The sequence below is a fragment of the Coregonus clupeaformis genome, chromosome 28 (genome assembly GCF_020615455.1).
Source record: "Coregonus clupeaformis isolate EN_2021a chromosome 28, ASM2061545v1, whole genome shotgun sequence".
NCBI lineage: Eukaryota > Metazoa > Chordata > Actinopteri > Salmoniformes > Salmonidae > Coregonus > Coregonus clupeaformis.
In genome coordinates, this window is record NC_059219.1 from 27,501 (window position 1) to 267,500 (window position 240,000).

At 45.1% G+C, this 240,000-nt stretch overlaps 10 protein-coding genes, 1 long non-coding RNA gene and 1 pseudogene across 14 annotated transcripts; 5 read left to right on the top strand and 7 right to left on the bottom strand.

The window, feature by feature from the left end:
• Positions 1 to 39,469: 39,469 nt before the first annotated feature.
• On the top strand, positions 39,470 to 44,278 carry LOC121543278 (ectonucleotide pyrophosphatase/phosphodiesterase family member 7). Its single transcript, XM_041853031.2, has 5 exons — positions 39,470 to 39,878; positions 40,801 to 40,946; positions 42,795 to 43,418; positions 43,552 to 43,774; positions 43,973 to 44,278. Exons 1-5 carry the CDS (start codon positions 39,641 to 39,643, stop codon positions 44,041 to 44,043), a joined length of 1,302 nt encoding a protein of 433 aa, XP_041708965.2. The 5' UTR covers positions 39,470 to 39,640; the 3' UTR covers positions 44,044 to 44,278.
• Positions 44,279 to 49,975: 5,697 nt separating this feature from the next.
• LOC121543276 (transmembrane protein 116) lies at positions 49,976 to 53,754 on the top strand. Its single transcript, XM_041853029.2, has 11 exons — positions 49,976 to 50,051; positions 50,357 to 50,403; positions 50,538 to 50,601; positions 50,835 to 50,963; positions 51,367 to 51,471; positions 51,582 to 51,631; positions 51,752 to 51,835; positions 52,065 to 52,206; positions 52,292 to 52,436; positions 52,563 to 52,642; positions 52,739 to 53,754. The coding sequence occupies exons 1-11, from the start codon at positions 49,977 to 49,979 to the stop codon at positions 52,952 to 52,954; spliced, it is 1,137 nt and encodes a 378-aa protein (XP_041708963.2). The 5' UTR covers position 49,976; the 3' UTR covers positions 52,955 to 53,754.
• LOC121543277 lies at positions 53,597 to 54,733 on the bottom strand. Its single transcript, XM_041853030.2, has 4 exons — positions 54,599 to 54,733; positions 54,344 to 54,491; positions 54,057 to 54,165; positions 53,597 to 53,948 (listed from the first exon to the last, which is right to left on the bottom strand). The coding sequence occupies exons 1-4, from the start codon at positions 54,678 to 54,680 to the stop codon at positions 53,826 to 53,828; spliced, it is 462 nt and encodes a 153-aa protein (XP_041708964.2). The 5' UTR covers positions 54,681 to 54,733; the 3' UTR covers positions 53,597 to 53,825.
• A 106-nt stretch (positions 54,734 to 54,839) lies between these two features.
• Positions 54,840 to 65,386, bottom strand: LOC121543898 (gamma-aminobutyric acid type B receptor subunit 2-like). Its single transcript, XM_045208445.1, has 18 exons — positions 64,556 to 65,386; positions 64,219 to 64,356; positions 62,626 to 62,796; positions 62,341 to 62,442; positions 62,128 to 62,193; positions 61,748 to 61,936; positions 61,310 to 61,552; positions 61,128 to 61,188; positions 60,966 to 61,046; positions 60,670 to 60,814; positions 60,356 to 60,488; positions 60,140 to 60,247; positions 59,685 to 59,807; positions 56,940 to 57,050; positions 56,617 to 56,847; positions 56,261 to 56,434; positions 55,951 to 56,111; positions 54,840 to 55,491 (listed from the first exon to the last, which is right to left on the bottom strand). Exons 1-18 carry the CDS (start codon positions 64,850 to 64,852, stop codon positions 55,371 to 55,373), a joined length of 2,655 nt encoding a protein of 884 aa, XP_045064380.1. The 5' UTR covers positions 64,853 to 65,386; the 3' UTR covers positions 54,840 to 55,370.
• A 100-nt stretch (positions 65,387 to 65,486) lies between these two features.
• LOC121543275 (ribonuclease P protein subunit p25-like protein) lies at positions 65,487 to 67,086 on the bottom strand. 2 transcript variants are annotated; one of them, XM_045208446.1, is made up of 2 exons: positions 67,007 to 67,086; positions 65,487 to 66,516 (listed from the first exon to the last, which is right to left on the bottom strand). In XM_045208446.1, exon 2 carries the CDS (start codon positions 66,498 to 66,500, stop codon positions 65,778 to 65,780), a length of 723 nt encoding a protein of 240 aa, XP_045064381.1. In that variant the 5' UTR covers positions 66,501 to 66,516; positions 67,007 to 67,086; the 3' UTR covers positions 65,487 to 65,777. The 2 variants fall into 2 exon arrangements, with proteins under 2 accessions (XP_045064381.1, XP_045064382.1); XM_045208447.1 differs by lacking the exon at positions 67,007 to 67,086 and adding an exon at positions 66,919 to 67,000.
• Positions 67,087 to 87,840: 20,754 nt separating this feature from the next.
• Positions 87,841 to 90,336, top strand: LOC121543274 (annotated as a pseudogene).
• Positions 90,337 to 93,897: 3,561 nt separating this feature from the next.
• Positions 93,898 to 95,912, bottom strand: LOC123482116 (protein asteroid homolog 1-like). Of its 2 annotated transcripts, XM_045208449.1 has the most exons (3): positions 95,367 to 95,912; positions 95,058 to 95,271; positions 93,898 to 94,656 (listed from the first exon to the last, which is right to left on the bottom strand). In XM_045208449.1, the coding sequence occupies exons 1-3, from the start codon at positions 95,814 to 95,816 to the stop codon at positions 94,622 to 94,624; spliced, it is 699 nt and encodes a 232-aa protein (XP_045064384.1). In that variant the 5' UTR covers positions 95,817 to 95,912; the 3' UTR covers positions 93,898 to 94,621. The 2 variants fall into 2 exon arrangements, with proteins under 2 accessions (XP_045064384.1, XP_045064383.1); XM_045208448.1 differs by having other exon boundaries at positions 93,898 to 95,271.
• Positions 95,913 to 103,738: 7,826 nt separating this feature from the next.
• Positions 103,739 to 106,554, top strand: LOC121543272. The gene is made up of 2 exons (XR_005996001.2): positions 103,739 to 103,778; positions 105,778 to 106,554. It is a non-coding gene; the product is annotated as an uncharacterized LOC121543272 (long non-coding RNA).
• A 1,922-nt stretch (positions 106,555 to 108,476) lies between these two features.
• Positions 108,477 to 158,398, bottom strand: LOC123482117 (calcium-transporting ATPase type 2C member 1-like). Its single transcript, XM_045208450.1, has 26 exons — positions 158,200 to 158,398; positions 133,796 to 133,900; positions 133,396 to 133,512; positions 124,351 to 124,440; positions 124,195 to 124,230; positions 123,836 to 123,897; positions 123,119 to 123,227; positions 122,808 to 122,957; positions 122,523 to 122,667; positions 119,854 to 119,920; positions 119,022 to 119,146; positions 118,810 to 118,907; positions 118,512 to 118,607; positions 118,218 to 118,307; positions 115,618 to 115,722; positions 115,286 to 115,442; positions 115,002 to 115,172; positions 114,680 to 114,777; positions 113,357 to 113,407; positions 112,770 to 112,936; positions 112,538 to 112,606; positions 110,708 to 110,824; positions 110,074 to 110,221; positions 109,451 to 109,546; positions 109,170 to 109,311; positions 108,477 to 108,652 (listed from the first exon to the last, which is right to left on the bottom strand). Exons 1-26 carry the CDS (start codon positions 158,221 to 158,223, stop codon positions 108,519 to 108,521), a joined length of 2,769 nt encoding a protein of 922 aa, XP_045064385.1. The 5' UTR covers positions 158,224 to 158,398; the 3' UTR covers positions 108,477 to 108,518.
• Positions 158,399 to 158,529: 131 nt separating this feature from the next.
• LOC121543270 (phosphoinositide 3-kinase regulatory subunit 4) lies at positions 158,530 to 174,204 on the top strand. 2 transcript variants are annotated; one of them, XM_045208451.1, is made up of 20 exons: positions 158,530 to 158,801; positions 159,662 to 160,405; positions 160,577 to 160,710; positions 160,839 to 161,457; positions 161,580 to 161,714; positions 161,812 to 162,033; positions 162,727 to 162,900; positions 163,017 to 163,162; positions 165,370 to 165,573; positions 165,711 to 165,912; positions 166,242 to 166,262; positions 167,255 to 167,352; positions 167,496 to 167,718; positions 167,912 to 168,077; positions 171,964 to 172,128; positions 172,421 to 172,632; positions 172,815 to 172,946; positions 173,063 to 173,252; positions 173,457 to 173,577; positions 173,771 to 174,204. In XM_045208451.1, exons 2-20 carry the CDS (start codon positions 159,688 to 159,690, stop codon positions 173,939 to 173,941), a joined length of 4,053 nt encoding a protein of 1,350 aa, XP_045064386.1. In that variant the 5' UTR covers positions 158,530 to 158,801; positions 159,662 to 159,687; the 3' UTR covers positions 173,942 to 174,204. The 2 variants fall into 2 exon arrangements, with proteins under 2 accessions (XP_045064386.1, XP_045064387.1); XM_045208452.1 differs by lacking the exon at positions 166,242 to 166,262.
• A 3,767-nt stretch (positions 174,205 to 177,971) lies between these two features.
• On the bottom strand, positions 177,972 to 180,459 carry LOC123482085 (tissue factor pathway inhibitor-like). Its single transcript, XM_045208355.1, has 3 exons — positions 180,149 to 180,459; positions 179,703 to 179,750; positions 177,972 to 178,694 (listed from the first exon to the last, which is right to left on the bottom strand). The coding sequence occupies exons 1-3, from the start codon at positions 180,300 to 180,302 to the stop codon at positions 178,519 to 178,521; spliced, it is 378 nt and encodes a 125-aa protein (XP_045064290.1). The 5' UTR covers positions 180,303 to 180,459; the 3' UTR covers positions 177,972 to 178,518.
• On the bottom strand, positions 180,457 to 211,602 carry LOC121543269 (collagen alpha-6(VI) chain-like). The gene is made up of 37 exons (XM_045208292.1): positions 211,566 to 211,602; positions 198,479 to 198,580; positions 197,597 to 198,205; positions 196,922 to 197,509; positions 196,075 to 196,641; positions 195,328 to 195,948; positions 194,654 to 195,214; positions 193,960 to 194,517; positions 193,277 to 193,852; positions 192,590 to 193,174; positions 191,971 to 192,320; positions 191,769 to 191,847; positions 191,506 to 191,657; positions 190,811 to 190,903; positions 190,585 to 190,638; positions 190,338 to 190,409; positions 189,392 to 189,418; positions 189,089 to 189,187; positions 188,646 to 188,708; positions 188,252 to 188,317; positions 187,933 to 187,986; positions 187,786 to 187,821; positions 187,599 to 187,661; positions 187,399 to 187,461; positions 187,214 to 187,276; positions 186,952 to 187,014; positions 186,770 to 186,820; positions 186,324 to 186,359; positions 186,130 to 186,192; positions 183,570 to 183,632; positions 183,326 to 183,361; positions 183,188 to 183,224; positions 183,023 to 183,034; positions 182,254 to 182,747; positions 182,045 to 182,144; positions 181,135 to 181,806; positions 180,457 to 180,974 (listed from the first exon to the last, which is right to left on the bottom strand). Exons 2-37 carry the CDS (start codon positions 198,552 to 198,554, stop codon positions 180,457 to 180,459), a joined length of 8,220 nt encoding a protein of 2,739 aa, XP_045064227.1. The 5' UTR covers positions 198,555 to 198,580; positions 211,566 to 211,602.
• Between the last annotated feature and the right edge of the window lie 28,398 nt (positions 211,603 to 240,000).

A 240,000-nucleotide genomic window follows, 5' to 3' on the forward strand; every position in this document is an offset into this window, starting at 1 on the left:
TAAACAACACTGTATTCGAAGTGCCCACTATTTTATTCTAACTATAGAATAATCATTATATTTCCATGATTCCAACAGTTCACCCAAGTGTTTTGCTCTAAATCGCAAGCCAACTCACAATTACAACATTTGGTTAAAAATAAGGCCTAGGTTGTTTGCCCATATCGTGCAGCCCTACGTGGCAGTGTGGAAATGATCTCAAATGAGTGCAGGAAACGCAGAAATTGATGAAAATGCTGAAAATTATTTTGGTTGAAGATGAACTGAACAGTATAAAACAATCAGAATGGAGAAAAACCCATTGAAATCACTTAGAATGTATGTGTTGCCACCCTAGGGTCACGCACTACTCATAAAGCAAATTTAGAACATTTATTATTCAAAAATATAAGATACTGTCAAATACCGTCCAATTTGTTTAAAATACCGTGATATGATATTTTGGCCATATCGCCCAGCCCTAACTCAAGGTATAGTTAACTGTAGATCTACACACACATACCTGTATATGCAGACATTCGTTCGACATGAGTATGTGTATCCCCCCAATCTATAATAAGCATACTCCAAAGCCCCCCTACCATCACCCTTCATCTTGTCATCATGGCCCATACAGTTCTGAACTGTCTAGTATGTGATGTCATGTCATGTTTGCACTGAGGTTTTGGAAATATCGATATTTCATCATTCAAATGTCAGAGGAGGGTCTGGGCCTTGTGTCACCATTAGCCAGGGTCCTCCTTTGGTAAATGTCAGAGTTAAAAATGACAAGTGACCACAAACCACAATCTCAATGATGGAAATAATGTTCTCCACTGTGGGTATGTTGGGCAGGAGAGGAGAGTGGAGGATGAGGCGCATCAGAGGGAAAGAGGGAGAGAGGAGAGTGGAGGATGAGGCGCATCAGAGGGAAAGAGGGAGAGAGGAGAGTGGAGGATGAGGCGCATCAGAGGGAAAGAGAGAGAGAGGAGAGTGGAGGATGAGGCGCATCAGAGGGAAAGAGGGAGAGAGGAGAGTGGAGGATGAGGCGCATCAGAGGGAAAGAGAGAGAGAGGAGAGTGGAGGATGAGGCGCATCAGAGGGAAAGAGGGAGAGAGGAGAGTGGAGGATGAGGCGCATCAGAGGGAAAGAGAGGGAGAGGGTGGAGGCAGAGGAGCATCAGAGGGAAAGAGGGAGAGAGGAGAGTGGAGGATGAGGCGCATCAGAGGGAAAGAGAGGGAACTGGGTGGAGGCAGAGGAGCATCAGAGGGAAATAGAGGGAGATGGTGGAGGCAGAGGAGCATCAGAGGGAAAGAGAGGGAGAGGGTGGAGGCAGAGGAGCACCAGAGGGAAATAGAGGGAGAGGGTGGAGGCAGAGGAGCATCAGAGGGAAATAGAGGGAGAGGGTGGAGGCAGAGGAGCATCAGAGGGAAAGAGGTAGAGAGGAGAGTGGAGGATGAGGCGCATCATAGGGAAAGAGAGGGAGAGGGTGGAGGCAGAGGAGCATCAGAGGGAAATAGAGGGAGATGGTGGAGGCAGAGGAGCATCAGAGGGAAAGAGAGGGAGAGGGTGGAGGCAGAGGAGCACCAGAGGGAAATAGAGGGAGAGGGTGGAGGCAGAGGAGGCAGAGGAGCATCAGAGGGAAATAGAGGGAGAGGGTGGAGGCAGAGGAGCATCAGAGGGAAATAGAGGGAGATGGTGGAGGCAGAGGAGCATCAGAGGGAAATAGAGGGAGAGGGTGGAGGCAGAGGAGCATCAGAGGGAAATAGAGGGAGAGGGTGGAGGCAGAGGAGCATCAGAGAGAAATAGAGGGAGAGGGTGGAGGCAGAGGAGCATCAGAGGGAAATAGAGGGAGAGGGTGGAGGCAGAGGAGCATCAGAGGGAAATAGAGGGAGATGGTGGAGGCAGAGGAGCATCAGAGGGAAATAGAGGGAGAGGGTGGAGGCAGAGGAGCATCAGAGGGAAATAGAGGGAGAGGGTGGAGGCAGAGGAGCATCAGAGGGAAATAGAGGGAGAGGGTGGAGGCAGAGGGAGGGACTAAGAAGGAGGAAGTTAAGAAAGAGAAGAAGGAGCCTCTGAGTTTAGGTGGAAATTATCCTCCCCTAACATCAAACTTTCATAGACCATAGCTACACTGCAAACACATATTTAATCAGACATTAATACATGAAGATTTTGCCTTGTTTATTAGCATTACAACTGGTGTTCCCTTTATCTGAGTTTCTCATTCAGCTGCAAGTGGATAGGAATACAATCTTTCAACCTGAGGCGAAAACGATGAACTGCGACAGGATTTTTCTTTCTCTATATCCTTTATGAGATTGTGAAATGAGCATTGCAAAAAACAAAAAAGACAGCACAAATGCACTTTTGTGATAGTAGGCCTTTAGCCTCTTTCTGACTGGCTGAGCCCTGTTTCTTGGCATAGTGAGTCATGCAGCGATGATAAAACACTGCTTTATCCATGACAAACTTTCACACTGTGCTACCAAAGAGCCTGTGTCTGAGACATATAGGTTTGTGTGTGTGTGTGTGTGTGTGTTTACGTGCACGTGTGTAATACGTGTAATAAGATAACTTCAAGATGTCAGCTCCCTCTCTAAATGATGGGAAAAGTCCATTCTATTCCAACGTTCATTTCATCATGCGTTCAAAAAGCAGTCATCCCTTTGTTAAACATAAACCCCCTCGCCAATCATTTTGTTCTCGTTTTTGTCATGTTTTTCTTTAAGGTTCCCTTGTCTATCTGTACAGATGAAGCAGAAATAACAACCCATCATGAATGTATTGCTTAGCTTTCAATATGGCTGCCAAGCTGATACATTCACGGTAACACTGTTGACAATTATTAATGGAGAAACACCGAAGGGAAAGTCAGGACAAAGGATGTTATTACGGTTTAGTTGAAATGTTGTCCTTTTTTCAAATCTGCCTAAGTATGGGATTATATGCCTGTTTTAATGAGCATGTGCTGGTGTGTGTTTGCATCATTTGTGTGTGTGTGTGTGTGTGTGTGTGTGTGTGTGTGCCTGTGTGCACACTTGTGTGTGTTTGTGTGTGCATGCTTGGAAAATGTTTGTCTGTCTGTGTGTGTGTGTGTGTGTGTGTTTGTGTGTGTGTGTGTGTGTGTGTCTGTGTCTGTGTCTGTGTCTGTGTCTGTGTCTGTGTCTGTGTCTGTGTCTGTGTCTGTGTCTGTGTCTGTGTGTGTTCGTGGGTGCGTGCGTTCGGACTGTGGCAGGGTCATAACTTGAAATAACAGATGCTGCAGGCCCATTCAGTTCACTGACTGACAGGCAATCTGTAGAGCAGTGTGAATTCATTGGGAGACAGACTCCTATATCAGACAGACAACCACACACACACACAGACACACACACACACACACACAAACCTTTTCCAATTGAAAGAAAAATAGACAGGGTTGTAAATAATATATAAAATATAGAGGAAACCAATTTTTTTTTAAAGTGAAGGCTACATGACAGCCTTTCCATTCCTAATTCATACCGTACTTTACGTTTGGATAGCACACACACACATTCTATTTTGATTGGAGGGGGAGGGGTGTAAAAGCGAAGGAGTCTCCTCCAGAATGGATGGCTGGCCATGAGATATTCCCTTGGGCCCCAGAAAAGGTAAGAAGCTGCTCGCAACAACTGTGAATCGAGCATCACTCTCTAACTAAGCCGAGAAATCCCTCTTCATTAAAATCCCGGGGAGACATTCCATTAAAGAGACACTCAACTTCATTCCACAGGCACAGCATTATAGTGTCATGAACATAGAATTAAAATTAGTTATATTTCTATGGTCATGAACAGGGCAGAGAACAGTGTTATGATGATGATACTTAACTACACAGGGCATAGTGTTGAAGTCGCCCAAACCGATAACATTCCAGCCTACTACACATAGCAATGTTCAGTGGTATTCGATCTTTTTCAAATGTGGCGACCCCACTGCAATTTCACCGCGACCCCACTTTACAAACCATTATTAAGTCATAATGTCAGAGAGGCTGTGGTGCATATTGTCACAACTATAGCGGAAGTTGAAAGGCAATTTCCAAAAAGAAAGTTTGTGGCTTTAAAATGTCATTTCAACCAATTAGTATCATTACAGTAACAAGACTTGATTAAATGGTCAAAGTCAAGGTATCTGACTTTTAAATATGTCTAACAATAATGATGAAATATGATTCAAAGACTCTTTCAATTAATTGGTGGCCTTTACCAGAGGCATACAATTAGTATCTCATTAATGTTCAACTAAAAATCGTATATTCTTAGACAGTGCGTGCCCAGGATCAAATTACAAGAAACACTGCTTTAGGCTTAACTAGTAAAGATAGCCATCAAATCACCTCTCACACAGGTGAAACCAGCCTACAATCACCTCTACAATCACCACTAGGACATACAAAGCCGAAATTGGTAGAGACTCATGAAATGAGACTGCTAACAAAACACCCAATTTTCCACAACATGAACACAATAAGCACCTAGAAGACATCCAGTCCTCCTCCAGACCAGGGGATCAGGGGAGAGAGGTGGCCTGGTTAGGGTGGAGAGGAAGCTGACAGAAACTAATCTACAGTCTCCCTTACAGGGGTAGCTGGGGCTGGCATGACCTCCTCTGGGACTGTTAGGTCACTATGGACGAGCAGAGACACAGACACTGGCATTTTAGGGGCATTTGGGGGCATTTCCAGGGCACAGCACACTGTGGAGCTTGTTTCTACGACATTTAAACAGACTGACAGACCGCTAGGAAAGCTAACTGCCGTTTCTGACAGAACGCATGACAATTAAATATTGATTTAAACAGGGCATAAGTAATGGAGTAGGTGAGGTCCTGCCTGCTGATTGGTTGGGAAGTGGTAGCTACAATATCACATGTCCTAGTCTAGCCTGGTAGCCTACCACATCTAGCTAGTTCATTATTTATCATATAGGGTATCAGAGCCTCTCGGGCCATGCATTGCATATAAATTAGATGCTGCTGATCCAGCATGACAACAATGGCACATGGCTAATGAAGCTATAGGTATTGAATTCATGGAGGCCCAAAGATGACATAATTAGAATTAAATAAATAAATGCACACATAAATAGATAAATACATGAATAAATAAATGCACACATAAATAGATTAATAAATGCACACATACAGTAAATAGATAAATACACAGATGAATGATTGCACACATAAATAGATACATCATTATTTAAATAAAATAATTATTTTATTTTATTCATTTATATTATTTATTATTTTATTTATTTCTGTATTTCTTCCTCCAATATGATAATGAGGGGGTGTCAGGCAAATGTATGTGGGTGGTATCTAAAGGCCATGTTTCACATTAGCACCATTGGTTGATCAATGCCATGGCGCATTGATCGATCGCATTTGCCTGGGCTGCGTTCAGTATGACAGAATGTGTTTAAAGTTTAAAGGCCATGTTTCACATTAGCACCCCCCAAACAATAATGTGTAGCACATATAGCTATGTATCAATATGATGTCACTTTTTGGGGGGAGATCAAATCTATTATATGCTGCTGTGCCGCACGTGCACCATAAAAACACAGAAAAAGAACAGATGGAACATTGTACTTGCTTGACGTAGAATCAGGTAAATAGTTTTGGAATACTCAGCCATTGACAGTTGACAGTTATTCTGTCTCTCACTGTTCAATTAAACCTACCATTAAAATTATAGACTGATCATTTCTTTGTCAGTGGGCAAACGTACAAAATCAGCAGGGGATCAAATACTTTTTTCCCTCACTGTAGTTTTGAACCAAGAAGGTGTCGCAAGAAGGAGTCGACCGGGCTGGGCGAGAGGAATGTCCAGTTGTCCAGAAAAGTATGGTAAGCTAGTACGTTACCGAGTATCAAGCTTGCTAGCTTGGCTACAACTGATAAAGTTGAGTTGGCTAGCTAGCTGCGTTTTACAGCTAGACTCCGTTTTACACTTAGCTAACTAGCTAGATAATGAACTAAACTGCAATTATCATAAACCATTATTATCTAGGTAGGTAAATATCTCTCAGATGTAAAGCAAGCAGGATCGTGGCATGTCAGAAGCAATGCATGTTGGCTAGCTCATTTTAACTAGATCACTTATTAAGCAATAGAGTGGATACTTAATTAATAAGCTAACAGCTAGCTAACTACAGTCAAATAAGGAGTAGCATGTTGTCATGATGGAATAAGTTACCTATCTGAAGCTAGCCACAATACGGATTAGCCATAACAGTGGAATTTACTGTTCGCCTTAGCAATTGTTAGTGAGATGAGACGTGGTGCCATAAAATATAAATAATATCTTAGCTAGCTATAAATTCACATGTATGCCATGTCATTTGTCATAGCCGTTATCACAAAATGGCATGCATACTTTTAATCAGATCTATTGTCATTTACAGATGAATGTGAAATAGGCATACTGTTATATGAATCCTAAATACAAGTACCATTTTCTTGTTAATCTCTGCAGGTTTGTCATCTGATTTCCTGGAGCCTGGTGGAGACGGATGCAACCATACTACAAGGCAGGACATTTCTCTGCATCCAGGTTGAGGCTTGCTACCAGCAGGAACATGGAGCACTCTGTCGTAATGATATTATTGTTTTCCTTTACATTGCATGATACTAGGCGGGAGGCCCTGGGCCAGTGGGAGGTCAGGGGTGATGGCTCTCTCTCTTTCTAGCACTCACTACCTCTATCCATCTCTCTCCAGGTGCTACAGAGACAGAATGGTCCAAGGACCTCCAGAGCCTTCTGAACAACTAACTGCAGTCTCTCCAGAGCAGTAATCTACACTCATAATAGTATACTTGATGCACTATGTAAACCTCCTTCACTGTTGCAGTCTGCCTGTGACGACATAACATATGATCCAGAGCCACTGGTTGGATTGAATTTACTCTACTGACACCAAAACTCATGCTCTCTCCTCCCTGTAAAAGTCTCCCAGACTTTTATCCAAACTAACTTGTCCATCTCCCTATCCCCAGGTGTGTCTGCTGGGCTATGGAACTCTAAAGCGGCACATTAGAAAACCTGCCACCCTGTTGTCAGCTATATGCAGACAGTTCCATGAGGAAGGATGCAACTATCAAGGCTTTTAAAGGACACATTTTGGGGGTGATCAAATGCAATATAGTTTTGTATAATTGCATTGTATGTGAATTTTCATACAGTACCAGTCAAAAGTTTGGACACACCTACTCATTCAAGGGTTTTTCTTTATTTGTACTATTTTTTACATTGTAGAATAATAGTGAAGATATCAAAACTATGAAATAACACATATGGAATCATGTAGTAACCAAAAAAGTGTTAAACAAATCAAAATATATTTTATATTTGAGATTCTTCAAATAGCCACCCTTCAACTTGATGACAGCTTTGCACACTCTTGGAATTCTCTCAACCAGCTTCATGAGGTAGTCACCTGGAATGCATTTCAATTAACAGGTGTGCCTTCTTAAAAGTTAATTTGTGGAATTTCTTTCCTTCTTAATGTGTTTGAGCCAATCAGTTGTGTTGTGACAAGGAAGGGGGGGGGGGGGGTATACAGAAGATAGCCCTATTTGCTAAAAGACCAAGTCCATATTATGGCAACAACAGCTCAAATAAGCAAAGAGAAACGACAGTCCATCATTACTTTAAGACATGAAGGTCAGTCAATACGGAACATTTCAAGAAATTTGAAAGTTTCTTCAAGTGCAGTCGCAAAAACCATCAAGCGCTATGGTGAAACTGGCTCTCATGAGGACCACCACAGGAATGGAAAACCCAGAGTTACCTCTGCTGCAGAGGATAAGTTCATTAGAGTTCCAAGCCTCAGAAATTGCAGCTCAAATAAATGCTTCACAGAGTTCAAGTCACAGACGCATCAACTGTTCAGAGGGGACTGTGTGAATCAGGCCTTCATGGTCGAATTGCTGCAAAGAAACCATTACTAAAGGACACCAATAAGAAGAAGAGACCTCCTTGGGCCAAGAAACACGATAAATTGACATTAGACCGGTGGAAATGTGTCCTTTGGTCTGGAATCCAAATTTGAGATTTTTGGTTCCAACCGCAGTGTCTTTGTGAGACGCGTTGTGGATGAACGGATGATCTCCGCGTGTGTAGTTCCCACCGTAAAGCATGGAGGAGGAGGTGTGATGGTGCTTTGCTGGTGACACCGTCTGTTATTCATTTAGAATTCAAGGCACACTTAACCAGCATGTCTACCACAGCATTCTGCAGCGATACACCATCCCATCTGGTTTGGGCTTAGTGGGACTATCATTTGTTTTTCAACAGGACAATGACCCAACACACCTCCAGGCTGTGTAAGGGCTAATTTACCAAGAAGGAGCGTGATGGAGTGCTGCAGCAGATGACCTGGCCTCCACAATCCCTCGACCTCAACCCAATTGAGATGGTTTGAGATGAGTCGGACGGCAGAGTGAAGGAAAAGCAGCCAACAAGTGCTCAGCATATGTGGGAACTCCTTCAAGACTGTTGGAAAAGCATTCCAGGTTAATCTGGTTGAGAGAATTCCAAGAGTGTGCAGAGCTGTCATCAAGGCAAAGGGTGGCTATTTTAAGAATCTTAAACATAAAATATACTTTGATTTGTTTAACACTTTTTTGGTTACTACATGATTCCATATGTGTTATTTCATAGTTTTGATGTCTTCACTATTATTCTACAATGTAGAAAATAGTTTTAAAAAAAGAAAAAGCCTTGAATGAGTAGGTGTTTCCAAACTTTTGACTGGTACTGTATGAAAATTCATATATAATATTCAGTTCATAAGCATTGACTAATACCTCTAGGGCAACCCTGGTCCTGGAGTGGCACAGGCACTTCATTTGTTTGATTTAATCGACCTGGAAGACCAGGTGTGTTGAATTTAGGCAATCACTCAACTAATCAATTAGTTCAGTTGGTCAGGGCTGCGTACAGTACATAAAAACATAAAAGAACGTTCAATTGAACGGAAACGGTGCTGTACTGAACGACTAGTCAAAAAATGGTGAGGGGTTGTGTTGTGGGTTCAAAATGCACAGCTGCCCTTTAAATACTTCACTCATTGCTTCAAGCCACAGAGCAAATGTATCTCAGTCTGTTCAAGAATGTACAAGAATGTTTTGGTAAAACGTGGTGTTCAGTACAAACCGTTCCGCAACACAGCAAATGTTCAAGTGAACTGAACGCACCCCTGTTGTGGTGCCTAGTTGAAACCAGGAACAGGGTTTCCTACCCCTGCTCTAGGGTCCTGTGGTTCATCTGGAGATGCTTCGTTTTCAGCAGCGGACAGCACTGTATGTGACGCTAACCACAAAGATTAGCCACAATAGTGGAATTTGTGGTTCGCCTTAGAAATAAAGGCCCCGCATTGAAATGGACACAAATAGTAGAATCATGCCATATTAGCACTAGATAATGTTTAACAATTTTGGAATGTTGTTATATAAATTCAACAAAAGACAATAAGTTAATATGACAAAAAATGACATCAGTTGAAATCGCACTGTGGATGTATTAGACTTCATAATTGCATTGGGGGCAGCCTTACCTATGGTTTGTGGATCAATTAAATGGGGTATCAGCCTGTTCAGTGACACCCACAGAACACAACTGTGAAGAGTTGACACACATATTAGTGTCATAGCTCTTATTGCAGGGCTTTGTGGGAAATCACCTCACTGTTCAGCCTATTGTGCATATTGAACATTCATATTGCAATGTACAGCCTTAGCTATGGATTGTGGATCAATGAAATGGGGTATCAGCCTATATTCAGTGACACCCACAGAACACAATTGTGAAAAGTATACACAAATATTACTGTTGTAGGTCATATTGCAGGACTTTGACTGTGGGAAATCACCTCCCCAGTCAGTTTATTGTGCGTATTGGACATTCATACTGCAATATACAGCCTATTGTAAAAAAAAAAGGCTAGCTGGAGCCGTCTGAGCGGTCGGCTGTGAATGCCCTCACCCACTAGTACTTACTGTGCAGTGGCGACCTGGCATTCAGGGCAGGTACCAAAGCCACATACAAACATGGTCGCTTTTTTGCTTTCTTGAGTAAGGCAGCTCCAAAATGCAGGTGTTTCAGCCTAGCTCAGTGCTTTCTGTGGTGGTGGTGGGGCAGCCAGCGGAAAATACAGAGCGCAGGGGTTGGTAATGTTCTCTAGTTGCGCCGTTATTGGCTCAGTGTTCTCTTACTCATGGGGACACTACGTCACCGCAAAATCTACAGGTAGAGCTCGAAAATTCAAGCCCCTTGGGTGCTGCCATAGAGTTAAATTAGAAGTGCCCATCCAAGAAGGCTCAAGATCATTGGCCACAGATAAAATGACATCAATTCACGTTATATATCTACCATAGCTTTGATTGGACTGATCATGTCAACATCATACTTTCAAAATCTGAGCTAGCAAGCTAGCAGTCATCATCATGAATCAAGTCGACAATCTACTGGCAAATCCTTTTCAATCCTTGTCATATGAAGATACATTATGAAGAGAAATTATAGATAAAACGTATCGGTGCTCATTTGCCGTTGGACATAAACATTACACAACAAGTTGGAAATCGCAAATTCAACAATGAGTGGTTTCGAAGGAATCAGTGGCTAACTGCAAGCGTTGCAAAGCAATCAATAGCCTGCTATTCAGTGGAGTGGGTGTGTGGTCCAAGTCTGGGTTTAAGGATCTCTTTTCCAAGCTTAAAAGGAAAACAATTCAACACAATGGGCCAGAAAAGGTTGAATACATTGGCCATGCTGTCAATCCAGCATTACTTCTGCCGTGTTAAAAACAACTGGAAACTCGGAACTGGGAAATCTCAGTTTTAAGTGAGTTCAAGACAACTGGGAACTCAGAAAAAAACAAGCTCCGACTGGGAAAATAAGTTTTGAACGGTCATCCAAATCAGAATCAGGCCTCTTTCTAGAGCTCCGACCTGAAGACCACTGACATCATGATTCGACCTTGTTTTTTTCAGAGTTCCCAGTTGTCTTGAAAGCACCATAAATCCAGAGAATGTCAGACATTGATGACAAAGTTTATATGACAAAATTTGCCCGCGAAAGACCACCGCGCCACCTTCCTGTTCAAGTGAGCACAGCACAAGGTGAGTCCAAAAATGTATTTTATGCTGCTGCATAAATTCTGTAATATGCCAGGGAGATATGTATACTAAGAAAGTCATACTAAGTGTATGTTGTGTAGTAAGCTGTTAGTAGCCCATGTGCCTCACCCTAATAATTTGGTCCCTTTCCCCCACCTAACTTAGCCTACTGTTCTGACTTGGTGGTGGACATGTAGCCTATAGCCTGTTTTAGAGAAATGTAATCATTGAATATTGTAAGCGCTTTCATTGTCTGCTTATATGCCCCCTTTATTTATCCTACGGTTCTGACTTGGTGTACAGGGAGAATACTGTAAGAACGGCCCATGTTCTGAATTATGTCACTGTACATTTCAAAAGTGCTGAACAAATAGTTATATTGACTACGTCCGTCCTAGCTCGCTCATTAATGTCTTAATCGAAATTACGGATTGCCTCTTATCCGCTCGTCGTCCCCTTATGCCATAGTTTGTACATCTCAATTGTCAGTAGAAACCACATTTGTTTAAGCAAGTCAGCCATATCAGCTATGTTTTTTTTAAAGGCAGTAAATAAAGCTGAATGAACTGTTTCGCTGCCAGACAAGGCTCCGCTGATAGCCAGGTGTAGCAGTGCTAAGGATTCACTCCACGGTGCTGAAAAGAAAGCTCTGCTGTTCGGACAGCTTTATGTAGGCCCTAATAGTTTGTTTGTGGGCACCGTTTGTCACTGTTATAGTGCAATTAATGTATTGTTTAGTGTTATGTAGTGTAGTGAATTTGCTGGCATGCATATTTTTTTTGTTTTGTTACAATTGCCCCACCAAGATATACATGCTAAAATCGCCACTGTTAATGTGATATAATTGGTTGACTCGCTACAGGCTGTCCAGCAAGAACAGTACAGATGCTTCTTAGTCCAGGACGTTTATTATCTTCCACCACACACTATAGTATTCACACTAACACAGAAATCTTCAGTTTACATAGGATGGACTTGAGGTTCTGAAAGGTAAGCACAAATATATAATGTTGTAAGCTATGCAATAGGAATATCTATACAGGAAAGAATGGCATAACATCTATACAGGGACATTCACATAACAGCATATACATTTACAGCAGTATGCTGTATGTATAAATGCCTCGCTGGAGAGAGAGAGAGAACTAATTAAGACAGGTGAGATTTATGGCCCTCTCTCAGGACTGGTGGAGATCTGATGACCTGTGTCTGGTGCCACAGAGTCATAAACCTTACTGCGCATGCGGGAGCGCCGTGGACAGATTCTGAAACATCTACAATCTCTCGCCATGGCTTAACAGTAGCGTGAACTATGAAAACGCAGTGGTAAAGTGTGTATACAGGCTATAGGAATTAACCATCTCTAAACAATAACATCTACTGCAAAACACTCATGCATTCAATGCAATACAGGCACTTATAACCGACATGCACATGGAGTATCGAAATATATATATAAGCTGCAGCAGTACTATACAGCTACAGATGTAACAAGGTAATTAGGCCTAAGGTAATTGCTTGCAGTCAATCACCATAATTTAGCATTAACCCTCCCGATAATAAACCATACAACTCACTTCTTGAATGCACACACAATCTTACTAAAATAAACACACTGACATCTTGGTCGGCAGCCAAACTTGTGTCTTCTTCTTCTTCTGTGGGATTGGGTTGGTGGATCGCATCCAACTTCTAAGGTGCATAAGCCTACACCGCCACCTGCTGTACTGGAGTGTGAGGCCAGTCACGGCCTACCTACATTAAATTCTCTCCATTAGTCGTGTTCCTCTAAGAAAGTGAAATAGTGCCCTAGACACCACTTCCCTCCATACATTTTTTCATACTGGCCCCCAGTGGGAAACGAATCCACAACCCTGGCGTTGCAAGCGCCATGCTCTACCAACTGAGCTACAGTCGAGCAACGCGCCGACATTGATCGACCAATGGTTAGATACCACCCACAGATGTTTGATTGACACTCCCTCATTGTCATATTGAAATACATAAATAAATACATTAATAAATATATAAATTAATAAAATTAGATAGATAAATAATTAAATTAAATAATACATTTTTGTATTTTTGTATTTCCTTGCTCATTTATTTAATTACGTTTGGATTTATTTATATATGTATTTATGTATCTATCTATATATGCATTTATTTATTTGTTCAGGTTTGGTCCTCCATATGAATTAACCATGTCAACATAAATTCCCTTGCTTCTCAGAACGTGTTCGCACACACTATAGTGTATAATGAAGGTTTAATAGGCACTTCACATACAGAAACACCCTCAACGTCTCAGCAGAGCAGATAGAAAACTGATTGTTAACACAAATCATAGGGTACATATTTCTAAAACCAGAAAGATAAGCCCAAAACGCAGTCACTAGCTAAATCAATGAGCTAGCGCTTAGCGTGCCTGATCTCCTCTGCTAAATCATCATTTCATAACTTAAATGCCTCTTGGGCATCCCTCTTCTCTGTCAATTACAGAAGAGAACATGGCTACAGATGCAATGCAGGAAATGTAAAACTTGTAGTGTATTTGAGGAGGAAGACTTGATTTTCCCTTACGAACAATTTGTCAAACCCTACATAAAATGCCCATTAATTATAATACACATAATAATTCACATTTCCTGTTGCTGCAGGATTATTTTCCTGCTGTAGCAAACTGGCTCAAATTAAGATCCTACATCTGTAACTCCATACTCTGTCTCAGTAGCTAACACAAGACTGAGAGCATTGCTAATAATACACAACACAGGGCTAGCCGCTTACACTGGGGAAGATTTAGCTGTGTTACTGAAAGAACCGTCATTATCACTGCAGATGAAGGGCTGTACACAAGACGTAGCCAACATAAAATGTTCATATGCAATGGATGACACCCTTTACACTGAACACAGACATTGATAAATGCTTATGTGCACTGAAGGCAGATATACAGAGCATTAGGAAAGTATTCAGACCCCTTCACTTTATCCACATTTTGTTACGTTATAGCCTTATTCTAAAATTGATTAAATTGGTTTTTTCCCCCTCATCAATCTACACACAATTCTCCATAACGACAAAGCAAAAACAGGTTTTTAGAAATTGAGTGATGGAGTGCTGCATCAGATGACCTGGCCTCCTCAATCCCCTGACCTCAACCCAATTGAGATGGTTTGGGATGAGTCGGACGGCAGAGTGAAGGAAAAGCAGCCAACAAGTGCTAAGCATATGTGGGAACTCCTTCAAGACTGTTGGAAAAGCATTCCAGGTGAAACTGGTTGAGAGAATGCCAAGAGTGTGCAATGCTGTCATCAAGGCAAAGGGTGGCAATTTGAAGAATCTCAAATATAAAATATATATTGATTTGTTTAACACTTTTTTGGTTACTACATGATTCCATATGTGTTATTTCATAGATTTGATGTCTTCACTATTATTCTATAATGTAGAAAACAGTCAAAATAAATAAATAAAAACCCTTGAATGAGTAGGTGTGTCCAAACTTTTGACTGGTACTGTATATATATTACATTTTAGTCATTTAGCAGACGCTCTTATCCAGAGCGACTTACAGTTAGTGAGTGCATACATTTTTCATACTACAGAGGATTTCAATGTGAGACATTTCTCCCTACAGAGCATTTCACCCTACAGAGCAGTTCACTGTGAGATATGTCTCCCTACAGAGCAGTTCACTGTGAGATATGTCTCCCTACAGAGCAGTTCACTGTGAGACATGTCCCCCTACAGAGCAGAAGCCAGGGCCACCCTCAGACTACTCCTATAATTAACTTCCTGTGTGTGGTAGGAGTTAAAGGCATGTGACTCCCAAGTGACATCATCACTCTTTCATTTAGTCAGCGTCACTAAAGCCAGCTAGACATCATATAGGAGGGGCTTGGTAGGCAGACAGACAGACAGACAGACAGACAGACAGACAGGCAGGCAGACAGTTAGACAGACAGACAGACAGGCAGGCAGGCAGGCAGGCAGGCAGGCAGGCAGGCAGGCAGACAGACAGACATATTTGGATTATGTGTGTATTGTTATTGTATTGCTAGATACTACTGCCCTGTTGGAGCTAGAAACAGAAGCATTTCGCTGCACCTGCGACAACATCTGCATATCTGTGTACGCTACCAATAAACATTGATTTCATTTGTATAGATAGAGTGGCTTGCGAAAGTATTCACCCCTTTGGCATTTTTCCTATTTTGTTGCCTTACAACCTGGAATTAAAATGGATTTTTGGGGGGTTTACATTTTAGTCATTTAGCAGATGCTCTTATCCAGAGTGACTTACAGTTAGTGAGTACATACATTATATATATTTTATAATTTTTTCATACTGGCCCCCCATGGGAATCGAACCCACAACCCTGGCATTGCAAACACCATGCTCTACCAACTGAGCTACATCCCTGCCGGACATTCCCTCCCCTACCCTGGGCCAATTGTGCGCCGCCCCATGGGTCTCCCGGTCACGGCCGGCTATGACAGAGCCTGGATTCGAACCAGGATCTCTAGTGGCACAGCCTTAGACCACTGCGCCACTCGGGAGACACTCGGGTTTGTATCATTTGATTTACATAACATGCCTACCACTTTGAAAACGCAAAATATTTTGGGGGGTAAAACAAACAAGAAATAAGACAAAAAAACTGAAAACTTGAGCGTGCATAACTATTCACCACCTTTTGCAGCAATTACAGCTGCAAGTCTCTTGGGGCATGTCTCTATAAGCTTGGCACATCTAGCCACTGGGATTTTTGCCCATTCTTCAAGGCAAAACTGCTCCAGCTCCTTCAAGTTGGATGGGTTCCGCTGGTGTACAGCAATCTTTAAGTCAAACCACAGATTCTCAATTGGATTGAGGTCTGGGCTTTGACTAGGCCATTCCAAGATATTTAAATGTTTCCCCTTAAACCACTCAAGTGTTGCTTTAGCAGTATGCTTAGGGTCATTGTCCTGCTGGAAGGTGAACCTCAGTCCCAGTCTCAAATCTCTGGAAGACAGAAACAGGTTTCCCTCAAGGATTTCCCTGTATTTAGCGCCACCCATCATTCCTTCAATTCTGACCAGTTTCCCAGTCCCTGCCGATGAAAAACATCCCCACAGCATGATGCTGCCACCACCATGCTTCACTATGTGGATGGTGTTCTCGGGGTGATGAGGGTTTGCGCCAGTTTTTCTTGATGGACAGAAAGCTCAATTTTAGTCTCATCTGACCAGAGTACCTTCTTCCATATATTTGGGGAGACTCCCACATGCCTTTTGGCGAACACCAAACGTGTTTGCTTATTGTGTTCTTTAAGCAATGGCTTTTTTCTGGCCACTCTTCCGTAAAGCCCAGCTCTGTGGAGTGTACGGCTTAAAGTGGTCTTATGGACAGATAATCCAATCTCCGCTGTGGAGCTTTGCAGCTCCTTCAGGGTTATCTTTGGTCTCTTTGTTGCCTCTCTGATTAATGCCCTCCTTGCCTGCTCTGTGTTTTTTGGTGGGCGGCCCTCTCTTGGCAGGTTTGTTGTCGTGCCATATTCTTTCCATTTTTCTTTATAATGGATTTAATGGTGCTCCGTGGGATGTTCAAAGTTTCAGATATTTTTTTCTAACCCAACCCTGATCTGTACTTCTCCACAACTTTGTCCCTGACCTGTTTGGAGAGCTCCTTGGTCTTCATGGTGCCACTTGCTTGGTGGTGCCCCTTGCTTAGTGGTGTTGCAGACTCTGGGGCCTTTCAGAACAGGTGTATATATATTGAGATCATGTGACAGATCATGTGACACTTAGATTGCACACAGGTGGACTTTATTTAACTAATTATGTGACTTCTGATGGTAATTGGTTGCACAAGATCTTATTTAGGGGCTTCATAGCAAAGGGGGTGAATACATATTCACGCACCACTTTTCCATTATTTATTTCTTAGAATTTTTTCCATTTCACTTCACCAATTTTGACTATTTTGTGTATGTCCATTACATGAAATCCAAATAAAAATCAATTTAAATTACAGGTTGTAATGCAAAAAAATTGGAAAAACGCCAAGGGGGATGAATACTTTTGCAAGACACTGTACTGTGTGTTTCTGTGAATTGGGCAGCCTATAGAGGATTTGGAACACCCATAGTAGTAAGATATGGACTATAGTGTTTATTCATTATGTTGTCTCCTAACAGTTAACTATAGTGTTTATTAATGATGGTGTCTCCTAACAGTAAACTATAGTGTTTACTAATGATGGTGTCTCTTAACAGTAAACTATAGTGTTTACTAATGATGGTGTCTCTTAACAGTAAAGTATAGTGTTTATTAATGATGGTGTCTCCTAACAGTAAACTATAGTGTTTATTAATGATGGTGTCTCTTAACAGTAAACTATAGTGTTTATTAATGATGGTGTCTCTTAACAGTAAACTATAGTGTTTATTAATGATGGTGTCTCTTAACAGTAAAGTATAGTGTTTATTAATGATGGTGTCTCTTAACAGTAAACTATAGTGTGTATTAATGATGGTGTCTCTTAACAGTAAAGTATAGTGTTTATTAATGATGGTGTCTCCTAACAGTAAACTATAGTGTTTATTAATGATGGTGTCTCTTAACAGTAAAGTATAGTGTTTATTAATGATGGTGTCTCCTAACAGTAAACTATAGTGTTATTAATGATGTTGTCTCTTAACAGTAAAGTATAGTGTTTATTAATGATGGTGTCTCTTAACAGTAAAAGTGTTTATTAATGATGGTGTCTCTTAACAGTAAAGTATAGTGTTTATTAATGATGGTGTCTCTTAACAGTAAAGTATAGTGTTTATTAATGATGGTGTCTCTTAACAGTAAACTATAGTGTTTATTAATGATGGTGTCTCCTAACAGTAAACTATAGTGTTTACTAATGATGGTGTCTCTGAACAGTAAAGTATAGTGTTTATTAATGATGGTGTCTCCTAACAGTAAACTATAGTGTTTATTAATGATGGTGTCTCTTAACAGTAAACTATAGTGTTTATTAATGATGGTGTCTCTTAACAGTAAACTATAGTGTTTATTAATGATGGTGTCTCTTAACAGTAAAGTATAGTGTTTATTAATGATGGTGTCTCTTAACAGTAAACTATAGTGTGTATTAATGATGGTGTCTCTTAACAGTAAAGTATAGTGTTTATTAATGATGGTGTCTCTTCACAGTAAAGTAAAGTGTTTATTAATGATGGTGTCTCTTAACAGTAAAGTATAGTGTTTATTAATGATGGTGTCTCTTAACAGTAAACTATAGTGTTTATTAATGATGGTGTCTCCTAACAGTAAACTATAGTGTTTACTAATGATGATGTCTCTTAACAGTAAACTATAGTGTTTACTAATGATGGTGTCTCTTAATGATGGTGTCTCTTAACAGTAAACTATAGTGTTTATTAATGATGGTGTCTCTTAACAGTAATGTATAGTGTTTACTAATGATGGTGTCTCTTAACAGTAAAGTATAGTGTTTATTAATGATGGTGTCTCCTAACAGTAAACTATAGTGTTTATTAATGATGGTGTCTCCTAACAGTAAACTATAGTGTTTATTAATGATGGTGTCTCTTAACAGTAAACTATAGTGTTTATGTCACGCCCTGACTCAGGGGACGCTTATATGTTGAGTCAGGGTGTGTATATTCCTTGTTGTGTTTGTTCTATGTTGTAGGATCTAGTATGTCTAGATCTATGTTGGCCGGTGTGGTTCCCAATCAGAGGCAGCTGTCGCTCGTTGTCTCTGATTGGGGACCATACTTAGGCAGCCTATTGGCACTAGTGGGTTGTGGGATCTTGTTCCGTGTAAGGTATGTTGTGTGTGCTACCTTGGCCTTTACGTTTCGTTTCCTTTGTTGTTTTGTCGTGTTGTTTATTACTTTAATAAACATGTACGTATATCACGCTGCGCCTTGGTCTGACCCGTCCTTCAACGAACGTGACAGAAGATCCCACCAAACGAGGACCAAGCAGCGTGTCCAGGAGCAGACAGCCTGGACCTAGAGGAGATCCTGGATGGTAAGGGATCCTGGACTTGGGAGGAGATTCAGGCTGGGATGGATCGCCGTCCTTGGGAGGAGACAGTGGAGGCCCGGTATAGAGAGGAGAAACGGCGCCAACAGTGCCGATGACGGAGACCCGAGAGGCAACCCCAAGAAAATCTTGGGGGGGGCACACGGTGTGGATGACGAGGCAGAAGGAGGCCGTTAAAGGGCGTGTCTGCAGGTTAGGAGAGGAGGCCACCATGTTACGGGGGCTATTGGTTCAGAGGGAGCAGGAGTTATTCGGTCAGAGGGAGGCGCTACAGGAGGCTAAAAGGGAGAAGGAAAGTGTAGAGGCATGGCGAGAGGAGATGGTTAGGCAGCAGAAGGAGCGGGGGTTAATAAAGGAACCCAGTCCCGCTCCTCGCACCAAGCAAGTGGTGCGTGTCGCCAGTCCGGTCCGGCCCGTTCCTGCTCCCCACACTAAGCCAGTGGTGCGTGTTCCCAGTACGGCCCGACCCGTTCCTGCTCCTCGCACCAAGCCAGTGGTGCGCATCGCCAGCCCGGCCCGGCCTTTTCCTGCTCCTCGCACCAAGCCAGTGGTGCACGTCACCAGCCCGGCCTGTTCCTGCTCCTCGCCCCAAGCCAGTGGTGCGCGTCGCCAGCCCGGTCCGGCCTGTTCCGGCCCCTCGCACCAAGCCAGTGGAGCGCGTCGCCAGCCCGGTCCGGCCTGTTCCTGCCCCTCGCACCAAGCCAGTGGTGCGCGTCGCCAGTCCGGCCCGGCCTGTTCCTGCTCCTCGCACCAAGCCAGTGGTGCGCGTCGCCAGCCCGGCCCGGCCTGTTCCTGCTCCTCGCACCAAGCCAGTGGTGCGCGTCGCCAGCCCGGCCCGGCCTGTTCCTGCCCCTCGCACCAAGCCAGTGGTGCGCGTCGCCAGCCCGGCCCGGCCTGTTCCTGCCCCTCGCACCAAGCCAGTGGTGCGCGTCACCAGCCCGGCCTGTTCCCTGCCCTCGCACCAAGCCAGTGGTGCGCGTCGCCAGCCCGGCCCGGCCTGTTCCTGACCCTCACACCAAGCCAGTGGTGTGCGTCGCCAGCTCGGCCCGGCCTGTTCCTGTCCTTCGCACCAAGCCAGTGGTGTGCGTCGCCAGCCCGGTCCGGCCTGTTCCACCCCTCGCACCAAGCCAGTGGTGCGCGTCGCCAGCCCGGTACGGCCCGTTCCTGCTCCCCGCACCAACCCAGTGGTGCGCGTCGCCAGCCCGGTCCGGCCTGTTCCTGCTCCTCGCACCAAGACAGTGGTGCGTGTGTCCAGTCCGGCACGGCCCGTGCCTGTTTCACCGGTGCCTGGTCCGGCACCGGTCAGTTGCTCCACTCCGGAGCCAGAGCAGTCCGCTCCACCGGTGCCCAGTTCAGCTCCGGTCAGCTGCTCCACTCCGGAGCCAGAGCAATCCGCTTCACCGGGGTCCAGTCCAGCTCCGGTCAGCGGCTCCACTCCGGAGCCAGAGCAGTCCGCTCCACCGGTGCCTGATCCAGCTCCATTTGAGTCCCTGGCGGCGTAGTGTGTTACTGATGGTAGGCTTTGTTACTTTGGTCCCAGCTCTCAGCAGGTCATTCACTAGGTCCCCCCGTGTGGTTCTGGGATTTTTGCTCACTGTTCTTGTGATCAGTTTGACCCCACAGGGTGAGATCTTGCGTGGAGCCCCAGATCGAGGGAGATTATCAGTGGTCTTGTATGTCTTCCATTTCCTAATAATTGCTCCCACAGTTGATTTCTTCAAACCAAGCTGTTTACCTATTGCAGATTCAGTCTTCCCAGCCTGGTGCAGGTCTACAATTTTGTTTCTGGTGTCCTTTGACAGCTCTTTGGTCTTGGCCATAGTGGAGTTTGGAGTGTGACTGTTTGAGGTTGTGGACAGGTGTCTTTTATACTGATAACAACTTCAAACAGGTGCCATTAATACAGGTAACGAGTGGAGAACAGAGGAGCCTCTTAAAGAAGAAGTTACAGGTCTGTGAGAGCCAGAAATCTTGCTTGTTTGTAGGTGACCAAATACTTATTTTCCACCATAATTTGCAAATAAATTCATTAAAAATCCTACAATGTGATTTTCTGGATTTTTTTCCCTCAACTTGTCTGTCATAGTTGACGTGTACCTATGATGAAAATTACAGGCCTCTCTCATATTTTTAAGTGGGAGAACTTGCACAATTGGTGGCTGACTAAATACTTTTTTCCCCACTGTATATCACGCTGCGCCTTGGTCTGACCCGTCCTTCAACGAACGTGACAGTTTATTAATGATGGTGTCTCTTAACAGTAAACTATAGTGTTTACTAATGATGGTGTCTCTAAATAGTTTGCACAAGGCTTTGCCACAGTTGGTCTCTTCATGCCCAGTTCTAATACTTCTAATACATTATATCAGCTCCTTCATTCAGCCCCCTCATACTTCATTCCCTTGTTGTTTTATCACAAAAGCTTATACCAGTGATTATTCTCCAACCACTCTTTCTCTTTTCGTTTGGTTTGAATTAATGGACAATTACTCTGTGAAGAGCTTTGTTCATATTGTCTATCACAAGGCGCATTATGCACCAGTTTCATTCCAGTAATGTGGAGAAGAAAAAAAACAGGAAGCAAAAAGCAGACTAGCCTAGCTTGGAACACAAGGAATGCTGACTTGATGGTGGATCATACTCATACAGGAGGGGTATTATCTCTAACGAGACATAAAGTCCACAGGAGAGCAGCACTAGTAAATACGTTGTTGAGTGATGCAACACACAGCATGGAGCATTGGAGCTATCATGGCACATCTGCAGTACAATGCTAATTTGTGTCTCCAGATGGACAACCGGTTAATAACAAATCAATGGAAAAAATCAATGGCACAATTAAAACAGGAATAATTTCATTAAGGGACAAATAGAGAGATCAACCATCTGCTTTGTTGTCATGGTCACTCGGCAGGCAGAACAAGCTTCCCCCTAAAGTCAGGAAAGCGGAGTCCCATAAACACAACCCATAATGTCAAATTTTTACAAATTCATTAAAAGTGAAAGCTGAAATGTCTTGAGTCAATACGTATTTAAACCCTTTGCTATGACGAGCCTATATCATTTCAAGAGTAAGAATTTGCTTAACAAGTCACATAATAAGTTGCATTGACTCTGTGTGCAATAATAGTGTTCAACATGATTTTTGAATGACTACCTCATCTCTGTACCCAACAAATACAATTATCTGTAAAGTCCCTCAGTCGAGCAGTGATTCAACCACAAAGACCAGAGAGGTTTTTCAATGCCTCGCAAAGAAGATGGGTCAAAATATAAAAAACAGACCCTGAATTTCCCTTTGCACATGGGTAAGTTATTAATTACACTTTGGATGGTGTATCAATACAACCAGTCACTACAAAGATATAGGCGTCCTTCCAAACTCAGTTGCCGGAGAGGAAGGAAACCACTCAGGGATTTCACCATGAGGCCAATGGTGGCTTTAAAACAGTTACAGAGTTTAATGGCTGTAATAGGAGAAAACTGAGGATGGATCAACCACATTGTAGTTACTCCACAATATTAACCTAACTGACAGAGTGAAAAGAAGGAAGCCTGTACAGAATAAAAATATTCCAAAACATGCATCCTGTTTGCAATAAGGCATTAAAGTAAAACTGCAAAAAATGTGGCAAAGAAATGTACTTTATGTCCTGAATAGAAAGTGTTATGTTTGGGGCAAATCCAACACATCTCATCCCTGAATACCACTCTTCATATTTTCAAGCATGGTGGTAGCTGCATCATGTTATGGGTATGCTTGTCATCGGCAAGGACTAGGGAGTTTTTTAGGATAAAAAGAAACAGAATAGAGCTAAGTACATGAAAAATCCTAGAGGAAAACCTGGTTTAGTCTGCTTTCCACCGGACACTGGGAGGCAAATTCACCTATCGGCAGGACAATAACACAAAACACAAAGCCAAATATACACTGGAGTTGCGTACCAAGACGGCATTGAATGTTCCTTAGTGGCCTAGTTAGAGTTTTGACTTAAATCAGGTTGAAAATCTATGGAAAGACTTGAAAATGGCTGTCTAGCAATGATCAACAACCAACTTGACAGAGCTTGAAGAATTTAAAAAAGAATAATGTGCAAATGCAGGTGTGCAAAGGTGATTCTAACATGTATACTCAGGGGGTTGAAGACTTATCTAATCAATATATATTAGCGTTTTATCTTTTATATTTTCTTTTACAAATGTTAGAATTTTTATTTTGTGTAGATCATTGTATTTTGTGTAGATCATTGACAAAAAATAATTACAATTAAATAAACTTTAATCCCACTTTGTAACACAACAAAATGTGGGAAAAGTCAAGGGGTGTGAATACTTTCTGAAGGCACTGTATCTTAAGATGAATGCACTAATTTGTAAGTCGCTCTGGATAAGAGAGCCTGATGACTAAAAATGTAAAAATGTAACACGGCTGTAATGTCCAATCATCAGTTTTGGAGGGTTGATTGGAACCTCATTTTGGTTTGGTAAACACATTGATTCAGACGTTTATGGGTTTCTTTTTTCTTTACTCAGCAAATAGCTTCATTATGCAAATACACTTCCTGTGAATGAATATCTCTTTTGACAGAATCCTCTTGCTTATTTGGAGAAGCGTTCAGAAATTCATATAACTTTACTAGGCAAACCTCATAGCTGCTAATACTGTATATTCCACATCCTTGAGGTGAACCAAATCAACACTCAAAAACAACATAAGGGATAGTAAGAGAAGGAAATCTCTCAGTCCGTTAGCAAGCCAATGTCCTTGATTCGACATACAGGAAAAAGTGTAATTATTCTGTATCTCCAACTCTTCAGAAAGTCCATGTAGTAATCTGTAATCACCTCTTGAGATCTATCTCACCAAATAGAGCCCTGAGGGGATTTAGGACTTAACAGAACCATCTACAGGACATATCCTCCAATTGACCCTTACACGTTACACCACTGTTAACATTGAAGGTGGCTTATTATATTGAAAATTGTAATAAGATTGGCACTGCAATTTTAGTTACTCGTCAGAACAGAGTGAGAGGCCACTTACCTCCAGCCACTGTCCGTGGGACTGCATTTTGATGAGGACGCAGGGATCTGGCTTGGACAGGGCGTCCCGGTCTGAGATGCCCTTGCAGGTCACCCGCAGCTCCACTTTGGCCAGGCATGGGCTGTTGAACAGACCAAGGGTGTTGGCCGCAGACTCATAGATGTTGCTCATGGTGTGTATGTGTGGCGAGTGTTCTGCGAGGGAGAGAAACACACATATCACAGTGATTAGAGGGAGTCGTCACTCATCATTCAGCACACGCAGGCGCAGGCACACGCACACGCACACACACACACACACACACACACACACACACACACACACACACACACACACACACACTTCCTCTACTTTATTCACAAATACACACAAACATCCCCAAACACTGTACACTCAGGAAACTTGATTATCAGCAGGGCTCATTGTTCCTTTAGAAGCCCCTCCGCCCCCACAGCTCTCAAACTGCTGTTAAGGATCCCATGCTGATTTGATGAGTACACCAGACAGGATATGATAGCATCTTCCTGTCCACCAATCACCTAATTAATCCCAACCCTCCAATTAGACCGTCAAGGTAAATTAGATCCGTGAGATGTGAAGTGATGATCCCAATCAAAATGGACTAATACCAGATATCCTGCTTGTATAGTGATAGGCTATCTCCTATATCCCTTAGAGAGCTTGGGACTAGAAGGTTCTATCTGCAAAAAGATGATTCTGAGATAATTGGCATTAAAGTTACGAACCCTCATTGGTTTGAATGGTGTAAGCTATTTTTATATTGTATTCTTTTGAACATAACAACATGAATTGGGGGTATTTACAGTACTATATAGGCAGAGAACATTGAATAGAACAAGGCTATGTCAATAACTAAATTTTGACAAATATGCAGATAGAACCTTATAGTCCCAAGCTTTTGCCTTGATAATAACTCATCAAACGAAAGTGATACTATGGATCAGAAGACAACAGCAGCTCGTTAATCCAGACAAGGTTACCACCACTGTAGTCCTGGGGAAGCAGACAAGGTTACCATCACTGTAGCCCTGGGGAAGCAGACAAGGTTACCACCACTGTAGCCCTGGGGAAGCAGACAAGGTTACCATCACTGTAGCCCTGGGGAAGCAGACAAGGTTACCACCACTGTAGTCCTGGGGAAGCAGACAAGGTTACCACCACTGTAGTCCTGGGGAAGCAGACAAGGTTACCACCACTGCAGTCCTGGGGAAGCAGACAAGGTTACCACCACTGTAGTCCTGGGGAAACAGACAGGGTTACCACCACTGTAGCCCTGGGGAAACAGACAGGGTTACCACCACTGTAGCCCTGGGGAAGCAGACAAGGTTACCATCACTGTAGTCCTGGGGAAACAGACAGGGTTACCATCACTGTAGCCCTGGGGAAACAGACAGGGTTACCACCACTGTAGCCCTGGGGAAGCAGACAAGGTTACCATCACTGTAGCCCTGGGGAAGCAGACAAGGTTACCATCACTGTAGCCCTGGGGAAGCAGACAAGGTTACCACCACTGTAGTCCTGGGGAAACAGACAGGGTTACCACCAGTAGCCCTGGAAGCAGACAGTTACCCTGTAGCCCTGGGGAAGCAGACAAGGTTACCACCACTGTAGTCCTGGGGAAACAGACAGGGTTACCACCACTGTAGCCCTGGGGAAACAGACAGGGTTACCACATTTACATTACATTTACATTTACATCATTTAGCAGACGCTCTTATCCAGAGCGACTTACAAATTGGTGCATTCAACTTATGATAGCCAGTGGGACAACCACCTTTTTTTTTTTATGGGGGGTGGGGGAAGAAGGATTACTTTATACTATTCCACCACTGTATAGCCCTGGGGAAGCAGACAAGGTTACCACCACTGTAGCCCTGGGGAAACAGACAGGGTTACCACCACTGTATAACCCTGGGGAAGCAGACAAGGTTACCACCACTGTAGCCCTGGGGAAACAGACAGGGTTACCACCACTGTATAACCCTGGGGAAGCAGACAAGGTTACCACCACTGTAGCCCTGGGGAAACAGACAGGGTTACCACCACTGTATAACCCTGGGGAAGCAGACAAGGTTACCACCACTGTAGCCCTGGGGAAACAGACAGGGTTACCACCACTGTATAACCCTGGGGAAGCAGACAAGGTTACCACCACTGTAGCCCTGGGGAAACAGACAGGGTTACCACCACTGTATAGCCCTGGGGAAACAGACAGGGTTACCACCACTGTATAGCCCTGGGGAAACAGACAAGGACAGAAGATTCCAGTTCCCTTTTCATTGAGACTGATAGAGAATGTGGTGTTCTAATCAAAGTGCCCTTCTCTGAGTAATTGGATTTAGCCTGACAGGCTAATAGCTAGCGACATGGCGGAATAACAATCCCACCGATCGATCCCTGAGCAATGAAATGCACCGTGGAGACAGAGAGAGAGAGAGAAGAGAGAGAGAGAGAGAGAGAGAGAGAGAGAGAGAGAGAGAGAGAGAGAGAGAGAGAGAGAGAGAGAGAGAGAGAGAGAGAGAGAGAGAGAGAGAGAGAGAGAGAGAATTGATCGGACACCACAGCCTCGGCAATCTGCTCTTCTTGTCTGAGGGATTTTTACAAACCATAGGTGCACCGTTAGCAGGTATCAGAATATACATCAGCTACAGTACCTCCATTGTCCAATAGAAACTCTTGTTTTGTCACGCCCTGGCTCTGGGGACTCTTAAATGTTGAGCCAGGGTGTGGATTTTTCTATGTTTAGTTTTCTATGTTTTTTGTTCTAGATCGTTTAGATCTATGTTGGCCAGGGTGGTTCCCAATCAGAGGCAGCTGTAGCTCGTTGTCTCTGATTGGGGACCATACTTAGGCAGCCTGTTGGCACCAGTTAGTTTGTGGGATCTTGATCCGTAAAGGTTTGGTGTGTGTAACCTCAGGACTTCACGTTTCGTTTTGTTGTTTTGTTCGTGTGTTGTGTATCAATAAAGATGTACGCTTATCACGCTGCGCTTTGGTTCCACGAGTCATCAGTCAACGTGCGTGACATGTTTGCAACTGTTGGACTAATGATTACACCTCATCTTAAAACATCACCGACCACCACTGAAGCTCATCCATCAAAACCTCCGTCCTCCATCATCCAGCCAACAGAAGCTCCATAACCAGCTGACAGGATCTTATATTACAACTAAATGAACAGCCATGTTTACATACTGTAAATCCATGAAAAACTCTTTCCCAGAAATACACATTGCCAGCATGCCAATATTAGCCATCCCTTCACAGACATACACAGGACGAGCGCACAGCTGGTGAGCGACAGTGAGTAAAAAAATACACAAAAATGTAATATTTTCCTACTAGCACTGACTTTGCTGATAAATACCTTGTTGAGGGAAAATGTACTTGATACGATTGTGATGTGTTGATGTCTCTCCTAGCTATCTTAAGATGGATGCACTAATTGTAAGTCACTCTGGATAAGAGTGTTTGCTAAATGACCCTAAAAATAAATAATGAACAGACCGGCACCGGCGCCCTGACTCCCCCTGCACTTCTGGTCGATTCTTCAAGAACTGTCTTTTTTTTCTGGCTGAGGCCTATGCTATTTCCGTTCTGCTCAAATAGGCTACTTGCAGGAGCCAACTCTATTCCGGGACACATCTGTAGCAATGTGCTTCTATGTTTGTAAATGCAGGTGTGTGTATTTGTCTATACTGTATGTGTGATTATGGATATATTTGTATTCATACTGTTGAAGTGTGTGTGTGTGTGTTTTTACAGTTGTTAATTTCCTTGTCTGACAGAGCTGAGATTGTGATATATGTGTGTGCCTGTGGTGTGTGTGCCTGTGGTGTGTGTGCCTGTGGTGTGTGTGTCTGTGGTGTGTGTGACTGGGGTGTGTGTGACTGGGGTGTGTGTGAATGTGGTGTGTGTGAATGTGGTGTGTGTGAATGTGGTGTGTGTGACTGTGGTGTGTGTGACTGTGGTGTGTGTGTCTGTGGTGTATGTGACTGTGGTGTGTGTGTCTGTGGTGTGTGTGTCTGTGGTGTGTGTGCGTGTAATGGGTGTTAATGTATGTGACCCTGGACAGTGGCAACCTGTAAAGGCTTTGTTTACAGCTGTGATTGGATGTGCTGATGCTGTCTGTCACAGCAGGCCTCATAAAAGTGCTGATGCCGGCCAACGGCACTGTAAAGCCTAAGGCTACTCCAGACAGACCACTGGCTGTTGCCGGCACCCTGGTGTTCAATAGCAGAAGAAAGACCAAGAACAAATAAACACAACTCATTTGAACACATTGACCTTCATCGAGGAAAGCTAATCTACTCTGGAAGTCCAGCGGACAAAATGGCAATAGCCATTCTGGATATGAATGTCTGCTAAATGAATGTGATGTCTAATGTTTCGTTTCCAGAGCCGTAATGTGTAAATCCCATTCCGCCTGTCTCATGCCATGGCACTCTCAGCCTGGCGATGAGCAGCACTCCCCCTGGTCAGGTCTCACAGATGCTTTAAGTCCATCTCCACAACATGAGCTGGAAAACCCAGTGTAATTGAGTGGTTTTGCTGGGATCCAGCAGGATATCATTCATTGCCTTCCTGACTCCCAGCAGCTCAGTGTGATCTGAGCATTAGGAAGGATTTTATCCTCTCCATGTTCCTTCTTTCAGACGTCAGAATATCAACTGAGCTATAGGCTACCCCCCAGTCAGGTACAGATGTAGGATCTTAATTTGAGACAGTTAGCTACAGCAGGAAAATAATCCTGCAGCAACAGGAAATGTGAATTATTATGTGGATTATAGTTAATGGAAATGTTTTGTAGGGGTTGATACATTTTTCGTTCGGGCAAATCAAGTCTGACATTTTAAAGTGGAAATTACGAACTTTAGAAGCCTTTTTAAACCTTGAATACATTACAAGTTTGAAATGTCCTGCATTGCAGGAAAGTTATCCTGCAACAGAGTGATCAAATTAAGATCCTACACCTGTATCACTCCCCCTGGCACTGGATAATGCATTGTTATTGTCACATTATTGCCAGTCAGTTACAGTATCATTTCCCTCCTGTTCAGCTCCACTTCCTGAGCCAGGATGCCAATAATCCTGGAGGATATCATATGTTATTCACAGCAAACCCAACATAATCTGATTACAGTATATAATTTCACAACACGGTTGAAATACAAACGTCAATCATCTGAATGTTACGCTCCGTGCATTATCCTTCCTATCTCATTACCCATGATGCCTGAGGCTCAGGGCTGGGGATGGGCCATCATTTCTTCTTATGCTTGACGAGATGGACTGATGGTGTGAGAATGTTATGGGGGAGTATGAGCCTGTCTGCCACTCATACTAACCTCCATGCTCTATTGGAATCGACACTAAATGGGTCTGCTTATTGCCTGTGTCAACACCATGGGGGCTAGAGGCATTGCCTGACTGATGCTAGGGTTAAGGGTTGGGCAATGTTTATACCGTAAGAAATGTACCCATTTGTTATCATTAGCGGATAATCAGGACGCTACTATTAACTTGAACTATTCACTGCGTAATGAGGTCTGACTTGAATGTGGTCTGTATATTTCACAGTTGCCATGGAAGCAAGGGGAAGGGATCCCCTTTTTTCCCAACCGTCATTCTCAAACTCTCACAGCGTCAGGCACACCTTGTTACCAACCCCTCTGTTGTTGTACTGTACTGTCGAAGGCGTGGAGTTGAGTTCCATTTCCACCACTGACCACCACTTCTACGTGCCATGCCAGGAGAATAGAAAAATCTATAATTGCATCCTGTGTTCCTTGGAAATCCCTGCTGCTCACTGCATATCTTTTAACCCAGTTAAGTGAAATTTCTGACACGCTAGTAATTAGCCTTTCACTGAATGAGTGATGGATGAACCTGTCCATGTGATCTGAACCTGGTTCCACTACCAAAGGCCTTTCTCTCACGCTGCGTATTTAATCATTCGGGAGGGTAAAGGGTTCAGAAGCAACTTTAGAAGTAAAGCTTGGATTAGTTTCAGATGAAAGGAGAGAGGAATGTGCCTGTCTGCTGTTGGTGTGTTGTGTGTTGTCATTCAAATAGAATGAGGTGAGTAGTAGTGGAGGCTGCTGAAGGGAGGACGGCTCATAATAATGGCTGGAATGGAGTGAATGGAATGGTATCAACCACATGGAAACCCTCCACCCCTCAGCAGCTTCCACTGGTGGGTAGATACTAAATGATGTTCAACGTATCACTCCAACTGGTAGGAAAAGGGGTTGCATGTTACAGCTACATTACAACACCTGCTCACTCTGACAGTGTGAAACTATATGAATGCTTTTGCCTCAGCCCAGCATTAACACACCGTATTCAACTACTTACCTTTGAATCAGGTGTGTCGGTGCTGGACTGGAACCAAAGCTTGCACACTCAGTAGCGCTCCAGGACTATAGGGTTTGTGACCACTGAAAAAGCAGAAGTCGCTCAGCCCAATTACAGGTGAAAGGATACTTTCCAACTCTGACTGAATTTCACCCTAGCCACTGAAAACCAGATGCAGGGACATGATCATCTCAGACTCTCTGTCTGTAGTGATGGAATTCTCAGCGAGGCGAAGGACACATTTGTGGGGTGATGAACTTTTTGGCACCATTATTTTAAGTCTACATGTCACTGTCAGTCTGAAGTGACACCTCAAGACATCCTGGTTTCAGTAAGCTGATTTCTCTCAATGATAAAAATGCCTCTTAGTTATTCATGGAAACAGAAGGCAGTGAGAGAACACCTCTTACTATAAATCTGAAAACAATGAATCATACAGCAATCAGCATGCATGGACTACTCATTACTCAGAAGCACTATCAGAGGCAGACCAGAACACTAGAAGAATCAATTAATGTCATTATTTATTTAACAGTGGTCAGCTCATTTTTATTTTTATTTAACCTTTATTTAACCAGGTAAGCCAGTTGAGAACAAGTTCTCATTTACAACTGCGACCTGGCCAAGATAAAGCAAAGCAGTGTGATAAAAACAACAACACAGAGTTACATATGGGGTAAAAAAACATAAAGTCAAAAAAATAAAAAAACGACAGAAAATATATATACAGTGGGTGCAAATGTAGCAAGTTATGGAGGTAAGGCAATAAATAGGCTATAGTGCAAAATAATTACAATTAGTATTAACACTGGAATGCTAGATGTGCAAGAGATTATGTGCAAATAGAGATACTGGGGTGCAAAAGAGCAAAATAAATAACAATATAGGGATGAGGTAGTTGGGTGGGCTAATTTCAGATGGGCTGTGTACAGGTGCAGGGATCGGTAAGGTGCTCTGACAACTGATGCTTAAAGTTAGTGAGGGAGATAAGAGTCTCCAGCTTCAGAGATTTTTGCAATTCGTTCCAGTCATTGGCAGCAGAGAACTGGAAGGAATGGCTGCCAAAGGAGGTGTTGGCTTTGGGGATGACCAGTGAGATATACCTGCTGGAGCGCAGACTACGGGTGGGTGCTGCTATGGTGACCAATGAGCTAAGATAAGGTGGGGATTTGCCTAGCAGTGATTTATAGATGGCCTGGAGCCAGTGGGTTTGACAACGAACATGTAGTGAGGACCAGCCAACAAGAGTGTACAAGGTCACAGTGGTGGGTAGTGTATGGGGCTTTGGAGACAAAACAGATGGCACTGTGATAGACTACATCCAATTTGCTGAGTAGAGTGTTGGAGGCTATTTTGTAAATGACAATGCCGAAGTCAAGGATCGGTAGGATAGTCAGTTTAACGAGGGCATGTTTGGCAGCATGAGTGAAGGAGGCTTTGTTGCGAAATAGGAGGCCGATTCTAGATTTAACTTTGGATTGGAGATTCTTAATGTGAGTCTGGAAAGAGAGTTTACAGTCTAACCAGACACCTAGGTATTTGTAGTTGTCCACATACTCTAGGTCAGACCCGTCGAGAGTAGTGATTCTAGTCGGGTGGGCGGGTGCCAGCAGCGTTCGATTGAAGAGCATGCATTTAGTTTTACTAGTGTTTAAGAGCAGTTGGAGGCTACTGAAGGAGTGTTGTATGGCATTGAAGCTCGTTTGGAGGTTTGTTAACACAGTGTCCAATGAAGGGCCAGATGTATACAAAATGGTGTCGTCTGCATAGAGGTGGATCTGAGAGTCACCAGCAGCAAGAGCGACATCATTGATATACACGGAGAAAAGAGTCGGCCCGAGAATTGAACCCTGTGGCACCCCCATAGAGACTGCCATAGGTCCAGACAACAGGCCCTCCAATTTGACACATTGAACTCTATCTGAGAAGTAGTTGGTGAACCAGGCGAGGCAGTCATTTGAGAAACCAAGGCTATTTAGTCTGCCAATAAGAATGCGGTGGTAGCTCATCAGGTTTACCAACACGTCAGTGCTAACAAGGTAAACCCTAGCTCTTCATTATTTTTAAAATGTCAGAGAATTAATTAGTTGTGTGAGCCCGTCCTCCCCAATTAAGGTGCCGCCAACCTCCTGTGAATGCCATCACCATGAGCATTATGAGTTAGACTCAGCTGTCAATAACACATCAGCTATTTTTTTCGGCCACTCACAGGAGAGAGATTCAGATGTATTTGCATATTCATAGAAACATCACTGCCAGTTCCTTGTTGGCTTCTTTTAGTGGGAACTCCCTCTAACCTCTCTCTGTCTGAGCAACTGTGTGCATAACGTTTGTGTGTAGGCACACAGCTGCACTTGATCAGACAAGACAATCAGGTTAGGTATAATTTTCTTGATCAACTTACAATATATTGCTAATGCAGATGTAGCCTGTGTGTAAGCTACAGGTTTTTATTTAAAAATTATTATTATTGTTATTATTTTACATGCCTTCAGTAGCAAGCAATTTTTATTGTCAATCTCGATTATTGGTCTGTGCTTGACTTGGACTCAAATAGGGACCGGTACTCATGTTTATATTTAGGTGCATGAGCTCTAAAATACTTTTGAGCTAATATTCTATAAGAGGAACAGGAAATCAAGCAGTAGAAATGTTGCGGTGCCGCTACTCAGCTCCGGTGAGCTCCTGCCCAAGTCAAGCACTTTTCTTGGTTCAAGTGTTGATTGCACACCCTCCATAGGTCAGGAAAAATAGTTATATTGAAAGACTGGGAAAGATGCTAGAATAAAGTAGGGCAGTGCAACAGGGCGGCAGGTAGCCTAGGGGTTAAGAGCATTGGGCCAGTAACTGAAAGGTTGGTAGTTCGAATCCCGAAGCTAGCATCTTCTCCCGAGTGGCGCAGCGGTCTAAGGTGTCACTACAGACCCTGGTTCGATTCCAGGCTGTATCACAATCCGACCGTGATTGGGAGTCCCATAGGGTGGTGCACAATTGGCCCAGTGTCATCCGGGGTAGGTTGTCATTGTAAATAAGAATTTGTTCTTAACTGACTTGCCTAGTTAAATAAATAAAACAGATGACTAACATGTAACAGCATACCCAGCTAGCACATTTAGTTGTGGGAATGCCCTGTTTTTTTTAACTCATACAAAGCTGTTCATTGTAGTCTATTCAAACAGACCCTATGTCAAAGGAAACAAGCACTCATTAGGATCAGATGTGTCCAATTAGTGGGTGAGGCCAACACACCTAAACACACCAACAAAAAAAAACCAGATAGAGGATAGAGTTTTATTGATGCTGAGAACGGAATGTATATGTTTTTTAATAATATTCTTTAAATGTTCTTTGAACTATACTCATGTTTTCTTGTGGTTTTTATGGAACGTTTTCTTAATTCTCTGAGAACATGACTTTAAATAGAACCACAAAGAAACCTGCTGAAAACGTTACGCTTAAGTACTGAAATTCCACAGAAGAACGTTGTTTCTTAATGTTCTCTGAACATTCTGAGAACGTGACTTTGAATAGAGGAAACCTGTAGGAAACGTTATGGGGAGGTTGTATGCAAAATAACCATAGGACTAAGAAACATATGGTTCTTAGAACATTATGTGCTAGCTGGGTACTCTAGCGACATGCAGCACATAAACTACATCAGATAACCATCCCTGTTTATATTAGGTGACTGGAAACCATAACGACCCTGCCCTGTTAATCCATTCAGGATGAATGAAGGATGCTCATAACTTCATACAGATGAAATAAATCATCACCAGGTTCCGCAGCCAAATTCAGATGCGTAAAGACGCAGATTGGCAAGAGCAGGTCCGGTGACTGGTAGATATGACCTCATTTTTGCTGGACATATTTGAAGTATTGTTCCTGCAACACTTGCAAAAGATATGATCAATGTAGCCTCTTACAAGCAGTCAATTATTCAACCTTGAAAAAAGAGCCTCCAGAATCTACAGGCAGGTGTCACACATCATAAACTAGGCCTATGTAAAACTGGGGGAATTCCATAATCAGAAACATTTTGATCAACAAAGTGAATTATAACAGATATTATTAAAATATGTTCAATATCAACAATTTTCAATGCATGTTTATGAAAACACTTTGTTATTGATTCTAAACTCACCTTATAAAGACATGAACAAAAATAATCCCAAACCAGTGATGCTGACAAAAAAAAAACTTTTCCAATTCAAAGGCTCCGATTTGAGCAAACTCGGCTAAGAAAGATGACTTCGCCACGCAGAGAACCAAAGCCCATTCTCAATCCATTGTTTATATCAGCAGAGATAGAGGACCCAGCCCTCTTGACGTTAGATCTAGTTTTGTCTCCTCCTTCCCTCTTTATGAAAGACGGTTGGAGAACAGTCCCAAAGATTATTTCACTGGCTCCCGCATCACTTCAGTTGCACCCTCTTCTTCAATGAGGTGTTGCTGCGCGCCGCGCTATCACTAACTTGACAATACTGCCCTCTGGCGGTCGTTTACAATTAATTCACACCTCCTGCCACACTTGAAATATCTTGCGGTTTGTACCCACCACATACTCTCAAAATGATACATTGAACATTAGTTCACCGCTCTGTATTGATCTGTCAGAAAGCCATTCGTCAGACCTTGTTCACTCTATGGTAATCGGCCTGCCACACGTAACCCTAGGTTTAGTGGCTAATTATGTTAGTCATTACCCTTGAGGACAAGCGAGAGGATATGAGGGGTGTAAGTATTGATAGGCCTACGAAACACGTTTTTCTATACTGAACAAAATTATAAACGCAACATGCAACAATTTCAAAGATTTTACTGAGGTACATTTTATATAAGGAAATCAGTCAATTGATTCATACATTCATTAGGCCCTAGTCTATGGATTTCACATGACTGGGAATACAGATATGCATCTGTTGGTCACAGATACCTTAAAATAAAGGTAGAGGCTGTGGATCAGAAAACCAGTCCGTATTTTGTGTGACCACCATTTGCCTAATGCATGGACACATCTCCTTCGCATAGAGTTGATCAGGGTGTTGATTGTGGCCAATGGAATGTTGTCCCACTCCTCTTCAATGGCTGTGCAAAGTTGCTGGATATTGGCGGGAGCTGGAACACACAGTCGTACACGTCGATCCAGAGCATACCAAATATGCTCAATGGGTGACATGTCTGGTGAGTATGCAGGCCATGGAAGAACTGGGGCATTTTCAGCTTCCAGGAATTGTGTACAGATCCTTGCGACATGGGGCCATGCATTATCATGTTGAAACATGAGGTGATGGCGGCGGATGAATGGCACGACAATGGGCCTCAGGATCTTGTCACTGTAATATTCATGTTTCAACATACGGAATTGTAATTGGTTGCATTCTACCTGTGTCATACTGCGCTATGATTGGTTATGACCATCCAGGTCGTGAGGTCATTTTTCAGTTGATCATGGCCGAGGCAGAGACACGTGAACATACCAGTTATAACTCGCTAATAAAGAGCTACATTTAGAAAGATCCTGTCATACTGCATTTTATTATTTTGTACAAAGCGTGCAAAACAAGACATAATGTCAGAGTAAAATGACTAAAATATGGATTTTGCTGGAGTTCCTTCACCTCGAATGGACTGAGGGTCTACAAACTTACCGGATGCATGGCGTAAATTCAAACAGCATGTGGAGCTAATGTTCACGGGTCCTCTGAAGGAAAGAGAAGAGGAAAAGTGCAAAACGTCCCAAAACATGTGGATATTGTGGGTACAAAGTGCATGGCGAACAGGGAAATTGCCCAGCTAAAGGCAAACAGTGTACTAAATGTGGAAAATGGAATCACTTTGCAAAGGTGTGCAGAGCTTACCGTGGGAAAACAGTACACACAGTGAGTGAATATGAAATGTCAATCAAAGAGTAAAACGCTGATGAACTGTTTATTGATTCAGTGACACAGAAAAGTCAGATATCAGAGACAGAGCAAGCCTTTGCTGACATTGAGATAGGAACACAAGGCAAAGTTAACATGATTCCTCTGAATAAGTACTGCAGCTTGACATCTGAGTGTGAGCTATGGCCCATCACGCACAGACTGACTGGTTATGGTGGTGAACAGCTCCCAGTAAAAGGCACATGCACTTTCAAATGGAAATACAAGGAAAGTGACATGATGTTGGACTTTTACATTGTTGACACTCGAGCACCCGCAGTGCTAGGTCTTAAATTGTCCTCATCAAGCTAGTTTTATCAGTGACAGCACCAGTAGAGACAGATAATGTCATGGAGGAGTTTGCTGATGTTTTTACAGGAATAGGACTATTCCCAGGAGAATGTACCATTCACGCAACTGCTGTGGTCTACCCACCGAGAACATTTCCCCTTGCTCTCCACGCCCGTCTGAAGAAAGAGTTGGAGAGCATGGAGCAATCTCACATCGTCACCAAGGTTACAGAACCAACAGATTGGGTAAACGTGTTAGTGGTGGTGGAGAAACCACGCACAGGCAAGCTCAGAGTATGTCTCGACCCAAGAGACTTGAACAAGGCTATCAAACGCCCCCATTACCCCTTACCGACACTAGATGGAATCACACACAAGCTAGCGGGAGCGCGCTACTTCAGTGTCATGGATGCCAGATCGGGCTACTGGGCTATCAAGCAATAAAGAGCTACGTTTAGAAAGATCCTGTCGTACAGCATTTAATTATTTGGTACAAAGCGTGCAAAACAAGACAGTCACGTTATCTCTGTGCATTCAAATTGCCATCGATAAAATGCAATTGTGTTCGTTGTCCGTAGCTTATGCCTGCCTATACCATAACCCCACCTCCACCATGGGGCACTCTGTTCACAATGTTGACATCAGCAAACTGCCCGCCCACACGACGCCATACACTTGGTCTGCGGTTGTGAGGCAGTTTGGATTACTGACAAATTCTCTAAAACTACTGACAAATTCTCTAAAACGATGTTGGAGGTGGCTTATGGTAGAGAAATTAACATTCAATTCTCTGGCAACAGCTCTGGTGGTCATTCCTGCAGTCAGCATGCCAATTGCACGCTCCCTCAAAACGTGAGAAATCAGTGGCATTGTGTTGTTTGAGATGTGGACTGCTTTTTGATCAGTTACAGTTACAAAAGCTCATTAAACTTAAAATCATTTGCTAGTCTTTGGCATGAAAAGGGCAGCCTTGCCGTTAATTACATTTACTGTACATTTGAGTCATGTAGCAGACGTTCATCCAGAGCAGTGGAGGCTGGTGGGAGGAGTTAAAGGAGGATGGCTCATTGTAATGGCTGGAATGAAGTAAATGGAACGGAGTCAAACATGTGGTTTCCATATGTTTGATCTGTTTGATACCATTAATTCCATTCCAGCCATTACAACGAGCCCGTCCTCTTATAGCTCCAGAGCGACTACAGTTAATTGATTAATTTTAAGGTAGCTAGGTGAGAGAACCGCAAATCACAGTCATACAAAGTAAACTTTTTCTCAATAAATCAGCTATCAGCAAAGTCACCTGCTTGGCAACCTGGTGGTGGCTTTCACCTGCTGGTAACCCCTAATGGGTTGGGACACCTCCTGAGGTCACCTAGATAAGATTACTGTCATGTACAATGGAGTAGATTGATTTTAGAAAAGTTAATAGTTAATTGTCGTTTTCAGGGTCATGTTTTATTGTTTTGTTGATAAGCAAGCAAGCAAGTTTATTTATATAGCACAATTCATACATCGAAGCAATTCAATGTGCTTTACAAAGATGTTTATCAAAAATAATGAAAACATCATAATAATAAAAATACAATAAAATAAACAAATACAAAAACATATAAAGATTACAAATTACAAATTAAAAATGGGATAAAAACATAGGAAGCTATAAGGCTAAACAGTGTGGTTAAGTTTAAGTGCTCAGTCGTAGGCACGTGAAAAGAGAAGTGTTTTTAACCTGGATTTAAAAATGGATACGTTTGGGGCACATCTAAGATCTTCTGGTAGTTTATTCCAGTTGTGTACAGCATAAGTGCTAAACGCAGCTTCTCCATGTTTAGTTTGGGCTCAAGCCTTTGATTCTGGCTATATTTTTTAGATGATAGAATGCTGTTTTGGTGACCGCTTTGATATGACTGTTAAATGTGAGGTCTGAGTCTATCAGAACACCAAGATTACGCACTTGATCGCTGGTTTTAAGGACCCGAGAATCCAGCTCTTTACTAATACAAACACAATAATCTCAGTTTTATCTTGGTTTAATTGTAGACAATTTTGGTTCATCCAGGTATTTATGTGCTCTATACAGTGACACAGAGAGTCTATTGAGCTGTTGTCATACGGTTTGAGAGCCATATATATTTGAGTATCATCAGCATAGCTGTGGTAGTTCATGTTGTTGTTCTGTAAAATTTGGCCCAGAGGTAGCATATAGAGATTGAACAGAATCGGTCCGAGAACTGATCCCTGTGGAACTCCGCATGTCATAGCCACCCTATCAGATTCATGATTACCAATGGTGACAAAGTAACTCCGGCCATCTAGATAAGATCTGAACCAATCAAGGACTGTCCCAGATAGTCCTACCCACTTTTCCAGCCTATCTATAAGTGTTCCATGATAAGGTGGATTGCCTTGGACACAAGCTGTTGGTGGAGCATTTTGGACAGCAAAGGTGGCATCCTAGGGGTGGTATTTTTAACCTCTGGGCTCTGGCATGATATTAAGAGCATCATTACATGACCCATTACTTAACTCTCAACTAAAGATAACTCTACTTCTATGCTGAGTACCTGAGTAGACCGATCTTAGTCTTGGGTTAATGACACTCTTGGGTCCATAGACTAATTTCTAGGCATCTTAGGTGGAATCTCTCTTCAGATAACAATTGATAACACCCCTCCTGTCCATAAAAGCAAGGCACGTTCAAGGTTTGTCCTTTGAAGATATCACTCAGAACACATGCTATCTTCCTGACCACAACGATGACTATAAATTAAATCCATTGAGCCCAACAGGATTAGTTAGTGCAGACAAGCCAAGACAATATGTGGTTGGAGTTGTATTTGGGAATGGCAGTTCTTCTCAGTGTAGAGTGCAAACCATTGAACAAGGAGACACACAACAAGTTGCTAGTGATCTCCTTTGATGGTTTCCGATGGGACTATGATCAAGACGTAGACACCCCTCACATGGACAAGTTAGTGGAAGATGGAGTGAAGGCAAAGTACATCACCCCTCCGGCTATCACCATGACGTCCCCATCTCACTTCACCACTATAACTGGTAAGGCATAAGAGTTACAAAATGCTATTGACTTTTTGCATGCATTTGAGCTGCTTGTTTGAAGTACTCAATCAGGTACATATAAAAAATAAGAAGTATTTCCTTGGGTAAAATGTGAATACGGGCCCAAGTTACTGTTTCAAATCTGGTTTCAAAGTCAAATGTAGCGTAGTAGATGGATTATTGCCAATTGATTTCTTTGGCCAAATACTCCCAGTTTTTCATAAAAACTGTTTTGTTTGTGGTGCGTGCCCAGAAAAACCCAATCCTGACCATGATCTTACTCACATTACAAAGTAGCCTCACTTGCCAGTGTTCTTGGTGGCAAGTAGCCTAGTGTTTAAGAGCGTTGGGCCAGTAACCGAAAGGTCACTGGTTCGAATCCCCGAGCTGACTAGGTGAAAAATCTGTTAACCCTAATTGCTCTGGATAAGAGTGTCTGCTAAAATGTAAATGTTTTAGCACAATCTAATATGTACACTGTATATGGGCATAAACATATCCTTTGGGTCCTAATTATTTAAATACAAATCTCTTCAAACTTGCTGCTTACTTTATTTCTGGGCAATTGACCACACTTGAATCTGACCCTAGTGCTTAGTGCTATTCCTGAGAAATGGAAATCACCTTCTGTTTTCATTTGTTAATGCAGGAAAAGCCCACAAATCTGCAGACCAATTTCTAAATGTTCTCTTATTTGACAATGATATGCTATCTAAATTCCATGCAATATTTTCAAATAATTATAGTACAGCAATTAAAGTTGTAAATGCCATCTTCGATATCCTTGATAAGACACAGCACTGAGGTTTTGGATACTGTTTATCATAATGTCATGACGAAAAGACAATTAAACCTGGAAGGTTGCTGGCATCAAAAAATATTTAGATATCATGATCTTTTCTTCTCATATCTCTCACAGGGAGATGGATAGAGGATCATGGAGTTGTTCACAATATGATGTTTAATTCCACAACTCATCAGAAAGTCGGCCATAAAGCTACCTTGAAGAGGTCTGAGTGGTGGGACAATGGAGCCTTGCCGTTGTGGATTACAGCACAGAACCAGGTGAGGAACTGGTCATGATTTGATCCTGGAAATAAAATATTGGGTCAAATATGCAGAATTAGCTTACAGTCCTCCTACTGACAGCTACAGAAACTACTGTCAGACTTATATTTACAGTGGGGAGAACAAGTATTTGATACACTTCCGATTTTGCAGGTTTTCCTACTTACAAAGCATGTAGAGGTCAGTAATTTTTATCATAGGTACACTTCAACTGTGAGAGACGGAATCTAAAACAAAAATCCAGAAAATCACATTGTATGATTTTTAAGTAATTCATTTGCATTTTATTGCATGACATAAGTATTTGATACATCAGGGAAGCAGAACTTAATATTTGGTACAGAAACCTTTGTTTGCAATTACAGAGATCATACGTTTCCTGTAGGTCTTGACCAGGTTTGCACACACTGCAGCAGGGATTTTGGCCCACTCCTCCATACAGACCTTCTCCAGATCTTTCAGGTTTCGGGGCTGTCGCTGGGCAATACGGACTTTCAGCTCCCTCCAAAGATTTTCTATTGGGTTCAGGTCTGGAGACTGGCTAGGCCACTCCAGGACCTTGAGATGCTTCTTACGGAGCCACTCCTTAGTTGCCCTTGCTGCGTGTTTCGGGTCGTTGTCATGCTGGAAGACCCAGCCACGACCCATCTTCAATGCTCTTACTGAGGGAAGGAGGTTGTTGGCCAAGATCTTGCGATACATGGCCCCATCCATCCTCCCCTCAATATGATGCAGTCGTCCTGTCCCCTTTGCAGAAAAGCATCCCCAAAGAATGATGTTTCCACCTCCATGCTTCACGGTTGGGATGGTCTTCTTGGGGTTGTACTCATCCTTCTTCTTCCTCCAAACACGGCGAGTGGAGTTTAGACAAGAAAGCTCTATTTTTGTCTCATCAGACCACATGACCTTCTCCCATTCCTCCTCTGGATCATCCAGATGGTCATTGGCAAACTTCAGATGGGCCTGGACATGCGCGGGCTTGAGCAGGGGGACCTTGCGTGCGCTGCAGGATTTTAATCCATGACGGCGTAGTGTGTTACTAATGGTTTTCTTTGAGACTGTGGTCCCAGCTCTCTTCAGGTCATTGACCAGGTCCTGCTGTGTAGTTCTGGGCTGATCCCTCACCTTCGTCATGATCATTGATGAGGTGACGAGGTGAGATCTTGCATGGAGCCCCAGACCGAGGGTGATTGACCGTCATCTTGAACTTCTTCCATTTTCTAATAATTGCGCCAACAGTTGTTGCCTTCTCACCAAGCTCCTTGCCTATTGTCCTGTAGCCCATCCCAGCCTTGTGCAGGTCTACAATTTTATCCCTGATGTCCTTACACAGCTCTCTGGTCTTGGCCATTGTGGAGAGGTTGGAGTCTGTTTGATTGAGTGTGTGGACAGGTGTCTTTTATACAGGTAACGAGTTCAAACAGGTGCAGTTAATACAGGTAATGAGTGGAGAACAGGAGGGCTTCTTAAAGAAAAACTAACAGGTCTGTGAGAGCTGGAATTCTAACTGGTTGGTAGGTGATCAAATACTTACGTCATGCAATAAAATGCAAATTAATTACTTTAAAATCATACAATGTGAATTTCTGGATTTTTGTTTTAGATTCCGTCTCTCACAGTTGAAGTGTACCTATGAAAAAAATGACAGACCTCTACATGCTTTGTAAGTAGGAAAACCTGCAAAATCGGCAGTGTATCAAATACTTGTTCTCCCCACTGTAAGTGAATGAAGTAGCTCTGATGAAAGTTAACCTTGGAGACCCCCTACTACACCCTTTGATTAGAAGCATACATACATTAGCCAGTATTAACTGGTCAATGTCCATACCTTTTCTTCTGTTTCAGGGCCTCAAAACAGGTTCCTTTTTCTTTCCAGGAGGAGGAGCCAACTACAGCGGTCAATGTGTAAACCGGGCACTGGTTGAGGAACCAGGTCAACAAGATGATAACGAAACAGAGTGGCGTCAGAATATTGACACTGTGTTGAGCTGGTTCACCGAAGAAGATTTTGACTTTGTGACTCTGTACTATGGAGAGCCTGACAACGTGGGTCATGCCAAAGGACCGGACCATCCTGACAGGAAAACCATAATAAAGCAGATTGACCGCACCGTTGGATACCTGAGGGAGGCCATCCAGCGAGATGGTTTGACTGATAACCTTAACGTCATCATCACCTCTGACCATGGCATGACCACCGTTAAAAAAAGACCTCTTGTAGATGAGATAATCCTCTCTAAATACCTGAATTTCTTCAACACGGTTTATTTTGAGCTCCTTGACTACGGCGGGTTTGGCATGATCACACCGAGGAAAGGAAAGGAACAACAGGTTTATGATGCTCTCATGAAGGCCCCAAACCTCACAGTCTACAAGAAGGAAGATATGCCAGAGAACTTTCATTTGTCCAAGAATGACAGAATACAGCCTATTATTGTCATTGCTGATCTAGGTTTCAACTTAAACTCGGTAGGTACCGGTATTAACTTTTAAGACACGTCATATGCTATGTATAAAGTAAAAAATTGTAAAGTAAAAATATCACAGATTTTTTAATATATATATATATATATATATTATAATATGCATATAATTTCAACAGCGGTTGATCGTCTACGTGAACAAAGGAGATCATGGATTCCACATGGGCGAAATGGACATGAAGACCATCTTCCGTGCTTTTGGACCAGATTTCAAGAAGAGTTATCTGTCCGAGCCCTTTGACAGTGTCCACATCTACCCTCTAATGTGCAAGCTGCTGCAGATAGATCCAGCCCCTAACAACGGCTCCCTATCCGTCACTGAGGGCATGCTGGTTCAGAACGGTACGAGCCGTGAGCTTCTCCTAGAAAGCATTTTAGTATCAAAATGCATGACAGTGTCTATTAATTCATTCTAATACAGGAAGATACCAACCTTAATGTGTGCTCCACTGATGATACTTCTTGAATAAGATAATTATCAAGACTGACATGAGAAATGGTTATATCACATAACTAATGGCACCATTCTTCTCTACACAGGTGGGAGAAGAAATCAGATGTCCCTTGGTGTTTTGGCATCGATATTTGTCTACATTTTATTTGTCATGTAGTTATTTCTGATGTTGGTTATTTTCCTAAATGTTTGTTAACTGAAAATAATTGCATAGTTGAATCAATCATAACAAAACTCCAACAGATATTCTTAAGGAGGATCACATTCGCTATGATTTTCATCAACAATATCCATCTGATTGTATTATACACTCAGTGTCCAGTTTATTAGGTACACCCATCTAGTACCGGGTCGGACGCCACTTTGCCTCCAGAACAGCCTGAATTCTTCAGGGCATGGAAACTTTGCTCAATTGGTATCAAGGGAAAACATTCCCCACACCATTACACCACCGCCACCAGCCTTTATCATTGACACCAGACATTATAGAGCCATGGACTCATGCTGCAATAGCCCATCCGTGACAAGGACCAATGAGTTATGCGCTCCAAGATGCCGTTCTGCACACCGCTGTTGTACTGCGCCGTTATTTGCCTGTTTGTGGGCCCGCCTTTTAGCTTGCACGATTCTTGCCATTCTCCTTCGACCTCTCATCAACGAGCTGTTTTCGCCCATAGGACTGCTGCTGACTGGATGTTTTTTGTTTGACGCACCATTCTCGGTAAACCCTAGACACTGTGGTGCGTAATAAGCCCAGGAGGCCGGACGTTTCTGAGATATTGGAATCGGCGCCTGGCACCAACGAACATACCACGCTCAAAGTCGCTTAGGTCACTAGTTTTGCCCATTCTAAAGTTCAATCGAACAGTAACTGAATGCCTCAATGCCTGTCTGCCTGCTTTATACACTGAGTGTACAAAACATTAAGAACACCTTCCTAATATTGAGCCACAATTCTTCGGGGCATGGACTCTATGAGGTGTCGAAAGCGTTCCACAGGGATGCTGGCCCATGTTGACTCCAATGCTTCCCACAGTTGTATCAAGTTGGCTGGATGTCCTTTGGGTGGTGGAGCATTCTTGATACACACAGGAAATTATTCAGCCTGAAAAAACCCAGTAGTGTTGCAATTCTTGACACAAACCGGTGTCTACCATACCCTGTTCAAAGGCACTTAAATCTTTTGTCTTGCCAATTCACCCTATGAATGGCACACATACACAATCTGTTTCTCAATTTTCTCAAGGCTTAAAAATCCTTCTTTAACCTGTCTCCTCCCCTTCTTCTACACTGATTGAAGTGGATTTAACAAGTGACATCAACAAGGGATCATACTGTAGCTTTCACCTGGATTTACCTGGTCAGTCAATGTCATGGAAAGAGCAGGTGTTCTTAATGTTTTGTGCACTCAGCCACAGCCACGGCCACATGACACACTGTCTGTAGAAGCGAACCATTTTTGTGAACAGGGTATACCTAATAAACTGGCCACTGAGTGTATGTTGAATAATCAAACCAGTCAGCATTGGCTCAAATAACTTTGTCTAGAACCTACATTTAATAATGACACCTGCCCACTGATGGTCAAAAGTAGAGATTTATAATAATCTTCTTGGTTCCGGAGTTTCAAGTAGCCTGATTATTTTTGAAAAGTTGTTGCCTTTCATTTTAAATGTCCGATTTTATTTGGAGAAATATTTTTGTTTAAATAATTGTTCCGACTGTATATTTATTTGTTGTTATTATGCTTTAATAAACATGTGCATGATGAATGAGTATTGCAGGTTTAAAATTAAAATGTTTAACAGGAAACAAGATTTGTATCTCAAGGTGTTATTACCAACTGCAGCTAGCTGGGGATATATACAGTGAGGGAAAAAAGTATTTGATCCCCTGCTAATTTTGTACTTTTGCCCACTGACAAAGAAATTATCAATCTATAATTTTAATGGTAGGTTTATTTGAACAGTGAGAGACAGAATAACAACAACAAAATCCAGAAAAACGCATGTCAAAAATGTTATAAATTGATTTGCATTTTAATGAGGGAAATAAGTATTTGACCCCCTCTCAATCAGAAAGATTTCTGGCTCCCAGGTGTCTTTTATACAGGTAACGAGCTGAGATTAGGAGCACACTCTTAAAAGGAGTGCTCCTAATCTCAGCTTGTTACCTGTATAAAAGACACCTGTCCACAGAAGCAATCAATCAATCAGATTCCAAACTCTCCACCATGGCCAAGACCAAAGAGCTCTCCAAGGATGTCAGGGACAAGATTGTAGACCTACACAAGGCTGGAATGTCACGATCGTTAGACGGAGTAGACCAAGGCGCAGCGTGATGAACGAACATATTTCTTTATTTAATGAATACACGATAAACAAAACAACAAACGATGACGTGACGTCCTAGGTAAACAACCAACAAGGAACAAACCAAACGAAACAAGATCCCACAACTTTTGTGGGAAAACAGCCTCTATAAATATGGCTCCCAATCAGAGACAACCAGCAACAGCTGACACTCGTCGCCTCTGATTGGGAACCACTCTGGCCAACACAGAAATACAATACATAGAATATCCACACCCTGGCTCAACATATAGAGTCCCCAGAGCCAGGGTGTGACATGGAATGGGCTACAAGTCATCGCCAAGCAGCTTGGTGAGAAGGTGACAACAGTTGGTGCGATTATTCGCAAACGGAAGAAACACAAAAGAACTGTCAATCTCCCTCGGCCTGGGGCTCCATGCAAGATCTCACCTCGTGGAGTTGCAATGATCATGAGAACGGTGAGGAATCAGCCCAGAACTACACAGGAGGATCTTGTCAATGATCTCAAGGCAGCTGGGACCATAGTCACCAAGAAAACAATTGGTAACACACTACGCCGTGAAGGACTGAAATCCTGCAGCGCCCGCAAGGTCCCCCTGCTCAAGAAAGCACATATACATGCCCGTCTGAAGTTTGCCAATGAACATCTGAATGATTCAGAGGAGAACTGGGTGAAAGTGTTGTGGTCAGATGAGACCAAAATCGAGCTCTTTGGCATCAACTCAACTCGCCGTGCTTGGAGGAGGAGGAATGCTGCCTATGACCCCAAGAACACCATCCCCACCGTCAAACATGGAGGTGGAAACATTATGCTTTGGGGGTGTTTTTCTGCTAAAGGGACAGTACAACTTCACCGCATCAAAGGGACGATGGACGGGGCCATGTACTGTCAAATCTTGGGTGAGAACCTCCTTCCCTCAGCCAGGGCATTGAAAATGGGTCGTGGATGGGTATTCCAGCATGACAATGACCCAAAACACACGGCCAAGGCAACAAAGGAGTGGCTCAAGAAGAAGCACATTAAGGTCCTGGAGTGGCCTAGCCAGTCTCTAGACCTTAATCCCATAGAAAATCTGTGGAGGGAGGTGAAGGTTCGAGTTGCCTAACGTCAGCCTCGAAACCTTAATGACTTGGAGAAGATCTGCAAAGAGGAGTGGGACAAAATCCCTCCTGAGATGTGTGCAAACCTGGTGGCCAACTACAAGAAACGTCTGACCTCTGTGATTGCCAACAAGGGTTTTGCCACCAAGTACTAAGTCATGTTTTGCAGAGGGGTCAAATACGTATTTCCCTCATTAAAAAGCAAATCAATTAATAACATTTTTGACATGCGTTTTTCTGGATTTTGTTGTTGTTATTCTGTCTCTCACTGTTCAAATAAACCTACCATTAAAATTATAGACTGATCATTTCTTTGTCAGTGGGCAAACATACAAAATCAGCAGGGGATCAAATACTTTTCTCCCTCACTGTACATACATACAGTTTTCCAACATGATTGATTAAAAACATTGAAATGTTAGCAGAACAGATAACTATGGGAAAAACACAGATGGAGGAAATATAAAAAAATTTAATAATCTCCCTGTTGGCCCTTTATTTCTTACAAAATATTATGAAAACCTCCCTCACAAAAAAAGAATGCAGTTTTGAAACTGCGGTAAATATGCAGTAACTTCAGTTAACTGTGGTATTTTGGACATAGTAATTGCAGAATAACTGAAGTGTCACTGCTACAGTGGGGGAAAAAAGTATTTAGTCAGCCACCAATTGTGCAAGTTCTCCCACTTAAAAAGATGAGAGAGGCCTGTAATTTTCATCATAGGTACACGTCAACTATGACAGACAAATTGAGATTTTTTTTTCCAGAAGATCACATTGTAGGATTTTTAATGAATTTATTTGCAAATTATGGTGGAAAATAAGTATTTGTTCACCTACAAACAAGCAAGATTTCTGGCTCTCACAGACCTGTAACTTCTTCCCCCTGCTGTCCAGGCCCGTCTGAAGTTTGCTAGAGTGCATTTGGATGATCCAGAAGAGGATTGGGAGAATGTCATATGGTCAGATGAAACCAAAATATAACTTTTTGGTAAAAACTCAACTCGTCGTGTTTGAAGGACAAAGAATGCTGAGTTGCATCCAAAGAACACCATACCTACTGTGAAGCATGGGGGTGGAAACATTATGCTTTGTGGCTGTTTTTCTGCAAAGGGACCAGGACGACTGATCCGTGTAAAGGAAAGCATGAATGGGGCCATGTATCGTGAGATTTTGAGTGAAAACCTCCTTCCATCAGCAAGGGCATTGAAGATGAAACGTGGCTGGGTCTTTCATTATGACAATGATCCCAAACACACCGCCCGGGCAACGAAGGAGTGGCTTCGTAAGAAGCATTTCAAGGTCCTGGAGTGGCCTAGCCAGTCTCCAGATCTCAACCCCATAGAAAATCTTTGGAGGGAGTTGAAAGTCCGTGTTGCCCAGCGACAGCCCCAAAACATCACTGCTCTAGAGGAGATCTGCATGGAGGAATGGGCCAAAATACCAGCAACAGTGTGTGAAAACCTTGTGAAGACTTACAGAAAACGTTTGACCTGTGTCATTGCCAACAAAGGGTATATAACAAAGTATTGAGAAACTTTTGTTATTGACCAAATACTTATTTTCCACCATAATTTGCAAATAAATTCATAAAAAAATCCTACAATGTGATTTTCTGGATTTTTTTTCCTCATTTTGTCTGTCATAGTTGACGTGTACCTTTGATGGAAATTACAGGCCTCTCTCATCTTTTTAAGTGGGAGAACTTGCACAATTGGTGGCTGACTACATACTTTTTTTCCCCACTGTATATTACTGCAGTAAAAAAACTGTGTTATTTTGGAGGTAGTATTTGCAGCATACTGCAGTGTACTGCACTCTAACTAGTTATACTGCAGTTATACGCAATAACATCTGCTAAATATATGTATGTGACCAATACAATTTGATTTGATTTGATACTGCTCTCTGACTGCAATATATTTTCGTAAGGGCTGCTCTTTCCATGACAGACTGACCAGGTGAGTCCAGGTGAAAGCTATGATCCCTTATTGATGGCACTTGTTAAATCCACTTCAATCAGTGTAGGTGAAGGGGAGGAGACAGGTTAAAGGAGGATTTTTAAACCTTGAGATGACTGAGACATGGATTGTGCATGTGTGCCATTCAGAGGGTGAATATGCAGGACGAAAGATTGAGTGCCTTTGAACGGGGTGTGGTCGTAGGTGCTAGGCGTACCGGTTCTTAATGTTTTGTACACTCAGTGAATATTTTTCACACTAATGCAGTTTATTTTTGTCATGGCCATGGTTATTGCAGGATAAAGTGGTGCCTTTAAATTAAAACAATAAGGGTTAATAGGCTACGGGATGTTCCCTAATGGAAATTATAAGATTATGAAACCAGCCATGATGAGTGACTACACTTGTTGCGGTCATGTGACGAAGCATAAACCGGTTAGGTCAAATGGAGAGTGAGAGCGCCCTGCGTTCTATGTGTTGTTCGGCTACTGTACAACCACTTCAGTGTTGGATCCGTGCGTGTCTAGGTTACTCAGCCTAAATCACAACTAGTCTCTGTTGTTTTAAACTGGCTGAATGTTTTGGGAACGACATATATATATATATATATATATATATATATATATATATATATATATATATATATATATATATATATAGATATTCTGCACTTGTTGTATTAGAATAAAGAAAACATGTTAAATTTCGTCTTGCAGGATGTCTCAAACAACACGGAGCAAAACACAACAACGCCTGAGGACTGGACTGTTGTGAGTAATTTATTAAGTATTTATTAAGTATTGTGATTATTCATTTGCAGTTGTCCTGTATTTAAACTACTGTACAGTGGACAGCAATATGTATTTCTTAGTTGTAGCTACATCGTTGCCACATGTGTCTGCAGCATGGCTTTTAGCGGGTGGGGAGGTGGGACGGTGGGACCACCCTCTCGCACTTAATAAAGTGGATGAGATTGTTCTTCTCAATTGACCAGAATAGTGTTATAAGATCTGCCGGTAGGGATATACAGTATATGACTGTTTTGGTTTCTAATCAACACCTTTCCCCTGTAAAGGTGTACTTTGCAGTCAGATGGATCCAGTTGATTATGGCAGTGCTAAGGTAAGCAGGGCACAGCATTTACAACATTTTTTATTTTTATTTTATTTTTACAAACCTCTTTGTAATTGTACAATCTGGTGATCACACAGGTCAAATTGAGAGCTCTTCCCAATGTGTTTTTCTGTTATTTGCAGCATTGTCGGTTCAGGTTCCATAATTGTTTATGCAACTTTCCAACACCTCATAAGGACACCTGAGGTTAGTTACGAACACTACAGATGATCCCATCTACAGTTGTTTTAAATTGTTTCCGCATTTAAGCATATATTTTACCCTACCTTAGTTGGTAGAAAGGCGCTATATAAATCCAATCGGTTGTTGTTTTTGTTAATAATAATAATAACAATATTATTAACCTACCTACAATACCATGACTGTGCTTTAGACTCCATTTTAACTCCAAAACAATGCCGATACTACCTCCTCTGCAGATGCAGCCATTGTTCTTACTGAGTGTGACAGACTTGCTGCTGGCAGTCAGCTGGCTGATAGGAGCAGTACTGTTCACCCAGGACTGTGATAGCCATGCCACCTGCTACAACCTACACATCGTTGAACAGGTTTGGACACAGACATATAATCCATTAATTTACAGTAAGAGCTGACTTAAAGTTTCACTATAAGAAGTAGTTGACCAAGCCAGCTCTAGATCAGGTCCAAATGAAGTAGAGCAGCAAATCTAGCCCAATCTGACGCCTCTTCAATTCAATTCTGTTAGATCAGGACAAAGGAGTCTGGATGTGGCTGACCCATTTCCTTTGTACTATTCTATGCCAAAAGGGAAAATGATATATAACCCCACAACAAAACCAATGATGGTCATAGATATCTAATCTCCATGGATAAGCAGATAGGGAACATTATTCCATTGGTACATCATACCACTCTTCTCACCACTAAAATATAAGTAAATGTTGGTTGATTCATGATGACCACTGACGGGGAACCCCTGTCTTTTATCAGATACTGTATATGACCTCGTTCTTCTACACATTGAACTACGTATGGACCCTCTACTCTGGGCTAAATATCAAATTCTACAGGAGCCTTAATGGATACCCAGCCCAAGTAGGTGCCACCTGACAAATTATTAACGTTTTGATGTCTGACACATTTGGTTGTCTGTAATTCCCCATATTCAACCGTTTGGTTAAAATCTGTCCTCTGTTTTGTTGAAGTGCGTCACCAAACTGAGCACTTTCAGCAAGATTGCTGCAGTCCTGTCATGGTAAGCATTTACTTTTTCACAGAAACAGTATATGCTTGACCTATTTAAAGTTCAGTAGATGTCATTATGCATGCAATAGAGGGAGTATGCTAAATGTCCTGTCCCCGTTTCTCCTCCCAGTGTCCACCCCGTGCTGCTGATGCTGCCAGTGTTTGTAACAGGAAACATGGACCACTGTTACACAAACTTCAGCCAGCCTTACAAGTAGGTCTGTAGCATGCATCAAAGTAGGAATATTACCATGGGGAGAGTTAATTATGGGTCAATAAGGTTTGCGGTTTTAGTGAGGCAATCAGAATTCATATCAAGCACTTCTGTGCTATATGTTTGGTCAATTAATATGATTTAATCATAATTTTTAATGTTTTTTATACGTCTCTTTTACTTTGAAGTGCATAACGGTTTGACTAACGTCCCTCTCATTGCATATTAGGTGCCTTCTAATGCACACAGAGGCACTCTTCATGTCTACTGACTTCAACCAGATGGAGGTGGACTCAGCTTGCCACCTGGTACACATGTACAGTATTGCTGTCTTCCTGGCAGCCTTCCTCCTCACCTTTGTTGGCATTGTGGTGAGTCAACCTATCCCGTGGTTACAATCCTATATTTATTTTACTCAAACTTATCTTGGCTTCACACGTCTTTCGTCTACACCAGGTGCTCATGGGAAAAGCCCGCACTGTTTACAGACGTTGTGTGACCTCTAGTGGTTTCCTAGGCGACAGGCAGTGGGCGTCTCTTCGTGTTCTGGACCGACACATGCTCCTCTACCCCTCTGTCTTCCTCTTCTGTTGGGGCCCAGGTAACTACAGTACTGTTCACCCAGCTCAGAATCCTAGGGCCCCCCCGGGCTTGATAAATGATTTGTAGCAGCTGAAAATCACATTCTCCTTTTTGATATATTGCCTTATTTACCCTTCCATTTCAGCCGTCTTCCTGGCAGCCATGATTCTGTACAACCTGAAGTCAGTGGAGGGAGTTGTGGGCGTCGTTCTGTACATCTTACAGGTAAAACTGCCAGCTGCTCCGAAACCTACATCCAAGCCGTGTGCAACCTCCTCCTCAGTCCATTTCTTAACTTCTACTTCGTCTTCCTCATCCCAGGCCTTCACCTCATCCTCTCAAGGCCTTCTGAACTGTGTGGTGTACGGCTGGACACAGAGACACTTCCGCTCAGCTAGCAAAGATGCTCTAAGGGACATGGACACCCAGACGCCACTTCTGAGATCTCAGAAGAAAGGCTATAAAACTCTATGGTCAACACCATCCCCCGAAGCAGATGATATAGGAGGACCTGGTATTCTACCGACCCCACATTAACTTATTAAGGCAGTTGTGAAACTGGCGAAAGAAACTAAACAAAACCTTTTGTGCCAGACTGGGAGAGTGACCGTTTGGTTTATAATCTTGGGGACAGTACCTTGGGAAGCACCTGGTATACCAATGAAGCAAGAATATCCAAAGCAGGGTCGAACCAGACAGAGGCTGAACCGCTGAGGCGTGAAAAAAAGGAAGAACCAGGGAATTTACAACGAGAGGAAGAGCAGCTCTGAAACAGGATCTGAGAGCTCTGCTTTCATCGTAATCAGAGTCACTCCCTACTTCACTTGTTTTGACTGCATCGGTCGTGCAAACATTGTCTCTACGTTAGTGTTTAGATTTTCCCACAGTAGTTGGGGACAGCCGAGGATATTTGTGAAAGGCTTTGTAACAGACTGGCATGTCTTTGATTTAGAGAGGCCCTGATTGAGCCCAACCGTGTGGAAGACAGTGAGCAGCCTGTTACTTTTCATCATGATGGAACAAAGGAACTCCATTCACAGAGATGCTGCTTGACGTACCAGTTTGGCCCATGGTGTTGTGTAATGGTCGTAGATACGCAAGTGTGTGCAATATTTAGTTTTCGCCCTGCATGGGCTTGTTCACAGAAATGTTACAGTAAGTTTATGCTCTCTCCTTGAGTTCAATTCAACAAACTTGATTTATTGCCCTGCATAAAATGTGACAGGCATGACAACGGGATAAATACAGTACCACAACATACACATTTAATTTTTCAGAGATGTAAATTAAACTGAATTTAAAGAATGTGCATTTTCAGTCTGTCAATTCATTGGACTTTATTTCTGTTTAAGTCAATCCATCAAATATAGTAACTGCTGCAGCTTCACCAAAACAATAAAATATTGTTTCACTCCCACATCCGACCAGCTGCATCATGGCAGTTATCAAAGATGAGGCTGTAGTCGGTGCCTCCAGCTTTGACGAAATCAGAGACCGTCTTACTTCCTCTAAAGTTTTTGGTTTCAACTTTCTGAAAAACGAAAAAAACTATGTTTTAATCTGAATGACTATGTATTTGCCACTACAAAGCCATTTCAATAAAAATGGCTTATTGAAAGAAAGCTGATTGAATACTTGCCTTCCAGTCTTGACTCATGTGGCGTGCATCTACCACCACAGTCTGAGAGCTGATGCCAAATCCATTCCCTTTATGGACAAGCCACTTGGCGCCGTCAGCCAAAGTCACTCTGTGGATCAACAACGAAGGATTAGACATAGCGGGTCATTTAGGCAGTTTCCTAAATAATAAACATGATGTTGCTAGATATGCAGTAACAAACGACTGACTTTTGGAGGCTTATTTTATCAATATCATACGTATATCGTACATAATACATCTATCATACATAATATCATGTTACTCACCTGACTCCTGAGTGGCTGAAATCCCCCACCTGAAAGGACATGCCTTCTAGGGGTCTCCTCATTCTGTCTGCTTCATACACCTTGGAGTTGTACAGCTTCCTCAGGTCAGACATTTTAGATATATCATAATTGTAGGATCCTCCACTACCTATGAGAAAAGTTATAATAATACATGAACAACATAACAATAACATCATAATACTATATTTATATATATATTTATACAAGTATGACAAAATAGTTGTTCAAACTTACCACCACTGAAGGAGGATTCCACATTTACAACCAAAAGGGCCAGAAGTGCTGGCAGGATGAATGAGGTTCTGATGGAGAACATAGCAGGATAGTTTTTTCAAGGATGTTGTTGTGGATACCTAACACACTTTGTGCAGTGAGATAGATGTACCTTTTTATAAAGCCCAAGTTGAGACATGCCTCCTCCCTTTTTTGTTATTACAACACATTCTCCTCGAATAGAAAGTCTGGCACACAACAGTGGATTGCAAAATAGTTGTTTATTTTTTTGTTGCATTTAATGGTTTACTCTCAAACCGATTATTCATCATCTTTGAAAGACTGATAACATAAACTTGTATTTTCTTAGACATTGCCTCTGTCTTGGAGAAAACAACATCTTGGCTATGTTTGGAAAGACAATTATTTATTTGACCACTGTAAAGGGTTAATTTCTGCCTTGGAGTTCATTCCTGGGCTTTAGCAGTATCAGACCAGGAAATTCCCAGATTGACAACATGACAGAGCAGCGCCACAGCACAGAGTAGTTACCAAGAGTGCAAATACAGTCACTGCCAGTATCCTGCTGCAATACAGGATACTCCCATGTTGGGAAACACAGGGGAAACATGATCACAGGGATTTCCATGAATTCCACTGCAATTAATCAACTAAAAATCCTAAAGTAAAGCACCTATTGTAATTTACCACACAAAACCTTTGTCAGCACCACATGTAGCTAGAACTTGTCTGGATTTGAACATGACTTCAGATGTGAATGACGCTATGGCAGTCAAGGTAAAGGAAGGTCGGGATTTCTCAGAAGGCTGGAACAGCTGGCAGAAATTCCCCCAATGGCTGGCATGTAGGCGTGGTGAAGAATTGGCAGCTGCACGGACCGTCTTCGTTGCACGCTATAAAGGAAAACAAGCAAGTGTGTAGGACGTTTCATTCCAAAATATATACAGTAGATATTTCTAAAATATATATATACATACACTGAGTGTACAAAACATTAAGAACACCTTCCTAATATTGAGCCCCCCCTCCCCTTTTGCCCCCAGAAGAGTCTCAATTCATTGGGGCATGGACTCTACATGGTGTCAAAAGCGTACTACAGGGATGCTGGCCCATGTTGACTCCAATGTCATCCCACAGTTGTGTCAAGTTGGCTGGATGTCCTTTGGGTGGTGGACCATTTAACAATATAATAAGGGATCATAGTTTTCACCTGGATTCACCTGGTCAGTCTATGTCATGGAAAGAGAATATGTTCATAATGTTTTGTACACTCAGTGTATATATAGAAAGTATAGAAAATATTTGTATTGCATAATGTAATTTTTGTATCAGAGTAATATGTTTTCCCGTACTGTTCAGGTAAGTTGATGTCATCAGAGAGTTCCCTGTTCATCCTGGACACATCCTCAGAGCACACCTGGGCTCTCAATGTCACCTCATGGCCCTGTCGACTGGGAGGACTCAGCTCTTCCTCTAGTACTTGCATGGCGACATCCTCCAACTGGTTACCAATCTGCAAATACCATTTATATGTTAATTCCCAAAGTTCCACGGTCTGAAATGGCATTAATGATTATTAGCTCTACAACACATGGGTGTTCAACCTACAACGGTTAAAGTTCTGTGAATTGTTTAGACTCAAGACAAGGGGTCAGAACCCACCTCTGTGATTCTCCTCCAGAGCTGCTGGTTTTCAGTACGCAGGCTTTCAAGAGATCTGCTGCCCTGATTGAGACTGCTAGAGGAACTGGAGGTCTCCGAGTCCTCCTGGTTAGGATCACATTGGAACCAGCTAGTTGGATCCACTTGGTTGGGATTGTCTCTGATTTCTATAAGCTAGGATACAAGACAGAAGCAGTCAATCATATTTTTCAAGATGAGTGTTTTCCATCCAACATCATCTAACATATACACAGAGATGTGAGTAAAACAAGAGGACATTGAGATAAATTAGATATTTCAACATGAGAGTTCAACATGTATACAAGAGGAGGTTTCAGAGATGAGGCAGGTGACACCTTTGGCAGGAACACCAGACACAGGGTGCAGGTACAGCAGGAGATGACCACCAAAGCCATGATGAAGAGCTGTACATTAGGGTTATACCGGGTCAGGAAGCACCCTGATGTTCCAATGATAGACATGACGGTCACGTAGTACATGCTCAGCCTTGTGTACTTGCTGTCATCATCATCGAGGAGATGGATATGTGCATGCCTGGTTCTCAAGGCCAGGAAACATCCAAGTAACTAAAGGAAAGATGGAAAACAATCAGCTAGATTACCAGCTTTGTTTGAAAAGGATCCTGGGTGTTGAACAGGGTTCTGGCAATATCTCTCACCATTTGAAGCCCTTTGTAGCCATATACAATGGCGAGCCATTTAGTCATGTTTGTACTTTCACAGTGCTCCAGGAAGGGCCTTGTATTAACGTCTTCACCACCACGATCAGTCTGAAACACCACAAAAAGGAAATACTATTTTAATATGTTTTATCTCCCTCTGAGTTTCACATTTACTACTACTCTACCACATGGTTGACTTTAGACCAGAACTATTTACTACAACCACATGGTCGACTCCAGACTAGAGCCATTTACTACTACCACATGATCGGCTCCAGACCAGAGCCATTTACTACAACCACATGGTCGACTCCAGACCAGAGCCATTTACTACAACCACATGGTCGACTCCAGAAATGAGCCATTTACTACTACCACATGATCGGCTCCAGACCAGAGCCATTTACTACAACCACATGGTCGACTCCAGACCAGAGCCATTTACTACAACCACATGGTCGACTCCAGAAATGAGCCATTTACTACAACCACATGGTCGATTCCAGAAATGAGCCATTTACTACAACCACATGGTCGACTCCAGAAATGAGCCATTTACTACAACCACATGGTCGACTCCAGACTAGAGCAGAGGTTAACCCTACACACAATTTACTGTAATCTGTGGATCGACAGTAAAACCAGATAATCTCATTACTTTAAACAAAGCCCATGATTGTGTGCATTCCAACACACTGAGTGTACGGAGGTTGATCTTTACCTTCGAACAAAGGGGATTCAACTCATGGGTGGTGAGATTTGCAGTGTAGTATGATAGTGTCTCAGGTCTAAAGAGGTTGGGCAATAGGGATGGATATGTTGTGGAGGTGGGCAGAGTGAATGGATAACCAGTTAACTAAATTGAATGATACTTCCTATGAGCAGTGTACACATTTAGACACCTTTTAACTTAAACGCATGTGTGATGATGGTACTGAAGTGCCACCTTGGCCAATACATGACCTGTCTGAGTGATTAACCTCCAAGCTGAACTGTTCCACTGTTTGTCTAATAGGATCTACTAGAGTAGATATACAGTATCTGGATCTAATAATGATAATAATAATACATTTTATTTGCTCCTTTCAAGATTGCCTAGGACTCTTAAGGAGTAAGAAATATAATAAAATAGCAAATAAACATTCCATTACTAAGAGCAAAAGGACATCAGAAAGAAGGAGCATGACTGGCAAAACATAGCAAGCACAACAATACATGGGGAAATGAATCAAAAGGCAGTTCAAATTGAGAGGCTAACTTTAACAATGGCTGCATCCCCTACACAACAACAGATAAAAGAAAAGAGAGCAAGACCAAGGTTAAAATGCAAAAAAATATATATATAAACTCAGCAAAAAAAGAAACGTCCCTTTTTCAGGACCCTGTCTTTCAAAGATAATTCGTAAAAATCCAAATAACTTCACGGATCTTCATTGTAAAGGGTTTAAACACTGTTTCCCATGCTTGTTCAATAAACAATAAACAATTAATGAACATGCACCTGTGGAACGGTTGTTAAGACACTAACAGCTTACAGACGGTAGGCAATTAAGGTCACAGTTATGAAAACTTAGGACACTAAAGAGGCCTTTCTACTGACTCTGAAAAACACCAAAAGAAAGATGCCCAGGGTCCCTGCTTATCTGCATGAACGTGCCTTAGGCATGCTGCAAGGAGGTATGAGGACTGCAGATGTGACCAGGGCATTAAATTGCAATGTCCGTACTGTGAGACGCCTAAGACAGCGCTACAGGGAGACAGGACGGACAGCTGATTGTCCTCACAGTGGCAGACCACGTGTAACAACACCTGCACAGGATCAGTACATCCGAAAGTCACACCTGCGGGACAGGTACAGGATGGCAACAACAACTGCCCGAGTTACACCAGGAATGCACAATCCCTCCATCAGTGCTCAGACTGTCCACCGGCAACAATGTCGCCTATGGGCACAAACCCACCGTCGCTGGACCAGACAGGACTGGCAAAAAGTGCTCTTCACTGACGAGTCGCGGTTTTGTCTCAACATGGGTGATGGTCGGATTCGCGTTTATCGTTGAAGGAATGAGCGTTACACCGAGGCCTGTACTCTGGAGTGGGATCGATTTGGAGGTGGAGGGTCCGTCATGGTCTGGGGCGGTGTGTCACAGCATCATCGGCCTGAGCTTGTCATTGCAGGCAATCTCAAAGCTGTGCGTTACAGGGAAGACATCCTCCTCCCTCATGTGGTACCCTTCCTGCAGGCTCATCCTGACATGACCCTTCAGCATGACAATGCCACCAGCCATACTGCTCGATCTGTGCGTGACTTCCTGCAAGACAGGATTGTCAGCGAAGAGCCCGGATCTCAATCCCATTGAGCACGTCTGGGACCTGTTGGATTGGAGGGTGAGGGCTAGGGCCATTCCCCCCAGAAATGTCCAGGGAACTTGCAGGTGCCTTGGTGGAAGAGTGGGGTAACATCTCACAGCAAGAACTGGCAAATCTGGTGCAGTCCATGAGGAGGAGATGCACTGCAGTACTTAATGCAGCTGGTGGCCACACCAGATACTGACTGTTACTTTTGATTTTGACCCCCCTTTTGTTCAGGGACACATTTTTCAATTTCTGTTAGTCACATGTCTTAGTTGTTGAATCTTGTTATGTTCATACAAATATTTACACGTTAAATTTGCTGAAAATAAACGCAGTTGACAGTGAGAGGACGTTTCTTTTTTTGCTGAGTTTATATTAAAGTGTTACCTCTAGGCTGAACTCTTCCACTGTTCGTCTGAGTGGATCCACCATCTGCCAGCAGATTAAGAGGCACAGATCGATCAGCAGCATTCCCCCGACAATAATCCATAGTTGGTAATCCTTAATAATCTGAAGAAAGAACAGAGAGGGAGAGGATGAGTATTAAATATTAGACAGGAGAGATGGTGATTAAAAGGGCTGTACTTTTTGAGTTTCTTTAACTTCTTTACTTTGAGTTTACCTTTTAAACTTTGAGTTTACCTTTATAACTTTGAGTTTACCTTTTCAACTTTGAGTTTACCTTTTCAACTTTGAGTTTACCTTTTCAACTTTGAGTTTACCTTTTCAACTTTGAGTTTACCTTTTTAACTTTGAGTTTACCTTTTTAACGTTGAGTTTACCTTTTTAACTTTGAGTTTACCTTTTTAACTTTGAGTTTACCTTTTTAACTTTGAGTTTACCTTTTTCATTATCTCCTTATTGTTGACAATTGTCCAGACCCTCCAGGTTTTTGCAAACAATGCCCCAAAAGTTGTGGTGTATCCTACAGAAAGAATCCATGTGCGAATCTGTGACAAGAGGAGGAAAATGTCTAAAACAACATGCATCCCTTTTAAACAAGGGTTCTCTCTTCTTATCACTAAAATGCTTAGACGTTTAAGCTCATGTGTACTCACAGGGCAAAGCGTGACAAACACTTTGTCAGTCACAAGGGATCCATCCAGCCCATAGAGGAAGACGGAGGTACAGGCCAGCATCGTACCCAGGATAATGAGGTAGTTCATGGACGGACTGGACTTCTTAATGACCCTATGGGAAAAACAAAATATTGAGATATTTTAACAGGCTGCCTTGTCTGAGCAGAGCATGTGACTGAGTAAGATGGACAACAATGAAAGAAAGAACAAGCTTGTGTTTCGATGTAAGCTACCTCAAAAAGTATCTAGTTCAATTACAAGCCAATACAAGACGCTTGGAATAATGATCATACCAATGGTTGCGGTGCTTGATGTGGAAGAAGAGGAAGGAGAGTGCCATGAGCATGGCCAGGCCAGTGGTGGATGACAAGATGATGCAGAGGGGAACACTGACATCCCATCGCTGGGAGTGTGTCCGGTCTTTAGGCGGCTCCATCCCTGTGAAAGGCACAAACAAGAAGAACGCAAAGACTGTAAAACAAAACACACAAAACAAACAACTCTAATGGTAAATTGGTGGTCTTTTTTTTATAGTTGAGGTGTCATCATGAACTTGCTTAATGCCTTGTCCTAATACTGTAGCTCCTACCTTGAAACCTGATTAAGTGGTTGATGAGTTCCAATACTTCTGCTTCAGCATTATACTGGCCTATCTTGACCTCCCGGCCCTCTGTGGAAACACAAGCAGTTTATAAATATTTCACAAAGAATGTTCTCTAAATTCATGGAAATACACATCTGTAATGTTTACCTTGAAATTGGCTTAAGTTAATAGTTCCCATGCGTTCACCATTTCTAAACAGAACTTGACCCTGAAAAAAAAAAAAACTGTCAATTTGAGAACATTATTTGTAAAACACATCTTATCTTTAGTCTTTTGGAGCAATGATCTATCTAAAATGGAATGTTAACACAACAGTCATGCTAACTTACAGTTACACCCTCAAAGCGGATTTCCTTCATGGAATCCAGGACCATTCGTCCAATCTCCTTATCGCTGACTGTGAAGTTCCGGTGGATGTCATATCTCTCTCTGTATCTTACCGACTCAATGACCCTGGTCAATGCTTTCACCATCACCCAAACTCCATCATAGGCAAACCCATGGAACTTGCTGGCAACTAACCCTTTCTGCAGCAGCTCTCTGTTGTAAGTCTCGTCATACTCTTGTGGGGTCTAAACAGAAACACAAAGGTGCTTGTTTAACTTCTCTTAATGCTCTTGCATTACCTTTGCAACATTGCAAATACACTGTTTGATGTTTTCAACATTATGGCCAATTTTTGTTATAAACACTACTTATCCATCAGAGAGAGCATGGTACAGTATCGACGGAATATACTGTTCCTTGCTGAAAACCTCAGGACCTACCCTTCCTGAGATGCCTTTGATCTGTCTGTTACTGAGGTGTGTGAAGTCCACAATGATATGGCCCTCCATAGCGGTCAGCAGGTTGTTTGAAGTACAGTTGGAGGAGTTGGCCTCCTCCCACCAGCTCCCCTGGTAACCGCCAGGGAGGATCCACTGATACCTCCCGCCAAACATGTTCAGGCTGTAAGCCTAGAAGAAAAAGGTTATAGGGTAATTACAAAGGCAAATGGTTATCATAAAGATAATTAAAAAGTAATAGTATGATGAATGCTCTGTTAAACTGCCATTAATCTTTGTCTCAAACAAGTGCTAATCATCAATGATGGCATGGTGTTGCATCGCATCAGATTTAAACTGAGGTTTTCTGGTTATGTACTCACACAGCAAAACACTTTGGACGCTGAATTCTCGTCAAACAGCCCAATAATGATCCTTACATCCATATCCTGTCGAAAGGGACATGATACAAAACAAAGAAAAGGCAGAGCCTCGAGATTGACACATTGACGATGCAGCTGCAATTTTCTGAAATGATGCAATTGAGTGCCTAATTCAAACTTTGTAAGTAAAGATGATTTGGGCATATTACTCACCTTCAATTTCTTTACATTGACACATGGGTCAGTGGACAGGCTTTCAGTTACAGCAACCATAACATCAGCCTTGCTCAGCTGTTTAGTCAGATCTCTCCTTATCTGTCAAGGACAGGACAATATAAACTTCAGATTTCACACAAGACAGCATAGTTGTCAGCAGTCTGAATCAATAGACTACTGCCTGATACCTTTGTATCCCTGCTTGTAAATGGTGATAACGTCTACATTGTACACCAGCTGAAACAGCCATGTGACAGAAAGTGGTACCAAGGTCAGTGGTACCTCTGAGATCCTCTGTACATCCTGGGTCAGAGTTCCTACACGCCTCCACTTGTAGTTCTGTAGGATCTTCACAACAGCCTGATTGACTGTGTTGTCCGAGGTGACCATTCGGAAGAAGTTGGGATATTTTTTCTCACAATCTAAAACAGGCGTTGTTGCAGGGAAATATAGCTGAAATATTGAATGTGTGATAATGTTAGGCTAGAAGAGCACAATATCATTATTTGAAGTACCAGCAATTGTGTGATTTGCATGTACAGCGCATTCTGAAAGTATTCAGACCCCTTGACTTTTTCCACATTTTGTTACATTACAGTCTTGTCCTAAAATTTATTACATTATTTTTTTCCCTCATCAATCTACACACAATACCTCATAATGACAAAGCGAAAAAAGTTGTTTTTCTTTTCACTAAGGAATTTTCCGTAGCACTCCGAGACAGGATTGTGTCGAGGCACAGATCTGGGGAAGGGTACCAAAAAATGTCTGCAGCATTGAAGGTCATCAAGAACACAGTGGCCTCCATAATTCTTAAATGGAAGAAGTTTGGAACCACCAAGACTCTTCCTAAAGTTGGCTGCCCGGCCAAACTGAGCAATCGGGGGAGAAGGGCCTTGGTCAGGGAGGTGACCAAGAACCCGATGGTCACGCTGACAGAGTTCTAGAGTTCCTCCTTGGAGATGGGAGAACCTTCCAGAAGGACAGCCATCTCTGCAGCACTCCACCAATCAGGCCTTTATGGTAGAGTGGCCAGACGGAAGCTACTCCTCAGTAAAAGGCACATGAAAGCCTGCTTGGAGTTTGCCAAAAGGCACCTAAAGACTCTCAGACCATGATAAACAAGATTATCTGGTCTGATGAAACCAAGATTGAACTCTTTGGCCTAAATGCCAAGTGTCACATCTGGAGGAATCCTGGCACCATCCCTACGGTGAAGCGTGGTGGCAGCATCATGCTGTGGGGATGTTTTTCAGTGGCAGGGACTGGGACACTAGTCAGGATCGAGGCAAAGATGAACAGAGCAAAGTACAGAGAGATCCTTGATGAAAACCTGCTCCAGAGCGCTCAGGACCTCAGACTGGGGTCGGAGGTTCACATTCCAACAGGACAACGATCCTAAGCACACAGCCAAGACAAATCAGGACTGGCTTCGGCACAAGTCTCTGAATGTCCATGAGTTGCCCAGCCAGAGCCCAGACTTGAACATCTCTGGAGAGACCTGAAAATAGCTGTGCAGCAATGCTCCCTATCCAACCTGCAGAGGATCTGCAGAGAAGAATGGGAGAAACTCCCCAAATACAGGTGTGCCAAGCTTGTAGCGTCATACCCAAGAAGACTCAAGGCTGTAATCTCTGCCAAAGGTGCTTCAACAAAGTACTAAGTAAAGGGTCTGAATACTTATGTAAATCTGATATCTCCGTTGTTTAAATTAATTTAATCAATTTTAGAACAAGGCTGTAATGTAACAAAATGTGGAAAAAGTCAAGGGATCTGAATACTTTCCGAATGCACTGTATGTCACCTATTAAATAACATGCTCTATTCTGATAAACAATACATTGTGATGTAAAAAGTTTGCTCAGTGCTCGATACCTGTACAAGGTTCCACCGCTGTAGTGATTCAGCAAGGACGGATGTGACTGATGGACACAAACCTCCAAAGATCATCAAGTACTTTGGCCCAAAGCATATAGCATCAAAGAAGGCTTTAAGTCCTTTGGCAGTATCACACTAAAAGACAAAGAGAAAACAAAGTGAACTGTCCCACTCCCTTCATCATGACTCCAAATGCACTGAACAGCTTACATTTTATTTTTGCATTAAAATACACTACCTTTCACATTGTTCTCCACGTAAACAATGTACACACCACTAAAATAGGCTTGTTGGTCAAAAACCACCATTCCACTAATACACCAGCAAATGTTACCTCTGAATCTATGACGTGAAAATTGATCTCATAGTTTCTTAGAGGAGTCTGCTGCCTGCTCAGGTCGTCTAGAGCGAGCTGGACAGCAGGCAACACGGATGCCGTGAGGTTTCCCTGCCCTGGGTTGTCTGTCAGTGGCATGATCCACAAGACTGGCAGAGAGTGGCGAACCTGGGTCAGAGAGGGGACAACGAGCAGCCATGAGAGAACCAGGACCTGTCTCGAGCTGGCTCGTCCACCGCCACTCATCCTTTTCTTTTGTCCCTTCCACTTCCCTGTCTCCTCTCCCTGGTGCATCTCTCCTCCTGACTAGCACACACCTCCTGTAAGGGAGTCAGGTCCTAGTTAAGACCCCTTAATCCTCATCTGTTCCAGCCAGGCCATTCCACGCACAGCGGCTGCTCCCTCAAGAGAATCCACTGAAGAGGATAAAGGGATAAGGCGCTGGCTGTGACTGACTAGGTTACCTACATCTGCCACTCTGATCCCACTACACACATTCACTGCTTGCTATGCTTTGGTTTTATTCTGGAAGGGAATTCACTTTTAATATAACTTTTCAATATTTTGTCATTTACATGTAGGTTATCCCAATGTGGATTATGAAGAAATATAGCTCCACAATCAGACTTATAGGCTAAAGAAATGGTCTGTGATTGACAGCTGATGTTTTGACAGGGAAGGAACACCTTTGTGTTCCAAGACCGCTCTACCTTCAAATTCTGGCATCATTACATTTTCACCACAAGATGGCATTGTTGTTCAGCTTCTCAAGAGAGCATTCAATTAACTTCTTTCTCCAGCAATAACATTCATCAATTACATTCCTTTGAAAAGTATAAGTGTTATTATTGTTCTGCATGTAGTTGCAGAACAAGCTATAATACATTTTCTATAAAAATGTATCATCAAAATGACCAGCGCAATCATGTACAGGTTAAACTTTATTTCCATAATTGAATGAAACAAAATATTGAACTTAAGTATAAGAGCACAAAAAAAAGTATCATCTGTCATGAAACAGTTCCACCCAATTCAGACAATTCAGGCTTGACCTATGAACTTAGGCACTCCCTCGCATCCTCTCTCCCAGAAAGTGAAGCATAACACAATAACAGAAAAGTTGGATAGGTTGACTTTTAGTGCACCCATCAGCCGATGGGGACTGTCCTGTGATGTTAACAGGTTGGTCCAAAGTCCTCTTCCACACCCAGATTACATCTCATTCCTGCCCTGCCAGCGCCCCCTTACCACGACTCTGGCCTTTCCCTGGCCCTCTGGATCGACCAGTCTGTCTGACAGGGCCTCCTGGTCCCTTACCCCTTCCACCACCACCACCACCACCTCCCCTCTTCCTCCTGCCCCCATGCCTCTGTCCACCAGCAACCCCTGCGTCCTCCTTGGCAGCCTGTGCCCACAGGGCATCAACGTTCCCTGGAGCCTGGTACCCAGGCAGGCTGGCATCCAGGGGGTCTCTGGAGAGCAGTACCCAAATAGCAGGTATGTTCCTGTTGACGGTGAGGCTGTCCAGGCCTGCCGCAGGCTCCAGGGGTTCCCACACCTCCAGGACAGGGCTGAAGAGCAGCCTGGTCTGCTGGTGCAAGCCTTTCACACGGCGCTTCAGGATCTCCACACATGTGATGGCCTTGGAGACCCCCTTCCCCGTCCCAGTGAATACTATCTGCCGGCTGGGCATCTTTTCCGGTGCCTGGGAGCATGTTGCTTCCTGGACCTCGGTGGTGCTATCCCCTTCTTCGCTCTTAGGACGCCCCCCCTCGCCCTCCAGCGCCCTGGGCTTGACCTCCATGCGGCTCAGGGCGTAGCGCATGAGGTTGCGGATCTTGCTGCCGTCCTTCACTCGAACCTCAGTGGTGTCGCTGGAGAGGCCAAGGAATGGGCAGGGACAGGGCTGCTCCACCGTCCGTGCCTTACTGTAGTTCTCCATGTCACCTGTTCTTCATCTTTGTAGACAGACAGACAGAGATACACACAGACAGAATATTTTATCAACACGGTATTAGGACTACAATAGCCTCAGACTTTGACATAATATTCTTGCTGCCATATCCCTTAATTACCTAGCTGAATCCTCTGGCTGTAGCTGGCCAAGTACCTCGTTAATAAAATACAACCACTGACTGTTTCGTTAAGATTCGATTGGCACATGCGCATTCGCGCCAAGTTAACGTTTTATCGCAGCAGCAATGAGGAAACAGTCGGTGGTTGTATTTGATTACCGTTTTATTAAAAAGGTATAAGGTACTTGGCACATTCTTGTTGTAACTAGCTACTGTTAGGTAGGTATGTCAGCCATGAAGAGCCATTTGCTATCTAATCAAGATTAACTTCGTTATAAAACTCACGTATTTACAAAAAGCCAGTCGTAAGCATCGCGTGTGTTATGATCACCCCTGTTAATACAGTCAAAGAAACAGTTTAATTTTTTGTTACCCGAAAACATAGGACATGCGTAGTCTTTCAAACCCCGTCCACATCACATGACCGTATGTCGCAAAGGGCTCTGATCGTATGACGTTCGCCGCTGCTGCAAAATGCATTAACACCCCGGGTACATTCTGGGAGTTGTAGGAGTTAAATAAATGCAATAGCTTTACTTTTTAAAATATGACTGACTGGACATAACCACAGAGTTTCTAAAACCATACTAAACCGTCTTTGACATAACCACATTAGTAGGATGGAAGTGTCTGAAGAATAATAATAAGTTGTCTCAGAGAAAATATTTGTTTTAATGGTTTGCTAGAGCAATTTCTTCGGGTTAACTATATTGCAGGAGGTTTCGTTAGCAAATGATTATAAGAACACTTGTGCCAAAGATGCCATAAGTGATCACGTGTGCCAGACACCGTTTGTATTCCTCAGCTAGAGCGTCATTAGGGTACGTCACATTGGTAGGTTTCGTTTTCGAATGTAGGTTGCTAATGAGGGATTTTGTGTTCACAACACTTAATGTGTTGTGAAATCTGTTGTGAATGTATTGTAATGTTTTTAAAACCCTATAACTGCCTTAATTTAGTTGGACCCTGGACCCCAGGAAGAGTAGCTGCTGCCTTGGCAGCATCTAATAGGGAACCATAATAATATAAATACCAATTAGGGGTCGGACTCGGCAGACAGGCTCTGAATCCTGGCTCAGTCACTAGACAACCAAGGACAACGTTTTTATTTCTGTTTGAGTATGTAAAATAATCAGATTAGACAACTCCTTTGTTATTATTACCAATTTATTATATTACTTTCATACAGGATTTCTATAAGAATAAGTGTGTGTGTGTGTGTGTGTGTGTGTGTGTGTGTGTGTGTGTGTGTGTGTGTGTGTGTGTGTTCAGAGGCCAGTCTGAGGCCCCCACCCAGAGCCTTTTGTGGGCCTTAAGTGAGATTTGGTTTTAGCCCAAATCAGCCAAGATTACTACAAGGTTTAGTTGGCTGGCTAGACTAATTTACCTATCTATAGAATGTTAGCTGACATGGACTAATTGAGTGACTGTCAGTGACTGACATAACAAGAGGAAAACTGCTGATGCACTACCAAATTTCGAAATTACAACCTTGTCTATTCTACTATTCTAACTGCCAACAGTAAATTGAGAGTAATACAATTAAAAAATCACGAGGCCCCCTGATGATGTGAGGCCCCAGGCAATTGCCCCAGGCAACTGTGTGTGTGTGTGCACTGTGTTGGGACTGTATGTTGATTTTAATGTCAACATTTTGAGTCCCCCCCCCATAATGTTAGCCATTTTTTAACATGCATTCCCAACACACATACGCACACTTATATTCTTATAGAAATCCTGTATGAAAGTAATACAAAAAGTTGGTAATTTACATTTTAGCAGACGCTCTTATCCAGAGCGACTTACAGTTAGTGAGTGCATACATTTTAATTTTTTTCATACTGGCCCCACGTGGGAATCAAACCCACAACCCTGGCGTTGCAAGCACCATGCTCTACCAACTGAGCTACACGGGGCCCAAATACTGTAATAACAATGAGTTGGGTAATCTGAGCCTGTGTAGGGACCTAATTAGAATTTGTTTTAACAGAAAAGCAGGTTGATTTTGTTTAGTACATTTTTTGTTGATAGTTTGTATGATATTGTATTTATTTTTACCCCCAAATAAATATTTTTGGGATCCTTATTATCCACCCGCACAGTAGGTGGCGGAATGCACACCCAATTGTTGCGAACGCCATTATACCATAGAATAATAATAATAATAAGGTGGTCTGGCGCCGAACTGCGCATGTGCAGGCCGTTACTGGCACTCTGTCGATATGAAGTAGTTTGTGACTTTTGGATGTAGTCCGCCATAAAACTCACAGAAGAAGAAGAAGAAGAAGAAGTAGTAGTTTGTGACGAAAATAAAAACGTGTCTGTTTGTCACTTTTACGAAGTTGGTTGAGAGAATGCCACGCGTGTGCAAAGCTGTCATCAAGGCAAAGGGTGGTTACTTTGAAGAATCTCAAATATAAAATATATTTTGATTTGTTAAACACTTTTTTGGTTACTACATGATTCCATATGTGTTATTTCATAGTTTTGATGTCTTCACTATTATTCTCTGGCTGAAAATCTGCATTTTAACATTTTTTGTTTGTTTGTGGGTGTCTTGTTTTGTATGCTTTGTACAAAATAATAGAATGCAGGACGACAGGATATTTATAAACGTAGCTCTTTATTAACTAGCTATAACTGGCATGTTCATGTGTCTCTGACCATGATCATCTTTAGAAGGACCTCACCACCTGGGTGGTCTTAACCAATCATAGCACAGTATGATATGACAGTAGAATGCATCCAATTACAATTCAGTATGCTGACACATATGAATATTACATCCCCCTTCTTTTAAAAAAAAGGAAAAAAATACGTAGAACAACAAAGCGTTTCTTTTGAATACATGCTCTGTAGTTTGAACTTGAGGTAAGTAACCATTTAAACTGCACCAACTGCATGAACATAACAGACAAACAATGATTCAGCATACTGTTACTTTTAGAACAAATATTTCTCAGCAACTCAGCTTTTCACTGTAGCAATGACATCTCAACATATCAAACAAATACAATACCAAAGCATTTCAAGTTAACTTTCAATAACAAGTTTACAGTCTGGAAACTCTTTTAGGGCAGCGATCCGCCTACACCCTTTGACATTTCACAGGTCTAGGACAGCTCTAGGCTTGACCTCTCTTCCTGACCTTGTGTGATATGAAGCTGAGTATGCTTCTGTGTCGGTCAACAGTTCTTGTGGTGTTGCAGGTAAGTATGGTGTATGTTGTGTTGTGTCTGTGTTTAGTCCATCCCGTTCTCTTTCAGGGGAACAGTTCATCTCGTCAGTGTGTTGTTCTTTTGTGTTCAGTAGGTGACGACGATTGCGGCGGTACACCGCTCCTTCTGCGGTGCGAACGTGATATGAACGTTCAGTGTCAGCTGGTTGGATGACGACTGCTGGCTTCCAGTAGCCATGCTCCTGGATTCTAACTTACTCTCCGTCGTTCAGTGGTGGCACTGGTCTGGCTGACCTGTCATAGTATCGCTTTTGCTGTTGTTGCCTCTGTGCACGTTTTGCATGCATTTCCTTGTAGCTGACGACCTCAGGTTGCAGCTGCTGGTTGGTGCTGGGAAGGATTGAGCGAAGTCTGCGGCTCATCAACAGCTGGGCTGGTGATTTGAAGTTGTCAACTGGAGTATTGCGGTATTCAAGGAGACTGAGGTAGGGGTCTCTCTTGTCTGCTTTTGCTTTGTCCATGAGTGATTTAGCGATCTGCACAGATTTTTCAGCAAGGCCATTACTTTGAGGGTAATGTGGGCTTGTGGTGACGTGTGTGAACTCCCATGCTTTTGTGAAGGATTCAAACTCATTTGATTTGTAACAGGGCCCATTGTCAGATATCAAAGTCTCTACAATGCCATGCCTGGCAAAGGCTGCTTTCAGCTTGTGTATCACAGCTGCAGATGTGGTGCTGTGAAGCTTGTCAAGTTTGAGGTACCTGCTGTAGTAGTCCACTGTTATAATGTAGTCCTCGTTGTTCCACGTGAACAGATCGGTTGCCACGACCTGCCAGGGTCGGTCTGGGATACGGTGAGGTAACATTGGCTCTTTGATGTTTGAGGGGCGTCGTTCAAGACAGGTGGGGCATTTACCAACCATGTCCTCTATTTGTTTGCACATTCTGGGCCAAAACAAAATGTCCCGTGCTCTCTGTTTGCACTTTTCCATGCCCATGTGTCCAGCATGGATCTTTGTCAAAATCTCTTCTCTGAGACTGGTAGGAATGATGATTTTCTCTCCTTTGAAAATGGTTCCGTTGATCTGTGATAGTTCGTCACGATGGTTCCAGAACTCTGAGACGCTCTGAGGGCATTTTTTCCTCTCCTCAGGCCATCCTGACTGTATGACTTTCCTCAGCTGTGTGAGTTGTGTGTCTTTTTCTGTTTCTGCTCGGATCTCCTTCAGTTTTGTGTCACTAACTGGTAAGTTGCTGTACACAGTGTGCACCTGCATGTCCATGCCTTCACTGAGGCTGCTGTCCTTGTAGGTAAAAAACTTCCTGGAGAGTGTGTCTGCGACAGGGATGTCTTTGCCTGGACGGTGAGTGATTGTGAAGTCGTATTTTTGTAGTTGAAGGATCATTCTCTGTAGCCTTGGCGGGGCTGCGGCTAACGGTTTCCTCATGATTGACTCGAGGGGCTTGTGGTCTGATTCCACAATGACTTGTCGTCCATAGACATACTGATGGAAACGCTTACATCCGAACAGAATGGCGTACAGCTCCTTTTCGATTTGAGCGTAGTTGATTTCACAGTCTGTGAGAGATTTGGAAGCGTAGTTGATGGGTTTTCCTTCTTGCAGTAGCACTGCCCCTAGTCCATACTTCGACGCGTCCACCTGGAGTCTGAGCTCTTTGTTGGGGTCGTAGTAGGCAAGGATTGATCCTGGTTCTCTCGTGATCAAGTCTTTCACTTTCTGGAAAGCGGTGTCGTGTTGGTTGTCCCAGAGGAACTCACTGGACTGCTTTAGCAGCTGACGCTGGGGTGCATTAGCATTGGAGAGGCTGGGTGCGAACTTGGCTAAGTAGTTGACCATGCCAAGCACTGTTTCCAGCTCTGCGCGGTTCTTTGGTGGCTCCATTTCCTTTATGGCTGAGATCTTCTGCGGATCTGGCTTGATTCCATTCGCTGTGAGAAGATGTCCGAAGTAGCTGACCTCTGTAGCGCCGACTGTGCTCTTCTCGGGGTTGAGCCGGACTCCTCTCTCGCGGGACCTTTGCAGCATCGCGCTGAGGTTTCTGTCGTGTTCCTCTTTGGTTCGACCATAGACAAGGATGTCGTCCACAATTGCCACGACTCCGTCGAGGCCTTCTTACACCTCGTCGATCTTTCGCTGAAACTCGTCTTGGGCTGAGATAATCCCAAAAGGCAGGCGACGGAACCTGTAGCGTCCAAATGGTGTGTTGAACGTTGTGAGCTTAGATGACTCTTCTGTGAGCTTGATAGCCCAGTAGCCTGATCTGGCGTCCATGACACTGAAGTAGCGTGCGCCCCGCTAGCTTGTGTGTGATGCCATCTAGCGTCGGTAAGGGGGTAATGGGGGCGTTTGATAGCCTTGTTCAAGTCTCTTGGGTCGAGACATACTCTGAGCTTGCCTGTGCGTGGTTTCTCCACCACCACTAACGCGTTGACCCAATCCGTCGGTTCTGTAACCTTGGTGACGATGTCAGATTGCTCCATGCTCTCCAACTCTTTCTTCAGACGGGCGCGGAGAGCAAGTGGAATCTTTCTCGGTGGGTAGACCACAGGGGGTTGCGTCTGGGTCAAGGTGAATGGTACATTCTCCTGGGAATAGTCCTATTCCTGTAAAAACATCAGCAAACTCCTCCATGACATTCTCTATCTCTACTGGTGCTGTCACTGATAAAACTAGCTTGATAAGGTCCATGTCTAAACATGCTTTAAGACCTAGCACTGCAGGTGCTCGAGTGTCAACAACGTAAAAGTCCAACATCATGTCCCTTTCCTTGTATTTGCATTTGAGAGTGCATGTGCCTTTTACTGGGAGCTGTTCACCACCATAACCAGTCAGTCTGCGCGTGGTGGGCTGTAGCTCACACTCAGATGTCAAGCTTCTGTACTTACTCAGAGGAATAATGTTTACTTGTGCACCAGTGTCTAGTTTGAATTTTAGCTCTGTGCCTTGTCTTCCTATCTCAATGTCAGCAAAGGCTTGCTCTGTCTCTGATATCTGACTTTTCTGTGTCACTGAATCAATAAACAGTTCATCAGCATTTGACTCTTTGATTGACATTTCATCTTCACTCACTGTATGTACTGTTTTTCCACTGTAAACTCTGCACACTTTTGCAAAGTGATTCCATTTTCCACATTTAGTACACTGTTTGCCTTTAGCTGGGCAATTCCCCTGTTCGCCATGCACTTTGTATCCACAATATCCACATGTTTTGGGGCGTTTGGAGTCTGTGTCGCTCTGTTTTGGAGTTCTGTCTGTCTCCGTTCTGAAACATGCTCTCTGGGCACTGGAGGTGTGCTTTGATGTCTGCCTGACTGCGTGCACTGCTTGTTCACGTGATGCGCTCGTGCTGCCGCCTGAAATGGTTTTCATCTGAACCTGTGCTAGCTCGTGAGATCTGGCTATGTCGATAGCTTTGTCCATCGTTAACTCTGATCCAACATTCAAAACTTTCTCTCTCACTCGCGGTGAGTGTATTCCAAATACAATACGGGTCCCTGACCACCTCATCCTTGTTTGCATAATCACAGTCTTTCACAAGCAGACGCAGCTCAGTCACAAACTGTTCAAACGATTCGCAGGCGCCTTGTACTTTCTCATGGAATTTGTACCTAGCGAAGATTGTATTGGTCTTTGGCACAACATATGCTTCAAAACGATCGTAGTATGTTTTCAGTACCTTTGATTCAGCCTCGGTAAGTGTCCATGTGTTGTAAATGTCTCTCCCTTTTTCACCGATCCAGAGGAGCAGGTAGCTGCACTTTTCCTCTTCTCCTCTTTCCTTCAGAGGACCCGTGAACATCAGCTCCACATGCTGTTTGAACTTACGCCATGTATCGGGTAGATTTGTAGACCCCCAATCCATTCGAGGTGAAGGAACTCCAGCAAAATCCATATTTTAGTCCTTTTACTCTGACACCATGTCTTGTTTTGTATGCTTTGTACAAAATAAGCGTATTCAGGACGACAGGATATTTATAAACAGGGGTGCACATAACTGGTACGCAGGTACGCAAGCGCGACAAAATCAGGAACGCGTAATGCCACTTGTGTTACTACGCGCCTTTGCGTACTTGACTGATCTTCTCATCTAACCTTACACATGACATGTTGCTTGTCAACTACTGTCAGGGATGTCCAAAAAGCAACAGACATTAAGCAGCTTCTTTGGCGTTTCGCCACCTACAAAGAAACGCCAACTAGAGCCAGAGCCGAAGAAAGTACTTTTTTCGGAAAAGTGGCTCCAAGATGTGCAGTGGCTTGAAGCTAACGATGAGATGAGCGCACTGAAATGTGGTGCAAGATTTGCCGCTCAAATCCACATCTAGCAGACAAAACGGGTGCATTTTATAAAGGCTCAAAGAATTTCAACCATCCTTTATTTGACAAACATGAAAAGAGCAAGGAGCACACGAATGTGGCGCAAGCCATTGCTAAACAAGCTAGCCGAGAAGAAATGTCCAGTCGCCCACTTGCCAGATGGCGAGACAAGCTGAATGAAGAACAGCGGCAAGCTCTGTTTAATATTTTTCTCCTCGCCTTCCATAAAGCTAAACACGCACGTCCCATGTCTTCCTATTCTGAGGATGTTCCTTTACTGAAGCGGTAGGAGTAAATGTCGGCGGTGCATATCATTCACGTGAAGGGGGCACACGGATCATGCAGAGCATCGCTCACACCATCATCGGGGAGTTACGAGCCAAGTTGCAGTCTGCTGAATTTTGGGGGCTGCTTTTTGATGGATCTGAGGACATCACAAAAACTGAGCAGGAAATCGTTTACATTGTGTCTGTGTCTAGCAACGGAGAGTTTACTTCGGACTTTATTGGACTGATTGAATTGGGTGCTGACCGAACTGCGCAGGCCATAACAGACGGACTTGTGAGACTTTTCCAGGACACAGGCTAGGATGACTGGACAACAAAGTTGGTCGCTGTGTGCACAACAGACGGGGCTGCTGTCAATCTACAACGGCGTTGTGCCAAAACTCCGGCAACTTGCTGCGGTTGGAGACTCCCTTGTGCACATTCTGTGCACCGCATGGTCTGCATGGAGGCATGAAACACTGTTAAAAATATCAAGACTATTGCCAGCCATTAAAATGCAACTGGTTACGAGTGATAACAGTGACTTGCAGCATATCTGCACAGAGCGTTTTCAGTGCTTTCTGTCAAACATGCTCGACATTTGCAACATTTTGAAGACCACATCCATTAGGTTTCAGAAGGAAAAGCTGACCATTGGAGAATGTAAGGATGAACTCATGGTGGCCATTGGACAGTTCACACTTCTGCTTGATGGTGAAAGCCACAGGGCACACACTGTTTCCAATGCTGATGCTGACAGAGACAAGACACACTTACTCAGGGGGTTAATTGAAGAGTTTGAAATCAGATATGACTCCCTCAAGTCATGTGATCATTTCTTACTATTTGATCCTTCAACATGGCCTCAGGAAATGCAAGACCTCCACAGTTTTGGAAACACAACAGTTTGCAGCATTCTCAAGAAATATGAGGCCACCTTGCAACTTGACAAAGATACCACTGTGACAGAATGGATGCGCTTAAAGCAGGCAGGAAAACGCTTGGGAGCCTCTTCTGTGTATGACTTGGTCCAAATAGTAAATACAAGTAACCCAGATGCTTTGTAACGATCCCGGCAGTCTGAGTCGGGTCCTGTCTGGTGACCAGTGTTTTGGGTTCGTAGTCTCCTGTTTCCCGAGGGTTCGGGAACGCTCCGGGGAGCTCTCTGGTTTTCCGCACCTGCATCCCGTCAGCAATCTGCACACCTGGCCCTCATCATCACCCTTTTTAGGCTCTGGCCAAACATCCAGTTCCTGCCGGATCGTTAGCCATGAACAGTAGGTGTTCTGTGTATCAGTTTAGAGTTTCTTGCGTGAGTTTTGTTGTTTTGTACTTTGTTGAGTTTTTGTGTCCTTACCTCCGTTTTTGTTCCACCTGCAGTCACACGTCCGGAACCTTCACCCCACCTCTGCCTGATGGTCGGCGGCTGCCGAGCCATCACTGGACCTTGTGCTGCACCCCCAACTACTCATCCACGCCGCCCGCTCTGTCCCTGGATTATTCTGCACCTTTGGTTGTATCTAAATAAACCCTCACCTTCGTTCAACTCTCCTTGTCCTGGTCTGCTTTTGGGTTCTGGCTGAGGGAACTGTGACAGAACGATCCGGCCAAATATGAACCCAGCGGACCTGGACTCTGTTCGCCATGCCATTACCCAGCAGGAGAAGACGTTGGGCCATCATAGCATGGTACTACAGGAGATCGCGTTGTCAGTTCGGAACCTTTCTACCGGCCTGACGGAGGTCCAGAACCAACGCCAGTGTCCGGTGGAGGACCCACTACCGGTTTCACCCATCTCGCCTGCCGCTTCTGAAGTTGTGTCCCTCCGTGAGCCCAAGGTTCCGACGCCGGATAAATATGAGGGGGAGCTGGGAAGATGCCGTTCCTTCCTTATGCAGTGTGGATTAGTGTTCGATCTACAGCCCTACTCTTATGCCACTGACAAGGCTAGGATAGCCTTTTTGATTGAGTTGCTGCGTGGTCGAGCGCTGGAGTGGGCTTCAGCCGTTTGGGAACGACAGGATCCCTGCATGGCTTCATACCAGGGGTTCACGGCCGAGATGAGGAAGCTCTTCGACCATTCCGTCCGAGGGAGGGGACGCAGCTAGGCGTCTGTTTTCTCTTCACCAAGGAACTCGCAGCGTGGCCGACTTCGTGATCGAGTTCAAGACGTTGGCTGTGGAGAGTGGATGGAACGAGGAGTCTTTGCAAGCGGCCTTTTACCAGGGCCTGTCGGAGCAGCTCAAGGATGAGTTGATCTCCTATCCGAGCCTAGTGACCTGGACAGCTTGGTAGCCTTGTCTATTCGGGTGGATAATCGAGTCCGAGAGCGAAGGAGGGAGAAGCAATGGGTTCCGTCCAATCGATCAGCTTCTCAGTTCCCAGTCGGGTCGGGTGGTGGACCAGAACACGTCGATCATTCTCCACCACTAAGGATTAGTGGAGAGGACCTCTCTCCCGATTCTGAACCCATGCAAGTGGGGCGGCACGGGTTAACCAAGGAGGAGCGTCAACATAGACGTAAGACCAACTGCTGCCTCTACTGTGGTCGCTCGGGACATTACATCTCCACTTGTTCCCGGCGGTCGTCAAACTGCCCGGCTCGCTAAAGTTGGGAGGACTTTTAGCGAGCCAGTTTCAACCTCTCAGTACCTCTGTCAGACCCCGCTTCCCGGCTACCCTTGTTAACAGGAATCAGAGCTTAGCGCTTAACGCTTTTATCGATTCAGGTGCCGATGGAAGCTTTCTTGATGCCGAGTTGGTGGAACAGCTGGGGCTTTCCAAGGAGCAATTGCCGGAAGCCATTGAAGCGACCACTCTGAACGGCAGTAGTCTGGCACGTATCACGATGAGGACTGAACCGGTTAAGATGCGGTTGTCGGGGAATCATTCTGAGATGATTTCATTTTTCATTCTGCCGTCTTCCCATGTTCCTCTGGTCCTTGGATACCCCTGGCTGAAGGAACACAATCCCACGTTCGATTGGGTGACGGGCAAGGTAACGAGTTGGAGCCTTGATTGTCATGCTAACTGTCTCAAGACTGCCTGCCCCCATTCGGTTCCCAGTCAGGTGATTGAGGCTAAACCCCCAGATTTGTCCCTGGTTCCCCGAGACATATCACGATTTGGGGAAGTTTTCAGTAAGCAGAAGGCTCTGTCACTTCCTCCCCACCGACCATATGATTGTGCCATCAACCTGGTTCCTGGAGCTGTCTACCCCAAGGGAAGGTTATACAGTATCTCCCGACCTGAACGTGAGGCGTTGGAGACCTACATCAAGGAGTCCCTAGCTGCTGGTCTCGTTCGTCCCTCGTCATCACCCCTGGGGGCAGGATTCTTCTTTGTGGGAAAGAAGGATGGCTCTCTTCGACCGTGTATTGATTATCGGGGGTTGAATGACATCACGGTCAAGAACAAGTATCCCCTGCCCTTGATGAGTTCTGCCTTCGACTCCTTACAGGGTGCTACGGTGTTCACCAAGCTAGACCTACGCAATGCGTATCACCTGGTCCGGATCAGAGAGGGGGACGAGTGGTTGACGGGTTTCAATACACCGATGGGTCACTCGAGTATCAGGTGATGCCGTTTGGACTGACCAATGCTCCAGCGGTATTCCAGAGTATGGTGAACGACGTCCTGAGAGATATGATCGGTCTCTTCGTGTTTGTTTACCTGGATGACATTCTGATCTTCTCGAAGGAACCTTCCGACCACGTCCAGCATGTCCGGCAGGTTCTGCAGCGATTGTTGGAGAATCGCCTGTTCGTGAAGGCCGAGAAGTGCGAGTTTCACGCCCACACTACATCCTTTCTCGGGTACATCATCTCCAGGGGTGAGATTAGGATGGATCAGGAGAAGGTTAGAGCGGTTCTGGAATGGGCCCAGCCCGGTACGAGATTGCAACTCCAGAGATTTTTGGGGTTTGCGAATTTCTACCGCAGATTCATCCGGGATTACAGCCGTGTGGCCGCTCCATTAACTGCCTTGACTTCCAGTATCAGGACCTTCAAGTGGAATCCGGAGGCGGATCGAGCGTTTCTGGATTTGAAGAGGCGATTCACCAACGCACCGATTCTCTCTCAACCGGACACGGCCCGTCAGTTCGTCGTTGAAGTGGACCGCGTCTGATGTGGGAGTTGGCGCCATCCTGTCGCAGCGATGCTCCACGGACAGTAAACTCCATCCCTGCGCCTACTACTCTCGTCGCCTTTCGCCTGCAGAGAGGAATTACGATGTGGGTAACCGGGAGCTTCTCGCGGTGAAACTTGCCTTGGAGGAGTGGCGCCACTGGTTGGAGGGGGCGGAGCAACCGTTTATTGTCTGGACTGACCACAAGAATCTTGCTTACGTGCAATCGGCTAAACGTCTCAACTCCCGTCAGGCCAGGTGGGCGTTGTTTTTCGGACGATTCAAGTTTGCCCTGACGTTCCGACCTGGATCTAAGAACGGCAAGGCGGACGCCTTGTCCCGGATGTTCTCCAAGACGGAGGAGAGTGGGTCCAAGACCGAGACTATTCTCCCCCGGAACTGCGTCGTGGGGAGCAGTGATGTGGAAGATTGAGGAGGAGGTGCTGGCGGCCCTTCGGACTCAGCCCGGTCCCGTAACGGTCCACCCGGTCGGTTGTTTGTGCCTGAGTCGGTTCGTCCTGCTGTCCTCAAATGGTCCCACGCCAGCAAGATGGCTTGTCACCCTGGCGTGGCTCGGACAATGGCGTTTCTTCGCAGACGTTTTTGGTGGCCTGCCATGGCCGAGGATACTCGGGGTTTTGTTGCTGCCTGTCCAGTGTGTGCGCAGAATAAGAGTACCAATCGGCCCAGCTCTGGACTACTTCACCCCCTTCCTATTCCCGGCGTCCATGGTCGCATCTGGCCCTGGACTTCGTCACGGGGTTGCCCGCCTCTGAGGGGAACACGGTCGTTCTGACTATCGTGGACAGATTCAGCAAGTTCGCCCACTTTGTGCCTATTGCCAAGCTTCCCTCTGCCTCGAGACGTCCGAGATCCTGGTTAGGGAGGTTTTCAGGGTCCACGGTTTGCCCAGTGATATCGTTTCCGACCGTGGCCCTCAGTTTACCTCTGCTGTCTGGAAGTCCTTCTGTTTGGCCATTGGAGCTACAGTCAGTCTCACATCTGGTTTTCACCCCCAATCCAATGGTCAGGCGGAGAGAGCCAACCAGAAGATGGAATCCACGCTACGCTGTCTGGTCTCTTCCAACCCCACCTCCTGGGCCTCTCAGTTGCCTTGGGTTGAGTATGCCCACAATACTCTCCCCTACATCTGCCACTGGGATGTCTCCCTTCCAGTGCCTGTATGGCTACCAACCTCCCCCTGTTCCCTTCTCAGGAGAGGGAGCTATCAGTGCCTTCTGTTCAGGCTCATATTCGTCGTTGCCACCGGACCTGGCATCGGGCCAGAAAGGCACTCCTTAGAGGTTCGGATCGGTATCAGCTCCAGGCGAATCGTCGCCGGATCCCCGCTCCCACCTATACCATCGGAGATAGGGTTTGGTTGGCCACACGGGATCTTCCGTTACGGACTGAGTCTAGGAAGTTGTTACCGAAGTTCATTGGTCCGTTTGTGGTGGAGAAGGTGATCAATCCGGTGGCAGTTCGACTCAAACTACCGAGGACGCTCAGAGTCCATCCCACCTTTCATGTCTCCTGCCTCAAGCCTGTCTTCCTCAGTCCTCTGTTGCCTCCTCCGCCTCCTCCTCCTCCTCCTCGGATGATCGGAGGTGGTCCTGCCTCACACGGTGCGTCGCATCATGGATTCCAGACGGCGGGGCCGGGGTTTCCAGTATCTCGTGGACTGGGAGGGGTATGGTCCTGAAGAGAGGAGTTGGATTCCGCGGCGACAGGTCCTAGATGCTGACCTCATCAGGGATTTCTACCGCCTCCATCCTGGCGCTCCGGGAGGTCCGCCCGGTGGCGTTCGTCGGAGGGGGGTACTGTAACGATCCCGGCAGTCTGAGTCGGGTCCTGTCTGGTGACCAGTGTTTTGGGTTCGTAGTCTCCTGTTTCCCGAGGGTTCGGGAACGCTCCGGGAGCTCTCTGGTTTTCCGCACCTGCATCCCGTCAGCAATCTGCACACCTGGCCCTCATCATCACCCTTTTTAGGCTCTGGCCAAACATCCAGTTCCTGCCGGATCGTTAGCCATGAACAGTAGGTGTTCTGTGTATCAGTTTAGAGTTTCTTGCGTGAGTTTTGTTGTTTTGTACTTTGTTGAGTTTTTGTGTCCTTACCTCCGTTTTTGTTCCACCTGCAGTCACACGTCCGGAACCTTCACCCCACCTCTGCCTGATGGTCGGCGGCTGCCGAGCCATCACTGGACCTTGTGCTGCACCCCCAACTACTCATCCACGCCGCCCGCTCTGTCCCTGGATTATTCTGCACCTTTGGTTGTATCTAAATAAACCCTCACCTTCGTTCAACTCTCCTTGTCCTGGTCTGCTTTTGGGTTCTGGCTGAGGGAACTGTGACATGCTTACTCCAACATCAACAAGGTGGTTAAGCTGTCTCTTACACTGCCTTTAAGCAGTGCAGCTTGGGAGAGGGGATTCTCACATCTCAACATAATAAAAACCAAGTACAGATCTCGTCTGTCACATGCTCGTCTCACAGCCCTGATGCACATTCACCTGTCAAAGCAGACCACAGAGACATTTGACCCAAAGCCTGCTGTTGACCTGTGGATGGAGACAGCGAATCGGAGGCTCAACCAAGGACAGGGAGGTGCATCTGCAGCATCTTCATCATCTACCATGCAGGAAGCTGAAGCAGAGGACAGTGGGGGCGACACTGAAGCAGAGGACAGTGGTGGCGGCACTGAGGAGGACAGTGAGGAAGACTGCACTTATTAAGACCACGCTACATATGGGGTGAGTACCAGACACCATCTGCTGGTACTCACCTGAGTAACTCACTGAAAAAGTTATGTGCACCCCTGTTTATAAACGTAGCTCTTTATTAACTAGCTATAACTGGCATGTTCATGTGTCTCTGACCATGATCATCTTTAGAATGACCTCACCACCTGGGTGGTCTTAACCAATCATAGCACAGTATGATATGACAGTAGAATGCATCCAATTACAATTCAGTATGCTGACACATATGAATATTACAGTGGGGGCAGGAGAATTGACAAGGATTCAACTTGATTTAACTCTGATCGCTGTAATTATTATAATTTTTATATGGCAAACATTGACAATTATTTTTCATGCCATGAGAGGCTCAAATTAAGCAATGATTCGAATGCATGAGATAAGTACTGAACATAATTTTACCATAATTGCACAAAAAAAACATCTAAACACATTCCCACCTGTCACGCCCTGGCTCTGGGGACTCTTAAATGTTGAGCCAGGGTGTGTAGTGTCTATGTTGTATTTTCTATGTTGTTGATCTAGATCGTGTAGATCTATGTTGGCCAGGGTGGTTCCCAATCAGAGGCAGCTGTTTCTCGTTGTCTCTGATTGGGGTCCATACTTAGGCAGCATGTTTGGCACTAGTCATTGTGGGATCTTGTTCCGTATGGTTTGTTTTGGTGTTAACCTAGGACTTCACGTATCGTTTGGTTTGTTGTTTTTGTTCGTGTGTGTTAAGTACGTTAATTAAATAAAATGTACGCTTACCACGCTGCGCCTTGGTCCGCTTCATCTTATAACGATCGTGACCCACCCTTATTACTGTAATATAAAGTCCCATAAACGAGTCTATGCCTACTGTGATCAGAGACAGTATGGGAGTGACTGAGATGAGGTATTGAAAGTGAAACTTAAGGAATGGAAAACTCATCTATTAATGCTAGACTCACATAGTCAGTCCCATGACTGCTGAAACTCTTCACTAGGAAATATTTCATCACATCCCAGACAGAGCACACCATGGGCGTCCAGGGAATTTTTTTTTTTTTTCACCTTTATTTAACCAGGTAAGCCAGTTGAGAACAAGTTCTCATTTACAACTGCGACCTGGCCAAGATAAAGCAAAGCAGTGCGATAAAAACAACAACACAGAGTTACATATGGGGTAAAAAAACATAAAGTCAAAAAATACAACAGAAAATATATATACAGTGTGTGCAAATGTAGCAAGTTATGGAGGTAAGGCAATAAATAGGCTATAGTGCATGTCACGGTTTCGGCCGAGGCTGCTCCTCCTCCTGGTTCGGGCAGGCTTCGGCGGTCGTCGTCCCCGGAGTACTAGCTGCCACCGATCTATGTTTCATGTTCGTTTGGTTTTGTCTTGATGTTGTACACCTGTGTCTTGTTAGTCCTCGTTAGTGTCCTATTTAGTTCTCGTTGGTTGTGTTTGTCTTTGTGTGTGATTGCTCTTCTGTTTTCGTGTTGGAGCTACGTACTTCCCTCCAGTGTTTTGGAGAGGTTTTTCGCACATGTTAGTGCGCCGTTTATTTGACGCCTGTGTGCGCCGTGATTTCGCCTTCGGGCTTATTGTGCTTATTTCTCTACGTGAATAATGCACTAAAGTCTTTTGGACTGAGCCTCTGCGTCCTGCGCTTGATTCATGCACCACACCCACCTTCAGCACCCCTGACAGAATCACACACCAGAATGGAATCAGCAGGATCTGCAGTTACGCCTGAGTCGCTCGAGGAGCATGTCCGTGGGCAAGACGACCAGATACGACAACTGGGGACCGCTCTACAGGACGTCATCAACACCTTGCACCGATGGGAGGCCAGCGGGGTACCCACACCTCCACCTACCCTGCCAACCCCATCGGCCGGTCCACCAGTCCCAGGTCCGGAACCCAGGAGGATTCGGCTCTCGCTCCCGAGGGCGTATGACGGAACAGCTGCCGGGTGTCAGGGGTTCCTCCTGCAGGTGGAGCTCTACCTGGCCACTGTACACCCGGTGCCCTCGGGACATGAGAGCGTTTCCGCCCTCATCTCCTGTCTCATGGGCAAGGCATTGGAGTGGGCTAACGCTGAGTGGAGGAAGATGGACGCCAATACCATCTCCTACGCCGAGTTCTCCCGTCGCTTCAAGGCCGTGTTCGACCATCCACCTGAGGGCAAAGCGGCGGGGGAGCGTCTAGTCCACCTGAGACAGGGGAGGAGGAGCGCACAGGCGTTTGCTCTAGAGTTCCGGACTCTAGCGGCGGACGCAGGGTGGAATGAACGGGCCCTCATCGACCATTTTCGATGTAGCCTACGGGAGGACGTTCAACGTGAGTTGGCCTGCAGGGATACCCATCTTACCTTCGACCAGTTGGTCGATATCTCCATCCGTCTGGACACCCTGCTGGCCACCCGTGGACGTCCTCGAGGGGTCCGTCCATTCCGCCCTCCGGCACCTCCGAGCCGAGCCCTATGGAGCTCGGGGGTGCCGGCGCTAGAGAAAGGAGGAGGAGGAGCCCGAGGGGGCCTGTCTCCTGCACCAAGTGCGGTCGTGGAGGGCACACTGCGGCCAGGTGCTGGGGAGGGTTCTCCGGGGGAGAAGACAACAGGCCACGCACTGGGGGGACCTCCCAGGTGAGTAGACGTCCCACTTACCCAGAGCTTTCTGTTGCACACTTTTGTCTACCTGTTGGTTTTCCACAGGTTGCACCTCATTCCCAGCATAAGGCGCTAGTAGATTCAGGCGCAGCTTGGAATTTTGTTGATCGGAAGTTTTGTTTAGATTTAGGGATCCCTCTCCTACCTGTTGACAAACCTTTTCCCGTTCATGCCTTAGATAGCCGCCCGCTGGGGTCGGGGTTGATTAGGGAGATCACAGCGCCACTTAGGATGTGTGCGCAGGGGGGTCATGAAGAGACTATACAGCTGTATCTGATCGACTCTCCTGCGTACCCAGTGGTGCTGGGAATTCCCTGGTTAAGCACCCATAACCCTGCTATTTCGTGGCAACAGAGGGCTCTCGATGGGTGGTCTGCTCAGTGCGAGGGGCGATGTCTGGGTGTTTCCGTGGGGGGCGACTTCGGTGGAAAGTCCAAACCAAGTGCCCGCACTGCACATTCCGCCTGAATATGGGGATTTAGCTCTCGTGTTTAGTAAAACTAGGGCGACGCAGTTGCCTCCTCATAGACAGGGGGTTGTGCGATTGATCTCCAGGCAGGAGCAGCGCTCCCACGGAGCCATGTGTATCCTTTGTCTCAAGAGGAGAGAAAAGCTATGGAGACTTACATAGCCGAATCTTTGAGACAGGGATACATTCGGCCCTCCACTTCTCCCGCCTCCTCGAGCTTCTTTTTTGTGAAGAAGAAAGATGGAGGGTTGCGCCCGTGCATTGATTACCGTGGTCTCAATCAGATTACTGTGAAGTACAGTTATCCACTCCCTCTGATTGCGACCATGACGGAGTCATTGCATGGAGCGCGGTTTTTCACAAAATTGGATCTCAGGAGCGCGTATAACTTGGTGCGCATTAGGGAGGGCGATGAATGGAAGACAGCGTTTAGTACCACGTCAGGTCATTTCGAGTATCTGGTCATGCCATATGGGTTGATGAATGCTCCATCAGTCTTCCAATCCTTCGTAGATGACATTTTCCGGGATATGCAGGGACAAGGGGTGGTCGTGTACATTGATGATATTCTGGTGTACTCGTCTACCCGAGCCGAGCATGTAACCCTGGTGCGTCGTGTATTGAGGAGGCTGTTGGAGCACGACCTATATGTCAAGGCAGAGAAATGTCTGTTTTTCCAGGAGTCGGTCTCCTTTTTGGGTTATCGGTTGTCCGCGTCAGGGGTGAGAATGGAGGTGGATCGTGTGTCCGCTGTGCGTAATTGGCAAACCCCAACCACTGTAAAAGAGTTGCAGCAGTTCTTGGGCTTTGCGAATTACTACCGGAGGTTTATCCGGGGTTTTGGACAGGTGGCAGCTCCCATCACGTCCCTTCTGAAAGGGGGTCCGGTGCGCCTGCAGTGGTCAGCTGAGGCGGACAGGGCCTTTGGGAGACTGAAGGACCTGTTTACGTCGGCTCCGGTGCTGGCGCATCCGGATCCCGCATTACCCTTTCAGGTCGAGGTGGACGCGTCTGAGGCAGGTATAGGGGCCGTTCTCTCTCAACGGTCCGGCACGCCACCTAAACTCCGCCCCTGTGCTTTTTACTCTAAAAGCTCAGCCCGGCGGAGCGTAACTATGACGTTGGGGACAGGGAGCTGTTAGCTGTAGTTCAAGCCCTTAAGGTGTGGAGGCATTGGCTTGAGGGGGGCTCAACACCCTTTCCTCATTTTGAATGACCATCGGAACCTGGGTACATCCGGGCAGCGAGGAGACTGAACCCTCGCCAGGCTCGGTGGAGTATGTTTCTCACCAGGTTCGTATTTAAAATCACGTACATCCCTGGGTCCCAGAATGGTAAGGCAGATGCGCTGTCCCGGCGGTATGACACGGAGGAGAGGTCCGTTGAGCCTACTCCCATACTACCGGAGTCTTGCCTTGTGGCACCGGTGGTGTGGGAGGTCGATGCCGAAATCGAGCGAGCGTTGCGATGCACGACCCCAGCCCTCCACAGTGTCCTGAGGGTCGGAAGTACGTTCCGCTCGAGATTCGGGATCGACTCATTTACTGGGCTCACACGTCACCCTCCTCTGGACATCCGGGTATTGGCCGGACAGTGCATTGCCTTAGCACTAAATACTGGTGGCCTACTTTGGCTAGGGATGAGAGGGTGTATGTCTCCTCCTGCTCGGTGTGCGCCCAGTGTAAAGCGCCCCGACATCTGCCCAGGGGTAAGTTACAACCCCTGCCCGTTCCACAACGACCATGGTCCCACCTCTCGGTGGATTTTGTGACAGACCTTCCCCTCTCTCAGGGGAACACCACCATCCTGGTCGTTGTGGACCGGTTCTCTAAGGCCTGTCATCTTCTCCCTATGTTGGGTCTTCCTACTGCCCTACAGACCGCTGAGGCCCTATTTACCCACGTCTTCCGGCATTACGGGGTGCCCGAGGATATAGTGTCTGATCGAGGCCCCCAGTTTACCTCCCGTGTTTGGAGAGCGTTCATGGAGCGTTTGGGGGTCTCAGTTAGCCTTACCTCAGGGTACCACCCGGAGAGTAACGGGCAGGTAGAACGTGTCAACCAGGATGTGGGTAGGTTTCTGAGGTCGTATTGCCAGGACCGGCCTGAGGAGTGGGCACGGTACATTCCCTGGGCCGAGATGGCCCAGAACTCTCTCCGCCACTCCTCTACCAACCTAACCCCCTTCCAATGTGTATTAGGTTACCAGCCGGTTCTGGCACCGTGGCAGCAGAGCCAGATCGAGGCCCCTGCGGTGGATGATTGGATGATGCGCTCGGAAGAGACGTGGAACGCTGCCCACGTCCACCTGCAGCGGGCCGTCCCTTCGTCACAAGGCGAGCGCCGATCTCCACCGCAGTGAGGGGCCGGTGTACGCACCCGGAGATCGAGTCTGGCTCTCTACCAGAAACCTACCCCTCCGCCTGCCCTGCCGGAAGCTGGGTCGGCGGTTTGTGGGGCCCCTTTAAAGTCCTGAGAAGATTGAACGAGGTGTGTTATAGGTTACATCTACCTGTTGAGTATAAGAATATTAACCCCTCGTTCCATGTGTCTCTTCTCAGGCCGGTGGTAGCTGGTCCACTCCAGGACAATGAGATAGGAGAGACTCCTCCACCCCCACTGGACATCGAGGGGGGCTCCGGCGTACACCGTTCAGTCCATCTTGGACTCCAGACGCCGGATGGGGGTCTCCAGTATCTCGTGGAGTGGGAGGGGTACGGCCCGGAGGAGCGGTGCTGGGTGCCGCGGAGGGACATCCTAGACCCATCTCTCCTGTCGGAGTTCCACCGGGACCATCCCGCGCGCCCTGCTCCGCGTCCTCCTGGTCGTCCCCGAGGCCGGGGTCGGCGCACGGCTGGAGCCGCGCGTCAAGGGGGGGGTACTGTCACGGTTTTGGCCGAGGCTGCTCCTCCTCCTGGTTCGGGCAGGCTTCGGCGGTCGTCGTCCCCGGAGTACTAGCTGCCACCGATCTATGTTTCATGTTTGTTTGGTTTTGTCTTGATGTTGTACACCTGTGTCTTGTTAGTCCTCGTTATTGTCCTATTTAGTTCTCGTTGGTTGTGTTTGTCTTTGTGTGTGATTGCTCTTCTGTTTTCGTGTTGGAGCTACGTACTTCCCTCCAGTGTTTTGGAGAGGTTTTTCGCACATGTTAGTGCGCCGTTTATTTGACGCCTGTGTGCGCCGTGATTTCGCCTTCAGGCTTATTGTGCTTATTTCTCTACGTGAATATTGCACTAAAGTCTTTTGGACTGAGCCTCTGCGTCCTGCGCTTGATTCATGCACCACACCCACATTCAGCACCCCTGACAGTGCAAAATAATTACAATTAGTATTAACACTGGAATGCTAGATGTGCAAGAGATGATGTGCAAATAGAGATACTGGGGTGCAAAAGAGCAAAATAAATAACAATATATGGATGAGGTAGTTGGGTGGGCTAATTTCAGATGGGCTGTGTACAGGTGCAGTGATCGGTAAGGTGCTCTGACAAATTGGATTGACCAACTTTATGGAGGAGAATGGAAACATTTTAAAAGATGTTTACCTCAGAAACAGCAAGCTGATCATAGATGATAGTAATCTGTACAACTTGCTTTATTTTAACTCACGTTTGGATCAGTCATGGAGGGGATTACGATGCTTTTGAGGGCCAGGTCTGCAGGTTCTTTAAGGCTCTGAAAGACTGTGGCATTGACCCTTTTGTGATTGTAGATGGGGGCTCTGACTACACCGACAAAAAGTTTGAAACTCTCAAAAAACGAGCTCAATCAAGGATCAACACAGCCAACAGCTTGTCCATGGAACTTCAGGTGAGCGGTGTACTACCAACCCTCATCAAACATGTCTTCAAACAGGTCCTCTCCAGCCTGAAGGTCCCGTTCGCACAGTGCATTTGTGAGGCAGACCAAGAAATAGCCTCCCTGGCTCGAAGGTGGAACTGTCCAGTGCTGACCAATGACAGTGACTTTTATATCTTTGACATCCAGTCAGGATGTCTGCCCATCTCCCATTTTCACTAGCAGAAAGTGTCTATGCACCGTGGGAGCTCTATAAGATCCATTCCCTGCAAGCACTACACCACAACAAGCTTCTGTAGACACTTCAACATCAACAGACAGGTTCTCCCAGTCTTCGCCGCCGTGGCAGGAAACGACTACGTCAAGTTGCATAACATGGGCGTTTCCCTCAGGTGGGAAGAATACTCGTCGATGGAAGGAAGGTTTGCCCGCTTCGACAGCTTGCTGAATTGGCTGGCCCGCTTCCGGGGGCAGAAGGAGGCCTTGGACTCTGTGCTCAGGCTTATCTTTCATGGTAACAACAAACAGAAAATGGACGCTGCCCTCCAGGACCTTTCCCTGGGCATAGAAGAGTACCATCTTCCCCCTGGTTGCCTGGAGCGGTTCTTCAACGATGGAGTGGGACCAGGCCCCAGCCATCTCGCAGAGCCTCTGAGGGTCCTTCCAGACTGGACTCTGCTGCCGTTGATGAAAGGTGCTCTTCCCTCCCGCATGGTGGACGTGCTGCTGCTGAGGAGGGTGATGCACAGTGTTCAGGTGGAAGATCCCCGCTGACCCAGTGGGAACAACACTTCACGGCCCATACGCCAGGTACTCTATGGGCTGCTGCTGGGTGGGAGGAGGCCAGACCACAGCAGTCAGAGACCCCCAGTGGATGACGTGGAGGAGTATTACAGGGAAGGCAATAACCTGACCAGCAGCATGGTTGAAGCCATCCTGCCCAGTGCTGCAGAACAGCTGCAGCTAGACACTCTGGATCGGGTATGTATACATGTGTATGAGATAGTATACAGTACATTCAAACATACTGCTGTTGATTCTGAAAATGATTCTCATTCTCTTGCTCTGTTCCTTAGGCTCCAAGGTCAGTGCAGCTTGAGGTGTTTTTGGAGACCCTTGGTGTGTCCCAGTCCACTTTGAGCGGTGTCCTGCCTCATCTGCGTCTTCCTGTGGCTGTCACCTGCTACTGGTTGAGGCACGCCCATCCTCGACCAGAACTGCCTCTCCTGCAGGCCCTGCTATTAGGATTGGTGTACGGAGAGCTCTGCAGACAGAGGAAGAGCCAAAGAGGTATGGCCCAGAGCATGAATGAGAAAACACACAATTTAGAATTTATAAATATTGAAGTGTGTGAAGTGCAGCCACTGACCCAGTGTTGGAGAGGCTGAGAGGGCTGATTCAGAGAGGTGCAAGGAGCCTAGACCTGGGTGTAGCCCACGCCTACAGCCAATGGCAGTGCTGCCTGAGAGAAAGTCTTGACCTGAACCAACTGCTGTGCCTCCCTCTAGCTGAGCCTCAGTGTGCCTGGTAAGGTGTCCCTTCCTAAATCAACCCTTGCCCCTAAACCTAGACCAGTGGTATTCATTCACATTGTATTCTAGCCCAGCAGAAACACAGCTAATTCAACCATCTTTTGTTTCCCGGGTGGTGTCTAGGCTGTACAAGGGCACTCTGGTGCACCAGCTTGTGACCAAACTGAGAGGGGGGTTAACACCGGATTCTCTCCTGATGGGAGGCCCTTGCTCTGGGCAGCTGTATATGGCCATGCTGGGAGCCATACTCAACTCCCATGATGCTCGTGAGGCTGCTGTCATCCCCTTGGTGTCTGGGCCTTGGAGGGCCTCACCTCCATCCTTGTCACAGCCACTGGACGACCTGACGTCCCATCTACACATTCTGGCTCTGGAAGAAGATGATGATGATGGTGCTGGAGGTGGGAGCAAGGCCAAGCAAGAGGACAATCTGGGTTGGACTTTGGTCTCAGTGCAGACCCGCCACAAGAAAAAGGACAGATTCAACAGAGCTCGGAATCCAGAATTCTCCCGGAAGCAGGGGCGGATCGGCTGGGAATAGGGAGGGGTCACTATATAATTGTTTAGTTCTAGAGATGTTCTGCTCAACTCCTTCATCTTTTTATTGTTCTTATGTGTACCTTTTATAACTTAATTTACATTGTTTTTAGCATGAACTATAAAATAAGTGTATAAAAGATAGATGTAGATTTTATAAATGATAGAAGATGGAAAAGTCTTTAATATATAAACATAAAAAAGTTATGATAAATTTGACTTTGTTTAATTGGTTTTTATTTCTTTGCTCTCTACTGTAAAGCGTATTTTGGTCATTGAAAATAGCTGTATAAATCCCATTTATTGTTACAATTACATTACTGCTGCTCTGGGCGCAGCAGTGTATTGCACAGTTTTACACTAGCACGCGGTGCTGCGCGGTGAAACACCGCTTCCCATTCATTTTCAAAGGAAGGAAAGCGGCGAGAAGCGGAGAGGGTGGGGGACCTTTGGGCGGCGCGAAGGTCGCGTGGGAGGAGGTGAAAAAGTTAAACTTTTCCCAACTTGATGCAAATCACAAACGGGGACCACTGGGCGATGACCAATCATATCGAGTGGTTCCCATAACGAATTTGACGCCATGTTACCCAGGACTGGAGACTTTCTTCAGCAAAGATGGCTGAAAAAAATAGTAGGATGGAAGCAAATGTAAGTAATTATAACGTCATAACGAATCATGCAAAACATGGTTTTACAGTTGAGGGGAATATGTTAGTTAATGTAGTGACAAACTATTATGCATATTTTTTTGTTATAAAGTTAATTTACGAAAATCGCAATTTAGCTGGCTAGCTTCATTGGCGTTGTGACATGAGTATGAAACAACCAGCAAACTAGGCTGTCGTCTTGTGAAACAGTAGCTAGATGTAAAGAATCTAGCTAGCGAAAGCATTTACTTCAAATTGAATGTACCATTTTGTAAGCTTGCCATCCTGATATTTGCTATGCAATGCAGCTGAAGTAACGTAGCTATCAAACTATTTTCATGCTTATTGTGCAGTTGAGGATAAAAATACCTGTATGCCTATGGATGTATAGCTAGCTATGTAGCCGATCTGTGTATGGACCCTAAAACGTTTGGTGTAAATATTAGTTCAGAACATAGCTATGAACCTCAGCTATCATAGCCGGTTGTATCAACAGTCTGAATGACATTAATGAAGCCTGTGGATTGAGTAGAATAATATAACTTTGTGCCAAGGATGCAAGTCGTATATACATGTAGTTATTACCATGTATGAGATCCCCACATTGTAGCATGTACATTGAATATATTCACTGATCATGTACTCTACCTTGGCAAATAAATGTGCAGTTCGGGTATGAATGTCTGTGAGACATTATTTTTCAGTCATATCCAATACTAGGAGTATCAAACTCCAGTCTTTTAATTAACACTTTGTCTGCATGTATGTATTACAATTATACACTTCAACAGTGTTTACCAATCCTGGTCCTGGGACATCAATGGTTACACATTAACTATGTAATAGACCACAAACATGATTTAACTAGTTAAAGGCTGATTTGTAATAGATATATACAGAAACAGAATTTAAAAACAGTACACTACACTTCCTATGCATCATGTAAATACTCTAAAACCGGTTCATCTCACTATCTAATTTCCTTCATCTGCATTGATCTGAGGACACAGGATAGGTGTAGTATTTCATCAAATGACACTTAATTTCAACCAGTAGAGAATGTGACACGCTTTATTGAAATAAGTTAATTATCCAAGTGTTATAAATACATAATATAAATATTATAATATAAATATTATATTCTAAATACAAGTTCAATCTGTACTTCAATGCACATCTGGTGTGCATTATAAAAACAGAGGAAGAAAGAGGAGGTGGGTATAGAGGAGTAAGAAAGAGTGTAAAAGACAGAAAGGCAAAGAGGTAAGAACAGAGGAGCAGGGAAGGCAGCATATGATTAATGAATTACAGTGCTACCCTAATATTCTCTCAATTCATCACAATTACATAATAGTGTCTCTAGCGGTGTCTCCTAACAGCCTGCATTCTAGCTTGTCCTCCATTGCTACTAGTAACGTTACTTGTATTGCTGGCATCAACGGTATGTTTCGCTTGTAAATGATAACGAAGACTCGATGTACTTCGGTAATAAACAAATTCAGCCTTGCAGTAGATGCAAATTACTTTGGTTTTATCCAGAGAGCTATCTGGGAGGGATTTGAAATTGAATTTGCAATTTAAAAGCCCCTTATTAGCATTCTGCATCATTCAGTCATACAAGTAGCTAGCTAGTAAAGTGGTTGTCAAACTAGTGCATCGGCTGGGGACTTGAATTTGAACTATGGATGGTTCAGAGGGTCAAACTAAGAAAATGCGTTAATGGTGTCAAAAAAAATGTAAGCATTAAGGCGTTATTAACGCCTTAACTATGACAGCCCTAATTTGAAAACATTAACATGTAGTGTGTGTGTGCATCTATCAGTTACAGTGCATTCGGAAAGTATTCAGACCCCTTCACTTTTTCTACATTTTTACAGCCTTATTCTAAAATTGATTAAATAAAACATTTTCCTCATCAATCTACACACAATACCTCATAATGACAAAGCGAAAACAGGTTTGTAGACAATTTGCAAAAAACAGAAATACCTTATTTACATAAGTATTCAGAACCTTTGCTATGAGACATGAAATTGAGCTCAGGTGCATCCTGTTTCCATTGATCATCCTTGAGATGTTTCTACAACTTGATTGGAGTCCACCAGTGGTAAATTCAATTGATTGTACATGATTTGGAAAGGCACACACCTGTCTATACAAGGTCAGTTGACAGTGCATGTTAGAGCAAAAACCAAACCAAGGAATTGTCTGTATAGCTCCGAGACAGGATTGTGTTGAGGCACAGATCTGGGGAAAGGTACCAAAAAATGTCTGCAGCATTGAAGGTCCCCAAGAACATAGTGGCCTCCATCATTCTTAAATGGAAGAAGTTTGGAACCACCAAGACTCTTCCTAGAGCTGGCCGCCTGGCCAAACTGAGCAATCGGGGGAGAAGGGCCTTGGTCAGGGAGGTGACCAAGAACCTGATGGTCACTCTGACAGAGCTCTAGAGTTCCTCTGTGGAGATGGGAGAACCTTCCAGAAGGACAACCATCTCTACAGCACTCCACCAATCATGCCTTTATGGTAGAGTGGCCAGACGGAAGCCACTCCTCAGTAAAAGGCACATGACAGCCTGCTTTGAGTTTGCCAAAAGGCACCTAAAGGACTCTCAGACCATGAGAAACAAGATTCTCTGGTCTGATGAAACCAAGATTGAACTCTTTGGCCTGAATGCCAAGCGTCACATCTGGACAAAACCAGGCACCACTCATCTCCTGGCCAATACCATCCCTATGGTGAAGCATGGTGGTGGCAGAATCATGCTGTGGGGATGTTTTTCAGCGGCAGGGACTGGGAGACTAATCAGTATCGAGGGAAAGATGAACGGAGCAAAGTACAGAGAGATCCTTGTTGAAAACCTGCTCCAGAGCGCTCAGGACCTCAGACTGGGGTGAAGGTTCACCTTCCAACAGGATAACGATCCTAAGCTCACAGCCAAGACAACGCAGGAGTGGCTTCAGGACGAGTCTTTGAATGTCCTTGAGTGGCCCAGCCAGGGCCCGGACTTGAACCTGAGCAGCAGTGCAGCAGTAATATAATAGTAAGAATAGATGGGATTTATATAGCTATCTTCAAAGACCAAAAGACAGTACAGTAAAGAGCAAAGAAAAAAACAGTCAAACTGATCATAACTTTTGATATTTATATATATATATTAAAAGCTTTTCCATCTCATCATTAATAGAATCTACATAGTTCATGCTAAAAACAATGTCAATTAAGTCATAAAAGGTAAAAAAAATAAGAACAATAAAAATATGAAAGAGTTGAGCAGAGCGTCTCTAGAACTAAACAGTTATATAGTGACCCCTCCCTATTCCCAGCCGATCCGCCCCTGCTTCCGGGAGAATTCTGGATTCCGAGCTCTGTTGAATCTGTCCTTTTTCTTGTGGCGGGTCTGCACTGTGACCAACGTCCAATCCAGATCGTCCTCTGGCATGGCCTTCCTCCCTCCTGCAGCACCATCATCATCATCTTCTTCTAGAGCCAGAATGAGTAGACGGGACGTCAGGTCGTCCAGTGGCTGTGACAAGGATGGAGGTGTGGCCCGCCGCGTCCCAGACACCAAGGGGATGACAGCAGCCTCATGAGCATCATGGGAGTTGAGTATGGCTCCCAGCATGGCCCTATACAGCTGCCCAGAGCAAGGGCCTAACATCAGGAGAGAATCTGGGGTTAACCCCCCTCTCAGTTTGGTCACAAGCTGGTGCACCAGAGTGCCCTTGTACAGCCTAGACACCACCAGGGAAACAAAATATGGTTTAATTAGTTATGTTGCTGCTAGGCTCGAATAAAATGTCAATGAATACCACTGGTCTAGGTTTAGGGGCAAGGGTTGATTTAGGAAGGGACACCTTACCAGGCACACTGAGGCTCGGCTAGAGGGAGGTACAGCAGTTGGTTCAGGTCAAGACTTTCTCTCAGGCAGCACTGCCATTGGCTGTAGGCGTGGGCTACACCCAGGTCTAGGCTCCTTGCACCTCTCTGAATCAGCCCTCTCAGCCTCTCCAACACTGGTCCCTCCATAAACCCTGTTACACAAAAAAGGGAGGAGTCAGTGGCTGCACTTCAAACCCTTCAATATTTCTAAATTCTAAATTGTGTGTTTTCTCATTCATGCTCTGGGTCATACCTCTTTGGCTCTTCCTCTGTCTGCAGAGCTCTCCGTACACCAATCCTAATAGCAGGGCCTGCAGGAGAGGCAGTTCTGGTCGAGGATGGGCGTGCCTCAACCAGTAGCAGGTGACAGCCACAGGAAGACGCAAATGAGGCGGGACACCGCTCAGAGTGGACTGGGACACACCAAGGGTCTCCAAAAACACCTCAAGCTGCACTGACCTTGGAGCCTAAGGAACAGAGCAAGAGAATGAGAATCATTTTCAGAATCAACAGCAGTATGTTTGAATGTACTGTATACTATCTCATACACATGTATACATACCCGATCCAGAGTGTCTAGCTGCAGCTGTTCTGCAGCACTGGGCAGGATGGCTTCAACCATGCTGCTGGTCAGGTTATTGCCTTCCCTGTAATACTCCTCCACGTCATCCACTGGGGGTCTCTGACTGCTGTGGTCTGGCCTCCTCCCACCCAGCAGCAGCCCATAGAGTACCTGGCGTATGGGCCGTGAAGTGTTGTTCCCACTGGGCAAGCGGGGATCTTCCACCTGAACACTGTGCATCACCCTCCTCAGCAGCAGCACGTCCACCATGCAGGAGGGAAGAGCACCTTTCATCAACGGCAGCAGGGTCCAGTCTGGAAGGACCCTCAGAGCCTCTGCGAGACGGCTGGGGCCTGGTCCCACTCCATCGTTGAAGAACCGCTCCAGGTAACCACGGGGAAGCTGGTACTCTTCTATGCCCAGGGAGAGGCCCTGGCGGGCAGCACCCATTTTCTGTCTGTTGTAAATATAACCAATGAGCCTGAGCAGAGTCCAAGGCCTCCTGTTCTTGGAAGCGGGCCAGCCAATTCAGCAAGCCGTTGAAGCGGGCAAACCTTCCGTCCATCGACGAGTTTTCTTCCCACCTGAGGGATACGCCCATGTTATGCAACTTGACGTAGTCGTTTCCTGCCACAGCGGCGAAGACTGGGAGAACCTGTCTGTTGATGTTAAAGTGTCTACAGAAGCTTGTTGTGGTGTAGTGCTTGCAGGGAATGGATCTTATAGAGCTCCCACGGTGCATAGACACTTTCTGCCAGTGAAAATGGGAGATGGGCAGACATCCTGACTGGATGTCAAATATATAAAAGTCACTGTCATTGGACAGCACTGGACAGTTCCACCTTCGAGCCAGGGAGGCTATTTCTTGGTCTGCTTCACAAATGCACTGTGCGAACGGGACCTTCAGGCTGAAGAGGACCTGTTTGAAGACATGTTTGATGAGGGTTGGTAGTACACTCCCGCTCCCCTGATGCCCCATGGACAATCTGTAGGCTGCTATGATCTTTGATTGAGCTCGTTTTTTGAGAGTTTCAAACTTTTTGCCAGTATAGTCAGAGCCCCCATCTAAAATGACATAAGGGTCAATGCCGCAGTCTTTCAGAGCCTTAAAGAACTTGCAGACCTGGTCCTCAAAAGCATCGTAATCCCCTCCATGACTCTGATCCAAACGTGAGTTAAAATAAAGCAAGTAGTACAGGTTACTACCATCTATGATCAGCTTGCTGTTTCTGAGGTGAACATCTTTTAAAATGTTTCCATTCTCCTCCATAAAGCTGGTCAATCCCTGGACGCCCATGGTGTGCTCTGTCTGGGATGTCTTTCCTAGTGAAGAGTTTCAGTCACAGGGAGGGACTATATATAGGCTTACTGAATGAGGCTAGCATCATTCCAATTGATGAGTTTCCCTTTACTTAAGTTTCACTTTCCATACTTCACCATCATAAGGGTGGAAATATTTTGTGATGGCAACCTACATTAGAAAACCACACCTACCAATGCGATGTACAGTATGAAAATGAAAACGAAAATGCCAGTAATGCTCTAGTGGATGAATGTATTATACAAACAGTATATGATCACTGCAAATCAAATCACATTTTATTGGTCACATACACATATTTAGCAGATGTTATTGTGGGTGTAGCGAAATGCTTGTGTTCCAAGCTCCAACAGTGCAGTAGTATCTAACAATTCACAACAATACACAAAAAGCAAAATAATGGAATTAAGAAATATATAAATATTAGGACGAGCAATGTCAGAGTGGCATTGACTAAAATACAATAGAATAGAATACAGTAAATACATATGAGATGAGTAAAGCAGTACATAAACATTATTAAAGTGACTAGTGTTCCATTATTAAAGTGGCCAGTGATTCCATGTCTATGTATATAGGGCAGCAGCCTCTAAGGTGCAGGGTTGAGTAACCGGGTGGTAGCCGGCTAGTGATGGCTATTTAACAGTTTGATGGCCTTAAGATAGAAGCTGTTTTTCGGTCCCAGCTTTGATGCACCTGTACTGACGTCGCCTTCTGGATGATAGCGGGGTGAACAGGCCGTGGCTCGGGTGGTTGATGTCCTTGATGATCTTTTTGGCATTCCCGTGACATCGGGTGCTGTAGGTGTCCTGGAGGTCAGGCAGTGTGCACCCGGTGATGCGTTGGACAGACCGCACCACCCTCTGGAGAGCCCTGCGGTTGCGGGCGGTGCAGTTGCCATACCAGGCGGTGATATAGCCCGACAGGATGCTCTCAATTGTTCATCTGTAAAAGTTTCTGATGGTCTTAGGGGCCAAGCCGAATTTGAAGAGGCGCTGTTGCACCTTCTTTACCACACTGTCTGTGTGGGTGGACCATTTTAGATTGTCAGTGGTGTACGCCGAGGAACTTGAAGCTTTCCACCTTCTCCACTGCGGTCCCATCGATGTGGATGGGGGCGTGCTCCCTCTGCTGTTTCCTGAAGTCCACAATCAGCTCCTTCGTTTTGTTGACTTTAAGGGAGAGGTTATTTTCCTGGCACCACTCCGCCAGGGCCCTCACCTCCTCCCTGTAGGTTGTCTCGTCATTGTTGGTAATCAGCCCTACTACTGTTGTGTCGTCTGCAAACTTGATGATTGAGTTGGAGGCGTGCGTGGCCACGCAATCATGGGTGAACAGGGAGTACAGGAGGGGGCTGAGCACGCAACCTTGTGGGGCCCCTGTGTTGAGGATCAGTGAAGTGGAGGTGTTGTACAGGATGGGTTCAGACCCAGGGCCCCGAGCTTAATGATGAGCTTGGAGGGTACTATGGTGTTGAATGCTGAGCTATAGTCAATGAACAGCATTCTGACGTAGGTATTCCTCTTGTCCAGATGGTATAGGGCAGTGTTCAGTGCGATGGCGATTGCATCATCTGTGGATCTATTGGGGCGGTAAGCAAATTGAGGTGGGTCTAGGGTGTCAGGTAAGGTAGAGGTGATATGATCCTTAACTAGCCTCTCAAAGCACTTCATGATAACATAAGTGAGTGCTACGGGACGATAGTCATTTAGTTCAGATACCTTTGCTTTCTTGGGTACAGGAACAATGGTGGACATCTTGAAGCAAGTGGGGACAGCAGACTGGGATAGGGAGAGATTGAATATGTCCGTAAACACTCCAGACAGCTGGTCTGCGCATGCTCTGAGGACGCGGCTAGGGATGCTGTCTGGGCCGGCAGCCTTGCGAGGGTTAACACACTTAAATGTCTTACTCACGTCGGCCACGGAGAACGAGAGCCCATAATCCTTGGGAGCGGGCCGCGTCGGTGGCACTGTGTTATTCTCAAAGCGGGCGAAGAAGGTGTTTAGCTTGTCTGGGAGCAAGACATCGGTGTCTGCGCGTGGCTGGTTTTCCCTTTGTAATCCGTGATTGTCTGTAGACCCTGCCACATACGTCTCGTGTCTGAGCCGTTGAATTGCGACTCCACTTTGCCTCTGTACTGACTTTTTGCCTGTTTGATTGCCGTACAGAGGGAATAACTACACTGTTTGTATTCAACTATATTCCCAGACACCTTGCCATGGTTAAATGTGATGGTTCGCGCTTTCAGTTTTGCGGTTTCTGATTTGGGTAGGTTTTAATAGTCACCGTGGGAACAAGATCCCCTATACACTTCCTGATTAACTCAGTCACCGTGTCTGTGTAAGCGTCAATGTTATTCTCAGAGGCTACCCGGAACATATCCCAGTCCGCGTGATTAAAACAATCTTGAAGGATGGATTCCGATTGGTCAGACCAGCGTTGAATAGATCTTAGCATGGGTACTTCCTGTTTGATTTTCTGCCTATATGAAGGGAGGAGCAAAATGGAGTTGTGATCTGATTTGCCGAAGGGAGGGTGGGGCAGGGCTTTCTAGGCATCTTGAAAAGGCGAGTAGCAGTGGTCTAGTGTTTTACCTAAGCGAGTACTACAGTCAATGTGTTGATAGAACTTCGGTAGCGTTTTCCTCAAATTTGCTTTGTTAAAATCTCCAGCTACAATAAATGCGGCCTCAGGATGTGGTTTCCAGTTTGCATAAAGTCCAGTGTCGTTCCTTGAGGGCCGTCGTGGTATCGGCTTGAGGGGGAATATACACGGCTGTGACTATAACCAAAGATAATTATCTTGGGAGGTAATACGGTCGGCATTTGATTGTGAGGTATTCTAGGTTGGGTGAACAAAGGACTTGAGTTTCTGTATGTTATCACAATCACACCATGAGTAGTTAATCATGAAACATACACCCCCGCCTTTCTTCTTCCCGGACAGTATATCCCGAGAGAGCCATGATTCCGTGAAACAGAGTATGTTACAGTCCCTGATGTCTCTCTGGAAGGAGATCCTCGCCCTGAGCTTGTCTCCTTTATTGTCCAGAGACTGAACATTAGCAAATAATATACTCGGAGGCAGTGGATGGTGTGCCCGCCTCCTGAGTCGGACTAGAACTCCACTCCGAATACCTCTTCTCCGCCTGAGGCGTATTGGAGCAGCCTCTGCGATAAGTTAAATTGCCATGGGGGGTACGAACAAAGGATCCAATTCAGGAAAGTCGTATTCCTGGTCGTAATGCTGGTGAGTTACCGTCACTCTGATATCCAAAAGTTATTTGCGGCTATATGTACGCGCTGCAAGTCCCGCTTATCTACTCATTGGTTTTTATGAGCATATACCCACAAGGGTGATTGAAAGATGAACGAGGTCCACACTCCAGTCCAGTTGGTGGCAGTAATGCACCTTAGTTGGTTGCCAACCTCCATATAAAATCCACAGAAGAAGAAAGATGAACGAGGAAATATTAATTTTAAAAAACTAACTAGGTTTCCCCATTTTATCTGTGGATTAATTATCGGAATAGAGAACACACGATTTTGTACGACTCAAAATGGGTCTAAATTCTACAAATGTCCAGCAAAAAAATGCACCATTTTAATTTCAGGTAAAATAACAACCCAATGTTTATCTCCCAGGACAAATTAGCTAGCAACAGCAAGCTAGCTAAATGTCCATAAATGTTTCATGTGTGTTTTGACCTGTCCCCAAAATAATACACTTGGTTCACTGTTGGTTTTGGTATTTTAACCTGCGTGTCATGAACGCGTCTGGTGGGGATAGACAAAATCAACATGCGTACGCAGACGCATGCATGGAGACGGTTTGGTTCTTGAATTGCTGTGGCATTTGGGCATGGTATTTTTTTGTATGTATTTGAGTACATATTCACATTCTGAATCAACTACCATTGTGATATCATTGTGCCATCAGTGGTAACACCAATGACACATTTGAGGTAATTGAGGACTTTCTTAAATGGAGGCCACATATGCTCAAATCTAAGGTAATGAATTAACCCTTTAAAAATATTTTACTAAAGTGATATGATTAATAATTTTGCTCACAATGTTATTTCCCTTCATTTAAATTGAGTAACTCCAATTACACTTTATATTTATACACCAAATTATCAATGGCATCCTAAAATGTATGACCTACTAAAATGGTGTGATTAGCTAATAATTGTAATAAAATAGACCCCCGATAACAGTTTGCCACTGGAGGGAATGCTCAAGGTCCTTGTATATCTTTGTAATGAGTGATATTCAAGGAGGTAACTTCAATGATATAAAACTTAGGGACACATTATAGTTGGAAAAATATATATATATTTATTTTGCAACGCGGCCGGCAACATGCTCGCGAACGCAACATGGTGGTTTTAGTCAGCCATTGTCTGCCAAAGCAAATTCCTTAGGCTAGTACTCGTCAGTTTGGTTTTCCTTCATGTGCAGCAGTTTATCAGCCTATCTATATTGCTGGAGGTTTCCTTACTAAATAAGATCAAAAGGACACTGTGTCATAAGTGATCACATGCCAGATACTGTTTGTATAATACATTCCTCCACTAGCGCATTACTGGCATAAGAGTTTTCGTTTCCATACTGTACATTGCATTGGTAGGTGTGGTTTTCTAAAGCAGGTTGCCCTGTAGTCCTGTGCACTACATTAGACTGCATAAGATAAGTGCTGAACATAATGTTACCCTTGTTGCAAATAACATAAAATATTTCCACCCTTATGACTGTCATTTCAATTCCCATAAACTAGGCCATCAGGTGAAGTGACCATAAAGAGATAATGCGGGAGATATGACTCAGGTGAAGTATGGAAAGTGTGGGGATCTAGATGTGATGCCTAGCTTAGAAAGAATGCATTAATGATTAAACATAATAGGTTTGTACTGTACTGATATAAATTGTTTCAAATAACAAGCTGTGATTCATGTGAGGAATGTTAGGGAGTAGGGTGAGACAGACTTGTATTTCTCACAGACACATACACACTGCCTCTTTGTTAAACCGTGCTCAAGGAGGTGTACTGCAAAAAGGTGCTGACTCTACAAGTTGTGATGATAACAGCTTATGCCTGGCAACAGTGTGCAACAGTGAAGCGCCAAGGGGCTGGGACCAGCCTGTGCGCCAACGATTGGCTGAGTAAGTCTAAACCACGCTCAGTCTCTACCCTGATAGGCCCAGCAAGGAGCGGGAACTATCTCTGTCAGAGTATTTGAAGAAGAACTTAGAACAATGGATCAGTTCTCTGAGTGCCCTGCGTGGTATTTCAGTGGAGCCGTATATACGAACATCATATTTACCATTGAAGGTTTTGCATTAATTAAAATACTAGTCTATTTTAGAAGACGTGTATTGACCTCTTTTGTTCCTAATACCAGATTTGAATTGACGCAACTTAACATAAATGAAACTTAAGTAAAGGGAAACTCATCCATTGGAATGATGCTAGCCTCACTCAGTAAGCCTATATATAGTCCCTCCCTGTGACTGAAACTCTTCACTAGGAAAGACATCACATCCCAGACAGAGCACACCATGGGCGTCCAGGGATTGACCAGCTTTATGGAGGAGAATGGAAACATTCAAAAATATGTTCACCTCAGAAACAGCAAGCTGATCATAGATGGTAGTAATCTGTACTACTTGCTTTATTTTAACTCACGTTTGGATCAGTCATGGAGGGGATTACTTGTTAGATATTACTGCACTGTCGGAGCTAGAAGCACAAGCATTTCGCTACACCCGCAATAACATCTGCTAAACGTGTATGTGACCAATCTAATTTGATTAGATTTTATGCTTTGGAGGACGAAGTCTACAAGTTCTTTAATGCTCTGAGAGTCTGTGGCATTGACCCTAATGCCATTTTAGATGGGGGCTCTGACAACACCGACAAAAAGTTTGAAATGCTCCGACAACGAGCGCAATCAAAGATCAACACAGCCACTGGCTGTGTACTAGTGTGTACTACTAACCCTTGTCAAACATGTCTTCAAACAGGTCCTCTCCAGCCTGAAGCAGTGTTGGCAACATTGCGACTTTGTCGCTATATTTAGCGAGTTTTCAGACCCCTCTAGTGACACATTTTCAAATAAGCGACTAGCGACAAATCTAGCGTCTTTTTCTGGTGTTATTGGAGACTCTGACGTGAAAGCACGTATCGTTCTTACTCTTCTCAACGAGTGCTGCTGCGGGCCGCGCCCCCGTCCCAAAGCACTCACTGGCGGCTGTGGGGATCTATTCTCTTACAACTAGATGTGATGCCTAGCTTAGAAAGAATACATTAATGATTAAACATAATAGGTTTGTGCTGTACTGATATAGATTGTTTAACATAACAAGCTGTGATTAATGTGAGGAACCGTTAGGGGGTAGGCTGAGATAGACTTGTGATTCACACACACACTGCCTCTTTGTTAAACTGCTCAAGGACATGTGTACTGCTACAATGAAGAAGAACAAACTATGTCTGAGGTTGCTGACTCGAGACAAGTTGTAAAGATAACAACTAATGCCCGGCAACAGTGAAGCGCCAAGGGACTGGGACCAGCCTGAGCGCCAACGATAGGTTGGGTAAGTTTAAACCACACCCAGCCTCTATTCTGACAGGCCCAGCAGGGAGCGGGAACTATCTCTGTCAGAGTATTTAAAGAAGAACTTATAACAATAGCTCAGTTCTCTGTCTGCCCTGCGCGGTGTTTCAGTGGGCCCGTATATACGAACATCATATTTACCATTCAAGTGTTTGCATTAATTAAAATACTAGTCTATCTTAGAAGACGTGTATTGACCTCTTTTTGTTCCTATACCAGATTTGAATTGACGCAACTTGACACGGCCCAGTCCTCGCGCTGCAGTCAGAGCAGGAGATGTTCACCCCTCCGCGTCCAGACTGCAAATGAAGCCGCCGCTGGCTGATCCCGCGCTGGCTTACATTCAGGGCGGGATGTAAATGTAGGGTGTTTTTTACTCACTATTTGTCTCTCCCATGATGTTATTCCTCTCTCCTACAGCGTCCATCACAATTACATGCACATGGCCAATTATGCAAATTAGGATCGGGTATGTATACATGTGTATGATATACACTGCTCAAAAAAATTAAGGGAACACTAAAATAACACATCCTAGATCTGAATGAATGAAATAATCCTATTAAATACTTTTTTCTTTACATAGTTGAATGTGCTGACAACAAAAAGTCACAAAAATTATCAATGGAAATCAAATGTATCAACCCATGGAGGTCTGGATTTGGAGTCACCCTCAAAATTAAAGTGGAAAACCACACTACAGGCTGATCCAACTTTGATGTAATGTCCTTAAAACAAGTCAAAATGAGGCTCAGTAGTGTGTGTGGCCTCCACGTGCCTGTATGACCTCCCTACAACGCCTGGGCATGCTCCTGATGAGGTGGCGGATGGTCTCCTGAGGGATCTCCTCCCAGACCTGGACTAAAGCATCCGCCAACTCCTGGACAGTCTGTGGTGCAACGTGGCGTTGGTGGATGAAGCGAGACATGATGTCCCAGATGTGCTCAATTGGATTCAGGTCTGGGGAACGGGCGGGCCAGTCCATAGCATCAATGCCTTCCTCTTGCAGGAACTGCTGACACACTCCAGCCACATGAGGTCTAGCATTGTCTTGCATTAGGAGGAACCCAGGGCCAACCGCACCAGCATATGGTCTTACAAGGGGTCTGAGGATCTCATCTCGGTACCTAATGGCAGTCAGGCTACCTCTGGCGAGCACATGGAGGGCTGTGCGGCCCCCCAAAGAAATGCCACCCCACACCATGACTGACCCACCGCCAAACCGGTCATGCTGGAGGATGTTGCAGGCGGCAGAACGTTCTCCACGGCGTCTCCAGACTCTGTCACATGCTCAGTGTGAACCTGCTTTCATCTGTGAAGAGAGGTATCCTGAGTGGCGCAGTGGTCTAAGGCACTGCATAGCAGTGCTAACTGTGCCACTAGAGATCCTGGTTCGAATCCAGGCTCTGTCGCAGCCGGCCGCGACCGGGAGACTCATGGGCGGCGCACAATTGGCCCAGCGTCGTCCAGGGTAGGGGAGGGAATGGCCGGCAGGGATGTAGCTCAGTTGATAGAGCATGGCGTTTGCAACGCCAGGGTTGTGGGTTCGATTCCCACGGGGGGCCAGTATAAAAAAAAATATCTATGTATTCACTAACTGTAAGTCGCTCTGGATAAGAGCGTCTGCTAAATGACTAAAATGTAAATGTAAGAGCACAGGGCGCCAGTGGCGAATTTGCCAATCTTGGTGTTCTCTGGCAAATGCCAAACGTCCTGCACGGTGTTGGGCTGTAAGCATAACCCCCACCTGTGGACGTCGGGCCCTCATACCACCCTCATGGAGTCTGTTTCTGACCGTTTGAGCAGACATATGCACATTTGTGGCCTGCTGGAGGTCATTTTGCAGGGCTCTGGTAGTGCTCCTCCTGCTCCTCCTTGCACAAAGGCGGAGGTAGCAGTCCTGCTGCAGGGTTGTTGCCCTCCTACGGCCTCCTCCACGTCTCCTGATGTACTGGCCTGTCTCCTGGTAGCGCCTCCATGCTCTGGACACTACGCTGACAGACACAGCAAACCTTCTTGCCACAGCTCGCATTGATGTGCCATCCTGGATGAGCTGCACTACCTGAGCCACTTGTGTGGGTTGTAGACTCCGTCTCATGCTACCACTAGAGTGAAAGCACCACCAGCATTCAAAAGTGACCAAAACATCAGCCAGGAAGCATAGGAACTGAGAAGTGGTTTGTGGTCACCACCTGCAAAACCAGTCCTTTATTGGGGGTGTCTTGCTAATTGCCTATAATTTCCACCTGTTGTCTATTCCATTTGCACAACAGCATGTGACATTTATTTTCAATCAGTGTTGCTTCCTAAGTGGACAGTTTGATTTCACAGAAGTGTGATTGACTTGGAGTTACATTGTGTTGTTTAAGTGTTCACTTAATTTTTTTGAGCAGTGTAGTATACAGTACATTCAAACATACTGCTGTTGATTCTGAAAATGATTCTCATTCTCTTGCTCTGTTCCTTAGGCTCCAAGGTCAATGCAGCTTGAGGTGTTTTTGGAGACCCTTGGTGTGTCCCAGTCCACTTTGAGCGGTGTCCCGCCTCATCTGCGCCACATCCCCGACCAGACTTGCCTCTGATTTGTGTACCTTTGATGACTGCCATTGACATTGTTTTTAGAATTAACTATAAAATAAGTTTATAAATGATAGATGTAGATTTTATAAATGATAAGACTGAAAAGTTTATAATATACATATATAAAAAAGTTAAGTTTGACTTATTTCTTTGCTCTCTACTGTAAAGCATATTTTGGTCTTTGAAAATAGCTATATAAATCCCATGTATTGTTACAATTACATTACTGCTGCACTTGAAATATTTTATATTCATTGTATAATAAAAATTAAAAATAACATTTAAACCAGCTATTGTTGAGAATTATTTGGTATACACAATAAAGTCCATCTCTGCTATGGCAGTATATTTTATATGGAAATCTTAAACTGAATAAATCTTAAATATTGTAGTTTTTAGCTCAATCTGAGCAAAAATGAGATTTTCAGAATTGTGTGTCAGTGACGCTGAAAACGTATGACACAAACCCTTCACCCAGTTAAAACACACTTTAAAAATATATATACATTTTCATTAATGTACAGATTTATTCTCATACCATCACAACAGAGTACTGACTTCAGCTGTGCAACACACAAAACAAATCATAAATAAAATAAAAAACAATAAAAATAAAAAAACAAATCGTAGCTGATTTGGCCTGTCAAATGGACCAAAGCAGAGAGCATAATCTCTTGGAAAATAAAGACCCTGACTAATAGAAAGAGCAGTCGATGTTAGCCTATACCCGCTAGGTGCTGCTGTAGGTAGAGGACTTATGTTGCCTTATCCATAGCACAGACAAAAACTAATTCAGAAAGCAACATCAATGAATTAGCTACCTGTCCTAAAAATGCTAAACAACTCCATCTCCTGGTTCATAAAGAAATAAACCTGGAATGGGTATGACTCAATACTCAAATAATCATAATCAACTGAACCAGTCTTTATAAACCTGGGAATTCGATTATATCTAATGTAAATGATTATCAAAACAAGCTTGTTAATTGATCAATTCTGCATTGTGAAATACAACCCAGGAATGTCTAGCTGTACCAAAACAAGGCCTCAGAGGCTCCTGGAAAGAGCATGAAGAGAAAAATGTGCTTAAAATGGCCACTTTTGACCCAAAACACAAGCAACATGTATGAACAGTGCATGTACAGTAAATGGTTGTCATGGAGATAAATATTTGCACTTAAATTACAGTGTGTAAAATAGAGGCAGAATATTAAAAAGGGCCAATGCAGCCGTTTTTATCTCAATATCAAATCATTTCTGGGTAACAATTGAGTACTTTACTGTGACTGTCTTCAATAAAAAAATGGTCAAAAAGAAACAAAAATAGCTTCTTAGCTAGAGCAATTTCCTCAAGCAAATATTTTGCTAGGACTGTCTAGGAGTGGTCTGAGTGGGGAGGGGGAAACTGAAAACCAGCTGTTATTGGCATGTCACCAGGCAGGCCAAAACTCCATCCCACCAAAACAGGCTGAAATTTCAGGTGGCTTTTTCAAACAGATCTTACACGAAAAGGGCATTATCATAATTTTCACAATTTCACAGTATTATTCCAACCTCATAGTGTGAAAATAAATATTAAACACATGACAATGTTTTTGACAGCACTGGACTAAATACCTCTGTGCCTTTCATTCCAGGCAAACAGTTAATTCCCCAAATGGAAAAAATTATGTAGGTTAGATACAGGGCAAGTGAAAGATGTTGGGGCGAAAGACAGTGGCTGGGAGGGTGGGGACTGGGAGAAAATTAACTGTTTAGTACTGCTTGCTCACTGGAAAAAGAAACTGCGGTGTGTTGGTCCAAAACACAGAGTGCCTCCAGGGGAAACTAAATAGATAGCCAGAATGGTATCAAATGAAAGCCATCTGTCCTCCTCTGTGAGAAAAACCAAACAAAACTTATATCTATCTTTTGAAGAAAATTAATTATATTCAACCACCAAAATCACAAGGTTTAGTGGTCAACTCTTCCTAAAGTCTATATCAAAACAAAACAAAAGTATGCTCACAATTATCAAGCCTTAGTTGATGGTGAGATTGCTACGAGCTTGAAAAGCTGGAATGCATGAAAGTAACATCTCTAGACTTCCACAAAGCTATGGTCAGCTACCTGCACTCCAAACAAGGTGATGAGAGATAAGAAAAGAACCGTTACAAAATTCCTTTTATGTTCATGAACCCCAAGACATGAAGTTGCTCTACGAACAATTATGCTGTCCTTAATTGGTCTTAACACCTAGACGTGAGTAGCTGATCTACGAGCAGTGACATTGTCCTCTCAGATCATGACACCATAGACATGAATAGTTGCCATATGAACAACAGTTACAATGTCTCATGAATAAAGCCCCCCCTGAGTTCCAGGAGGATGGTTCAGTCTCAAAGCAGCACGCCAACGCTTCTCACTGGGGAGGGCAGGGGGGCACTCTAGGGGTGAGATCCTCTTCGCCCACTTCCAATCCATGACTGAACAGTGAATGCCAGCGAGGAACAACGACTGTTTGACTTTCCTCTCCAGTCCCTGTGTTCAGACCAAATAACCATTGCATAACCCCCCCCCCAACTGCAAACAACCCAGCCCCGCCCCCTCCTCGCCGCTATCTACTCCGTTACACAGAACGCAATGTGCGTCATACATCGTGGAAGGAGTCTTCTTCAGCCACTGTGGTTCTCCTCTCCCTCACTCCTCTCCACCTCTCGATCCACTTTATGGCCTCAGAGACCACGCAGACAGAGGACGTGAGGCCCACCAGGAACAGCAGGTCTGGAATGGAAGAAGGGACGGACTGTTACTACAGCACATATAAACCATCACCCCCATCACTAACAGACCAGGGCCCGTCTCAGAACAGGAGAGCTGACGTAGGATCAGGTCCCCCACCCCCGTCCATTCATTAGGGCGGCAGGTAGCCTAGAGGTTAGAACGTAGGGCCGGTAACCGAAAGGTCGAGGGTTTGAATACCGGAGTCGACAAGGTGAAAAATCTGTCGCTGTGCCCTTGAGCAAGGTACTTAACTAATTGCTCCCGGGGGCGCTGTACAATGGTGACCTTGGCCGTGATCCTCCTCCCTGTGGATGTCTCAGGGGGAGTTGGGATATGCAAGAAACACATTTCCATTTCACACTGTAACAGGACAAATATAAGCACCCCTCAAATTATTATTATGATATAAAAGGCTAAACTGATCCTAGATCAGAACTCTTCTGAGACACTTTATGAATATGGGCCCTGAAGGCTTAGGTTTAATCTTTAGCTCAGTGGGCTAACATGTCTTTCTTACCAAAGATGCTGAGGCTCTCTGTCTGGAAGACACTCTGCAGTGGAGGGAAGTAGATGACCGCCAGCTGGCCCATGATGGAACCCAGCACCGCGTAGCAGAACATCTTGTTACTGCACAGGCCCATCTCATGGACCATACGAGTCTGACAGAGAGATGGGGAGAGAGAGAGAGAGAAAGTCATCATCAAGCATATGAATCAACAACAGATCCTAGGTGACATGTTTCTGCCCACCAATCTTTCAGATCCTTCATCCTTGTATAGGGCACAGCAGTGTACCCACCTGTGAGCGTGAGCTGAGTGCGTTGAACATGTCGAAGAACACAAAGCAGGTGAAGGTCATGGTGGTGTCTCTGGGAGTGATCAGGTTGTCCTGAAGCTGAGAGGATGAGATACAAACACATTGATGGAAATATGAGTCAACTGATACAGGAAATAGGTAGGGATTGGCTTGGATTCACTATTAAAAATGATCATTGGGTTTTTCTTTTCTGTGCTCATGGATGTATTACTTTACTCTCAACCCACATGTCCCGCATCAAAAGCAAATCAGGAAACCACGTAGTTACAGTACATAGTAGACCACGTAATTACAGTACATAGTAGACCACGTAGTTACAGTACATAGTAGACCACGTAATTACAGTACATAGTAGGCCAGGTAATTACAGTACATAGTAGACAATGAAATGACAGTACATAGTAGACCACGTAATTACAGTAAATAGTAGACCTCGTAATTACAGTACATAGTAGACCAATAAACAAACAAAAAATATATCTTATGAACACAAAAACAAAATGCAATACACAGTCTGATTATAACAGACCAGTAATAATATTGATTTGACAGAAGTTTGGTCATGCTGGTGAATGATGAAGAACACTACTATGATTACTACTTGCCTCTCTCCAGAAGACGAACAGGGTGCCGCATACGATGACGAGTGCCGACACCAGCACCTTGACGAGCAGACCGCGTGTGAGGATGCTGTCCCGCACGTTTCTTGGAGGCTTCCGGATCACATCCTTATCCACTGGCTCCACTCCCAGACTAAGGATGACAGAGGATTACATGGATTTCCATCTACGGTAATTACCATTAACTATTTTTTACACAAAGCATCAGTAATTGCGACTTTAAATTTGGTGGATTTAAATATAAAAGCGGCAGGTAGCCTAGTACTTAGAGATTTGGGCCAGTAAGCGAAAGCTCGCTAGTTCGACTCCCCGAGCTGACAAGGTGAAAAAATCTGTCGATGTGCCCTAATTGCTCCAGGGTCACCATTGATAATGGCTGACCCTGGCCGTGATCCCACTGTCCCATGGTTGGGATATGCAAAAAACGTATTTCCATTTCACACAAGCGTATAATACAAACTTGTACATGTGTGAAACAGGACAAACATAAGCACCCACTAAATTCTTAAATGACACCAAATTCTTAAAATGATTTATTATATACAATCTTGTGAAACTGAAAGCAGACCATTTCCATGACAAAAGACTACATTTCCCATAATGCTTTGTGGGGTGTCACCTCTGAGCGGGAGGTCCGTCCATGATGATGTTGATCCACAGGATCTGCATGGCGTTCAGAGGGTTGGGGAAGTTCATCAGCGTTGCCAGGGAGATGAGGGTGAGCGCTGCGATGCTCCTAGGAAACACAATAATGCCAATTTTATAATATTTACAGTGAGGGAAAAAAGTATTTGATCCCCTGCTGATTTTGTACGTTTGCCCACTGACAAAGAAATTATCAGTCTATACTTTTAATGGTAGGTTTATTTGAACAGTGAGAGACAGAATAACAACAAAAAATTCCAGAAAAACGCATGTCAAAAATATTATAAATTGATTTGCATTTTAATGAGGGAAATAAGTATTTGACCCCCTCTCAATCAGAAAGATTTCTGGCTCCCAGGTGACTTTTATACAGGTAACGAGCTGAGATTAGGAGCACACTCTTAATGGGAGTGCTCCTAATCTCAGCTTGTTACCTGTATAAAAGAAACCTGTCCACAGAAGCAATCAATCAATCAGATTCCAAACTCTCCACCATGGCCAAGACCAAAGAGCTCTCCAAGGATGTCAGGGACAAGATTGTAGACCTACACAAGGCTGGAATGGGCTACAAGACCATCGCCAAGCAGCTTGGTGAGAAGGTGACAACAGTTGGTGCGATTATTCGCAAATGGAAGAAACACAAAAAAACTGTCAATCTCCCTCGGCCTGGGGCTCCATGCAAGATCTCACCTCGTGGAGTTGCAATGATCATGAGAACGGTGAGGAATTAGCCCAGAACTACACAGGAGGATCTTGTCAATGATCTCAAGGCAGCTGAGACCAAAGTCACCAAGAAAACAATTGGTAACACACTACGCCGTGAATGACTGAAATCCTGCAGCGCCCGCAAGGTCCCCCTGTTCAAGAAAGCACATATACATGCCCGTCTGAAGTTTGCCAATGAACATCTGAATGATTCAGAGGAGAACTGGGTGAAAGTGTTGTGGTCAGATGAGACCAAAATTGAGTTCTTTGATATCAACTCAACTCGCCGTGTTTGGAGGAGGAGGAATGCTGCCTATGACCCCAAGAACACCATCCCCACGTCAAACATGGAGGTGGAAACATTATGCTTTGGGGGTGTTTTTCTGCTAAGGGGACAGGACAACTTCACCGCATCAAAGGGACGATGGACTGGGCCATGTACCGTCAAATCTTGGGTGAGAACCTCCTTCCCTCAGCCAGGGCATTGAAAATGGGTTGTGGATAAGTATTCCAGCATGACAATGACCCAAAACATACGGCCAAAGCAACAAAGGAGTGGCTCAAGAAGTAGCACATTAAGTTCCTGGAGTGGCCTAGCCAGTCTCCAGACCTTAATCCCATAGAAAATCTGTGGAGGGAGCTGAAGGTTAGAGTTGCCAAACGTCAGCCTCGAAACCTTAATGACTTGGAGAAGATCTGCAAAGAAGAGTGGAACAAAATCCCTCCTGAGATGTGTGCAAACCTGGTGGCCAACTACAAGAAACGTCTGACCTCTGTGATTGCCAACAAGGGTTTTGCCACCAAGTACTAAGTCATGTTTTGCAGAGGGGTCAAATACTTATTTCCCTCATTAAAATGCAAATCAATTTATAACATTTTTGACATGCGTTTTTCTGGATTGTTTTGTTGTTATTCTGTCTCTCACTGTTCATATAAACCTCCCATTAAAATTATAAACTGATCATTTCTTTGTCAGTGGGCAAATGTACAAAATCAGCAGGGGATCAAATACTTTTTTCTCTCACTGTACAAGAAATTGGCCCATATTCCATTTTTTCAAGGAATCTATTTATCAAAAAGTTAGCTCTCCACCACTCACGTGCTCAGCTGGAAGCGGACAAAGTTTTTAATGTTGTTGTAAATTCCTTTCCCTTCCTCGATGGCAGACCTAAAGGACGAAACATTATGACAGAAATATTAACTCATTTTGGTATCCTAGCAAAGACACATTTCTAGAAACCATGATGGCTTTGAAGGCCCATTGAGTTTACTAACTGGGTAACACTTTATATATAAAGTGTTACTGCAAACTGTTTAAAAAGTTTCCTCACAAGATGGTCTGGAAGTCATCGTCCACTAGGATCATGTCTGCTGCCTCTTTACACACGTCAGTGCCCGTCTGGCCCATGGCAACGCCGATGTCTGCTGCTTTCAGCGCTACAGCATCATTCACACCATCACCTGTCATCGCCACCACGGCACCAATGTTCTGGAGAGACTGGAATGAGAGAGGGAGCGAGGAGATAGAACAGTCAATCCTTGTAATAAATCCAAATTATAGTCATGAATTAAACTCCTGAAAGAACACAACAGTTTTTAGTTAATGAATCAAGTTCCTTGATCTTGATTGAAGTCATTCCTTGAGATTAAAGGGAGTTGAAATTGGCTATTTTATGGAGTGTATTTTCTAATAATTGTGTGATTTTCTTCTCTAGCACTCGTAACACTAGTGACTGGAAAACCACTAGGTATACCGTAGACACTTCCCCGTGACTGAATGTGAGAAATTGTGGTGGGAGTTGCCAGAGACTTCCCAGGCCTTTGGAGCCACATGCTGCCAGGCCAGGCGCTGCCTACGCAGAACGGGCACTCACACAATCTCATGCCAGCTGGCTGACACTTGGCCGGGGCCACTCACCTTGACTATCTTCAGCTTGTGTCTGGGGCTGGCCCGGTAGAACACCACTATCTGGAGGAGGCAGAAACATCACCCTGTTAACCCTGCCCTGGTAGACATCACCCTGTTAACCCTGCCCTGGTAGACATCACCCCGTTAGACATCACCCCGTTAGACATCACCCCGTTAGACATCACCCCGTTAGACATCACCCCGTTAACCCAGCCCTGTTAGACATCACCCTGTTAACACAGCCCTGTGTTGGAGTGTTTTACAGCTTGATAACAAACATTTAATAAAAGCTCTGACGAAGGCCAAGAGGCCGACATGTGAGCTTCAATATAAATAAGTGATAACAGCAAGAGCAGCGTGAGGGTTTCTCTGTATGTGAACGCAATAAAGGTATTCAATTCAATAAAAAAAGTACATAAAATAAAAATAAGAGAGCCGCACACTCTAGGACAGGGATCATCAACTAGACTCAGCCGGGGGTTGTTTTATTTCTTGAGCGGATGGTCAGGGGGCCGGAACATAATTACAAATAATTTGTAGACTGCAAATTGACTGCAAGAAGCCCAAACATATATAATATTGGACTAAAACATAATAATTTCAAACCTTGCTTACATTTGTATATGATCACGCCTTTCTATTATGAGTGGAAATACTTGGGAACAGATTTCCCAAATTAAAATCACTTGGAGCTGATTTCCTGGTGTTTTTACAGTTTTTTATGTCCAACAATGAAAATTCAACAATTATTTATTTATTTTTTGCTCAGAAAACTTGGGGGGCCAAATAAAACCACCGGCCCACGGGCCGCCAGTTGGGAACCCTGCTCTAGGAGCTCAGATGCAATAATTTAATAACCAACGTTTCGACAGACAAGCTGTCTTCATCAGGGTATATTAATACTAGCCATATATATATATATATTTTTTTTTAAAGATATGCATATATATGTATTTATATGTACATATGTATGTGTATATTTGCAAAAATTATATATGGGGGATTGGAAGAGATGCAGACAATTACATTAATGGAAGCTTCAATCTATCTGCAATATTAAAGCTGATCTACCCCCTAAAACACTAAAAATATCTATATACTTTCCTTTTTTTGTGTGTGTTCTACTCCGCTAGCCAGCACCTCGCCTAAGCAGGTGTGTGTTTCTTTCACCTCTACATTCAATTTAATTCAAACAACTTTATTTGTCCACTAAGGACAACTACTATGTGGGCTATGTGAAGACGATACACTCTGTACTATTTAAAGGATTGTGTGTGAGTCAGAGAAAGAGTCACGGTGTATTAGAGCCTGCGTGTGTTGATATGTTCCTACCCTGGGCACTATCTGAGACAGCTGTTGGAGGTCCATCTGGTCCACCTCCTCTCCAGACAGAGACTGAGAGCCCTTGGTGTAGATTCCCAGACGGCCCGCTGAGGACACACAAGGACACACATACACACACGCACGGTCAGACATTGCATCCCCATTTCATCATATATTTTATGCAGAAACTTCTCTCAGAGGTTACAAGAGAGAGATTACAAGTTACAAGAAGGAGATTACAAGTTACAAGAGGGAGATTACAAAAGGGAGATTACAAGTTACAAGAGGGAGAAAGAGATGTAGATAGAGAGGAAAACAAAGTGGTCCTCACCTATGGACACAGCGGTCTCCTGGGAGTCTCCAGTGATCATCTTGATGGCCACTCCTGAGCTAATGAGAGTTCCCACAGCCTCTTTGACCCCTGACCTGGGCGGATCGATGATGCCCACCAGGCCCAGGAACGACAGGTTGCCCATCTCCGAACCCGACGCAAACGCCAGAACTGCGGCGGAAAACAAGACAGAAGATTACGTTGTTGTTACTTTAGCGAAAATAAGGCGTTTCTTGGAATCGTGCCAATGACACTGGCCACTTCCACCTCCAACCCCACTTTACCTCTGAGGCCTGAAGATCCCATGTAACTCTTCTGCTGCTGGTAGAGCTCCCTCTGCTGGTGGTTGAGAGGTAGTGTTGCACCTCTGCTGTGATAGTAGCTACAGAAGCGGATGACCTGCTCATAAGCCCCCTTCATGTAATACACACCTGGCTGGTCCTGAGGTAACAACACATCACCAAGGAGAGAAAACACCATGATACACTCATTGCACTGAACCTCATAGGACAACACTACTACAGATATAATGGTTATTTGCGTGTGTACATGTTACATAGAGGAGACAGTGCAGTGAATGTGGAAAGGCATAAGGATGTTGGTGCTCTGGGCTGACCTGCTGAGTGCGGTGGACACAGCGGACGGCCATCCACTTCTGTTCTGAACTGAAAGGGTTTTCCTCCAGACGTACATACTCCTGCTGCTGACCTTCTAGACCCATCTGCAGGAAACACACACACGTTGGTGACCGCCTTGTGTTCACCTTTGTGTGTGTGTGTGTGTGTGTGTGTGTGTGTGTGTGTGTGTGCCAGAGAGAGTGAGCGTGTGAATCTGCATGATGGTTTCTCCCTCTCTAGGGACTGGTTCGTTTTCTAGTCACATCTTCTCAGCCCAATTTAGCCGTGCATGACCCGTGGGAGTGTGTATTCTCGCTAGTGACACACAGTCATCGAACCGAGTCTGGAAGTGTCTCACACACACACACAACCATATGCAAACGTACACACACACACACGTCACAAGAGTTTCCGTCTCCAATTGCAATTACGACAGCGTTGTCATGTCACACAGTGTTACCAAGGCAGTCGCTCCCACGGGGCATGAGACTAGGTCCTGTCAGTCTACTGTTTGTCTATGATACTGTGTGTTAATAATCTGAAGGGTCTCACAGACACACATATAACCCCTGTGTGTTAATAATCTGAAGGGGTCTCACAGACACACATAACCCCTGTGTGTTAATAATCTGAAGGGTCTCACAGACACACATAACCCCTGTGTGTTAATAATCTGAAGGAGTCTCACAGACACACATACAGTGGGGAAAAAAAGTATTTAGTCAGCCACCAATTGTGCAAGTTCTCCCACTTAAAAAGATGAGAGAGGCCTGTAATTTTCATCATAGGTACACGTCAACTATGACAGACAAAATGAGAGAAAAAAAATCCAGAAAATCACATTGTAGGATTTTTCATGAATTTATTTGCAAATTATGGTAGAAAATAAGTATTTGGTCAATAACAAAAGTTTCTCAATACTTTGTTATATACCCTTTGTTGGCAATGACACAGGTCAAACGTTTTCTGTAAGTCTTCACAAGGTTTTCACACACTGTTGCTGGTATTTTGGCCCATTCCTCCATGCAGATCTCCTCTAGAGCAGTGATGTTTTGGGGCTGTCGCTGGGCAACACAGACTTTCAACTCCCCTCCAAAGATTTTCTATGGGGTTGAGATCTGGAGACTGGCTAGGCCACTCCAGGACCTTGAAATGCTTCTTACGAAGCCACTCCTTCGTTGCCCGGGCGGTGTGTTTGGGATCATTGTCATGCTGAAAGACCCAGCCACGTTTAATCTTCAATGCCCTTGCTGATGGAAGGAGGTTTTCACTCAAAATCTCACGATACATGGCCCCATTCATTCTTTTCTTTACACGGATCAGTCGTCCTGGTCCCTTTGCAGAAAAACAGCCCCAAAGCATGATGTTTCCACCCCATGCTTCACAGTAGGTATGGTGTTCTTTGGATGCAACTCAGCATTCTTTTCTCCAAACACGACGAGTTGAGTTTTTACCAAAAAGTTATATTTTGGTTTCATCTGACCATATGACATTCTCCCAATCCTCTTCTGGATCATCCAAATGCACTCTAGCAAACTTCAGACGGGCCTGGACATGTACTGGCTTAAGCAGGGGGACACGTCTTGCACTGCAGGATTTGAGTCCCTGGCGGCGTAGTGTGTTACTGATGGTAGGCTTTGTTACTTTGGTCCCAGCTCTCTGCAGGTCATTCACTAGGTCCCCCGTGTGGTTCTGGGATTTTTGCTCACCGTTCTTGTGATCATTTTGACCCCACTGGGTGAGATCTTGCGTGGAGCCCCAGATCGAGGGAGATTATCAGTGGTCTTGTATGTCTTCCATTTCCTAATAATTGCTCCCACAGTTGATTTCTTCAAACCAAGCTGCTTACCTATTGCATATTCAGTCTTCCCAGCCTGGTGCAGGTCTACAATTTTGTTTCTGGTGTCCTTTGACAGCTCTTTGGTCTTGGCCATAGTGGAGTTTGGAGTGTGACTGTTTGAGGTTGTGGACAGGTGTCTTTTATACTGATAACAAGTTCAAACAGGTGCCATTAATACAGGTAACGAGTGGAGGACAGAGGAGCCTCTTAAAGAAGAAGTTACAGGTCTGTGAGAGCCAGAAATCTTGCTTGTTTGTAGGTGACCAAATACTTATTTTCCACCATAACTTGCAAATAAATTCATTAAAAATCCTACAATGTGATTTTCTGGATTTTTTTTCCTCAATTTGTCTGTCATAGTTGACGTGTACCTATGATGAAAATTACAGGCCTCTCTCATCTTTTTAAGGGGGAGAACTTGCACAATTGGTGGCTGACTAAATACTTTTTTTCCCCACTGTATAACCCCTGTGTGTTAATAATCTGAAGGGGTCTCACAGACACATATGTAACCCCTGTGTGTTAATAATCTGAAGGGTCTCACAGACACACATAACCCCTGTGTGTTAATAATCTGAAGGAGTCTCACAGACACACATATAACCCCTGTGTGTTAATAATCTGAAGGGGTCTCACAGACACACATATAACCCCTGTGTGTTCTTATTGTTTTGTAGCCAGGGTGCTAACGCCGTCGGCTAGCAATGTAATGTGTATATACATGTATGTGTGTGTGTGTGCATGTGTGTGTGTGTGTACCTTCATGGCCAGGGCGATGAGGGCCCCCTCAGTGGGGCGTCCCATCAGGGTGTTGTTCCTGATGACCGCGTCGTTGCATATACAACCAGCCTATAAGATAGCAGAAGGACAAGAGGTTATGACATCACAGATGGTAGCCCAGATCCCTTTACCCATGCCATCGTAGAGGGACAGTTCACCACATTTTCTGTGCCTATCCTGCATTATCAAATTAGTGCAGATGAAGGAGAAGAAGTCACTTTAGACTATTGAGATTTACCCCAACGACCACATATCTGTCCCAGTTTCTCTCACCTCTACAATCTTGCTGACGGAGGTGTTGGAGAAGCCATGGATCTCCTCCCCATGCAGTAACACCTCCCCGGCTCCGTTGTAACCCACGCCCGTCACCTGGCAGAGAGGACAACATGGAGGTCACAGAAAAACAATGAAGATCAACAAACATCCCCCCAAACATTTTTGTGAGGTAAACCCTTATTTCACCAGGTAAATTGACTGTGAACACATTCTCATTTACAGTAATGACCTTGTCAGATGACAAAATAACAGTCCCTCAACTAGGCAGGAGGAAATAGCCTCACACACAGTGTACCTCAACATGTAGTCCATCGGCGGTGAACAAGTGAGTGACGGTCATCTCGTTCTTGGTCAGAGTCCCCGTCTTGTCTGAGCAGATGACATTGCAGCAGCCTGGATGATGGAGGAAGTGATGGGGTGAAGTTAAACTAGACAGACCCAGATACACACACACCAAACTGAGTCTTAAGGCAGAGCTCGGCTCATTTCACATCCACCAGACCCTACCAAGTGTCTCCACGATGGGCAGCTTCTTGATGATGGCCCTCTTCTTGACCATCCTCATCACACCCAGGGCCAAGGTGACCGTCACCACGATGGGTAGACCCTCAGGGATGGCTGCCACCGCCAGGCTGGGGTGAGAGGGGAGGGGTGGAAGAGAGAGGAGAAGAGCGCGGGAAAACCGCTAAGTCTTTACTTGAAGAGAGTACAGTGTACATTGGCATTCATACCAACTTCATTCACAACACCTCACTTCACCTTCCAGTAAGATGTGAGCAAAGAACACCTTCACAATAATGTAAATACAGGTTGAGCAAGGTTCTCTGCACACCCCAAGGTACTGACGGTGCAAGGGAAGTGATAAGGAATGATAAAATCTCTGAACTCACTGTTTTGCTAAATCAACACAATGACATAGCACCAATTGTGTGATTGCAATACATAGTGCTTTTTTACTTAAAAAATAACAAAATGCACTGACATGACAGGAAGTGTAACCTTAACCCTTATCTTACTGAGCTCACCCCCGTAACCAGGCACATGACAACAACCATAAAACCCCCATTATGCTCTGCTAACCTACTCAGATGTCACACTAAATTAATTAGTGTTATCAAAAAGATCCCTCACACAACCCTCACATGGCATTCTGCCCTGGGGAACACTAAACATACTGTTTTGTTAGATTAAACTTGATCCTGTTTATTAGTCTATGGTAGAGAATATGCCCACATATTGGGATATGTTGACAATGACAGAAACATTGTCAAGGGCAACACATCATTTATACAAAGCACTGTATTATTTGCATATATAGAATATACAAATTGAGGCTTACCTGACACCAATGGTGAACATGTCTAATAAGCGTTTCCCCTGGAGCCAACCAACCAGCATGATCACCCCTGAAACCCATGGCAACACTCATTTGTGGTGGTTAGCCATGTACTGGCTTGGAGCATTAACAGTATATAGACAGTATTAACTGGCTGGGGGCATTAACAGTATATAGACAGTATTAACTGTCTGGGAGCATTAACAGTATATAGACAGTATTAACTGGCTGGGATCATTAACAGTATATCGATAGTATTAACTGGCTGGGAGCATTAACAGTATATATACAGTATTAACTGGCTGGGAGCATTAACAGTATATATACAGTATTAACTGGCTGGGAGCATTAACAGTATATATACAGTATTAACTGGCTGGGATCATTAACAGTATATATACAGTATTAACTGGCTGGGAGCATTAACAGTATATCGATAGTATTAACTGGCTGGGAGCATTAACAGTATATATATACAGTATTAACTGGCTGGGAGCATTAACAGTATATATACAGTATTAACTGGCTGTAAGCATTAACAGTATATATACAGTATTAACTGGCTGGGAGCATTAACAGTATATATACAGTATTAACTGGCTGGGAGCATTAACTGTATATAGAGAGTATTAACTGGCTGGGAGCATTAACAGTATATATACAGTATTAACTGGCTGGGAGCATTAACTGTATATAGAGAGTATTAACTGGCTGTAAGCATTAACAGTATATATACAGTATTAACTGGCTGGGAGCATTAACAGTATATATACAGTATTAACTGGCTGGGAGCATTAACAGTATATATACAGTATTAACTGGCTGGGAGCATTAACTGTATATAGAGAGTATTAACTGGCTGGGAGCATTAACAGTATATATACAGTATTAACTGGCTGGGAGCATTAACTGTATATAGAGAGTATTAACTGGCTGTAAGCATTAACAGTATATATACAGTATTAACTGGCTGGGAGCATTAACAGTATATATACAGTATTAACTGGCTGGGAGCATTAACTGTATATAGAGAGTATTAACTGTCTGGGAGCATTAACAGTATATATACAGTATTAACTGGCTGGGAGCATTAACTGTATATAGAGAGTATTAACTGTCTGGGAGCATTAACAGTATATATACAGTATTAACTGGCTGGGAGCATTAACAGTATATATACAGTATTAACTGGCTGGGAGCATTAACTGTATATATACAGTATTAACTGGCTGGGAGCATTAACTGTATATAGACAGTATTAACTGGCTGGGAGCATTAACAGTATATATACAGTATTAACTGGCTGGGAGCATTAACAGTACATAGACAGTATTAACTGGCTGGGAGCATTAACAGTATATATACAGTATTAACTGGCTGGGAGCATTAACTGTATATAGACAGTATTAACTGGCTGGGAGCATTAACAGTATATATACAGTATTAACTGGCTGGGAGCATTAACAGTACATAGACAGTATTAACTGGCTGGGAGCATTAACAGTATATATACAGTATTAACTGGCTGGGAGCATTAACAGTATATATACAGTATTAACTGGCTGGGAGCATTAACTGTATATAGAGAGTATTAACTGGCTGGGAGCATTAACAGTACATAGACAGTATTAACTGGCTGGGAGCATTAACAGTATATATACAGTATTAACTGGCTGGGAGCATTAACTGTATATAGAGAGTATTAACTGGCTGGGAGCATTAACAGTACATAAACAGTATTAACTGGCTGGGAGCATTAACAGTATATATACAGTATTAACTGGCTGGGAGCATTAACAGTATATATACAGTATTAACTGGCTGGGAGCATTAACAGTATATATAAAGTATTAACTGGCTGGGAGCATTAACAGTACATATACAGTATTAACTGGCTGGGAGCATTAACAGTATATATACAGTATTAACTGGCTGGGAGCATTAACAGTATATATACAGTATTAACTGGCTGGGAGCATTAACTGTATATAGAGAGTATTAACTGTCTGGGAGCATTAACAGTACATAGACAGTATTAACTGGCTGGGAGCATTAACAGTATATATACAGTATTAACTGGCTGGGAGCATTAACTGTATATATACAGTATTAACTGGCTGGGAGCATTAACAGTATATATACAGTATTAACTGGCTGGGAGCATTAACAGTGTTAGGGTTCTCCCCAGGATTCTGTAACAAGGTGGTGCTGCTGAGTACTTTGTTTTTGAACACCTGTAACTGCCATTTCCTGCAATCTAGATTAAAAAAAAAAATCTTAAATGATAACAAATAAAGTAAAAAAAATAGATCATTATTTTAATTTTTTATGATTATATAGTGGCGCAGCCAGTCCAGAAGGTGTCGCAGCGCCCCTCCTACATTCTTTGGGAGAACTGGAGTATACTGAATATATAATATACCTGTATATACAGTATAAACTGTCTTGGAGCATACAGTATAAGTCTATAGAAAATGCCTCTAGGAGAGGTAAACAAGAAAATGCCTTTGGAAACATACCATATATAATACTGTATATGCCATTAAGCAGACTAAGTCACTTTTTATCCAAAGCGACTTAGTCCTGGCGTTGCAAGCGCCATGCTCTACTAACTGAGCCACACATGACCACGAGAACAAGTGCAAGTTCGAGAACAAAAAAATATAAATTACCTATGATTCCAAAGGAATAGAGCGAGAGCTGTTTTCCAAGCAGGTCCATGCTTTTCTGTAAAGGTGTTTTAGGGGCTTCCTCTGCTTGCATCATCTTAAAAACCTCTCCAAATTCAGAATTTTCTCCTGTTCCTATGACGATACCCTATAAAGACAAAAACAAAAAGGTTACACAATGATATAAGACGTTATAATCACAATCTGTAACTTTAATTTCCAGCAAGAAGTTCTGCTCCATCACTTATTGGTAAACTGTTGGGATGGATCATGGTGACATTGTGGTACCTTGGCTTTGCCACATCGCACCAGGGTTCCCATGAAGGACACATTGCTGCGGGAGGTGATGTCATTGTTGGTGGGCTGGTGGGACGTGCACTTGGAGCAGGGAGTGGTCTCTCCTGTCAGACTGGACTCATCCACTGATAGGTCAGTTGCCTGGGAGAGAGAGAGGGGTGAAAGGGTCGCTCACTATGGCCAGCCACAGCTAGTGAAGTCTTTATTACATCTAGGCACCTTCCAGATCTGTGTTTAAGTGGAAGGGTGACGACGACGGTATCTTTTTATAGCTTCTGAACGGGTGTGTGTGTATAATATACCTCAAAGAGTCGTAGATCAGCCGGGACTCTCTCCCCAACAGAGAGACAGACAGTGTCTCCAGGGACCAGCTCCCGAGCCAGCATGCGCTCCAGGTGTCCTTCCCTCACACTAGAGAGAGAGAGGGGGGGGGAGAGATCGAGAGAGAGAGAAACAGAGAGAGCGAGAGAGATATGGATAGAGAGAGAGTGTGTGTGAGCGACAGAGATTGTGTGAGAAGGAGAGCGAGAGAGCGCGAGAAGAGACAGAGAGAGAGGAGAGAGAGACAAAAGAGGGAATTGAAATTTCAAGCCAGGCTGTAATCAGGCAATGACCATCATAATGCTACAGTGTGCAAGCTATCCTACACTATGCTAGTTCCACCACCAGTATCCAAGGGCAACAGCTTGTAACAGCCTGGGGATATGGAAGAGAGTGTGTGTGTGTGTGTGAGTATTTTGAGGGGAGGGGGGGGACTTGTGTTTGAAGTGCAAATCTGGCCCTCTGGATCATATTTGAAGTGGAAATTACATAAATTTCTCCATGTCCCCTTTTCACTTGTTTCAGGCGGTACCAGTACTTTCTTTATCCCAGGACGTGTGCACTAAGTCTACGGGAGTGACGTTGGTCCTAAGCTGCTTCCACTGTGTTAGAATGTCATTCCATATGTAGATACAATTAGTGATGGGTGAGTAAGAAAAACATAACAGAGCATTGGAGCTGAGAGAGGCAGTTCTCACCAGTGGCATTCTGGAGGCACAAGTTTTCCCAGCTCTTCAAGGGACTTCTCGGAGCGGTATTCCTACAGAGAAACAGAGAGCAGGGCTGAAACAACTCTCTATGAATGTCTTTGATCAGTTTTCATGCCCCTCATAAATGATGGAACAGCCATGCATTTCCAATGTTCTCTCTACGGAGACGAGCCACACACACACACACACACACACACACACAGCCGTCTGTTCTGTTCCACTGTGATCTATTAGGCAACTGGCTTAGTATTCTGAGAATACACCATGACATCTGCAGAGAAACACACTGACTGACTCCCTGTGAAAACTAACACAGTCCACAGTGAAGGCAAATAAAGAGGTCTTACCTGGACAAAGGCAACTGTAACCACTATTATAATGGCCTGTCAAGGAGGGGGGGAGGGGGAGAGAGAGAGAAGGATAATAGGTTAGTGCTTAACTCTCCATTCTCTGTAGTACCCAGTCTAATCCGTTGTCACCGACACATTTCTGGAGCACCTTACCACTGTGATGCTGATGGCATCATCAAACTGGTGCATTAGCACACTGATGACAGCAGAGGCCAGTAGCAACATGATGAGAGGATCCTTAAACTGGAGAGAGAGTGAGAGAGACAGAGAGAAAGCCATCATTGAGCTGTTGCACTGCACGATCAATACCAAATGTTCCACATCTGATGTGATGGGTAGTGACTTGTGTGAGTGAGTGAGACTATATAGAACCGAGTCAGAATAAGGGACTCTGTACAGAGAGAGTCGGAAGCCCATTAATTTGTCATACAGGTCCCGGAAGCACCTGGAACGTTTTCTGTCACACACATACAGTCTACTGTATCTCAATGACACAGTAATACTTTCAGTGACACGGCAAACCTCCAACACAGTAGCTACACAGTCAGAGACATCTGCACTCGGCTCCACAGCCATGACTACATCTCCTCTACATGTGAAACCTTGCTGGCAGACAGAGAGAGAGTAATGGCTGAATGTAGCCTGGTTCCTCTCTGGCAGACAGAGAGAGAGTAATGGCTGAATGTAGCCTGGTTCCTCTCTGGCAGACAGAGAGAGAGAGTAATGGCTGAATGTAGCCTGGTTCCTCTCTAGGTTTCTTCCTAGGTTCCTGCCGTTCTATGGAGTTTTTCCTAGCCACCGTGCTTCTACATCTGCATTGCTTGCTCTTTGGGGTTTTAGGCTGATTTAGAGTAGAGGGGAGACTCACTAAATCTATAAATCACCTTGCATCATAAATAACTACTCAATATTATTTGTAGATCAGTCAGTCATTTACATTTACATTTACGTCATTTAGCAGACGCTCTTATCCAGAGCGACTTACAAATTGGTGCATTGCTTATAGCCAGTGGGACAACCACTTTACAATGTTTTTTTGTTTTTCTTTCTTTCTTTGGGGTGGGGTAAGGGGGGGGTAGAAGGATTACTTTATCCTATCCCAGGTATTCCTTAAAGAGGTGGGGTTTCAAGTGTCTCCGGAAGGTGGTGAGTGACTCCGCTGTCCTGGCGTCGTGAGGGAGCTTGTTCCACCATTGGGGTGCCAGAGCAACGAACAGTTTTGACTGGGCTGAGTGGGAACTGTGCTTCCGCAGAGGTAGGGGGGCCAGCAGGACAGAGGTGGATGAACGCAATGCCCTCGTTTGGGTGTAGGGACTGATCAGAGCCTGAAGGTACGGAGGTGCCGTTCCCCTCACAGCTCCGTAGGCAAGCACCATGGTCTTGTAGCAGATGCGAGCTTCAACTGGAAGCCAGTGGAGTGTGCGGAGGAGCGGAGTGACGTGAGAGAGCTTGGGAAGGTTGAACACCAGACGGGCTGCGGCATTCTGGATGAGTTGTAGGGGTTTAATGGCACATGCAGGGAGCCCAGCCAACAGCGAGTTGCAGTAATCCAGACGGGAGATGACAAGTGCCTGGATTAGGACCTGTGCCGCTTCCTGTGTAAGGCAGGGTCGTACTCTCCGAATGTTGTAGAGCATGAACCTACAGGATCGGGTCACCGCCTTGATGTTAGCGGAGAACGACAGGGTGTTGTCCAGGGTCACGCCAAGGCTCTTTGCACTCTGGGAGGAGGACACAACGGAGTTGTCAACCGTGATGGCAAGATCATGGAACGGGCAGTCCTTCCCCGGGAGGAAGAGCAGCTCCGTCTTGCCGAGGTTCAGCTTGAGTATCGGTCACAATTTACCCATTATACATCATGGTTTGATGCTCTCAAACACGGCCACTGACTGCACAGTGGGAGAACAGGCCCAATCTGTCATGTCTGGGCAAGCCACTAATTAGCCAGCCAATGGCCCTGTGTTGCTGTCGCTTCCTTTGACAGGATAATTGAGGTGGCGTGGGGAGCGGACAAAGCACTGAGTCTACAGTAATTAGTGTGTTCAATACTTACATAGCGGTTAGAAATCAGGTACGAGTGACATTAGTGTTTGATTAAAGGCCTCCAGAGTCCTGATTTCCTGGTTACTTCTGACAGGAACAGGAGCCTGCTATAGGCCAATTACCTTCATAAACCTGACATCACACTCTGGGATTTTTGAGGTGCAAATAATCACGCTGTCTCTCCTGTACACACAGTTACCTCTGTAGTCAGTAGGGCTGCCTGTAGTCTACTAGCATATGGAATTCAACTGTTCTATGGTTACTTGTCTGTTTTGCCTTGCACTTCAATTAACACAAGGACATCACAGTCCTTGACTATGTATGCGCTTCCACCCAGGCACCCACTGTTGGCCTCTCAGAGGGATGGATTCAACACCACTATGTACCCACTGTTGGCCTCTCAGAGGGATGGATTCAACACCACTATGTACCCACTGTTGGCCTCTCAGAGGGATGGATTCAACACCACTATGTACCCACTGTTGGCCTCTCAGAGGGATGGATTCAACACCACTATGTACCCATTGTTGGCCTCTCAGAGGGATGGATTCAACACCACTATGTACCCACTGTTGGCCTCTCAGAGGGATGGATTCAACACCAACATGTACCCACTGCTGGTCTCTCTAAGTGATGGATTCAACACCAATATGTACAGTGCTTTTAGAGCGCAGTCTGATAACAGTGATCAATGACTCTTCACGCCACCATTTTATCCTCTGGGATGCTAAAACAGATGAAAATCTGCAGCGGCAACGAGGTGCAGCGACGGGGGAGATTATGATGATGCCAAACTAATGCCTTGTGCTGCTTTCTCACTTTGCTGCTAAAAATACTGGTGAGAAGATTACACACACACACACACACACACACACACAATATTATTTCTCTCTAATGCTGGAGGGCCTTGTCGGTGCGTGGCAGCCCTGTTTGATGCTACAGGCCAGCTCACTGAGGCATGGAGCTGAGCTGATGGTGGGATCCTCCAGGAGACTGGGAGAGATGGAGCTGAGCTGATGGTGGGATCCTCCAGGAGACAGGGAGAGATGGAGCTGAGCTGATGGTGGGATCCTCCAGGAGACAGGGAGAGATGGAGCTGAGCTGATGGTGGGATCCTCCAGGAGACAGGGAGAGTATCACGTCGCTGCTCTGTTCAGTACAGACAACCTGCCTGACTGGCACAGCCCAAACTAGTGACAGATTAATGACCCGAATACTTGTAGCGCTTCACTCAATTTGTGTGTGTGTGTGGCAATGCTGCTTCTGACAGATTTCACGCACACACAAACAAACTAGCTAGTTAGACTGGACCATCTCTGGTAGTTCAGTAACTCAGTAAGGGCGCATCAGGCCTCAAGCCATTACACCAAGGATTAATCTGATCTGACAACACTGAGAGGAGCCAGGGGAGTAGGGGAGTAGGGGAGTAAGGGAGTAAGGGAGTAGGGAGGGGAATAGGGGAATATGGGAGTAGGGGAATATGGGAGTAGGGGAAATGGGGAGTAGTACTCTCCCAATTCAGACGATAGGGAAGGATGAATACGATAGTGGTGAACGAATACCGTGATTAATATTCTAGATCATTTAAAAAAATCTAATCTTGAGTACTGTCCTGCCTTTCCATGGACGTTGACCCTGTCACCTAGGGGAGTTAGGTTTGGGTCTTAAGCGTTCTGGGACAAATGGCTTTGAGAAAATACCATAAAATATGGAATGGAGAAATTGGAAAATGGTGTTACTGATAGAACAGCCTCTGATCTGGTTCAATCTGGCTAGATCTAAAGTGCCTCTGTAATTATGATTAGTACTTAAAAAAAAAAAAAAAGATTTCCCCCTTGCAATTTCAACAAACCAAACCTCCAAAGTACAGCAATGGCTCATGGCGTAATTACGTATTTTTTGATAAGTTTCCATGGCAACAGGAGGCTGCATCTCATGTCAACCACGTGATGAGTAAGTGGCTGATCTTTCTTCTTTTTTGGCACAACAGCAGGGTATCAAAGGGGGTGAAACAAAGAAAGAAGAGAGAGAGAGAGGGGGGGTGAGAGGGGAGAGAGAGAGTGGGGGGGAAGAGAGTAGGGGCAAGAGAGAGAGTAGGGGCGAGAGAGAGAGAGAGAGAAAGGGAGAGGGGGGAGAGAGAGACAGGGAGGGAGAGAGAGAGAAAGGGGGGAGAGCGAGAGTGAGCACGGGGAGAGCGAGAGCGAGGAGAGCGAGCGCGGGGAGAGCGAGAGCGAGCGCGGGGAGAGCGAGAGCGAGCGCGGGGAGAGCGAGAGCGAGCGGGGAGAGCGAGCGCGGGGAGAGAGAGGAGAGCGAGCGCGGGGAGAGAGAAAGGGGGGAAGAGATAGCGCGGGGAGAGCGAGTGCGGGGAGAGAGAGCGAGCGCGGGGAGAGAGAGCGAGCGCGGGGAGAGAGAGCGAGCGCGGGGAGAGAGAGCGAGAGCGGGAGAGAGAGAGAAGGAGCGAGCGCGGGGAGAGAGAGAGCGAGCGAGCGCGGGGATAGAGAGAGCGCGGGGAGAGAGAGAGAGCGCGGAGAGAGCGAGAGCGGGGAGAGAGAGCGAGCGAGCGCGGGGAGAGAAAGCGAGCGAACGCGGGGAGAGAGAGAGCGAACGCGGGGAGAGAGAGAGCGAACGCGGAGAGAGAGAGCGAGCGCGGGAGAGAGAGAGCGAGCGCTGGGAGAGAGAGAGCGAGCGCGGGAGAGAGAGAGCGAGCGCGGGAGAGAGAGAGCGAGCGCGGGAGAGAGAGAGAGCGAGCGCGGGAGAGAGAGAGCGAGCGCGGGAGAGAGAGCGAGCGAGCGCGGGAAAGAGAGAGAGAGCGAGCGAGCGCGGGAGAGAGCGAGCGAGCTGGGAGCGAGCAACGCGGGAGAGAGCGAGCGAGCGCGGGAGAGAGCGAGCGAGCGCGGGAGAGAGCGAGCGAGCGCGGGAGAGCGAGCGAGCGACGGAGAGAGCGCGGGAGAGCGAGTGCGGGAGAGAGAGCGAGCGCTGGGAGAGAGAGCGAGCCCGGGGAGAGAGAGCGAGCGCGGGGAGAGAGAGCGAGCGCGGGGAGAGAGAGCGAGCGCGGGGAGAGAGAGCGAGCGCGGGGAGAGAGAGAGAGCGCGGAGAGAGAGAGCGAGAGCGGGGAGAGAGAGAGAGCGAGCGAGCGCGGGGAGAGAGAGCGAGCGAGCGCGGGGAGAGCGAGCGAGCGCGGGGAGAGAGAGAGCGCGGGGAGAGAGAGAGAGCGCGGGGAGAGAGAGAGAGCGGAGAGAGAGAGAGCGGGAGAGAGAGCGAGCGAGCGCGGGGAGAGAAAGCGAGCGAGCGCGGGGAGAGAAAGCGAGCGAGCGCGGGGAGAGAAAGCGAGCGAGCGCGGGGAGAAAGAGAGCGAACGCGGGGAGAGAGAGAGCGAGCGCGGGGAGAGAGAGAGCGAGCGCGGGGAGAGAGAGAGCGAGCGCGGGGAGAGAGAGAGCGAGCGCGGGGAGAGAGAGAGCGAGCGAGCGCGGGAGAGAGAGAGCGAGCGAGCGCGGAGAGAGAGCGAGCGAGCTGGGAGAGAGCGAGCGAGCGCTGGAGAGAGCGAGCGAGCGCGGGAGAGAGCGAGCGAGCGGGGAGAGAGCGAGCGAGCGCGGGAGAGAGCGAGCGAGCGCGGGAGAGAGCGAGCGAGCGGGGAGAGAGCGAGCGAGCGGGGAGAGAGCGAGCGAGCGCGGGGAGAGAGCGAGCGAGCGAGCGGGAGAGAGCTGAGCGAGCCGGGAGAGAGCGAGCGAGCGCTGGGAGAGAGCGAGCGAGCGCGGGGAGAGAGCGAGCGAGCGCGGGGAGAGAGCGAGCGAGCGCGGGGAGAGAGCGAGCGAGCGCGGGGAGAGAGAGAGCGAGCGCGGGGAGAGAGAGAGCGAGCGCGGGGAGAGAGAGAGCGAGCGCGGGGAGAGAGAGAGCGAGCGCGGGGACTGTATATATATTTTCTGTTGTATTTCTGACTTTATGTTTTTTTTTACCCCATATGTAACTCTGTGTTGTTTTTGTTGCACTACTTTGCTTTGTCTTGGCCAGGTCGCAGTTGTAAATGAGAACCTGTTCTCAACTGGCTTACCTGGTTAAATAAAGGTGAAATAAAATAAATTAAAAAAGAGAGCGAGCGCGGGGAGAGAGAGAGCGAGCGCGGGGAGAGAGAGAGCGAGCGCGGGGAGAGAGAGAGCGAGCGCGGGGAGAGAGAGAGCGAGCGCGGGGAGAGAGAGAGAGCGAGCGCGGGGCGAGAGAGAGCGAGCGCGGGCGAGAGAGAGCGAGCGCGGGGCGAGAGAGAGCGAGCGCGGGGAGAGAGAGAGCGAGCGCGGGAGAGAGAGAGCGAGCGCGGGGAGAGAGAGCGAGCACGGGGAGAGAGCGACGAGCGCGGGAGAGAGAGAGCGAGCGCGGGGAGAGAGCGCGAGCGCAGCGGGAGAGAGAGAGCGAGCGCGGAGAGAGAGAGCGAGCGCGGGGAGAGAGAGAGAGAGCACAGGGGGGAGAGAGAGCACAGGGGGAGAGAGAGCACAGGGGGAGAGAGAGCACAGTGGGGAGAGAGAGCACAGTGGGGGGAGAGAGCGCGGGGGAGAGAGAGTGAGCGGGGGGAGAGAGAGTGAGCGCGGGGAGAGAGAGAGCGAGCGCGGGAGAGGGGGGAGAGAGAGCGAGCGCGGGGAGAGAGAGAGCGAGCGCGGGGAGAGAGAGAGCGAGCGCGGAGAGAGAGAGAGCGCGGGAGAGAGAGAGAGCGCGGAGAGAGAGAGAGCGGGGAGAGAGAGCGAGCGAGCGCGGGGAGAGAAAGCGAGCGAGCGCGGGAGAGAAAGCGAGCGAGCGGGAGAGAAAGCGAGCGAAGCGGGAGAAAGAGAGCGAACGCGGGAGAGAGAGAGCGAGCGCGGGAGAGAGAGAGCGAGCGCGGAGAGAGAGAGCGAGCGCGGGGAGAGAGAGAGCGAGCGCGGGGAGAGAGAGAGCGAGCGAGCGGGGAGAGAGAGAGCGAGCGAGCGCGGGGAGAGAGAGCGAGCGAGCGGGGAGAGAGAGAGCGAGCGAGCGGGGAGAGAGAGCGAGCGAGCGCGGGGAGAGAGCGAGCGAGCGCGGGAGAGAGCGAGCGAGCGGGGAGAGAGCGAGCGAGCGCGGGGAGAGAGCGAGCGAGCGGGAGAGAGCGAGCGAGCGCGGGAGAGAGCGAGCGAGCGCGGGGAGAGAGCGAGCGAGCGCGGGGAGAGAGCGAGCGAGCGCGGGGAGAGAGCGAGCGAGCGCGGGGAGAGAGCGAGCGAGCGCGGGGAGAGAGCGAGCGAGCGCGGGGAGAGAGCGAGCGAGCGCGGAGAGAGAGCGAGCGAGCGTGGGAGAGAGAGAGCGAGCTGGGAGAGAGAGAGCGAGCGCGGGGAGAGAGAGAGCGAGCGCGGGGAGAGAGAGAGCGAGCGCGGGGACTGTATATATATTTTCTGTTGTATTTCTGACTTTATGTTTTTTTTTACCCCATATGTAACTCTGTGTTGTTTTTGTTGCACTACTTTGCTTTGTCTTGGCCAGGTCGCAGTTGTAAATGAGAACCTGTTCTCAACTGGCTTACCTGGTTAAATAAAGGTGAAATAAAATAAATTAAAAAAGAGAGCGAGCGGGGAGAGAGAGAGCGAGCCGGGAGAGAGAGAGCGAGCGCGGGAGAGAGAGAGCGAGCGCTGGGGAGAGAGAGCGAGCGCTGGAGAGAGAGAGCGAGCCGGGAGAGAGAGAGAGCGAGCGGGGCGAGAGAGAGCGAGCGCGGCGAGAGAGAGCGAGCGCGGGGCGAGAGAGAGCGAGCGCGGGGAGAGAGAGAGCGAGCGCGGGGAGAGAGAGAGCGAGCGCGGGGAGAGAGAGCGAGCACGGGGAGAGAGCGAGCGAGCGCGGGGAGAGAGAGAGCGAGCGCGGGGAGAGAGCGAGCGAGCGCGGGGAGAGAGAGAGCGAGCGCGGGGAGAGAGAGAGCGAGCGCGGGAGAGAGAGAGAGAGCACAGGGGGGAGAGAGAGCACAGGGGGGAGAGAGAGCACAGGGGGGAGAGAGAGCACAGGGGGAGAGAGAGCACAGTGGGGGAGAGAGAGCACAGTGGGGGGAGAGAGCGCGGGGGGAGAGAGAGCGAACGCGGGGAGAGAGAGTGAGCGCGGGAGAGAGAGAGCGAGCGCGGGAGAGGGGGAAGAGAGAGCGAGCGCGGGAGAGAGAGAGCGAGCGCGGGGAGAGAGAGAGCGAGCGCGGGGAGAGAGAGAGCGAGCGCGGGGAGAGAGAGAGCGAGCGCGGGAGAGAGAGAGCGGCGGAGAGAGAGAGCGAGCGGGAGAGAGAGAGCGAGCGCGGGAGAGAGAGAGCGAGCGCGGGAGAGAGAGAGCGAGCGCGGGGGAGAGAGAGAGCGAGCGCAGGGGGAGAGAGAGCGCAGGGGGGAGAGAGAGCGCAGGGGGAGAGAGAGCGCAGGGGGGAGAGAGAGCGCAGGGGGAGAGAGAGCGCAGGGGGGAGAGAGAGCGCAGGGGGAGAGAGAGCGCAGGGGGGAGAGAGAGCGCAGGGGAGAGAGAGCGCAGGGGGGAGAGAGAGCGCAGGGGGGAGAGAGAGCGCAGGGGGGAGAGAGAGCGCGGGGGAGAGAGAGCGCGGGGGGGAGAGAGCGCGGGGGAGAAAGAGCGCGGGGGGAGAGAGAGCGCGGGGGGGGGGCAGCATCCCTCATTCTCTCCATCTCTCTCTGTGTGACGGACAGAAACGGCCTCTCAGGGTGGCAGCTCTATATTTATCTGACCGCTCATCACTTTGCTTCTGGCCACGGAAGACAGAAACCAGGCAGAGCGGCCCAGATTTTTACTCCTCTCCCTCCCTCCTACCCCAGAGGACACTGGGAGCTTTTGTCCTTGCTGAAGAAGCCAAGAGCGAACCAAGAGCGGGGCGGAGGGAGGACAGCAGGTGATCTGTGATATTTCACATGTACTAAACACTACAGCATGTAGGGAGCTGCTTCTGAAACCTGAAGCCCTACTGCAGCATTGACTTCAGCACTCGCTGGAAATGTCTAGTGGTGGGATGCTGTGCTAGAACTCCAGCATCAAAGCCAGAATGCATCAAGTGTGAGGGTGTTCCCCTTTTTGCTTATTTAGTCTTCATACACATTTACTACAACGCCATAAAAATGTTATGAATTTCAGGTTTTGGTAGCTTCCCTTCACTCTCCAGGGAGTTGTAGTTTTTCTGCTTGACGTCTATCCGCCACTCACCTGGGAGATGTACTTCTTCCAGAGAGGCTCCTCCTCATTGATGTCGAACTCATTCCAGCCATGGTAGGCACGGCGACGGGTGACCTCACTGTGGGTCAGGCCGTACTGCAGGTCAGCCTGAGGGAAGGAGCATGGTTACCAACAACAACGGTGTCAGGTGACTAGCGTGTGATCATGAGATGAGGGGCTCACCCTTTAATGTGCTTGAGGGGCGTTATTTGACACCAAGTTCACAGTGATGCTGACTAGGTCTAACTCGTGTCACCTAGCCATCTTAAGATGAATGCACTGACTAAGTCGTCTGGATAAGAGCATTTGTTAAATGACTCAAATGTCTATGCACTAATAGTAATGGAATACAATGTACTAAGTTCTACATTTTTCACTGTGCCATACATACCTGCAGGACACACGTTACTTCATTCACTGGTAGTTCGCTGGCTTTTTTTGAAGTTAGTACTGGAACCATGGTCTCATCTTCACACTGGGGTTGTCTCTCGGAAAGCTGCAACAAACAGACAGACACACAATAACATAATGAAGATCAATAAATATTCATTATCCTTGTATATAGCCCCGTTATTGTTATTGTTTTTGTCTTACTATTTTTCCTTTAGTTTATTTAGCAAATTTGTCTTACTTTCTAAAAACTCTACTAGTTAAGGGCTGGTAAGTAGCATTTCACTGTAAGGTCTACTACACCTGTTGTATTCTGCGCATGTGAAATTTTCTGGGGGGGATTTGATTTAATGGAATCAAAAATGTAATCCCTTGCATATATAGTGTAGTCCAGACAGCTTGATGCTACAACAACGCCCACAGAGATTAGATGGTACCCCTTCTCATCATGCCATAGCCTTTGCTATACCATAGCTTTAAGATTAAGGCTGCACTTAGCTCCACTATGCTAATGCTAGTTCGGCCATTAGGCCAGATGTCCGCCAGTCAGCCAAACAATATCACTCACACAGAGGTCAGGCATATCAGGACTTAGTCACAAACAACACGCTTCATGGGGGTCGCTTGCTAAGGCTTTTTTGTGATTGTTTTTTTCAAAAGACCAAAAAAGCATGCTGGGGAAAAAAATAGTACTTCATAGCAATGTACAGTTGAAGTCGGAAGTTTACATACACCTTAGCCAAATACATTTAAATTCAGTTTTTCACAATTCCTGACATTTAATCCTAGTAAAAATTCCCTGTCTTAGGTCAGTTAGGATCACCACTTTATTTTAAGAATGTGAAATGTCAGAATAATAGTAGAGAGAATGATTTATTTAAGCTTTTATTACTTTCATCACATTCCCAGTGGGTCAGAAGTTTACATACACTCAATTGGTATTTGGTGGCATTGCTTTTAAATTGTTTAACTTGGGTCAAACGTTTTGGGTAGCCTTCCACAAGCTTCCCACAATAAGTTGGGTGAATTTTGGCCCATTCCTCCAGACAGAGCTGGTGTAACTGAGTCAGGTTTGTAGGCCTCCTTGCTCGCACACGCTTTTTCAGTTCTGCCCACACATTTTCTATAGGATTGAGGTCAGGGCTTTGTGATGGCCACTCCAATACCTCGACTTTGTTGTCCTTAAGCCATTTTGCCACAACTTTGGAAGTATGCTTAGGGTCATTGTCTATTTGGAAGACCCATTTGCGACCAAGCTTTAACTTCCTGACTGATGTCTTGAGATGTTGCTTCAATACAGTGGGGAAAAAAATATTTAGTCAGCCACCAATTGTGCAAGTTCTCCCACTTAAAAAGATGAGAGAGGCCTGTAATTTTCATCATAGGTACACGTCAACTATGACAGACAAATTGAGAGAGAAAAAAATCCAGAAAATCACATTGTAGGATTTTTAATGAATTTATTTGCAAATTATGGTGGAAAATAAGTATTTGGTCACCTACAAACAAGCAAGATTTCTGGCTCTCACAGACCTGTAACTTCTTCTTTAAGAGGCTCCTCTGTCCTCCACTCGTTACCTGTATTAATGGCACCTGTTTGAACTTGTTATCAGTATAAAAGACACCTGTCCACAACCTCAAACAGTCACACTCCAAACTCCACTATGGCCAAGACCAAAGAGCTGTCAAAGGACACCAGAAACAAAATTGTAGACCTGCACCAGGCTGGGAAGACTGAATCTGCAATAGGTAAGCAGCTTGGTTTGATGAAATCAACTGTGGGAGCAATTATTAGGAAATGGAAGACATACAAGACCACTGATAATCTCCCTCGATCTGGGGCTCCACGCAAGATCTCACCCCGTGGGGGTCAAAATGATCACAAGAACGGTGAGCAAAAATCCCAGAACCACACGGGGGGACCTAGTGAATGACCTGCAGAGAGCTGGGACCAAAGTAACAAAGCCTACCATCAGTAACACACTACGCCGCCAGGGACTCAAATCCTGCAGTGCCAGACGTGTCCCCCTGCTTAAGCCAGTACATGTCCAGGCCCGTCTGAAGTTTGCTAGAGTGCATTTGGATGATCCAGAAGAGGATTGGGAGAATGTCATATGGTCAGATGGTAAAAACTCAACTCGTCGTGTTTGGAGGACAAAGAATGCTGAGTTGCATCCAAAGAACACCATACCTACTGTGAAGCATGGGGGTGGAAACATCATGCTTTGGGGCTGTTTTTCTGCAAAGGGACCAGGACGACTGATCCGTGTAAAGGAAAGAATGAATGGGGCCATGTATCGTGAGATTTTGAGTGAAAACCTCCTTCCATCAGCAAGGGCATTGAAGATGAAACGTGGCTGGGTCTTTCAGCATGACAATGATCCCAAACACACCGCCCGGGCAACGAAGGAGTGGCTTCGTAAGAACCATTTCAAGGTCCTGGAGTGGCCTAGCCAGTCTCCAGATCTCAACCCCATAGAAAATCTTTGGAGGGAGTTGAAAGTCTGTGTTGCCCAGCGACAGCCCCAAAACATCACTGCTCTAGAGGAGATCTGCATGGAGGAATGGGCCAAAATACCAGCAACAGTGTGTGAAAACCTTGTGAAGACTTACAGAAAACGTTTGACCTGTGTCATTGCCAACAAAGGGTATATAACAAAGTATTGAGAAACTTTTGTTATTGACCAAATACTTATTTTCCACCATAATTTGCAAATAAATTCATAAAAAAATCCTACAATGTGATTTTCTGGATTTTTTCTTCTCATTTTGTCTGTCATAGTTGACGTGTACCTATGATGAAAATTACAGGCCTCTCTCATCTTTTTAAGTGCGAGAACTTGCACAATTGGTGGCTGACTAAATACTTTTTTCCCCCACTGTATATCCACATAATTTTCCTTCCTCATGATGCCATCTATTTTGTGAAGTGCACCAGTCCCTCCTGCAGCAAAGCAACCCCACAGCATGATGCTGCCACCCCCGTGCTTCACAGTTGGGATGGTGTTCTTCGGCTTGCAAGCGACCCCCTTTTTCCTCCAAACATAACGATGGTCATTATGGCCAAACAGTTCTATTTTTGTTTCATCAGACCAGAGGACATTTCTCCAAAAAGTAAGATCTTTTTCCCCATGTGCAGTTGCAAACCGTAGTCTGGCTTTTTTATGGCGGTTTTGGAGCAGTGGCTTCTTCCTTGCTGAGCGGCCTTTCAGGTTATATCGATTTAGGACTCGTTTTACTGTGGATATAGATAATTTTGTACCTGTTTCCTCAAGCATCTTCACAAGGTCCTTTGCTGTTGTTCTGGGATTGATTTGCACTTTTCGCACCAAAGTACGTTCATCTCTAGGAGACAGAACGTGTCTCCTTCCTGAGCGGTATGACGGCTGCGTGGTCCCATGGTGTTTATACTTGCGTACTATTGTTTGTACAGATGAACGTGGTACCTTCAGGCATTTGAAAATTGCTCCCAAGGATGAACCAGACTTGTGGAGGTCTACAAATCTTTTTCTGAGGTCTTGGCTGATTTCTTTTGATTTTCCCATGATGTCAAGCAAAGAGGCACTGAGTTTGAAGGTAGGCCTTGAGATACATCTACAGGTACACCTCCAATTGACTCAAATGATGTCAATTAGCCTATCAGAAGCTTCTAAAGCCATGACATCATTTTCTGGAATTTCCCAAGTTGTTTAAAGGCACAGTCAACATAGTGTATGTAAACTTCTGACCCACTGGAATTGTGATACAGTGAATTATAAGTGAAATAATCTGTCTGTAAACAATTGTTGGAAAAATTACTTGTGTCATGCACAAAGTAGATGTCCTAACCGACTTGCCAAAACTATAGTTTGTTAACAAGAAATTTGTGGAGTGGTTGAAAAACAAGTTTTAATGACTCCAACCTAAGTGTATGTAAACTTCTGACTTCAACTGTACCATGTGCCAACTGGTTGCAATTCAGAGCTTTACACGGACATACAGTATGTCATCTAAGATAAATGATGAGAAATTGAACCAGAAGATACACACAAAAATCTGCAAGCTGGACCTACAAGTTATCTAATCCAACAACTGAGGTCTAGCAAAAGGCAGTCTGCTGTGCTCCCTCTGCCAAGAGTCAACACCTGCCCTCCTCGTCAAACAAACCATCTCACTCTGTTACCGTAGAGAGGACTGCAGGCAGGCGATGACACAGTAATCGTATGACAGGCAGGAGTGAGTGAGTGAGTGAGTGAGTGAGTGAGTGAGTGAGTGAGTGAGTGAGTGAGTGAGTGAGTGAGTGAGTGAGTGAGTGAGTGAGTGAGTGAGTGAGTGAGTGAGTGAGTGAGTGAGTGAGTGAGTGAGTGAGTGAGTGAGTGAGTGAGTGAGTGAGTGAGTGAGTGAGTCTCTCTCTCTCTCTCTCTCTCTCTCTCTCTCTCTCTCTCTCTCTCTCTCTCTCTCTCTCTCTCTCTCTCTCTCTCTCTCTCTCTCTCTCTCTCTCTCTCTCTCTCTCTCTCTCTCTCTCTCTCTCTCTAGTTCTGCCCCTGCATGGCAGTTAACCCACTGTTCCCCAGGCACCGAAGACGTGGATGTCGATTAAGGCAGCCCCCCGCACCTCTCTGATTCAGAGGGGTTGGGTTAAATGCGGAAGACACATTTCAGTTGAATGCATTCAGTTGTACAACTGACTAGGTTTTCCCCTTTCCCTCTCCAATAGTGCTGAGTGATGTTTTTTAAACAACTCATTGACCGTGCGATGTAGTAGGGAGTTGTAGTTTCCAACAGGCCAATATTCTACATAGTTCAGCGCATAAAACGTGGTAATTAACTACAATGACCATAATCCATTGAGCATATTCTTGTCCGGTCTGTGTTTCTTTTACGCCTGCTACAGAAGAGAGAAGAATGCACTATCGTGAGGGGATATAAAGGGCAGCTGTTGCTTCGAGAGGTATCTCTACCTGAAATTACATGACCTAAGTGATTGATAGTTGATATTCAGCAGTCATAAAAGTATACCTTATTTACTTTGAAGAACTACAAAATAGTGATTTTGTGAGACAGCATAGGCAGCAGTTCTATAGAGATGAGATGACTTGGTATGAAATAATAAAGTCATCAAATAAAACAAATGTAATATACACAACTTAAATATTTTATTAAAGTAAAGTAATATGAATATATGATGGTTAATAAGTGATAAGCAGTAATGGGCAGTCACTACCATCATGGGACTTGTATTAATTGTTTTATTCTGTGTTGTTACAGCATTCAACCCACATAATGCATAGTGCAGGTAATGTTTTTTTTTTTTATCGAACCGAAATCGAACAAACCTCAAAAAGCACTAATAGCTCAGCACTACTCCCCAACCCTGTTCTTGGAGAGCTACCGTCCTGTAGGTTTTCACTCCAAACCTAATCTAGCGCACCTGATTCTAATAATTAACTGCTTGATAAGCTGAATCTGGTTAGTTACAACTGGGGTTGGAGCGAAAACCTACAGGAGGAGAGATCTCCAGGAACAGGGTTGGAGAGCCATGGTCTAGATGTAATGCTGTGCTTCAGGCGTTGCTGGGGGCCTATCCTATGAGGACAATCTGAAGAAGTGCAAGGTGTGCTATGCTTCAACCATGCCCTTTTAACCTTAACCCCTACAAGATAGAAGAAAAAAAAAAAGAGGACAAGTTCTCCAGCACACCTTTTCTAGTGGCGACTAGCGAGCCAATCCATTCTCTCGGTTTCACTGACAGAATGGGATCCTCTAACATTCTGAGAGGGGTAGGGAGAAAGCCAAAGGGAGAGGCAGAGGGAAAGAGGGGTGGGGGATTTGTTCATAACCTGGATTTGTCCTCTGGTTGACTATTCTTCTGACTAACTTAAATCTTGCTTAAATCTGTACCCGTCTGTGCAACTTAGCGACCAGTTGAAGTGATGTGTTACTACACACTTAGGCTTATATACCATGGCTTGGCTGAATACTCCATTCTGATTGGTTGAGAGGGTGTTTTATTTTCTGACATATACGCAACGCTAAACCTGCTATACTGTAGAACGCCACACCAGGCAGCGGGAAGTTGATACCGTGAGAAAGGGGCTTTGAAAGAAAGATGGTGGTGGTGATAAGGCTAGGTTACTGCTGTACGCTGACTCACCCTCCCCTACGCTCATTACCAGCTTCTTAGTGTAAACACAAACAGTCAAATCAAACAGAAACGGAGCTATACGTCAGCGTTTCTACTCCCGCTTCAGAAGAATAGTGATGAGAAAGACAAAGGAAGTATGATTTTTCCCTACTAGCATTTGATAACAAGTTAATTAATTCCCCCGGTGTCAATCGATCTGTCATTCATCACGTTTCACTACACCCACCCGTGTCAATCCATCCTTCATTCCATCACGTTTCACTCCACATCCCTGGCCTAGACTAACAGTGATAGACAGACTAACCCTATGGACACAGTGATAGACAGACTAACCCTATAGACACAGTGATAGACAGACTAACCCTATGGACACAGTGATAGACAGACTAACCCTATGGACACAGTGATAGACAGACTAACCCTATGGACACAGTGCAAGCAAAAGCAAATAACGGTGCTGTTAATTTGACTAAACTTTCTAACCCATTGGCCAATGCTTGCATTCTCATACAAGCAAACATCATGCAACCGCATTTAGGCTATGTTACCACCAAGCAAACATCATACAACAACATTTCGGCTATATTACCACCAAGTCAACAAAGAGAAATCAGTAACCTAGCCCATAGAGAACCAAACCTCTCACACACACACACACCCTCTCACACAAAGACTGGTTAGACTGCATATACTATAGGTGTTGTGTCCGGGTCCATTATTTCAAGTACCCTAACCCCTAGCAGAACAGGGTTCAAATGCATGGAGCATTTAAATATTTGTATTTAAAAATACATTTGTCTGTGTATTTGAGTATTTTCAAATACATGCCCATACTTTCCAATTTTATTTCCAAACACATTCCAATATTCAAATACTTGTATTTTCAAAGAGAAAATATCTAAATACTTACTTGAAAATGTATTTGAAAGTAGGCCTAATTGAAATACCCTAAGTAGTATTTAAACCCAGGTCTGTTTACAGTAGTGCAGAGATCAGATCAAATAAGACATGTTGAGAGGTCAATGGAAATGAGAGATCAGATCAAATAAGACAGATGAGAGAACAACATACTACAGGTGTTGTTTCCTGGTCCGGGTTGGCCATTATTGTTGTAGACCAGGCTGCTACCTGTCAATATCAACAGGTTGAGTGGCTGAATCACAGTCCGGGGAATCCGTTTCTCCCTCTCTCTCAAGCAAACAAAGAGAAAATCAGAAGCCTAGCACATAGAGAACCAAACACACAGCTGCAAATTTGATAACCTGGATTTGTCCTCTAGTTGACTATTCTTCTGACTAACTTAAATCTTGCTTAAATCTGTAACCATCTGTGCAACTTAGCGACCAGTTGAAGTGATGTGTTACTACACACTTAGGCTTATATACCATGGCTTGGCTGAATACTCCATTCTGATTGGTTGAGAGGGTGTTTTATTTTCTGACATATACGCAACGCTAAACCTGCTATACTGTAGAACGCCACACCAGGCAGCGGGAAGTTGATACCGTGAGAAAGGGGCTTTGAAAGAAAGATGGTGGTGGTGATAAGGCTAGGTTACTGCTGTACGCTGACTCACCCTCCCCTACGCTCATTACCAGCTTCTTAGTGTAAACACAAACAGTCAAATCAAACAGAAACGGAGCTATATGTCAGCGTTTCTACTCTCGCTTCAGAAGAATAGTGATGAGAAAGACAAAGGAAGTATGATTTTCCCTACTAGCATTTGATCACAAGTTAATTAATTCCCTCTATCCTGTGTCCCTGACTGTGTCAATCATCACGTTTCACTCCACATCCCCGTGTCAATCCATCTGTCATCCATCACGTTTCACTCCACATCCCCGTGTCAATCCATCCTTCATTCCATCACGTTTCACTCCACATCCCCCTGTGTCAATCCATCTTTCATTCCATCACGTTTGGAGGCTGAAAGAATTTGGCTTGGCACCTAAAATCCTCACACACTTTTACAGATGCACAATTGAGAGCATCCTGTCGGGCTGTATCACCGCCTGGTACGGCAATTTCACCGCCCGCAACCGCAGGGCTCTCCAGAGGGTGGTGTGGTCTGCCGAACGCATTACCGGGGGCAAACTACCCGCCCTCCTGAACACCTACAGCACCTGATGACACAGGAAGACCAAAAAGATCATCAAGGACATCAACCACCCGAGTCACTGCCTGTTCACCCCGCTATCATCCAGAAGGCGAGGTCAGTACAGGTGCATCAAAGCTGGGACAGAGAGAATGAAAAACAGCTTCTATCTCAAGGCCATCAGACTGTTAAATAGCCATCACTAGCACATTAGAGGCTGCTGCTGCCTATTTGAAATCACTGGCCACTTTAATAATGTTTACATATCTTGCACTACTCATCTCATATGTATATACTGTGTTCTATTCTATAATATTCTACTGTATCTTAGTCCATGCCACTGTCATTGCTTGTCCATATATGTATATATTCTTAAAAATTCCATTCCTTACTAGATTTGTGTGTATTAGGTATATGTTGTGAAATTGTTCGATTTTATTTGTTAGATATTACTGCACTGTTGGAGCTAGAAGCACAAGCATTTCGCTACACCCGCAATAACATCTGCTAAACACGTATATGTGACAAAAACAATTTGATTTGATTTGACTCCACATCCCCGTGTCAATCCATCTTTCATTCCATCACGTTTCACTCCACATCCCCCCGTGTCAATCCATCTTTCATTCCATCACGTTTCACTCCACATCCCCCTGTGTCAAATCCATCATGTTGTTTCACGCCACATCCCCGTGTCAATCCATCCTGTTGGAGACCCCTGGCCTAGACTAACCCTATGGACACAGTGCAAGCAAAAGCAAATAACGGTGCTGTTAATTTGACTAAACTTTCTAACCCATTGGCCAATGCTTGCATTCTCATACAAGCAAACATTATGCAACTGCATTTAGGCTGTTACCACCAAGCAAACATCATACAACAACATTTCAGCTATATTACCACCAAGTCAACAAAGAGAAATCAGTAACCTAGCCCATAGAGAACCAAACCTCTCACACACACACACACCCTCTCACACAAAGACTGGTTAGACTGCATATACTATAGGTGTTGTGTCCGGGTCCGGGTCCATTATTTCAAGTACCCTAACCCCTAGCAGAACAGGGTTCAAATGCATGGAGCATTTAAATATTTGTATTTAAAAATACATTTGTCTGTGTATTTGAGTATTTTCAAATACATGCCCATACTTTCCAATTTTATTTCCAAACACATTCCAATATTCAAATACTTGTATTTTCAAAGAGAAAATATCTAAATACTTACTTGAAAATGTATTTGAAAGTAGGCCTAATTGAAATACCCTAAGTAGTATTTAAACCCAGGTCTGTTTACAGTAGTGCAGAGATCAGATCAAATAAGACATGTTGAGAGGTCAATGGAAATGAGAGATCAGATCAAATAAGACAGATGAGAGAACAACATACTACAGGTGTTGTTTCCTGGTCCGGGTTGGCCATTATTGTTGTAGACCAGGCTGCTACCTGTCAATATCAACAGGTTGAGTGGCTGAATCACAGTCCGGGGAATCCGTTTCTCCCTCTCTCTCAAGCAAACAAAGAGAAAATCAGTAGCCTAGCACATAGAGAACCAAACACACAGCTGCAAATTGTCTCACACACACACATACACACCCTCTCTCACAAAAAGACTGGCTAGACTTGACAGACTGCACATACTATTATAGGTGTAGTTTCCGGGTCCTGGTTGGCCATTTCCGTTGTAGATCAAGCTGCTACCTGTCAATATCAACAGGTTGAGTGCCTGAATTAATTTGTCTCTCTCTCTTTCCCTCTCAAGCTGATAAGAGGTAATAGGTACAATAAGAGCATTGTGCTTCCACAGGATCTGAACACGGTTAACACACGCCTACTGTAACACACACCTACCCAGTAGCCATAAGGAGGAGGAGCACCAGGATCAAAGAGGAGCGATCAGATCAAATAACAAGATATGTTGAGAGGTCAATGGAAAGGAGAGATCAGATCAAATAACAAGATATGTTGAGAGGTCAATGGAAAGGAGAGATCAGATCAAATAACAAGATATGTTGAGAGGTCAATGGAAAGGAGAGATCAGATCAAATAACAAGATATGTTGAGAGGTCAATGGAAAGGAGAGATCAGATCAAATAACAAGATATGTTGAGAGGTCAATGGAAAGGAGAGATCAGATCAAATAACAAGATATGTTGAGAGGTCAATCGAAAGGAGAGATCAGATCAAATAACAAGATATGTTGAGAGGTCAATGGAAAGGAGAGATCAGATCAAATAACTAATCACATGTTATGTCACATGCTTCGTAAACAAAAGGTGTCCACGAACAGTGAAATGCTTACTGACGGGCCCTTCCCAACAACGCACAGATTTTAAAACATTGAAATAGTAGAAATAGAAAAAGAACAACAAGGAATAAATGAGTAAGGATAATTTGGCTATATCCACAGAGTACCAGTACCAAGATCATGTGCAGGGGTACAAGATACAGTGGGGAGAACAAGTATTTGATACACTGCCGATTTTGCAGGTTTTCCTACTTACAAAGCATGTAGAGGTCTGTAATTTTTATAATAGGTACACTTCAACTGTGAGAGACGGAATCTAAAACAAAAATCCAGAAAATCACATTGTATGATTTTTAAGTAATTAATTTGCATTTTATTGCATGACATAAGTATTTGATACATCAGAAAAGCAGAACTTAATATTTGGTACAGAAACCTGTTTGCAATTACAGAGATCATACGTTTCCTGTAGGTCTTGACCAGGTTTGCACACACTGCAGCAGGGATTTTGGCCCACTCCTCCATACAGACCTTCTCCAGATCCTTCAGGTTTCGGGGCTGTCGCTGGGCAATACGGACTTTCAGCTCCCTCCAAAGATTTTCCATTGGGTTCAGGTCTGGAGACTGGCTAGGCCACTCCAGGACCTTGATATGCATCTTACGGAGCCACTCCTTAGTTGCCCTGGCTGTGTGTTTCGGGTCGTTGTCATGCTGGAAGACCCAGCCACGACCCATCTTCAATGCTCTTACTGAGGGAAGGAGGTTGTTGGCCAAGATCTCGCGATACATGGCCCCATCCATCCTCCCCTCAATACGGTGCAGTCGTCCTCTCCCCTTTGCAGAAAAGCATCCCCAAATAATGATGTTTCCACCTGTACTCAACCTTCTTCTTCCTCCAAACACGGCGAGTGGAGTTTAGACCAAAAAGCTCTATTTTTGTCTCATCAGACCACATTACCTTCTCCCATTCCTCCTCTGGGTCATCCAGATGGTCATTGGCAAACTTCAGATGGGCCTGGACATGCGCTGGCTTGAGCAGGGGGACCTTGCGTGCGCTGCAGGATTTTAATCCATGACGGCGTAGTGTGTTACTAATGGTTTTCTTTGAGACTGTGGTCACAGCTCTCTTCAGGTCATTGACCAGGTTCTGCCGTGTAGTTCTGGGCTGATCCCTCACCTTCCTCATGATCATTGATGCCCCACGAGGTGAGATCTTGCATGGAGCCCCCAGACCGAGGGTGATTGACCGTCATCTTGAACTTCTTCCATTTTCTAATAATTGCGCCAACAGTTGTTGCCTTCTCACCAAGCTGCTTGCCTATTGTCCTGTAGCCCATCCCAGCCTTGTGCAGGTCTACAATTTTATCCCTGATGTCCTTACACAGCTCTCTGGTCTTGGCCATTGTGGAGAGGTTGGAGTCTGTTTGATTGAGTGTGTGGACAGGTGTCTTTTATACAGGTAACGAGTTCAAACAGGTGCAGTTAATACAGGTAATGAGTGGAGAACAGGAGGGCTTCTTAAAGAAAAACTATCAGGTCTGTGAGAGCCGGAATTCTTACTGGTTGGTAGGTGATCAAATACTTATGTCATGCAATAAAATGCAAATTAATTACTTAAAAATCATACAATGTGATTTTCTAGATTTTTGTTTTAGATTCTGTCTCTCACAGTTGAAATGTACCTATGATAAAAAGTACAGACCTCTACATGCTTTGTAAGTAGGAAAACCTGCAAAATCGGCAGTGTATCAAATACTTGTTCTCCCCACTGTATGTTGAGAGGTCAATGAAAAGGAGAGATCAGATCAAATAACAAGACCTGTTGGGAGGTCAATGGAAACACCATACAAATGCAGTAGAGTTCAAGAGACTGCCAGGAGTTCTTGGAATGCTACTGGAATAGAGCTAGGAGATATGGACAAAAATACATATCGCAATAAATTGCCTGATTTTATGCGATAACAATGAATAGAATGATATGTTTAGAACATCAATTGTTCTGGGTGGAAACAGGAAGTGGAAGTCTGTGGCTTCAGCCTACCCATTACCTACTGTAGGAAGTTACTGGCTTCAGCCTACCCATTACCTACTGTAGGAAGTTACTGGCTTCAGCCTACCCATTACCTACTGTAGGAAGTTACTGGCTTCAGCCTACCCATTACCTACTGTAGGAAGTCGCTGGCTTCAGCCTACCTATTACCTACTGTAGGAAGTTACTGGCTTCAGCCTACCCATTACCTACTGTAGGAAGTTACTGGCTTCAGCCTACCCATTACCTACTGTAGGAAGTCGCTGGCTTCAACCTACCTATTACCTACTGTAGGAAGTCGCTGGCTTTTCATTTCATTTCATTTTAGTCATTTAGCAGATGCTCTTATCCAGAGCGACTTACAGTTAGTGAGTGCATACATTTTCATACTTCAGCCTACCTATTATCTACTGTAGGAAGTCGCTGGCTTCAGCCTACCTATTATCTACTGTAGGAAGTCGCTGGCTTCAGCCTACCTATTACCTACTGTAGGAAGTCGCTGGCTTCAGCCTACCTATTACCTACTGTTGGAAGTAGCTGGCTTCAGTTACTAAAAAGTTCCCTTCTCTCGTGCTAGCCTATAGAAAAGGGAGAAAGTGAAACGGCATAGATGACATATAGGTATTAGGTACAAACATACGCTCTAACCCTGACATATAGGTATTAGGTACAAACATACGCTCTAACCCTGACATAGGTATTAGGTACAAACATGCGCTATAACCTTGACATATACAGTGGGGGAAAAAAGTATTTAGTCAGCCACCAATTGTGCAAGTTCTCCCACTTAAAAAGATGAGAGAGGCCTGTAATTTTCATCATAGGTACACGTCAACTATGACAGACAAAATGAGAAAGAAATTTCCAGAAAATCACATTGTAGGATTTTTAATGAATTTATTTGCAAATTATGGTGGAAAATAAGTATTTGGTCAATAACAAAAGTTTCTCAATACTTTGTTATATACCCTTTGTTGGCAATGACACAGGTCAAACGTTTTCTGTAAGTCTTCACAAGGTTTTCACACACTGTTGCTGGTATTTTGGCCCATTCCTCCATGCAGATCTCCTCTAGAGCAGTGATGTTTTGGGGCTGTCGCTGGGCAACACGGACTTTCAACTCCCTCCAAAGATTTTCTATGGGGTTGAGATCTGGAGACTGGCTAGGCCACTCCAGGACCTTGAAATGGTTCTTACGGGGCCACTCCTTCGTTGCCCGGGCGGTGTGTTTGGGATCATTGTCATGCTGAAAGACCCAGCCACGTTTCATCTTCAATGCCCTTGCTGATGGAAGGAGGTTTTCACTCAAAATCTCACGATACATGGCCCCATTCATTCTTTCCTTTACACGGATCAGTCGTCCTGGTCCCTTTGCAGAAAAACAGCCCCAAAGCATGATGTTTCCACCCCCATGCTTCACAGTAGGTATGGTGTTTTTTGGATGCAACTCAGCATTCTTTGTCCTCCAAACACGTCGAGTTTAGTTTTTACCAAAAAGTTATATTTTGGTTTCATCTGACCATATGACATTCTCCCAATCCTCTTCTGGATCATCCAAATGCACTCTAGCAAACTTCAGACGGGCCTGGACATGTACTGGCTTAAGCAGGGGGACACGTCTGGCACTGCAGGATTTGTGTCCCTGGCGGCGTAGTGTGTTACTGATGGTAGGCTTTGTTACTTTGGTCCCAGCTCTCTGCAGGTCATTCACTAGGTCCCCCCGTGTGGTTCTGGGATTTTTGCTCACCGTTCTTGTGATCATTTTGACCCCACGGGGTGAGATCTTGCGTGGAGCCCCAGATCGAGGGAGATTATCAGTGGTCTTGTATGTCTAACATTTCCTAATAATTGCTCCCACAGTTGATTTCTTCAAACCAAGCTGCTTACCTATTGCAGATTCAGTCTTCCCAGCCTGGTGCAGGTCTACAATTTTGTTTCTGGTGTCCTTTGACAGCTCTTTGGTCTTGGCCATAGTGGAGTTTGGAGTGTGACTGTTTGAGGTTGTGGACAGGTGTCTTTTATACTGATAACAAGTTCAAACAGGTGCCATTAATACAGGTAACGAGTGGAGGACAGAGGAGCCTCTTAAAGAAGAAGTTACAGGTCTGTGAGAGCCAGAAATCTTGCTTGTTTGTAGGTGACCAAATACTTATTTTCCACCATAATTTGCAAATAAATTCATTAAAAATCCTACAATGTGATTTTCTGGATCTTTTTTTCTCAATTTGTCTGTCATAGTTGACGTGTACCTATGAAGAAAATTACAGGCCTCTCTCATCTTTTTAAGTGGGAGAACTTGCACAATTGGTGGCTGACTAAATATTTTTTTCCCCCACTGTAGGTATTAGGTACAAACATGCACTATAACCCTGACTGTCACGATCGTCGTAAGAAGCGGACCAAGGCGCAGCGTGATAGGCGTACATCTTTTAATGAGTACTTTACACAATCAACAAAACGATACGTGAAGTCAAAAGGTTCACCAACACAAACCTATACAGAACAAGATCCCACAAATAACTGTGCAAAACAGGCTGCCTAAGTATGGTTCCCAATCAGAGACAACGAGCAACAGCTGCCTCTGATCGGGAACCACCCTGGCCAACATAGATCTAAACGATCTAGAATAAACACATAGAAACTACAACATAGAAACTAACACCCTGGCTCAACATAAAAGAGTCCCCAGAGCCAGGGCGTGACACTGACATATAGGTATTAGGTACAAACATACGCTCTAACCCTGACATATAGGTATTAGGTACAAACATGCGCTATAACCCTGACATATAGGTATTAGGTACAAACATGCGCTATAACCCTGACATATAGGTATTAGGTACAAACATGCGCTATAACCCTGACATATAGGTATTAGGTACAAACATGCGCTATAACCCTGACATATAGGTATTAGGTACAAACATGCGCTATAACCCTGACATATAGGTATTAGGTACAAACATGCGCTCTAACCCTGACATATAGGTATTAGGTACAAACATGCGCTCTAACCCTGACATATAGGTATTAGGTACAAACATGCGCTATAACCCTGACATATAGGTATTAGGTACAAACATATGCTCTAACCCTGACATATAGGTATTAGGTACAAACATGCGCTATAACCCTGACATAAAGGTATTAGGTACAAACATGCGCTATAACCCTGACATATAGGTATTAGGTACAAACATACGCTCTAACCCTGACATATAGGTATTAGGTACAAACATGCGCTATAACCCTGTGCAGGACAGAAACAGGTGATGACAAATGTTGATCTGTGGTGCAAATAATCACAGTTTGCTTGATGGGGCATGAAAATAGTGTGCTGCTGAATCTAGTTTGGTTAATAATAGAACGTGGGCCATCTTGGACACTGGGCAGGGTCTGCTGGTCCAGTGTACAGACTCAATGCCTGAAGGCCAGATAAATGATTAGACCACAGGCTTGGGCGGTATCCAGATTTTCATATCGTTATACCGTCCTTCTCTCACCCTGGGATTTACGGTATTACCGGCATGGTGAGGGAGCAAAAAACGCAAGAAAAGCTCATTGGGCCTCTATCACCAGAATGCTAACAGAATTTGCACAAACTAATAGCGAAATCACATAGAACGCTGTTAACTAAATGCTAACGAGCAAAAACGAACATAAACTACTTGCAAAGACAGGCAAGTAGTCCATAGCATAGTTATACAAGCATAGCTAGTAGCTACCGAAAAATTGTGCAAATGAACAAAGTTGTGATGACGGCTTTTCTGAAGGAAGAGCAGCATGTGTACATGGAGAAGAGGGGAGGAGAAAGAAAAACACTAGAAGAAAGTAAAGGGGACAAAATGGCAACTGTACTGACAACTCACCCAGAGCGCTTTGACATTATAAAATATCTAATGGCAAACATTTAGTAGTGAATTGTCATCTCATGTGCACCGCAGAACAGAGACTCACCGACAGATATAGAACGCTATGGACTCACCAGCTCCCACTTTCTCCTGTTGTGCTATTTACAAACAAACACATGACTGTCTGAACTGTTCTGGGGAACTACTAATGTGGCAGGTGAAATGAAGAATGCAATCAGCTTTATCTCCAAATGTATTTCACAAGTTGACTGCAGGTATTAACTTAAAAAGTAGCTACAAATATTAAAATGTATTGAAAAACTTCAAATAAATTGTTTTAACGGTATTGACGGTATTGAAAAACCATCCCCTGGCTATTTCCAAATACCCCGGTATAAGGTATATACGGTATACCACCCAAGCCTACCACAGGCTCTAGGTGATGCTGTCTGGAACAGAGGCTGGTTTATTAAAAGGCCACAGTAAGGGACAGCGGTCAGGCTGGGAAGGACAGGCCCTGTCTGGTAACAGAGACATGTCAGTCCACAAGGGAGTGGCAGAAAAAGAACAGAGAGAGAGGGGGGGAATGGGTACTGTGGTTAGACAGGTGGTAGGGGGGAAATGAAGGATTGTGAGAGTGAGGATAAAGATGTACAGTTTAGACTCTGAAGACATGGAGAGACAGGGAGAGAAGATGGAAGGAGAGAGAGAGAAAGAGAGCTGTGGTGAGCGCAAGAGAGGGGAAGAGGGACAGTGAGAGAATATGGCGGGCCTGGGAGGTGAGAGAAATAGAGAGAGAGGACAGAGAAAAGAGAGGGAGGACAGAGAGAAGAGAGAGAGGGGGCTTGGGCACTGGATGTGCCAGTCCCGCCTCCCGTTTCACTTTGCCACCACACCACTCTCCCTCCCTTTGCCACCACACCACTCTCCCTCCCTCCCTTAGCCAGGCAAACATAAAGAGCAAACAGACCAACTGAACACTTACGCACTCCAACACGGATACAGCCCCCTCCCTGCCCTGCATCCTATCTGGACTGAATAACTTGACACACACACACTTCACAGGGTCAAGGATGGTTGACTTTATTATAGGCGTCTAGCCGCCTACTAGTTTGCTTTTGTAACCATCCAATGACGCTGTGTTAACTTATCACCACGGCAACTTGCAGAGAGCAGATTTCATAACACTGCATCAAAGAATAAACACTGGTAGCCTAGCCTACTCAACTGAACAACTTCAGTTACAGTTGGCATTGACACATAGCCTAGTTAATTTTAAGGATATAATTCTCATCCTCAAAAAGTAAATAAAAAAATCTGCCTCTGAACAAAGTGGTGTGCATCTGACCTGTGTGAACAGTGAACGCCATTGGAGGTTGAGTTGTTGGTAGCTGTTACTCAGAAGTCAGGTTCTTGCCAGTTAGACACTGGCTACATTTTCATTTTGCAAAACAGCACTGAAATGCTCAGGCATTACTCACAATATTTGGAGTGGAAATGAACTCAACTGTTCTTTTATGTCTGTGAGATGAGGGCGCCAGGCCAAATTTTTCAGGACAAGTGATTATTGTAGACACCCACTGTAGGCTATGGCTTTTTATGCATGTTTCATAACCATTTAATTATATTGTGTAAACTCATCACCAAGGCAACATGCACTGAGCAGATTTCATAATACTGTATCTCTCTGCATCAGAGAATAAACACCCTGACTAACCTGGTACATAGCCCTCTCAGAAACAACTTGAGTAACAGTTGGCATGCATACTAGGCAAGGTCATTTCGAGGACATAATATTCTTATCTTCTTCCACTAAAGAAAACAAAAAAGTTTCTCACGCAAAGTAGTGCATTAATGTGTGTGTGTGTGTGTGTGTGTGTGTTCGCGGTGTTTCCCCTACATGCATTTAGCGGATGGTAAAACGTTTTCAGTGTAAACTTAAAACGACTAAAACCAGATATAAATTATGTAGAAAATATAATTGAACAATATATTTTTAAATAACATCATATTTGAGAACTAACAATCAATCACCAAAATGTTAAAGCTAGACAGTCAGGGAGAACATACAATTCCCAAAATTTTATGGCATGAGACCCCCCACTGATTTTGTTATGTTTGAGTCACTCAGATAGCCTAGGAACATGACATAAGTCATGACAAAACGTGTAGGAAGTTAGATTTAAAACATATTTTTTTTTGTCTCTGCAGCCATGAGGAGGGCCTTGGCACTGGATGAGTTACTGTAGCTAAAAACATTGTGAGATAGGCTAATCAAAGTTCAAAAAGGTAAATATGACCTCGTTCATAGTTTCTAGGCCTAGTTATTAACACAGGTCTAGTTTATACGACTGTTAATCATTGTAAATTGTGCACGTACAGCTACACTACCAGTCAAAAGTTTGGACACACCTACTCAGTCAAGGGTTTTTCTTTATTTTTACATTGCAGAATAATAGTGAAGACATCAAAACTATGAAATAACACATCAAAAGTGTTAAACAAATCAAAATGTATTTTATATTTCAGATTCTTCAAATAGCCACCCTTTGCCTTGATGACAGCTTTGCACACTCTTGGCATTCTCTCAACCAGCCTTATGAGATAGTCACCTGGAATGCATTTAAATGAACAGGTGTGCCTTGTTAAAAGTTAATTTGTGGAATTTCTTTCCTTCTTCATGCGTTTGAGCCAATCAGTTGTGTTGTGACAAGGAGGGGGGGGGGGTATACAGAAGATAGCCCTATTTGGTAAAAGACCAAGTCCATATTATGGCAAGAACAGCTCAATAAGCAAAGAGAAACGACAGTCCATCATTACTTTAAGACATGAAGGCCAGTCAATACGGAAAATGTCAAGAACTTTGAAAGTTTCTTCAAGCGCAGTCGCAAAAACCATCAAGCACTATGGTGAAACTGGCCATTTGAGGACCGCCACAGGAATGAAGACCCAGAGTTACCTCTGCTGCAGAGGATACGTTCATTAGAGTTACCAGCCTCAGAAATTGCAGCCCAAATAAATGCTTCACAGAGTTCAAGTAACAGACACATCTCAACATCAACTGTTCAGAGGAGATTGGGAATCAGGCCTTCATGGTCGAATTGCTGCAAAGAAACCACTACTACTAAAGAACACCAATAAGAAGAAGAGACTTGCTTGGGCCAAGAAACATGAGCAATGGACATTAGACCGGTGGAAATGTGTCCTTTGGTCTGATTAATCCAAATTGGAGATTTTTGGTTCCAACCGCCGTGGCTTTGTGAGACACGATGTGGGTGAACGGATGATCTCCGCATGTGTATTTCCCACCGTAAAGCATGAAGGAGGCGGTGTTATGGTGTGGGGGTGCTTTGCTGGTGACACTGTCTGTGATTTACATAGAATTCAAGGCACACTTAATCAGCATGTCTACCACAGCATTCTGCAGTGATACACCATCCCATCTGGTTTGGGCTTAGTGGGACTATAATTTGTTTTTCAACAGGACAATGACCCAACACACCTCCAGGCTGTGTAAGGGTTATTTTACCAAGAAGGAGAGTGATGAGTGCTGCATCAGATGACCTGGCCTCCACAATCCCCTGGGATGGCGTATCGCTGCAGAATGCTGTTGTAGCCATGCTGGTTAAGTGTGCCTTGAATTCTAAATAAATCACAGACAGTGTCACCAGCAAAGCACCACCACACCTCCTCCTCCATGCTTCACGGTGGGAACTACACATGCAGGGATCATCCGTTCCCCTACTCTGCGTCTCACAAAGACACAACAGTTGGAACCAAAAATCTCATATTTGGACTCATCAGACCTAAGGACAGATTTCCACCGGTCTAATGTCCATTGCTCATGTTTCTTGGCCCAAGCAAGTCTCTTCTTATTATTGGTGTCCTTTAGTAGTGGTTTCTTTGTAGCAATTCAACCATGAAGGCCTGATTCATGCAGTCTCCTCTGAACAGTTGATATTGAGATGTGTCGGTTACTTTAACTCTGTGAAGCATTTATTTGGGCTGCAATTTCTGAGGCTGGTAACTCTAATTAACTTATACTCTGCAGCAGAGGTAACTCTGGGTCTTCCTTTCCTGTGGCGGTCCTCATGAGAGCCAGTTTCATCATAGCGCTTGATGGTTTTTGCGACTGCATTTGAAGAAACATTCAAAGTTCTTTAAATGTTCCGTATTGACTGACCTTCATGTCTTAAAGTAATGATGGACTGTCGTTTCTCTTTGCTTATTGAGCTGTTCTTGCCATAATATGGACTGTCTTTTACCAAATAGGGCCATCTTCTGTATACCCCCCCTACCTTGTCACAACACAACTGATTGGCTCAAACGCATTAAGAAGGAAAGAAATGTCACAAAGTAACTTTTAACAAGGCACACCTGTTAATTGAAATGCATTCCAGGTGACTACCTCATGAAGCTGGTTGAGAAAATGCCAAGAGTGTGCAAAGCTGTCATCAAGGCAAAGGGTGGCTACTTCGAAGAATCTCAAATATAAAATATATTTTGATTTGTTTAACACTTTTTTGGTTACTACATGATTCCATATTTGTTATTTCATAGTTTTGATGTCTTCACACTTCTATTATTGCCAGACTGGTCATTGGAAATGTTGCTAAATGTGCAGGCTTAATTATAAACACAGTTTAGCTAAGTATACAGTCTAAATGCACCCCAAAAGTATGTATATGCATTGTAAAGGCAATTTTGAAGCGTACAGCACTTAGTCTAGTCTGCAGTTGGCTTACTATGCACTGATGGTTGTTGAAAGCCATGCTAGTTGAAAAATTTACTGTTGTAGTAATGGGTGGTCCTCTGTGGTCCTATGTGAAACCAGAGGCTCTCTCTCTCTGAGAAGGAATTGCATGTTTGTCCATAATGATAGACTTCAAGTTACCCTCTCTCACACACACACACTACTGCCATGCATTCTGATGTAGGCTATGTCTGGGTGAGAAGCAGGCAGAGCTTTCTGTGAACGACTTGATACACCCATGCAACCCTTATGTATGTGAATTAAATTCAATCAACTAGCTAACATCCCCTGAATTAAATTCAGTCAACTAGCCAAAATCCCCTGAATTAAATTGCAGAGACAGCACAATATAGACGACAAAATACAATCAACTATATGAACCTGTCAAAAACAACAACACACAAGCCCCTTGGCTTCATGCTCGAAAACAAATTGACACAATGAACACCAAATACACTGCTCAAAAAAATAAAGGGAACACTTAAACAACACATCCTAGATCTGAATGAATGAAATAATCTTATTAAATACTTTTTTCTTTACATAGTTGAATGTGCTGACAACAAAATCACACAAAAATTATCAATGGAAATCAAATTTATCAAACCATGGAGGTCTGGATTTGGATTCACCCTCAAAATTAAAGTGGAAAACCACACTACAGGCTGATCCAACTTTGATGTAATGTCCTTAAAACAAGTCAAAATGAGGCTCAGTAGTGTGTGTGGCCTCCACGTGCCTGTATGACCTCCCTACAATGCCTGGGCATGCTCCTGATGAGGTGGCGGATGGTCTCCTGAGGGATCTCCTCCCAGACCTGGACTAAAGCATCCGCCAACTCCTGGACAGTCTGTGGTGCAACGTGGCGTTGGTGGATGGAGCGAGACATGATGTCACAGATGTGCTCAATTGGATTCAGGTCTGGGGAACGGGCGGGCCAGTCCATATTATCAATGCCTTCCTCTTGCAGGAACTGCTGACACACTCCAGCCACATGAGGTCTAGCATTGTCTTGCATTAGGAGGAACCCAGGGCCAACCGCACCAGCATATGGTCTCACAAGGGGTCTGAGGATCTCATCTCAGTACCTAATGGCAGTCAGGCTACCTCTGGCGAGCACATGGAGGGCTGTGCGGCCCCCCAAAGAAATGCCACCCCACACCATGTGTAGTGGCTTCCTTTCCTCTTTACCATAGCCACTGCCCTAGCCTGAAGCGGGGTTGTTTCGGACGCATACAGTCCACACTCAACGTTTCCAAACGGCCAAACATTCAATGAGATCCAGGGATATAGTGCAACAAAAAATGTTTATTCTTCTTATCTAACAAAAAGGTATTCTCCAATCAACTTAAAGCAGAGATTACTTGAAATGCAAATACATAATATAATATGACCTGTCTGTCTGTATTTCTGTATGTCTATATGGTCAAAAACTATACCGCTCCCGCATCTAGCAAGGACTCCTCCCCCGAAGGCCCAACTTCCTGCCTTTATACTAACACAATTAACACAGTACAATGAATGGGCAAGAGGGGGGGCCAAAAACTGAGTTACACTAATAACAAATGAATATATCTCAATCCGGTAAATAAATCATAAAGGTACATACCTAATATTTCATCATATACATTAATATTTAATATATTTACACAAATGTACATGGAGCTCAGTATGTTCAGTCTTTTATACAAAATATGCCCAAATCGTCTCTAACACCATGACTGACCCACCGCCAAACCGGTCATGCTGGAGGATGTTGCAGGCAGCAGAACGTTCTCCACGGCGTCTCCAGACTCTGTCACGTCTGTCACCTGTGCTCAGTGTGAACCTGCGAGAGCACAGGGCGCCAGTGGCGAATTTGCCAATCTTGGTGTTCTCTGGCAAATGCTAAACGTCCTGCACGGTGTTGGGCTGTAAGCACAACCCCCACCTGTGGACGTCGGGCCCTCATACCACCCTCATGGAGTCTGTTTCTGACCGTTTGAGCAGACACATGCACATTTGTGGCCTGCTGGAGGTCATTTTGCAGGGCTCTGGCAGTGCTCCTCCTGCTCCTCCTTGCACAAAGGCGGAGGTAGAGGTCCTGCTGCTGGGTTGTTGCCCTCCCTACGGCCTCCTCCACGTCTCCTGATGTACTGGCCTGTCTCCTGGAAGCGCCTCCATGCTCTGGACACTACGCTGACAGACACAGCAAACCTTCTTGCCACAGCTCGCATTGATGTGCCATCCTGGATGAGCTGCACTACCTGAGCCACTTGTGTGGGTTGTAGACTCCGTCTCATGCTACCACTAGAGTGAAAGCACCGCCAGCATTCAAAAGTGACCAAAACATCAGCCAGGAAGCATAGGAACTGAGAAGTGGTCTGTGGTCACCACCTGCAGAACCACTTCTTTATTGGGGGTGTCTTGCTAATTGCCTATAATTTCCACCTGTTGTCTATTCCATTTGCACAACAGCATGTGAAATTTATTGTCAATCAGTGTTGCTTCCTAAGTGGACAGTTTGATTTCACAGAAGTGTGATTGACTTGGAGTTACATTGTGTTGTTTAAGTGTTCACTTAATTTTTTTGAGCAGTGTACAACAAGGCTTAGCCAAAGCTACACCCTCGTGGTTAGTGCGGGTTGTGCTATCTAGGTCATTGCTCAACCTACTATTACATTGCCACTTTTTATTGATCAGCAAAATTCAACATGCTGCTTAGTTGCTTGCAAATGGGTTTTTTTACTTTATAAGAAAAAAACCGATTGGTGTATTTGAGGTAGTATCACCAGTGGGTTAGTAACATCGCGGTTCCGTGGTACTGGAAAACGACACCAATAAATTGGGCAGTGGGCCTGCCGGGGAAATATAACGCTAACGTTACTTTACATAATCGTCATAGCTAGCTATGAGGATATGGTTGTTGGGTTATAGCACACTGCAAGCTAGCTAGGTATTGTTGGTTTTGTTGTTCTGACTTTTACATGAAGCTGCATATGTATCCCTGAACCATCTCAAAGTTCGCTGTGACAACAAACAACTATCCTGTATGACAGCAATTTATACATGTCACGTAAACAGTATTTCTACCGACAAAACACTACGCTCACCTCCCGTGATCATGGAGCTCTCGACTGTGTAACATTATACTGCTGTAGCTAGCTACACTGTCTTTCCCTTGCGCCAGCTCCCCCCACTGTCCTTGTTGAACAAAACCATTGTCAACACATGCTTTTATATCTAAATACAACTTACTCTTGGGTATATACTATGTTGTAAATATATTATAATATGAATATAACGTTCAGAAATCCGGAAACTTACCAGCAGCTCCCGTTTCTTCAGCATCTTCCGTGAAATCCACTGTCGCTTCTCTCTGACGGACTGTCACCGGTGAGGTCAGCACGCTAGAAGCGTAGAGCTGTATTTTAATAATCTAAAACAGTTCCTCTCCTCGTCCCTTCATCTCGTTCATTGACATCAGGTAACTTCACAGACGAAAGCAAAAAAAAAAAAAACATGTAGGCATCTCAGATATTGCTTTCACATCTACTTTGTGTTTTATAAAAAGTGAAACCTAGAACCGGAAGTGACGTTTGTTTATGTGTGTGTGCATTCTGCGGAGGGATATTATCTTTTTTTTTTTTTTTTTTTTCTTACAGGATTTTACAGGAAATGTTACTTTCCTTCAGCTGTCAACTGAACCAACAGAACAAGCTACATCTCGACGCACAATTTATATTTTTCTCAAATGGAGTCGTCTTAGCAAAATGCATGGGAATGACATATTAGAACCGATTGAGTTAGCTAGATGCTAACTAGCTACGAAGCCGAACAATACTACGCCGCATCTCAACCATCTGGTAAACAATACCCTGCACTGTAATTTCATCAACGTCACGTGCATTTTATGTTCGATTTGTATTGTAAGTATATAAAACTGCATGTACTTTTCGGTTGTTATGTATTGTTTTTCTTTGTTTAGGAAACTGACATATTCATGTAACAATGGTAAGTTATTGCACTGTCATCATCACAGTGTACGGTCCTCACATGATGAAGCAATGCATATGACCCAATTTTCATGGCAGAGTAAGTAGCACTAAACGAGTTTGAAAACAGCTAACTAGATAACAATTTGTAGGCACAGTTAGTGTTTACCTAGCTATGTTATTTACATTTAGACATTCCGTTGTTGATAGCCCACCTCTGTGATTGCTCTCTGCAATTGTGTTGCAAATCCTCGCTGCTTCAGAAAGCTTTATTTAGTACATGATTTGTCATACATGGCTTTATTGTATGGGGAGGGTTTCCCGGCTAGGTTTATTGCTTAATTATAAGCCGGGTAGTTTGGATACTGGATGCTGATTGGCTAAAACAGCATTCTGCCGTGTGTATGTGAGACCTTATACCATGACATTTACAATGAAAGCCGTGTTATATGAGACCATATACCACGGGTATGACAAAACATTTATTTTTGCTGCTCTAATTACGTTTGTAACCAGTTTATAATAGCAATAAGGCACCTCGGGGGTTTGTGGTATATGGCCAATATACCACGGCTAAGGGCTGTATCCAGGCACTCCGCATTGTGTCGTGCTTAAGAACAGCCCTTAGCCATGGTATATTGCCCATATACCACACCCCATCGGGCATTATTGCTTAATTATGCAATAGGTAGGAAATTATGTTAGGTTGTATTGGCTGATCTGATAGCCATCCGCGAACTGTTACAATTCTTATTTTGGCAAACTTTTGACTGTTCATGTCTATGTCAACCCAGGACCCGGGTCAGAGTGTATCAGAACCATGGGGAATCAGCTGGCAGGGATCGCTCCCGCCCAGATCCTATCTGTCGACAGCTACTTCTCTGATATCCATGATCACGAGTATGACAAGAGCCTGGGCAGCACGCGCTTCTTCAAGGTGGCACGCGCCAAGCACAGGGAAGGCCTGGTGGTGGTGAAGGTGTTTGCCATCCAGGACCCATCTCTACCTCTCACCAGCTACAAGCAGGAGCTGGAGGAGCTAAAGATCAGACTACATTCCTGCCAGAACTGCCTGCCCTTCCAGAAGGCCTCCCTCACTGAGAAAGCAGCCATCCTCTTCCGCCAGTACGTCCGGGACAACTTGTATGATCGCATCAGCACGCGACCCTTCCTCAACAATGTAGAGAAGCGCTGGCTAGCCTTCCAGATCCTCACCGCCGTAGACCAGGCGCACAAATCGGGCGTGCGCCACGGTGACATTAAGACCGAGAATGTGATGGTGACCAGCTGGAACTGGGTGCTGCTCACAGACTTTGCCAGCTTCAAGCCCACCTATCTGCCCGAGGACAACCCAGCTGACTTTAATTACTTCTTTGACACATCTCGACGGAGGACATGTTACATCGCCCCCGAGAGGTTTGTGGATGGGAGTATGTTCACCACAGACAGTGACCAGAATACCCCTCTGGTGGACCTCACCAGCAACAGCCAGAGGAGCAGGGGAGAGCTCAAACAGGTCATGGATATCTTCTCAGCAGGTAACTTTCATAGCTGAAACATATAGATATTTTCTGTTCAGGGGCAATAGAGAGAGATAGGTGGATGCCATGGACTCGTCCAATTTACTAGTAGTTGTAGGTTCGACATTGAGTGTTTAATCATCTAATGTACATTCCCCTTCCCTGACTGTTATTTCATGTGTTTTTCAGGTTGTGTGATCGCAGAACTCTTCACAGAGGGAGTACCACTGTTCGATCTCTCCCAACTTCTGGCGTATCGCAAAGGACACTTCCAGACAGAGCACGTTCTCATGAAAATAGAAGACCGTTACATCAGAGAGCTAGTAATAGTCAATATGTTTTGTTTGTAGATGAAGACGTTCTTGTGAAATACTAAATTCATCCTGAGCACCAATTCTTAAGTGTACCGCTGTCTCCTGGTAACCACCAAAACTCTCTTTTCACCTCCTAGGTGGCCCAGATGGTGCAGCGGGAGCCGGAGAAGCGTCTAACTGCGGAGGAGTACCTGAAGCAGCAGAGAGGTAATGCCTTCCCAGACATCTTCTACACCTTCCTGCAGCCCTACATGGCCCAGTTTGCCAAGGAGACCTTCCAGTCGGCAGACGAGCGTGTGCTGGTCATCCGCAAGGACCTGGACAACATCCTCCATAACCTCCGCGGGGGAGGGCCAGGCGGGTCCTCGGAGAAGCGTGAGAAGGGGGACCAGGAGTCGGGTGTGGTGTCGGCCAAGGAGGAGCAGGGCCTGGTGGTGCTGGTGTCTGTCATCACCTCCTGCCTCCAGACGCTGCGTTCCTGTGACTCCAAGCTGGCGGCTCTGGAGCTGGTGCTGCATCTGGCGGGCCGCCTTAGGGTGGAGACGCTGCTGGACCGCATCACGCCATACCTGCTGCACTTCTGCAGCGACCCGGCGCCGCGGGTTAGGGCCCAGGCTGTGCACACCCTAGCCAAGGTGCTGGCACTGGTGAAGGAGGTTCCCCGTAACGATGTCAACATCTACCCCGAGTACATCCTGCCGGGCATTGCCCACCTGGCGCAGGACGATGCCACCATCGTCAGGCTGGCATACGCAGGTCAGTTGGGTTGACAATGACTACGGGTCGCTCTAAATGTGATTACACACCTAATAGTCCAAAGGTTGACAGTGTTTATGTTGTTTGTAATGCCTAGTCATTCCCCCCTCTCCTTTTCTCAGAGAACATAGCCCACCTGGCTGAGACAGCTTTGCGGTTTTTAGAGCTTGTTCAGGAGAATAACCTGAATATGGAGCACGACTTGAACGGAGAGGACACAGAGGACACCCTCCATCCCAACGAGAACTACGACTCTGGTAATTTTAAGGCCTCCTCTCTCTCAAATATCAGCTCGGAGGTAGAGCTCCCTTGGAAAAATTATATTCTGTTCTGACTTCCTGTTCCTCCTGACAGAGCTGCAGGCGCTGCATGAGATGGTACAGCAGAAGGTGGTTACGTTACTGAGCGACTCAGAGAACATCGTCAAGCAGTCTCTGATGGAGAACGGCATCACGCGGCTCTGCGTGTTCTTCGGCCGGCAGAAGGCCAACGACGTGCTCCTGTCCCACATGATCACCTTCCTGAATGACAAGAATGACTGGCACCTCCGGGGAGCCTTCTTCGACAGCATCGTGGGTAAGGGGCAGGACTGTGCCACAGACACGGTGCCCACACTTAGTCACTCAAATACGCTAATGGATAAAAGCTGGATGTGTACATGCAGGAAGTCTCATAGATACAGACATAGAATGTATTTTCTCTCCATTGACCCCTGTCTTTCTATTTGCGCTCTCTTCTGCCTCCCCCCTCCCTCTTGGTCTCTGTCTTTTACTTTTCTCTTTTACTCTCTCTCCCTCTCTACATCTCTCCCTCTCTCTCTCCCTCTCTTTACATCTCTCCCTCTCTCTCTCTCCCTCTCTTTACATCTCTCTCTCTCCCTCTCTTTACATCTCTCTCTCCCTCTCTTTACATCTCTCTCTCTCCCTCTCTTTACATCTCTCTCTCTCCCTCTCTTTCCATCTCTCTCTCCCTCTCTTTCCATCTCTCTCTCCCTCTCTTTCCATCTCTCTCTCTCTCTCTCCCTCTCTTTCCATCTCTCCCTCTCTCTCTCCCTCTCTTTCCATCTCTCCCTCTCTCCCTCTCTTTCCATCTCTCTCTCTCCCTCTCTTTCCATCTCTCCCTCTCTCCCTCTCTTTCCATCTCTCTCTCTCCCTCTCTTTCCCTCTCTCCCTCTCTCTCTCTCCCTCTCTTTCCATCTCTCCCTCTCTCTCTCTCCCTCTCTTTCCATCTCTCCCTCTCTCTCTCTCCCTATCTCTCCATTTCCTCCAGGTGTGGCGGCGTACGTGGGCTGGCAGAGCTCGTCCATCCTGAAGCCCCTCCTGCAGCAGGGTCTGAGTGACGCGGAGGAGTTTGTCATCTACAAGGCCCTCAACGCTCTCACCTGCATGTGCCAGCTGGGCCTGCTGCAGAAACCACACATCTACGAGTTTGTCAGTGACATTGGTGAGAGAGGGTAGAGAGGGGCTTAAAGACGGCAGTGGAAGGAGAGTGTTATTACTATTTGGCCATGTAAAAAAGGCACTTTTTGTGATTAACTTTTCCCCCCTTATTTTGAAAAGCCCCATTCCTGTGCCACCCCAACCTGTGGATCCGCTACGGGGCGGTGGGCTTCATCACTGTGGTGGCCCAGCACCTCAACATAGCAGACGTCTACTGCAAACTGATGCCTCACCTCAACCCCTTCATCACCCAGCCCATCATACAGGTAGGACTTCTACACACGCTCACTTACCATCTTCATGTGTAACACATTGAAAGAATCTCCCAGACTCGTATTAAATTATGTTAAACTGTGCTATGTTATGGTGTGCTGTACGGTGCTATGCTATGTTATGGTGTGCTGAACTGTGCTATGCTATGTTATGGTGTGCTGAACTGTGCTATGCTATGTTATGGTGTGCTGAACTGTGCTATGCTAGGTTATGGTGTGCTGAACCACTTCTATGCTCGCTTCGAGGCAAGCAACACTGAAGCATGCATGAGAGCACCAGCTGTTCCGGATGACTATGTGATCACGCTCTCCGTAGCCGATGTGAGTAAGACTTTTAAGCAGGTCAACATTCACAAGGCCGCAGGGCCAGACGGACTACCAGGACGTGTACTCCGAGCATGTGCTGACCAACTGGCAAGTGTCTTCACTGACATTTTCAACATGTCCCTGACTGAGTCTGTAATACCAACATGTTTCAAGCAGACCACCATAGTCCCTGTGCCCAAGGACTCTAAGATAACCTGCCTAAATGACTACCGACCCGTAGCACTGACGTCTGTAGCCATGAAGTGCTTTGAAAGGCTGGTCATGGCTCACATCAACAGCATTATCCCAGAAACCCTAGACCCACTCCAATTTGCATACCGCCCCAACAGATCCACAGATGATGCAATCTCTATCGCACTCCACACTGCCCTTTCCCACCTGGACAAGAGCAACACCTACGTGAGAATGCTATTCATTGACTACAGCTCAGCATTCAACACCATAGTGCCCTCTAAGCTCATCACTAAGCTAAGGATCCTGGGACTAAACACCTCCCTCTGCAACTGGATCCTGGACTTCCTGACGGGCCGCCCCCAGGTGGTAAGGGTAGGTAACAACACATCTGCCACACTGATCCTCAACACGGGGGCCCCTCAGGGGTGCGTGCTCAGTCCCCTCCTGTACTCTCTGTTCACCCATGACTGCATGGCCAGGCACGACTCCAACACCATCATTAAGTTTGCCGACGACACAACAGTGGTAGGCCTGATCACCCGACAACGATGAGACAGCCTATAGGGAGGAGGTCAGAGATCTGGCCGTGTGGTGCCAGGACAACAACCTCTCCCTCAACGTGACCAAGACAAAGGAGATGATTGTGGACTACAGGAAAAAAAAGAGGACTGAGCACGCCCCCATTCTCATCGACGGGGCTGTAGTGGAACAGGTTGAGAGCTTCAAGTTCCTTGGTGTCCACATCACCAACGAACTATCATGGTCCAAACACACCAAGACAGTCGTGAAGAGGGCACGACAAAGCCTATTCCCCCTCAGGAGACTAAAAAGATTTGGCATGGGTCCTCAGATCCTCAAAAAATTCTACAGCTGCACCATCGAGAGCATCCTGACTGGTTGCATCACCGCCTGGTATGGCAACTGCTTGGCCTCCGACCGCAAGGCACTACAGAGGGTAGTGCGTACGGCCCAGTACATCACTGGGGCAAAGCTTCCTGCCATCCAGGACCTCTATACCAGGCGGTGTCAGAGGAAGGCCCTCAAAATTGTCAAAGACTCCAGCCACCCTAGTCATAGACTGTTCTCTCTGCTACCGCACGGCAAGCGGTACCGGAGTGCCAAGTCTAGGTCCAAAATACTTCTCAACAGCTTCTACCCCCAAGCCATAAGACTCCTGAACAGCTAATCATGGCTACCCGGACTATTTGCACTGCCCCCCCCACCCCATCCTTTTTACGCTGCTGCTACTCTGTTAAGTATTTATGCATAGTCACTTTAACTCTACCCACATGTACATATTACCTCAACTACCTCAACTAGCCGGTGCCCCCGCACATTGACTCTGCAACGGTACCCCCCTGTATATATAGCCTCCCTACTGTCACTTTATTTTACTTCTGCTCTTTTTTTTCTCAACACTTTTTTTGTTGTTGTTTTATTTTATTTCACCTTTTATATAACCAGGTAAGCCAGTTGAGAACAAGTTTTTTTTTTCTCAACACTTTTTTGTTGTTGTTTTATTTTAAAAATAAATGCACTGTTGGTTAAGGGCTGTAAGTAAGCATTTCACTGTAATGTCTGCACCTGTTGTATTCGGCGCATGTGACCAATAAAATTTGATTTGATTTGAACTGTGCTATGCTAGGTTATGGTGTGCTGTACTGTGCTATTCTGTGTTAAATTAGGCTGTTTCCTCTCAGATTGATAAAGAGATAGTGCTGCTGAGTGTGCTGAAGGAGCCAGTGAGCCGCTCCATCTTCGACTACTCCCTGCGCTCCAAAGACATCGGCAGCCTCTTCCGCCACCTGCTGCTGCGGCAGAAGAAGCGCAGCGGCTCACTCCCAGAATGCCCCATTCCGGAGGACCCCGCCATCGCCCAGCTGCTTAAGAAACTGCTCTCGCAGGTCAGAGGGCGGGGGTGATGTGTCTCGATGTGACATGGATGGGAAATGTATGTTCTCCATATAATGCACAACTTTTGACCATTATTGTTATGATGATGATCAACGATGATGATGATGATGATAATTGATTATTCTAGGGGATGACGGAGGCTGAAGAGGACAAGCTGCTAGCACTGAAGGACTTCATGCTCAAGTCCAACAAGGCCAAGGCCAACATGGGAGACCAGAGCCACCTGGGGGAGGCGGTCCAGAGTGGGGTCATTGACCTGGCCACGCTGGGCATCATGGGACGTCAGGTGGACCTGGTCAAACCCAAACAGGAGGCCGAGGACAAGCGAGGTAGGGACGCCACTGCCACCTGGTGGTCAAAGTACACCCCTGTAATAGCAGAGATGGTTACACAAACCCAAAAGCTGCATTTACACAGACCACACAATTCTGATCTTTTGGCCAATTTTTGTCAAAAGAGCTAATCTGATTGGTAAAAAGACTAATTAGTGAAACAAAATATTGGAAATGGGCTGCCTGTGTAAACACAGCCAAATTGACCCTTAGCCTTAAGACACTTGTGTGTGTATAGACACTGAAAGGATTGGATAGGTTGATATTATAGTTGATATATTCTCACCATGTTTGATGTCAATGACTTGTCGTTTATCTGTTTGCAGACTTCATCGCCACAGCATCTGGTATATTGCTGGTGTGGTTTTGCCTGTAATGATGTGCATTACAAATAATCCCATCCAGACATCATTTCCCCCAGATTACCCACATCGCTTCATTACATTTAATTCATTTGATGGGTAAAACTGCATCAGGAGAAGCAGAGTTTTCACATTTTCTCATGACCTCTCTAGCTGTCTACCAATGACAGAGCAGTACATGTTAGTGTTCAGCACATACACATCTCCTTTTCCCTGTAATCAAATAAAATGTCAGACTGGCCTTGAGTTCTGTTAACATACCAGGCAGACTCCCCTTAGGGGCATCAATATTTGTTAAAAAGACATGTGTGCTCTCTGGCAGTAGTGTAAACAATGGATCTAAGGCCCTTAGTCTGCTTAAGTAACACTATACCAGTTAAATCCCATATGGGTCTAGAGATTAGATTCCATGGTATTCAATATAAAGTATTTATTCAAGCACATACTGAAAGATTGTGTTGTGTATCTACGCCATAGGGATAACAGGTATATTAACATCTAACATCTTTGGTGTTTTGGAGTGTTTTTTCATAGACACTGTTAGTAGCTTGTCTGACATAACTTACCGTGGGCTAAGAGTGACTGTGTGTTGCAGCTGGTATGTTTCAATCGCATGGAACTGTCCTTTTGGAGTGTTGGACTGCTGCTGGTGACTAATTTAACTACTCACCCTAACATGTCCTGTGATTAGCATATCTCCCAGCTCCAACTGCTTCGTGTAGTCTGGTGGTCTTAACCTGTTGTATCTGCATTGGCCTTCAACTCCTTTAATGCCTGCCATCTCCCATTGGTATTTTCATTAGACGTTAGAAACCGTAGTGCCTTCTCCATGGCTTATTGGAATAGCTGAAAATTGGTAGGCCCCTTCAACTTAATGGCTATTCAATCCAACAGTCCCCAAGCTTTTGACCTCCAGCTGATTGCTTCTTAACTAGTGTTTCTTAGCTTTTTCTTGGTTTTTTTCTCTCTCGCTTCAGCACGGAAACACACCAAACAGGACTCAAACATGAATGAAGAGTGGAAGAGCATGTTTGGCTCTCAGGAGCCAGCGGCTACAGCACCACAGCCCCCGACGGTACATAACGGGTTAACCTATGATGTCTGTAGCGGGGGGCGCGAGGGTTGAATGATCGACCGATTGATTGATATACTAAGTGATTGATTTAATAGCCTGGTCCAGTCTGGTAGTCTATCTTCTATCTCTGTGTACTCCACCAGGTGCCTGAAGGGGCGGGGACTCAGACCAGGAAGAGCACAGCCTCCCCTGGTGTCCCTGTGGGGCAGTCTGCAGGCGCAGTCTCCACCTACCAGCGTCGTCTCAACACGTGCAAGGCGGAGCTTCAACATCTGGTGCAGCAGAAGAGGGAACAGTGCAGCGCAGAGCGCATGGCCAAGCAGATGATGGAGAGCGCTGAATGGGAGAGCCGTCCGCCTCCGCCAGGTAAAGTAGTGCCACTGACACAACAGGCTAGGCCATAATCACTCCACAAGTGATTCTTTTTTGGTCATTGTATTATTGAATATACCACTAGCGGTGTGTTTCTTGCCAATTTGGATTAAGCACAGCAGAAATGTCAACAAGCAGTAGGGTTAGTCGGGGCCCGTCCACATTGTGTTGTTGTTTTGTTCTGCAGGGTGGCACCCTAAGGGTCTTCTAGTGGCCCACCTCCATGAGCACAAGTCTGCTGTCAACCGTATCCGTGTGTCAGACGAGCACTCCATCTTCGCCACGGCCTCCAACGACGGCACCGTCAAGGTCTGGGACAGCCAGAAGATGGAGGGCAAAACCACCACCACCAGGTATGCTAACCAAGTAGTAACCAATAACCAACCAGTTAACCAAGTAGTAACCAACAACCAACCAGTTAACCAAGTAGTAATCAACAACCAACCAGTTAACCAAGTAGTAACCAACAACCAACCAGTTAATCAAGTAGTTGTGGTTGCCTCCCCTTTTTTTTGTTTAATGAGAGAGAGAAGAGAGAATGTTTTTTTCAACAGTACAAGTGGCAGCAACATGCTGAATTGTGAGTGCAAAAAAATGATGTTCATCAACTGTTCAGCAGGCGAACCATGGTTGGGATGGCGCTGCAACCGAAACGCTCAGTCCTGCTGTGGATCAGCTCCAGTTTAGCTAAAGCTGGAATCCGTAGCAGTGAAACTGACACGCCCGTTCGCGGTATTACAACAACAAAGACGTTACTTCAAACAACGAACATCGTTTTTTTTTCCCTCGGACTTCATTGCACGTCATTGAACGCGCGATAGAACAGCAGATTATGTACTATGATTTTTGTTTACCACGATGCAGGATGCTCCACATTTCAAAAACAATAACAAATGTGCCTGCGCCTGCGGCCACCAGTGGCACTGTTTCACCTTATGCAGATCTCAGCTTTAAGGAGTGGTTCTGGTGTAGACTTAGACCATCATTGGGGTGGGAGCATATGGCAGAAGGGATCATATTTTAGAAGTGATCTTACAAAGGATCTTGAGACTTTCTCAGCGTGTGTAGAGTGATGGTAGGTCCATATTGGTGTGTGTAGTGATGGTAGGTCCAGATTGGTGTGTGGTGATGGTAGGTCCAAATTGGTGTGTGTAGATGGTAGGTCCAGATTGGTGTGTGTGGTGATGGTAGGTCCAGATTGGTGTGTGTAGTGATGGTAGGTCCAGATTGGTGTGTAGTGATGGTAGGTCCAGATTGGTGTGTGGTGATGGTAGGTCCAGATTGGTGTGTGTGGTGATGGTAGGTCCAGATTGGTGTGTGTGGTGATGGTAGGTCCAGATTGGTGTGTGTGGTGATGGTAGGTCCAGATTGGTGTGTGGTGATGGTAGGTCCATATTGGTGTGTGTGGTGATGGTAGGTCCAGATTGGTGTGTAGTGATGGTAGGTCCAGATTGGTGTGTGGTGATGGTAGGTCCAGATTGGTGTGTGTGGTGATGGTAGGTCCAGATTGGTGTGTAGTGATGGTAGGTCCAGATTGGTGTGTAGTGATGGTAGGTCCAGATTGGTGTGTGGTGATGGTAGGTCCAGATTGGTGTGTGTGGTGATGGTAGGTCCAGATTGGTGTGTGTGGTGATGGTAGGTCCAGATTGGTGTGTGTGGTGATGGTAGGTCCAGATTGGTGTGTGTGGTGATGGTAGGTCCAGATTGGTGTGTAGTGATGGTAGGTCCAGATTGGTGTGTGGTGATGGTAAGTCCAGATTGGTGTGTGTGGTGATGGTAGGTCCAGATTGGTGTGTGTGGTGATGGTAGGTCCAGATTGGTGTGTAGTGATGGTAGGTCCAGATTGGTGTGTGGTGATGGTAGGTCCAGATTGGTGTGTGTAGTGATGGTAGATCCAGACTGGTGTGTGTAGTGATGGTAGGTCCAGATTGGTGTGTGTGGTGATGGTAGGTCCAGATTGGTGTGTGTAGTGATGGTAGATCCAGACTGGTGTGTGTAGTGATGGTAGGTCCAGATTGGTGCATTTGTCTGAGTAGGTGTAGTGTAAGTGTACCCATTAAGCCCACTTCCTTATCTTTAAGATAAAAAAATGTGTGACACCAGAAACAAAATTGTAGACCTGCACCAGGCTGGAAAGACTGAATCTGCAATAGGTAAGCAGCTTGGTTTGAAAAAATCAACTGTGGGAGCAATTATTAGGAAATGGAAGACATACAAGACCACTGATAATCTCCCTCGATCTGGTGCTCCACGCAAGATCTCACCCCGTGGGGTCAAAATGATCACAAGAACGGTGAGCAAAAATCCCAGAACCATACGGGGGGACCTAGTGAATGACCTGCAGAGAACTGGGACCAAAGTAACAAAGCCTACCATCAGTAACACACTACTCCGCCAGGGACTCAAATCCTGCAGTGCCAGACGTGTCCCCCTGCTTAAGCCAGTACATGTCCAGGCCCGTCTGAAGTTTGCTAGAGTGCATTTGGATGATCCAGAAGAGGATTGGGAGAATGTCATATGGTCAGATGAAACCAAAATAGAACTTTTTGGTAAAAACTCAACTCGTCGTGTTTGGAGGACAAAGAATGCTGAGTTGCATCCAAAGAACACCATACCTACTGTGAATCATGGGGGTGGAAACATCATGCTTTGGGGCTGTTTTTCTGCAAAGGGACCAGGACGACTGATCCGTGTAAAGGAAAGAATGAATGGGGCCATGTATCGTGAGATTTTGAGTGAAAACCTCCTTCCATCAGCATGACAATGATCCCAAACACACCGCCCGGGCAACGAAGGAGTGGCTTCGTAAGAAGCATTTCAAGGTCCTGGAGTGGCCTAGCCAGTCTCCAGATCTCAACCCCATAGAAAATCTTTGGAGGGGAGTTGAAAGTCTGTGTTGCCCAGCGACAGCCCCAAAACATCACTGCTCTAGAGGAGATCTGCATGGAGGAATGGGCCAAAATACCAGCAACAGTGTGTGAAAACCTTGTGAAGACTTACAGAAAACGTTTGACCTGTGTCATTGCCAACAAAGGGTATATAACAAAGTATTGAGAAACTTTTGTTATTGACCAAATACTTATTTTCCACCATAATTTGCAAATAAATTCATTAAAAATCCTACAATGTGATTTTCTGGAAATTTCTTTCTCATTTTGTCTGTCATAGTTGACGTGTACCTATGATGAAAATTACAGGCCTCTCTCATCTTTTTAAGTGGGAGAACTTGCACAATTGGTGGCTGACTAAATACTTTTTTCCCCCACTGTATATATTTTTTAAAGTAAAACTTCACATGAGAGATTCATCTTTCATGTTATCTCCACTTTTTGTATAAATAATTAGGGCAGTATATGTTAGAAATGTCTAAACTTAGATTTTGGTGGGCTTAATAGGGACACTTACCCTAGTTTAGCTGAGTAGGTGGTGAATACCGTTACCAGGATATAGGAGGTGAATACCGTTACCAGGATATAGGAGGTGAATACCGTTACCAGGATATAGGAGGTGAATACCGTTACCAGGATATAGGAGGTGCATACCGTTACCAGGATATAGGAGGTGCATACCGTTACCAGGATATAGGAGGTGCATACCGTTACCAGGATATAGGAGGTGCATACCGTTACCAGGATATAGGAGGTGAATACCGTTACCAGGATATAGGAGGTGAATACCGTTACCAGGAGAGTTACCGTTCATAGAAGGGAATCCGTCAATTGAAATAAATTCATTAGGCCCTAATCTATGGATTTCACATGACTGGGCAGGGGCGCAACCATGAGTGGGCCTGGGAGGGCATAGGCCCAGCCAATTGGAATTCGTTTTTCCCCACAAAAGGGCTGTATTACAGACAGAAATATTCATCAGCACTCAAGACATTTCAGCTTTTCATTTTGAATTAATTAAAACAAAATTCTAAAAACAGAATTCCACTTTGACATGATGGGGTATTGTGTGTTGGACAGTGACACAAAATCTTAATTTAATACATTTTAAATTCAGGCTGTATCATAACAAAATGTGGAAAAAGTCAAGGGGTGTGAATACTTTCTCAAGGTACTGTATATGTAGGTGTTTAAGGCGTCGGAGGAGGAACAGACTTCAGCTCGCCTTTTCACAGATGTGCTCTACTCTGGATAAGAGCGTCTGCTATAAATGACCAAAACGTTGATGGAAAAAGTAATGAACAACAGGCCTCAATCCAACCTGTGTGAATGTTTTGATGCTGTCTTACAGGTCAGTGCTGACGTACTCTCGCATCGGGGGCCACGTGAAGTCGTTGACCTTCTGTCAGGGGTCACATTACCTGGCTGCTGCCTCAGACAACGGTTCCATCCAGCTCCTGGCCATTGAGGCCAACAAGCCTCCCAAATCACCCAAGGTTAACCCATTTCAGACCAGGTATGTACTACCCATCAGGTGTTTATGAAGCATAAAGATGGTTTTATTTACTGTAGTTTATATAATAATAATAATTATTATTATTATTTATTGGCATTATGTAGTGCTTTTCTACGAACTGAGGTACTCCAAGCACTTTACATAGTAAGGGGGGAAACTCACCTCATCCACCACCAATGGACTTGCAGTATAATGTAGTTATCATGATCATGCCGTATCATTTAGATGCCACAGTGTAAATATTTAGTTAGTTATAACTACACAGTAACTGTTATATCGACTGTCCTCTCAGGTTCCTGGACCAGAAGGATGACGGCTGCGTGGTGGACGTCCACCATTTTAATTCTGGAGCCCAATCTGTGCTGGCCTACGCCACGGTGAACGGCTCCCTGGTGGGCTGGGACTTGCGCTCCAACTCCAACGCCTGGACCCTCCGCCACGACCTCCGACTGGGTCTTATCACCTCCTTCACTGTGGACATGCACCAGTGCTGGCTCTGCCTAGGTACGTGGATGTTGGTGTGAGCACGTGGGTGGATGTGGGTCGTGTGTGGTGCATGTCGTGTGTATGAAAAATGTAAATGAATTTAGTCTGAAAACTGTATTGTACTTAAACAGAGTTGTGACTTATCTGACATGCACTTATCAGGAGTCAACTGAATCCCATTCTGATTCTTCCACACACAGGTACAAGCAACGGCACTATGGCATGCTGGGACATGCGGTTCCAGCTCCCCATCTCAAACCACTCCCACCCTGCCCGAGCACGAATCAGACGGCTGCTCATGCACCCGCTCTACCAATCCTCCGTCATCGCTGGTGAGACTCGATGTCATCATATTATTTATCTTTATTAACAAAACCTCAACTTTTTGGGGTCTTTCTTTGAGGGGCAATTCAAACTATTATTTGTGTATTTTGTTGCTGTTTTGTAGCAGTCCAGGGCAACAATGAGGTATCCATGTGGGACATGGAGACTGGGGACAGGAAGTTCACGCTGTGGGCCAGCTCTGCTCCCCCTCTCTCAGAGATGCAGCCGTCCCCCCACAGTGTCCATGGGATCTACTGCAGCCCTGCAGACGGGAACCCCCTCCTCCTCACAGCCGGCTCTGACATGAGAATCAGGTATGGTTGCTATACTCTTGACTGGACTAACCATCCTTCTGATATATTTAACCCAGTTTTGACCACGTATGTTTACTGGATGACATTTTAAGTTTGTGTTTGACGATGTGGCTTAGCCAAGAAGTGTGTTGGATGGCGTTTGCTTTTTTTTTTTTTTTTGTGAGTTGTCTTTTTTCTATACTGTGTGTGTGTGTTTATTCCCAGGTTCTGGGACTTGGCCTACCCAGAGAGGTCCTACATCGTGGCAGGTGGAGCCAATGAACCGCTGCACTGTCCCTCAGTCCTCTACAGCCGCAAGATCATCGAGGGCACCGAGGTTGTACAGGTATGCCCTGATAGGACGGCGGCGGTGTATTCAGTGTATTCCTCTAAGCACCTGGTCCTACAATGAGGTGTTCAATACATCATTTTTGTCCCCGGAGAGCAATTAATTTGCAGCATTATATAAACCTGTATGACTAAGAAACAACAGACAGGTAGAGATTGACCTACATTCCCTGTCCTGTCATTCCCTGCAGGAGATCCACAGCAAACAGAAGAGTGGAGCCACAGAGGACACCCCACGCAGGGGTCCCGAGTCCCTCCCCGTGGGCCACCATGACATCATCACTGACATCGCCACCTTCCAGACCACACAGGGCTTCATCGTCACTTCGTCCAGAGACGGCATCGTCAAAGTCTGGAAATAAATTGCCGCTTTCAGGCCCTCCCACTCTCGCTGATCTACTGTTTTGATCTACTGTTGTAGACTTTTGTACATAATATATTTTAAAGCTAATTAATATAAGAGAAGCTTCTAGAAATCCTGTTGCAAAATATGAGTAGATGTTAACACTTTGTTTGTAATGACATTCACTGAAGTCACAATTATGCAATGCCTGATATCTGTTTGTTAAACTGCTCAAAAGCAACTGTTCAAGAAGTGTCAATAAAGTTTGGTATGATGAATGAACCCTTTATGAACTACTACTTAACTCAGCAAAAAAAGAAATGTCCCTTTTTCAGGACCCTGTCTTTCAAAGATCATTTGTAAAAATCCAAATAACTTCACAGATCTTCATTGTAAAGGGCTTAAACACTGTTTCCCATGCTTGTTCAATGAACCATAAACAATTAATGAACATGCACCTGTGGAACGGTCGTTAAGACACTAACAGCTTACAGACGGCAGGCAATTAAGGTCACAGTTATGAAAACGTAGGACACTAAAGAGGCCTTTCTACTGACTCTGAAAAACACCAAAAGAAAGATGCCCAGGGTCCCTGCTCATCTGCGTGAACGTGCCTTAGGCATTACATTTTACATTTTTAGTCATTTAGCAGACGCTCTTATCCAGAGCGACTTACAGTTAGTGAGTGCATATATATACTATATATATATTTTTTCATACTGGCCCCCTGTGGGAATCGAACCCGCAACCCTGGCGTTGCAAACGCCATGCTCTACCAACTGAGCTACATCCCTGCCGGCCATTGCCTCCCCTACCCTGGATGACGCTGGGCCAATTGTGGGTCTCCCGGTCGCGGCCGGCTACGACAGAGCATGCTGCAAGGAGGCATGAGGACTGCAGATGTGCCAGGGCAATAAATTGCAATGTCCGTACTGTGAGACGCCTAAGACAGTGCTACAGGGAGACAGGACGGACAGCTGATCGTCCTCGCAGTGGCAGACCACGTGTAACAACACCTGCACAGGATCGGTACATCCGAACATCACACCTGCGGGACAGGTACAGGATGGCAACAACAACTGCCCGAGTTATACCAGAACACACAATCCCTCCATCAATGCTCAGACTGTTCGCAATAGGCTGAGAGAGGCTGGACTGAGGGCTTGTAGGCCTGTTGTAAGGCAGGTCCTCACCAGACATCACCGGCAACAATGTCGCTTATGGGCACAAACCCACCGTCGCTGGACCAGACAGGACTGGCAAAAAGTGCTCTTCACTGATGAGTCGCGGTTTTGTCTCACCAGGGGGGATGGTCGGATTTGCGTTTATCGTCGAAGGAATGAGCGTTACACAGAGGCCTGTACTCTGGAGCGGGATCGATTTGGAGGTGGAGGGTCCGTCATGGTCTGGGGCGGTGTGTCACAGCGTCATAGGACTGAGATTGTTGTCATTGCAGGCAATCTCAACGCTGTGCGTTACAGGGAAGACATCCTCCTCCCTCATGTGGTACACTTCCTGCAGGCTCATCCTGACATGACCCTCCAGCATGACAATGCCACCACCCATACTGCTCGTTCTGTGCATGATTTCCTGCAAGACAGGAATGTCAGTGTTCTGCCATGGCCAGCGAAGAGCCCAGATCTCAATCCCATTGAGCACGTCTGGGACCTGTTGGAATGGAGGGTGAGGGCTAGGGCCATTCCCCCAAGAAATGTCTGGGAACTTGCAGGTGCCTTGGTGGAAGAGTGGGGTAACATCTCACAGCAAGAACTGGCAAATCTGGTGCAGTCCATGAGGAGGAGATGCACTGCAGTACTTAATGCAGCTGGTGGCCAGACCAGATACTGACCCCCCCTTTGTTCAGGGACACATTATTCAATTTCTGTTAGTCACATGTCTTTGTAACTTGTTCAGTTTATGTCTCAGTTGGTGAATCTTATGTTCATACAAATATTTACCAATGTTAAGTTTGCTTAAAATAAATGCAGTTGACGTTTCTTTTTTTGCTGAGTTTATGTGTGTCTGTGAGACCCCTTCAGATTATTAACACACAGTATCATAGACAAACAGTAGACTGACAGGACCTAGTCTCATGCCCCGTGGGAGCGACTGCCTTGGTAACACTGTGTGACATGACAACACTGTCGTAATTGCAATTGGAGATGGAAACTCTTGTGACGTGTTTGTGTGTGTGTGTGTGTGTGTGTGCGTGTTTGCATATGGTTGTGTGTGTGAGACACTTCCAGACTCGGTTCGATGACTGTGTGGCACCAGCGAGAATACACACTCCCACGGGTCATGCACGGCTAAATTGGGCTCAGAAGATGTGACACATTATTCAATTTCTGTTAGTCACATGTCTGTGGAACTTGTTCAGTTTATGTCTCAGTTGTTGAGTCTTGTTATGTTCATACAAATATTTACACATGTTAAGTTTGCTGAAAATAAACGCAGTTGACAGTGAGAGGACATTTCTTTTTTTGCTGAGGTTATGAACTCTACAGTATTTATTTAGCACTATAGTCTTCTCTCATAGTCTCAAAGTTGTAACGTTAACAAAACAGGCCTTGACCAGGACTGAAACCAACCCTTGGCATGAACAGTGTCCACATTCTCAAAGCTGTTATCAATGACAACTGTCACAAGTTTTATTTGTATATCAAAACAAAACACACATATCCATTCATGGCAGGATTAATGCAGGGGCTTACTGGGGCTGAAGCCCCCAGACCCAGGCCCGTGGGGGGCCCAATAGGCAGTTTTTAAAAAAGAAATAAGGAAATATATACAGTATATATTATACAGTATATGTATATATTGAGTATTTTTTTTACTGCAACCATGAGAGGACTCAGGAGCCCGCTCTCAATGAGTGTAGACAACCTGCTGCCGCTCTGTTAATCGTCAGATGGGGGGAGGAGAGGAGGTAGGGGGCCCACATGGGTAACTTGGGGGCCCTGCCTTGATTGGGGAACTGACTAATTAAAAAAATTAACTGCATAATAAAGAGAGAGGCAAAAAAAAAAAAAAAAACGTTTTTCAAATCCAGCACAGGAGCTCACACATACATAAAGTGTCTAATAGGGGTGTTAGGCAACCACAAGCTGCCAGAACAGCTTCAATGCGCCTTGGCATAGATTCTACAAGTGGACCTAAACCATGCCAGGAAACTGCACCCCACACCATAAAATATACTTTGTATACCTCCTTTACTTAAAGTGTTTCCTTTATTTAGGCAGTTACCGGTATGCCTATAGTCGGAAAGGCCACAGCTTGGGCAGCATATGCGCCAAATATATGTTACAGCTTGTTGCGTTGTGGCCATAGATTTATAATCCATAGAAGGGTTTTGGAACCTCTTACCCTGGCAATTTGACTGTTAAACTCATGGGTACTAGCAATGGCTGACAGTCCTGATTTGAATGGGAACAGCCATCTATGGAATATATTTCTATGGTTGGTTGCTGCTGTAGGTTTTCCTTTTGCAGATTTAAAAATACAATCGCGGGAAAAACTTACAGTTTGGAAAGCAAATACATACTGCTGAAAGAGAAGACTAATCTGCCTGTAGAACAAATATAAATACATTCCTCAACTCCCAATTTTTTGTGAACAGCAGCACTGTTTTTAAAAGTAGCTCATCTTGAGATAAGCTATTGCCACGACGACGAGTGCATCGGCCACCACTGTGAGTAGCCCATGGCAAAGGGTGGTTACTTTGAAGAATCTAAAATCTAAAATATATTTTGATTTGTTTAACACTTTTTTGGTTACTACATGATTCCATATGTGTTATTTCATAGTTTTGATGTCTTCACTATTATTCTACAATGAAGTAAAAATAAAGAAAAACCCTTGAATGAGTAGCTGTGTCCAAACTTTTGACTGGTACTGTATATGCACATGTATTTCCTTCTAATATTGTACATATCTGGGTGTCTCTTCATTGGCCTGGGCTATTGTTATGATTTCTTAATCCGGCCCTGTATCCATTCAGAATCTATATCAGTAGAATAAGGTCATAAGAGCATCAAAAATAAACTGACCGCTAAGGAATTTGTGCAGTTTTATTTTCAACACTTAGCACCAAATGGTAAAGTTAGAGGAAACAGACACACAGTGCAACAAATCCTATTTACAAACACTGAGCGGATGACATACAACCTGAATTTACAGCTACGGTAAACATCCAAGCTCCAGAAGTTAACAGTGCATTGCCTTTCATAGTGGGATTATTAAGAACACTTGCTATGACTGGAGTGGTGCTTGAGTTGGTTTGGTAGCTGTTGATCTGTGAAATTAGGGTGGAAAATAGCACCAAGGGGTCATACAGGTAGTTTTATTGCTGTAAGGTCATTCTCACAAAAGCATCAGTGCCCTTATGTATGTTTGTTTCATGCCTACATGAGAGTCAAATTTGTTACTTAGGTCTGCTTGAACAGACTTTAATAAAATAGAAAAATATTCATTTTTACCCAAAAGAAGAACAAATAAATGCTAAAGATAAGGCCTAGAGTTATTTATACAGACAGTGCTGTTTTTGATGTTCACACCTTCAGCTCTATTCAGGGTTTTAGATGTGTGGAGTTGTGCGTTTTAATGCTTTCTCCTCAGACAGAGGCCTTCGCAAGCCTCCTGCGTCTCGAAGCGGTTACCGTTGCCGCCACAGCCGCCATACCAGAAACGGGAGCACTCGCTCTGTGTCGTGTCAAAGTACCACTTCAGAGTGTAGTTCTGACAACCTCCCTCGTCCTGTTTGAGGAAACATGCATCTGGGAAAGAGGAGGGAGAGGTAACGGGGCAAAGGAGAGAAATGGGAGAGGATTCAGGGGAAACCAAAAGAGAGAGGGGGAAGGAAAGAGAGGGGGATAGAAAAGAGAGAGGGGAGAGGAAAGAGAGAGGGGAAATGAAAGAGAAAGGGGGGAGGGAAGAGAGAGGAGAGAGGAATGAGAGAGGAGAGAGGAAAAAGAGAGGGGAGAGGAAAGAGAGAGGGGAGAGGAAAAAGAGAGGGGAGAGGAAAGAGAGAGGGGAGAGGAAAGAGAGAGGGGAGAGGACAAAGAGAGGAGAGGATTCAGGAGAAAACAGTGAAAGAGGAGAAAAGAAAGAGAGAGGGGAGAGGAAATAGAGAGGAGAGAGGAAAGAGAGAGGAGAGAGGAAAAAGAGAGGGGAGAGGAAAGAGAGAGGGGAGAGGAAAGAGAGAGGGGAGAGGAAAGAGAGAGAGGGGAGGAAAGAGAGAGGGGAGAGGAAAGAGAGAGGGGAGAAGAAAGAGAGAGGGGAGAGGAAAAAGAGAGGGGAGAGGAAAGAGAGAGGGGAGAGGAAAGAGAGAGGAGAGAGGAAAGAGAGAGGAAAGAGAGAGGAAAGAGAGAGGAGAGAGAAAAGAGAGAGGGGAGAGGAAAGAGAGAGGGGAGAGGAAAGAGAGAGGGGAGAGGACAAAGAGAGGAGAGGATTCAGGAGAAAACAGTGAAAGAGGAGAAATGAAAGAGAGGGGAGAGAGGAAAGAGAGAGGAGAGAGGAAAGAGAGAGGGGAGAGGAAAGAGAGAGGGGAGAGGACAAAGAGAGGAGAGGATTCAGGAGAAAACAGTGAAAGAGGAGAAAGGAAAGAGAGGGGAGAGAGGAAAGAGAGAGGGGAGAGGAAAGAGAGAGGTGAGAGGAAAGAGAGAGGAGAGAGGACAAAGCCAAAGGTTGAGACTCATGCCTTTTACACTATTGTACAGACCCGAGCCTGCTGTCTATTCACATTTATTATTGCATACAAAATTAGAGAGAGATGTGGTCCTTACCCTGGTTAAGAACTATACTTTCCTCTGTCCTCAGGAGGGATGCGTGATCTGTGAACACAGAACATTATAAATCTCTGGTGTAGTGCTGTGAATGATGAGCTCGCAGCTGACACGACAGCAAGAAACAACATGACAACTGAAAAAAATGGCATCAAACCTTTGTCATTTCATTTCTGTAATTGCCATACTGCTTAAACAAGGTTTATTACAGTCACTGATGTTAGGGGTTCAGCTCATTAGAATTATCTTGACTGAAAGCATCCTGATTTGAGAATGCAAATAGAACTAGTGTCCTCTTCTCATGCAGCATGCATTATGTACTTCAGCATTTGACCAACAGTACAACAGCCTTTGTAATTCAGGTTGTGCCTAACAGACCTTTATATCTATGATATCCACATGATGTTCAGTAGAGGTGGTAGCAGTAGAGGGCTGGGGTGACTTACTGTAAGTGCCACACGTCTCGAAGCATTCGTTTTCCGTGCTAAAACGGTTGGCGTTACCGTCGCAACCGCTGTACCAGAAGGGTGAGCATGCACCGAGCTTTGTTAAAGTGCCATCACTGGGCATAGTCCCCGCAGTTGGTGCCACTATCGACATCCAACTTACAGTGAGCTGAAAGCAGAACAAGCGGGTTTGTAAACGAGGAAGGAAGACATGCAGCACGCGGTCGCAAACTGAGACTACTCACGCAGTGGGATACGAGGGGACACGTGAGGGAGAGAGAAATATAAGTTATGATATAACTGTGGGGTTACTGATTACCATTTGAGTTTGGCTGTGGCCGGGGGGGTGAAGTGGCTCCATCTCCCCTGGAGAAGGCATGTATAAGGTCAACCTGGTCAAGAGCTGTCTGAGTCTGAAATACACCTGTGTGCTCCAGGAACTCCCCCTGCTTTGTATCCATGTCCTCCTCCTCTTCCTCTGTCCCCACCTCCCACTCTGCCTGTCCTTGTCCCTGTCCGTGTCCCTTTCCATGTCCCTGTCCGTGTCCGTGTCCGTGTCCCTGTCCGTGTTCCTGTCCGTGTCCCTGTCCGTGTTCCTGTCCTTGTCCTTGTCCGTGTCCGTGTCCGTGTCCGTGTCCGTGTCCCTGTCCGTGTTCCTGTCCGTGTCCCTGTCCGTGTTCCTGTCCTTGTCCGTGTCCGTGTCCGTGTCCGTGTCTCTGTCCGTGTCCCTGTTCCTGTCCCTGTCCGTGTTCCTGTCCGTGTTCCTGTCCCACCATCAGCTCACACTTCAGTTTGAGATGGGCAGGAGGGTAGCTGTTCATTCCCTCTGAAATAGTGTGGGAGGAGTGAGAGCATTAGGACACACGGTAGCACACACAACAACAACTCATTGATCAGAACACATGTTCAAATGTATGATCTGTTCTGGCATAATTATCTCTCCCTCAAGAGACAACCAGATGAAGAAGCATGTTAGTGTTCCTTACTGCTGAGGACCCCGAGGAAGGCTCTGAAGAAGCGCTGTGCGTAGCCTCTCTCCCACTCCTTCACGTGCCACAGATGGAGCAGGTGCTGCTCTGACGGCGTGCTCGCCAACTCTTCCACCTGGGTGCTGTTGTAAAGGTTGCCCACCGTGATCACAAACAGGGAAATGCCCTTACACTTGGCCTTCTGGGAAATGTAGGCCAGCTTGGCCTGGTCCCAGTAGGCTGTCTCGGCCCCCACCACAGCCAGCACCACTCTACTCTTCCTGGGCCTGGTGGCCTTGGGGAACACCTCGGTCAGAGCGTACTCCAGGGTCTGCCCCAGAGACGACACTCCTCCCTGCTGCTGCATGTTCCTCAGGTGTGTCTCTAGACCGATGTGGTGGTGATACTTCTGCAGGTCAAACTCTACCTTGACGGCCTGGGTCAGGGAAGTCTGGGGGAGCAGAGAGCCACTGGTCTGGAGAAGTGCTACCCTGGCACGGCCGTCAGCGACGCCGGGTTTGGGGCTCCAGGCTACCTGCTTCACCACTGAGCCCAGAAGCTCCTGGACACCAGCGTACTGGTCGGCCCGGATCTCCCTTGAACCGTCCACCACCATGGTCAGGTCCATATCCACCACCAGGGGCAGCTGAGCATCAGTAAAGTCACACTCCTGGGCTGGTTTACAGTGGTCTGATGGACACACAGAACCAGAGCTTAGAGATAGTAGTAGTAGTAGTAGTAGTAGTAGTAGTAGTAGTAGTAGTAGTAGAAAACTGTATTATTTATGCCCAAGGGGAACATTGGTTCTACAGCAGAATTAACCATAAGAGCAAGACATACATTGTCACCAAATAAGACTAAAGTTTCTGCGCTTCAACTGCTGGAATAAAGTAATTCAAAGGGAAATATTTTGTCCCTGTGTGCTTACCGTAGCAGATGACGCAATCTTTGATTCTTGTCAGCACAGCATTTTGGTCCTGTGACCTATCCACCAGCCGAACAAGGATGAAGCTGCCCGTGTCATCAGCCTGCGCCACAACAAAACAAAAACACATATGGGCTGCATTTCAATCCACCAACCTTTCTACTGCCCCTGTTTACTACCCCTTCCCAGAAAGCATCTGTTTGTAATTGTACGTCAAAAGCCCGTTGAACATCGGGGGCGTTCCTCATGGCGATGACAGCAGGAGCGATGTTCAGGGCCTTGAACTCCATGGCGGCCGTAACGATGGCAGCACTGTCCACAGAGGGCCCGTTGGTGAAGAACACGGCCACCTTCCTCATCGTCAACGCTTTACGGATGCGCTTGAAGACATGGCGCCCCACGAAGCGCATGGCCGCCCCAAGATGGCGCCGGTTGGACGTTCGTTCCAGTGCGATGTTTCGGATGGCCTCCAACAACTCCCGCTTGTGTTGGTAGTCCTGGAATCGGATCATGTACTTGGTGTTGGCACTGTAGGATATCACGGCAACACGTGCACCCGTCGGGCAGTTGCTCTCGGCGATGGCAACGTCGTCCAATAGGGAGAGGAGAGCTGAGCGCATCCTCTCGAACGCGGCAGGCTGCACATCCTGTGACATATCCAGAGCAAAGACCAGCTCTGTGGGGTAGGCTGGGCATGCTGCCTGGCCTGGGTGAGAGAGGGAAAGGGAGGGAGAGAGAGAGGTACAGAGAGAGAGAAGGGGAGATAAGGGGAGAGAGGGACAGAGAGAGGGGGTGAGGGGGGCAATGGTAGGGAGAGGGGGGCAATGGTAGGGAGATGAAAAACAACTATGTTGAATGACAACCATTCATAACATCACTTTGCCAAGAGTTCTGGTTTGATTACACCAGAATCTACAGTCAATGTGCAATAAGTCAGGTACATACATTTACTTGGACGATAAAGGGTTAATGGAGACATACCTTGAGAGCATGCTGTTTGGGGGAGAAAAATATCATAGTTTAGAGACTAAATTAGCAATGAATTCATCTTTGCTTATGAAAACATGACCTTAGCAGCAATAATGCAATTGACACAGCTGATCTTTTTCTTACAAAAAATATAGAGTAGGAATACCAAGGGCTTACCACAGTTGTCACGGATATAGGTAGTCAGCTGGCATTCCTAGGGAGACAAATAAAATAACATGTTAAATAGCTCTCAAGATTCTCTATATAAAAAATATATAGTTAAATTGGAACAAGTATCAGACAGAATGCACATACAGACATCGCTCTCTCTCCTGGTCTGCCTCTAGGGCCCTAGATAGAAATAGAGAGTTAGTCATAAATCCACATGTAAACAGTGAATATTTTACCAATACTTTTACTGGAAAAACAACCAATACTAGAACTACTATTATTATTCATTTGAAACAAATAATAATAATAATAATAATAATAATAAAATGAATACATGGGATTTGTAAAGTGCTTTTTAAAGATCAAAAAACGCAAATGATATACTAACAGTGTGTCCAGGTGGTCCAATGGATCCGGGGTCTCCTGACTCACCCGATCTGCCCGAGTTCCCCTGGTTCAATCACATCGTAACATTTTAACAGAAGTTTTATACATTTCAACACATACAGTGAGTGAAAAAATCCCCTGCTGATTTTGTATGTTTGCCCACTGACAAAGAAATGATCCCTCTATAATTTTAATGGTAGGTTTATTTGAACAGTGAGAGACAGAATAACAACAAAATATCCAGAAAAACGCATGTCAAAAATGTTATAAATTGATTTGCATTTTAATGAGGGAAATAAGTATTTGACCCCCTCTCAATCAGAAAGATTTCTGGCTCCCAGGTGTCTTTTATACAGGTAACGAGCTGAGATTAGGAGCACACTCTTAAAGGGAGTGCTCCTAATCTCAGCTTGTTACCTGTATAAAAGACACCTGTCCACAGAAGCAATCAATCAATCAGATTCCAAACTCTCCACCATGGCCAAGACCAAAGAGCTCTCCAAGGATGTCAGGGACAAGATTGGAGACCTACACAAGGCTGGAATAATAATAATAATAATAATAATATGCCATTTAGCAGACGCTTTTATCCAAAGCGACTTACAGTCATGCGTGCATACATTTTTGTGTATGGGTGGTCCCGGGGATCGAACCCACTACCTTGGCGTTACAAGCGCCGTGCTCTACCAGCTGAGCTACAGAGGACCACAATGGGCTACAAGACCATCGCCAAGCAGCTTGGTGAGAAGGTGACAACAGTTGGTGCGATTATTCGCAAATGGAAGAAACACAAAAGAACTGTCAATCTCCCTCGGCCTGGGGCTCCATACAATATCTCACCTCGTGGAGTTGCAATGATCATGAGAACGGTGAGGAATCAGCCCAGAACTACACGGGATAATCTTGTCAATGATCTCAAGGCAGCTGGGACCATAGTCACCAAGAAAACAATTGGTAACACACTACGCCGTGAAGGACTGAAATCCTCCAGCGCCCGCAAGGTCCCCCTGCTCAAGAAAGCACATATACAGGCCCGTCTGAAGTTTTCCAATGAACATCTGAATGATTCAGAGGAGAACTGGGTGAAAGTGTTGTGGTCAGATGAGACCAAAATCGAGCTCTTTGGCATCAACTCAACTCGCCGTGCTTGGAGGGGGAGGAATGCTGCCTATGACCCCAAGAACACCATCCCCACCGTCAAACATGGAGGTGGAAACAGTATGCTTTGGGGGTGTTTTTCTGCTAAGGGGACAGGACAACTTCACCGCATCAAAGGGACGATGGACGGGGCCATGTACCGTCAAATCTTGGGTGAGAACCTCCTTCCCTCAGCCAGGGCATTGAAAATGGGCCGTGGATGGGTATTCCAGCATGACAATGACCAAAAACACACGGCCAAGGCAACAAAGGAGTGGCTCAAGAAGAAGCACATTAAGGTCCTGGAGTGGCCTAGCCAGTCTCCAGACCTTAATCCCATAGAAAATCTGTGGAGGGAGCTGAAGGTTCGAGTTGCCAAACGTCAGGCTTGAAACCTTAATGACTTGGAGAAGATCTGCAAGGAGGAGTGGAACAAAATCCCTCCTGAGATGTGTGCAAACCTGGTGGCCAACTACAAGAAACGTCTGACCTCTGTGATTGCCAACAAGGGTTTTGCCACCAAGTACTAAGTCATGTTTTGCAGAGGGGTCAAATACTTATTTCCCTCATTAAAATGCAAATCAATTTATAACGTTTTTGACATACATGTTTCTGGATTTTGTTTTGTTATTCTGTCTCTCACTGTTCAAATAAACCTACCATTAAAATTCTAGACTGATCATGTCTTTGTCAGTGGGCAAACGTACAAAATCAGCAGGGGATCAAATACTTTTTTCCCTCACTGTACAAGTCCCTGTGGCCCAAGTGAAAAAGTACAACCCCTCAGAATCTAAGCAGTGGTGTTAGAATCTCTATTCTTGGGTCAAAGAGTGCATATGTGTGAGTATATACAGTTCTGGGGGTGATACTTTCTTTGGTTAGTCCCAAGAAGGTAGTTTGTAGATGGTTTGTAGATGTTCAATAACTGTCAACAACAAATCAACTAACTATCCACTAACCCTAGCCTTAACCCTTACCCTAACCCTTATTCTAAAGCTTACCCTTATCCTAACTGTAACCTTAGCAAGCAGTTGCTTATCAACATATAGTTTGTTGATAGTATGACCATCTGTAGAGCATCTACACTGAGTGTACAAAACATTAAGGACACCTTGCTAATATTGAGTTGCACCCCCACTATTTTGCCATTAGAACACCCTCAATTCTCCTCCCCTTCATCTACACTGATTTGAAGGTGATTTAACAAGTGACATCAATAAGGGATCATAGCTTTCACCTGGATGCACCTGGTCAGTCTATGTCATGGAAAGAGCAGGTGTCCTTAATGTTTTGTACACTGGGACTATCCAAATAAAGTGTGACTGTTCTGGGCACTAAAAACGTAGCCATATTGGCTGAACAATTGCAGCAAAGCATGTGAAACAGGGTGCTCTTGGGTCTTCTAGCAATAGTGTGAGTCTCACCACTCTGCCTTGGTTTCCTTTGGGGCCTGGACCTCCTTTGACTCCAAAATCACCATTTTCACCCTGAAGACGACAAACAGGAAAAAAGGTGTTGTTTACTTTTTGTGAGCTTCAGAATGCAATGTGTCATGACTGAATTCCAGCCTGGTTCTCTTATTCATTCTGAAAGTGGAGATTTTAAATCAATAACTGACCTGTAATCCAGGGTAACCATGGAAACCAGGCTCTCCCTTTAAAGTAAACACAATTCACAAGGAATGATTTATTAGTGTCCATCAAACATGTCTGTAATACAAATCTACTGTATATTAAAATCCTTTCATTTGGATGAAAAGACAATAGGCAGAATCTACCTCAGAACCAGATCTGATTAGTGAAGGTGCTGGAGGAAAAAGGAAAAACTAGAGAAATAGGAAAAAGTCTCTGCAGACTTCCAGTCAGATGCAAATGTATTTCATGTAGCTGAGCTTTCGGTCAGTCGACCTTCATTTGGATGAAAATATACATTTTATTTTATAATCTACAAAGTACATTTACAAACTTTTCCAATTGCTCCAAAGTGGAAACAATGCACTCATCAACTACTATTATGTCTACGGACAGCTGCTGTTGATCTGAGTACTGAGTAAGTGTACCTTACCTTCATTCCCTGGGGTCCGGGAGGTCCATGACCATCACTGCCATCAAGACCCTTTATCAAAGGAAACACACCATCACGTCCCATTCTTACATGACCTTACAAACACACCACAGTCTTACAGTGTGTATATGCGTGTATGTGTGCGTGCAGGTAAAGTGTGTAATGACAAGGCAACACCTTACCGGCATCCCTCTGGGCCCAAGTGTTCCAAGGGCTCCTTTGTCTCCTGGGTCCCCAGGTTGGCCCTGTGAGGAAACCACACAGTATTGGGTTGGAAGAAGGGCTATAAAACATTATTTTACAGGCATTTTTTTATGTATACTTCTTTTGTGTCTATATATAGTAAGTTTCAGTTGCACTGCAGCTCTGGTAACAAATTGTCCTACCAAGATGGCTAATGTTTTGTATTGTAAACTGTATTTACAAAGGTCAAAGGCAACGCACCTTCTGTCCATTCATCCCTCGCCTTCCTATGGATCCTTTACCACCAATAGTTCCAGGTGTCCCCTGAGGGAAAAGCCATTCATACACCATCATTACATGTCAAGATCGCATAACAGTAGGATCTACATATAAGGCATCTTCAATGTGGTCAGATGGAATGGAAGTAGAACGGTAGGAAAACTGACCTGAGGTCCAGGTAAACCCTGCAGGCCCCTGGGTCCGGGCTGGCCCAAGTCTCCTCTTATACCCTATGCACACAGGAGTGTAACATGTTCAGCAACTGTATCTGTGATACTGGGAGGACAGTTTCAAACGCTACAGAAGTGCATCAGTAGTAGTATTACTGTGGAGTTGTGGATGAGGGGAATGGGTATATATTACTTACCTGTGGTCCAGAAGGGCCAGGAATGCCTGGGAGTCCTACATCTCCTGGATCACCTGGTGTTCCCTGGACACACACACACACACACACACACAAAGAACATACAAATGGGGACATAAATATAGATAGATAGTAATCCTAGGGACTGTTATTCATGAAGTAGCTTTGTTGATAATGCTGCCTACTGTACCTTTGGACCAGGTAGACCTCTTCTTCCTTGAGGGCCCTACAAAGCAGAAGATGGGACATAATCATCATGTGACAATTGACCAAAAATGTGAGACAACATCAGTGTAACAGGACAAGGACAGCTTAGCAGAAATGAAACATGGCTCACTGGGTTTCCGACGATTCCACTTTCTGCTCGACGGCCCTCTTCTCCTGGGTCTCCCTGTCAGTGTGGAATGGAAGACGAGAGAGAAAGGGAGTGTGTTTGAGGGAGAGAGAGGATGTGAATAACAGCAGTGTTATCACCCTCCGGGACGGTAAGTGAATAATCCTGCTTTACTCACTAGAAAGAGACAGTTAAACTGATCTGGTACATGCAAATGAACTTGGTGAATAAGTGATTCTGATTCTTAGATCAGTACATTGACAGTGGCCAACTACATGCTACATACCAACTACATGCTACATACCAACTACATGCTACATACCGGTAACCCTGTGTTTCCCCTTCCTCCTTTGGGACCCGCGACAATGCTGTCCACGCCAGAGTCTCCCTAAAAGACCAGAGACTAACCTTAAGTAGCAGTTAGAAAACAAGATATAGAAACACTGCATTCGTTAGTCTAAACCACATGTGGCAAACTCATTCCAAACTCATTCCAAACTCATTCCAAACTCATTCCGAGTGTCTATCTGCGGGTTTTCGCTCCTCCCTTGTATTTGATTGATGAATTAAGGTCACTGATTTGTAAAACAAACTCCCCTCACCTGGTTGTCGAGGTCTTCATTGAAAGGAAACATTTAAAACAAGCAGGCTCTAGGCCCTAAACCATCTTAAATGATTTGCACTGTTAAATGGGGTCCATGTTTTATGTAACTTACAGGGTCACCTCTAAGTCCACGCTGCCCCTTCACTCCTGGCTCTCCTATGAGGCCGCTGTTGCCCTACAAGAGAACCCACCATCAAAAGGTTAGACATTAGAGAAGAGAATCGAGGAAGAGTAGGATATTGGTGACATAGGAGAATGATATTAATGACATAGGAGTAGTATGTTGCTGACATAGGAGCAGTATATTGGTGACATAGGAGTAGTATATTGGTGACATAGGAGTAGTATATTGCTGACATAGGAGTAGTATATTGGTGACATAGGAGTAGTATATCAGTGACATAGGAGTAGTATATTGGTGACATAGGAGTAGTATATCAGTGACGTAGGAGTAGTATATTGGTGACATAGGAGTAGTATATCAGTGACATAGGAGCAGTATATTGGTGACATAGGAGTAGTATATTGGTGAAATATATGAGAGGATGTGTTTACTGGGCTTCCTGGGTTTCCTCTCTCTCCTGCAGCTCCAGCTGTTCCAATCAGACCCTGTTCACCATCAACCCCATCAAGACCATTGTCTCCATCATCACCCTGCCATGGTAATGTGCACACTGACTCAGAACACACTCAGCAACAGCAAACACTTACATCCACACAATGAAAAAAAAAGCACCATGGTGAACCTGGTTTTCCATCGGTAAAGACAAAATACCTAGTAAACTGCAGCTAGAAAGGTTTATACTGTACACTACATTTAGCTGTGTGAATGTGGTATCAACAGCCTCATACACTTACCCTGTTCCCTCTGTAGCCTCTTGAGCCCTGTAAAAAAGCAGAGTCAGAGATCAGATTAGATGGGATTATTTTAGACAGGTAACTCCCCCGCATCATGGTTCAGAGATCAGATTAGATGGAATTATCTTGGACAGGTAACTGCCCTGTGTCATGGTTCAGAGATCAAATTAGATGGGATTATCTTGGACAGGTAGCTGCCCCATGTCATGGTTCAGAGATCAGATTAGATGGGATTGTCTTGGACAGGTAACTGCCCTGTGTCATGGTTCAGAGATCAGATTAGATGGGATTATTTTAGACAAGTAACTGCCCCGTGTCATGGTTCAGAGATCAGATTAGATGGGATTATTTTAGACAGGTAACTGCCCTGTGTCATGGTACAGAGATCAGATTAGGTGGGATTATTTTAGACAGGTAACTGCCCCGTGTTATGGTTCAGATTAGATGGGATTATCTTGGACAGGTAACTGCCCCCGGGTCATGGTTCAGAGATCCGATTAGATGGAATTATCTTGGACAGGTAACTGCCCTGTGTCATGGTTCAGAGATCAAATTAGATGGGATTATCTTGGACAGGTAGCTGCCCCATGTCATGGTTCAGAGATCAGATTAGATGGGATTGTCTTGGACAGGTAACTGCCCTGTGTCATGGTTCAGAGATCAGATTAGATGGGATTATTTTAGACAAGTAACTGCCCCGTGTCATGGTTCAGAGATCAGATTAGATGGGATTATTTTAGACAGGTAACTGCCCTGTGTCATGGTACAGAGATCAGATTAGGTGGGATTATTTTAGACAGGTAACTGCCCCGTGTTATGGTTCAGATTAGATAGGATTATCTTGGACAGGTAACTGCCCCCGGGTCATGGTAATCTGTGATCTAAAAGCAGATGTTGGGAAGACATCTAATGGGAAACATTCCAGGTCAGTAGTCCATCTGCTCACCTTGAGGCCTCTCCTCCCAGGACAGCCCTGTAGTCCCTGTGGGCCAGTGGGACCTGGTGGACCTCTCTCGCCCTGTGGGGAATCAGAGAGCGAGGACAAGGGTCATTGGTTTAAAGGTCAAAGGTCACATGTTATTAAACTGACATGTAGACCTTGCCCACCATCCACAACTCATATGTTTTGATTTGTCAGATGTCTGAATAACACACTGACAATTATTCTTCCCTCCCTGAAAACACACACTTACAATTCCCCCCTCCTCGCCAGGGAAGCCAGGGTGTCCTTTCGGTCCTGGCTGACTCTGTTAGGAGAGAAACGAAGAGCAAATAAGGAAACTGAAACTGGCAAAGGGAGTACTGAGGAAGTACATACACCCACATCTTCTTTACAGTATATCAACAGTGTTCACTTACTGTGTCACGACACATCTAAAACACTGTATCATTTTTTAAAGAAGGCTCAGAGGGCCTCACCTTTGTGCCTGGGCCTCCTCTGTTGCCAGGGATACCTTCATGTCCGGTGCACTTACACATCACATTACAGCACTCCCTCTCAGCCACTGTGTCCTGGGGGCAGAAAGAGGGGGAGAGAAAGAGAGAGAATGAGACGTGTTATGAAATCCAATATGTCATTTGTTGACATACCCTCATAATTGGAGACACCTTTGGAGGCACTCATCTCAAAAGCCAATCTAAAAACAACCACTAATGTCACTGCTCTGTTTTGCTTGTCTCCAGTGGCTCCTGTTGCTAAGTGACGACTCTATTTCATGGTGTTCTATGTCCCATTTCCCATGATCCCAGAGTTCTAGTTTTGATACTTCCAACCTGACATGCCGAAACAGGAACACAATTCCTTTCTGTCATTTCTGACATCCTGACATCCTGACATCCTTCAACAACATCACATAATCCCCTTTTCTTAACCAAACATTTGTCATTGTACAGTATGACCCAAAATACTCAGACATATCAGAAATACTTTTCTATCCCTAAGGCTGGGGATATGACAGGAAATGGAATTACTGTAGATAGAGACATAAAGGACTTACATGTCAGCCCAAAGAGTCTTAGCCAGTCTAAGTGAGATACAGTATTACTAGAACACAGGGAGACACAACTAAAAGGGTTGTTCTGATTCTGTTGTCACAAAATGATGAATGACTTACTATTTGTGTCAACAGGGTGTTTCCCACATTGTGCATGCCTATGTTGAGTGGCTGCTTGTAGCCGAATCCTCGCCCAAACTCCACCATCTGAAGAAGGTTGGCATTTTGGACCCCTTCTAAGGCGACTGTAAGCAGGGCGTTGATACCTTTTCCTGAAATGTGATATGGAAGACAGAGATAAAATAACTGATTTTAATGTTCTTTTCGTCTCATGAATTTTCTTACATTTTTCACTTTCTGTGGGTTGCCCCTGGTTCTTTAACCTTTAGTGCGGAGAAGTTCCGACTCTTGTTCAAGTTTCATCACATCATCATCGAGTCCGTCTGAGAAGATCACCAGCACCTAAAGGACAAAGTTGTTGTGACATTGTTATTACAATGTGATATAACCAACAAAAGATATTAAGAAATTAACTTTTGGAGCCTGGGATCAACCACACAGGAGACATGTAGTGTTTGGGCCCACCTTCACACCAGCATTGGAATTCTGGAACTTATCCCGGAAGGAGCGCAGGAGGAAGGAGTTGAAGTATGTCGTCTGGGAGGTCTGCAGGGCCATAACCTTCTCCACGATCTTCTCGTCGTACTTCTCGAATGCGAAGTCGTAGAGAACTTTTCCGTTCTGCTCCACCACACGGAAGCCAATGTTAGTCTGAATGGGACCGTCTCCCGCCACGCAGCACAGGCCCTTCAGGCTGGACACATAGCGGATGATCTGTGGCAGGAAGTTCTGTAGCTGGGCTTGGCCATCGAAGAGCCGCTGGGCGGTGGCCCTGCGTGTAATATCGAACCCCATGGCGATGTCTATGGTGCAGCCTATTGGACACAGACACACTCATTATTACTTGTCATCCAAATGAACCCCTTTAACAAGTCCAAAAGTTTTATGTGCTAGGTTTACTCAAGGATAATATGAGAGACAATGTAAAATAGCCTTTTTTTCAAACACTAATAAGCATTCTTTGATGAGGGTTTTACATTGAGCCAGGAGAGACAGATAGAGACAGATAGAGACAGATAGAGACAGATAGAGAAAAGAGAGGAAGGGAGTGAAAGGAAAGAAAACCGGCATACTGTTAACTCACCCGGTGGAGTTTCTGGTACCCTGGAGGAGCATATAGTATCCACCACCTTCTTCTTGATCTTGTCCAGGCTGGCAGAGTTCTGCACAGAGAAGACCCTTTTCGGATTGAGAGTGATTTGCCCGAGCTCAACAGGTTTGTGATCTTTCCCTATACCGATGGCAAACACCTCAATGTTCATGACCCTGAGTTCCTCTGCTGCATGCACAACAACATCATGTGAACGTCCGTCCGTGATCACAACCAGGTTCTGAGAGACCTTGGCATTGATACGGCTCCCTCTAGCTGGTTGGAAGTACTCAGTACGGACGTAGTCCAGGGCCTTTCCAATGTTTGTCGTGTAACTAATCTGACTCATCTTGTTTATCTGGTTGTTCACCTCTGCTTCTGTGTAATACTCATTCAAGAAGAACTCCTTTTGCGGATCACTGCTGAACTGGGCGACTCCCACCCGGAACGACTGCTCTAAAATGTTGAAGCTGGAAACAAGGTCTGAGGCAAACTTCTTCATGATAGTGAAGTCGGTGGTGCTGATGCTCCCTGAGCTGTCAATCAACAAAACCAGATCCCCCTGCGTTTTTTCACAGACTAAGAGGAGAAGAGAAGACGTAGAAATCATATTGAACCATCTAATTTCAACAGGCTTTATGCTTTCAGTTTAGATATTTTTACAGTTGCATTCTGCCTTACCTGGTTTGCTGGTGTGGCAGAATTCAAAGGAAATATTTTTGTGCAGTGTGTCTAGTTTATGGAAGTCATCCACAAAGAAAACCTTATTCGTGTCCCCTGCCATGAGATCAAGCTCTTGTTTATTTGCTCCAACCACACCGATGCTATAGACTATGATCCCATTGTCCCGTAGCTCCTTGGCTGGCCCAGCTAGGTCATTGGGGTCAGTAGCCTCACCATCTGTGATCACCATCAGCCACTGGGGGACATTTAGGGCCTTTCGCCCGCCGTACTGTGCACCAAAATAACCCAAGGAATACTTGAGAGCCTTGCCAGTGTAGGTGTCTCCACTGGGCTCTATAAGCTTTGTGATGGCACTATTGACATCTCTCTTAGATTTGTATTCGTTGAGCGTGAATATAGATTTGGGGTCGTCTGAAAAGACAATCAGACCATAACGTGTCTGCTTCTCCCCAACAGAGGTTTCATTGACCACGGACATCATGAAGTTTTTCATGATGGCAAAATTCTCTGTGCTGATGCTGGTGGAGCGGTCCACCAAGAAAATAATGTCCGCGATCTCCGTTCTCACACACTCTGGTGGAAGAGAAGAAGAGATGGAGGAAAAGATCAATGTCAAAATCTAAGAAATGCGAACACATTGCTGCTTTTAAGTAATGTTCCGTGAACCAAGTGGCACTCACCTCTCTCCGGATCACAGATTGCCAATGCCAGTTGGCTCTCCAAAGCCTTGAGTGCATCAAAGTCCCTCTCGGAGTAGACTCTCTCCTGTGCGCCACTGATCTCCAGCAGCTGTGTATTGTTGGCATTGATCACCCCAATGGCGTAGATGATCACACCCTTGTCTTGAAGTTTCTTGGCAGGAGCCTTTACCTCATCCTGCGCCTCACCATCGGTTACGATAATCAGGAACTGCTTCACGTTAGTGCGCCCCCCTTTCGGTGGGTCAAAGAACTGCGAGGTGTAGGACAGGGCTTCGCCGGTTTGTGTGCCCCCGCCTAACTGTTGCATTGTTTGTACACCCTGCAACATGCCTTCCTTATTGTTGTGCTCGTTGAGAGGGAAGATCACTTGTTGGCTGATGCTGAACTGTATGATGCCCACACGCACTTTATCCAGGCCTATCACAGATTTGTTGATGATGGATTGCATGAAGAGCTTCATCTTCTGGAAGTCTTCGTTGTTGATGCTCCCTGAGCTGTCGATCAAGAAGAGGACGTCCCCCTGCATGTCCTTGCAAGCTGTGAAAAGAGAAAAAATATTAATTTAGCTGTTGCTCATAATCAATCCCTGGCAAGAGACAAGGTTTTTCATATTTTTACTGAAATCAGAAAATAAATTAGATGCAACACTTAAAAACATTAGAGATTGCCTTACCATCAGGGGAGCAGATATCTGTGATGATGTCATTTTTTATTGGTTTCAGAGCGTCAAAGTTGTTGACAAAGAACTTCTTCTCTTGGCTGCCAGCAATCTCCAGCAGCTGTGTATCGTTGGCTTGATTCACCCCAATGGCATAAATGGTGATGCCCTGCGCCCTCAGCTTTGCTGCTTGATCCTTCACGTTGTCTTGAGACTCCCCGTCCGTGATGACAATGAGGTACTCGCGAACCTTGTGACTACGGGTGGACTTAGCCCGATCAAAGTAGGGACCCATAGAGGTCAGCGCTAATCCGGTCCTTGTCCAGCCTCCAAGTTGGTTGATACCATTCACTGCATTCTTCACTGAAAGTTGGTCAGGGTAGGTTGTCAAGTCAAACTCAAGATCTGGTTTATCAGAGAACTTTACCACACCCACGCGGACATGATGCGGCCCGATGTGGAATGTGGGTATGAATTCGTTAATAAACGTCTTCATGTCAGCAAAGTCTTGAACTTCAATACTCCCAGATTGGTCGATCAGGAAGAAGATGTCTGCTTCATCTGTCTGCAAACAGCCTAGAATCAAAAGAGAAAAGAAAACACTGGTGTCATTTCGTACACCGCATCTTTATCAACATTCCTCTACAAATTAAACAACAAGAAGCATGGTGGAGTCATTTTGATCTCACTTTGCTTGGCAGTGTATGTCCTTGCATTATCTTTGACTACTTTTTTGAGGATGTTGTAGCACACACTCCTCTTTAGGCTCTTCTCCAGGGTCTTGAGCTTGGCAAAGCTGTCCACATTTAATACGTGCTTGTTAGGGGGATCTGAAGCGATCTGTCTCAGCTCGTTCTCGTCAGCATCCTTGATCCCCACTGCGTAGACAGTGACGCCAGCTCGGCGTAGTGCAGCGGCATGAGAAGTTACATTGTCCTGGGACTTTCCGTCTGTGATGACAATCGCCACCTGCTGCACCCCCTGTTCTATCCGGCTGCCCCTCTCCTTGATAAACATCTTCTCCCTGGCATACTCCAGGGCCTCGCCAGTGTACTTGAGACCGCGACGGTAGGGCAGGATCTTGATGTACTGAAGGATATTACTTTTTTCTTGGAAGGAGTTGAGGTAGACCTGAGCCGAGGCCTTGTTGCTGTAGAGGACGATGCCCACCCTCACCCTGTTGAAATTAATTTCCAGGCCGTCCACTATCTTGTGGATGAATCCACGAACCAGCTGGAAGTTTGCATTTCCAATGCTCGAAGACTCATCAACTATAAACACAATGTCAGCCAGCGAAGCTTCACTGCAATCTGCAATAGAGAGGAAATTGTTAGTCAACAGCAATCTCTTATCCTTTATGCATAATTAGCAATTATTTCACAGGAGATCAGATATTCACTTAATTCACCACAAATCTCCAAATGAAATGCCCTTACCATCAGTCACAGTGACCACCTCCTCTTCAGTCTCAAAGACAGTCTTTAGCACAGAGGCGATGGGTGTAGTCTGGTAAAAGAATGGCGAGGTGGCCATTACTTTTAGCTCTGGAAGTGTAGATTCACCCAACCCGATGGACACAATGGTTGTCCCTTCAGATTTAATAGTACGTGCCACCTTCATCACGTTATCCTTTGAATCCCCCCCTGTCACTGTGACTAGAAACTGCCGGTAGCCTTGTTCGTTACGGCCACCAGACGCTGTGGTGAAGAAGTGTGCGCGGGCGTATTCCAGGGCATCACCCAGGTGACGAGACCTGTTGGGGCGCAGCGGCAGCCTGAATTTCTTGAGCGCCGCCACGTACTCTTCCTTGGTGTTGTGGGAGCTCAGTAAGAACTCCACCTTTGTGTCCTGGGCAAACTGGGCCAGACCCAGGCGCATGGTTTTACTGCTCGGGTTGAGTTGGTTGACCAATCGCATCAGAAGGGTTCTGACCTGCTGGAAGTCTGCCTGCGTCATATTGCTGTCCACCAGGAAGAAGATGTCAGAAAACTTTGGGATCAGAGCTGAAAACATATTAAAATAAAGGAAATAATAATTGTTATGACAGCAGTGTGAATGTATGCCATATTTAATTGTCATTTTTAGAAGTGGTCCTTTTAATATTGACTTTAATGTTGGCACAAGTGGCAGTAGACAATGTCTGCCTCTCAAGGTTGCATACTTTTGCTTAGAATGGTATCCCATGGTACAACTATAGCAAGTCACTTGGATTAGACACTTTGCAAGTCCAAGATTCACCATTTGTTACAACATACAGTATGTTACCTTATAAAAGTATCTTACCCATCCTCTGGTTCTCCATGAAGACACAGACAGTCTGCAGCAGACCCTGAGAAAGTGTCTGTAGGGCCTGGAAACGTTCAATGCTGACCAGGAAATGCTGGTGGGGCCTGTTAGCGATTGCCTTCAGCTCGTTGATGTTGGCTGCCCCCACGCCAATAGCAAACACAATGACCCCATGCTGCCTTAGTGCCTTGGCTGGCAGCACTACGTCGTCCTCAGACTCCCCGTCAGTGAGCACCACAGCAATCTGAGGCACCCTCTGATCAGCGCGGCTCCCTTTGGCCGTGGTGAAAAACTCTTCCAGAAGGACGGTAATGGCTTTGCCGGTGGCTGTGCCTCCCCCGAGCTGTGGAAGCCTGTCCACTTGTTCCAGTAGGGCCCTTTTGTCCGTATGTTCACCCAAATGGAATTGCTTCTGGATCTCGTTACTGAACTGGGCCAGTCCTACGCGAACCTTGTCCGCTCCGATATCCAGCCCCTCGATGAAGCTGTGGAGAAACCTCCGAACCAACTGGAAATTTGTAGGGCTGATGCTGGTGGAGCCATCCACAAGGAACACAATGTCAGCCACTGTGGCGCTGCGGCACTCTGGAGACGAAGGAAAAGAATACTTCATGTCATTTATTTATAAATAATATTTTTCAAATGGAAACAATGAATACACTGTTATAGTACCTTGGACCACTTGGGAGATCGGTCTCTTTGCCTCATCTATGGTAGTACACAGCATCTGGACGAGGATCTGGGAGATCCCCTGCAGCGCGGCAAAGTCAGACACGCTGTACACGTGCTGGTCGTGAGGCGTAGTGGCGATCTCCTTCAGCTGATCTTCGTCTGCTTCTTTGATCCCGATGGCGTACAGTGTGACGCCCCGCTTCTTCAGCTTAAGGGCATGCAGCCCCACTTTGTCCAGCGATTTGCCGTCAGTGATCACCACAGCGATCTGGGGCACGTTCTCGTTCACTCGGCTCCCGGCTCGGTCAACAAAGAGCTCGTTCAGCAGGAAGTCCAGGCCCAGGCCCGTCTTGGTTTCACCGCCCATATAAGGCAGGTTGTTGATGTACTGCAGTATGTCCTGTTTGTCCTGGAAGGTGTTAAGGAGGAACTCGGTGCGCGCCGCGTTGCTGTACTGGACCAGACCGATGCGCACCTGGTCGGGTGCCACGTCAAAGCTGTTGACCAGCGTGTACAAAAACTGGCGGATCTGCTTGAAGTTCTCTGAGCCGACGCTCCATGAGCCGTCCACCAGGAAGACGATGTCTGCCACGGCCTCTTCCTTGCAGACTGGGAGAGGAAGAGAACAGTCGTCAGCCAATGGAATTTCTTACACATGTCTAAACCACAAGAATGCAATGAATGCAATTAATCAATCAATCAATCAATCGATTAATCAAATATTATTTATACAGTGCTTTTATAAAAACACATTTCTTATAACTAAGTTGGTCGTAATTTTGTATTTGTGTGGTATTTCTTCAACGCTTCTCTGTTTATGCCATTCTGGACTGTGTTCTGCATTCTGGACTGATTCAGATGTCAGGAGACAAACATGCTTACCTGTTTTTTGTGCTCCGTTGACCAGAAAACATGCTGCTATGGTGAAGATGGCCAGGAGGCCCTGTGTCCCCTCCATGTTGGAACCTTTCTCTAGTCTCTCTCCTTGAAACACAAACATGGACTGATCAACTGTTGGAACACAGAGAGTTGCTGTTTATCAGATCAAGTTGTGTTGACAACAGATTCAACTGAAATGTTGTTCGATCTAATTTAAACATAGCATCCTGTGACATCCTACAAATCACAGGAACATGTCAAAAAATCATTAAAGTCTTCATTTATAAATGTTTCTTACATCATAACATTATTTTGTACTACTCATGCATGTGCAACAGTGTTACTTCCGTCCCTCTCCTCACCCCAACCTGGGCTCGAAATAGGGATCCTATGAACACATCAACAACTGCCTCCCACGAAGCATCGGTACCTATCGCTCCACAAAAGCCACGGCCCTTTCACACCGGTTACACATGTCAGTGCCTAAATTAGATTATACATTTCTTAAATAGTTTGTGGCATTTGGGGAGGGGGGTAGGCAATGTGGAGGGGGAGGAAAGGGTACCGTGACAATTTGAGTATCTTACAGTAAAATCAAGAGCCAACATTTAATGACTTCAGAGCACAGGTGGCCAAACATGCAACAAGTGAATCAGACCTCAGAGGCAACATGAAGCATCTGGATTAAATTGATTTCTCTGGGTTGCTGCTCTGTAAACGGATAGCCAACCAGTTCCAGATGCAATGCATCAGACAACATCTAAGGTCCCTGATTGCTTGTGTGTGTGTGCATGTGAGCGTGTGTGTTCGTGTGTGCACGCGCCCGTGTGTGTGTGTGTACAAAGGACACTGGATTGATGGTTAAAATCAAACCTTTTTGAGGAAAACAGTCTGTGCAGGTATAACAAGGGGGGCTCTACTGTTTGAGTGGAGGATTTGGCCACATTTCTCCCAAGCCATTTCAATATAGTCATGTCTATATCAATTTGCTGATCACACTACACTCTTAGAAAAAAAGGTGCTATCTAGAACCTAAAAGGGTTCTTTGGCTGTCCCCATAGGATAACCTTTTAAAGAACCCTTTTGGGTTCCATGTAGAACCCTTTCCACAGAGGGTGCTACATGGATCCCAAAAGAGAACTACCTAAAACCAAAACGGGTTCTACCTAGAACCAAAAAGGGTTCTCCTTTGGGGTCATCCGAAGAACCCTTTTGCAACCCTTTTTCTAAGTGCGCACACACAAACACACATTGGTCCTTTGTCACACTTTTAGGACATTTGGGACATTTCTGTCTATTTGAGACATTGCCAGTGCCTTCTTTTTTGATGTGAAGGGAACAGAAGTGTTCATTTCCTGCCTGGCAGTATGGCATGTGTGCACCACATCCTAGACCAAGGGCATGTCGAAGAGGGCCACTCATCTGAATTATTCTTCCTTGTTCCTTTCAATCCCCAGCAGGATTCACCTAATGTACAACACAGCCTATAAATATGTATTTAGGACAAGATTCAGCAAATATAAAACAGCCTATAAATGTCTTTCGGACAGGATCCAGCTAATGTAAAACACCTTATAAATGTCTTTAGGACAGGATTCAGCTGTTGTAAAACAGCCTATAAATGTCACGGTTCAGACAGACGACAAGAGGACCACAATTGCGTCACACCAGAAAGTTTATTTAAACTTAAGGGGAAAGGGATGTAGGGAGTGAGTGAAGGCTCCAGGGGTTATCCCGTCCGATGTGCTGGGTCTGTGCCTCCCCCCAGTGGCAGCGATGCGTCCGATGACGCCGGTGGTTGGTGGTCCAGAAGTCCTGGGGGGGGGAGGAAACACAGACACAACGGGGCGGAATGAAACCAGGCAGCAGTACAGTTCAAGGGCAATCCAAAATACGTAGTAGCAAGGCAGAAGGCTGGTCAGAGTTACCGGGGTCGAAGAGAAGTCAGGAGTCGTAATGGCAGAAAGCAGGTCTGGTTTTCCTGGGGCAGAAGAGTATCCAAGAATCAGGCAGGTCCGGGGTCACAAAACAGGGGTGAGCCAGAAGCGCGAGCACACAGGTTCCGGGGTGTGAGCTTTGCAGACGATCTGACACCGGAGAGCTGAAAGACAGGGCCTTAAATACTGGGAGAGGTTAGTGGGTAATGCAGCGCAGCTGGCAGAGTAATTAGAGCCGAGCAGAGCAGGGACAGGTGGAGCTAGTTAGGCTGAGTAGAGAGAGGGAGGTGAGCAGAGTGGAAGATAGTGGAAACCAATTAAGGTGGTAACCCGGTGGAGTGAGAGGGCTCATGACAGAACCCCCCCAAGGGACGGCCCCAGAAGTCCCAAGAGCAACACCACGCCGGGCGGGAGGAGGGGAGCCGGAGGAGGGCTAGAACTCCTCCGAACGGTCCGAGTGAACGTCCTCATCCTCGGAGGAAGCCGGAGGGCCGTGGTCGGGAGATGGGACAGGTCCCGAGACAGGATCAGGCACAGGACAGGAAGCCGAGCGGGCCGGACGGTTAGGGACCCCTCTGGGGCGGCCCCCTACGGATTGCAGGTTGATCAGGATGCCGTTGGTGGAAAGCGGTGATGAGAGTCCTATCCACAATCCGACTAGCTGGCACCCAGGTCCTTTCCTCAGGTCCATAGCCCTCCCAGTCAATGAGGTACTGGAGACCCCTACCCCTCCGTCTGGACCGAAGCAGGCGGCGGACGGTGTAAACCAGACCACCATCGACGAGCCGTGGAGGAGGAGGACAAGGCGCAGCAGGGACCAGCGGACTCCTGGGCACAGGCAGGGGCTGCAGCAATCCGGCTGGGGGCTGGCAGGACGACTTGTGTTGGTTGCAGATGGGGCAGGCTTGGACGAATTCCCCGTACATCCTTCCTCAGAGAGGGCCACCAGAACCTCTGGGCGAGCAGGTTGTAAGTGCGGGTGGAGCCAGGGTGACAAGCTAGGCGGGGAGTCATGTCCCCACTGAACGACCTGGGACCTCAGGTCTTCGGGGACAAAAAGGCGGTCAGCTGGGCAAGTGCTGGGACCTGGCTGGTTACGGAGAGCCTCCAGCACCTGTTCCTCAACAGCCCAGGTCAGAGCTGCAACGATGCAGGGACTTGGCAGAATCGACACAGGGTCCTTGGAGGGGTCAGGAGCGGAGTTAGTAGGTACTGGCCGAGGGGGTAGTGCGGCGGCAAGCAGGCAGGTTCGGTGGCAGTCCTCTCCCCACTCCCCTGATCACCCCGGTCACCCAGTCGAGCTGAGGGTTGTGCCGGGCGGAGCCATGGGTAACCCAGGATGAGGGGTTGGCCTGGAGAGGGGAGCAGGTGAAACTGGATAGTTTCTTGATGGTTTCCGGACAGACCCATCGAGACCGGGGCCGTGACATGAGTGACCGATCCGAGTAAGTGTCCGTCCAGTGCCCGGGCAGGAATAGGAGGTGTCAAACGGAGGTTCTCCAGTCCCAGTTGGCGTGCCAGCTTGATGTCCATTATGTTGGCTTCGGCGCCAGAATCCACCAGAGCAGCCAGGGTGTGAGTTGAGTCAGGGAGGCGGAGGTGAACTTGCAGCAGGGGTTTGCGGTCGGAGGACTGGATGGTCATTGAACTCAACCGGACTCCCCCTATGCCCGGTGAGCTTCGGCCCTTTAAAGGGCAGGTTCCCACACGATGTCCATCACCTCCACAATAGAGGCAGAGGTTTGAGGTGAAGCGTCGCTGGCGCTCTGCAGGAGTGAGAGAGGCTCGCCCAATCTCCATAGGCTCAGACTGATCAAGCTGACCTGGGTGAGTGGCAGTAGATGACAGGAGCCCAGTCGGATCTCTCCGAATGCCGGTAGTAGGTGGACCTTGGCGCCCCCTCTCACGACGACGGGTCTGTATCCCTCTGTCGATCCTGACAGTCAGTGCGATGGCTTCATCAAGAGTGGAAGGCAGTTCATGGGAGACCAACTCGTCCTTGATATAGTCAGCCAAACTATGGAAGAACGCGGCCCACCAACGATGGTGTGTTCCAAGAACTTCGTCTAGCCAGGGTTCGGAAGTCGATGGAATGGTCTGCGACTGTACGTCTGCCTTGTCGAATACTGAACAGTTCACGAGACGCCTCTGCGGTGGGGGGAATCCAGGTCAAACACCTTCAGCATCTCCTCAGCAAACAGGTCGAAGGTTGCACATGCGGGGGTTTGACGTTCGAACTCTGCTGTTCCCCAGAGTCGAGCTCGGCCCGTCAGGTGAGTGATGGCATACCCAACTCTAGCCCCCTCCGTGGCGAAGGTCCTTGGCTGCAAGGAGAACTGAAGTCGGCAGCTAGTCAGGAATGGCCGGACCTGGGTTGAATCGCCGTTGAACCGCTCGGGGTTTCCAATCTTGGGTTCCGGAGCAGCGGCTGCAATGACCGGGGCAGGTAACTCGGGGGCAGGGCTGGTGGGCAGACTGGCTGGGGTCAGGTTGGTGAGGAGTTGAATGATCATGGCGAGTTGTTGTTGCTGCTGCTGGGACTGCTGCTGGTGCTGCTGGAACTGCTGATGCTGTTGGTGGCCGACCTGAAGCAGAGAGGAGATGACGCCGCTCATGCGGCCTAGCTCTCTCTCAATGTGTTCCAGGCGTAGCATGGCGGTGGGTTGCTCAGGCTCTTCGGTTTCCATGTCGGGGAAGTGTGCGCTGGGTCCATGATGGTCAGATCGTACTGTCACGGTTCAGACAGACGACAAGAGGACCACAATTGCGTCACACCAGAAAGTTTATTTAAACTTAAGGGGAAAGGGATGTAGGGAGTGAGTGAAGGCTCCAGGGGTTATCCCGTCCGATGTGCTGGGTCTGTGCCTCCCCCCAGTGGCAGCGATGCGTCCGATGACGCCGGTGGTTGGTGGTCCAGAAGTCCTGGGGGGGGGAGGAAACACAGACACAACGGGGCGGAATGAAACCAGGCAGCAGTACAGTTCAAGGGCAATCCAAAATACGTAGTAGCAAGGCAGAAGGCTGGTCAGAGTTACCGGGGTCGAAGAGAAGTCAGGAGTCGTAATGGCAGAAAGCAGGTCTGGTTTTCCTGGGGCAGAAGAGTATCCAAGAATCAGGCAGGTCCGGGGTCACAAAACAGGGGTGAGCCAGAAGCGCGAGCACACAGGTTCCGGGTGTGAGCTTTGCAGACGATCTGACACCGGAGAGCTGAAAGACAGGGCCTTAAATACTGGGAGAGGTTAGTGGGTAATGCAGCGCAGCTGGCAGAGTAATTAGAGCCGAGCAGAGCAGGGACAGGTGGAGCTAGTTAGGCTGAGTAGAGAGAGGGAGGTGAGCAGAGTGGAAGATAGTGGAAACCAATTAAGGTGGTAACCCGGTGGAGTGAGAGGGCTCATGACAATAAATGTCTTTAGGACAGGATTTAGCTAATGTAAAACACCTTATAAATGTCTTTAGGACAGGATTCAGCTAATGTAAAACAGCCTATAAATGTCTTCAGGACAGGATTCAGCTAATGTAAAACACAGCCTATAAATGTCTTTAGGACAGGATTCAGCTAATGTAAAACAACCTATAAATGTCTTTAGGACAAAGGCCCTTTGAAAATACTTCCTCTTTATGGATTATCTGTAGATTCGACCACCATACCCAAATGGATTCCAAATATGCCGTCCTATCTTGCAATCCAACTAAAATAAAAATACAATTCTGATAGGTTTGCCTTTACAAACAATGCTTGATGTGCCTGGGTCCAGTCAGACTTACTCCAGAGAAAGGGTATTGGAAATGGCTAGAACATACTGTACAGTTTTTCAGTCAGAAAGCGCAACAATAATCAACTTAGCGATTGAAACAGACTGTATCCAGAGAGAGTGTGTCTGTGTGTGTGTGCCTAGTTAGTGTGTACTGTATGTGTCAGGTTGTTTAAGAGTCTTAGATCAACGCTTGTTGAGGCCCGATCCCAATGAGTTGAGCAATTCAGGAAACGGGGGACCATCCTAACTGGATGCACCTGGACGTAGTCATGATTTGCAAACCCCCATTTCAAACAAGAATCACTGTTTGAAAGGGCGGTCTTGACATCTCATTTGTTCAGGACAGAGTCCACTGAATATATTTACATCTGGGTCTAACAGATCTCCATGCAGATTTCCTTCATGCTCTGTTCTCTATCACGGTTTACTTAGGCAGCGTTCAAAGCAATTCCTTTCCGGTCCACAGAGTGGGGTCTAAAAGAGTGGGGCCCCATTGTTTTCAATGGCAAATCATCTATTCCACTCAGAAACTGTGGTCACAGATTGACCGTGAACATTAAGGCACAAGGGATCTGTTTAATTATGGAGTACTGTAAAGCTTTCTATAGGACAATGATTACACCACCACCATTTTGTTTACCTCTTCATGTTGACTCAAGGTCAAGATTGTCTTTTATGGTCAGAACGATCCAGTACAATTATCCAAGACTGACTTTAATATAACATATAAATCAACAATAGGGTTTCAGTGGTTGGTTTATTGCAAGCGGAATTTATGTTTGTTACCTATCAGTCCATGTTGACTGTTGAACTGATGACCGTGGGGTTCTGGTAGGCATCAGTTCTAAACTGCTTACCTGCATGACTGCGACATCAAATATACACATCATCATCATAAAGCCCAAACACATGTGAATGGATCCTATTTCAAAGCTCTTCACCACGGCTGTATGCTGTTGTTGGCTCTGCTGACAAGAAGTCAGAGGCCTACAATACCAGTCAAAAGTTTGGACACACCTACTCATTCAAGGGTTTTTCTTTATTTTTACTACTTTTTACATTTTAGAATAATAGTGAAGACATCAAAACTATGAAATAAAAAAGTGTTAAACAAATCAAAATATATGTTATATTTGAGATTCTTCAAATAGCCACCCTTTGCCTTGATGACAGCTTTACACACTCTTGGCATTCTCTCAACCAGCTTCACCTGGATTGTTTTTCCAACAGTCTTGAAGGAGTTCCCACATGTGCTGAGCACTTGTTGGCTGCTTTTCCTTCACTCTGCCGTCCGACTCATCCTAAACCATCTCAATTGGGTTGAGGTCGGGGGATTGTGGAGGCCAGGTCATCTAATGCAGCACTCCATCACTCTCCTTCTTGGTAAAATAGCCCTTACACAGCCTGGAGGTGTGTTGGGTCATTGTCCTGTTGAAAAACAAACGATAGTCCCACTAAGCCCAAACCAGATGAGATGGCGTATCGCTGCAGAATGCTGTGGTAGCCATGGTGGTTAAGTGTGCCTTGAATTCTAAATAAATCACAAACAGTGTTACCAGCAAAGCACACCCACACCATAACACCTCCTCCTCCATGCTTTACGGTGGGAACTACACACGGAGAGATCATCTGTTCACCCACACCGCATAACTCCAGAGTGGCGCAGTGGTCTAAGGCACTGCATCGCAGTGCTAGCTGTGCCACTAGAGATCCTGGTTCGAATCCAGGCTCTGTCATAGCTGGCCGCAACCGGGAGACCCATGGGGCGGCGCACAATTGGCCCAGCGTCGTCCAGGGTAGGGGAGGGAATGGCCAGCAGGGATGTAGCTCAGTTAGTAGAGCATGGCGTTTGCAACGCCAGGGTTGTGGGTTCGATTCCCACAGGGGGCCAGTATGAAAAAATAGAAAAATAATGTATGCACTCACTAACTGTAAGTCGCTCTGGATAAGAGCGTCTGCTAAATGACGCAAATGTAAAATCTCACAAAGACACAGCGGTTTGAACCAAAAATCTCCAATTTGGACTCCAGACCAAAGGACACATTTCCACCGGTCTAATGTCCATTGCTCGTGTTTCTTGGCCCAAGCAGGTCTCTTCTTCTTATTGGTGTCCTTTAGTAGTTGTTTCTTTGCAGCAATTCGACCATGAAGGCTTGATTCACAAGGTCCCTTCTGAATAGTTGAATTTGAGATGTGTCTGTTACTCTGTGAAGCACTTTTGCTGTGATAATGGCGCCGGAGAAGAAGGCTGCCGTTTTACAGCCCTCTAACCAATTGTACTATTATGTGTGTTTTTCCGCGTTATTTGTAATTAATTTTGTACATAATGTTTCTGCCATCGTCTCTTATAACCAAAAAGAGCTTATAGATATCAGGACAGCAATTACTCACCTCGTATTGGACAAAGATTTTTTCTTCAACAAGGTGGCCGCGAAGGATATCCTACAGACACCCAACAAGGCCCAAATCCCCGTCATTCACATGAGGAAGAGACGGAAATATCGTGGAAGTAGGTCGGGGTGCCTTGTAAGGATCCGACGGCGAGCGAGTAAACTGCCGCTCCCATCAATCCTATTAGCCAATCTTCAATCATTTGAGAATAAATTGGATGATTTAAGATTACGGTTATCCTACCAACGGGACATTAAAAACGGTAATATCTTATGTTTCACCGAGTCGTGGCTGAACGGCGACATGGACAACATACAACTAGCGGGCTATACGCTACATCGGCAGGTAGAACGGCTGACTCCGGTAAGACAAGGGGTGGCGGTCTGTGTATTTTTGTAAACAACAGCTGGTGCACAAAATCAAATACTAAGGAAGTCTCGAGGTTTTGCTCGCCTGAGGTAGAGTATCTTATGATAAGCTGTAGACCACACTATTTACCAAGAGAGTTTTCATCTATATTTTTCATAGTTGTCTATTTACCACCACAAACCAATGCTGGCATTAAGATTGCACTGAATGAGCTGTATAAGGCCATAAGTCAACAGGAAAACGCTCATCCAGAGGCAGCGCTCCTAGTGGCCGGGGACTTTAATGCAGGGAAACTTAAATCAGTTCTACCTAATTTCTACCAGCATGTGAAATGTGCAACCAGAGGAAAAAAAACTCTAGACCACCTTTACTCCACACACAGAGACGCATACAAAGCTCTCCCTCGCCCTCCATTTGGCAAATCTGACCATAACTCTAGCCTCCTGATTCCTGCTTATAAGCAAAAACTAAAGCAGGAAGCACCAGTGACTCGGTTAATAAAAAAGTGGTCAGATGACGCAGATGCTAAGCTACAGGACTGTTTTGCTAGCACAGACTGGAACATGTTCCGGGAATCGTCAGATAGCATTGAGGAGTACACCACATCAGTCACTGGCTTCATAAATAAGTGCATCGATGATGTCGTCCCCACAGTGACCGTACGTACATACCCCAACCAGAAGCCATGGATTACAGGCAACATCCGCACTGAGCTAAAGGGTAGAGCTGCCGCTTTCAAGGAGCGGGACTCTAACCCGGACGCTTATAAGAAATCCCGCTATGCCCTCCGACGAACCATCAAACAGGAAAAGAGTCAATACAGGACTAAGATTGAATCGTACTACACCGGCTCTGACGCTCGTCGGATGTGGCAGGGCTTGAAAACTATTACAGACTACAAAGGGAAGCACAGCCGCGAGCTGCCCAGTGACACAAGACTTCCAGACGAGCTAAACCACTTCTATGCTCGCTTCGAGGCAAGCAACACTGAAGCATGCATGAGAGCACCAGATGTTCCGGATGACTATGTGATCACGCTCTCCGTAGCCGATGTGAGTAAGACTTTTAAGCAGGTTAACATTCACAAGGCCGCAGGGCCAGACGGATTACCAGGACGTGTACTCCGAGCATGTGCTGACCAACTGGCAAGTGTCTTCACTGACATTTTCAACATGTCCCTGACTGAGTCTGTAATACCAACATGTTTCAAACTACTTCAGAGGCTACATAAGTGTGAATGTGCAAATCTGAAATGGGTCACATGTAAAACTGAGTGTGGGGACACAGAAAAAAAAGATTGGATATGGAAAACAAATCTGAATTGGATTCTTCGGGTAGCTGTTGAAACACAGCCAGTGTGTTTATACAGCCAGAGTGTTTCTCAACAGGCTTTTTAAAAGGACAGTAGCAGCAACATTTCCAGAAAACCACTATCACAGCTAATTTCAATCATGTGGAAAGTTCAGAAGCCTGTGAAACTGTGCCTGTTTGAAATAAAAGCTTTCTTATGGCAGCAGGGGTTGCTGTAGTCTTACTGTTATTCAGAATGTGGCGGTTGGTGAGAGAGTTTGAATCTCTGATGCAGCGGCTGAGGTTGCATCAAACCAATGTTGCAGATTTAAGTAACTGTATTTATTTATTTTATTTCACCTTTATTTAACCAGGTAAGCCAGTTGAGAACAAGTTCTCATTTACAACTGTGACCTGGCCAAGAAAAAGCAAAGCAGTGCGATAAAAACAACAACAACACAGAGTTACACATAAAAAATAACATACAGTCAATAACACAATATAAAATCTATATACATGTAGTGTTGGTTGCAATAGTGTTGCCATGCAGTACAGTACAGTACATTAACAACCGCAGTAATTACACAGTAATAACAACATAGTATTGTGTGACCTTGATCATCAATAGAACAGGACACTACATTGAATTTGTATTGTAATGATCACATTGTACTAGACTGCGTAGCTATAACAATATTTATTTTCACCCTTAGGCTACTTGAACCATAAGCAGTCGGAGTAGCACTGATTAGAGGTTATTGTTTGGCTGTTATTCGCTTCAAACTTAGCACACTTCTGGCTGTGATATGATCCAGTTCATCTGAGAAATTAAGTCAGGACCCTTATTGATGTGGCTGTTGTGGTTTGCATGTCATTGAAGATTAAAAATGTTATACTTGTATTCTGGCCCAAGGCTTCACAGGTGAGAGAGCTAGCTCTGTATATTTGTGTAATTACAGTGCTCCTCTGTAAAAGAGACCTTGGTCTCAGCATGACTCCCTGTCACAATACAGGTTACATTTGTTTGTGTTGCAAACTTTTGACTGACGTATCTGAAAATATGTGGCTTTGGCAACATCAAGTCTGAGCCTGGGGGTGAAACAATTAAACATTGCCCATGCGGTCTCTAAATGGTTTGAACGGCCACTGTCCCGTTAATTGGCTCGGTCTTGTGTATCAGGCGGAAATTCCCCATTATTAAATTCTGCAACAAATGAAGGGTGCACATCCATGGGCGTTGTGATGCAGACTGATACAACAAGAAGAGAACACAGTGTTTCTCCTGAAAGGAAATAGAGCAACACTGAACGATATCATGAGAAAGTATCCAAACTTTGGTCTTAACGAAAGTATCCCATCTAAATTGAGAAGTTATTTGGAAAGAGAGGTGGAGAGCAGGGCAGAATAATGGTTACAGATGCAGGATCTTAATTTGACCAGTTTCTCACAGCAGGAAAATAATCCTGCAGCAACAGGAAATGTGAATTATTGTGTGGATTATAATTAATGTATTTTGATGAGGAGGACTTCATGTGGTGTCGAAGAAGGCGTGACAGAACCTGTAAACACACCTGGAGCAATTTTCGCATTTCCTGAACATGAAAAAACGATTCCCCCACAACCATATAAACAGGAAACCATAAACAGTCACGAGATGGTCTGGTCTCTGGGTTGGACCTGCTGATGGATGCGCTCACTCTGCTCTGTGGTGTGTGTGTGTGTGTGTGTGTGTGTGTGTGTGTGTGTGTGTGTGTGTGTGTGTGTGTGTGTGTGCGCGAGTGTGTGCGCGAGTGTGTGCGCGAGTGTGTGCGCGTGCGGGATGTGAAGCACCCATAAGCTGTGCTTGACTGTGTTTATCTGGTCAGACAAAGACTCAACATCATGTCTTGAGTTTACAACCAGCATCACAAACATTGTACCTGCTCAGCCTCAATCCCTGATTCATGGTTTCTTGGAAAGTCAAACTAAAATCTTATGGAGTAAAACAAAATAATTTACCATCTTTGTGAGTGCCGGCTGCCTTTATTCATAAAGCATTTTGGGGGGGCTCATCTAAAATCCAGAATCAAATGTGTGGACATTCATCTGGGCCAAAGAACAATCACACACAATCACACTGTACCCTCTTAGAATAAAGGGTTCCAAAAGGGTTATTTGCCTGTCCCCATAGGAGAACCCTTTTGGGTTCCAGGTAGAACCCTTTTGGGTTCCAGGTAGAACCCTTTTGGGTTCCAGGTAGAACCGTCTTTGGAAAAGGTTCTACATGGAACCCAAAAGGGTTCTACCTGGAACCAAAAGGGTTCTATCTGGAACCAAAAAGGGTTCTTCAAAGGGTTCTCCTATGGGGACAGCCGAAGAACCCTTTTAGGTTTTAGATAGCACCTTTTTTTCTAAGAGTGTATAACATCCCACCATCATAAGGCGTCATCCATTGACAAACTTCATTAGTCAAACAAATGTACTTCAACAGAGGGATGTTCAATTATGCAACTGTACAGCATGGTGATTAATGGTGGGTAGGATGATAAGCATGATCTGCAGTAGTCTGGATTGTCTGTGAATACTGTTACAGCATACAGCTGGCAGGAGGCTCCACTACCAGTGACCACCACTTGTCTATAACAAACACACCAATTTTGGGAACAAAGACTGCCACAGAATGTTTGAGAAAGTTATCCAAACGTTCCCAGAACATGATTTTGGCAAATGGACAAGAATTTATTAGAACGAATTTCAAGCACACACACGCACGCGCACACACAAACACACACATACACACATACTATTTTACTTTTTATTTTGATTAGGTTAATCGACGCCAAAGAGGTTGTACATTTTTCTTAATAATTTGAACCTAATTAATTGGTTCAATACACGCTTGAAACATGTTGCGCATGCAGTCTAACTCTAATCAACAAGGCGGGCTTTATTATCTTTGTAGGGACATCCTAAACGACTAACATTTCAGAGTAGGCTATTAATTTGCTGAACGTAAATGAAAGCATACTGCGGCGACGCGTAGGCCTATCCAATGGACACTATCAATAGAGTGATTTGTGATTAATTCACTTCAGCATATTTATTTTATTATAAGATTATTTTATATTTAAAAAAATTAACTAGACAACTTTGCACTTAGAATAGCATCCTCAAAACCACCCATTGAATTCAAAAGATTGTCTACAAAAACCTACATTATGTTTCCCACTATGTCCTCAAAAGGATAATTAGGCATATACACTGAGACATTGTGAGAAAATTCATTTAAACCGATCACAAAATGTTTCAATTATTCAAATGTAGCCTTGGTTTGCATGCAGAACAAAAAAATAAATAGTGTAAACTTACAATGGGGTTGATGCACTATCCGGTGCGCGCAGGCAGGAATCCCATTCCCTTATAGGACCCAAAGCCCAATCTTGTTCTGCAGAAATAGGCGCGGCCGGACACTGCTCACACCCCGCCCGGAATCATCGCATGGTAGGGCAGAGAGTAGCTTACAGTATTTAATCCCCATACAATTCAGTATAGTCTACAGGACATGTGCACCATGCACACCCCCACATCCTTTCAAATGTTCCCCTGAATTAGTTCTACGGGGAAACTTGATAACGTTGGAGCAGCTGGAAGGAATTATAAGGAAGTTCTGAAGAAAGGCGGATAGAAATGTAACGGCAGTGGTTATTTGTACCTGGAGACTAATACCATTAAAATAATAGTAGCCTTTACAATATAGGCCTAGTGTTGTTGGTCTTTATCGGTTATGCAAGGCTCTCTACATTTGGATGAATTGGTGCCTCTAGCGAAATTCAAAAGGCTGATTGAAGACCTTTTTAATGAAGAATGTGTTTGTTTTCTACGATTGTGTTTTGCAAGAGGAGTGCCTCCAGCGCTATATGCTATTCAGCATTTAATGAAATTTACAAACCTCACAACCTTGCCTTGCGTTTCTGACTTTCAGTGACAATTACTAACATCTTTGACCATTTTGCTGTTACCTATCCAGACCTAGCAGATCTGCAAAACAAGAGTGGACCAGGGAACAAAACATTTTGGGGTGAAATAGAAATGCACTTCTCTGCTCCAGGGCACCTCACTCCAAAGTACACCTTCAGTGGACTCCATCCCATTTCTGACACCAGTGTAGAGAAGTTGTTATGCCAAGAGGTCTGAAACCTTTTTCACTCAGCAGACGTTTATCCTCGGGCAACACCTGTCACTTTGCTCCTGCTTGTCATGGTTTAGATTCAGTCCAGTTCCCTTGCTGACCACACTGTGGCATATAGTATCCTATGCCAGTGGTTCCCAGCTCCGGTCCTCCAGTATCCCGAACAGTACACAGTTTTATTGTAGCCCCGGACAAGCACACCTGATTCAACTTATCAACTAATCATCAGGCCCTCAATAAGTTGAATCAGGTATGTTTGTCCAGGGCTACAACAAAAATGTGTGCTGTTGGGTGTACTGGAGGACTGGAGTTGGGAACCACTGGGCTAGGCTACCCCTAGTTACATGTATGGCCTAATTTAGCATCCTATAAAACTCTCACCACGCACCACAGAACTGCAGCATACACAAACCTTTTTACATAAGTCTTTTTTATATGCAATTTTAGACATGAATTGCCTCCGACGCCACTCTGCCTCCTGAACAATTAAATAAATTTGTTTCCAGATCATTGGTTTTTTGTCTACACTCCCTGAATGTAATTGCTGAGTGAGTTAGGAATTGAGCAAAACCCTGCATCTTTTTTAAATTTTAAGACTGATTTCTCAAAAGAAATGTACTGGCAGTGTATTTGTATTTGGCAACTCATGTTTGGATGTCATACATTGATGTGATAATAATAATAATAATAATAATAATAATATGCCATTTAGCAGACGCTTTTATCCAAAGCGACTTACAGTCATGCGTGCATACATTTTTTTTGTGTATGGGTGGTCCCGGGGATCGAACCCACTACCTTGGCATTACAAGCGCCGTGCTCTACCAGCTGGTCTGATAAATACTTTGCGCTAGGCTTGTCTTAGTTTGTTTAGACATGTGCGATCATAGCCACGGGAAATAGGGGTGCTGAGGGTGCTGCAGCACCCCTTGAAAAATCAGAATAAAAACATATATTATAAAAAAATATACAGTACCAGTCAAAAGTTTGGACACACCTACTCATTCAATGGTTTTTCTTTATTTTTTACTATTTTTTACATTGTAGAATAATAGTGAAGACTTCAAAACTATGAAATAACACATATGGAATCATGTAGTAACCAAAAAAGTATATTTTATACTTGAGATTCTTCAAATAGCCACCTTTGCCTTGATGACAGCTTTGCATACTCTTGGCATTCTCTCAACCAGCTTCATGAGGTAGTCACCTGGAATGCATTTCAATTAAGAGGTGTGCCTTCTTAAAAGTTAATTTGTGGAATATCTTTCCTTCTTAATGCGCATGAGCCAATCAGTTGTGTTGTGACAAGGTAGTATACAGAAGATAGCCCTATTTGGTAAAAGACCAAGTCCATATTATGGCAAGAACAGCTCAAATAAAATAAAATTAAATTAAATTGTATTTGCCACATGCGGCGAATACAGCAGATGTAGACCTTACAGTGAAATGCTTACTTACAAGCCCTTAACCAACAATGCAGTTAAAAAAATAATGTGTTAAGTAAAAAAATATATAAGTACAAAATTAAAATAGCAAATAATTAAAGAGCAGCATTAAAATTAAATAACAGTAGGGAGGCTATATACAGGGGGTACCGGTACAGAGTCAATATGCGGGGGCACCTGTTAGTCGAGGTAATTGAGGTAATATGTACATGTGGGTAGAGTTAAAGTGACTATGAATAGATAATAAATAGAGTAGCAGCAGCGTAAAAGAGGGGTTGGGGGTGGGGTGGGGGGGCAATCCAAATAGTCTGGGTAGCCATGATTAGCTGTTCAGGAGTCTTATGGCTTGGGGGTAGAAGCTGTTAAGAAGCCTTTTGGACCTAGACTTGGCGCTCCGGTACCGCTTGCCGTGCAGTAGCAGAGAGAACAGTCTATGACTAGGGTGGCTGGAGCCTTTGACAATTTTTAGGGCCTTCCTCTGACACCGCCTGGTATAGAGGTCCTGGATGGCAGGAAGCATGGCCCCAGTGATGTACTGGGCCATACGCACTACCCTCTGTAGTGCCTTGCGGTCGGAGGCCGAACAGTTGCCATACCAGGCGGTGATGCAACCAGTCAGGATGCTCTCGATGGTGCAGCTGTAGAACTTTTTGAGGATCTGAGGACCCATGCCAAAGGGGGAATTTGTGTCTCCTGAGGGGGAATTGGCTTTGTCCTGCCCTCTTCACGACTGTCTTGGTGTGTTTGGACCATGATAGTTTGTTGGTGATGTGGACACCAAGGAACTTGAAGCTCTCAACCTGTTTCACTACAGTCCCATCGATGAGAATGGGGTTGTGCTCAGTCCTCTTCTCCCCCCTGTAATAATCAAAGAGAAACGACAGTCCATCATTACTTTAAGACATGAAGGGCAGTCAATACGGAACATTTCAAGAACTTTGAACGTTTCTTCAAGTGCAGTCGCAAAAACCATCAAGCGCTATGATGAAACTGGCTCTCATGAGGACCGCTACAGGAATGGAGACCCAGAGTTACCTCTGCTGCAGAGGATAAGTTCATTAGAGTTACCAGCCTCAGAAATTGCAGCCCAAATAAGTGCTTCACAGAGTTCAAGTAACAGACACATCTCAACATCAACTGTTCAGAGGAGACTGCATGAATCAGGCCTTCATGGTCAAATTTCTGCAAAGAAACCACTACTAAAGGACACCAATAAGAAGAAGGAACTTGCTTGGGCCAAGAAACACAAGCAATGGACATTAGACCGGTGGAAATCTGTCCTTTGGTCTGGAGTCCAAATTGGCGATTTTTGGTTCAAACCGCTGTGTCTTTGTGAGACGCAGTGTAGGTAAACGGATGATCTCTGTATGTGTAGTTCCCACCGTGAAGCATGGAGGAGGAAGTGTTATGGTGTGGGGGTGCTTTGCTGGTGACACTGTCAGTGATTTATTTAGAATTCAAGGCACACTTAGCCAGCATGGCTACCACAGCATTCTGCAGCGATACACCATCCCATCTGGTTTGCGCTTAGTGGGACAATCATTTGTTTTTCAACAGGACAATGACCCAACACAACTTCAGACTGTGTAAGGGCTATTTGACCAAGAAGGAGATTGATGGAGTGCTGCATCAGATGACCTGGCATCCATAATCCCCCGACCTCAAACCAATTGAGATGGTTTGGGATGAGTTGGATCACAGAGTGAAGGATAAGCAGCCAGCAAGTGCTCAGCATTTGTGGGAACTCCTTCAAGACTGTTGGAAAAGCATTCCAGGTGAAGCTGGTTGAGAGAATGCCAAGAGTGTGCAAAGCTGTCATCAAGGCAAAGGGTGGCTACTTTGAAGAATCTCAAAAATAACATATATTTTGATTTGTTTAACACTTTTTTGGTTACTACATGATTCCACATGTGTTATTTCATAGTTTTGATGTCTTCACTATTATTCTACAATGTAGAAAATAGTAAAAATAAAGAAGAACCCTTGAATGAGAAGGTGTGTCCAAACTTTTCACTGGTACTGTATACATCACAAAAGTGGCGCACTGGGCATTTACTATTATTAGCAGATCGATATAGACCTCTGTAGCGCAGGCAAAAACATTTATTCAGCATCTCGGCTTTGGCAAAAAAGGTAGTTGTATAATTAAGAACAGTATCTTGCAGGATTCAATAGTTGGAATTGTAAGAGTTGTTGCCCTGTCCCTTTCTCTGAAACTGTCATTCTAACGGAATCCAGAAAGAACAAAACCCTGTCCTCAAACATTTACATCAAAAGGTGCAAAGTTATGGACAAAGACACAAAACATCCACATCAAATTAAATATTTTTCTTGATCAAATAACATGGGAAGCAACCACTTTTTGTGCAGTATTAATTTACCATCCTTACAAACCACTTAATGTAAATGGTTTACATTAAGCTACAGGACTGTTTTGCTAGCACAGACTGGAACATGTTCCGGGATTCTTCTGATAGCATTGAGGAGTACACCACATCAATCACTGGCTTCATCTGTAGTTGCATCACCGCCTGGTATGGCAACTACAGAGGGTAGTGCGTATGGCCCAGTACATCACTGGGGCCAAGCTTCCTGCCATCCAGGACCTCTATACCAGGCGGTGTCAGAGGAAGGCCCTCAAAATTGTCAAAGACTCCAGCCACCCTAGTCATAGACTGTTCTCTCTGCTACCGCACGGCAAGCGGTACCGGAGTGCCAAGTCTAGGTCCAAAAGACTTCTCAACAGCTTCTACCCCAAAGCCATAAGACTCCTGAACAGCTAATCATGGCTACCCAGACTATTTGCCAAGAGTGTGCAAAGCTGTCATCAAGGCAAGGGTTGGCTATTTAAAGAATCTCAAATATAACATCTATTTTGATTTGTTTAACACTTTTTTGGTTACTACATGATTCCATATGTGTTATTTAATAGTTTTGATGTCTTCACTATTATTCTACAATGTAAAAAATAGTACAAATAAAGAAAAACCCTTGAATGAGTAGGCGTGTCTAAACGTTTGACTGGTAGTGTACAGGAAAACCAAAATCACAACTTTATGTTCTTCTTCCTCTCCTCTTTCTCTAAATAGAGAAGACTAACATTTACTCCTTATCACTTTCGATTTACAGCTGGTGCCGGCTGTGTTTTATACACAGACGTTGAGGCTTTAGGAGGTGTAAACAAAGGAACTTGGCTGTTCAATGTACAGAACTACAGGTCATGCCAGTCTGGCTGTGGACCACAGAGGCTGTGTTTACACAGGCAGCCCAATTCAGATCCTTTGCCAATTATTTCCACATCTGATACCTATCTGATCTTGTCCCTAATGTGTAAACAGCAACACCAAAAAAAAAAAAGAATCTGATCTTTTGATTTCTGATTTATACCACCTCCCTATGTGGATCTCAATCCTGATAGAATTCTGATGCTACATATGTGACCTCAGTCTGGATGCTCAAATCTGAATTGATTTGCTCTGAAGTGTTATTATAAAAAAAAAAAATTGCACATCACCTGCCATTACCATGGCAACCACCCCAACATTTTAAGGTATGGTGACAGGAAATGAACATTGCATCTGTGTGCTACTTCAGAGGCTACATAAGTGTGAATGTGCAACTGAGTGTGGACACACAGAAAAAAAAGATTGGATATGGAAAACAAATCTGAATTGGATTCTTCGGGTAGCTGTTGAAACACAGCCAGTGTGTTTATACAGCCAGAGTGTTTCTCAACAGGCTTTTTAAAAGGACAGTAGCAGCAACTTTTCCAGAAAACCACTATCACAGCTAATTTCAATCATGTGGAAAGTTCAGAAGCCTGTGAAACTGTGCCTGTTTGAAATAAAAGCTTTCTTATGGCAGCAGTGGTTGCTGTAGTCTTACTGTTATTCAGAATGTGGCGGTTGGTGAGAGAGTTTGAATCTCTGATGCAGCGGCTGAGGTTGCATCAAACCAATGTTGCAGATTTAAGTAATTGTATTTATTTATTTTATTTCACCTTTATTTCCAGTTTTAGAGCAGGAGATTTCTGTTGTTCTGTCTGAGAAGGAAAAGATAAATGTATGTACATTACCAAACAATTTACCAGGACACTCTGACACTGCTTTTAGCTTCAGTATTGCATAAGAGTGAGAGAGAAAAAGTAGCTGGGCACGTGTGTGGTTGACTCATCAATGTTTCAATCAGGGACAAGTTTATAGCAATGAAAGGACTCCTTCAGGTCAGATCTGGGGAGAGCCAAATGCTATTTGAGATCCATTATATTGTTTAGATTGGACTATGCAGACACTTGAATCTAACAACTTCAGCCAAGAACTGTGTTCTCATTCTTCGCACAGTCTCATTCAATTGACTGAGTCAGACCTCCATGTCACTCTGAAGCGAAGACTGTGAGGTTGTTATAATGTGAGTAAGTGCATCCTGTAGAAACTTCTCTAAGAGGACACCTTCAGAGGGCTTTGAATCTTCACTATTGGCAACATTTTTAGACCACACACAGCAACACTTCCTCCAAAATGAGTTCAGAAAACGGCAGTTTAAGATTGCATTCTGTGCTACGCATTTTGTGTAGCCTACTTTAGTAAATCCCCTGTAATTTATCCTATCGGCCCCAGTGGAAGCTGCCGTGAGTTAGCAGTAAGGTTTGAATGAGATGGGAGGATACTTTGCAGGTGAGCCCCACCCTCTCCTGTTGCACGCACCGCTAACAGAGAGAGCATAAAACACACCTGGACAACCCAAACCTGTGGGATATTCACATTTTAACACATATGCAAAAAAGAGAAAGGTAAGAAATATCACTTTATTAAATGCATACGTATTCTAAAGTGCTTGGAACCTACCACTGGTCACTTTAGAAGAATTTGGAACAAATCCATTTGTCAGTTTAGAACCATACCACTTGTCTTTAGAATGGTAAGGAAACCTCTCCGTTGTCAAGTGTGGATTCAATGGGAATATACATGGAATTCAGCACATCTAAAGTTAAGTAAAAGCATTATGCACCAAAGCATTTGGAAATGCCAGTATTGGAAAAGGATTTGTCAATAACCAAACAAAAACAGTTTATTTTGAAAAGCATTTACTCTTGTTGAAAGTAGGTAGTAGCTACTGATGTTGACTGAGGTCCAGTTCAGGCTTTGTGATAATGCAGAAGACAAACTGATTAACTCAATTTGACAAAACAACTGAAGTAGACACATTGGATTTGTCGCTGAAACCTGCAGAAAAGTCTAATGCATTTATATTTGGATGATGATTAGAAAGGCCTACAACAGGATGCATGGAGGCTGGGTGTGAAGAGCGGTTTCAGGCTCTGACCACCCAAGCTGGATCCGCGTAAACATTCTATTTTTATTGAATATTTTTCTTTGACATAGATTCTCCTGAAGTCACTTCTCCCCTGCGTCTCCAGAGGGCCTCTCCCATGATGAACCTGACCTGTGCTATTCTACTTCTCTCGCTGGTGTCGCTAGTCCACGGTGCCTGCTCTCTCGATGGGAGGAACAGAGACCACTATGGTAGGATATCAAGCCAAGCTGCAGCTCAGTAGCCTTGCTCTCCTGCCTACTCTTTTTTACTCAGCAAGATGTTATGCCAATGCTTAATATCCGTTGAACGTTGTCGTGGAAATATTTGACTCAAAAATATCTCTCAAGACACCGGAGCTTGTGAATTCAAGAATTTAGACTTTATTGCATAACAAAGCCTGAGCTTGCTCCATGGAGCAAAAAACTGTCTCTCTTTGGCTTAGAGCTCCCTTTTATACACACAAATGCATAATCATGTTACATAGCATATACAGTCCCTCCCCTTAGGGCAAATGATTAACTTATTTTAGTACCACTCTACCTTAGCTTTCAACGTCCAGATGTCACCTGTAATGTACTCCAAAAGGTCATGGGCGCTTTTCCACAGGAAGCCTCTTCCCTAATCGCATTATATTGGTAGCAGACCCTTTCCCTAATCTCATTATATGGTTGCAGACCCCTTCTTTACAAATAATACACGTACATACACTAAGGCATTTATCATTTACCATCCTCCCTGGCCCTTGAGATTATGTGCATGTGGCCATGTGTCAGGTCATAGGGTCATAAGCAAAACAAATGATAACACTAGGTCCATTGTTACTCCAATCCCCACACAGCCATCACATGTCATTGACATACTCAGACCAGCTGCAGAGAGTCTATGAAAAACACATAAATGTCTCTGCCCTTCAACTGGTTCTCAATCCATAAACATTTTAAGGCATATAGGTGTTTAATTCTACAACATATGTACTTGAAAATCATCCATATAATTCCCCCCTTCGGGACTTTTAAGTCCCAACCAATAAAACAAAAGATAACATAAAATGAGTGTAAGCATGTGCATATACTTATTCTTAGCCTTGCCATCTGTGGTTACATTTTATAAGAATATATATTCAGACCAATGTATCTTCCTCATTGTCTGACCCATCCTGATGAGGACAAGGAGCCCAGTCAGGTATTGGTTACAAGTCTTGAAGGTTTCCCTTTAAGCTAACCTCCAATTGTTACTGTTGAGCTTTGTAACCATTGCTCCCCTTTTATTTTGTTATATTTCTAATATAAGTGGTAGTATCCTAACACATCAAAATATATAAGAAATAAATGCAACTTTGTTTTAACCATAATATCTAGGACATGTTAAAAATAGTGTCAACATCTTTAGCTTACATAACCTTTTTACCCATATCATAATTATTATAACAATCAAAATAATCAATATCTAATCCTGTCACGCCCTGGCTCTGGGGACAATGTTATGTTGAGCCAGGGTGTGTATTCTATGTTTGATTTTCTATGTTGGGCTGAGTGACTCCCAATCAGAGGCAACGAGTGACAGCTGGTTGTCTCTGATTGGGAGCCATATTTAACTATCGGTCTTGTCACTTTGTGTTGTGGTTTCTTGTTCCGTGTTGGTTTGTTTTTGTAACCAAGGACGTCACGTTTCGTTGTTTGATCTTGATAAAATAAATATGTTTGCTTTCAACGCTGCGCCTTGGTCCTCTCCCTCCTTAGACGATCGTGACAAATCCATTCATTGCCATGTCAACATCACTAAGCATTAATATTAATAAGTTATTCAGATCAATCAGTCCACTTATAATTTATAATCATAATCAAATTAATTACCCAAAACAACTTTAGAATGACAATTCTTAATTAGTCACCTTTGTTCCATCATTCAAAGTTAAAACTCTCACCTTGGCACATATTGACACTAGCCGAATGTATATTTATATTATAATAATTCTAGCATTAACTTCCTCATAACGAGAATTACAACAGATCAGTACCTTAATGCATTGTGCAAATTACTATAAATTTAGTAGTGTATAATACCTCCTTAATCAACATACTACCTCAACTAACACTCCCGTCCTCTACCGGCACTCAATCTTCTGGCGTCTTCATTATGTTCTTCAGATAGCTTCATAGTTCATCTTGGATTGCCCATAGCAATGTCCCAATTCCAATGTCACACCTGAACCGCCACACCTCCACCATCATTCTGTTTTGTCCATGTGCAAACCAGTATATTGCTTTGATTTGATGCTGGATTCAGGTCTCCTGGCAGAAGTGGTTCAGACAGGAACGTCTTCAACGCCTTTGTTGTTCCTCTTCAGCCGAGTAGAGGATTTTTTGGTTTTTATTGAGGTTTACACCGTTCTGGGCCAAATGATCTCTGCAATGCATTACGACACCATCCGTAGTAACCTCAGGAAAGGACAGATCATAACAGTTCAGTTGAGTTAATTTCCAATCCAAAACATCCCTATTAACATTGTCTACATGACAAATCATTATGTTTCACATTCTCCCTTGAATTCTCCCAAATTATATAACCCAATTGTTTTATTGTAACATTCCTATATTTTTGCTCATACTCTATTTGACATTACTCTGGTGTTTCCCTTTCCTTGTTCCTATTCTAACAATTGCTTACACTTCTCTCTTCTAATAACACTTTCCCCTGGAAATCTAACACCAAATACTACATCAAATTGTTTATCTAAGTCTTGGACTGTTTTTCCTTATGTCTATGATTCATCTGTCTCTTTCTTTCATTATCTTAAGGTCACACTACCCCATGTGACTTCCCCATACTCTTTGTGCTGGTTTCTCACACACCAATAATATTTTAACCCTTGTATTTTACTAGTGATCTCTTCTGTGTCTTTTCCTTCTGCTCTTTATTATTATCAGTACTCCATTCCCCTTATTCTCAGGTAACTAGTCAAGTGTAGAGAAATCAATGATAAGGATATCTGGTGCGTCTTGGAGGTCTGGAATCTCCGGTGGTCTGGAATCTCTCGGTGGTCTGGAAGGTCCTTAAAGTCTCTTAATCATCAGTTCCCTCACTCTGGTACAATGGTTAAGATGATACCCGATACTCCCCTCTATCCGTACCATCGTTGGTATAACCTGGACAACGATGTGTATGGTCACTTCAGTTGTTAACCTTCCCCCGTAACTAGGGTCTCCGGATCAGCCAGAGTCCCTCTCAATCTATCGACATCGGTCTGTGAAAAGTGTCCTTCAATCAGCCTACCCATAGGGAAGCTCAGAGTTACTGCTGCAAAGACACAAGCACAGACACACACAAAAGACAACAATGCTACCCAATGGCTGAGGTTGGAACACTCCTATAGTGGGAAACATGGATCTAAGTATCTGTCTCCACCACTTTTACCATCATTAAGGTAGCCAACAACACCTGGTACAGGCCCCTCCACATAGGGTCTTTCCAGCTCTTTCTTCTGTAGTCTTTTGCCATCACATAGTCTCCAGGGCACAGAAAATACTCAGATTCTCCTACTCAGTTGGGCAGAGTTATCTTCACCCATGAAAAGAAAATCTTAAGAACATTGTTAGGTTAGGTGAGACACAGTATGCTACTAATGTCCTCTCATCCGTCAAGAAAAGCCTTGAGATTATGAAGCACACCTGCTTCCAGCTTGTTGTAGTCCACTTATTTCATGCCTCCTATCACAAAAACAAAAAAGATTTAACCTAACCCATAACACATTATTACTACTGCTCATATCCTTAATACACCTTGCATATTTCCCCACAAAACCATAATAAAACATTAAAACCCCTGTAATCCCAACTTCCCCCCTTGGACACATGCATCACATCGTGATTCATGTGTTCAAAAAACAAAACAACAACAATATTGCCTATTAAACCAAAAATAATAACTAAACTGAAAATGACAACCCTTGAGCATATTTTTACTTAACTGTATCCCATAACACTATTCAAGGAATACCTCTCTTTCAGGACTAACTCTCTCACTTCATCCTTGTCCTGTTTGGACTAATTTATATAAATATATAGGATTTTTTCCAAATTATAAACTTCTTCACAATTATCCTTATTTTATCTAACTCCCTAATTCAACATGCCTCTAGAATTCATAGTGCGGGTGATCAGGTCGCACTATAAAGCCAGGACAGATTTCAGAGGTCATTGAAATCATTCAATTAATTGTTTCATCCAATAGTATACTACTCATTAATAACCATCAAAACATTTCATAAATGTTGTATCCCGAGTGTACAGTAAGTACAGCTCTTTTCAAAATAAATCACACATATTTACTTATCACTCAGTAAATAAAACCCAAATTACATGCGTATGCCCCTTTAAGATATTTCACTTCCATCCCATCAAAAAAAACCAAATAGAAATAAAAATCCTATACAACTAACATTTCATACTAAGTAGTTTGTTTGTGGTTATTCGAACACCATATAGTAAAACAATAAACAAACAAAAATGGCCAGGCCTTATTTATTTTGGTAGCTCCCTATGACAACCTAAAAATAAAACTACTTAATTTTACTAACTAGTTCCACCCTAGCCTACAGACTTTTTTAACCTCCCAATAAAGAAATCCCCATGTTCCTGGAAGAGAAAGTATACATGTCGTTAACATATAATCAACAATCCAAAGATAGTAATTACACACAAAACATCATACATATATCCCCAGTCCTATCTCATCAACAATCATTAACCCCAGCATCGATTTAAAATAGTTTGATACGTCGTGTCCTACTTTACCCCTAACATAATATTATAGGAGACTCCCATCAATCCTTAAAAGAAAACTCCCACTTAGAAGACACTAGATAATAACACATTTTATTAAGTTAACTACACCTTCCACTATAAACCTATAACCCCTTTTTAGTAATTTAAACGTCGCAAAATGTTGCATTGATGTTTTCTTTTTTCTTTTTTTTCTAAATATAAACTTATTGTTTCATAATCCAAAACCCATAAAAAGATGTCTACTTAATCCATCAAGCCAACAGCAACAACTACCTCCCCAGGTTCAACGTACTATAAACAAATTATCGTTATCTGAAGTAATAAAACATCATCATAACTAACTGCTGTTTAAACAAGCTATATAATGTCATAATAAAATGATCAATTATCAAATATCGTTCCTTATTCAACTATCGAGACATGTTCTTCATTAGTTAATCGTCTCCACAAAGCAATACTACCTAATAACATATTCTCATTCTCCTAAGTATAAATAATTACTTCTATTAAACAATCCCATTCAACATCAAGTCAACCTGTCTCATCACCCAATTAACTTATTTTTTTTAAACCCTCTACAATATCTATCATACTCTACCGCTAATTTCCCTCATAACGGTACCTCAACAGATGACACATTATTTTATATTTATAGTAAAAACCAATAAAACATCAAATTCGCCAATATGCAATTTCAATTACTATGTTATCCTATCCAACATGGATTGGTAGGACAACATCTTTCCTATAATGTTATCAATGAAACCAGTAATTCACATCAACAACATCAATGTAAAATATTTGCTTTCTGTCCCTCACTGGATTCAAACCAGGGACCCTCTGCACACATTGACAACATTCACCATCGAAGCACCGTTACCCGTCGCTCCACCAGTGCCACACAAAGCATCTACTTCCAGTTCATAGAGCAAGTGACGTCACCCAACGAAAACCACACTAGCTCTCACCGCTAACCAGCTAGCAATGTCCTGCCGATAACAATAATAATAATAATATGCCATTTAGCAGACGCCTTTATCCAAAGCGACCCACAGTCATAATATTCAATCTCATATGACTTCCTACAAAATACGCAATCCTTGTACACTTAACGTAACCCATAATATCCCTTATAGCGCTCTCACGTTTCAGCAAGCCCCAATGTCCAACATCCACAGACAAAAATGGAAATTCTTCCATTTTTCCTAGCAGACCTAATAAACCACTTTGAAACAGCGTTCTGCATTTACCTCTATCATAGGGTTTAAAAACGAACTTAACAACATTAACTATCCTAAATTGCCGTAGTAACGTCATGTTTGGTTCAGTTGATCTATTACCATAAAAGACATTCACTTCTCCATGCGTCGTAAACTATATCCTATTTCTCTTGTAATCAACTAAAATCATAGCCACACAATTAAACCATCACTCCGCCATTACAGAATGAATTAACTATCCTTTCTAAGTAAGCTACAAGTAACACCAAACACTTGCTGTAGTTTACCATCATATATTGAAATCATCCATTTATCACAATCCAATTTATTTATAGACATATTCCACCATTGTCACTCGTTTAATCTAGCAAAACCTTATTCAATGACTACCACGTACTCTCCTCTCCATACCCGTTAACATTTTAGCAGATGCTCTTATTCCAAACGACATTATTATACTTATACTAGCCCCCCTGTTATGATTTAACTGGATAGAACCCAAATGCAGACAAGTACACCAAGCCAGAGAAGGTTTAACAGGTTTATTTACAATGTTCAATAGTCCAGGTTTCCAATAATAGGGGAAGAGCAAGTCCAGGTTACAGGGAGGGTAACAGATCCAGGTCAGGGCAGGTGTGGTACCGTAATGGCCTAGTGTCCGTGGTGTGTCCAAAAGAGAGGTCCGGTAGTGGAGAGCAGGATGGTGGTGGCAGGAGTGAAGCGGAGGCAGGAGTCAGGTTCCTAATATCTGTGGCACAGGAGAAAAAGTAAATAGAACAGACCAAAAACACAAAGAGCAAAAAATAAACAGGTTGAGTCGGCAGCGAGACTAACATGGTTGTCTTGACTATGATCTGACGATGAGTGGTAAGTTTGACCGGGTCTTAAAGGCTGAGGTGATTATGGTGAATGAGCTGCAGCTGGAACCCTGACTCCCGCACACCAGACTTCACTCCTGCAATCAAGGACAGACAGAGGGGAGGGAGAGAGCAGAGAGAGAGCTACCTAGCAGCAGTAGGCCTAACAGTACCCCCCCCTCTACGGACGCCACCTGGCGGCCGACGGGGTTTATCGGGATGTAACCTATGAAACTCTCGGACCAGAGCAGGATCCACAATGAAGCTCCTGGGCACCCAGGAACGTTCCTCAGGACCATAACCCTCCCAATCCACCAGGTACTGGAAACCACGACCCCGGCGGCGAACATCCAGAAGTCGCCGGACAGTGTAGACCGGACCCCCACCCACGATCCTGGGCGGAGGAGGGGGACGAGAGGGCGGGCACAGAGGGCTAACCGACACAGGCTTAATCTGGGAAACATGAAAGGTGGAATGAACCCGTAGGGAGGCAGGAAGCTGTAGCTTAACCGCGCAGGGGTTAACAATAGACAGTATCTTGAACGGTCCTATAAAACGAGGCGCCATCTTCTTAGACTCCACCTTCAATGGAAGGTCCCGTGACTTCAGCCATACCTCTTGACCAGGAGAGTAACCGGGAGCCTGGGACCGGTGACGGTTGGCTTGCCTCTGCATATACGCCGAAGCTCGGGACAGAGCTACCCTGGCCTTCCTCCAGACCTTGAAGCAGCGGCGCATGTGGGACTGCACCGAGGGTACCGCCAGTTCCCTCTCTTGAGAAGGGAACAGGGGAGGTTGATAACCCAGAGCACACAGAAAAGGAGACAAACCAGAGGAAGCGTTAGTCAAGGTGTTATGAGCATATTCCACCCAGGGGAGCATGGAGCTCCATGACCCAGGGTTAGACCCTGTGACACAGCGAAGAGCGGTCTCCATCTCCTGGTTCGCTCTCTCGGCTTGCCCGTTGGTCTGGGGGTGATATCCAGAGGATAGGCTGGATGTAATGCCCAAAGCTTTACAGAAAGCTTTCCACACCTGGGAGACAAACTGGGGACCCCTGTCAGAGACAATATCCGTGGGTAGACCATGAGAGCGGAACACATGTTCAACCAAAATATCAGCCGTCTCTCTGGCAGTGGGCAGTTTAGGTAGGGCCAAAAATGAGCGAACTTAGAAAAACGATCAATCACCGTAAGAATGACAGTCTTTCCAGACGAGGGGGAAGTCCAGTGACAAAATCCATAGCGATATGTGACCAGGGCCGGCTGGGTATAGGTAGAGGTCGTAGATGACCAGCGCTGGCCTGGGTGGAGTTCTTACGCCGTGCACAACCCGTACAAGCAGCAATGAAGGCTCGAGTGTCCGCCTCCATCGTGGCCCACCAGAACTTCCGTCGCACAAAGTCAAGGGTCCGCGAAACTCCAGGGTGACAGGTAAGGGGAGACGAGTGAGCCCACTGAAGTACCTGGGAGCGAGCAGACTCAGGGACAAACATCCGGTTAGGAGGGCCCCTCCCAGGGTCAGCTTGATGATGTTGAGCCTGTCTAACAATCCCCTCGATGTCACATGTGATGACCGCAATACTGCAGGTAGGAGGCAAAATGGGTTCAGGGTTACTACCAGTCTCAACAGCCGAATGAACACGAGACAGAGCGTCAGGCTTGACGTTGCGTGACCCAGGACGGTAAGACAGAGAAAAATTGAATCTCCCAAAAAATAGTGCCCACCTGGCTTGCCGGGGGTTGAGCTGCTTCGCTGACTGGAGGTAAGCCAGATTCTTATGATCCGTCCAAACGATGAAGGGTTGTTCCGCCCCCTCCAACCAATGTCGCCACTCCTCGAGAGCCAGCTTAACGGCGAGCAGTTCACGATTGCCAACATCATAATTCCTCTCTGCCTGAGAAAGTTTCCTTGAGAGAAAAGCACAGGGATGCAGTTTGTTATCTTCAGGAGAACGTTGTGACAACACCGCACCTACCCCAGTGTCGGATGCATCCACCTCCACGACAAACTGGCGGTCGGGGTCCGGCTGCATCAGAATGGGAGCCGAGGCGAAGCGATGTTTCAGTTCTTCGAACGCTGATTCGGCCCCCTTCATTCCAAGCGAACGGTCGTGAGATGGAGGTGAGAGCGGTGAGTGGCGCCGCAATGCGGCTGTAGTCCTTGATGAACCTCCTATAGAAGTTCGCAAACCCCAGGAATCGTTGAAGTTGTTTGCGGGTAGAGGGGGCTGGCCAGTCCGTGACAGCAGAGATCTTAGCTGGGTCCATCCGCAACTCCCCCTGAGCTATGATGTAACCCAAAAAGAGGTCTCAGACACATGAAATTCACATTTCTCCATCTTCACAAACAGTTTGTTCTCCAACAACCTTTGCAACACCTGGCGCACATGCAGTTCATGTTCCTGGGAGGACTCTGAGAAAATCAAGATATCATCCAGATAGACAAAAACAAACCGATTCAACATGTCCCGAAGGACATCATTGACTAGTGCCTGAAAAACAGCAGGGGCATTGGACAACCCAAAAGGCATAACCAGATACTCAAAATGTCCCAAGGGTGTGTTGAAGGCAGTCTTCCATTCATCACCCTTACGAATGCGCACCAGGTGATACGCATTTCGTAGATCCAGTTTCGTAAAGATGGTAGCACCATGAAGGAGGGGAAAAGCAGAATTAATCAAAGGCAGAGAATACTTGTTCTTAATGGTGATGTTGTTAAGTCCACGGTAATCAATACAGGGTCTGAGGGTCTTATCCTTCTTAGCAACAAAAAGAATCCCGCTCCTACAGGTGACGAGGAAGGACGCATAATACCTGTCGCCAAGGAGTCCCGAATGTAGTTCTCCATAGCCTCCGTCTCCGGCCGGGAGAGATTGTACAGGCGACTGCTGGGGAGCGGGGCTCCTGGCTGGAGGTCAATGGCGCAGTCGTAAGGCCGGTGAGGAGGAAGAGAAGTAGCTCTGTGTTTGCAGAAAACGGATGCCAGGTCATGATACACGTCAGGAACAGCAGAAAGATCAATGGACTCCAGTGGAGGTTGAGGCACAGTACTGGCAGGAGTCTGAGCAGAACACAAACAATTCACATGACAAAATGTGCTCCATGAAACAATTCTACCTGTCACCCAATCAATGTGTGGATTGTGTCTTATGAGCCAGGGGATACCAAGGACCAGGGGGGTCTGTGGGCAGTCGATAATATGGAATTGAATGTTCTCCTGATGATTTCCCGACACTCTAAGACAAACAGGAACAGTCTGATGGGTAATACGGGTCAACAATTGTCCATTTAGACCCTTAGCCTGCAGCGGACAGTCCATAGGAACAGTCTCCAAATCCATTTGTTGAGCCCACTCTCTATCCAAAAGCTTTCGTCGGCACCAGAGTCAATCAGCGCACTAACCGAGAAATTCTGGGACTGCCACTGGAGGGATGCCTGGAGCAAAATGCGGGGAGAAGAGGAAGAATCCGCTGCTCGGCTCACCAAAACTTCTCCCATTAATGATGAGCCGGCCCTTTTCCCGGACGAACTGGGCAGGAAGGAACGAAATGACCAGCTTCTCCACAATACAGGCAGACCCGAGCCTGAATACGATGTGCACGCTCCTCTGAGGACAACCGTGCACGACCCACCTCCATGGCTTCGGGTTCAGTGCTCCTCGTATCGCCTCGGGAAGACACGGCTTTCTCCGTAGGGAAGATGCGGGGAGGAGTTTGTTGATGACAGACAGGTTGCTTGGAACTAACACTCCTCTCCCGGCGGCGCTCCCGAATCCGATTATCCAACCTGATGGTGAGTGAAATAAGATTATCCAGCGTAGGCGATTCATCATATGACACCAATTCATCTTTTAAAGTCTCAGACAAAGCATTGATGAACACTCCTTGTAATGCCTCGTCATTCCAACCACTCACTGCTGCTAAAGTCCGAAACTCCACTGCCATCTCCGCCACACTGCGAACCCCCTGCCGAAGAGAAAACAACCGTTTCGCAGCCTCCTTGCCTCGTACGGGGTGGTCAAAAACCTTCCTCATCTCAGTGGTGAAGGCAACGTAAGCGTTGCAAATGTCCGACTGACTCTCCCAGACCGCGGATCCCCAGGCACGAGCGGAACCGCTAGTAGAGTTGATAAGGTAGGCAATACGGGCTCTTTCTGAGGCGTAGGTGAGGGGCTGTTGTTCAAACACTAACGAGCATTGAGTCAAAAAATCGCCACAGGTTCCCATGTTCCCGTCATAGCGCTCTGGAGCAGGAACAAAAGGCTCTCTGATCTGGCCTGAAGGGGTAGTAAGGGCAGACACTTGATTGGTGAGTAATTGAACCTGATTAAGCAGCACCTGACTGTCCTCAGCAATCGTCTTAAACAGGGTATCATGTTGGCCAAGTAAAATGCCCTGATTGGCTATGGCAGTCCAAATTTGAGTGCACTCTGGGGTGGTATCCGAGCTACTGTCTGCTGGGTTCATGTTGGTCAGATCATACTGTTATGATTTAACTGGATAGAACCCAAATGCAGACAAGTACACCAAGCCAGAGAAGGTTTAACAGGTTTATTTACAATGTTCAATAGTCCAGGTTTCCAATAATAGGGGAAGAGCAAGTCCAGGTTACAGGGAGGGTAACAGATCCAGGTCAGGGCAGGTGTGGTACCGTAATGGCCTAGTGTCCGTGGTGTGTCCAAAAGAGAGGTCCGGTAGTGGAGAGCAGGATGGTGGTGGCAGGAGTGAAGCGGAGGCAGGAGTCAGGTTCCTAATATCTGTGGCACAGGAGAAAAAGTAAATAGAACAGACCAAAAACACAAAGAGCAAAAAATAAACAGGTTGAGTCGGCAGCGAGACTAACATGGTTGTCTTGACTATGATCTGACGATGAGTGGTAAGTTTGACCGGGTCTTAAAGGCTGAGGTGATTATGGTGAATGAGCTGCAGCTGGAACCCTGACTCCCGCACACCAGACTTCACTCCTGCAATCAAGGACAGACAGAGGGGAGGGAGAGAGCAGAGAGAGAGCTACCTAGCAGCAGTAGGCCTAACACCCCCTTGGGAATCGAACACCCAACCCTGGCTTTGCAAGCACCGTGCTCTACCAACTGAGCTACAGAGGACCACAGATGAGCGTATAGTGCCTTTTTCTGATAATGTTATAATTGTAGCCTATTGCATTACTTTAGTTTAAAATATGAGTTTGTTTATTCAACAAATCTAGAACCCACTATAGCATAATAGCCAAAGCGTCTTGCATCCCCTAATTCACGTAACGAAAATACATTATCATTCTAGAATTCAACTATTCGCATACATTACTGATGTCACGCAAACCATAGAATAAAGTAATAACAATTAGAATTTTGTCAAATAAATGTTTTCCATCCAACTATTCAAACTTTCTTTAAATAAGTCTTTCAGCTCGATACAGTCAAACAAGTATGACTCTCTTTTAACCGGAAACTAGTTAATGGCATTAGTAAAATCTATTCACATCCCAACAATAACTAATAATATATGTATATTCATAATATTAAAATACCTTACTTTCATTCCAGTCTACCTAATCAATTCAAATTATGGCCAAATCTCTTATCCAAATCGCCAGTCCGCTATTCAAATGTAACTGTCCTTTCTGATTTAGACTATAGACACTCCTCCTTCTTTCCCGTTGAATAAGAATAAATTCAGTCTGAATAGACTCAGGCTGCTAAATCTTCCAATCTTATCCTGACTGTTCCTTCAATCTAAACAACCCACAACTATAGCTAAACTATACTTAGAAAACCTAGACTCTGTTCAGCGATGCAGAATCTATGCTTTATCGAAATGACAAGTTAATCCTCCTTTATTCAAATGATAATGGTCAGTAGTTTTAGTATCTGGCACATACCACACTTTATCAGAAAATAGCTTTGAAGGACACAGATCTCACACTCTCAACGTAATCAACTTAGCAGTCAACAAGTCAAACCCCACATTCATTGATTTGGAAACAGATCTAACGACCTAACCAAATGAATTATATATCTGCTTCTGAAATAATAGATAGTTTATTATAATGCTTAATTCTACCACGTCCTATGTACTCTCTCCCATTTCCACGTACGTCTACGTGTTTGGGCAAGTCAACACCTATAATTTTATTCAATCCCTCGTATTAAATCACACTCACATAAAATTAATTACATTCCAATATATTCATATCTACCAAACCATTCATGTTTCTAATTATTCTTTATTGCCACAATCTGTTAATCACCATCTAGTCTCAGCGGAACAAACAACAAATTACCCAAATCCTTTCCCTCAGTCATAGAATCCTCCTAGAATCATATATGCTGGTCACTATTCCCTGATCTTACAAAATTCTATGACAGGCATTGTTGTACGAAACTCCAAGATATAATTTACAAGAAAAGCTTATTATTCCAACGTATATATAATTATCAAACACACCTCTATATCTCATCATTCAAACTTCAGAGCGCGACTAATTTACACCATTAAACCACTCTTATTCCATATTTATACAATGTTGTTCTTAAACGCCCTTAATTACTTTGTATAACCTACAGGAATATTTTATTATATCAAAGGGCCCACATTTGGAATGTTAACCCTATCCTAGTTATTACTTTACTGTAGTCAATTTATCAGAATACTGCATCACCTCTAAAGTTTCTAAATATAATGTCAGAAACATACCCTAACAGATTTATCTTCTCTTTCCTAATGTGAGATTGAGCACACCCTTTCTCCATCAGACAGAAGCTTCAAACAACCTCAAATAGATTTCCTTTCCTTACAGAAAGGCTATTTACTTGCAGGATTTCTTATTATTCTCACTCACACAGATGAGCAGCCACTTGTGCCCAAATGAATCAGACAGTTGAATGACTCAGAGCCGCCCAAGCAACCCATTCCCCATATGAGATGAGCAGACCTACTCTATATATAACACTTTATCAAAATGTTGAAGCCCTTGTAGCTATTTAACCCGTTCACCTACTCAGGATGACCGGTGTTACTCCAATTTACGGTGTCAACTACGCCGGATGACCTAACTTTTTTACCTGATCGACCCTACCTAATTTTTGGCATCACCACAACACAGGATGATGCCCTACCTGCCCGTTTCAGATCTCTGGAGTGCTAATTTTAGCTCTCCAAAGCGGTATCCACAGGATTTGTATTTACTTAGCCCCCTAGGTATTACACTTCCTCAACACACCTGGACTTCTACTACGCTTTCCTAAGCGACCTGTCAATTCTGCCCTATTTTTTCTGTTACACTTTCTCAACACAGAAAAAGGAGCGGTATTACACAGGATTTCTGCCTACCTAAGCAGTCCTCAAGACGATTAACTTCCCCAACACGTCTAAAGCGGTATCTGCAGGACTTAACATGTTATTGTCTGATCGCTCAACCAGCGGGACAACCACCCGTGCCGAAATGACTCAGACAAAGCGATCAGCAAGATGAATCTAATGAATCAAATGAATCAAATCAATTGAACAGACGGTTCGGACAAACAACAGCGACATGTATTCTTAAATTCAAAAGCCCCTAGTCTCTAATTTTCTGGTTCTTAAATTTGGAGAGACCTACTTTGGTATTTCTGCTGCTGATACCGTGCCCCGGATCGGACCACACAAACGTTATACTATATAAGTAAGAACTTGGCTTACCTTTTAAAAGCGGCCGCTTTTGTTTGTATGGTCCGTCCAAGCCGTTTCATAACTGCAGATGTACACCGTCTCTGATCTCTTTTTTTCAACTCCTGGCAAGCTCGCCAAATTATGTCGTGGAAATATTTGACTCAAAAATATCTCTCAAGACACCGGAGCTTGTGAATTCAAGAATTTAGACTTTATTGCATAACAAAGCCTGAGCTTGCTCCATGGAGCAAAAACTGTCTCTCTTTGGCTTAGAGCTCCCTTTTATACACACAAATGCATAATCATGTTACATAGCATATACAGTCCCTCCCCTTAGGGCAAATGATTAACTTATTTTAGTACCACTCTACCTTAGCTTTCAACGTCCAGATGTCACCTGTAATGTACTCCAAAAGGTCATGGGCGCTTTTCCACAGGAAGCCTCTTCCCTAATCGCATTATATTGGTAGCAGACCCTTTCCCTAATCTCATTATATGGTTGCAGACCCCTTCTTTACAAATAATACACGTACATACACTAAGGCATTTATCATTTACCATCCTCCCTGGCCCTTGAGATTATGTGCATGTGGCCATGTGTCAGGTCATAGGGTCATAAGCAAAACAAATGATAACACTAGGTCCATTGTTACTCCAATCCCCACACAGCCATCACATGTCATTGACATACTCAGACCAGCTGCAGAGAGTCTATGAAAAACACATAAATGTCTCTGCCCTTCAACTGGTTCTCAATCCATAAACATTTTAAGGCATATAGGTGTTTAATTCTACAACATATGTACTTGAAAATCATCCATAACGTTTGCCAAAGCAAAGCATAAAACACAAGAATCATTAATGTTGCCAAGCGAAAGAAAGGGTAGTACATTTTAATTTAGATGCACTTTAAAGGGCAGCTCCACCACATTTCAACTTCATTTTCAGTATTTCCAGCACCGTACCATTGTCAACACATGTGAAAACAGCACATGCCTAAGTTTTGTAGAAAAAAAATATCAAGTTAAAACGTTCTACCCGATGACATCATCAAAAGTAAAAAAAAAAAAATTTAAACTTATAATCTTACCCAGTGATGTCACAGAGAAGCATTTCTTAGGAGCTTTCTTCTGAACCTTTTAACCACAGATCATGGAAATGCGTCATTTTCACAAATATAGACAGTTGTTTGGGCTGGAGATGAAATGTGAGGTTGGAAAGTGGCAAAATTGCCCTTTAAATTGCATTTATTAACCAAACCCAAATGTGCTCAACCACTGTAATAGAAAACAGAGGGGGTCAGTAAATCTTGTTGTCAGTCAATGTCCTCTGAGCAGTCATTAAATAGGAGATTGCATGTCATTTTTCTACTACAAAATGTTGATATATGGAGTCCCTGTGTAATAAGACATCTTTGGATTGAACTTTTTTAAAACTTTCTCAGAGTCACCACCAGACATCTCTCTCTATGTCTGTAAACGGCTAAAGCTTTGTTCACACTGCAGGCCTTAATGCTCAAATCAGTTTTGTTTTCAAATCCGTTCTGGAAAACTGACTGTCCAAACACCGTGACCAAATTGGATATGTGTTCAGACAGCAGTCTACAATTGAGTACAATTGAGTACTTTTTCCACCAGTGTACTTAAGTACATTTAAAACCAGATACTTGTAGACTTTTACTCAAGTAGTATTTTACTGGGTGACTTTCACTTTTACTTGAATCATTTTCTATTAAGGATTCTATAAGGAGATGTCATCCCATTTGAAATAGGCCCTTTGCTTAGTTGGCTATAAAGAAGCAGTTCTTCAGAAATTCTTGAGAATTGAACTCCACCAGTGGGAGTTCCACATAATGTTTGTTCATGTTGTTTTTTCTTTCTTCATAGTCCCTTTCTTTTTGTGCCTTACTAAGTCAGAGTACATTTTCATAATATGTGTTGAAAACTGTCCTGAAGTTGAATTTAACCAGAACAGTCATTTTAATGAAAAATAAGCCTATGTTTCAGTATCCAGACAAAATAAATAAAAAACTATATTGAACACATTTACATTTACATTTACATTTACGTCATTTAGCAGACGCTCTTATCCAGAGCGACTTACAAATAGGTGCATTCACCCTATAGCCAGTGGGATAACCACTTTACAATATTTTTTTTTTTTTTTGGGGGTAGAAGGATTACTTTATCCTATCCCAGGTATTCCTTAAAGAGGTGGGGTTTCAAATGTCTCCGGAAGGTGGTGAGTGACTCCGCTGTCCTGGCATCGTGAGGGAGCTTGTTCCATCATTGGGGTGCCAGAGCAGCGAACAGTTTTGACTGGGCTGAGCAGGAACTATGCTTCCGCAGAGGTAGGGGAGCCAGCAGGCCAGAGGTGGATGAACGCAATGCCCTCGTTTGGGTGTAGGGACTGATCAGAGCCTGAAGGTACGGAGGTGCCGTTCCCCTCACAGCTCCGTAGGCAAGCACCATGGTCTTGTAGCAGATGCGAGCTTCAACTGGAAGCCAGTGGAGTGTGCGGAGGAGCGGGGTGACGTGAGAGAACTTGGGAAGGTTGAACACCAGACGGGCTGCGGCATTCTGGATGAGTTGTAGGGGTTTAATGGCACAGGCAGGGAGCCCAGCCAACAGCGAGTTGCAGTAATCTAGACGGGAGATGACAAGTGCCTGGATTAGGACCTGTGCCGCTTCCTGTGTAAGGCAGGGTCGTACTCTCCGAATGTTGTAGAGCATGAACCTGCAGGATCGGGTCACCGCCTTGATGTTAGCGGAGAACGACAGGGTGTTGTCCAGGGTCACGCCAAGGCTCTTCGCACTCTGGGAGGAGGACACAATGGAGTTGTCAACCGTGATGGCGAGATCATGGAACACAGTCTCACCATTTTTGCCATGTCAAATCTAACATTATCCCCCCTGTTGCCCCAGACTGCCCAGCAGACGTGTACATTGTTCTGGACACCTCAGAGAGTGTGGCGCTGAGAGCCATAGTCACGATCGTGGGAAGGCGAAGTAGACCAAGGCGCAGCGTGTGAACCAAACATGACTTTATTAAATTAAAGTAACAAACAAAACACGATTCGTGAAGTCCACGGTTAAACATACCGACACGGAACAAAAACCCACAAACACAAAGTGAAACACAGACAGTTAAGTATGGCTCCCAATCAGAGACAACCAGCAAACAGCTGACACTCGTTGCCTCTGATTGGGAGTCACTTAGGCCAACACAGAAAACAACAACCTAGAACACCCAACCTAGAAACAACCCACACAGAACGAACACACCCTGGCTCAACATACAGAGTCCCGGAGCCAGAGCGTGACAGTACCCCCCCCTAAAGGCGCGGACTGCGACCGCGCCTCCATAAGGGCTAAACAAGGGAGGGCTGGGTGGGCATACCTCCTCGGCGGCGGTTCTGGCTCCGGCCTTGCCCACCACCCTCCAATCAAACCCCCGTAGCGCCCCTGGTCCGGTCTGACCCCGCTGGCTGGATCTGGACTGGACATTGACGGAGCGGATTGCTTACGCTCCGTGTGGAGCAGCTGACCGGTCTTACCAGGCTGACGACTCGCACCCCGGGCTTGGTGCGAGTAGCAGGAACGGGCTGGACCAGGCTGACGACTCGCACCCCTGGCTTGGTGCGAGTGGCAGGAACGGGCTGGACCAGGCTGACGACTCGCACCCCTGGCTTGGTGCGAGTGGCAGGAACGGGCTGGACCAGGCTGACGACGCACACCGTAGGCTTAGTGCGTGGAGCAGGGACAGGCCGGACAGGGCTGGCGACGCACCCCGTAGGCTTGGTGCGTGGAGCAGGGACAGGCCGGGCTGGGCTGACGACGCACACCGTAGGCTTAGTGCGTGGAGCAGGGACAGGCCGGGCTGGGCTGACGACGCACCCCGTAGACTTAGTGCGTGAAGCAGGGACAGGCCGGACAGGGCTGGCGACGCACCCCGTAGGCTTGGTGCGTGGAGCAGGGACAGGCCGGGCTGGGCTGACGACGCACACCGTAGGCTTGGTGCGTGGAGCAGGAACAGGCCGGGCAGGGCTGTCGACGCACACCGTAGGCTTGGTGCGTGGAGCAGGGACAGGCCGGGCAGGGCTGGCGACGCACACCGTAGGCTTGGTGCGTGGAGCAGGAACAGGCCGGGCAGGGCTGTCCACGCACACCGTAGGCTTGGTGCGTGGAGCAGGGACAGGCCGGACTGGGCTATGGAGACGGATAGGAGACCTGGAGTGAAGAGCTGCCACAACCCGTCCTGGCTGAATGCCTACCTTCACACACTCTGTGTGAGGCATCCGCACAGGACGTACAGGGCTGTGTACCCGTACTGGCATAACAGCACGTGATACTGGCGCAGGATATCCGGGACCGAGGAGAGGCACTGGAGGCCCCGAGCGCTGAGCCGGCACACTCCGTCCTGGCTGCATGCCCACCTTCGCACAACACGTGCGGGGTGCTCGCACAGGACGTACCGGACTATGCCGGACCACTCGTGGCACAGTGCGCAGCTCCGCATACCGCGGAACCTGCCCAGTCTCATGCTGCCATGCCTGAGTACGGGGAGTTGGCTTTGCTCTCCATCCAGGCTCCGCCAACCTGCCTTCTGGCCCCCAAAACCCGGTGGCCTTCTCTCCTCTTCTCCTATTTCGCCCTGTGGCAGCCTCCTGCTGCCCAGTCGCCCATGCCGTGTGCCCCCCCCTAAAAAATTATTGGGGGTGCCTCTCGTCCGTCCGACGATGGCACTGCTGACGCCGCTGCTCCTCTCCTGCCTGGGTCTTCCCCTTCATTGCCCTCCGGTACCGGACGGCCTCCTCCTCGGTAATCTGCCCCCAACCGAGGAGGACATCCACCAGAGTCACCTCCTGCGTGTGTTCCTGGACACGCTGCTTGGTCGTTGTATGGTGGGTTTTTCTGTCACGATCGTGGGAAGGCGAAGTAGACCAAGGCGCAGCGTGTGAACCAAACATGACTTTATTAAATTAAAGTAACAAACAAAACACGATTCGTGAAGTCCACGGTTAAACATACCGACACGGAACAAAAACCCACAAACACAAAGTGAAACACAGACAGTTAAGTATGGCTCCCAATCAGAGACAACCAGCAAACAGCTGACACTCGTTGCCTCTGATTGGGAGTCACTTAGGCCAACACAGAAAACAACAACCTAGAACACCCAACCTAGAAACAACCCACACAGAACGAACACACCCTGGCTCAACATACAGAGTCCCGGAGCCAGAGCGTGACAGCCAAGCCCTACGGCTCCTTTGTTGAACAGATCAAGCAGTTTGCCCTGGACTTTGTGGACCAGCTCAACACTAGGTGTGTATCACCTCCATACTGACTACATGACTGGTATTCATAAAAATATTATGTGGTTAACATTGGGTGTTTTCAGGTCCCTTACTTCAAAGAATTCATGACAATTAGCAAATAAAAGGTCAGTTATGCTACATAGTAATGATTATGGCTAGCTTGCCAAGAGAAATAAAGTGCAGCGTTAGCTACAAGGCTTCTGGGAAACTCGCACCTGACCGTTTATTCACCCCTGAAACTGTAACGCAGACCAAACAATATCAATCCTCCTACAGAGGCTTCCATTGGCAAACATCCTGTTTCATTCCATAAACCACTCTCTGTGATCATTATAAAAAATTGTCATATTGTACCAGTAAATTCACCACACACTCAGACCCACCCTGATAAACTGCACACAGAATGACCATTGATAACTGCTCTGGGCAACAGTGTTCTCCTGACAATGTGTTGTTAACGATCATCTCAGGAGGTCTGCCTCACTACATGCAGTCTTATGAACATGTTGTGTGTTGACCTCTGTGTGAACTGTGGTTCAACAGTGATGAATCGGGGCTGAGAGGTAGTGTATGAGAACAGCTCCTCTCCTTATATGGTTGCTCAGGGTTGCGTTAATACTCAGCTCTTGGACAGACAGCACAGACCCTCAGGTTGTTAGGAACACCATCAGCTCCATAGTGTCTACCATGGTGAGTACACCATCGTCACATAGTTACCATCATACAAGCGGACATTTTGAAACCAAGGCCCTGTACCTAAATGTAATTTACTGTAGGCCATTTTTCTTTTGCCCAAACAGATTATTCTAATCAAATGTCTGTCTCTTCTTTTATGGATCTGTAGTACAAGGATTCTGAATGTTTGGTGAGGTTTTTCTTCAGTCTTTCTGATACATCTGCTAAATATGTGTATGTGACCAATAAAATTTGATTTGATTTGTGATCTCATTTATGAACAGTGATTATAACTGGGGTTGATTTATGTTTATTGTTCCTTTTCAGTGCTGTTCGTTTGAGTGCAAGGT

Bases quoted from the DNA above. Each gene is read 5' to 3' on its own strand.
- LOC121543898 (XM_045208445.1), bottom strand. From the start codon at position 64,852: ATGCACCAGGGAGAGGAGACAGGGAAGTGGAAGGGACAAAAGAAAAGG. The intron at 62,797-64,218 runs GTATCGAGCACT...TCAATATTTCAG, and splicing joins AGCGGTGGAACCTTGTACAG to CTATATTTCCCTGCAACAAC. The intron at 61,047-61,127 runs GTAAACATTACA...GTGTTTCCACAG, and splicing joins TAACTTAAGCCAATTTCAAG to AGGGCCGGGAGGTCAAGATA.
- LOC123482117 (XM_045208450.1), bottom strand. From the start codon at position 158,223: ATGCTGAAGAAACGGGAGCTGCTG. The intron at 124,231-124,350 runs GTAAGGTGCTCC...CCTCCTTGACAG, and splicing joins ATGCCATCAGCATCACAGTG to GCCATTATAATAGTGGTTAC. The intron at 118,308-118,511 runs GTGAGAGAAACT...GCTATCTTATAG, and splicing joins CCGTCAGCAAGATTGTAGAG to GCTGGTTGTATATGCAACGA.
- LOC121543270 (XM_045208451.1), top strand. From the start codon at position 159,688: ATGGGGAATCAGCTGGCAGGGATCGCTCCCGCCCAGATCCTATCTGTC. The intron at 160,711-160,838 runs GTAATAGTCAAT...TTCACCTCCTAG, and splicing joins ACCGTTACATCAGAGAGCTA to GTGGCCCAGATGGTGCAGCG. The intron at 173,578-173,770 runs GTATGCCCTGAT...CATTCCCTGCAG, and splicing joins AGGGCACCGAGGTTGTACAG to GAGATCCACAGCAAACAGAA.
- LOC123482085 (XM_045208355.1), bottom strand. From the start codon at position 180,302: ATGTCGATAGTGGCACCAACTGCGGGGACTATGCCCAGTGATGGCACT. The intron at 179,751-180,148 runs GTAAGTCACCCC...CTGTGTTCACAG, and splicing joins CGAGACGTGTGGCACTTACA to ATCACGCATCCCTCCTGAGG. The intron at 178,695-179,702 runs GTAAGGACCACA...CCTCTTTCCCAG, and splicing joins AAGTATAGTTCTTAACCAGG to ATGCATGTTTCCTCAAACAG.
- LOC121543278 (XM_041853031.2), top strand. From the start codon at position 39,641: ATGTGGTTGGAGTTGTATTTGGGAATGGCAGTTCTTCTCAGTGTAGAG. The intron at 40,947-42,794 runs GTGAGGAACTGG...CTTCTGTTTCAG, and splicing joins GGATTACAGCACAGAACCAG to GGCCTCAAAACAGGTTCCTT. The intron at 43,775-43,972 runs GTACGAGCCGTG...TTCTCTACACAG, and splicing joins GGGCATGCTGGTTCAGAACG to GTGGGAGAAGAAATCAGATG.
- LOC121543269 (XM_045208292.1), bottom strand. From the start codon at position 198,554: ATGGAGGGGACACAGGGCCTCCTGGCCATCTTCACCATAGCAGCATGT. The intron at 197,510-197,596 runs GTACTATAACAG...CTTCGTCTCCAG, and splicing joins GATCTCCCAAGTGGTCCAAG to AGTGCCGCAGCGCCACAGTG. The intron at 186,821-186,951 runs GTAAGGTGTTGC...CCTTTGATAAAG, and splicing joins TTGGGCCCAGAGGGATGCCG to GGTCTTGATGGCAGTGATGG.
- LOC121543277 (XM_041853030.2), bottom strand. From the start codon at position 54,680: ATGTTCTCCATCAGAACCTCATTCATCCTGCCAGCACTTCTGGCCCTT. The intron at 54,492-54,598 runs GTAAGTTTGAAC...CTTTTCTCATAG, and splicing joins GGAATCCTCCTTCAGTGGTG to GTAGTGGAGGATCCTACAAT. The intron at 54,166-54,343 runs GTGAGTAACATG...GTTGATCCACAG, and splicing joins TTCAGCCACTCAGGAGTCAG to AGTGACTTTGGCTGACGGCG.
- LOC121543275 (XM_045208446.1), bottom strand. From the start codon at position 66,500: ATGGAGAACTACAGTAAGGCACGGACGGTGGAGCAGCCCTGTCCCTGC.
- LOC123482116 (XM_045208448.1), bottom strand. From the start codon at position 95,816: ATGGGTGCTGCCCGCCAGGGCCTCTCCCTGGGCATAGAAGAGTACCAG. The intron at 95,272-95,366 runs GTATGTATACAT...TCTGTTCCTTAG, and splicing joins AGCTAGACACTCTGGATCGG to GCTCCAAGGTCAGTGCAGCT.
- LOC121543276 (XM_041853029.2), top strand. From the start codon at position 49,977: ATGTTAAATTTCGTCTTGCAGGATGTCTCAAACAACACGGAGCAAAAC. The intron at 50,404-50,537 runs GTAAGCAGGGCA...TGTTATTTGCAG, and splicing joins TTGATTATGGCAGTGCTAAG to CATTGTCGGTTCAGGTTCCA. The intron at 51,472-51,581 runs GTAGGTGCCACC...GTTTTGTTGAAG, and splicing joins TTAATGGATACCCAGCCCAA to TGCGTCACCAAACTGAGCAC.